The sequence below is a fragment of the Leuciscus leuciscus genome (assembly GCF_965113295.1).
Source record: "Leuciscus leuciscus genome assembly, chromosome: 5".
NCBI lineage: Eukaryota > Metazoa > Chordata > Actinopteri > Cypriniformes > Leuciscidae > Leuciscus > Leuciscus leuciscus.
Genome location: NC_138729.1, coordinates 25866512 through 26137335, shown reverse-complemented (window position 1 = coordinate 26137335; position 270824 = coordinate 25866512). Strand labels below are relative to the sequence as shown.

General features: G+C 37.3%; 8 protein-coding genes across 13 annotated transcripts; 2 read left to right on the top strand and 6 right to left on the bottom strand.

The window, feature by feature from the left end:
• Positions 1–36957: 36957 nt before the first annotated feature.
• LOC309498210 (E3 ubiquitin-protein ligase DTX3L) lies at positions 36958–44804 on the top strand. Its single transcript, XM_082168774.1, has 4 exons — positions 36958–37258; positions 37548–38567; positions 38674–38891; positions 39024–44804. Exons 1-4 carry the CDS (start codon positions 37241–37243, stop codon positions 39091–39093), a joined length of 1326 nt encoding a protein of 441 aa, XP_082024900.1. The 5' UTR covers positions 36958–37240; the 3' UTR covers positions 39094–44804.
• Positions 42631–80821, bottom strand: parp8 (poly (ADP-ribose) polymerase family, member 8). Of its 2 annotated transcripts, none has more exons than XM_082168747.1 (26): positions 79878–80821; positions 79291–79345; positions 72231–72268; positions 67051–67140; positions 65331–65401; positions 65152–65220; positions 61528–61622; positions 59478–59538; positions 59275–59365; positions 55586–55652; positions 55373–55501; positions 53602–54190; positions 53155–53208; positions 52705–52800; positions 51992–52084; positions 51779–51904; positions 51565–51672; positions 50876–50943; positions 50565–50613; positions 50127–50239; positions 48578–48650; positions 45647–45716; positions 45416–45489; positions 45210–45279; positions 45030–45114; positions 42631–44804 (listed from the first exon to the last, which is right to left on the bottom strand). In XM_082168747.1, the coding sequence occupies exons 1-26, from the start codon at positions 79966–79968 to the stop codon at positions 44702–44704; spliced, it is 2628 nt and encodes an 875-aa protein (XP_082024873.1). In that variant the 5' UTR covers positions 79969–80821; the 3' UTR covers positions 42631–44701. The 2 variants fall into 2 exon arrangements, with proteins under 2 accessions (XP_082024873.1, XP_082024874.1); XM_082168748.1 differs by having other exon boundaries at positions 51607–51672.
• On the bottom strand, positions 45723–70625 carry LOC309500127 (uncharacterized protein; the record flags this gene model as incomplete). The annotated part of the gene is made up of 4 exons (XM_082171692.1): positions 45723–47783; positions 68597–69615; positions 69814–70042; positions 70614–70625. The coding sequence occupies 3 exons, from the start codon at positions 70623–70625 to the stop codon at positions 68816–68818; spliced, it is 1041 nt and encodes a 346-aa protein (XP_082027818.1). The 3' UTR covers positions 45723–47783; positions 68597–68815.
• Positions 80822–92531: 11710 nt separating the features above from the next.
• pdzd2 (PDZ domain containing 2) lies at positions 92532–173846 on the bottom strand. 2 transcript variants are annotated; one of them, XM_082168742.1, is made up of 25 exons: positions 173633–173846; positions 153901–154798; positions 129391–129883; positions 124545–124690; positions 118504–118636; positions 118039–118209; positions 112853–112949; positions 111320–111468; positions 110359–110478; positions 109979–110093; positions 109759–109832; positions 109374–109590; positions 108224–108341; positions 106543–106675; positions 104878–104950; positions 104204–104307; positions 103570–103744; positions 102612–103474; positions 100719–100863; positions 95913–98655; positions 95445–95562; positions 95025–95126; positions 94544–94817; positions 94257–94391; positions 92532–94129 (listed from the first exon to the last, which is right to left on the bottom strand). In XM_082168742.1, exons 2-25 carry the CDS (start codon positions 154404–154406, stop codon positions 93963–93965), a joined length of 7371 nt encoding a protein of 2456 aa, XP_082024868.1. In that variant the 5' UTR covers positions 154407–154798; positions 173633–173846; the 3' UTR covers positions 92532–93962. The 2 variants fall into 2 exon arrangements, with proteins under 2 accessions (XP_082024868.1, XP_082024869.1); XM_082168743.1 differs by lacking the exons at positions 153901–154798; positions 173633–173846 and adding an exon at positions 142505–143175.
• Positions 173847–178450: 4604 nt separating this feature from the next.
• Positions 178451–194020, bottom strand: golph3a (golgi phosphoprotein 3a). The gene is made up of 5 exons (XM_082168794.1): positions 193607–194020; positions 184880–185011; positions 184034–184148; positions 179756–180775; positions 178451–179720 (listed from the first exon to the last, which is right to left on the bottom strand). Exons 1-4 carry the CDS (start codon positions 193820–193822, stop codon positions 180351–180353), a joined length of 888 nt encoding a protein of 295 aa, XP_082024920.1. The 5' UTR covers positions 193823–194020; the 3' UTR covers positions 178451–179720; positions 179756–180350.
• Positions 194021–195479: 1459 nt separating this feature from the next.
• Positions 195480–213322, bottom strand: mtmr12 (myotubularin related protein 12). Of its 2 annotated transcripts, XM_082168750.1 has the most exons (17): positions 213058–213322; positions 210058–210115; positions 208427–208566; positions 206828–206900; positions 206583–206719; positions 206382–206469; positions 204678–204801; positions 204091–204160; positions 203851–203948; positions 203381–203505; positions 203172–203250; positions 203018–203088; positions 202600–202769; positions 199943–200119; positions 199524–199682; positions 199234–199284; positions 195480–197800 (listed from the first exon to the last, which is right to left on the bottom strand). In XM_082168750.1, exons 1-17 carry the CDS (start codon positions 213280–213282, stop codon positions 197228–197230), a joined length of 2418 nt encoding a protein of 805 aa, XP_082024876.1. In that variant the 5' UTR covers positions 213283–213322; the 3' UTR covers positions 195480–197227. The 2 variants fall into 2 exon arrangements, with proteins under 2 accessions (XP_082024876.1, XP_082024877.1); XM_082168751.1 differs by lacking the exon at positions 199234–199284 and having other exon boundaries at positions 213058–213306.
• Positions 213323–213764: 442 nt separating this feature from the next.
• Positions 213765–231851, bottom strand: zfr (zinc finger RNA binding protein). 2 transcript variants are annotated; one of them, XM_082168746.1, is made up of 20 exons: positions 231722–231851; positions 231422–231503; positions 229077–229359; positions 228476–228620; positions 227993–228208; positions 224694–224932; positions 223878–224078; positions 223273–223573; positions 222966–223156; positions 222746–222865; positions 222485–222630; positions 222242–222404; positions 221211–221422; positions 220977–221127; positions 220541–220682; positions 217821–217918; positions 216862–216957; positions 215811–215922; positions 215497–215594; positions 213765–215316 (listed from the first exon to the last, which is right to left on the bottom strand). In XM_082168746.1, the coding sequence occupies exons 1-20, from the start codon at positions 231756–231758 to the stop codon at positions 215134–215136; spliced, it is 3216 nt and encodes a 1071-aa protein (XP_082024872.1). In that variant the 5' UTR covers positions 231759–231851; the 3' UTR covers positions 213765–215133. The 2 variants fall into 2 exon arrangements, 1 of the variants encoding a protein (XP_082024872.1); XR_014205876.1 differs by lacking the exons at positions 213765–215316; positions 215497–215594; positions 217821–217918 and having other exon boundaries at positions 215904–215922.
• A 4556-nt stretch (positions 231852–236407) lies between these two features.
• Positions 236408–241785, top strand: sub1b (SUB1 regulator of transcription b). Of its 2 annotated transcripts, none has more exons than XM_082168805.1 (5): positions 236408–236514; positions 237900–237972; positions 239085–239204; positions 239836–239944; positions 241427–241785. In XM_082168805.1, exons 2-5 carry the CDS (start codon positions 237904–237906, stop codon positions 241504–241506), a joined length of 378 nt encoding a protein of 125 aa, XP_082024931.1. In that variant the 5' UTR covers positions 236408–236514; positions 237900–237903; the 3' UTR covers positions 241507–241785. The 2 variants fall into 2 exon arrangements, with proteins under 2 accessions (XP_082024931.1, XP_082024930.1); XM_082168804.1 differs by having other exon boundaries at positions 236416–236514; positions 237903–237972.
• Positions 241786–270824: the final 29039 nt, after the last annotated feature.

Sequence of the window (270824 nt, the reverse complement as noted above, 5' to 3'; positions counted from 1 at the left end):
AGGCTCTGGTAATTTACTTCATTCTATGAAATATGCCAATTAGACATTTTAATTACAGTTTTCACTGTATCACTTCTCCCTGTCTCTGAAAGGATGTAATACTGCTATTAGCTAGACACGGAGGAAAAAATTACTCGCATTTCTCAAGCAGATTCAAATTGGAGAGATTGGCTTTTTGTAGAGGGTTTTTTTTTTTGCCCTCATCATCCCAGCTCAGACAGACAACAGAATTCTAGACAAAAGAATTTTAATTTACCTTTATTTTTATTAGATTGAAAGACCCGGCAGTATTAATGGTTTAGCGCAGAACTGCAGACAATAATGATAACAAGCGAAAGACAGGTTTGTGTTAAACGTATGTGCATTTTATCTATGTATTTTATAAAACACTGAAGCATTTGTGTTTAAGAGTTTTACATACAGTTGATCTGCATATGCATTTGTATTTATTGCATATAATATTATATTTTTGTGTACACAGAATATTTAGTAAACATATTCCTTTATTTTGCCTGACTTACTCGAAATGAGAAAAGGTCATAAGGTGTGTCCGTAAACCCTGTTCCATTGAGTACATGAAATCTCCCACTCATTACTGTGTATTCATTTGTCCTTGACTTAATTTCTAAGATAAGTCCACAATTCTGTTCCCCCTCCCACTTGCTCTCCCACCAGTTGGATTGTGTGTGTGTGTGTGTGTGTGTGTGTGTGTGTGTGTGTGTGTGTGTGTGTGTGTGTGTGTGTGTGTGTGTGTGTGTGTGTGTGTGTGTGTGTGTGTGTGTGTGTGTGTGTGTGTGTGTGTGTGTGTGTGTGTGTGTGTGTGTGTGTGTGTGTGTGTGTGTGTGTGTGTGTGTTGTCCTTATAGGAGCACTTAGGCGTCTAAGAAACAGGCATCTGTCTTGAATATGGCCATCTCTGCCAACCCGCAAGGGCAGTGGAGAGCATCATATGTCTTGAGGAAGATCTACAGAACTCTTTGTCTATTCCTTTGGTAACACGGACTGATGAATGATTCTGATCGCTGGCTCTGAGTAATATATAAAGTCATCCTACAATGTACCTTTGCACTAAATTACGCTCACACAATAAGGTTTGACAGGTGCGGGTACTTCACTAGGCTCTTTTTATATCTCTCAAGCATCAGATGGCCTCCATTTATCAGTAGCCAACCAGCCAGAGATTTCTTTCTCTCTTTTTTCCTCCTTTTGTATTTCCTCCATCTACACAAAATGCTGGTGTCACGGAATTGTGAGGCGTAGATGTCTTTGCCAATGTAAATAAAAAGACTGTTCCAGCCATGTAGTAATAAAGGAAAAGAATATTTGAATGAACACTGATTTTCTGTTAGCATTGCACGCTAACAGGGAAGTAATTGTGTGTCTATTTGTAGCTGTTTGGCACTAAGCTAAAGGGCCTTGCTAGTGGGGGTGTTATGTTATTGTCAGTGATCCATTAGCGGAAATTCAGGATTAATGAACATGTAAATATTTTGGTAATCTTTGGACTGAGGTGATGGGCTGAATAAATGTAGACCTTTTAGAGCCCCACTCTCTGATAACATCTCCGACTGGAGTACGAAAACCAGTTCAGTTTTGACAATTGAACATAAGTTTTACAGTATGGAAACACTTCTAAGCATGCTATGTATTTTCTTTTGTTTGATAGCTAATCTTCTAAAGAGACATTTTGGGACAAGTAAATATAAATTGTCTTCCAGACACATTTTTTTCTTCCAGACAAATTCCAAACTTTTTGCTTGTTAAACTGAGGATGCACGACATAAACAATATGTTCCATTCCAATTAGTCAATCAAGTAACATTTCTTATTTCTTAAATTTATAAATCTTATTTTTAAATTCTTAATTTTATAAATTTTCTTTCCTTATATTTATCAATTCCAGAATAAAAAAATAAAATAAAAAGCTACATGAATAGCAGTGCCTCTAAGAACAAAAATGACAGTTGGATGACTTCTGGTTGTGTGACGGGTGAGAATCTGCAGGTTACACTCAATGGCCCCTTCTTGAAAAAACTGTCCTTAGGGCTTCAATTAATCATCATAGTCATTAGACTTGCCTGTCAAGCTGTGAGGCCCTGTGTGCTCAGTCAAAGGGATTTGCTTTTAAGCTAAACAAATGTTAGCATTATGTATGTTGAGCTAACAACCTGTCTAAGAAAATAAATGTAGCTTTAGCTTTTAAATTTTAGTGCAGATATCACGCTTACTTAAGGCGAGCGGACAGATTGTGTAAGATATCTGTCAGTGCAGCTGTGAACAAAGCGAAGTAGAGTTGCTGCTTTTCATTCTCTTCATATTACTTCATATTACTAGTGCTAAAGCTACACAGCCAATACTATGATGTCATCTAAAAAAGACAATATAATTACTTTTGTTGTTTAAATTTGAATAATGATTTGAGAATACATTACCACTTATATTCATTCATTCATTCATTCATTCATTCATTCATTCATTCATTCATTCATTCATTCATTCATTCATTCATTCAGTCATTCAGTCATTCAGTCATTCATTCATTCATTCATTCAGTCAGTCAGTCATTCAGTCAGTCAGTCAGTCAGTCTATCTGAGACAAACATCATATGTATCCTGAGACAATGTTTATGCACTAGGTGAAGGTCCAGTAGTTGTTGTGTAAGAGCCACTCACGGCCCTTCAGGGAGATTCACTACAGGAGGTTGTAGAAGGTCTTAACACACATTCTGCCCTTTACTTTTCCCTTGGCCCTGCTCTAATGTCTTGTTTTAACCAGGCCTAATGGCCAAGAAAGTTTTTTTTTTTTTTTTTTTTTTTTTTTTTTTTGGTATCATAGAGCTTGTCTTAAAAGCATGTATTATTATTCCTATTTTATTTCCTATATCATTTATATTCCTTGTTGTTATTATTCATATATATATATATTTCCTAACCTATCACATTATCTCTTTCTCATGGATGTTGTTGAATTTTAAACTCAACCCATTACAGAAGGGAAAAAAAACACGTTTTGCATGATTTTGCCATTTTTAGTATTCATTTGCATTTTATGATTGCACAAATTCCCAGGATATGTCTATGAATATGAATATAAATGAATGTGGATGGGGGTAAATGGTTTAGCCTGGAATTCACTTTTCAGGTGGGTTTTGATCTCAATTCTTGAATATGGGTCAGCATATGTTAATCAGCTTACATCACTTGGTATTAAAAATAATAATGAAAAAAAACCATAACGTATATCAAACTTCCACATTGTCTGGCCACCTCATATGGAATAGATACAACACAAACCTGCTGTATTATTGCATTCTTTCATTCTTTCTCTTATTGTATCTTTTTCTCATTTCCCCTCACTGCTGCTGTCTGTATATGTTCATTTGTCAAATCAGATACAGCAGGCAAAAGTCTGCTTGGTTGTTGGTTCTTACCCTTCCACATCTGTCTTTGTGGAGCAATATGTTCATATACATACATATTACACTACCGTTAAAGTGTTTGGGGTCAGTGAGATAAAATAAAAATGTATTTGATCAAAATAGAGTAATTTAATTTGTAATTTACATTTTTAAAATAAATTTTTTCAATGTGAATAGATTTTAAAATGTAATGTATTCTTGTGATGGCAAAGCTGAATTTTCAGCATCATTACTCCAGTCTTCAGTGTCACATGATCCTTCAGAAATAATATTAATACGATGATTTGGTACTTGAGAAACATTGAAAACAGTTGTGCTGCTTAACATTCTTGTGGAAACCATGATACATTTTTATGATTATTTGATGAATAAAAAGTTCAAAAGAACAGCATTAGTTTGAAACAGAAATAACATTATACATGTCTTTACTGTCACATTTGATTAATTAAATGCGACCTTGCTGAAAAAAGTATAAATTATTTTTTATTTCCCCCTTAAGTAACTTTAACATTTGTACATATACTTGGAAATTGTACAAGTTTTGTTAGCAACTTGTATTGTAGTTTATAACAGTTGCTTTAACTGTAGCTCAACTGTTTCAATTTACAATTAGCATGGCAAGCTTAAAGTAGCCACAACACTGGCCACATATTTTAATGCAAATTCTTGTCAGTGTAAATTATGCCATTAAACACCGCATCCATTCCATTATGTGTACAGAGACAGAATGTATGAGGATAAAGCAATATCAGTACCTTAAATTAAGTCAGGGGTTATACCCCATATCTAATTGAGCGTTGTAAAACAAAGTCCAGGCTGGCAGAGTGGTAGAGTGCTGTAGGCCGCAGGCGGACATTTGCAGCAGTGTATGTAGCCGAGGTGCAGCCCTATAACTTACTGACTAGGAGGTACTTACTATATAATGCAATATTCCTGCACTGCAGCGTGCCATTTGTCATTTGAAGCGGGACACAGATTATGGCTTAGGGCAGTGCATCTGTCCTGCAAGTAGCTAAAAGCCTCCCCAGCTGAGCCTGCTGATTTAGCCGCTGGAGCAGAGGTCAACGCCCCCCCATTACTCCTCTCCACCTACTCTCTCTCTCTCTCTCTCTCTCTCTCTCTCTCTCTCTCTCTTTATCTCCCACCCACTTCTACACCCTAACCCACTGCTAGTCTGTATCTACATTCAAAGTGCTGCTCTGTTTGTTAATGTACACCCCCTAGCTTAGCACCCACTTAGCAACGTCCCCTGATTTCCTGTGACAGTCCCTGCTAGCTAAGCCCTGTGTCTTAGCGGGTGACTAAATGAAACATATTGACGTCCCACTGGGCTCAGCCCTTGTTGTTTTGACAAATCCTCCTTTGGTGTTGATCAATCAGGGCTTCTCAATGGGGAGTGGAGCGCTCCCAATATTTCATTCCCTAGCGTGCTCGCACACGGGGCTGCAGGGTGAGCGGGCGTATTCAATTTGGGCTCGTAAGAGCTGCCCGTTCAGTCTGTCCCAGTAATGCACACATGTCTCGGGATGAAAAGGAAAGGAAAGGAAAGATCATCAGCCCCCCTCCCACAATGCTGACATAAGTTACAAGCGAAAATTTTAATTAGTGGGGCGGCGCACTGTGATAATTCACTGGCTCTTCTGTCTGTTTGCTTGTTTGTCAATGTGAACTTCTATTCATTGCATCTGGCATCTGCATGCCCTGCGAGGAGAGAGAGGTGGCAACACAACCAGCATTTAAACTCTAGGGAAAAGAGGAATTTATCTCGACATTGTTCAGTGATTCAGGATTACAGACCAGGACCAATAAACAGTAGACTAATAATACAGACACTTTCTTTCGTAGTTATTGGTTTTATAGTGCTTTATTTTGTTTCTGTTTTTACGTTTCAGATTGTTTCTTCTGTGTGTGTGTGTGTGTGTGTGTGTGGTCCGGTATACCTGGCTACGTAATGAGGACAAAATGCCTACACAAAGATGGCAATATCCAAAATCCTTGTCCGTGTGTGGAAATGTTTTGGTCCCCATGAGGAAAGCTGCTTAAAAATCTGGCTAAATTATGTTTTTTGAAAATGTGAAAATGCAGAAAGTTTTGTGTGATTGGTAGGTTTAGGGTTAGGGTTAGTGTAAGGGGAGAGAATATACAGTTTGTACAGTATTAAAATCATGATATCTATGTAAAGTGCCCAATCTCCCCATAAAACGTGTGTGTGTGTGTGTTTTGTCATTAAACCTATTTTCACATGTTAAGAGGGTGTAACTGTAGTTGTGCGGTCAAAAAATAAATATTTAAGGTCAGTTTAAAAAAACATTTTTTGTTTGGTGTTTCATTAAAGACATACTCCACCCAAAAATGAAAATTTGTTTACTCACCCTCATGCTTTCCCAGATGCATTTGACTTGCTTTCTTTAGATGAACACAAACACATTTCTTAGTCCATATAATGCGATTATAACAGACTTCCAGTTTTGCCAATTCAAAAACCACCCAAAACGAACACAACGGGAATCCATACAATTTCAGTTGATGAATAACTCTCTTTTAAAGTAAAAAGATGCGTGTGTGTAAGAAAAGAAAAAAAAAAGAAAAAAAAAAATATATATTTTTTTGACTATAAACCGTTGCTTTAAGCGTGAACTCGTTAACCAACATATGACCGTTAATCAGAAGTGATGGTTTATAGTTAAAAAAGTTTAAAATATTAGTATGTTCATCATCTGGGGTTGTATGGATTACAGTTGTGTTCGCTTTGTGTGTTTTTTTCAAGTGTCAGCTTTGGAGATCAATTGATTATTTTTAGAGATGGATTGCTTTAAAAAAAATCTTTTTTTATATTCATCTGCGGTAAGTAAATGATGAGAGAAATCAAGTGTAGCATCAATTCTGGCAGGTCATGTTAGTCAAGCTAAACTCAGCTGACTCTCAGCTGATCCACGTCTACCTATAGGAATACAACGCCTATCACTGTATACATATAAGCTCCTTCAGTATTATCAGCAGCTATTGCGTTTCTCAGGAGCTAATTACCCTCCTCCATCCCCAGCTCCTCCTCTCCAGTCCAGTCAGGATTTGGTATTCTGATTCCCCTTGAATCAGACTAAATTCTCGAATTATGTTGTACATTAAAATATTGATTTAATGATATCTGCAATACATTCATGTTGGTTCTGTTCTGTTTACCCTAAGGGGGGTATTGCTGCTCTTATCCACGCTAGGCTGCATGGATACGCAAGGAGTTCTTGCCCAGAACAGAACCATACTGCCAATCCAAACTGTATGCTAACTGTCGATCGTATTTGTCGATAGTGGTCCAGACAGAACTTAAATTTTGGGGTGTATTATCCCTTTAAGCCTTTAAGGTGCTTGCTTTCTATCCTAGCTAACATGAACATGACTGAAAATATTGCAAATTCATAGAACTGAATTAAGTATCATCAGACAGACATACATCTGTGGGCAAGCAGCAGCAAACCCACTTCAGCATATAAAAAGACCGATCACAGTAAGTCTCGAGTCAAACCTTTAATGTTATGAAAGAGAGCGCTATTTCCAGATCTCACTGTTCAGCAAAATTTTGTGTTATATATATCTTATTACCAAGTTGTCTCAGAGCCGATTATGAAAAATTTGCAGGAGCTGGTGTCACGTCGACAGGAAGTAATCAGGACTATAAATATTTCACTTGGAAGAGTGTGTTATCCCAGTATTGCCCGAACTAGAGTACTGTTCTTTGTATCCCCTGCTACTCTTCATTATTTATTTACCTACAGTCTGTTTGCAAGAGCCCCATATTTCTGCAGCACTTGAAAGGATGGGACTAAGGAGCCGTAGCACAGGGGAACAGTTGTAGGGGGCTGTAATCAAAGACGTACATCCCCCCCCCCGTCACGACCACCCCTATCGTTCCTTCCCAGAATGTTAATAATGTCAATCTCCACCTCCCAATCTGGTCTATATACCTCCAGAGTCTGAGCGATGACTTGTGCCTTGTCCCAGACCACCTCAGGCCCCTTTCTGGCCTTTGCTCTCTCTCATTGTCCTCCTACATGTCAGGCGGGTATGCAGTGACATGCCATCTAGCTTGTTAGCGACCCATGAGTTCAAACTGTTGCCATCTGGCAGTCTCTGCTGGATGTGAAGATTTTTTTGTTGTTGTTTTTTTCAAAAAGACTGAGCGTGGAGCTCACACAGAGATATGCTTGAAAGGGATTTGGTTTGGAGTAAACTTTTTGTTACTTTTGTTATTTCCATAAAACCTTTTTACACAGTATACTGAATAATCAGTGAATGACAAGATTGTGTTTTTGCTGTTTTTAAATATGCATTAAGCATTAGGGAAACAATTTTACCTGTTACTGTTGCTTCACTAAACTGTTTTCTGTGCTGTTTAGCATGTTCTCTGACACATTGATGTCACATGGGCATCCTTGTATGGTCGTAATTTTGCGGCTAATATTTGCAGCATATGCAAGTTCAGTCCAGACCGTTGCATCGACAGTATTTCCATAAATTTGCGTAATGCAACAATTTTACGTTAACAAAAGATAATTTAGAAGTCATATTGTTGTGTTTTTACCTTTCATCATGCTGTGCTGATTTTCATATAAATGTATTTTCTAAGGCACTCAGGTTTGTGCCGAGCATTATGTTAGCACAGAGAGAGAGAGGGAAGGGCTTTAGTGGATATTCATTTATGGCCTGCATTTTAGGGGGGGGAGCTTGGAAAACAATGAAATATTTATCATGGAAAGATGAATGGCACAGACAGGGAGAGGGCACTAAATTATAAAGGAAAGGTTAGGATCTAATTGAATTAGGATGTGTGGAGAGCACGAGCTAGCTAACTGCAGGGGTTCACAGTGGCTGCCACAAGTCTCCCCATCACTCGTCTGCCTCACTGACTCTCCTCTCTAATAAGAGTTAATGCATAGTAATAAATCACATTACAAATTATTAAACATTTATTTGTTACAAATGGAAAGATTTTAGCAGGGAGCATTTGTACAATGTACATTAATTTAAAAGATGCTGCAATAAAAAATGACTGATTTTGAGCTGAGATTATGGATACAGAGAGACAGGATTAACCATTTTAGCAGTTATAATATCATTAAAAATATATTTTTTTTTTCTTACCAAACCAGAAATGCGTTCCGTAGAAATGCGTTCCACAACTCACAAATCAAAACTGTTTCATTGAGTTTTTGTCTAGTGAATTATTTTAATTTTATTTTTTTAAAGATGTTTTAGCACACTCTACTACTATTCATCACAGCCTTGTTTTAGATATGTGTCAAAAATGAAATATGTCTGCCCTGACTAATGTCTATTGGCAATGATTTTTGGCCAATAACTGATAGTTCCAAAAAGCAACTCTCTGTGCAGATTAATCAGTCAATTTCTCATAGTAACTAGTGTGAAATTTATTTAGCAATTCTATTTAATGAGAAAATCACCAGAGGATAGTCTTTTTGTACAAACTGCATGCATTATTTTGTTTTCATTCATTAAAAAGGATTATAGAATTAAAAAATGTATAATTAGCTATTTTAATATATAAACTAATTGTCATTTGTATATTAAGGATTTAGCCAAACAAAATACCCACAGAACCTGCTTAGGTGCCCCTGGGATCCATGTTCCCCTGGTTGGGAATCCATGATTTAGAATATTACATTTTCCAATAGAATTTTCAGGCTCAGTAAACAGAGGCAGACAAAACAAGATGGCACCACTTTGTACTTTTTAGAAGAACATATTTTCAATTCTGTCCATCCCTCCCTCCCTTCCTCAGGAATAACCTCATTAGAATTGAGGGAATCTGATTGTGTATTCCCGTGAGATTAACATTTTACTGGTTAATTTAATTTGAGGGGCTGGCAGAGCAGAGTTGCGTTCAGAGGGGAAGAAAGAAAGAGAAGAGTGCATCTATCTAACAGGTGGCTGAATCGACCTCAGCTGGTGCCACCTCGGCCTCTGACACTGACCTTGCTCAGAACAAGCTTAGCTTATTCTCTCTCTCTTCTCCTCCTCCTCCTCCTCTTTTTCCCTGTCTTTCTCTCACTCCACTCGTCTCTCTCTCTAAACAAATAACACTTCTGCTTTCAAGGGGGAGAAGATAGAAAGACACTAAAAGGGAAATATGTTACAGTACTTGCGGTGGCGGAAAGCATTTGAGGATGAATAATTTCTCCCTGTCTCTGGAGAGATGTCGTTGTATTTCTTTCTCTTTTTTTTCTTTTAAGGAGAGGGCGGATTTACATAAAAGGAGCAGCGACCACAGCGGTCTGAAAGAGCCTCTAACTGGTGGGAGGATTAAGTGTATCACTGAATGGAATTATGTTGTAAATGACAGGGAGGGGTAAGGACCCCCTGGGCCTCCTCTCTCCCCTCCTCGGTGTCGTGGTCCCATCTGGTCCTTTAAAGAATACCTAGCGGTAATTACCCCCAGATGGCTTAGGGGCTTTGCACAGGCCGCCCGACCAGGTGCCAGCAAGTCCTGCTGGGTCGCCGTATTCACTGCCAATCCCAAGCAGCACCGCAAAGTGGACCAGGGCTCACTGAGGCTGGTTTTTTTTTTTTTTTTTTTTTTTTTTTTTGCAAATAGAAGCCAAAAACTACGGGATAGGACAGGACATCAGAGAGAGAGGGGAAAGGTGATGGATTGGACAATATGATGTTATTTTGTATGTTTCTTTTTGGACAATGGGTTGGACAATATGATGTTCTTTTTCCTTTGAACTGTTTTTTTTAGAAGGCCAAAGGCTACACAGCAGGTTTATTTTGAGCAGAGGAGATGTATGAATTTCATCAGTTCTCATGCATGTATTGCCACTGCAGACAGACTCATTTGTAAAGCAAAGTGTGTCTAAATACTGAAAAGCAGCCATATTGCATTGATCTGTTTTGACTGACCAAAAACTAAGATAAAGAGAGGCAAGCAAACTGAAACCTATATTGATCACTCCGCTATTTTCTGTCAGGCTCTAATACTGTACCTGAAGGCATCTGTGTTTGCCAACAAGTCTGTATGAATGGTCTCAAGTCACTGTAACACAATTCCATGAACAAGTACAACGCATGAGGCATTTATGCCTTCAGTATGCTGAAACAGGATTTTCAGTTATTTTATTAAAGCAATAAGTCACAAGAAGGCTTGCAATATAGCTATTTTATCACGGATAAGGGGTGCTATTAGGCTCAGATTTGCATTAAACCCTTATAATCACTGTAAAACGTGGACTTGAGATGGAGTATTGCATTTACGAAATTATAAAAGTCAAGCATTTGAATAAAACTTAAAACTTTATAAAAATACATAAAATAAATTATAATAATATATACAATACAATATATATTATATAAATCTATTATAAACTATAAATTGGGGATGCACCGAAATGAACATGGCCTATACCATAACCGATTATTCTTTATTATTTGAAAGCTGATAACCAATGTATTGGCTGACAAATCTTTTTTTTTTTTTTTTACTTTTTATATAATTTTTTGAGAGCCTGATTACAAAAACAAAAGTCTCATCATTAAAATGTCCCAAGCATAGAATTATAATGTTCTCATTATAATTTTATGTAGCCTAAATGACAGACTGCACATGTTGTAGACTACTTAACTGTATTTTCCTTTCAATCATTCAATCATTTCATAGAATTCAAAATTATAATGGCGAACAGTGTCTCAACTGAAGGAAATAATCCATTATTTATTGGCTTTAATATATCGGCCCAATTTTCTTATTAGGCCGATAACGATAACATTGAACAAAATTAACATATATCAGCCAATACCGATATGGTGGCCAATATAGTGCATCCCTACTATAAATAAATATTAAATGTATTTAGACAATTTATTATTGATAATTATCAGAATATAGTTAATTATAACGCAGGACTTTTTTCAGTTAACTAGCAACAAAGTAACTTAGTATAGAATGTCCCATCACAGGTGTGTGTTTATAATCATTTTACAAATTATTTTAATGCGGCTCATCCAGTCGATTTAGAGTCAGAATAATGTGATATCTACAATAGCTGATCTGCCACTCACTCATATTCAGAAGAGAGTAATAGTGACACTGAGTAGAATTGATTAAGTCTCTTTTGCCATCACTTTGACTCTGACCTTTGGGCCAATTTAGTCCTCTATCACAAAATGAGTTTCCTCCTTTCTAGTAAAAATTCAAAGTCCTTAAAGGGGTTGATCACCCAAAACTGAAAAGTCTGTCATTAATTACTCTCATGTCGTTCCAAACCCATAAGACCTTCGTTCATCTTCGAAATCTGAGAGCTTTCTGACCCCCTATAGTCTGCAACATTATTACCTCTTGCAAGGCCCAGAAAGGTTGTAAAGACAATGTTAAAATAGTCCATGTGACTACAGTGGTTCAACCTCAATGTTATGAAGAGACGAAAATACTTTTTGTGTGCAAAAAACAAACAAAAAAACGACTTTATTCAACAATTTCTTCTCTTTTGTGTCAGTCTCTGATTCTATTCGCTTAGTAAACACAGTACAGCACTTCCGGATTCTACACCAGATCGCGACTCCGTATTGACACCACAGGCATGTGTCATGGTGCTCACACGAACAGCGTCAGAGACTCATATAAAGTCGTTATATTTGTTTTTGTTTTTTTGCTCACAAAAAGTATTCTTGTCGCTTCATAACATTAAGGTCGAACCACTGTATTCACATGGACTATTTTAACGATGTCTTTACTACCTTTCTGGTGCTTGAAAGTGGAAATAACGTTGCTGTATGTGGAGGTACAGAAATCTCTCAGATTTCATCAAAAATATCTTAATTTGTGTTCTGAAGATGAATGAAGGTCTTACGGGTTTGGAATGACATTAGGTTTTTTCCTTTAATTGCAGTCTCACAGTAAACACTCTACAAATGGCAACTTTGTTGTTGGTTAAAGACCCACATATAGTGAGTGTTTCATCAATGCAAATTGTAGGCAAAGCTGGTAAGATAAACCATATTAACAAATAAAAGTGTGATATTGGTGAATTGTTCATCATTTAGCTTGAGATGCATTTTTCATTATCAACAAGATTTTTAATAGAATACGGTAACTGCACACTGAAATGTTCCTCCATAATTAATTTAACAGTGTGACTATTTGACGTATTTAACATTAACTATTTAAGTTCTCACTTATTGTATTTAACATCACAATCACTCAGTAGACATAACGAGCCTGTAACATCATTATGATTCTTCATATAAAAATGCACACATACAGACTTTATTAATATAATCTGACCTGCTTTATTATCGGATCTTTCAATGACTCTCTAAATTGGCTGCTCTGCTTTTGTCTACAGCCGTGTGTGCTGGAGTATATTTTATGCAGGGTCCCTCCTCTAACAGCAAATGCTATTCAGCCTGCTGGTCGCAAGTGAATGCTGCTCCTCTTTCTGTAAACAATAGACGCTTGACCCCTGCCACAGGCTCACATAAAACTCCAGTGCCTCTCTTCAACAGTCTGCTGCTTTTAACGTTATTCATAGAGAGAGAGGGTCGTAACAAAGGTATGATTTAGATGCCTTGTTATGAGATTCACTCGTGTAGGACAGTCATGTTGCTGACGGATACAGTTTAATGTCTGTTTCCGTTTCATTTTGTTTGCAGAAGCATGTGATTTAATTGAGCAAATATAGCAAATACAGATTAGTGTGGTAACCCTGATTGAGTTTATTTATTTACACAACAAAATTAGTACCATTGCCAGTCTATGACTTTTTTTGACACTTTTATGTCCATGGGGGTGGTTATTATTATTATTATTATTATCAAAGGTGCCATATCACGGTATTTACAACAACAACAACAACAACAAAATCAACATGACATCATGACTTTGCGTAAACATACACGCCACTTTCAAGTCAAGTGGCGTGTTATCTATACGCATTTTGAGCTATCCGCGTGTATGTCCACGCCGTCATCTTCCGCGTGTATGTCTACGCCATTAAATGTCCGAGTGATTCCGCGTGTATTTCTACGCCGTTAAATCTCCGAGCGAAACGAAGCAAAATGTATATCTACATCTGGGGAGCGATATTTTTTTACTAGGATGGTAGGGGAAGACTCATAAATGGTATTAACCCCAGTGACGGGTAGGTTTAGGGACGGGGTTGGGGTAAGTCATATATATTTATATAGAGAGTAATGTAACGCTAAGTCAACGGCGTTGATAAACACGCTGAAAAGCGATTATGCGTGTTGATAGCACGCCAAAAATGGAAATACGAATTGGCGTGTCATACATACGCCATTTCATGAGATCAGTCTGACAAAATATATATTTTATTTTTATTATAATTATTTTTTAATTTTCTATTTATTTAAATATTTATAAATTTGTAGATTTATATAAATATCTTTTTTTTTATGGGGACTTATATGTCCCTGTTGTTTATTATTATTATTATTATTATTAATAATAATCAAACGTGCCATAGTATTTACAATTATTATTATAATTATTATTATTTTATTATTATTATTTTATTGTTTTTATGGGAACTTGTATATCCCTGTGGGTTTACTTACGATTTCTTCATTATTTGTTTTTCCTACTTTTGTTAAAACCCCTTATATACATTTTGTTGTTGTCCCGGTTCAGACTTTCAATGCTAAACTATGAACTTATTTTATAAACACATTTGTATATATTGGACATTTTAAATTAGACTAATTAAATAAACTGGTGAGACTGTGAAAGTGTGTTTTAAGAGAGTCCACAGGGCCAAACGTGCCCGTAGTTTGCATTTCTCTAAGATGGAAACAGCCATTCAAACCAGTCTTGACAATAAACCAACTGCTGTGTTTTAATTCTGCTCTTTACAAATATTTCTCAAAAGTCATTTTCTCACTGTACCTTACGTGGACCAGCAACCATGTGGACAAGACGTTCAGTCATTAAGCCATTTGCTCAAGATGCATGCAACACTTTGCTATTGCAGGTCAACAGAAATGATACCAAGGCACCTTTTATGCTAGCACTCTCCTGTACGGCTGCAGCAAGGCCGGAGGGGGATTTGAAGGAGGCAGACTCCATCATTGCTCTAGAGTGCTATTGATTCTTTATTAAGCCAGTGAGCAGTTCATAGGGGGATCTTTGGGTCCCCTTCACGCAGTCATCCTTGAGAGGAGAGTGCCGTTTATCTGTTTTGACAAAGTGCTGGCTGGACTGGAAAGATTTTTGTTCAGTGGTGCCCCTTAGAAAACCTCAAGCACCATTGTAATTGCAGGGTGTTGCAAAAATTATTATCATCTCTATATTTTTACATTTATAATTGGAAACATCTTACGTTAAGGTGTAATATTATTTTAAGTAAGTAGGCATTTTATTTGAATATTAATGTAAATGTTTGAAACTGAGACATTAATAAAACCGAAAGAAGTCCTGGCCCTTTAAAGGGAAAGAGTGTGTTGTTTTTTCCCCCTCTAATCTATGATGGATGCCCTAATACCATAATACCTTGGCATGCTGTTGTTATTTTTCTAAATATTTTGCAGCACCAGAGGTAGAAGGAGGTAATCTCATGTTGGAAACAAGGGATTGCAGGAATTAAAAGCCAATCATAACAAAAAAATACACATGTATTTTACTATTGCTATCACTCAACGAAATACACACGAAAGTGTAATACTTTTCAAGGATTAACCTTTTCGTATAATACATGAAGGAACTGAGCAGTTCACAGCCTTGCTGCTGTATTTCATGCCTGAGGAAACGTCAAGAGAAAATCCTTTTTGTATTATGCATCACAGCTTCTGGAAGAGAAAGGGTTCTAAGTGTATTCAAGCAGACTGATTAACTTAGATTGCAGAGTGTGGTGTCATCTGGAACAGCGCAGTCAAGACTCGCCCACCCTCAGACTCCATTTAGTGTCAGCAGAGGCTGGTGAACCAGTGACCGGTCCTGTGGTGTCTGACATATGCTAGACCAGACACCAGCAGACATCCCAATGGCCTTGCCCTGATTATTGAATATTGGAAGATTTTTTCCCCCTGCTTTGAAATAGTAGATGACAGAATGGGAGGAGCGACATGTCATAAAACAAGTGTGTCCTCTCTGCATACATGTTATTGTGCTTCTGAAACAAGCTATCAGTGTTCATTTGTTTTTGTTTTCTCTTTTCCATATATATTCTGTCCACACATTTATAGCCATCTATATACAGTATTGTATATGCATTGTGCATTGTCAATGAAATGTGTTTTTAAAAATAAATTATATTCATTTTAAAATTAAAATTAAAATTATCATTCAAATTTTTTTTATCTTATATATATATATATATATATATATATATATATATATATATATATATATATAAGATAAATATATTTTTTGAATGATAATTTTAATTTTAAAATTAATATTTATTTATTATATATAATGTATATGTGTGTGCGTTTGTTAATAAATATTCATTTTAAAATTTAAATTATATAAGATAAATATATTTTTTAAATGATGACTTCAAAAAAATTAAATAAAAAATCCTTAAGATCTGCAGTTGAAACTTTGCTGTTGTTGATGTGAATGGGGGCATTTTGAAAATGTGGGTTAATTAGTCTTGAAACGTTTTCCCTGCTGCAACAGCTGTGGCATAATTGATAGAGTGCTATTTACTTCACAGAGTAAAATTATGCATGCAACACACTTAAAAATATACAATTATAGCTGTGTAGTAATGTTGAAAAGGTTGTGTCAGTTACATTTGCGTGATGTAATTAATGCTACCTAGACTTGGGAGGGGATCAGCTTGGCATGACCATGGCACAATAGATGGGAGTGGAGAAAAGGGGATAAGCACACACACAATTAACGCTGGAAATGGACGGCTATGATTTTGGAGGGTTATTCTGTCCATAAAAAATGTAAATGCATTTGATGTGTGCTTGTTTCTGGTGAACCTGTTCAGCATTTTCACTGAGCTTAGTTTTGGATGTGCCAGTCATACTGGAATGAGTGCCACTGATATCTGGTTTTATGTGGGCTTGTGATCTCACAGTTTTGCTGGTAACGGATTGCATTAGTAGAACTTGGTGTTAAAGGAGTCATGAAAGAGCCATGCTTTCACTTCTGGAGTTTAGCCAAAAATGAAACAAGTTGCCATTCTGCAGTTCTAAAACAAAATCCAAAATATTTTCTGTACATTTGAATGACAGTAAACACACACACACACACACACACACACACGATGTGTAAGAATTTTTTTTCTTTTTTGTTTCAGTCTCACATTGCCTGATCCCTCAGTTGGTTCTACCATGTGTATCCATTAACCAACCTCTCACTCCCTTAACATCTAAGACACAGAAGACCTTTTTTTCTTCTTGTTGCAACTGTTTTTCCCCCACCGTTTCAATTTGAACTTCATGCCAGAGCTTCAGGAAGGTGAAAGCAAGGTGGGAGTCTTACAAACGCAAGGTGCAAGCCAGAAAAAAGAGAAGAAGAAAAAGAAAACCACACACGCCATCCATTGGTCTTTGTATTGATTCACAGGGGTGTTGAAAAGGTCTTTGGTCATGCCCTTACCAAAGCATACTAATTTGCTCGATCAAGTCTGTCAGAATATCGACTGGGAGGAGGTACAGCGCCCGCCATTGTGTTTTCTTCAGCGGGGAGCCGGTCTGTGAAACAGGATTACCAGAGGTCATGCAGGCAGTGAAAGGATGTCCATCACTTTCTGTCTGCTAATACAAAGGGGCGGGAACTGGGACGTGATTGAGATGTTGAAGACAAGAGGAATGGCAGTTTCAAAAAAGAAAAAAAGAGAAAAACATCTCTTGCATGCAAATGTCTCACTGTTAATGTATTCATAGCCATCTCACGGAGTTTTAATCACAGGAGATGGCTGGCTTACCGTTTCCTGTTGTATTTCAGGCTCAGAAACAGAAGGTTGAAATTGAACACTGCTGCCGTGTTTGCTGTAGCAAAAAAAAAAAAAAAACTTTATTTCAGCTTTATTGTAACATTTCATAAATTTGACCTTGACAGTGACAATGAGTCAGTTTTACATAATTAATTCCTTAAAATCATCAGCTGAAAAATGCAATTTATACAGTCTAAATGTTTTAAATTACAGGAAAACAGAATGACCTCACTTTAACATTGCTGAGTGCTACAGCATTTGTCTGTTATGATGAGCAAGATGAAAAATCTCTAATTATAAATGAGAGTAATGATTCTGACGTGAAACATATTTGATGTAAAAGTTGCATGAAAGGTCTAAATTTCAACAACAAAATGTTTTAATTTATTTTCATTTAATTAATTACATTTATTTTCGCCACTTTCATGAGTTACTAAATTTATTGTATTCATTTTGAATTGGCTTGTACATTTGAGGCTTAGGAAAAACTCGTCAGAACTGTGAAGAGAGCTTTTAGGTTGTGAGGGTTATTTGCAATTGAATTTTGATCAATTTAAATGTTCATCATACTGCAAAAATCTTCTGCATTATTGACATTTGAGATGACAAAAAAAAAAAAAAGATTAATAATTATTTCTCTAAGACAAACATCCAAATTTCAACATGATGTATACTATATATAAATGTTTCACAGTCACTTTGCCTAACTATATGTTCCCCATGAACGTCAGGCTCTATAAATAACCCATTGTGTCTGGACTCCTAATGTTTCCTAATCTCTGCACTCTGCTGAAATTCTACGCCACATCATCCAACAAGCCTCTTTGCTCAACAGTGGTTTTTATTATACCCATTATTATAACAAATATCCAATTATCTATTATCTTGTAGATCTGATTGTATACCTCTTTGTGGCGGTAAGGTCAAATACTCGTACCTCTATACGTGGAACATCTGCCTGTGCTTCCTGTCTCATCTGCAGCCCTCGTGGCCGGCAGCCCTTTTAACCTGATCACATAGGTATTTTGCTTTCATTCCCCCCCTGCGTTTTGTTTGTTTGATTGGCTGAGCAGGTGTTTTATAACCATTAGAGACTTCATTGCGACCCTGTCTCTGAGTAGTAAGCAAATAGAACAAGCAGACAACCAAGTCATGCAAGTGATTTCTTTCCCTCAATGGAACCATCTGGTGACTGAGCAAAAGAAAAAAAAGGAAGCATAGGTCCTCAGTGTGGTTGTTTACCTTTGGCTACATAATTGTGTTTCGAGGAAAGCGTGATGTCATGGGGGAGGCTGACAGTCGGTTCGGCAGGTTTCAAGGGCTTCATCTGTGTCCTTGTTTGCAGAGATTTCTTATGTAGGATTTAATTATTGATAATGTTATCATACTGAATGTTGTAGTCTAAAAAGTGCACTTAATGTTTTAATCATTTATTTTTAAATTGAAATAAATATATTTTTATTTTTATGCCATTTCTATCCGAAGACACGTTTGTTTATTTATTTATGTGCTCTCTCTTTCCTTTGTTAGACGAGTGTCCATCAGTCAATTAATGTTTTCCCCCAAGAGTCATCACAGCTATTGTTGTAACTAAAGCAAGTGTGACTCCAGCACGTCTCCTGCTCTGAGTGTTGACAGTGGAAAGATTGAAATGTTTGCTTTGAGTTTTTTCAGTGGTGTCAATAAACATGCACATTCATCCCTCCTCGTACTGGGCAGACCATTACGCCACACTACTACATGTAATTATGAAATTGATGATAATTACTGAGTGACTCGTTAATCTCTCATTAGGCCATTGTGTGTAAACTCAATGACATGCAAATCAGTTTAACGAGAACAGAAGAAGGGGATAAATACTTGAATACTTGTGAAGATATACAATATTAGCACGAGTAAGACACATTTGAGCAAGAGAAAAGCATTTACATGTGCTGAAGTCAAATGAATTTTTTAAGAAAAACTGTTATTAGTTTAGCGTTGAATGTTAATTTAAAATGGATTGGAATGTTCATTTTAAAATGCGGATTTCAATTTTTTTTTCTATATACAGTGACCTGCAAGTATTTGGACACTTAATTATTTACAAAATTTAAATTAAAAATAAGATGCCAAAGCAAATGGCATCTGCAAATAGATGAGGCTAGAGCTTTTCTCAAAACTAACTTCACTTTTCCTTTATTTTTGATTTTTTGGGGATATAATATAAAACCAGATCCCCTCAAGCGTAATGTTGTTCATCACATTAGCTATAGACAAGACCAACGTTTGAAAACCACAAACTGCTTAAATACTTAATTTGGAAAAGTATGTAATGTTTTATAAATGAAAAAAAAAAATCGAACATACTTGCTACTATACAGTACTAATACACATTAACTTGTAAACTCTGTATATTGTAGAATATTATATAAAGATCTTAATTGGCGAGTGTATACAAAGCACATTTTCTTCATGCATGTTGGAGGTGTCGTTTTATGGTTGAAATATTGAGCAATGAACCCAGCATTATGCTTTTACAGATGTATTATATGTGTTGAGTTGCATCTGAACAGGAATGTTTACCTGAACACTGCTTGCCTGAATCTGTAAGCCCTCAGATGTGTGTGCGACAACAATTCTGATAAAAGCTTGACTCTCATGGCCTAATTGATTTATTTACAGTGATCCGGTCTTAGTGGGAAGCCCCTTTCATGTTGATTGATCACCGCAACATGCAGCAGATTTAACAGCACAACAAACCTTTTTGTACTAATGACCCAGGAGCATTAAAGCTCTGGGGCAATGTCTCCATTCACGCAAAAGTGTGGATTTGCAGCTCAAGTGAGAGAGGGGACTTGGTTTATGTGTTCTTAAGAAGCTGCCCATAATGAACAATTTCTCCTAATGGCAAATTATCCCTGTTTCTCTTTCCTGAAGCAGAGGCCCCTCTAAATTGATGTATCTGTCCTCTGAGGGTTTCACCGTCACATTACGGCATTTTAAAATATTAATATGAGAGTGCATTTAGCCAGGAGTAGCGAGGCACAGCTACACTCCCTTTGCTTTCATTTAGGTCACAAGAGACTGACTCCCTCTCTCTCTGTCTGTTTTTGTCTGTCTGTTTCATTTTGTCTCTTTCTCCATTCCTCTCTCTCTCTCTCTCTCTCTCTCTCTCTCTCTCTCTCTCTCTCTCTCTCTCTCTCTCTCTCTCTCTCTCTCTCTCTCTCTCTCTCTCTTTATCCAGCTAATTCAGATGTTCCCCCCATTTACAATAGTGCGAGTGTGTATGTGTGTGTGTGTGTGTTTTGTTTGTTTGTTTTGCATTACTATTTTGATTTCCTTCCATTACAGTCATTCTTCCATTGGCATTCAGTAAGCGATGGTGGCGGTGCCCTCTTCCCAGCCGTGGCCATCTTGCCAGTTCAAACGCTGATTAAAGCAGACTACGTGTCACATCCTGTTACAATATGAGCCAGAATGTGGAATCCTGGGAGATTTGAATAAAGAATACGGTCAGATTTTCTCTCCACTAGAGTCTGAGTGGATAAATGTTTTACATGCCAGTGTTGACCGTTGCCATTGTAATGAGAACTGTGAAGGACACACAGGGATTCACATATAATGTTACAATTAATGATGATATGCTTCAGAAGTGTTGTCATTTTAATTGTTATTTAATGTTCTATTAGGCAGTTTTTAATTTTTTTATGAAATGGGGTTTTCAATGTAAACGGCAACAGACACTGTAAAAAATTTAAATCTGAATAGCTATTACTTGAACAAACCCATAAAAACTTTTGTTTGCAGCCTAATTTAAACATATTTTTTACTTGAATAAACCCAGTTATTTTAGAGTGTTATTTCACCATATTTTTTCTCATGCAGCATTTATTTAGTCTATATTGTATATGTTAAGATCTTGGATTGATATATGTTTTTAAAAAGACAATAAATTAAACAAATGTATTAATTTAAGCCTTTGTCTTTGCATAGACTGACATGTTCAATATTTACTTCAAGGTCAAAGATTCTCCATATGGCTAAGGATCAGAGATGTCATAAAGAGGGAATATGTCAGGGGTTGTAGTTTATTGTGAATCACTGTTGACAGAATTGCTGGGGCAGCATGATTAAAAATTGATAAGGAAACATTCATGCGTTGTGATCTTCCCTCACCATTTTAGGGAGATAGAAATACAGCACATATGGTGCTTTGTCTCTGGATGGAGGTTTTTAAAAAGTAAGAGTGGTAATATCTCAATGTGTGTTTTGATAAACACATGTAACATTTGTGAGCTTTGAAAGCAACTCAAACTTGCTAGAAGCTCAGCAGAAGAGGATTTTCTCCCCCATGAGCTCAAACGGGGCTGATTCAAATCTCGCACAAAGACTCATAAGTCTCATAATCATGAGTACAAAAAAGCCGTTCAAAATCTGAAAGAAAAGGCCTGTACACACTAAAAACAATATATGGTAAATATAAAAATAACTATAACGATAAATATATAGTGTCCACTATGCGCGCGTCTGCCGCTTTAAATGCTCAAGATCATTAAAGGGTTAGTTCACCCAAAAATGAAAATTCTGTCAATAATTACTCACCCTCATGTTGTTCCAACCCCGTAAGAATTTCGTTCATCTTCGGAACACAAATTAAGATATTTTTGATGAAATCTGAGAGCTGGATCATAGGCTTCTAAGGGATCGAAACTTGCCGGCCCAGAAAAGTTAGTAAATACATTGTTAAAATAGTCCAAGTGACTACAGTGGCTCAACCATAAGTTTATCAAGCGATGAGAATACTTTTTGTGCGCAAAAAAACTACTTTTCTTGAACTTTTATTCAACTATTCATTTTCGTCTGTGAGGGCCTGAATGAATTCACGTAGTGTAACAGCGCAGCGCTTCTGTGTTGTACGTAACACGCATCACACACATGACCAGCGTCGGCCAATAGTAAGCCTACTTGGTGACGTACAACCCAGAAGCGCTGCGCTGTTACACTACGTCAATTCATTCAGGCCCACACAGACGAAAATTAATAGTTAAATAAAGTCGTTACTTTTGTTGTTTTTTGCGCACAAAAAGTATTCTCGTCGCTTGATAAACTTGTGGTTGAGCCACTGTAGTCACTTGGACTATTTTAACAATGTCTTTAATAACTTTTCTGGGCCGGCAAGTTTCAGTCCCATAGAAGCCTATGAAGGAGTGCGACAGCTCTCAGAATTCATCAAAAATATCTTAATTTGTGTTTCGAAGATGAACAAAAGTCTTACGGGGTTGGAACAACATGAGGGTGAGTAATTACTGACAGAATTTTTTTTTTTTGGGTGAACTATACCTTTAAGGCCCCTGCGTTCACAACAAGGACAACTATAACAATAACGGCACAGATAAACAATATTTTTGGAATCAGAACGATTTTGTTCCAGCTGATGAACGATAAAAATAATGACAGTAGAACGTTATCTTTGGCTGGTCTGGATGCTAATATAGATGTTATAGATTCTGATGGATTCTGATTGGGTGTCATTGTTTTTATCGTTCATCAGCTGGAAAAAAAATATTCTTAATGTGATTGCAACATAATAATTTCTCTGTGCCATTATCATTATAGTTGTTGTGTGTGGCCTCTGCTATACTTTTATATTTTAGAACCATTTTTAAAACTATATCTCTACTGTTATCGTTATAGTTATCATCCTTGCTGTAAACAGGCCAGAAGAACTGCAAATTACTACAAACTATTTGTTTACTTTTAAAATGTAATGCTTGAATCTTGACATTTACTCAGTGGTTTCGATGTAATTAGAAAAAACACGAGAAGTGTAGGGTAAAGTTTAAAAATGGTCATATTGGAAAATATGAGTCCACACCACAACTATAACAATATTATTATATTATTTGCATTACTTTCTCTCGTCTCATATACAGACTGGTTAACCCTACATCTACAACACTGTAAAAAAAAATATAAAAAAAACTTAAAATCCAACATTGTTTCAACTTTAAAAAGTATGTGTTCATGCTTGACTTAAAATATTAAGTTTAGTTAACTTTAGTTAAGTTGGATATTTAAGTTATCTCAACAAATTTTAAGTTGTTATAACTAAATCGCTGCCACATTTTTTACAATGAAACACGGTTGTTGGGTTTTGTTGGATCAGTGTGTTATTAGCATTTCGTGTTGGCTGTTGGATTTCAAATGTTGGGAAACATATAGTAACTGTCATTTTCACGCTGCCTCAATAAACACCAACAAGGGTAACACAGCGATTCAACACAACCTAACAATTGGTATGAGTTTGTGTTTGTTGGGGCAGTTGAACTAGCCTTGAAACATACAACACATGTATAAACAACACAAATAAATCATTCTCATCATCCATTGTATTCCTTTTGCGTTCCATTCTCATTCAATACTAGTAGTCCTTTGTGTACAATGCTGTGTTGTTTCTCTGTCATGTAAAGGCAGTTTAGTGTTTGCTTTTATGAGGTACACGTGGCAAAGTGCATGCAAACAGAAGAGTGTAATATGGTAATCAAATTAGCACAACACATCAAAGGTCCTGGCTTTTTACAGCGCCATTTTCAGATCACAATTCACAACGGCAAGAGCCAATACAATAAAGGGCTTGGCAGCGTAAGCGATGATCCTGGCAGAGGACTTTAGAGTGGAGCAGTGTTCAGTGAAAAACATCATATCACTCTAAATCCACTTTCACGTTAAGAACATCTTCTATGAATATTTATTTGGGAATACTGATGAGATGTCAAAAGCAACCATAACACCTTTGGTGATGATGTGGATTTTATATTAAGATGCAATTCCCTTTGCAAATTAAACTTGATCATAACCATAAAGGTTCAAAGGTTTAGGAAAGAAATTTGAGTGAATCATTTAAAATTGGCTGCAGTTGTCCGTAACACTATCAATACCTTTTAATAATGATCTTTACAAAAATTATACATTAAAAAAAGATTGGTTGCTAATAGACATTCAAATAGTTTGATAGTGTTGACATAAACTGAGCGTAAAGATCATTGTAAAATTATTTCTAACTTTATATTTATAACAATAGTTGTTAGAATATTTTTAATAGTGTTTAACAGCACAGTCAAATGGTTTGATATGAAATATATATACATGCATTTAATTGATCAAAAGTGACAGTAAAGGCATTTCTATTTCAAATAGATGGTGTTCTTTTGAACTTTATATTCAAAGAATCCTGAAGAAAAATCACGATTTCCACAAGAATATTAAGCAGCGCAACTGTTTTCAACAAAATAATAAGACATTTTTCTTGAGCAGCAAATCAGCATATTAGACTGATTTCTGAAGGATCATGTGACACTGAAGACTGATAATGATAATGAAAATTCAGCTTTAACGTCAAAGGAATAACATCAATGGTCACTCAAAGTATTACGAGAGATTATGAGATCAAAGAGAGATATGTTTTATTTTTGTTGTTAAATGTATATTTGAACTAAATTACTACACAATACATTAATGTGTTCATTTCCTCAGAATTTACATACATTTCATAAATCACAATGAAAAGGATTACCAGCACAGTTTGTAATTTGTAAACAGTTTGGTTGGTGAAGTCCAGTATGTTCATTATTGTGCTTGTGTTTTGACATCATATCTTTCAGCCACTAGAATCTAACAGTGTGATAAACATCCTTGGCTGTATCTCGGTGAGATGGACATGGAAGCATGGATGTGAATCTGACAGCGGCCCCGCCGTACTAAATAATTGAGTGGGCACTCAGCTGGCTGGGAAAACTTATTAACAGGGGAAAGGAAGCAGATGGTATGAAACTTGTCATTTGGCAAAACAGTACAGAAAAAGTAAGAGAAATTAACTCAAGCAGTCATCACTCCCTATGTCTTGAGTGTTTCGTACAACACTCACAGGAGGTGGGATTACTGTCCGTATCACGGAGGTATTCCCTGTTCACATCTGGACAACTCGTTCCTCGTGTCACCATTAAAGTTTCAGGCGGCGCGTGGCTGAAGAATCCGAGGCGGTTGTTCTACATGCTGGGATCCCTGAAGAAGCACTGCTGGAAGGCAGCCATGGGCAACAGCGTGTCACAAACGGAGTCTCCAGGTGCTGCCCTGGAAAAGACTCGTGTTCAGTTAGCACCTTGAGGGACTCGGAGCGTGTTCACTTTCCTCCTGCATGAAACAAATTGATCGTGTTACAAGAAGATTTGTGTTTCTGTAAAGCACTTCTAATAGTCGAGGCACCTGCATAATGATATTATAATACATTTTACGCATAATAGAACAACAGTTGCATGGCTATTGTGCCAGCGGAAGAACTCCAACACTGATTTAAGGCCTTCCTTTTAAATGCAGTTCAGATCATGGCAACAGTTCATCTAAAGTGCTGATCTGAAAAGAAAGCCAGCCATGATGCTGACCCCACTGTGCTACACCTAACCTTTACAGTAATTGCACCGCACTCACTCAAGCACAGTTTGGTTTACACCCATCCACAATGGTGCTTATGGAAATATCTCAATGTGTGGCACACATAATATCTCTTAATTAAAGAATAATTTAAAATGTCCACAACACTGCTTTTCATGCAGACATGAAATGGCTCTTCTTGTCCCGAGAGACTTGAAGTGGTGTTTTTATCTGACTCTGGCAAAAGTGAGCGCGTGCTTTCATTATGTAGTGGGCCACAAGGTTGCTAATGGATTTAGAATTTTTGATTGGCATGACTGTTTGCTGCATCTATACAGTTTTAGTTCGAGTTGCTTTGAAAGCATGTCATTCGCCTACTTTGCTGTTAATTATGAATTCAAAAATCATAAATTAAAAAACATGATCTTTTATGAGGTCATTCTGTTATATGCTCTGTTAAGTTTATTTAATCTCTACATAAAATATAACCTAAAAAGGTACAGTTTGTCACTATGCAGTTTTTCTAAAAACAGTAACTGTTATAGAGATTTTATAAGATTTATTTACAATCGACTTCATCAGTTCATGTGTACATCCTCCTGGAAATAACAGAGACGCTGTAACATTGTAGCTGTATGAATGATCAGAGTCTGAGTCTCTGAGTTTGTGCTGATGAGACCTGACAAACAAATGTCTCTGCATGGCAGGAAGCCACTTATGAAAAAAACAACAGCATCAGCTGCAGTAACTCTTCGACTGCAACTCTTAAAGCATATCCCTTTTGGCAGGACTAAGGGTTTTTGGTTTTTTTGTCAAGGTCATGCATGCATTTGTCCAGTATTGTGTTTTTTTAATACCAGCCATTGTTAGAAAGTATTTCATTTTTACATACATACAGTCTCCCTGATGTATAATGTCTCTTGCATCCCAAGCAGAAGACATTCTTCTTACAGTATATAAGCTACCCGTGAAAAGAATTATACATATAACTGTTTGTTGGGAAAAAGCCTGTTTTCTTTCTGCAATATACTAACACTTTGTAATTTCTAATAATTCAGTAGCAGAAAGGACATATTAAGAACAAGAATATTATGGTAGAGAAGCAAAGATGTGCAGTTTCTTGTAGAAAATGCTTTAAAATTCTCATCTTCGTCAATTGAAAATGTGAGCAGCAAACATTCAAGAATTACTTTCAAGAATTACTTTCATGAATTTTTAAATCTGCAAAAAAAAAAAAAAAGGTTTAGGTTAAGGTTACCCCCCCAAAAAAAAAGAAAACTTGAAAAGCTTTTTTATGTCTCTATCCACAGTTCCGTATTATCCATATTGTTGTCAATGTCAGAGACTTAAACACACTGGCATCCTACATGTTCTCATAAGCCATTTTATAAACCACTGCAGAGAGAATGTCAAAAGTTTCCCTAGACAAGACTTCCTGTGCTGGTTGTCATGTATTTTGTCCACTTTAAAAGCAGAAAGAGAGGAAGAGGCCCCAGTAATCTTTCATTCTTTTCAGGTGTTTAATTCGTGGAAGTTACTATAGAGACTATCTGCAGTCTTACTGATCTAGCCTTTACTTAAAAGCTGTCATCAGGGGAAAGTCCATTTGTAAACGTGTCTCCAGCATACTCAGAGGGACATGTACAGCTCCCCTCACAGACTGTCTTAACTATTAGTCTAAACATAACATTTGTCAGCATGTCATTTCAGCACCTTAAAGCAATTGCTTTAAGTTTTTCTAACATGGCATTAGAAGCCAAGGGTGAGGATCAAGTCCTTTTTTCCCAACAGGAGGATGTCTGTTCTTTATCAGGCTGTGCTCATATATAACTTTGACTAATCTCTCAGGATTTGATTGTCTTTTAAAGGATATAGTTCACCCAATATCCTGGTCGTTTTTAAGCTATAACTATGTCTGGAAAACTGTGTGTGTGTGTGTGTGTGTGTGTGTGTGTGTGTGTGTGTGTGTGTGTGTGTGTGTGTGTGTGTGTGTGTGTGTGTGTGTGTGTGTGTGTGTGTGTGTGTGTGTGTGTGTGTGTGTGTGTGTGTGTGTGTGTGTGTGTGTGTGTGTGTGTGTGTGTGTGTGTGTGTGTGTGTGTTTGATGTATTAAAAACAAGAAAATATTTTAGAAAAAAGAAGGATGTCCAGTTGTAGACCACCTCTAAACCCTCACAAGCCATAAGAGAGGATCAAGACAGTGTTCATTCCCACCGCTCCTCTGATAGCCAGTTGTTATGTCTCACATCCAGCTGTTGCCTTCATCTGTTCGTTGACATGGCTTTGAGACTAGACAGCAACATACACGAATGACTTAATGTATTGCCATCCATTAATCTAATATAACCTTAATACTGTTGTTTGTTATAGATATATAAGACATATAAAGCATACATATGTTATTTAGTAAACAAATGACCTTTGCCGCAGGGTGGCATTTCTGTAATGCAGTCCGCTCAAACAAACATTTGTCTTTATTTTTAAAAGAGCAATGCAAAATGTTAAAGCATTTCATTTAATTATAAGTACACTGTTTAAAGTGAATATAATATAATATAATATATGATATAATATAATATAATAATAGTTTGTAAATATGTACATTATAATAAAATGTATGTAAAATATTCTATATCAATTGTAAATTATCTTGATAAACAGCGATTTCATTCATATGGTCTTTTATTGATGTGATGATATAGATATAAAAGACAGTTGAGAGTAGAAGTGTAAGATATTAAGAACATATCAGTAAAAGCCCTGCACTATCATCCAGTTTTCCATTTGACATTTGAGATTCAACAGTTCTGTGCACACATCCATAATTAGTCCAGCAGTAATAGTTGTTCTGCATGAACCAGACACCATTTCCAGCGGCATCAGCCATTTTCACTTTAAATGTTCTACTTGGTCTGATGGGCTGATTTTGAATCAGATGAGAGAAACACTCTCGACAAATGCAAATGCATATAAGATTAAAGCTCACCGGACACCCGAGGACTATAACCTTTTAGTGTTATAAAAGTTAGTGACATATTTTGAGTTTTGAATGAGCTCATTTGAGCAAAATGTAAAAGAAAATGCACAAGTTTGCTGAACTTGATGTTCACATGAGTTCATTTCGATTTAATGCAAATTTTTGAAAGTGTAGATTTATTTGTGTTAATATATACTGTTAATATATGGTTAATTGTTTAAAAAAATGAAACTGTGTCTGTTGCATAATCTGAGCCATAATGATTTGTCTAATTATATTGGAACTAACACAGAGCTTTCATAATGAATAATAATTAAGTCAACTAATTACCCAGAGAAGAAGGATTAGCCTTTCTCTGACACTTAGAGGAGTCATGTCCACTCAAGTCTGCTTAATCAATATCCCAAACTTCCTTAGATGAAATGGCTATGGTCACTACTGCTCATTAAGTAATATTGATCTTTTGTTTCTCATTTAGCAGATCTTTTTTATTTATAAAAAAAAAAAAAAGGTTTTTAAAATCTCTAAATTTGTGCATAAATCCTCTTATTACAATATACATCACTGTGCTGTGTCTCTTTCCATTTCCTTTTACTTATTGAAAGGAGTTTATTTCGGGTAATATGTGGCATCATTCAGTGTTGACCTCCCTGGCATTCATATTTTGTTAAGGCCCATTGTGTGAGATGTTTTGATGCGCTGTAGGTGGAAGCTAGAAATAGCATGTGGTTCCTCTGAAGACCCAGCATTCTGAGAGGTGACATCATGCAAAACAAACCTCACGGGTCATTCTCAGGTGATTCACAATCCAAACCACTGCCATCTTTCTCTCTCTTTTCCAAGCACATGCATCTTCTATCATATCCGCTTTAAGGAACTGTCACTATTGGCTTTGTAATTTGACACATAAAGGAGGAGGTTGAAAATGTACGATTCTTACACAAGGTGTTTCAAATATGGAAATCATGGGAATCTTCCATATTTCATCGTTGGGGATCAAATTATATAAGATAGAGAGATAGCAACGCTAACCCTGACAGTCACATTACAGGTTGACAGTGAAAACTGTTCCTTCGTGGTATGTCTCCTGTCACATAACAATGTTTCAAGCCATTCCCAAGGTAACAATCATAAAGATGGATTTGCCTAAACTCAAGGCTACTTCTCTTAGATTTAATAGGCTTTGGATCTCTTCCTTAGTTTACTAAAGTATCCAGCTCAGTTTAATATATGGGATTCAGATGATCCTTAGATGTTTGCCTCATTTGTGTTTACATTAAGCAGCTCTTAAAAAGAGCACACAACATTTTGAGTTAAAATCCTCTTCGGCTTAAAAATGTACGGCATAATCTATACACTCCTCACAGCTTTGATCTGAATCTAAACGTGAAACATTTGGACAAATGGCATGTTATTCAGTAATGCAAATTAGTGTGTGTTTTTAATACAAATATATGTAGAGTCTATTATTGTCTCTTAAGAAAAAAAGGAAAACCAAAAGCAAGCATGTTTTTTTCATACATTTTAATCATCACAAAACAGGAATCTGTTGTGCTTCAAAAACAGTTCTCTTTAAGTAACTGAATTATTAAGTGTTTATGATAATTAATAAAATGTTCAAAAGATGCACAATAATAAGCCAGTCATGCTAAACAAGTCCTAGCTAATAGCATTGTCTCCAAAACATGACAATTAATGCATTTTTTTGATCAGCGTAGGAGTAACAATAGCTTCTTTAATAACAGAGCATGTTTATGGGGCGTATTTGGCTGACTTCAGAAAGAAAACCAAAAACACATAAATATGTATACTTATCTCAAGGGGGGAGGAGGGGAGCAAGGCAAAACAACAACATAATTAAGCCCCCCCCCCACCCCACAGCACTGCCCCTGTCATATTTAGATCAGATTAGCTGTCCCTCTTTGCTGTCTGTTGTCTATCCTGCTTATAGTGTCCATTGTCTGACACCAATATTTATTCTGGTGTGAGGTCTATGACATCAGGAGGTCATCATGGACTTTGTGTAGAAAAATATTGTTATGCATTATGTGCACAAATAAAAACTTATTTCTGACAGCAAATTTAGTTTCTGCGTCTTTTTCATATTATAGTGCAATAAATAAATCAAATAAATACAGTAAGACAAATAGATCAAATCATATCCCATCAAACCTAGTTTTCATTTTTAATATTTGACTATGCATGCATGGAAAGTAACTTTATTTGTATGTAATTTATGTACAGAAAATGCTTTAGAGGTAGGCTATAGACGACGGACTCCCAGTCCGTGATAACATTTAGGCTGGGTTGTGAATATCACACAGAAGGGCATCTTGATCTGTGCCCCTTTTGTCATATGCATTGTGGCGGCCTGGATGCTTTCAAGCAACTGAGTTTTCGTGATCAGATTATGAATTGTACTTAATCCTCCCCGATCTGCCGACGTCTTTCTTGGTTCAATATTACTAATGTACATTCTATTGGCTGCTTTTGACAGATGTCTAGATCTCCCTCAATCCGATTCCACATAATACTTTCACTGCCATTAAATCCACACGGGTGGCCTCTTTGGGATCCGTGCTATCTGAGGACTTGTTCTGTCGGGCTGGATGTGCTTGGACTGGGGCAATGCTTGATCTTTTCCGCAGTGATGCATGCGTTTGCAGACACAGTGTCTTGCTTTTAGCAACGCTTTGATTTCCAGCATTTTGCGCAAATCGATATGAGGGAGACATAAATCTGCCAGCGTGTCAAGACGAATGTAAATAATGGTTCAAATAGAACAGAACATGTTCCTTTTCTCATGCGGATATTTCGTATATTCTACCGTAGGCTATAGCTTAGAACCTGCTAGAGACATAGGCTAATAATTGTTAATAAATAACATAGGCTACCATTAGCATATTATTATTATTGTTAATCAAGTTTATTATTTAATATAATTTAAATAAAAAAATTGTAGCTAGTAATCAAGATTAAAACTCTAATTATTTTTTATATATAAAGATTAATGATGAACAATAATAACAAAAAAACTCAAAATACAATAAATGGCTATTCACATTTTATTTGATAATAAAATTTTTTTTTAGCTATTAATTCTAATAATATGAGCCTAATTATTTAACTCTTAACGTATAAAATATATTATTATTTAACATATTCCACAAACATATTATGCGCGCTCAATAACGCCGTGCTATTTTACCGTATTTTATTTTTATATGTTCAAAGGGAATACAAACGAAATAATTTCTGGATATTTTCTGGAACTCCTATTATTAAATAGCCTACTGATATATGTTTAAATAATGAGAAACGTGCCTTGTCAAAATATAGCTAGGCTATATCACTGTTAGAGTGCGAGGGAAATAAACAACATTATATAATTTTTTTCACAGCATAGTCAAACTTTTTTTTTTTTTATCTAAACAAATTAAGTCGCAAAATTAGGTCGAATTAAGTACAAAATATTAAGTCGCTTTAATTCAAACAGTTTCGTGCCTATTGTGAAATTAACTGGGGTTAAAAACAGCCTAACTAAAAGCGCTTCCTAACTAAAACTTAGAAACATTATAAGCGAGCAAAATCTCGAAGATGAATGCAAGATGAAGAGATGAAGCTATCCCAGACTCAGAAGCAAAATCTCTACTTTCTCTAGAGGCAGGCATACATACTGTGATGAACGGGAGCCCCGTTTGGCTGCTGTCCTCCTGTTTTCACAAATGTCCCAAACAGTCGTTGACAAGTCGTCTTGTACGGACACATAATTTGTGTCATGTGCAGGTGGCCGATTGTGTGATATCCGACAGGAGAATTTCAATGGTGAAGCCTCACTCCAATTAGGGTCCCCTTTAAGAAATTCATGTTAGCCAGAGTAAAAAAAAAAAAAAAAAAAAAAACATTTAAAAAAAATTAAACGCATAGAAATAAATATTTTCCCGCCCATTTACAGCCTTAAGTTTAATGCAAATGAACCCAAAGAGCAGATGACAGTGCAGAAGAAATGTGGGTTTGGGGTGACAGTTGTCTCTGCGTGTGAGGAGCCTGTGTCATGTAGTAGCCTACCTAAGAGCTACATTTCCCCCTGGTTAGAAAAGCAAAACATTAAAAGAAGGTGTTGTAACAATCGATTTGGGAATGAATTTGCTTGATGCGTGTTGTCGAAATGAAAGTCTACCTGCAACCTTTTTTTACTAAAAAGCAGATCGGGTGTTATTGGTTTGTCACAAGCGCGAACTCTTCTGCCATCTAGCGATCAAGCACAAAGAGGATGCTTTGTTCGTTAAGTTATTTTAAATTACTCTACTGCCATCTAGTGTAATTATGTAGAACATCGTCTGGTTTACGTCTGAAAGAGTGTATCTCTAGCCTGCTAATGTGAACTTCTCAAGTCTATTGTCTGGAATTTTTTAACAATCAGTTTAATTCTGAATTTTAGTCTTTATATCCATTTAAAAGGACTGATTATTTAGTTACAGCAGTGTTTGGTGTTGTTTAGGGGTAGGCACTGGGCAGAGGTTCTGGTGGTGTTCTTGTACATGCAGGTGGACTCCAGTGATGCTGGTGGGCCTCTCTGATGATGTTTCACTGGAAACGGGGGTCCCTAATGATATCTTGGAGGGGGAAGGGTTTCCGGCAAAAATGGCTTCTGCTGAATGTGTGGTGGTAGTAGTGCGGTTAAAGGGTTTAGCTGCTGTCCTGTTTTCAATATTATGTATCGGCATCATGCGTACATCTTTCAGTGTTTTTCAGTGTACAATAGCACTGACTAAGTATTTTTTTGTGGATAGAGAGTGAAGTTCACCTTTAACTGATTTGCTCAACCTGAAGGAACACATTTTTACATCTTTTTAATGGAGCAGAACTGGAGTAGTAGAATTTAACTAAAAAAAAAAAGAGAGGAAATATCATGACTGAAAAGATGGTCAGTGCAGCCACTGTTTTGCATCAAAGTGGCCTAATGCAAGGAAACTGCTGCAAAGAATATAGCACCTGAAAGAACCATTTACCAGATCATCAAGAACTTCAAGGAGAGACTTCAGGACGTCCCAGAGTGTCCAGCAAGTATCAGAACAGTGTCTTCCAGCTACTGAATCGTGTCACCACCAGAGCAGAGCTGCTCAATACTGGCAGCAGGTGGTGTGAGTTTATCTGCACGCACAGTGAGGCAAAGACTTTTGGACCACAGCCTGGTGTCAAGAAGCCACTTTTCTCCTAGAAAAACATCAAGGACAGACTGAAATTCAGCAGGAAATAGAAGTATTAGACAGCAGAAGACTGGTGCAGGCCTGTCCTGCCTGCATACATTTACATACAGCCAATTGACTCTTGTCGCCAGGATGTATCTCCTCCAAAGAATGGTATCAAAACATCCTGCAAGAGTAACTTCTCCCAACGATTCAGGAGCAATTTGGTGATGATCTGTGTATTTTCCAGCGTAATGGAGCACCATGTCACAAGGCAAGATTGATAATGAAGTGGCTTGGAGATCATTACATTGAAATTTTGGATCCGTGGCCAGGATCTTAATCCCATTGAGAACCTGTGATCAATCCTCAAAAGGCCAGTGGACAAGCATAAATCCACAAATTGTCAGTCAGGATTTGGCCCAGAAGCTGATATCCAACATGCCAGAGTGAATTGGAGAGGTTATGAAGAAGGAGGGTCAATACTGAAAGACTCTTTGCATGAATTCTTTTTGTTCTTCTGCCAATAAAAGCCTTTAAAACTTATGAAATGCTTACTGTTATTTTCCAGTATACCATAAAACATGTGAAAAATAACCTACAAATACTGAAGCAGCAACTATGCGAAAGAAAATATATCAGTGCCAATACGGCTACGGCTGTACATTTCATACATTTGTAAGAGATCCATAACATACACTCTCTTGTCTGTCTTAGTTTTTGTTGTTAGCCTATGTTTTTGAGTAATTTTAAAATAAAGCTAATTAAAATTGAGCTAAATTTCCATCCATCCTCCAAACCCCTTGTCCTCTGTAGGGTCGCAGAGAGCCTATCCCAGCATCTCGGGTCACGGATGTTGGACACCCTGGACAGATGGCCAGTCCATCACAGGTGAGATAAATTTGTCAGGGAAAATTATTCTCAGGTGAGCATATGGTAATCTCGCTTGTCAGATGATGACATAAATTTACTTGGACAAAACAGAGTCTAGGGAAAGATCACTGGGAAGGAGAGTAAAATCATATTGAGTTGTCGGCGTTCATAACTAAATGAGCCTCTAACTCCCTCTTGTGGTGTGTAGAACATGGTACTCTGTAAATGTTTTTCTAATTAGTATATACTGGATGAGGAATGCATTTTCACTGTAACTGGTTGCAGCTTACTTTTGGTACTGTTACAATCAGGATGGATTTAGGCTTTATGATTTATAAATGACTCTCATTTGCAGCATTTTGTTTAACATCTTCCTCAGTAGCCTGTGCATTACAGCGTAATCAAAGAAAAATCTGTCATTTTCATAAATGCATTTCATGCCCTGATATATAGAATATGTTTTTTTTAATTTGTTACAAAATACTTCCATTGCATAATCCCTTTCAAGGGACATTCAATATGCACTGCAAGAACACTGACTTCTGAATAAAAAACCTATTGTGTGATTTTGATTCTAAACATCTGGCAACATGTGTAGTTAATTTGTAATTTACTCCCACTTTATGCACACAGCATTGACGCCAAGAGCAGCTCGTAGGAATGGGTGATACTACTTATTTTTTCTATTACAAGACCGATACTTTCAAGGCCAGTATCGCCGATAACAATACCAATACCTAACTGATCTTTTAAATTATTTGTACGAATAAAATAGGTAATTCTAGCCACTTAACATTATAGATTTGAAAGCCATGTTTTTAAAAAAAAAACATTAAATAGGTCTAACTGCGAATTATTAGATTGTTTTTGTTTACACTCAGAAGAATTGTGGTAAAATTGTACCCTTGCTTCTCACTGGGGCAGTAACCTCAAAGGAAGGAACCATGTTTTCCTGCACACTTGGGCTATTTTGAAAATGGTTGCAGATTTTGGGTACTTTTTTAATGTACTGTGGTCACCGAAAAGCTTATTTTTAGACAAATAAAAATGAAAGTAGATCCTTTTACTTTCATTTTTGCATCGATTAGTGCATCGATCCTTGGAATGAACTCTGGCAACCTGGAAAACATTGAAACAGTGAAACACTGAAACATCGGGAATTTTAAGCGAGGTTAATTGAGTTTGGCATTGTAGAGTTATTGCACATTGAATCTTGTTTAGACAAAATACGATTTAATGTGGAGAGAAGGAAAGTGAATGAAGAGAAAAGTGTGTGTAGCCTATTAATAATGGTCTTGCAAATTTGGGGTGGGGAAGTGAAAGGACAATACGTGTTTTAAGGCAAAATACTATAGCCTACAGATATAGCATTCTATGGATAGCTATATGTCAGCTATTTCACTGACAATGTTATTCATGTTTAGGCCAACAGACCTTCGTCAATAGCACCATTCATTTCTGACATGAAAATGAGGCTGTGGGGGATATAATTACAGTCTGTTCAATGGATTGTGTTGTTTAACTGACAAAGTTCACAAAGTTCAGCTGACAAAATTACAGAAAAAACTCACAGTTGACAAAAACTCCATAAAACAAGTTATGAGTTGTGAAAATGACATGATGTAGGACCTTTATACAGTGCGTGCCAATCAGACTAAGTCTATCCCCCAAAACCTTGTTTTCATACACATAAAAATTCTATATGGCGTCAGTCTAACCTGACTAAGGTCTATAGCTCACATTTTAAACTGAAAATTTTAATCAAAGACAGAGTAAACGAAATAAAAGTAGGCTACCAAATAAAAAATAAAAATTAAGTAAATGATTAGAATGAAATGGTAGGCTACAGATTAACTAATTAAAAATGCACATACATATAACCAAATCTAGCTATAGTCATACAAATATTTTGAAACAGAACAAACAAAATCCAAACTTTATTTTATGGTCCTTTCATTTATAATAGGGAGGCAATATCGGGTACGGAGGAGATCCTGTCAATTCATGGCTGTATGTAAATGTATCCAGGCAGGACAGGCCTGCTTCAATTTATTGACTCGAGTCGTTAGGTATCATGTACTGTAGCTTTGAGTTGGCCCACTGTCTTTGACTTTGAAAACCCTAAATAGTTTTGAGTTGGCATTATGCTGGATATTTTTCTGGGATCTGGCAACCCTGAACATACCCTGAGCCTATTACTGCGCATGAGTTCCTGCTTCAAAACTGAAACTAAAGCGCAGTGTTTACGTTCAAAAAGTGATAACATTGTTCTGAGTGACACTGTGATATTGGACCAAAAGAAACACTCTTTATATTGTGCTTCTCTTTTGAAAAGAAGGTATACTTTTTTCTTGAAACACGTTTCTTGACGGTTACGATATCGAGGCTCGCTTTTTGCATACTGGATACGGTTGATTTCCCTGACAACTGAAAGACGCCATCGGCAGATAAAAAGAGATGGCGAGCCCGCTAAAGGTACGTTTGTTAACAGTCATGCAAAAACCAATTTAACTGTATTTTTCTGTATTATTTATGGACAATGTCAGGGCAGTAAGTTTCAGATAAAAACAAAACAAAAAACTTTCATACTTTGACTATTCTGCGCATATAGGCTAGGTGTAGGCTGTTATGAGGTTCTTAAAGCCTGTTCAGTATAGTCTTTTGACCCAGTTTGATAAATTTAAGGTGTTAAAAAATCTTACATTTGATAATCTGCACCCTGTTAATAAGTCAACTATGATTATTACTTTCAAATTCATTGCAGATATTTACTGAAGTGAGACTTAAGATTGATCCAGCCATCATTCCGCCAAATTCAGTTTCAGACTTTCTTCATGGCAAGACAGTGACACTTAGACGTGATGGTGCATATACAGTTGCCATCGGGTCATTCCAAGATATTGAAGATATTCATAGAAAATGTATAACTACACGACCAACATATGATGGAAGTAGTAATCTAAGACAAGAGGAGATGCGTCTGAGGGACCACACTGCAGCAGGTCTGGGACAAGCTCAAAGTTACTCTTTAGTAGTTCAACCAGTTCAGGTTGATGAAGTTGTAATGCATTACATACAAGAAAAGAAATCTAAGGAACTTCACATAATAGAAAATAGGAATGCAGTTTCCATAAATCAGTACAAAAGTCATGTGACTTTTACGTCCAAGACTGGTGAGAACATACAAGCTCAATTTGCACGAGAACAGTTTATAACATTATATCAAAAGACTGCAACAGGGCTGCAAACTAGGACATACGTTTACAGTCCAAATATTATTGCACTTTGCCGTGCAGAGTTTCCAGAACTCTTAATCAATACAGATAAAAAGGATCTGGAACTGACCGGCAGCTTCATTATCCTTGAAAGATTAGACACATTTTTGAATGGGAGTGCACAGCACAGAATGGGAAGAATGTATCCACAGCACCAAACCCCAAGAAAAACAAAAGACGATGACATACCTTACAAGCAACCTGTGAAACAAGAGAAATCAACAGACCCAGCCAAAGATGAGACTTGTCCAATTTGTTTGGATTCAATCAAGACAACTGATTGCACAGTTTTAAGTAAATGCAAGCACAAATTTTGTAAAGACTGCTTGGCTAGGGCTTTCCAGTTGAAACCAGCCTGTCCGATATGTGGAGAGATATACGGCGATCTTACAGGGACGCAACCAAATGGAGGAACCATGACTGTCTCAAGGGACAGCTCTTCTTTACCTGGATACAGAAAATATGGAACGATCGTAATTACCTACAATATACCGAATGGACGCCAGGGGGTGAGTATGAATGCAATGAAGTGTAAGACATTTTCTGCTTTGAGCTGTTCAATATGACAACAGTCAGTTACACCTCAGAGTCTTTTGATTACCCCATACTCTGCAGAATGAACACCCAAACCCAGGCATGGCGTACCTGGGTGCGTCCCGCACAGCTTACCTCCCTGACTCAACAGAGGGGAACCACGTACTGAAGCTTCTGCAGAGGGCGTTTGACCAGCGACTCACTTTCACCATTGGATGTTCATCTACCACTGGAAAGAACAATGTGGTGACCTGGAATGACATTCACCATAAGACGTCTCGTGATGGAGGGCCAACGCAGTAAGTAAACCGTTTGGGTGTTGACAACATTTTCTGGTGGTTACCTCATCTCAGACAAGCCCTTTTATTATCAGCATTGTTTAATCTTAAATCATAGCCATAAGTGTTGTAACTATGCTTTTGTCTTTGTAGTTATGGTTACCCAGATCCAGACTACCTGAAACGAGTACAAGATGAACTGAAAGCAAAAGGAATTTACTGATTTTATGATCTTAACTTTGTAATCAATACAAACACTATATGATTATAACCAGAAGTCATAATTAAAAAGTAAGGTTATATTGCAGATGACCAGCCTGTTTTTTACAGCCACTTTATATGTTTAACACAGTTTAGGATGTACTGTATAAATTGCCATGTTTTAGTTTGTAATATTATTTCTCTCATGCTGCTTTATGGGATTAAAGAGTAGGAGAAGCAGTCACATTCTGCTTTAACTCTAAACCTTATAGTTTCATGTCAATACAATAAAGGATCACATCTACAGAAATAGTTTAATGTCAATACAATAAAGGATCACATCTACAGAAATTAGATTTTTACCCTAAAACTGGCAATGTGATCTGGGTGTAACGTAGTTTTTGTCATCTTTTTTGGGGCGTAAGAATGATTTTTTCATCAAATCCTTTTATCATTTATCACAGCCTGGTCTGTCTTGAGTATGCTGGTCACATGATTTGTTTAAATTTTTTTGTGATTAATTAGTCAGCCTGACCTAAATCCAACATGGCTGCCATGGGTGCAGGACATTCAGATTTTGAGATAAGTAAATATATATTAAATAATACTAACACTGCTAACATTAATTATGAACATTGTCTTAAGGTGCTGAAAAAGAAAATTTATAAAAATGTTGTTATTTAGCACGTTTTGAAATATATTTTACACCTGAGTCACATTGCCACTTTTGGGTATAAAAAAGGGATTAACCCTACTTTTGACTATCTTTGTATTGTGTTTTTTTTTTTTTTTTTACAAATTATAAAATGTACAGGTTAAACTGATACAGCCTGTCTGTCTTGAGTATGCTGGTCACATTTCTAATTTAATTTAATTTAATCAAAATGAATTTTGTTTACAAAATTAAATAAACCATGTTTATTTGTTTTTATTTCTGAGAATCTCTTGTTTATTTGTACCCTTGGAAAATGTTAGTGACAATGATTGACTAAGAACTGCTCATGCATAGTTAAAAATGCAAGAAAAATGGACCAATGAACAATTTTTTGCTGCAAATAAAAAACAACAACAATATTACAAACCTGTCATCCCCCTTTTTGAGAATATATGTATTGCACTATCCATATTTAAATGGTTGTAATTCAAGAATGCTTTAGGAGCTGTACCAAAAATAGCAACTGGGTGTTTTTTGTAACAAATTAATTTATCTTTAGTCTCAATACAGTCTCAGACCTTTCCGACGATATGTGTTTTGTCAAGATTAGAAACGTTTTTTTTATTATAAAGTAGTTAAAATAAATGTTGTAATAAGAAACCTGACACCACCCACTAGGTAAGGAACTCGCTAAAATAATTTTTATGGTAAAGCAAGGTCCGATTTCAAACCGGTTTTCACAGGCTGAATCTTGAGCTTTCCAATGATATATAATATGTCAACATTATATGAGTTGAAGTATAGGATATAATTGTTTTAAACATGCAATGGAAGTTACAGTTATAGATTTGGTCCTTTTTTTATACCCTAAACAGGCCATGTGATCTGGGAGTCACAACTCATAAAATCCAAAATACATAACATTTTTCAAAAATTCTTTTGGATATGATTTACTTAAGTCCAGATGATATAAAAAAAAATGACATGAAATAATTTGTTGCTTATCATTTTCTACTCTTGCCTGTTTAAGGGTTAAAGGCACAGTATGTAAGTTTTGCTGCTAGAGGTCACTTAATCAAAACAATAACAAAGGTGTACTTTGATGATGCAGTGAAAGAGTGTGGAATCATGGGAGTTGTCACCTTCACCTCCACAGCAGATGGAAAGCAATCAGCTGATGAAGCGAATGCTAATGAGAGACACATGCGTGTCACGTCTCCAGTGCCATGGAGAGTTCCTCCATTCCTCCGGAGCTTTTATTAACCTTATAAGCGGCAGTCTGACGCTCCTTTCATTTAGTTGTTTATTGTTAATTTACGATTAAAGTTACGTTTAACATTTGCCCGTTCCCTTTTTTCCTCCCTGATATTGAACTTTGTTACAGTTACGCTTGATCACTTAAAATCACATTATTTTATTTCATTCTAATGAAATAGCCGCAAGTGCTGAATTACTCTTGGTCACTTTATTGTATATACATACAGGTGACAAATTAAAACTGTGGGGTAAGGCAGCACTGTTTTACTTGGTCAAAACAATCATACGAAAATACATTTGAGTAAGTTATGTTATTACTCTACTACATTGCAGTCAGCTAGCTAGATCGATATTAGAATATCATAGATGAAAACTGGATGATTTGTGTTGCTAAAAGGAATGCAATTAATAAAAAAAAAATATTGTATGATAGAGAAAATGCTGCATTACAAATAAAGCTCTTATTTTGCTGTTAGCCACTTGACAGGATAGCATTGTCTCTGAGGCCCCGTTTACACGAAGGGAAGACGCAGATATTTCCCTGCGGTTTGGCATCTCATTTACACGAAAACCCCGTTTTTTTATTTCTAAAAACTCCGGCCAAAATGGAGATTTCTGATAACATCGGTTATGTGTTGCTGTGTCAACTGGGAGAAACAGGGTTTTAGGTTCAAAAACATGAACACTGACGTGACACTTACCAACTGTGGTTACAGTGAAACAAAACTTGCCAAAGACACATGGCAAACATGCCATGCCTTTGTTTTATGTTTGATCTTGTTATGTTGGTAAATGCACTTGGGCTCTCTCTACCACTTGCCTTCAGTGGAATACTTTACACTTTACACTGAGGCACATACATCAAGAAAATGAGATTCAAACAATTAAGACGAACTGTTTTGAACTATATAACAAATAATTCGTTTTCTGTTGATAAAGGCATCCAAGCAGTTGCTCGCCTGTCTAATAAAACATATTAGAGCGTCTTTGGTGTTTCCAGTAAAATCAGAAAATCGAGGGTAACGCTGATGTGGCGTCATTGACAGGCAATGCAATGGGCCGTTGCACTGGTTAAAATTGCAGATTTGACTTTGCAAGTGCATGTCAACTTATTCTACCAACCCTAACCCCTTATTCTACTACCCCTAACAGTCTACTAATACTTTGAGAATTAGTTGAATGTAGGTGCAATGTTACTTAATCAACAGAATGTTTAAAGGTGAACATCAAAATAAAGTCTAACTGACTTTCCTGTGCCAAATGTCCTGGCTTTCATCCAGTTCAAGTCAATGATTGACCTTTCCTAACACTGATTTGCAGAGATATGGCTTAATTACTAACATATACGATTTTGTGAGAGAAACAACCATAGGAACACTTGGAATAATTTGTATTTGTGCTTCAGAGGACAGACACTTGAAATAAAATTCCTCTCTGTTCCACAACTTTATGCTAAATTATTGTCATGCACCGGTTCTTTCAGGCACTTTATGGTAGTTAAAAATGAACATTTGCATTGCGCTTGGAAACTGATCAAAGGTAAGTGGGGCTAGGCGGCACACTTCTGTGTATGAACTGCAAGTCTGCAGTATTTAGGGGTTCACATCTGATTTCAGTTATAAGGAAAAAAAGACAAAAATGTGTAAATTATAGGCAAATTTGAATTTAATGAACATAAACAGATACATAAGCTACTATTTCCATAACTTGTAAAAAGCCAAAAAGCTCGATCTGTTCGCAAAATAAGGAAAAAGTAAAAACGTACTACAGAAAATATTTGGCCTCCTGTGTTGCTGTGGCATTATTTACAATATATACAGTATTTTCACATATGACAGTATTGTCAATTTTGCCTTTAAATCCTTATCTATCTATAAGGCACCAAATGCTAATAGCATGATCTCTCTTTTTTACCAATTTGTGCAGAAAATGTACAAAACTATACAAACAGAACTATAACGAACAGTCCATAACAATGAAGGTAAAGTAACAAAAAAAGTTGAAACAATTATGATATAGTTATGTGTACATGCATGTAAGAACTAACCCCTATTTTAATCCTTTAAAGAGATTTTTTTTTAATAACTGATCAGATTGTGGATTTGATGGAATACTCATTGTAATAAATCTGATTTACATCCCTTTTTTAGTTATGACAAACTTGACAATTCGTAATGATTATGTAAACTTTCACTTTAGATTAAATGTAATATTGAGCTGTTGCCATTCAATCAATTGAATCTACAATGGAATAAAATGGAATATATTGCAAGTGAATATCATGTGGATTTACCAGTATTTCAGAGTCCCATGGAAAAATACAAAATACTTTTCTGCACACAAAATGATCAATACTACATATTTGACGTGCCCATTTTTTAATAAAACCCATAATTCTGCCCATAAGTGAGAAAAGTGTTGTGGTGCTACATCTTGACTATGTAAAAGTTGCATTTCCTCAAATAATATTTTTAGAACAATTTAATGAATTTTAATCAAATGTGTTACCTTTATGCACAGGTTCTAATTTCTATGTTGGGTGATCGTTCTCAAAAATGATTTAAACGACTGAAAGTAAAGTTAACAACCACACAGGTGTCTAAACATCACTATAAATAATTGCAAAACTTGAACAGAACACTCACACATTTGAACCTTCTGTTAATACATTACAATGTAAAAACAACAAGCAGCAAACACGTATTCTGCCTTAAAATCACCTTACAAAAAAGATTTATATTGAAAAGACAATTTACAATTGGGTGCCGATTTTGTCCATTATCAAAAAAGTCTGTAACCATACCAAGGAAAACCAGTTATTTGAAAATGTCAGGAAAGCAGCATGCATTTTATGTTTAGTAGTTGCTGCCGAATATATAAAGTGTTTAATTTTTTTTTACGTTTTAATCTTTTTTATATAGTTGGTATAGTCACTCACCAAATGTTACAGCAATACTGTATATTTAAAATGATCAAGTTAATGAAGTGGCAGGTTCGGTAAATCTGGGCAAATTCTAAACTGAGGGCTTTAGAAATTGTAAACTGACAGCTACTTTTAAGTAGCATGACATATAAGCTGTAGCACAGGGATTTTGTTTTACACTACATTTGTCAAAGCTCTCCGTCAGCTGTAAATGCAGTCAAAATCAGGAGTTGCTCGCTCGTGTTCAGCACTGTCAAACAATAAATACATCTGTCTTTGAAAGGCATTTAAGATTATATGGAAGTTTGAAACTATCATACATTAAGAAAAATAAAGTGCATATACAGTAGACACCTTTTGTATACACAAATTAATGTACTTTAACAAGTACAACTCTTAGTAAACAAGGTCAGATGGTGCATATCCACACAGGAATATTGTATTTTCTCCAAGAAAGTCTCAAAATACTGTACTTCTTCAAAGTGCTTTCATTTTTTGTATCTTTACAAAAAATAAGTAGTCCATCAGTTGAACTGAGAGACATACCATGCTCTTTCAAAATGTACCTTGTATTTATAAACTTAGCAAAATGGTAATAGTTTGAATAGCCAGTGTAAATATGCATGTATCCCAGGGGAACAGTATAAATAGTGTATTTTGAAGATTGTGAATATCCTTTTTGTTGTATGTCTGTGTGTTCTGTGGTTACCAAAAAATACATGGTATTGGCCTCCTACGCTCAAATGTCCAGCTTTGGGAAAGAGGTCAAGGCAGCGGTATTGTGTTCAAAATCTTTCATCCAGTAGCCGTTTGATTGCCGATGACTCGCAGGATCTCCCTATGAATACCAGGGTCCTGTGTGTTTATACTTGTGTCACCTACCTGTCCGTCCTCATAACTAGTTGACAAGTGGTAAAAAAATTAAATAAAAATAAATAAAAAACAGAGAAAAAGGAGAGTTTCGGTTCAATTTCAGTTCAGTTCTTCTGCTAATAACAAACTCATCAGATGTGCTGCTTTCTATGTTCTGATTGTCAGTTTGGGAGATAAAGACTCAACGTTTTTACAGATACACATTTAGCAACACAGATATATATGCTGAGATATATTTAAATGTACTTACACAAAGAAAAAACGTGTGCAGACATGATCTGTATTTGGAACTACCCAGATGTCACCATGCTTGTGCAGGTCAGGAGATGTAATAGCTGTTATATAAAAGAGAGAATATTACCTTTTTTTTAAAAAAAGATTACAGATGAAGATGTAAATCTGTGTAAAGGCAGTAAGGTCAAACATGAACCTTCACATAAGGCTATGCATTTCAGGTTGCGGCTCTGCAGAAACTGGGGGTTCTGGCCTTTCTTCTGTGACTGAAAGCAAAAGAAATTGTGTGGACCAACAGGTTTCAGATACCAAGTATGTTTGATAAAGGCCTTGAAGAAGAAAGTCATTCAACTTATGATTTTGTGTCAGGTGCTTAAAAAAAAAACGAAATACATTCAATACCTGCAAATTAATATTGGTCTTGTTGGCAGCAGTTTCATCTTTTGAAGCAACTTTCTGCTGTTTTTTATTCATCCCTATGTGGAAAAAGCCACAGTATGAATAAAAACAGAATATTCACATGTAACAAGTTTTTAAAAATGTATGTATAATACTTTTTGTTTTGTTTTATTGTGCATATAGTCAAGTACAGGACACATCAGTATCAAACATCTTGGAAGAAGATTTTAAGACCTGAGTAGCCAAAGGATATGCTTGATAATGGACTGAGATAGATTCCACTCCCATAGATAGCGCCATGGAGCTGCAAATAAAGCAATGATTTAGTATGCAAACCATGTTTTACTTTTCTCAAAAGGTGAAGTATGTCTGCTTAATTAACCAGAAACTTCATACGGTTTCCATACACCACACCACACACCGCTCTGCACATTTTGTATGTCTTTCTTTTCTGTCTCAATCAGCTCCCTAAATTCAAAGGTCGTGAACAAGTATATCATGTACATGAATTCGGGCACTGATAAGGACAGTAAAGGACGCTGGCTCACAACACATTGGGACACCGATGACTCTATTTCCAGCGACATGACAATGTTTTCATTGTACAACATCACAACTGGTATTTTTGAACAACAGCAGAACTTTTTAATGTTATTTAAAGCTTGTTACATACTGTATATGTGAAACAAATAAATAAATGATAAATGTTAGCAAGATTATGTTCTTTACCTGTCTAACGATGCATGTTTATTACACTTTAAGGGCCCTATTTTAACAATCTAAACGCATGGTCTAAAGCGCACAACGCAAAAACACTTAGGGCATGTCCGAATCCACTTTTGCTATGGTTTAAATGGTTGTGAACCCGCCTATAGGCGCATATTGTGAAAATGATAACTGCGTCAGGCTGAAACTAGCAAAAAAAACACTTGCGTCGCGGCTGGCGCCGCATTGTGCCGAGTGTATGACAAGGCCCTAAATATCTTACATTTAAAGACGGAAATTATACAGAGTTCATACTATCCTTACTAATAGTGATATTAAACACCTTTTAGACTTGGTATTAAGAAATGTGCATTGTGCAATAAAGAAGAACTCCAAATAAAGTTTAATCATAATATTTATATCAGTAAGTCTAAAATGATATGTCAATAAATATGTTAATGGATTTGTAGTATACTTCGTATGAAATAAATGTATTTTTAAATACATTTTGGTATAGGTTTTTTTCACTAGGGTTGGCTTGTGATTTATGTTCTGTGCTTTAGAACTTCTGTTAAGGGAGCATAGTGAGCATCAATGCTCGCTAGATTTTACAGTGCCTTGTGAGACTTTTTAGGGAGCAGCGTTTCAGTGCACTGGAAGGATTTTGCGATAGAGAAATCTCTTAAAATGTCTGACACCCTGATCAGTACCCTGATTACTGAACTAGGGAGCTGATTGAGACATACCCTTGGTTCAGTTCATGGAACCCGCACCTAGTGAGCTGATGATCTAAACCAGGTCTTTAATAAGGAAATGAAAAATGAAATATTAGAAAATACATTTTCATACAAAATGTGCAGAGCAGTGGCTCCCCAGAACCAGTATTGAAAAACATTGTCGTACACAACTGACATTGCAGATAATAAATAATAAATAAATAATAAATCATTTCTAATAAATAAACCTCTTACAGAGTGTTCAGAAAATTCACTATTAAATTATTAAACTACAAAAAATTCAACTATTAAAGGGATAGTTTTGTCAATTTACTCAACCTCAAGTTGTTCCAAACCTGTATGGGTTTCTTTCTTCTGTTGAACACAAAAAGAGATATTTTAAGGTAACCAGACAGTTGACGGTAGCCATGGAAATCCATAGTAGGAAAAAAATACTATGGAAGTCAATGGCTACCATCAACTGTATGGTTACCTTAAAGGAACTGTATGTAAGATTGTGGCCAAAACTTGTACTGCAATCACTTTCAAATTACTGTAGAGCAGTGTATCCCCTCTCCCTCCCCCCTGACTCGAGGTTGCCAGTTAGGCTGCAGGATCCAGCAGGAACGTAGGCTGCTACAAGGAGCTTACAATGGCAAGTGACGAGTCCTACACAATACGTTTTTTTTCGGACTTTGTCACGACGTACTTCGGATTCATAACGAGGTCTTTTAGGTTTCGTAACGTTAGACATTTTTTATCCGACACGTTTGTAGCTGCAGCTGTGGTAACTAGAGCAGAGCTGGCAACCCGGATGCCGAAACACTACTGACTTCGTGACTAGTAGATAGGTGGAGTGTGGAGTATCAGGCCAAAACACAACATGACAACATCAACATCAGTTGAGGGCTGCAAATTCACTTTTAAATGACAATATCCTGGCCGGACTACTGTTGTCAGTGATATAAGTATTTGAAATGAACATGATTTCTAAATGTCTAGTGACATATCAGGGCCATTTTATGATTAATTGAAATACATTTCTTACATACAGTTCCTTTAAAATATCTCTTTTTGTGTTCAACAGAAGAAAGAAACCTGTACAGGTTTGGAACAATTTGAGGGAAAGTGAGGGTTTAATTTTGGGGTGAACTATCCCTTTAAGTTCTTCCTTGCATATATTAAGAGATGTGGTGTAAAAAAAAAAGTCAGTGCACATCGGTCTGCTCAGATGTTTAAAGATGTTTACACCCAAAAATGAAAATTCTGTCATAATTTACTTTGTGTCGTTCCAAACCCGTAAGACTTTTTCATCTTCGGAACACAAATGAAAATATTTTTTTAAATCTGAGCCAGTTCTGTACTCTCCATTGACAGCTACACAACTACCACTTTGACTCAATTCATATGGATTATTTGATCTCTTTATGAACGTTTTGAAGCGTCAAAGTGGTAGTTGCGCAGCTGTAAGAGGAGGGACAGAAAGCTCACAGATTTCATTAAAAAGATCATTATTTGTGTTCCGAAGATGAACGAAAGTCCTTAGAACGACATGAAGGTGAGTAATTAATGACAGAATTTACATTTTTGGGTGAACTATCCCTTTAAGATGTTTACATAATGCATTATGCATAAATATACTATCACATCATATTTCCACAATAAAACTACTGGCTTCATCCAAACTTCATCCAAGTTTTATTACATTAAAAACTGTATCTGTATCACAATTAGAAATGAGTACCTGAAGCCTTGTGTTTGATGCCACAACCAAACCATTCCTCAAAATGGAGTGCCAGTTTTCTATGTGTGATCCACTGAAAGTGATAGAAAGAGAGAGAGAGAGCCAGTCAGTTTGTCTTTTTTTAAACTGAAAAATTAACAACTACTGTTCTCAAGTCAGCAAGAAACTTCACACCTGTACAGTTGTGGTTTTACTTAAATTTGTGCAAAAGACAGATTTGAAACCTATTCTATGACACAAAAAATCTATGGGGCTGTTATATGCTTGAATCTTATTGGTTGACGAACGTTCTAAGCCAGGTGTGCGATCATTTTCAGGGAAATGCACGGCTGATGTATTTACATGTCCATATCACTTCGCCAAATAATTTCAGTTATTTCAAAGGTCCTTACAGCCTACAACAGCAAAAGAACCAAAACCCACTATGACCCTGACCAAGCAAATAAATATAGTAAAAAATTGTATACAAATGACAAATTATTTCCATGTTTTTTGTCACAAAATTACGCTTTATTAAATACGAAAAGCACATACTCTTTCACATATCTCTCTCCCATTCAAACTCACACACACAGTAAGTACGGACACACACTCGCACAGAAACGTGTTGTCAGCGCTGCTCTGACGATTTTATCAGTAAAATAGTTTAGCAACTTAAAAGCTACATGACATTTCTCACTAGCGAGGTAATAACGGCGCTGTTCTTGAAGCAGATAAACTTACAGTTTCGCTATTAGTAGAGACGCTGGTGCCGAACACTGTTGAGAGACGTACAGACTCAGGTAATTCACACACGCTTAATTCTCTCTCTGCTATCAATGGCTCAAGCCTCTATTACTAGCTCTAAAATTACGTTTTGGAATTAGCAACGGAGGCGTGGGATGAGAGGAGTAAGAAATTAGTCCTACAAACAAGAGCGTTTTAAGGATGAAAACCTGACAAATGTCTTGAAATACAACATCTGAACAATGTCTTGAGGTGTGGTAACCCCGAATAATTGACTCAATGAGGTTCATTGAATTATTCGAAAATAAATAACGCATAACTCGTTTCTCGCCGTGGCCGCATTACCACCTTGGGTGTGCATTATTTTAGAATAATTCAATGTCCCGTCGTCAATTATTCCTTACATATAGTTTGCTGCACAGCTGAATCGCAACTGAACTAGTTACGACAGCTGGAACCGACTTCCTCTTATTGCGATTTAGTATATTTAATATTAGAGGACAATCACAAAGCCATGAAAAATATAAAGTGAGAAATTGTCTTTTCTGATACAGTAGGTTACAGTGCAAACCTGGCTTGTGGCTACAACATTTGTTCAGCACACCCACAGACCATTCAGACTGCCTGATTCACATTGCAAACAAAACTGCCAAGAGCTCCAGCAAGACAGATGTTATAATATACTTTGGGAACAGCTAAAACACATTTTACTTATGCCCTGTTGTACCCTAATCTTGAATTTATGAATTTGTAATGCTGTGGGTCAAATTTGATTTAAGGATAAAAATGGCTCAGTTTCTTAGGTGTTTAAAATGGAACTTACTGAAAAGCAAAGGTACTCCCAAAGAGGCCTTTGGCAGTTCTAAAGTTGGATTCTTTGGCTGGCGGACTGCTGAGCAGGAGGAACTGATGGGGTGTGTGCATGAACTTCAGTTGCTGTTGTGATAGAAACAAGATATAAGAACATATACTTGAGACGCTAAGCCTAAATCATTTTCTCTGCTTAAAACTTTGAAAAGTTTCACAGTGACTGTGAATTTAAAACTCTCTTCAAAAATACAGAAGAACTGAAAGATGGCTTCTAAAAGAGTCATGGTTCTCTCTTAGGGAGGTAATGCCAGCAATTCAATGAAAGATTAATCATTATGCGTCTAACCCAGATGATCTTAACCTAGATCAGAGACATTTTCACATTCTTGTGGCATTTGCAGAAACATTTATGGAAATCATAACAAATGCTCAAGATAGATACAAGACTTACTCTAGTAACAGGAAGCTTCACTATGTGTGATCTGTTACTGGATATCACCCTGTAAAAAAATAGATTTATCAACCAGATACTCCATTAGGTTTGAAACCCTCCGCTGCAGGACTGTAGATGCATTTAAATACTGTATATGCGTGATTATATGTCACATGATCATACTGACTGTCCAAGGTGCAACAAAGATGGATGCACACATTATCCATGACTATGTAATTAGAGCTGTTATGAGAGCTGACTGTCACATTTACACATCATTAAAATGCAGGAGCGGAGTAGATAATGATTGAAGTGTCATTCAGTCATACCACTGCAGTAGTGGGTGAGCCAAAGGATCGTGCTTGTCCATTTGTCTCTTTATCTCCAGATATGGAGCCTGTGCAGAAGAAACAGCAACAATTAAAATGTCAAAATGCTCCTCCATTAGGAATCAAAGCACCAGCTGATTTCTCTGAAGACTTATGCTATAAAAGATACAGTGATTTAAACATCTAGGGCTGTAAATTCAATCTGTTAAATATAATATTTTGCAGAACATTTGTTTTTACTATTGCCGTAAAAAGTATATAAATACTTTTATATACAGTATACATTTATAAAATGTTATAGTATATTAAATTGTAAAAAAAAAAAAAAAAAATAAAAAAAAAAAAAAAAAAGATTGGCTACACTTTATTTTAAGGTTTTGTAATTATACATTTAAGTACTAAGTAATATTAATTAACTACATGTACAGTAATTACTTTAGGGTTTGGTTTAGGGTTAGTTGCATGTAATAATCATGCATAATTTATAGTTATTGCTATAGCAACTACATGTAATGTGAAACAAGGACACTGTAAAATAAAGTGGTAACAAATGAGTATATTAAATTATTATAAAAATACATTCATTATTTATAACATAGCATACATAACATTCTATATATTATATATTTTAATGTCATTAAAATAGTTAGATTTTAATTGATTGACAGACTTAAAAACAATGTAACAACCTTAGAACAAACATTCTCCTGTCGTAAATGTCTGGTCGATACCTGGGTCATTTCTCTGATAGAGGTGATACTGTCAAGTGCTCTCATCACTCGGTCATAGTCCTTTTTCTGAAGAAGAACCCAGACACTCAATGTAATATTCCTTCATGAGTAGCAAAATTACACAAAAAAGACGGGGTAAGGTAAAGCTAAACGCTCTAAGTGTTTTAAGTACCCTGGGGTTGAAGGCAAGTGCTTGTGAGTCATTGGGATCCACCACAGAGGGATATGGCTCAAAAATGACAACTTTTCTCGGAGACTCCAGTGCAGATCGGCACATGGAGACCAGTAGGTCTACAACCTGTTGTCACAAACAGAGATTGTTAAGCCATTTGGTTAGAAGGTTCTGTACAGAATGACTGTATGAATTTTGTGTTTGATTGTTTACCTGAGCACCAGTGGCAATCTCATCAGCAGCCTCATTCATGACCCCTAGAGTTTGGAAGGCGAATACACACAACTCTCTCTCACACACTGTGGGCTGCAGGACACATATAAACAAGCTCATTAGAACAGTAAATTATAGTATTAATCCTGGATTAATATAATCACATGTAACATAAATTGGCTCACTTTTAGTTTGACAACTATCCGCAAAATAATATGGCACAAAAATATGAAAAAAGAAAGAAAAGAAAAACATCTTTGATTGTGACATGAAGGCATAATATGGTATGAGGATCATTTCTAAATCTTTTCAAGTTAAAATAATCTCTTTCTATTTTAAACATAAACAGAGGCTGTCTAATATGAAATATAGAAAATAACACAGGCTGTGTTCAAGTTCAAGTTTGCTTTTTTTGAAAGAATTAAGACTTTAACTCTGCAAGGATGCATTAAATTGATCAAAAGTGACAGCGAAGACATTTATGATGTTACAAAAGATTTCCATTTCAAATAAAATATTATAATAAAACTGTTTTTAGCCTGTCTTGGAAAACTTTAGAAAACATTGGAAAATCTTACAAACCCCACATTTCTGAAAGGAAGTATATACTTTTAAATACTCAGGAGTAAATATAAGAGAAATCGCAGGTGCCTTAAATGATTCATTCACACCATTAACCAATCCAAGATTACTTGTAGAGCAAACAGACTTACTCTGAGCATTGGTCCATTTTGGAACACATGAGGTTCATCGCAGACCACACAGAACTCATTCAGTACAGGGATACGCTGTTCTGCATACTCCATAGTCTGCAATTATAAGTCAAGTAAACACATGTAGCAACCATTCAGTAACATTTGCCTCCTCTATTAACAGTATGACAGCATTAGTGGCTACCACAAGAGCTCTACCCGAACAAGCAGGACAGTTCATCCAAAATTTTTATATTTTCATCATGTTTGGAACATTTGATTCAGTCTTGTTTACAAGAATACTAATGACTAAAAAATGTCAACTACCTCAACCAACCACATGCCCTCAAGCACAGGTTGCTTCAGAAAGAGGATGTTGCATATATTTGCAAGTAAAAGACTATTAGACTGTAAAATACTGTTTGATTAATGAAATAAGGCAATGGGGGAAGTGAAGATATTTATTTTTACCTGAACAAGGAAGCCTCTGTCTCTGACTGGAATGGATTTGGCTCCGTTGTTTGGCTACTCAAGACACAGAAAAATAGTTTTAAGTCTCTCTAAATTTTGTTAGCTAAACACACAAAGTTGTTTTCAATGTCTCAAGTCAAACATTCCATTGTGGGACAAAATGTCTCAAATATTAAATTTATCTCTCTGCAAGATTTTTTTTTATAGATCTCTCTCTCCTTGGCCTGTTCAATTCACTCATCTCTGCCTGGTCGGAGCAATTCACAGTGAATTTGTGTTCACTCTTATTTTTGCTGTATAGATATTCTGTTAAATAATTCTTTCATATCCAAAACACTCTCGTATCTCTGACCAAAGCCGAACCGAACAGGCAATCAAATTAGGCAAATCCTAAATATGTAACCTCAAGGAAGTATGTTCATAAGATGCAATCCCAAGCATCATTACCTGAGGTGTGGAAGATAGTGATGGGGCCAGGATGCCGATTAGCCCTGAGGTAAGGGAGAGGCGTCTGCTCTCGGTGACAGGCTCTTTAAAGATGTCGCTTTTCTTGTCGCCCATCTTGGTGCTGCTGGAGTAGGACCTGCTGAGCAGACGGTGGTGGTGCTTCAGGCCGTCCAGCTCTTCAGTCCGCACACTGCCCGAGCAGGAGCGGCCCAGGAGCCGGTGAGGCTTTAAAGCACCGCCATCGCTACTGCCAGCAGCATGTTCGCAGCGAGGCTCGGCCACGCTCGACCGCGGCGACAGTTTATGAGGCCGCAGTGGCGGGCAGTCCTCTGGTTTCACAGCGGTCGAGCAGGGCCTTGGCAGCAGCCGGTGGGGCTGCTTGAGGGGCTGATGTTGCTCCATCCGCGGGTCACTGGAAAGGGAGTGACCCAAAAGCTTGTGCGACTTGCCGACACAGCCGTCCAGTTCTGGCTTCACTGTGCTGGAGCATGTTCGCCGTAACAGACGGTGGGATTTTGACACGCCATCCTGCTCGGGTTTGAGCTTCTTTTTGCTCTTCACACAGCCAGGAGGAGGGTAGCTGGGGGATCTGAGTTTGCACAAGCACAGCACATTAATCACACTACAGGAATTATGGAACAAAAAAGATGTTGTGCAATTATGCTTGTGCAAATCCTGCACATTTCAGAATGCTTTATTGGCTGATTCACACCAATTTTATTTTTCATGTTGAGGTCTGCATAGTTCGCAAAGGGAATGCGCATTTCTTCCGCTGATGAACTATAGTAGGTCATGCCTCAGTTAATGAGATACAAAGAATTAGCCAATGCTGACAAATTGCTGTTCAGTTTTCTGCATCATCTTGATTTTCATTTCTGTTTCATTTTATTATTCATAAAAAATCCACATGTAGTAACGCATTCAGGTAAGATATCCTCTTTATGACAAGCAAAAATTGTGAATCCACTGCCACATTCTCAAAATCTATTTGATTTTGTTCAAAACTGCTTGCCACCTTGGAGTCTTTCCAGTTCAATGAAACATTTGTGTGAATTGTTCCTACAGTCTGATAACCATTCATTGACCATTATGTCTCAGACTCAAGCTGGTCTGATGAACTCAAAGACCATGAAGCTAACACACTTGCTGGCAAAAAAGTAAATGCTGGTCCTGAATACATAAATGCAGCCTAAATATATGGATAAATGTTTACCAAATTCACAATAGTGAATTGCTGATTGGCAAATACATTTTCTCCAGTACAACAGAGGGCAAAAACATATTTCTCCATTGAGGCTTATTCAAAAAGAAGCCTTATACAATCACTTTTTGCAAGGCACATATTTTTCTAATATTTCATTACAGTAGAAGTATGGTCAAACAGAACAGTACACAAATACGTTTATGAGTAAGGTTAAAGCTGTCTAATGTAAATAAAAACAATTCTAATTTGATTTTTGATTCGTATTGATGTTATTGCTTTGTACATGCCATTACTTTGCCATCGCAGAAAAAATTTTCTGCGATGGCAAAGTAATGGCATGTACAAAGCAACAACATCAATACGTAAGAACAGAAAAGTTCTAGAGAGAGTTTTTGAGCTGTAAACATGTGCGCTTTACTGTGTGAGGTTAATTCAATATTGTTCACCAGAACCAACCAATTTTCTTGGTGAACAGGCCTTTAGTCCTGGGTTTAAAAGCGCTTCAAAGAGGGATAATAAACTCAGGATTGTCCAGTATCGGTGTAGCTGACTGACTTTTTTTCTTACCTGCGTAGCGTTGAAAAAATGTGCAGGGGAGACTTCACCTTCTTCTCTGTTTGCTTTTTGCCGTGTGGGTTGATGAGTTTATCTTTGCTCTGACACTTCCACTGCTGTGTGACAAAGGTTTGCATTATTCTGCCAAGAGAAAGCACACTCAAGTTAAACGGACCTAGAAAACCCGATATAACACAAAAAAAAAAAAATCTAGGATTTTCTTACTTTTTCAACTGATGTCCAAGTCCAAATCTGTCTTTTGAAGAAACTTGAAACACATCAACAGTGGGAACTGGAAAAGGGACATGAAATTAGTTTTGCAAAACAAAGTACCACATAATGTAACCGTTTGCTACAGACGTTTGATTTAGCCATCAAAGCATTTGAGAGGTTTTTAAAAACACTGGAACAGAAGGTCACTCTGAAATGAGCCACTTATGATGAGTAATATCTTGGCAGGAGAACAAGAGCAGGCATTACAGCCATGTCCAAGTAACTTTTCTCTCTTTCTCTTGCAATCTGAACTGAAGTAGCCATGTTCTTGAGTCAAGCAATTTTAAACAACTCTACAATCAACAGAGACGTAAGGGCACACACTCTCACCAACAAGAACAATTCATAGTATTTATTCAAAAGAAACAACAAAAACCCAATCTAACAAGGTAAGTGTGCCAAACAAGTCTGTGTTAAAGGGATACTTTACCGTTTTTTCATATTAAACTATGTTATTCCCTTAACTAAGACGAGTTGATACATACCTCTATCGTCTCAGTGCGTGCACTAAATCCCTCTGTCTTGCGGCGAAACTTTGTTAGCCCAGTTCATTTAATATGGGCCAAGCAGAGAAGCTACCAAACACCTCCACGTTTTCCCTATTTAAATACAGTTACTCGCGAAGTGTAGTATATCTTCACTAGAGGGAGCGGGGGCCGGTGAGAGGATTTTTCCACGAGTGAAGATATTACTGCGCCAAGTCGAAGTGCTTACAAGCACTTGCTATGGTATTCCGCCATACAAAATAGTTATCCATTTTACACGCTTAGAAAAGCGCAACGTTTTGTTTTGTGTCACCGTCCTAGGTCGAGTTACACTTCGCGAGTAACTGTATTTAAATAGGGAAAACGTGGAGGTGTTTGGTATCTTCTCTGCTTGGCCCATATTAAATGAACTGGGCTAACAAAGTTTCGCCGCAAGACAGAGGGATTTAGTGCACGCACTGAGACGATAGAGGTATGTATCAACTCGTCTTAGTTAAGGGAATAACATAGTTTAATATGAAAAAACGGTAAAGTATCCCTTTAACAGAATCTCATCTGATTGTATAGTCTTAAATTCAGGCTTACCACAGGGATGTGTATTATCACCTCTGCTTTTCTTTGTTTATATAAATGAACTTCAATGTAACAAGGATGATTTCACTTCAATCAAATAAGCTGATGACTTGGTTTTAATTTCTTGCCAAACGGACACGAATTCAACACGTGTTTAACTAATTTTGAGTATATTAAAAGTCTTTTACAATGGTTTGATCACAGTCATCTACAATTGAACATTGAGAAGACAAAGGAATTATGCTGTGGGAATCAAAATAGGACAGGTACGGCTAGCATTTTATATACACAAGTTATTATAAAAGATGTAAAGGTAGAGCAAGTTTCAAATTCTCATTCCAGGAAAATGTGGACCATATACATAAGAAAACAAGACAGCGTTTTAAGTTTACTCAGAAATTGAAGACATTTTAGTAACGATAGGAGGGTCCTAACCATTGTTTGGTTCGATGATCTAAAGTATTTTAACATTTGGGGCCCTATCTTGCACCCAGTGCAACTGACTTTGTACAGCGACGCATGTATCATTCCTATTTTGCACCCGCGCAAAGCAGACTTTTCCCTCCTCAGACGCACGTCGGTAAGTTAGGAAATACACTTGCGCTCTCGGGGGCGGTTCAGCGCAAAGAGGAGGCGTGTTCCGGCGCAAACGTTCCTTCATGCTATTTTGCAGGTTTAGAAAACAATTGCGCCACTAACCAGGAAAAAATTGTTTAAAGTCAGTGGCGCGTTGCGCATGTTATTCATATGCTATTTTAAGGGCGCATGCTTGGCCATAATCAATGTAGCGTGTGCACAACGCGCACTTTGATTCTCTCATCTACACAGAAGCAGCAGTTTTCATTTTTGCAAATCATACATTATTACGATAGATAGATAGATAGATAGATAGATAGATAGATAGATAGATAGATAGATAGACAGATAGACAGATAGACAGATAGACAGACAGACAATTTATTATAAAAGCATATATCTAGCTTACACATTTACCCAAATTATCATATGCCTGTTTAACCGAAGTTCATTTGGGTGGGTTTCTCCATCCCCAATGTCCCTGACGAGAACGTCGGTCTCCTCGGCTGTGAACCGCTCATGGCAAATCCGCCGTTATAATAGGAATCCGCTTTAGAACAAGCGCGCCTGCTCTTAAAGGGAATGTGAGATGTCGCTCTGACTGGTTTATTTCACGTTACGCCCAAACCACACCTATGAATAATGAAGCTACTTCAGACCAACCCATTTTAGATTTGCGCCAGGCGCAAGAGTCATTTATCCCGCCGGGAAAATAGAAACAGCGCCCGAGACCCGCCCACAAAGTTACTTGCGCTTTGCGCTTGACACTTGCGTTTCAGATCGTTAAAATAGGGCCCATAACATTGTTTCGTGATATGGCAATTTAGTAATGAGACAGAAAAATAAAGTAATACAAGTAATTTACAAAGCAAATAAGATCACCGGCCAGAAACAAAGTACATTGCAAGAGCTGTTTTCACACTTTATGGAAAAAAAAGGCAATTCAAACCAAACCCATCCCCTCCACTCCTGTTTTGAGGCCCTCCCTTCGGGGTGCAGGCTGCGTATACCACTGGCTAAAAAGAACATATATAAAAGATAATTTGTTCCATTGGCGGTGACGGTTTTAAACCAAATTCTTAATTGAGGTACTATTTACTTTTATATATTTATATACTCATTTTATGCACGTTTTTAATAGGGACAAATGTGTGTTCCATGAGCTTTGTTATGTGGTATTTAAGTGGATGTACAGTATTGTCTGATAAGATGTATTTTTTTTATGCAAGTGTCAAAGATTAATTTCTGTCCAGGAAATCTGAACAGACAATAAAGTCAAACAAACAAACTTGTCTAATGTTGTTAACAGCACAATGATTTGCATGATCTTCTTAAAGAGTTGTTAACTGCATTTATGGTTAGGGTAAATTCAATTAAGTGTTTCTCAACATTTCTTTACCCTCCCAGCCCCATCTGTAAGGCTCAAGTACCCCTTTATTTTCTTTATAGAATAAGGAATATCCGAATGGAAAAAAGTTTTGAAATGTCAAAGTTTAATCACTGTTGCTAAAAATCTACCTCTATTTGGTGTCTTTCTATATGTGCAAATATAATGTAATTCACACAAATTGAAAAAAGTACAAACATTTTCTTCTTTACTAAGTACAGTAACTGAATGTGAGAATGTATGTTAACCTCAAGATGAATTATTTTAACTCATTCTAATTTTTAACAGCATTTTTTTATTTAATAAATCATGACTTCTGTTTCATAAGTTTAACTATGTTAAATCTAAATTTAAGTACCCCTGGTTGGGAATCAAAGCAGTAGATGTTTATAAGATAACTTTATAACAAAGTTTGGTTGCTATTTTGTGTATATGTGTGTGTGTGTTCCAGTATTTCCATACATTATCAAACTAAATTATGTTTTTGTTTTGTTTTTGGTAAGGGTTAGGTTTAGGGGTAGGGTTAGGATCTGGGAATAGAATGTGAAGTTTGCACAGTATAAAAAGCATTGAAGCGTCCAACGCTGCCCAACTCGGTGTGTGTGTGTGTGTGTTCTAACCTGGTCCATTCAGATATTGTGTGAGGGAGCAGTGAAGCCGCACAATAACAGGTTCACTCCGGATCACATCCCAGGCAAGTGCAATCTCCTCCTATGAACAAATGCTGCATTTCAGTTTCACATAGTATAACAGACACACACAAAAATAAATATATAAATAAAAACTATATGGTCATCGTCAGACACTGAACAATAACACTTACATCGAGGAAAGTGACATCAATGTGTAGGTCGATGTCCACATCATCAATTGCACCATATTCCCTATATTTTGAATGGAAAAAATATATAATTCCTAATTTCATCTTGGACAAAATAATTTCTGATAGTGAGATTATAATCTTTGTTTACCGCAGCTTTTATAGTACATACTCATTAAGACTAGAAAATTACAAGAATATATCACTCAGCCAAATATGTTGTTGACAAAGCTTTTAGGGATTTGAAGGGAATTCACAACAAATTTAGACATGATGAAGCAGTTCTCTTTGTTTATACAGACGGCTTACAAAACATTTTACTGGAAAAATTTACACAAACTGTCATTTGCACACTATTTTAAATAGGTTGGGATAAAGAAAGACATGACTGTTTTTTTATCAAGGAGGTTGAATGCAAATTTTCTAACACAATTTCTAAGCAATTTGGCTACTGGTCATCATCCAATACCCTGTGACAAAGTGGAAAAAGGAAAGTCATCTCAGATGAAGAGCAAGTAATTACATTTTATTCAAAATAACTTTGTTTTCTTGGGAATAAAGCATGTTGTTATCGTTCATAAAATTTTTATTTAATATTAGAAAAAGATTTATTAAGAAAGATCGCAGAATAAAATATAAAACCAGATGAAATTATTTCTTAAATGAGTACGCAGGTACACTTGATGTTGAAGGGATGCAGCTTGATGCTCCAGCTCTGCTGCTCCACTTCTCTCAAAGCATTTATTTCTCATAAAAGCATTGTGATGAGTTTGTAGCGTTGCTCTGGGCTAACTGTTACCATGGTTACACCTCACTCCCAAATGCAGCCGCTGTGCCTCAAAAGCAAGAGGTTTGAGAAAAGAATAATCCTCTTTGATCTGTCTATGCAACAGCTTGCATACAGCATATAAACACACACTCATGTTCCGACACATGTAAACACACAAAATTACACATTTACTAAGGTAAAAGAAATTCAGAGGAAGATTAAGGAATCATTTAAGAAGTGTTTTACCAAACACGTTATACGATGACCATTAAAGCAGGTTTGCATTTTCAATTAATTCTACTTCAACGAATAGGCAAAAGCATTTAGTGGGATGTGCCCTGGAATTATTAAAAGGGGCCTCTCTGAACCCACTCATAGAGACTGCGGCAAAAACGGCCCAGGTCATTTTTCAAGCAGAACATTGAATAAATACTCAAAATGGTTTTCTGTCCATGACTCAGGGCAAATGCATCCCAAGGATCACACACTAGACAGGATATAAAACGCGCACTTCTGCTGCTATGAATAGAGTCTTTTATGCTGTTCTTTCATTTGACGGTCTGCTGTTATCAAAAGCAGCTTGACAAGATAAACTTTCAAGGACGAAGCTTTTAATAGCTGTCGCCGCATGAAACACCATTCAGATTGGCAGATTTTGCGGGGTGAATCACGTTCGTGTTGACAATCTGTCATGAGTTCTTTTTTCATCCGAGTTATTAAGCACAAACACGAGCATGTACATGTTTTGCTGTTGTCCACAGCATTCTTAACAGCACCAGTTTCAAATGTGTTACATCTTGCTATAAATTTGCTGATTGCAGAGCAGATTAGGTAAAAGCAAGCCTCTACGTCAGGATAAACACCACAGCAATAATTACATCATTACAGCCCTGTAATCAAACAGAATCCACTCAGACTCTCACAGACCGTCCTTCAGTTTATCACAGAGCATTTCCCCAAATGACAGATTGGAGAAATGGCCACCTGAGGGTTATGGGACCTGGCTCAGGCAGAGGACGTCCTTGAGTGGGTTAACTGTGCCAGAAAACTAAAGAACGATTGCTCAAGGTGTTGTTTCCCATAAAACACTTCACTGGTGGTGGAGGAGAGTTCAGGAAGGAAGTCACAATTCCAAAACTTTTTTTCTGAGCTGATGACATGTTTGCACATTTACTGACATAATGCTACTTCACATTGATTGATTTTTTTACCCCCAAGTTTCTATTTTGCTAAAGTTTTAAGTTCTCACATCAACATCAAGAAAAAAAATGAATGGCCAGTTACCTGAGAGATACTGCATGATGGCCATATAAGTCCCTCACGGCTGCCAAATCAGCCTCCAGCTGGGGGTGTTTGTGAAGCTCTCCATCATAATTTACCTGCCCACATAAACACACAGGTCAAAGGATGATACACAGAGCCCAGGGTTACAGACAGCAGCACCTGAGTATTTATTCAAAAATGTATAAACAGTCAGTGAGTTTTTAATCAGCATAAGATCCAGAACACTTCAAACAAGCTTCTAGACATCAATCACTGTTGATGACTGTGGCTCTGCACTCTCTTAACAATCAATACACATCATACACTTAGTTTACTCTATTATAAGATCAGTCTCTTTAGACTGTGTCCTAAATAAACTGTCTGGATTTCTTGTGAAAGAAAATGACTTTAGACTATTTGATTTTTAGCTCTGATTAGTTTTATTTTCCATCATCCTTTTTCTAATGCATCACTGAACTGATTAAAAGACCCTATTTCTCAAGAGATCCAAGGGTAATCATAATATTTATTCAAACCTAGTTGGTGGATATGCTGCACAAAGTTAACAGGATTAACAGGAATGTGATTCTGAACAGGCAATATATGAATGACAGGTTTAGAATAGCTGCCCTTAACTACTAAGTATCTTAAAAGTGGAATATTTTTTGTTTTCTTTGAATATCTAAAAAGTATTTATCTGCTTGTTTGAGCATCGACTTGCCCATCACAGTCACACCAACTCAACCAATGGTGTGAGATTGGGGGCGGGAAGACCAATGGAAGACAAATGTAAATTCTGTAGGGAAACTTGCCATTATTAAGCCTGAAACATCTTTAAGCCTGGAAAGTCTTTACATAAAAATGAAAGAAATATGGCCAATATTATGTACATTGATCATGCTTTAGTTTGGTGGATATAAATGATTAATGACATTTAGGGCCCTATTTTAACCATCTGAAACGCAAGTAACTTTGTGGGCGGGTCTTGGGCGCTGTTGCTATTATACCGGCGGGATAAATGACTCTTGCGCCCGACGTAAATCTAAAATGGGTTGGTCTGAAGTAGCTTCATTATTAATAGGTGTGGTTTGGGCGTAACGTGAAATAAACCAACCAGAGCGACATCTCACATTCCCTTTAAGAGCAGGCGCGCTTGTTCCATGACGGACTGCTATTATAACGGCGGATTTGCCAGGCGCACGCCAGGAGCGGTTCACAGCCGAGGAGACCGATGTTCTCGTCAGGGCCGTAAAACACAGAGAAGTGACATTGGGGATGGAGAAACACACCCAAATTAACTTCGGTTAAACAGGCGTATAATAATTTGGGTAAATGTGTAAGCTAGATTTATGCCTATTTTACACATCTTCATGGACACAACAAGATGTTCCCTCGTGTGTTAATATTTTTCCTTGTAATAATGTATGATTTGCAAAAATGAAAACTGCTGCTTCTGAGTAGATGAGAGAATCAAAGTGCAGCACACGCTACATTGATTATGGCCAAGCATGCGCCCTTAAAACAGCATATGAATAACATGCGCAACGCGCCACTGACTTTAGACTAGGTTTTTCCTGGTCAGTGGCGGAATTGTTTTCTAAACCTGCAAAATAGCATCAGGGAACGTTTGCGCCGAAACACGCCTCATCTTTTCGCTGCACCGCCCCCGGGAGCGCAAGTTCATTCCCAAGTTTACCGGCGTGCGTCTGTGGAGGGAAAAGTCCGCTGTGCGTGGGTGCAAAATAGGAATGATACATGCGTCGGTGTACAAAGTCAATTGCGCTGGGTGCAAGATAGGGCCCTTAGTCTTTTTAGATATTCTGCACAACAGAGATCAAGTAAATTCACCAGCTGTTCTGAAGTTCAGAGAGAATATGCCAGCATGTGGCATGGAAGAGTCTCCCGAAGGCTTTGAGATCATCAGAACAGCAAAGGATTGCAAAATTGCCACATTACAGTGAGCAAGAGCCAGCGAGCATTCACTGCCCGACACAGGCATTAGTGCATGAATCTTCATCACCTCCGGACTGGTCCTCACAGGGCACAAAGCTCACTCACTCACTGACTCCAGCTTTATGGATTTGCTCCAGTGGATGGTCATCGGTCACATGATTAATTTAAGCACAAGCTGTGTGTGCAAAGTAACATTCATTCTCATGATGGAAACATTCTCAGAAGAGTGAGGGACTAATCATTAACAGTTAAAGAGAGTCAAAAAGTGTTTTATATGAGCTGCAAACTACTTTAAGTAAATTTACCATGAAATGAAAAGTCTTAAGCCCCAGGTGCTGCAGGTTTGAAGCTCGTTTTAAAGCTGTAAGACCTTAGGAAGTTTAGTTGCAGTGACCATGTGAAGTTGAGGTCCACATGGGAAACAGGACCTTGTTTATCTGAAACTTAAAAACTTACTCTGAAATTTTGCCTTTTGATGGCAATAAAAATTGTGAAATATTATTACAATTTAAAATAACTTTTCTATTTTAATATTTTATAAACATGTAACTGACTCAGTTCCTCTATCTCAAGCAAGAGCAAACCAAGGCTGAAATTCTCTGCACTACAACTACCAGGGTCGATGGGAGGACTGGATTTGCCTAATATTAAGCTATACCAATGGTCTGCACATCTAAGATATGTTTGTGAATGGGTTGCTCTTGATAACTCTTCTACGTGGTCAGATCTTGAACAATCATTTTCAGATATTTGGAAATATGCTAAATCTATTTCGGTATGTAATCGTGCCAAGGCTATACAGTTCAAAACTGTCCATAGGATGCATATTTGACCAAACCGTAGACATGCATTTAACAATACCCTTTCACTGCTATGCCTTAAGTGCAAAACACAAATTGGTACTCTCTCTCGCTGTCTTTGGTCATGCAGTCAGTTACAAATATATTGGGCCAAGACAGTTTCTGAAATGAAACTGAAACTTAATTCAATATAATTAATAATTATACTGAATAATTCAATATCTTTGATAAGGAGTTGGTAATGGATCCTTTATTTTTAATCCTTGGTGAGTCTAATACAGCTTTGATTTTATCAAAAGAAAAAAACATTGTATAATCTTCTTACTTTTGCAGCTAGGAAAACCATATTACTGAGGTGGATAAGTGACAAGACTCCGACTATATCGGGTTGGCACAAGATTTTGATGAAACTAATTCTGCTGGAATATTTAACTTATTTAGTTAATGGTCAGCCAAACCAGTTTTATAGTGTGTGGAAGCCCTATATCAATAAACCAGAATTGTCAACTATTCTGTGGAAGGGATTTTCCATTCATGTGCCTTAAGTGAGTACATAATGGTTTTGGAATTGTAAAGTACTGCAGTTATAGATATCACGTTTTTATATCATTTTTACTTGATTACCTTATATTGACATTTATTTATTTACCTTGATTACCTTTTTTATACCCTTTAAGTGGCCTAGGATAAATGGCCCCATTTTTGTTGTGCATTCAGCTAAAGTTGGAAAATGTTCAATAAATAAAAAAATTAAAATAAAAAAAGTAATTTATTCTTTAAAGTAATTCTGAGATGGCAAAGCTGAATTGTGGGTGGTTAGTGGATAAGACCACTCATAATACACAGATAGAAATGTTATGTACATCAAATGTATTGACTCAGCTGAACTTACCTGTCCAACATAGTAGAACTCCTCAGAATCATTGTCACCCTCTGAATCCTCCTCTATAGCATAATGGCACTGGAGAGATTTCAAAAGCATAAGTCACAATACAAGCGATTCATTGTTGTTCCTGACATTTGAAATTAAAACATATTTTATAATAAAGGTAAAAAAAAATACAGTCTTACCGAGTTTTTTTCAGTTTGAAGTTTTGATTTAATAGACAGACAGCTGGTGCCATCATTATTTATGCGTATTTCTAAAGTAAATGCACAGATGTGTGAGTATGACATGATATTGTGAACTAAGAATGTCAGATGGAACAATAAACAATCTTCAGTTTTTATGAAAAAGACCATTATGGCATAATTTCTGTGACAGGCCTGATCATGTCCAGAATATCCAACCAGCACACTCATCTAACTTCCTAACCTGTTTTGTGCAGATCATATGATGTGCATGGTGATAGCAAAACAATTGTTTCAACTAAATTACTGTAGATCTTACTACAAGGCTAGTTGTTTTTGTTAATTCCACTACAGTTCCAAACCACAAAAACCTACGATTTTAGAAGTATCACTGCTCACAATCACAAATCTGCAAAAGCTGGGATAACATACTGCCTAAAATACTGTTAAGACAACCGTGAGGTCTTGACCACTGTAGTGGTACTTGAATTTCTTTATGACTGCATTGTTTATGCAGTGGTCTAAGTCAGAAAACATTTTAAAACTGACAAAGTGTGCAGAGATCAGCAGAATGTACAGGCTCATTAGTTGTAATGTACTGTGTCAGAAGATGTCAAGACTTAAAGTTTTGGACTGGAAAAATATTAGGTGTGCAGGATAAGCTTCTATTAAGCATCTAACTAACTGCTGGAGGAAATCAGCGAAGATTGCTGCTGTTTTGCCACTTTGTTTTGGCACGTCTTGGTCGGTCCTAAAAATAGGAGCAGAAGACATGCAGTACAACTCCAGGATAATTTATTTCCAGGATTACTGCCAGTGTAATCAAAGAGCTCTAAAAACAGAGAGGGACTGGCTAACACTATGTGAATACTGTAATAATAGGATGATTATCCTTAAAAAAAATTAATAATAATTCCACTGCATTACAAAGTTTTTTTTTTTTTTTTTTTGGACATACAGTTCAACAGTTTAGAGTTAATATATATTTTTTATATACATACTGTCAATAATTTATTCAGCAAGGAAGCATTAAATTATTAAAAATAAATATATATTTTTAAAAATGGAGATTAAAACTGTTAAAAACAGTACTATTTTGAAATATATTACATATTTAAAATAGCTGTTTTTAACAGTTTTTTAACAGAAACACAACTCTATTTCTTATCAAAATCAAATACATGCAGCATGAGCATCAGAAACTTCTTTCAAAAACATAAAATTATACAGACCCCACACTTTTGAACGGTAGTGTTAGTGTATACCATGGCTATTATCTGAGGTGGCTTTGAGTCCAATGTAAATGCCATATGGTGATCATTCAGTACCATATTATCAAAGTATCATGGTGCTACCATCTGACACCATCACTGTATATGCTACTGCCACAGTATTTTTTCTGTAATGATCGGTCTACTGACCCTCATTATTGGCAGACATAAAGGATCAAACTCTTAGCTAACTCCAAAAAATCTGATCACGTAGTAGGTGGTGGAATCATGGCATGGGCGCTAGTTCAGGGTTGGAGTAAAAATATTCAGCCAAAACGGCCTTGACCAAAGTTGAAAACCACTGAAATATTTCTGTGAAGTACACTCTGAATCTAGAAGGCTGCTGGTTTCCTTTGGACTTTAAAATGTCTGTTCGTTCAACTTTTTCATTGGTTTTCAGTAGCTGCAGCTGTTTTATGATTCACTATCCAGATGATAAGATATCTTACCTGTTGCAATTCTATTGAAAATTACTGGTATTGGATCCCTGGTGACTAACACTTCATCATCGTTTTCAGAGTTAGACACATATGTGTTATCTGTAATGACAAAAACAAACAGGTGGGTAAAACTTTACAATAAGGTTTCATTTGTTAACATTAGTTAATGTAATAACTAACATGAACTAACAATGAGCAATACATTTGTTACTGTATTTATTCATCTTTGTTAATGTTAGTTAATAAAAATCCAGCTATTCATTGTTTGTTCATGATAATTCACAATGTTTCAACTAATGTTAACAAATACAACATTTGATTTCCATAATATATTAGTAAATGTTTTAACATGTATTAACATTAACTAATATTAATAAATGCTGTAGAAGTACTGTTCATTTTTAGTTCATGTTAACTAAAGTAGTTAGTTAATTAATGTTAACTAATGAAACCTTACTGTAAAGTGTTACCAGCAGGTGCTATTGAAACACCAATAATACTGAAGACCTGAAGAAGAACTAACAATGTAATCAACCTACCAATGAGTGAAAAAAAAAAAAAAAAAAAAAAAAAAAAACTGCAGCTTATACATAATTAATAGAAAAGCTCCAAATGTGAGTGAATTGAGCTATGTGCTTATTCTACAGTTTCTGGACAATCCACTATTTTCAGGTTAACACTTCCCATGGCATTTTTTTGGCAATGTTGCCTAAAATTGTGCCAAGCAAATTCCTCATTCTTATGCAAAGCTGACTCTCTGCCACTATGCTGTGAATCAGGCTAGACTAAGTCCTTCAAAAAGGGAGGTCTGCATCTTTTAGATTTTAGATTTTGGGGACAACTCTTGTGTGTTGTATCAAAACATCAAATGTCGATCTTAGACTTAGAGCAATGCCACAGCTTCACAACAAAATGAAATTAGTAGGCTAAGTCAAACTGAATATAGATTGCACAAGGCAACTGCTCAAAACCAGCTACCTAAAAGTAAAAATTCATTGTAATCACTATACCCATTTAACCCACTGTACTTTAACATTGTGTTGTGTTATTACGGCTGATAAGACAATGAAAAAAAACAGTTGCTCACTTGAATGTACTGTGCCATTATAATTATGTGATGGAAAAGAGACAATGGGAAAAGTCTTAGGAGTATAAAGCAGCTGCGGTAGAGCACTTCATCACACTGAAGCTGAGAATGATGCAGTTCAGCTGGTTTATTTTTATCAGTGGTATCAGTTCCCAGTACAGAGTAGATTCAGTGTCATCTTTCCTATCAGACCAGTTATATACGGAGTATATGAAATTTGAACAATTTTTTTAATATTTTAACAGAAAAGTGGACTGCCACAGTGTTGTGGGTGCTTGGCAGGGTGTTGTTATAATGTTCTATGAGGGTCTCCTGAATGGTTCCAGACTGGTCCAAATAGAGTCCACCCACAAGTCTCTATTGTCCAGTTTACACATGGTATTAGATGCATTTTGGTTGATCGGATCACAAGTGGACGAAGCTAAATACATGTGTAAACGGGGTCTAAAACGTTTTGGGCTTGTCCACATTTACATTTTACATTTACATTTAGTCATTTAGCAGACGCCCTTATCCAAAGCGACTTACAAATTAGGACTAAGTTCAGCGAGTCATCATAAAGAGGCAAAAGCAACAACAACGCAGGAAGTGCTCAAAATACGAAGTTCTGGTATTATTCAGAGTAGCATAAGCCTGATAAGTGATGTTTCAAAGGGAAAGGATTTTTTTTTTTTTTTTTTTTTTTTTTTATAAGGTTAAGTGCTCACGGAAGAGATTGGTTTTCAGCTGTTTTTTGAATGTTGTCAGGGATTCTGCATTCCGGATGAGGGTGGGGAGAGCGTTCCACCAGCATGGAACTGTAAATGAGAATGTTCTGGAAAGTGATTTTGTGGCTTTCTGTGATGGAACCACGAGACGTCGCTCGTTGACCGATCGTAGGTGTCTGGTAGGGATGTAGACTCGTAGGAGTGAGTGAAAGTAGGAGGGAGCTGAGCCTGTGATAGTTCTGTAAGCAAGCGTCAGTGCCTTGAACTTGATGCGAGCAGCTAGAGGTAGCCAGTGCAGAGAGATGAACAGAGGAGTGACGTGGGCCCTCTTGGGCTCGTTGAAGACAAGACGAGCTGCAGCATTCTGGATCATCTGTAGGGGTTTGGTCGCACATGCTGGGAGTCCAGCCAGAAGGGCATTGCAGTAGTCAAGCCTAGAGATGACCAGGGCCTGGACGATAAGTTGTGTTGCATGCTCAGTTAGGAAAGGCCTGATCTTCCTGATGTTGTGCAGTGCAAACCTGCATGATCGAGCTGTCTTTGAAATGTGATCTGTGAAGGTCAGCTGGTCATCAAACGTTACTCCAAGATTTCTGACCGATCTTGATGGGGTGATTAATGATGACTCTAGCTGGATGGTGAAGTCGTGCTGTAGAGACGGATTGGCAGGGAGGACGAGAAGCTCAGTCTTTGCCAGGTTGAGCTGCAGGTGGTGTTCCTTCATCCATGTGGAGATGTCCGCCAGACAGCTTGAGACCCGTGCAGCTACTGTGGGATCATCTGGTTGAAAGGAGAGGAAGAGCTGTGTGTCATCAGCATAGCAGTGGTAGGAAAAACCGTGTGCCTGTATGATGTGTCCCAGTGATGTGGTGTAGATGGAGAAGAGGAGGGGACCAAGAACTGAACCCTGGGGAACCCCTGTGGTCAGCTGATGTGCTCTGGATACCTCGCCTCTCCATGCGACCTTGAAGGACCTACCTGTGAGATAGGACTCAAACCAGTGGAGTGAAGTTCCTGTGATGCCCAGTGATGAGAGGGTGGACAGAAGGATCTGATGATTCACCGTGTCGAAGGCAGCAGACAGATCCAGGAGAATGAGGACTGAAGATTTGGAAGCAGCTTTTGCGATCCGTAGGGCTTCTGTGACTGACAGTAATGCAGTCTCAGTTGAATGTCCTTTCTTGAAGCCAGATTGGTTGACATCCAGCTGGTTGTTTAGAGACAAGGAGGATGTTAGTTGGTTGAAGACAGCTCTTTCAAGTGTCTTCGCAATGAATGGTAGGAGAGAGATAGGTCTGTAATTCTCTACCAATGATGTGTTTAGCGTTGGTTTTTTGAGCAGTGGAGTAACCCGAGCCTGCTTGAATGCTGTAGGGAAGGTGCCAGTGTGGAGGGATGAGTTGATGATGTGTGTGAGTGATGGTAGAAGTGTGGGAGAGATGGCTTGTAGAAGGTGTGAGGGGATGGGGTCAAGCGTGCAGGTGGTAGGGTGACTGGAGAGGAGAAGTGTAGATACTTCTTCCTCGGTTAGCGAAGAAAAGGAGGACAGAGGGGTCCACTTTCGACCATTTCTAGAGGTAGTCGAAAACGAATTCGACAGGATTGCTTACGTAGTGTAGACGCTCAGACCGCCTGCTCTACGCCTACTGACCTAATGCATAAACATTATGTGAAACATGCAAGTCAGATGGGATTTAAACTTTGTCAAGTTTGGTTTGAAGATGAAAAATATACCTAGCACAATATTCTCGCACCATTCCTGATTCTAACGCACTCACCGCATTCGTCATGATCTTTTGCGGAAATTATAGCAGAAACGAAAGCTACTCTCTGCTCTCTGTATGTTTTTCCGTCGTCTCCAGTCGATAGGGGTGGGAATCTCTAGGTACCTCACGATTTGATTCGATTACGATTCAGAGGGCTGCGATGCGATGATAAAGCGGATGCATCTTTTTTTTCTATACAGATTTTCTTTTTTCTCACTGTGTACTTGGTACTTTTAAAAGAAAGTATTTGTAATGATCCATAATGAATTTACTTCCAATATATTTTATTAATTAAACAAATGGAAGTGATTTGGCAATAAATGTTGCGATAGAGTTTGTAATTCACTTTGCCTTTTCCGAGTTGGGTGAAAGCTTTTAAGGTTGTCCTGGTTGATCTGACGTGTGGTTTATAACAGAATTCTGCGCTGAATTTGAATGCTTCCAATTAGATCTCGCTGCGATATTATTAATTCTGCGTTGAATTCAAACACTTTCTCACTAGATCTCCCAGCGCTGTGTAATAACAGTGTCGCGTGATTGAGATCGGCCCACAAGTAAACCTGTTCTGAGCTCGCGTTGCGCTAAACGGTATGCGCAGCGCAGCTCAAACGAATAGCGCAGTTTCGTTTCACTTTTGTTTAGTTTGCCATTTGATGTTTCTCGTCTGTAACAGAAGTTGCAGCTCTTATCAATTGGACAGCGTGGTGGTCACACCAGTGCAACCTCTTGTCGCCCATTTGGTCGCAGTCTGGAGCCCTACTTGCATAAAGTGCGGCTCTTATCCAGGTCCTTTTTCCCTTCAACTTCATAAAGCCAAAGTTACGCAAAATTTTTAATGCAGAGGGTTCCGGTCAGATTTCTCGCTCAACCATCATGCATCTCTGTTATGCGCACAGCTGCACGCCACAGAATGTCCAGGAGCCTTTTGCTTTCTGCCAACATTACATTATCAATTAACATTTAGAAAATTGATTTTTGACATTTGTGATTTGATTCAGAATCATCCACGTCTGCATCACGGTGCATCTAAGAATCAATTTTTTCACCCACCCCTACCAGTCGCGTTCATATGTAAACTGCACAAGCTTATTTTGTCCATTAGGTTGAAAGATCTGAAAAAGCCCATACATTTACCCGCCCATAGAACCTTTCCTCGAGGAAATCAGGACAGGAGTGGTCGAAAGTGGACAAAAGAGACTGATGTGTAAACGCATATGTGTCTGCCTCATCTACTTTTGATACGATCTAACAAAACGCATCTTAATACCAGGTGTAAACAGGGCCTATGATATTCTGGTCCCTAGATATGGCCTATGTCCATCCTTCATTAAAAGTCTATGGCATTTCTTGGAACAATCTGTCCAATTTGAAGAATCATTTGTCTAAAGCACTGATGTTCCAGCGTGAGTTACAAGGCAAATTTGAATATCCCTAGGGTTAGGAATTTTTCAAAATCCCAATCAAGCAGTAGTAATAGTGTTTATTATTGTGTTACGATGTTAGTGTTTGTAATAGGTCCTTATTGTAACAGATATAAAATCACTCTCAATGGTATGGGATGACTGGTGAGAGTTTGGGGGTATCATTTATCCATTCATCAAATAATCCATTACTTTGTTTGTGCAATACCTGGATAATCATCAGAGACATGAACGGAGTAGGACACCCTGTAAAAAAAACAAAAACACAAATATTAACATTAGACAGGATATGTAATTATACTGGTTCTCAGACACATTCCTGCACATACCGTATGGTAGCTGACACATCACACTGAATCAACATGCAGAAACTGTTTGAATTAAGTTCACACATATTGTGAAAGACACCTACTGGAGCTACACTAGTACTCTTAAGTACACCGTTTCGATCTCAGAGTAATAAAGTCATCATTTCATTTATTTTACCTGACTCAGCAATACCACAGACTCTGTAAATAACTGAAAAGTACAAAAAGTCAAAAATGTATTGGAGACCACCAGCGAAAATGCTAAGTTTGGGCACTTTCTATTTAGAAATGTATTTAATAAATTGTTTTGTTACAAATTATATTATTAGCATGTAAAATTAATATACATTTACCACACAATTTTAACAGGCGAAATCTACACGAACGGGAATTTCACGCGAGGATGAAAAATATCCCCACACAGGTTTTGCAATGGGTCTAAGTTTGTCATGAGGATTTGAGTGTTCTCCAATAGAATGCTGCTTGGTATGAAAGTGACTTCTGTATTGAGCAGTGTTTTATACGTAAATGACTACACTGTTGACAAATAGACAATAGACTGTAATTTCATCCCTCTTTTGCTTTAAAGGGTTAGTTCACCCAAAAATTTGAATTCTGTCAGTAATTACTCACCCTCATGTTGTTCCAACCCCGTAAGACTTTCGTTCATCTTCAGAACACAAATTAAGATATTTTTGATGAAATCTGAGAGCTGGTTCACTCCTTCATAGGCTGCTAGGTAATTGATATCTGCCATCCCAGAAAAGTTAGTAAAGACATTGTTAAAATAGTCAAAGTGACTACAGTGGCTCAACCTTAAGTTTATCAAGCGACGAGAATACTTTTTGTGCGCAAAAACAAAACAAAAATAACAACTTTATTCAACTATTCATTTTCTTCTGTGTGGGCCTCTGAGTGAGTTCACGTAGTGTAACAGCGCAGCGCTTCTGGGTTGTACATCAGAACGTAGGCTCACTATTGGCCAGCATCACACACATCACAAGCATCACAAGCATCACACACATGACCAGCGTCGGCCAATAGTGAGCCTACGTTTTGATGTACAACCCAGAAGCGATGCGCTGTTACACGTTTTTTATTTTTTATTGTCTATGAAGGAGTGAGACAGCTCTCAGATTTCATCAGAAATATCTTAAATTGTGTTCCGAAGATGATGAAAGTCTTACAAGGTTGGAACAACATGAGGGTGAGTAATTACTGACAAACCCTTTAAATGACAGCAGCACTCAACCTGAATGAACTCCACAAGCTTTAAAATTTTACGAAATGTTGGGATCCAACTGTACCTGTCCATCGCTCACAGAAACCCAAATCTAATACCCCCCGTCTACATAAAGGCTTATGAAAATATTTCAATAAATGGTCAGCTACAAAAATATATATATATATTTTATGTTTTGGTGCAGTGCAGAAATGTAATGCTGTGAAGACAGAAAACCCATCTAGTGTTGACACCGGGAACTTTAAATAGAAGCAAAACTGCAATTTAAAAAAAAGGCTAAAAAAATCCTCTCACAGTTACACAAAGGTGCCTGACAGAAATGAGCAGACGGAATATATAAATTCCAAGTGACAAAAGAGATTTTGCAAATGAAGAGACTATCACTTCCCAGAAGGGTGCTGCCCACGTGTCTTGAATACAGCTAATCTGAACACTTAAGTAAGAGGTAATTAAGGATAGTGTAGTCTCCATTTCATGCAATCAAGAAAATAAGGTTGCAAAGAACAGTGTTGACAACAGGACACTCTCTCCAGTGAAGTACCTTGAATTAATGTGAAGATAAAGTGGCTTGCCAAAAAGCCTTATAGTGATCAGCCTGAAACTACCAAAATCATATAAATAACTTAGATATAGGCTGATCTGGCAACTGTGAAAATATAATATGCAGGTGACCTTTATGTGCTTATGTTTTTTCGCTCCATTGCACAATGTGAGAAAATATATTACGGAATGAATTGAGTCAATGACCTTATACCATTAAAAATCATGGTAAATAACTTAATAAATAAAAACACACATAACCATACTGTATGTAGATTCTGACTACTACTGGCACAGAAAGCGGTACTAGCCCATAAGGAATTATGTGACGTCAACACAGAGAAGAGAAATTGATTCAGAGGAAGTGAAACCCCTCCTGAGGTCTCACACAGGTGCCACTCACAGAAAGCATTATTCACAATGACACCTGGTATTGTTTAAAAATGACTTGGATTGTGTTATGCATGATGCATTTATTTTCTTTGGTCACATGAACATATTTTTCTCAAGCAGAAACCAACCATCTGCAAAATGCCAATGACTATGCAAAAGAAAATGCATTAGTTCAATTTGGGTGTATGAGGTTTATGCTTATGCTCCAGCACACAAAGCCTTCTTAATATTCACAGGCCTATTACACAGGATATTACATTTACGTAAAAGAATATTACATTTATTATTGCATGTTTCACAGTCATACAGTATGTCCAGTGAATTGCACTAAAGGAGTGTTCAGTTTTATCCGAAACAGATGAACATGAATCTGGCAAAGTCTTAAGTTCATTGTTGTATGCATCGCGGCAGTTTGGAAATTAATTGTTTTCCATACATATGGAGCAAACATCTTTTTTTTTTTGCACTATGGTAAAAGTGTTTCGAGGTCATAGCATAGTATTGTGCAAGTAACCGTGCAAAAATAAGTCTTTATGAATCGATAATTTGCACCGGTTATCATAATTTTTTTTAAAGTGACAAAAGTTGTTGGTGTTTTATTTGCCACTGGTGTTTATTTCAGCTAGAAACTGCAGTGAATTGTTTGTAATAGGTATGTTTTTGGAGTTCTGCAAACTCTACTGTAGTCAGAGGCACGTTTTTTCCAATGAGCCTAGGTAGGAAACAACCTAAGTACTTTGGGTTACACCAATGAAAGTAATTTTTAAGGGTCCAAATAGTGCTTTAAGGTAGTAAGTGTCCATTTCTAATGTCAAATGTACAGATTTTCAGGGAACAGACCACCAATTATCTAAATCCAAAATGACAAGGTAATTAGGCTACATCTGGTATCTCCTGTCCTGTTTGGCATGATTATGGGGTAAAGAAAGATGAAAGAACAGCGTTATAAATCGCTGACAAATGGGGTCACATGCCAAGACAGAAGCTTCTACACCTGAAACTTGTTCTCCAAGAGAGAAACAAAGCATTACTGTGTATATGAATTGCATTGAGTTCAGTGAAAGCAAACAACCTTTACATGTGGATGGCCCAACATAGGAGAGCAAAACCCATTGGGCAGGTCTCAGCAGTGCATTTATAATAATTTTTCAACTGCCTGTCACACTGAGAGAATCTTTCCCTTGTGGTTTGCATAGAGCTCATATGCAAGTAGTACTGCCACAAGATAATAACTGCAATAGACATATGTGTAATGATATCAGGGTTCATGATGCTATGATTGTCCTGTTTACATACTGTATAGTTCAAAGGTGTCACCAGTAGCCTAACAGCACACACCTACAGAAAAGAGAGCCAAAAGTTTGGCAGCTAATGGTAGAGAGCAACATGTAAGCATCAGTTACATACAATTTAATGGAACTATTTATTTAGCACTACTATACCCACATTAGCACCTACCAATTATGCATTATATATGGTTGATCTAATATACATAAACACCACCCACAAATATTAACGTATCTGGCTTAGTTTGTAACTGTGAAGTGAAGTCTGCACTTAGACAGATATGTTGTGGTTTATATAATCTTAAACCGACATAAAAACCGTTACAAAAACCCAACGTAGTGTGAGCATGGCAAACTTGTTCTGCTTTTGATGCTTTCACTTTCAGCAATACAGAACACCATGCTAGTCAGATTAATGAACTTCCTTATCTATTCCCTGAATTAATGGTTTACATCTTTTTGATGTAGTATGCCAAATCACTCAAAGTTTATTTCCAGTGGTCAGCCAGTATCCGCATCTAATGCAACAACATTTGTTTGAATTACAGCTTGTCACAATTTAGCCCTCATGGTAATTATGCAAATTCAGTTATACCAAGATGATGAAATTCAAACATAATTTGTGTTGATCTCGGCTATGATGGATTATTCATGAGAAACTACTGCATCTCTGGGATTATGGGCTTGTCTGTTCTTTTCACTGTGTGAAATATCTTATACCTATTAAGTAGTTTGGTAACATCAAACAAAAGTGATCGGCGTGCAAATATCCATCTTTGAATAGTTTGTTGTATCACATATCGGGGTTATCTGGCATTACAGATATTAGAGCTATCTTGTTTTCTGTGAAGAAAATACAAAAAAGGTGCAAAATATGAGGCAATATGAGGTCTACATTACAAAGAAACGTGGATCCATCAGTGAAAGATGTTGAGCGCAGGTTGCAGCTCTACAAACAGGAAATGTGCTACTTCCTCTATAAGGCAATGTGCAATTCTTTTTCATAGAGAGCCTGATAGCTCATTTCCTGCTTGTAATACAAGGCACCTCCTCTAAGAACAAGAGTGACATTTGCAAACAAGTTCAAACATAAAAATGACAAGGAACTCCCTGTTTTAAGTTCAGGACACCTAAATGGATTACAGTGAGCAGTGTTACAAATTTACTGCATGTGCGCAAATAAATAAATATAGGTGAACGTATGTGATAAAAGCAGTAAAAATAAATAATTTTAAATTGACAAATACATGTACATTAATGGTTTGCATTTGGTGTTGTAAAACACATAAAAAAAAAAAACAAATCAGTAATAACTATAATACAGCCAACCACTTTCAACCAACAGTTATTGAAACTTGAAGACTTTATTTAAAGGCAACTATTGAGAAGACGAGATCCATTCGGCTTTCATAAATCTTTCGAGGACCTTCTTATTGGTACTGGTTATGCTTCAGTGAGCCAAAAGTGCTTTCCTGGACAACTCATTTTTTAATTAGCATATTTATCATAACAGTTGCATGACTATAGGGAGGGAAGCACTATACCAGTGCTCGTTTCTACCAAGGTCTGGTAGCTTTGGAGATATTGCTCATCAAATGGCCTCAAGCTAAAATTTCAGTCTGGTATCTCATCTGACTTCATTGTTAAATGAGGTTGCAACTCAAGCCTCATTTTGCCAAAGAAAAACTGCTGTCCATCTCTCATTTCAATCTGGTGGAAAAGTCTAAATAATATGTTGGTATAGTTGAGGGTTTGCAGTAAACAGGTCAATAGTTTGGAAAGACTGCCCTTTCAAGAACTAGAACAATGGTGTTCTTCTCATGTTTGTGCATTGTGCATTAGACACTAGAAAGGGTAAGACGAAACGTCCCCACTTGACGTCAAACTTTCACAGACATACCCAAAACCACCCCTAACTGAAAGTATCATGAACTTCCGCAAACTGATTCTTAACTACAAGAAAGTAAAAGAGATCAACTTTTGCTCATAAAAACAAACATTTTCAAAACCAAACAAAGAAATCACTTCTTGTAGTGTCTTACGTCAATACCAGTTAAGATCATTAAGATCATGACATTCTACAACACATAATCAGTTCTATATAGTTGTCCAAACAAGACAGCAAGCAACATATCAAATATCTCCATATTTAAACTTGACATCAAAGACTATCTACCAAATCTTCACAGCGTTCAGCTAAATCATTACACACAAAAAGTGTGAGCCCTGGAGAGTGACATGTAAATATAAACCAACCACACTTGAACACACTGGCATTTGTGATCATTGGAGCGATGAGAAAATGGTATATTCAGATTCTTAGTGTTTTCCTTTTAAAGGGCATTGTGAACAAAAAAATTACGTTTCTTTGTGCTCCAGGTTGATTTCTAGCAAAAAATAGTGAGTTTATTATTTTTATATGAGGAATAGCAGCTAAAAATAGCTGCCTATTCATCACTGTAAAAGTGATTCGTCAATGTCTAATATGTCAATGACAGAGAACAGGGTAATTAATTATATGTAAATACAATCTATTGTTAATCACAGCGCAGCTAAGAGACTGCATGCTCCTAAAGGTGGTACATTTATCAATGCACAGGATTTCACAAGCACTGCTGACCACTATAAAAGTGAGCAGAGACCATGGAAATTAGGTTTTTGTCCTTACTGACAGGGTATAAGGTGAAAAGAGAACATATATCGTATACATGAACCTCAACTGAACTGACTACAACATGCTCAGTCCAATTTAGACCTTGCTCATCACGACCGAGACACCTATTAAAGGGATAGTTCACCCAAAAATGAAAATTCTGTCATCATTTACTAACCCTCAAGTTGTTCCAAACCTGTATGAGTTTCTTTCTTCTGTTGAACACAAAGGAAGATATTTTGAAGAATGTTGGTTCAACCAGACAGTTGTCGGTAGCCATTGACTGAAAAAATACTATGGAAGTCAATGGTTACCGTCAACTGTCTGGTTGAACCAACATTCTTCAAAATATCCTTTTTTGTGTTCAACAGAAGAAAGAAACTCATACAGGTTTGGAACAACTTGAGTAAATTATGACAGAATTTTCATTTTTGGGTGAACTATCCCTTTAAAGGCTTATTTCAATCGTTTTCTCACCCTCATGTTGTTCTAAACCTGTATAACTTTCTTCAGTATAGCACAAATGAGATGTTAGGCAGGATGACAGCTTCACTCTCCTTTCACTTTCATAGCATTTTTTTATTTAAAAAAAAAAAGAAAGTGAAAGGATATTGAGTTATTTCGCCTAACAGCTTCTTTTGTTTTCCACAGAAACGACAAAGTCAGGATCAGGACAACACAAGGGTGATAAAATGATGACGGGATGTATTTTTGTAAACAGAGTACTGACAAAAAAAAATATAACGTTACTCATAATAAACAAACAACTAAAAACATAAACCCAGTAGGCGTGTGAGTGTACAGCAGTTGTTTACATTGATAGTAGCTGCCTGTGTTATATTTACCTTTTATGTCCTTTTATGTAGGTGAACGTGAAGGTGGAGTCGGAGAATCTAAAGTCTGAAACAAAGAGACAATTAAGATGACACAAACTTGGGGTGTGTGTGAATAAAACATACTGGACCACAAAAAAAGTCCCTTTCAACAAGTGTAACGTTAGTCTCCATAGCAACATCGACGGGGAATGTCCACTGACAATGAATATACCAGAATTGAATTGATACCTAATAAATTTGTGATGGTCTACAATATTAACGCGTGGGCTAATTGAAAAATCATTCACATCACAAAGCAACACCTGACAGGCATGTTAATGCTTTTATTATGATGATGATAAAAGCAGAATAGCTCACGTTTTTGCTAGGCCCTCGGGTTGCAGTTGATTATTGCATAATTTATAATGTCCAGGAAAGATTAAATTGCGGACGCTGGAGCACATTAGCCACATACGTGTTTTTGAACATATCGGGCTTTTGTGTGAAGGAGGATATAAAGCCATCAGCGGTGAGGCTGACAGTCTGTCAATTGTGTAGAGCAAATCTATAGCAATTGTTTAAGACGGCACTCTTAATAAGAGACAATGGAAACTCACCAGAAAACAGGCAGTCTTTCTCTGCCTTACACCTTTGAATTACGATGTCGACGTCTTTTTGAATCCTCTCTTGCCTTGAACACATCCCCATGAAATAACATACACTAGAATGGCTTCTCTAACTAATGTTCGGCGAAACAAACGAATCCTTTCCGCTTGCAGACACGATGGATGTGGGGTAGAAATACGTGCTTGGAGGTCTGCTGTAACAATCCCAGGTGTGTCACGCCAACCGACACCGTTTCATCTCGTCTAACAATAGCCTCGATCGCATGAGCACAGCGGACAGCCCTTCCTCGCGACAGCTTTCATAAAGATATCACTTTTACACCGGAAGCATCTCTCAGCCGTCCTTCTCATAACTCTGCTGAACCCAACAATGGCGATGTCGAAAGCCGAGGAGCGCAAAAAGATATCGCAAGTCTTAAAGTAAAACCAACGCGGGCGTGAAACCGTTACCGAAGAGCTGAAGTTGCACACGGGGGAAATCAGTGTGGGAATCCTGTGACTGCATCCACGAGATGAACCCGGTGGGATATTGGGAATCACAACAAGGCGGATGATGTCATGGACGTGTTTTTCTCCCCACGCGCCCACTCTGCTAGCCTAACTGTCCTGCACTCTGGATCTGCTCAGCATTACAGGCTTCAGATTGAGAAGAAACGCGGTATTTAGCCGTGGAATAAAAAGCCGTTATTTAAGAATAAGCAATTAATAAGAATAGGCTACTGATTTCTGAGCAATATCACACGAGCAACACTGTTAAAGCAACACCGTTCTGATTCAAAATATGGTAACAGGACAATAAACATTACTAAAAATCAAGTAGGCTAACTTATGCATCAGACTTTGTATGTCACCACAAATATAGTGTTGCACACAATCTGATAGGTAGCCCATTATTTGGCAGAACATCAGACTTGAAAATTCTGAGAACCAGAAAAAACGTTTTGTAAATTTAGTTTTTTTTTATTATTATGCTCTGTAGTGGACACCAGTGGCTATTAATCAGTTGTTTAAAATAAATGAAAAAAAAAGACATGAAATTACATGTATAGGCAAAACCAATGGGATTTTTTTCTTTTTACTCACTAATAAAAAAAAATAGGTTTCAGGATTTTTTTAACCAAACTTTGTATAAAGAGGATTCTCAACTGTTATGAAAGATATAACGGAATTAATTGATTTACCATTTTACTTTATTCAATATGTAATTGTGTTTTTACAGTATGCCGAAAGCTACAAGAGTTGGAACTAAGCTGGACTCCAGGCAGCGAAAGATGGATTTGCAGTTATCATTTTGTGTCTATGTGCTGAATTTAGGGTTTAAATCATACCCTATATTGCTATATAGGCTATTGTATTGACAACTCATCAATTAAATATTTACCATCGTAATTTTGCATAAGTGGATGTTTTTAAATAAACACTGACAAAAAACAAGTTTTAGGGCTGGACAATATGATGATATATATAACATTGACATAAGTGATATCGGATTTATACCCACCTATATTGTATTTATATAAAGCGAAAAGAGAAGAAAATAGCAGTTAAGATTTTTAACCTATGTCTAAAGTTTCATCTGATGATAGTTTTCGTGTGAGGTGTAGGATACTGTCCTCAGTTGGGAGTTGGGAGTTGGGAGTTGGGGGGGGGTCACACTATAGTTTAGAGTCCAATACTCATTATTATTATTAATTAACTACTCCTAGCAAAGGTAGTTGTTGGTATTGGTAGGATTAAGGGAGAATATGGTCATGCAGAATAAGGCATTAATATGTGCTTTATAAGTAATAAACAGCCAATAAGCAACTAGTTAATTGTGAGAATTGGAGAATTGAACTAAAGTGGTGATTGGCTGCCGTGGCTGGAGAGTACACTTTTTGTTATTGCTTTTTGAAGCAGGAGTGATTCCCAAAGCGGCAAATATTCTGCTGAATGATGAAGTCCTGAAGACAAACTTGAGTTTCGACATACATATCCATCCATCCCAAAACCTTTGATTACATCCAGCTTCTTAAACACACTATATCTATAGCATGCAGACCTCCTAATAAAGAGCATCAGAGTGCATACCGTATGTACTCTCACAGTTATCAACTGTTTGACTCACTGTGAAATTAGGATTAATGAACTGATCATGAGTTCAGCAAGGAGTCAACTCAAATGATGTGGGTCTCCCCACTAAAACAGGAAATACTGCTCTCGTTTTTCAAATTCTCCCCTTATCTTCAGTCAGCTGGCAGTAAACACACATACACTTATCTCATATATACAGTATGTTTATTTTAACACAGTGCTTCCTGAGCCTCGATTCCCCTCCAAAATATGTTGCATTGAAATTCACCAGGGCTCTTTTAGCACCCACATAATGGTGAAATCATCTAGGAGCACTGAATGATGTGTTGATGACGGTGCAGAGAGAATCATTTGAAGAGAGAAACATCAGCAGCGCTGATTCCATCAACACTGCATTGAGATGAGGTGCCATTTAGGTGAAAGAGAAAATGATGAGTGTGTTTGTGTTTGTATTCATCAGATCCTCAATCACTAAATCCTCAATCACACAGTGTATGTGGAAGGGGGAAATACATTTGAGGCTCAATGCAGGAAGATGTATTTTCCTGCCACTGCAGTCATCAGGCGAGGCCTTGCCTGCTTCAGCACAGCTGGGCTGGTGGGGTCTCCTTGGAGCAGCTCCAGACTGGTGAGCCACCAGCCAAAGTCCGGATGGAGCTGTTAATCAAAGTGCCGCTAACACAGCCATCCATCTTCTGGCTGGACGGGAAACTGTGGCCTAAACAGTGCCCCTCAGCTTTTCCTCTCTGGTGTGAACAGAATCTCAGTTTCACAAATGCATATGCTTGATGCTAATAGAAAAATAAAAAAACATTTAAAAAAAACAATTTATTATTGTTCATAATTGAAGATGGATGTTTGTTACAATTTCAATCAGCTGTGATCAATGATCAATAAAAACAATAGTATTGCTGTAAATCAATGTAAATCTGCAGTTTCCCTTACAAAAAAAGGGTAACTTTATTTTAATGGTCCCTTTTTGAACATTCTGTTGACTATAAGTAACTTTGCAACTACATGTCATCTAACTCTCATTAGAGTATTAGTAGACTGTCTGCTTAATATCTGCTAACTCTTTATTGCGATGCTCCTCCAACAGACATCCTACTGACTGTGACTTTGCAACTACATGTCAACTTTTTCAAACCCTACCAGTCTACTAATACTCTAATAACACTCGAATGAGCGTTAGTAGACATGTAGGTGCAACGTTATTTATAGTCAACAGAATGTGTTAAAGGGACCATCAAAATAAAGTGAAACGCAAAAAAGTACTGTGGCACTACCATGGTACAGTAATGGCATCAGACTATTATACTGTCATATTCACGTAACATGTTATTTTTACTTCAGTATACATGTACTTAAGTAACATGCTATTACCGCAACATCATGTTCACAACACCATGTTTTTCTGCATGAGAGAAAGAAACGTATATGCAGTCTGGAATGAAACTGTTCAGCGTTCATAATGTCAAGTGAGAAGAATGATTGGAGTAAGCACAGCGAGAGAAGGGTGATGAAGTGTGTTGTGATCTGTTCATATTGATTGCATGACCCATTCCACATAGTGTGTAAGAGCTTTGTTGTTCTATAGAAAAAATGCAATGTTTAAACAATGTGTTTGAGGTGATAGTGTATGTCAGACTGATTGTGGACAATGTGGAAACAGCTTGTCACATAATAAACTGAGGGCTTGTTTGCTAATATTCAAAATGACTTTTATTTTTATTTTAGTTATCTGCTAAATAAAGATGTTCAGTTGATGTTCAGAAGTATGTGGGTCTCCCCCCCCAAAATATGATCCGCTATCAAATAAAGCTGTTTAATACATCATGCTGTAGAATCACAGGAGAACTATTACAATCAATAAGGTGAAATCTATAACAACCTCACCTTCGTATCAGAGGATCAGGCCACTAGATGTTGATAAGGCCAACATCAATACACAACTATCAACACCTAATCATATTTTCCTTGGCTTTTATTGCCATAATAAATTTGTCTTAGTAAGACATGGTTATAGCAGGCAGCTAGAGAAAAACTAATGTTAAAAAAATTAAGAGTCAGGAGCCCACCTAAAGTACACACTGATCACGATCATGGTAACTTCAAATGAAATATTTGTAATAAATCATCAACATCTAAACCTCTGTTACTTCTCAATAAGTCTGATTATGCCAGAAAAGTTGTAGTAAAGCTGATGCTGTTTGTGGATTGTTTAATCCTCTGCTGACTGTTTACAGTAAGACCTCGCAGTCAAATTTACTACACAAAACAAGTAAAATTCTGTGAATTACTTTATGTGAATTTGCACATAATGATATAGTGGAGATCTGTTGTGTTTAATGTTCTGTTGGGATTTAAAGCGTTTTCCTGTTGAGTTTTGTGGGTCACCATTGTGCTGAAGAGTAGAGCCTGTGCTTCAGTCCAGGATGAGCAAAGAAACACTGATGTTATGATGCATGTTGCTTTATTTAAAGGCAGTGACTGTGTAGTTGCTGATGCATTGATGATCTTTTTATTCAGTTCTTCGTCTCATGCATGTGTGCTGTTGTTAACTAGTAGGATTTAGTTAAATTTATGTTTCTAGTTAACTCATTTAAGTCTTTTTCTTAGTGGACTCAAATGAAATAAGCTCACAGTATAAGTATTTAATGACAATTGACAAATCAATTTCCTCAAATGAAATGAGTTATCTCAGGCTTTAATTCAGTGCATTATTAATAACAGTGACATACTGTAAAGATTACGTTAAAGAACTGTAATATCACAGCTGCTCTTGTTTTGCTGCTTTTACATGTGTGCTGTATAATTTTAATTGTAGTTTATGATTTACAGTACTCTTGTAAATTTACAGGCTTACTGGCAACCAAAATTGGCAGTTAGTTGCTGTAAATTTTACAGTAGGATAGGATTTTACAATTTGTTACAGTAGGATTCACTTAAGAAACAGTGCATTCAATTCTATAGAACCTGCAAATGAGACTGTTAAAAGCCTTGAAAGCATTTGGTATGATCAAAGCCATTATATGATTGTTTTAAGAAGTGTATGTGATTTAAGTTGACAAGTTGGCTTTCTCCAATGATACAAATATGCTAAGGTTGCCATTACCCAAGTTTGTCTTCAAGACTTAATCATTCAGCAGACTTTGGGAGTCACTCCTGCTTAAAAAAAAAAAACTGCTTGCCTAATAAATTTATATTTGACACATATTTAATGTATTTGCCCTTATCAACAGCACCCAGGAAATTGGCTTTTTGAAATACTGTCATCTTTTCCTTTAATAACCATTTTGTTTTGTGTGTGTCTGTGTGTGTGTGTGTGCTTGCATATATGGTTTATGAGGACACAAAATCTGTATAATGACATGGGTAACGTATATGGTTTACAAATAATGTTTTATTAACAATGGTCGGGAGGAGTACATTTAGAAAACTAACCTAAATAAAACGGGAGAACATTCAGTTAATCAACTCAGTTAGCTATATAAGAGGTATGTATACAGCAGACTTGCCTCTGTTCCATGACAGTTTTCCAGCATCCCTTCACCACCCCATCTCTTAACTTCTAACTACTCCTATCCCAACCTGGGTTGGTTGGGGTTGGTTGGGTTGGTTGGGGGTACTCTGGGTTCAGGCGAAATTCCGAACTCGGAGCCCTCCTCTCAGCACGCCAAATATGCATAACCTTTACTCTATCTAATTATAGGTCCGTGTGAATTGGCTTAAAAACATACTAAACCGTTTTTTTTTTTTTTTAAAGCACATTAGCAATTTGGGATTTGATGTCTCACATAATTAAGAGTCTAAGGGTGAGGAGATCGGTGCAAAATTGCCACCCTTTATCCAAAACCAATAATGTTGAAAGAGTGTTTGGATCCCCAGATGTGCAATGATGTCACAGTTAGGTGGGCAAAGAGCCACTCCTTACCCAGTGGGTATGTATGTGTATAATGCGAAAGAGATTCATTTATTTGCTCGAGATGGTCTCATTTCCCTTCCCTCCCTCCCTGCAGAGTAACTCTGGAATGAGACCAGCATTCCAAATATCCATGACTGCAAGTGACATAATCCATTAGCTTAGCTTGCAGGAACCACCAATCTGTGACACACAGTGAGGAGACAGAGACATTGATCATCTGGACGATTCCTGATGGAGCTTTTGATACAATGTAAGCTGTAAATGACTCCTAAATGACTCATCTCATTATTTTGACTTTCCTGCTATACTTTCCCTACATGTCAACCTCAAGAAATCTTGATTCACATTTAAAGTTCATGATCATCTATAAATCAGCTTGACCTTTTTGAAGGAGTCTTCATTGTTTTGTTTTAGCGAGAGGTATATTGATATTTCTGTTCATTTCCAAGTTCAAATAACAACAATCAGACAGCTTTGGACAGTCCATGCCATTTTGTACAAATGCATCTGTCTCTTGGCAATATGGCAAATACTAATAGTGTGTGGTCAATTGGCTGTTTTAGGCAAGTAAATCATCCTTTATACTTTTACAAAATTGTCCATTTTCCTATTTAACCTATGACGTTAATAATTTTGCACATTGTTGGGCCTATGCATTTCAAGGTAATAGTTCAATTCCAGTGTTTGCTTTTTTGTTCATATTTTGTATGCCAAACAATTTTACTATTACTATTTTGGGTCACCACTGTCAATTGGCCATGGAAACCAGTTGAAAACCACTGACCTAGAAACCTTCTTTTATAGTGTTACTGATATAACAATCAAAACGTTCACACAACGTATTTGAGTGACATGGCCTACATATCAAAACACCTTAAAAGTCCACAATTCAATTTTGCTACACTAAAGTTAAAGCGAATGAATTACAGAAATGTAAAAAAAAAATTTTTTTTAATTGATGTTAGCATAGCATTGTATTTTGACTAAAAAACCTTCCTTCACTTGCACCTTGTAACTAGGTTAAAATCTGAATATAAAAACTGGCTCCATTTGAGGTTCTGAGGACCAAAGGGGGCACACATCAAGGAAGAGCAAGAGATTTTAGGGAAAGTTAATTTGCTGAATGACAGAAAAGTCTTTCTTTGAAAAAGGAACAAAGGAGATTGTGTAGGGGCGCAGGACTCCCAAGGGGGAGGCATGAAGTCAACTTCACATGCTAGATTACTTAAAAGCGTGAGACAGCAAAATGAAAAATTTCAAGGGCTGTTTCCCTCTGGACTATTTCGTGCTTAGCAGAGAAACATGTTGGTAATACAGGTAATACTGTGCATAAGCAATACTTCTTTCATTTGTTTCTGCTTCTTCTTCGCCTGTTTAAAAAAAACGAGATTCTGTTCTCTTTCAGGAGATGTGTCATAGCCATAACCCTACTGTATAACAGTCAAAACATGGATTGCCAGAAATTTCATGAATAGAGTGGTGCAGGTATGACATCACTTTGAAGGCCAAAAGGCGGAAGCGAGTTTTTTGCACTTCCAGTTCCATCATCCCGAAGTCAATGGGTTTTTTGAATTAGGTTTTGGTTAAATGGCTGAACACAAGCTCAAGACACTTTCAAGTTTTATTCTACGACATAAAATAGATCAGTATTACCCCACTCGTGATTTTTTGAAGCAGTTACGTGTCTTGAAAAAGGTGGTAGCTAACAAGTGGCTAAATGGGCACAACAGAGGCTGTCGAGGAGATTAAACGCCATCAGGCCGAACAGATAAGCTCAGTCCGCTTTTACAGCCTCATTATGCTTATAAATGTGCTCTTATAAACTATTCTAACATTCTGGGAAAATGTTTTTAGATAAAAACTGAAAGAGTTGTCGGAATCTTAGTGGTAGCGACATTGAATTTGTGGGGCCGTGGTGTAGTCCGTATTATAGTCTATCTTTAGCTTTTTACTTCTGGCGACTGCATAGGCTTCAAAATTCCTAAAAGTTGTGTTCTAGTACGATGCATCGTTGAAGAAATCAACTAGCTAGTCACGACTGTTTCCCGAAACTGTATTGTCGCAAACTGGTCGTTCAACCACGTTGGTTTATGACTCTTTTAATTAATCTGTTTAACGCTAGATGTTTTGCTATAAATTACAGACATGACATATGAGTACTACTATTTATCATTTTTCTCAGTTATTTTGCTTTATTTCCAGATTCAATCATAGGCTCGTTCTTACATAGTAGAGCACGTTCGCACATGCGCACTCTTCAAAAACGGTGCTTTAAATCTCTTGACAAACTAAAAGACGTAAATTACCTTTGTATGTATTCTAAATAAAAGACACAGGTTGAACTGAATGTCAGCTTGCTTATTTTGCTCAAGATAAGAATTGATTAATTCCACATGTCATGCAAACTAGAAACTATGCTTCTAACCACAGGTCGAAAGCTGTCGTTCCAACCACACAACTTTGCAATGATGTTTGGGAATGTTCGTTAGAACGATGGTTTCGGGAAACACTGACTCGTTGAACTATGCTGATAACGACGGAACTTGCGAACATAGTTGGCTACGATGCTTTTGGGAAACGCACCCCTGGCTGAGTCCTCCGGCTGCTCTCGAATCGCTCTCGCGGTACTTTTTCATGGCATATGATACAGTCACGTGGCGTCGGCGAGGTCTCATGTCGGACAAATTTCTAACCTGCATTATAGCAAAATTTTATAAGCGGCCTTATAGATTGTTTGCAGTCATGTGATTCTGATGACGCATGGAATTCAGACGGAGGACAGAGAGTGAAAATCAGAATGAGATCATGGAGGAAATACTGTGCTGGATTAGAAAGGTATTAACAGAAAATCAAAACATTTGTTGCACGTGATCCTTATGTTATGAAGAGGAGCGATTTTTCTACTGAATACGATATTCAGTAAAGCTTTCGTTATTCTGAAATCGAAAGCGAGGCTCCGGTGGGAAGAAAACCGGAAGTGTCGCCTTTAATCACAGGAGAGTCGTGTATGCGATGGCGTATTGTTGTGTTTAATGATGGTGTGTCAATTCTAAAAATGTACATACATTTCTTTCATACTTTAGACTATATACAGTGAAATTTATTTATAAATAAAATAATTTTTTTATATATAATTCAGAATGTAAAAAAAGAAGCAGGAATGAACTATACATATCCTATATTGAATAGTAACATCCAATAGTATAAATCGCGGCAGCAGCTTTAGGTTGGTAATCCAAGGCATTGTTGTTTATCTTTACTTCCGGGGTTCTTCCCACCGGAGCCTCACTTTCGATTTCAAAATGGCGGCTGCGTGAAATATTGAAATAGTACTTGCCTGCCATCGAGGCGGTAGATATAGAGAATGTGAAGCTACCGTCACGCTTTGTTGAGTTCTGGTCTGGTTTGTTTATATCGCGCTGCCTTTCTGCTAGTAAGTGAGTTTAGGATTTGGATTTTCTTTCATGATTGTGAAAAATTTGCACATTATTCATGCTGCTTTGAGAATTGCCATAGAAACTCACATCATCGTTCAGGGAGAAAACCTTTTTCGCCTTTTCTACGTGTAAAAACACTAAGGGAAGCAGGTTGAGGGGGTGACGGGAAGGTAAACAAGCTATGGCGCATGGCGGGGAAGCATTGCGCCATAAAAGATGGAAAATTCTGTCAATGGCGGGGAAAAAGTTAAGTAGATTCTAAATTTTATAAGAAAAAGAAAATTAAAGTAAATTCCTATGTACACTACCAGTGGATAGCCTACACAAAAATTAATTATGTTTTCTTTAGAAGTCAATATTTTCAAACAATGTAGGCTATAAGACATAAATTATTTTATAAATATAAAAGTATTTTAGTTTTATATATTTTATGTGAGAAAAGTATTTAATTGCACTCAATCAAAAGAGTAAACACACCTACAAGCCAAGCATACTTAGAATACTTTAAGTATATCTGTATCAAAAGATTGAGAACATGTAGGCTTATGGTATTTAAGTCAAGTATACTTTAGTGTAATTTTAAGTACATAGGCTACAAAGTAGACTGAAAGTATACTTTCGTATTTTCTAGTTTTAAAGAAGTATACTAATAGCACACTTGAATAGATGTTGTTTTTTTTTTTTAAGTGTTGGAGTGCCAAAAAAAAGTCAACCACAAAAAAGAAAAAAAAGAAAAGAAAAAAACATACAAGCAACACGCTTCTTTCTTTCTTTCTTTCTTTCTTTCTTTCTTTCTTTCTTTCTTTCTTTCTTTCTTATTTGTGTCACATTGATAACATTCATTGTTCAAACACTGTGATTATGTGGAAAAATGTTTTTACATTAGGAGGACAGTTTTTAGAAACCAATATATAAACAATTCAATATCTAAATCTACTTTGGTGTCAAAAAGTCTAAGATTGCATTGAAAATCTGGGATTGAAAATCTAAGTCAGACTTAGAAATAAACAGAAAGCTTTAGGATTAAAGATTTAAAGATTACTATCCTTATAAACACCAATACAATAAAATATTGTATTAAAAATAGCATTTTGTCTGGTGGTCTTTTGGACCCCAATCAACGTTTATAAGCCTACTCACTTTTTCCATTCTATGGGTCCTGTCAAAGAGTTTGTACCCACCCACACAGCTGCCATTACTTTTTTTTTTTTTTTTTGTCTGATGCGTGTAAACCTCACATCCAAAAGTTATTTATCTGAGGTTTCACCGCAGTCTTGTCAAAAATGCAAACATTTTAAGTTGTGCACAAACAAAATATTGTATATATTTTTATTGGATTTTGTTGCCTAGGCATGATGCGTCACACTTTCTTCTGCTGACTGGTATTTCACACTGGGTTTGTGGCTTTTGATCACATGATTGTTAAATGGAGAACAGGAAATGGGTGAGAACTGAAACTTGTGACATTTCAACAAGTGTCAGCTCATTTGTAATTGTAGTTGAACCCATGTAGCCTTAGCCTATGCAAATCATCCAATGGTTTTTCCACCTTACACTCTTAAATGTTACCATTGTCCCAAATAAAAAAAAAGAACATATTGGCTATAACTTCTTTTTCTCTCAGAGGACTGTAGTGTCTTTGACAAAGTTTGAAGAAAATGTGTAGCCACTATAGGCTAGGTAACTAGCTATTGTTGCTATAAATGTAAACCTCTCCTATCAGACTGCTGACACCTGGCAGGATGGATACATATTTGCAATATTCATGTGTTTTGTGTTTACAAACCATTTTTTCAATAGTTACATCAGCCTATGTATTGTGATAGCCAGCACATTCTGTCTGCTGGCAAACAGGCTACAACTCAAGATGGTCACACCAGCTACAGTTTCTTGTTCAGATCATTTTGCAATAGCTGAATCATAGAAAGACACTTACAGAACAGAGGTGTTTTGTGAGGAGATTGATGCCTGCCAGCGATTACTGAACTCTTGGCAGGTAGACTGAGGTGGCAACAGTTCCCAGGAGACTGTGACCACCATCTGGACTGGAAAGAGATGCAAACAATCCCCCCTTCACAGAGTCCCTGTGCGCTGCTGTGCTGGTCTTGCATTAAGAAGTAGAAGTTAAGTGGAACTGAAAAATGATAATGTGGCAAACGTTCCAATTAGGCTTTCTCCGGCTGATGAAAATAATGTTGAGTACTATCCTCCACCAAAATGACATCTCGTCATTACATTCTCTTTTTTTCTCAAAATCAAAAACATCTTAACAGCCCCCAAACTTTTAAACCGTAATGTAAATTGTATCATTGTGTAATGGTGAAATATCTGTGGAAATATTGTATGGAATCTATGGTTCAAATGCCATGATCAACAAACAATAACAACACAGTTACCAAATTATCTGCATAGAACAAATAGAAACAAAGATGAAAAAACTGCTAGTTCACCCCAAATAGCTTGATTAACCCTTTCATGCAAGAATTATCAGTCAGGATTTTTTTCCTATGATGTTTTATTGCTCTAAGGGCATGAAAAACTAGATTTGAAATGTTATTGTTTTGTTGTTTTTTAACACATTTTTCACATGTCCACTTGAGTGGATAGCATGTATTTATGGTTTAAACTGAAGAGATACTGTATTAAACATAATACAGTAATAACACAGCAATATTGTGTGCATTTAACAGACCAATCAATAAAATTATATAAAATCATGTGAAAACTAAAATATATAGAAAACATAGAAATGCAAAATATCGCAAAGGTAATTGAACTCCATATCCAATCTAAAATCAATATTTGGAAAATGTAACTGTTATAAGACTCATTAGATATTGGTTGATGCTACAAAATTATTATTATTATATATTTTTTTTTAACCAGCAAGAGTCTCCTAGGATAGAAGGAATGGGTGGATATTTCGGAGCAACTTGGCATTTCTGACTGGCCATTGGCCATCTTCGTTTGGAGGGGGAAAAAATCGACACACAACGGCTTGCCATTTGGTGGCTATGAATAGGATGATGCACCAGGGTTCAATGTAGAGGTTGATGTGCAACTATGCCATCAAAACTCATGCAAATGCAAGAAAATGCTTTTTTAATAGCTGTCCACTGTAGTGACCACCATGCATGAAAGGGATCATATAAAATAAGATCAGTAGCCCTGACAGGCAATTTATGGTGCATGAGTAAAATGAATATCATATTTACAAAATATCTGATGTCTTTATTCACAAGGGCAGAAAGTCTGACAACAGAAAAATTCATGATTGCTTTTTTCATACACACTTTAGTTAATACACTTGTGCTTAATTCTCAGTGAAATTAAATTACAATAATATCAGTGGGAACCTCAATATTTACACAGACAATTCAAGCAGTAGCACCTCAATGCAGTACACGAGATCCGGGGGGCGGAGTTGGATCCAGACATAAGGGGTGGAGATTGGTAGGTTTAGGGATTAAGGGGTGGAGATGGGTAGGTTTAGGGGTGGGTTTACGGATTAAGGGGTGGAGATGGGTAGGTTTAGGTATATGTAAGGTGGGAGGAGTTGGATCTAGATCCGACTCCTCCCCGTGGATTTCATGTTCTGCAGTGAGGACCATCTCAATTCAAGTAAAATATAATAACAGCACTAATACATGTTATCAAAGAGGCAACTTTTTTTTTTAATTCTCAGATGTGAGTTAACATGAAAATATTCACAGCTAAAAGAATATGATTAAACATAACCAAAAGACCTGAAATGTCATGATGCTAACAATCTGTATTTCAGTCAAATAATTGTACTTATGTACTAATGTTTTTTTGTTTTTTTCATTGTATGATTGTATTTTGAATTAACAGATTTGTGAATTAGTAATTCAAGTATTTATTGTGAAGTCTCTGTCAAAACAGCTGTTTCTGAAACGTCAACTTGTGCTTTAACCAATGGCGTTTTGGGAGGTGGGACTTCCTGTATTTCTGTACAATGGCCTGGCAGATGGGGGAGAGTTTTTGTGAAACCTGTTTGGAATTTTTGCAAATCTATTTCCTAGTGGCAATGAAATTACATCCTTTACATTCACCAAGATAAATTAATAAATCAATAATTGATTTAGAGAAACAAAAGGGAAAAAAACTAAATTCCACAAATACCTTTTAAGTCACAAACCAATTCAAACAAAAGCTCACCTTTATGATTCACACAGAGTGTGATATACATGTAGACTTATTCCATCAGATTAGGCAGAGTGAACAAACTCTTTAGTGGTTTGCATTATCACCATATAATCATAGCTGTAAGTATAAAACTATTTTCGCAATATTGGAATCAAAATATATTATATAAGGGATGCAGTTATTAACATAATCCATAATTCTTACAATTAGGCTTTAAATGTCTTTAAAAAGTCATAAGCACAAAGTTTGTGAGATAAAAAGTTCAAAGACATACTAAAAATACCTTAAGCCCGCACAAGTCCACCGCAAATCTGCAGAAGCCTTGGTTTGTATAAAAATCAATGTGCAACAAATTCTTCATCATAGAGATCCTGTATCAAACACATATAAAAGCTATGCAAAGTCTATGTACAATTAGAGTCCGCCACAGTTTGGCATCTCACAAACGTGCAACACGTGCAGACAGATCAAACGTCATACTGAAGTCCGCGGTTTTCTGATGACTAACTGAACAGGACCCTCAGAGACCGTTTTAATGATGTTCCAGGCATCATAGTGCATAAGGCCTTGCAAAGACCTGCCGTTGATGGCTAAAAGTTCATCTCCGACATCAATGACCCGGGACTGCTCAGCAGCTCCTCCTGTGTGGTGACAGAGAACACACAATCTGAACTTTCCACTTTTCATTTATTGTGCTCGGTGATGGGCTAAGTGATGCAGGGGTCTCCCCCTGGTGGACATCTTTAAATGTTTGAGTAGAGCACTCACCACAAAAAATGCGTTTTATGTAGAGAGGTCGATCTCCATGGGCAGATGCTTTGCCTCCATCTAGACTGAACCCTAGACCAGCTGTGGTCTTCTGTAACTCCACACTCAAAGCCCCGTCTGGCCCCACTTCCACACCTACAACACACCAAGCAGCCAATTAGGAACAGAAAAGGTTATTTTTCTGGAGGTTGTTGAATTATAAAATTCACAAAACCATAGCCAACAAGTTAGTGATTGACAACGAGTTCATCTTTGCCATGAGAGTGATAATGACTCCAGACACTCACTTGTTTTATGTTCCCTGATGCTGACTCTGTGGCCAGGAGGAGGACAGACGACAGTCTGAAGAGGAAGTTCTTGTCTAGTTGATGTTGGCTCAGTGTTCTTGTCTTTCTGGATGATCACTAATGCTTGTCTCGGCACTCTGGTCTGATGAAGGCAGGACAGCGCCTCTCCGTGTGTGATCCCGCTCAAGCTGGTCCCGTTTATTGACAAAACCCTATCTCCTCTGTGAATGGTACCTTCCACACCTGCCACCCCTCGAGTGAACACCCGATGGACCTGTGAAAAAAAAAAATATATATATTTTAGTCTAACTTAGTTTAGACAGTGAATTAGTTGAATAATCTTAGTTGATTCTATACAATACTACTGGTTCATTTAAATACCACAAGGGGGTGACAATGTTTAATTAAAAATGCTACTGAAAATGGCTACTGAATTTTCCATTTATTTATTATTTTTAAACAAATAAAAGGTTTTGCTTACAGTAATAGATTTCTGCTCGAGATCTACTCCTCCAGCGATGCTGAAACCCAGTCCAGATCCCTGCTCTTTGGTTAAGATCACAAAGTAAATGTCATCTTTAACCTAGATAAAAAGATCAATGAAAGACTGGTTAACCTTTTTGAAATTAAAAGAAATATATGAAGCTATGATTAGGGCCCATAAAAATAATGACTAAAAATACACTGACAAAATAAAGTAAAATAAGAGAAAAAAAGTGACAGTTAAGTAACAATTGTGAGCTTTATAAATATGAATATGCCAAAACAAAAGCACTTCTGTAATTGCTTGAGCTACACCTTAAGGCAAAATCTTCCTCATCCCTTAAAAATAAACTTTTAAAGAAACCTTAAAATATTATCTTTTTAAACTGAAATGAAGCCTAAAAACCTGATAAATTACCTCTGAAAGAGTTTTTGTTTCCTGTATGAGACTGGTCACATTCACTTTGGTTGTGAGGGAACACAGAAGATCTTGCACTTTATTTTGGTCCAAAAGAGAAGATTCAAGGTCTTTCAAACTGTCACAGGAGACAAACCGATATCAGCTGTAAATGTTTGTCCAAGCCAGGAATGTATCTAAACGTTATCAACTAATGGTTGTTAAAAATATTGATTGTGGTTTTTATGAGGAACATTTATGCAGAAATCAATGACGGTGTCATACAACACAAAACTGAAATAATTACTATGATATGTGCTGAAATGCATAACCACGACACTAAAAATATAAAAACAAAATAAGAAAAATAAATACAAAACTAGATAACATCTATTTGTTTGTTGAGGACATGTAAAACATTGTAATCCATCTACTATCAACTTTACACATATTCTTTTCATTGCACATTATAACCAGGTCTTTACTCACCTTATAGACCAACATGATAACCCTGTGACCTGGCCTTCATGTTGCTCTCCATTACTGGTTGAACCAAGAGCCCCAGTGTCAACACTGCTCACCCTGGTCATCACTGAGCACTGCAGGCTGTGTGGTGCTGTGTCTATGGATCTGCAAGGCTGGATTTCCAGCTCCGTCTTAAAGATCACATTTCCAGGGTCACTGGTCAAATCCTCAGAACACAACTTGTCCAGTTCAGGCATGCTCAGTGCCCTTATCTCTCTCAATTTGGAGCGTGACAGGCCTCCATGGGCACGGGCATTGCGGGAGCGCAGTACTGGTGGCGTGTTTACAGTGGCCTGGTTCTGAGAGGACTTATTTCTTACCTTCTCTTTTATAACAGCTTCTGTGGTTTGGTTCAAAGGAGTGGATTCAGAGTTGGTGGAACTAGAAGACAAATTCTGTGGATATGATAGAGATGGAGTTGAGCTCAAACTGTCTACACATGAGCTAAAACTCCTCCTCAAAGAATGACTGTCACTGGATTGACTGCTAACAGATCCAGCATACCCAGAATACCTCCGGTTTAGAGGTGACTTGGAATTAATAGCATAAAACGGAATGTCTATACACCTTACGACAGATCGATCAAAGCTGGCCAGATTCTCAAAGGACTGGATTCTTTGACGAACTGAGAAGGGGTTTGGGTCAAGAGACCCACTGGTGTCTGTAGAGCAGCTCCTGCGTTCTAGTCCCCTTAGGTACAGTTTGGATTTGTTTGACTTGAGACTAGAAGCAGCATCTTTATTATTTGAGTTCCTAAAGAGAATTTCTTCCTGGCCATTGCAATGCATTTTCTCAGCAGTTTCATTTGCCTTATTAGCACCACTATGCTGTGGACAACTAGATGAAGTATTGGTTGATTCTAATGGGATTGTGTGACTTCCAAGAGAGGGGTCAGACTTTGATGCCTCCCAGTCGACTTGATCAACTGGTACTGAAGCCAAGCTTAAATGACTTGCATTCACGACTTCCTTGCGCATGAGCACAGGTGTAGACGATGAAGAGGATGAAAGTCGTACCTCAATGAACGTTCTTTGAGTGCTGACAACAGTGACCTCCGATTTCAAGACTTGCTCCTTTAGATCCAAGACTTGTTCCTTCTTGGAAGGTTTGAGTTCTTCTTTGGTTGTGTTGATGGGATTTGCCTTCAAGATACTGGACACAGTTGGCTGACCTTTGTCAGTTTTACAAGAAGAAACCCTGATCTTCTCAGAAGGTCTTGTTAATTTAGGGCTACCAGTTGGTGTGGTTCTTTTGGAGTGGAGTTTAGGAGACTGACTTGGGGAGCTGAGAGCTTTTTTCTGTACTGGACTTTCGGCCCTGGGCGATCTAGTGACAGCCTGTTCTTGGTCTTTGGATTTACTTTTAATACTTAGACCCTTGAGTTTAGAAGAGGTGTTTGACTTTTTATCATCAACTTTGAGTCTACTTCTCAGCAGGGGCGAGACAGGAGTGTCATTTTGGGTTTTTGTTCCTAAAGATCTGACACAACACGTGGTGGATTTACTCTGGTTCTGGGAGAGGGATGATGATGATTTCAAGTCAAGTATGGGAGGAACTGTCTCTCTCTCCTTGTCTTTTGGAGTAAGCGTAGAGGAGACCTGCTCACTAGTTTTACCACTGGTATAATTTGATGCCTTGGGCTCTGACACAGTCGACCTCAGTGGCACTTGTTCAGTGTTAAGTTTCTCTGAGAATTGGGATGCATCTGAGAGCAACTTAGCAGTCCTCTCTTGACTTTTCGGGGTGACGTGGCAGTTGCGTTGAGTAACAGGGGAACAAGTGACACCTGGTGTCTGGCAGATTTGAACATGCTTTAAAATAGTTTCACATTTTTCATCAGTGTTGCAGGCGTGTCCACTATCCCCATTTAAAAGAACATCATCTAAAACTTGAGGGCAAAGCGTGTCAGGTAACTTAAGGAGTGAAATATTGTTCTCTTGTGAATCCTTGTCTTGCACTGAGGGTGATGGAGAATTGTGGCGATCCATACTAGCAAATGTCTTGTCAACAGTATGGCTACTGTCAATGCTATTTCTTTCTTGCAGAGTACTGCCCTCTGATTGGCTGAATGCGGGCTGACTGACAGTGCTGATACAGAGCTCAACCTCCTCTTCATCCGAGTCAGTGTCCTGAGGGCCCTCACAGTGACCCTGAGACATCTCTATTTTGACAGCACTGCCTGCAGAGTCGCTCTCAGAGTCACTATCCTCCACCAGACTGTACATACTTGGTTTCTCTCCATGGTCTTTCTCTAGAGGGACAACATCCTCTCCCAAATTACTAAAGTTTCTTGAGTAACTATTTAAAAATGTCTTTCCTACAGGAAAATGGCAAGCGTTGTTCCCCACATCTAGTGCAGAGAAATCCAGAAGGTTTGGTTGTGATGACGCTGCAGTCTCTCTGTCATCTACTTTACTGCACTCTTCTGTTGCAATTGTGTCTGTATAACCCAATACATTTTGGTCTTTTTCTTGGCTTTCTGATGAGTTCAGTTCAGCTATTACATCATCAATATTAGTGACAGGCATGCTGTTGTTGTGGATTGCTAATGCCGGTTTTGCATTTGTTTCTGATGTTGGACTTTCTTGAGCCACAACTGAAGTTTTGTCCATATGATTCCTTTCCTCTGGAGGAGGTCTAGGTGCCTCCAATTTTGATGAGCCCTCGCAGCCAGAGGACATAATCAAGCTAGAAAGTCGATCTACAGCTGCAAATGTGGACAAAAATACAACATGGTTAGACATTACAATCAATAATACGCGGTTAAAAACCTTGGCATAACAGTAAAAGAGAATCACTGGATAGGACTCTACATCAAGATAAGTCCTACCATATAAGTGCACCACAGAGGTCTGAAAGACAAGCTACAAATTGCCTGTTTTATAGATCAACATTCCACTGGAAAATATTCATACTAACCCTTTTCCAGTCTCCTTAAAATATGCGTACATAATTACATTAAAAGAAAAGCATAGCAATTTCCTTGCAATTCATTCCATAGTCTGATATTTCACAGATTCAAAACTTGTTCTGATTCTGTTGTTCATTAGTGCTGTTCAGCAAAGCAGAACAAAACCCTGTGGAAAACTTTGGACTACTATGAAACAATTTTTCTGAGAAAAAAGGTGAGTCTCACTCTGAACATACCCAGGGATTGATGGGATACAAAGACAATCTGCAGATAATTTTTTTAATTGTTTCCAATGATGTAACACTGGCATCCTGGAGGCACATTTCCTAAGGCTTTATTAAGTTTTACCTGAAGCAGACACATCTGAATATTCCATTCACAATTTCCTGAAATATTCCATGCATTCAAAAGGTATTTCACTGGACATAACTGAAAAACATAGACCTTATAGTGCACTCAACATGTGTATGTTATTCTAAATATTACACACACAACTGATAAATGCTCATGCTTACATAAATGTATATGAGCATATGGTGTATATGATGAACATGATCAATCATATATAAACATGAGATGACGGCAGGTTTAGACAGACAATGACAGACGCATGACATTAATTCACTATATTTCACTTGTTCCTTGAGGCTATTGCTCTGCATAATGAGATTCAAAAGTAGTAAGAGTAGGAAATATTTTGACCAGAATTAAATTTGAATAAATTTCAATGTGTCAGTCAGAGCAATAACACCAAATCTAGATACTAATTGACTAACAGCCTCTAGAAAGCATTAGCGCTGTTACTCTACACATCTACAGTGGCTACGGTAGTAAAGTAATCAATAGTCACCATTGACAAATAGCCAGCAGCCTGCAGTTCCCTTTGAGCTGGAGAAGGGTACTGCCAGAAAGGGGAGGCCTGTAGCACTCCTATCTCTTTAAAGCAGCATGGGAAAAGACAGACTGATCTCTTTATTGCAGAGGCAAATCTACCTGTCCTAATGGTCTTTTGTGAAGGATATACAAGACCTGTTTATCCAGCTAAATTGAGATATATTGTTTAGGAATCAGCTTTGATTCTGCTATAGCACCATAGTCTGCAGCAAGGGAGGAGGGGATATGGACAATATTTGAACAAGCCATCTAGAGCTTTATGACACTATATATAACACAGAACTGACTACTATTCTTGATGATAGCAAAATCATATGTTGATTTTTAGATTGGTTATGTAAATTGGGACCTGTGTGAGTTTATTTTGCCAATGTAGTGTACAGAAGATGTTTGATCAGATTAGGGAAAATAGCTTGTGAGTATATAAAAGTTATGTTTTAAGGAGCTGTTTATTAAAAAATGAAATCCCTCATGCTGATTCAAACCCCATTATGACTTTCTTTTTTTTCCACAGAAAAAAAAAAGAATTTTTTAGAATGACTAATTTGTATTCAATTACAAAGAACAGAGTCAACAAGGATGCAAAAGCACCATAAAAGCAGTCCATACAACCTGTGCACTATTATTTGTGAGAGTAATCATATTGGACCAGTTTTATGGTGCTGTTATGGTTAATTTGTGTTCTTTTTAAGATTTAAACGTCAGTCGCCATTCATTGTAACTGCATGGAAAAATTTATCCTTGTGTGTTCCACTAAAAAAAGAAAATCATGTGCGTTTGGGACAACATAAGGACGAGTGAATGATGAGGGTTTTCATTTTGGGGGTAAACTATCCATTTGAAGGGATCACCCTTCTTTTGGAAAATTTAAATGAGCAGACATACATTGGAAAAAAAATCACCAAAGCTATAATCGACTTATCATCAGTTGACTTCAAGAAGCAATAGATACGCTGGCAACTCACCTGAGACTGGCTTCTTAATCTCTAAGTTCAGTGTGATTGGCAGGTTGTGCATGAGGTCACAGATCTCCTGATAGGTGGATGTACACACAGGGGTGTCACCAATTGTTACAATCTCATCACCAACACTCATCTTCCCTGAGGCTTCCTGAAGGAATAGATAGGAAAGAAATGGGTGAAATACATTCATCAGATTTAAGCTTCAAGCACAGATTCAAGCACAAACAGCTGTGTGCATTTGGACACCTTGGCACCAAGTATCATGTAAACAGTAGGTATGGGAATTGTAAAGCATTTAAAGGGCCCCTATTATGCTATTTTAAAGTTTCCCAATGTTGTTGTGGAGTCTCCTACAACATGTTTACATGCATCAAAGGTAAAAAAAAAAAAAGTGTTTAATTTCCTCATAATATACATTTGCACATCATCACATTTTCAATGATTCTCAAACGACCTGTGAGATGAATCAATCTCTCTAAATCCCTCCTTTCCGTGAGCTACTCTGCTCTGATTGGCCAGACAGCTAAGTCTGTTGTGATTGGCCTACCGTGTACAGCACGTCAGAGCTGTCCTGAGGCTTCCTACACTGTAAACTAAACAGTAACGAACAATGACATCTATTTGACCATATCAATGCGAGCGCGAGTCCGATGATGAAACATTGGAAGAACTAGTTATTCAACCCTAACCTCCATCACAAGGACGACTCGAGCAGGACTCAGTGTTTCTCAGTGATACACTACTCAGTTTGAGGTACATTGTATGAGATGTTGCAACTGTAATTCCTCACCATCAGCATTAACAAGTACATGTCCATCAACAAACCTATTATTTTACTTGTACTAATTTATTTACAGAGTATTTTTCTAATATATTGCGGTGAACACGTGGAAACTGTATCAATAATAGTGCATGTATGCAATGTATACATTAGCCGAGCTCTAGAGTGAATGATCTGATGTAACATAAACGTTGGTAAAACAAATATTTCCTCAAAGTAGTGAGAATGACAGACAATCTGCATTAATAGACACAGTTATAGGTAATAGTGGCCTACAACTGATCAGCAGAAGTATTTCAGTAAGACAGTGATAACGTGAGTTAGCCAGTTAGCAGGAGACCTACACAATCTAAAACTCAAAACTAAGTATTTTGAACACCATCTTTCAAGAGTAAGCGGTTTGTGAATCCTGCATTGAACTCCGAGATTTGAGAAGCAGTCGTCAGTAAAATAAAGGGAACACAGCAAAAGTTTAGGATTATACTGCTGTGATATCGTGGTAAAGATGAATTTTTGGTAAAGATGGGTGGCACTGATTCTTCACATGCTCGTCCTTGGGCAGTGAAAAAAAAAAAAAACTGGCTTAACCATTACATTATAGAGCACAGCGCCATCTTCTCGACGTGATGCTATTCAGTATCCACAGGAATCAGCTGCTGGTTTGAGGTTCAAGTTTTCCCTGGTGTCTGCATGCAATAAGTGGGCGGGCAATATACTAATGTTTCGTCTTGACGTCACAACGAAACGGCTTATGACTCGTTTGAAAAACGATTCATTTAATTGACTAAGAGTCGACTCTTACTTTTGAAAGACAATAACTTTATATACGGTGCACTTTCAGATTTGAAACTTTGCAGGATGTTTTCATTCACTTAGAGCAATGTTACACACTACATGAAAGGTCATTTTCAAAAATCCATAATAGGGGCCCTTTACTGGTTATATTGAATAACAAACTAATAAAAACAAATTAATGCTATTTACTTTCCAAAATTATGTGATAATTTCAATGGTAAATTGGCATTTTTCTTTTAAAAGTGTCTTTCTTGGATGCAGCATCTGTTGAATGTTAAAAAGCATCACAATCAATCAAAACATCACAATTTCCAACCTACCCTTTCCGCAACACCTCCCGGTCTCAGCCCTGTGATCAGCACCTTGAGTGGAGAGGACTTAATCTCCAGATCCAGACCAAAAGACTCGGTCTCACCACGCTGGAGCACTATTGTCTCAATGGTGCAGACCCCTGCTAGCTCGCTGGATTCACCCTTCTTGCAGTGCAGCATCCTGCATGGCGGCCGTGTGCTATTCTGTGTAACCTGGACAGGGGTTGCTGGGAGTAAAGGTGGTTCTTCACCCTTGGCCTTTTGTGGAGGGCTGGGGCACTCAATGCTCATCATGCTCTTGACACGAGTCACGGCTTTGTGCTCCAGCTTGGGTGAGCGTTTAACCTCCAGCCCTTCTCGATGGGGCTCTTTCTTGATGCCCAGGTTTGTTCCTCCGGCTGCCTCCACACAGCGAATGGGCATGAAGGGAGATTCGGCACCAGGAGGGCCGCTAGGTCCTTCTTCAGATTCAAGCGAGCTGCCGTAGATCGGAGTGGCTGGCTCGCTGCCGATCTGTCTGTGGCTCTCGCTGCTATCCTGGCTTTCATCATCGACTTCAAGAGATGATGTGGCTATGACAATACCAGAGTCGTCCTCCTGGTGGTGATGGTGGCCGGCCTCTGAGACCCCACGGAGACGGCGACGGAAGGGGCCACTGTCTTCTTCAAGACCGGTCTCGTCGTCACTGGGCTCATCCTCATAGCAGATGACCCGGCGCTGACGGAGAAGTGGGCTACGTACAGAACTCGGGCTGCTTCCCACACTGGCCTGTTGGGCCGTGTCTACGGTGCGACCAGCCCTGCCAGAAGCTTTACAACATTCTGGGGTAGTGGGACTACTATCTGAACCTCTAGTGGAACCATCCCGAAAGACTGTTATGATAAGAGGACAGAAAAACACACTGTTTTAGTGACAAACTGTGACTGATCTTTTTATCAGCATGACGCTTCAGATTCAGTGGCATTACCATGCGACTGAGGTGCTGCTGATTCCTCCATGGACGTAATACAGCTCCTGCTGCAGTGCAGCATGTCGTCATCACTGGATCCCATCGCCATGGTCTCAGAAGGGGAAGATTGGCTGGGTACATCGTGAACTGAGAAATACTGAGAGAGCTCTGCCTCTGAACTCAATGAGCCTTGCTGTCAGGGTCAGATGAAGTCATAAAATCAAATCTTTCTGAAGATCAACAACATTTAGAAGTGTGCAATCAATGGCCCCAAAAAAGTATTCGGACACTTTAATCAAACTTAAAAATGTCTGACTGCCACTGCATTAGATATAAAATGCTTTTCTCAGAAGTAACTTCTGAGCCATTTTTAATTATCAACACAAGGTGATTTTTAGGTGGATGTAAAAAGTCAGTGGTCTTAATTTTGAACGCATCTTGCTTTGTCATTTGAAATCTAGCAATAAATGTGTTTTTGTGGAATGTTTTACTTGAAAAGCGTTTTTGCCATATTTCTTTAAAATAAATGCTATGTGGTTTGGTATTTTGTTACATAACACAAACACATTTTCATCAAATTTCAAGTAAATAAAGAAAAGTTTTATTATCTCTGACATGTTGAGTCCTCTGTAGACTAAAGCTTCTAGTTTACCCTGCTGGCTGGCTCTAGGAATCTCTTCATGGTCCAGCTGAGAGCAGGATTACCCTCACCCTGCTTGACTTTAACCGTGGGAGATGGACTCTTGGACGGCAGACCTGCAAAAGAGAGCACAAAGAAAAATGTATTGTACTTCTTCAACTTGGAAACTTGCTGTGGTACAAATCACTGTTTTCCAGTTACTAATCAGAGACTACAACTGAATCAGAATTTCAAAACAAATATTTGGAAACTTAATATGAAGTACAAAATTTCATAAATCAAAGCCAAAACCGAGCTTTTCAGAATTTGACTAGTTTTTTTTAAACTAAAAATCAAGTCAAGTCACCTTAATATAGCGTTATTTACAATACAGATTGTTTCAAAGCAGCTTAACAGTTATAATAGAAAATTAATGCAACAAAGATTGTTTTGGCTGTACAGCAGCTCTAGAAGAAAGTCAATGTTTAGCTAAAAATCATTAGTTATTAACTTAGGGGCCATTTACACGACACCGTTTTCAACTGAAAACAAAAGAGTTTTAATGCGTTCTGGACGTTAATTTACATGACAGTGGCGTTTGGTTTCAAAGTGCAAGTTTAAGCTATAAACTAAAGCATGTGGCTTTTAAAGCCCTGAGAAGCACAATCAAAAGTGGCTGCAGTCAGACAAGGACAAAGGCACTTTACCAAGTGTGTGGGAAGAATGACTATCTCTGTGCGTGGAGCGAGTGATCACTTCATCCATCTCCTGTTCAGACACCTGAGGGTGAGAGATGAGAGCCATTGAATCTCATGGACCATGCAAAAACATTGCTATATCCTGATCTTAAGTCTTGATTAAATATAAAATATAATGTCTTGATCTGATAGTTACCTTAAAATGAGGCAAATGACAAAATAACATTTCTGACCACCAGGCGGCACTGTGATTTAAGCAATACAAACTGCTTCATAATTCTCCATTATTAAACTAAATGTATTAACTGTAACCATACTTTGTAAGGTAATGGTAGCATGGACATGACTATCAATGTAGACTCTTAAAAAATTATAGAAAAACTAATTATTATAAATTCAGACATAAAAAAAAACATATTTATAAATTTATGATACCGTTTCTGGCATTTCACATTAAAGAATATGGATTACAGTTAAATAATGTAAACCATTTAGCCTAGATGTTTTGATACTACACTTTTAAGCACTCTGCTTAAAGAAGATCCCTATTTGCCTTTATACAACTCTGCTAGAAAAGGCCTAACTGACTCGAGATGAGATCAGGTTTTGCCAGATCTATTTCAGTTGACTTTTATTGTTGACTTCAATACAAGTCTTTCTCAATTCAACAAAACCGATTAAATGTAACATAATAAAAAGAAACGCATCACATCTTGAGTGCAAAAAACAGACACTTCACGCCACTGTATTGCAAAAACAGGCTTAAAAACCTGGTTGTCTTTAACAACAAATCCACCCAAGGAGCACTTTTACAGCTCATCTGGATCAGTCATGAGCCTCTACATTCTACAGGAAGATATATATATATATATATATATATATATATATATATATATATATATATATATATATATATATATAAAACTGCAATCATAAAACCCATCTGTACATACAGACTACATGCAGACAGATACTTAAAACATGTATAAAACATGTCAGAGTTAAGTAATTAATGACCTTTGTGAGAAAGGCTTCTGACCTCGTGTCACACACAATATGTGTTAAGCTAGTCCTAACACTGCTCCACTCACGCTGACTCTCATTTATCAGGTCGAGTGAACAGTCAGCATATTCTAACCACCAAAATCTCCCGCTGTACTCCACCCCCGTGCACTTTTCTCAACATCTTGATTCATTAGGTGGATGAAAACCAAGTCGCACTAGCAGAAGGGGGAGAGGAATGTTGTTTACTTTTTGTCGAGCTTCAATGATTCATACTAGGAGCATTTTACAGCTTAACAGGTGTATGGTGCTTTTGATTTCCACTTGCAGCAGTCTGGCAGAGGAAGAGGCCCTTGTGACTGAAGGTATGTGACCACATCGCCAAACTGATGTTTGAGGTGTATTTATTCATAAATTAAACCAGGTTCTGAAAACCTAGTTTTTTTCTTTATTAATATTTCTATGGATATAAGATATTTATTTAAATTTTGTTTTTCATAGAGCATTGATCCTAATGAAGTTGCACCCTCTGAACTAAAGTATTAACTACAGTGGTTTTGCAATCTCAGTTGTTAATGAGATGATGGTTTATAAATACAGCAATTTCTATAATGATGCTTAATAAGATACAATTGGTGGGGCTCCACATATGCGTCTGTGTTTGACTCTTACTTTGGGGTTTGGATGTCGGCTGATGATGAGGCTGACTGGGCCGGGTCCACATTCACTCAGGATAGCGTAGGCTTCACTCAACGCAGCGTGTCTCAGGCTCACAGAATCCACCTCCAGAAGCTGGTCTCCTCGACTGATACACAAATACACAAATTAGCCATTATAATCAAGGATTGGATAAAAAAAAAAAAGTAATATTTCCCCAAAACAGTATTTTCCATAGGGAAAAGGATTTCCACCAAAATATTAAGCAGCACAACTGTTTTCAACATTGATAATAATAAGAAATGTTTCTTAAGCACCAAATCATCAAATTAGAATGATTTCTGAAGGATCCTATGACACTGAAGACTGGAATAATGATGCTTAAAACTCAGGAATAAATTATATTTTTTAAATATATTAAAATAGAAAGCGGTTGTTTTAAATTGTAATAATATTTCACAATATTACTGTTTTTACTGTATTTTTGATCAAATAAATGCAGCCTTGGTGAGCATAAAATACTTCTTTTAAAACCTTAATGAAATCTTACCAACCTAAACTGGCTAATTTAACATCAGTCTGGATTGAAAATACCGCAGGGGAACATCTGATATTTTCTGAAAGCTGATTCCAGCTGTGGGTGGCATAATAACTTAACGCTGTCTCACCATGTTTGGAGTGAACCCAAGGTATTTTTAGCCGACTCAATCGATATGATTTAAGAGATTTATTAGGTTAATATTCAATAATCACATCCAAAACATATTTAGTTCCTAGATCATTGAGCGAGAGAGTATAATATACACCATATGATAACGGAGATTACGGTTGATGTATGCGGTCAAAAGGTATTTTAAGTGTCAACCCAACTGCATTTGTTGTAAAAATAGACATGTCTGAAAGTGTATTACAGCCTTATCTTCCCCTTCAGACAGCTGCAACCACTTTCACAACTAGATCCAACATTCAAGACCACAATCTCTTGCCATAAAGACCCCCATTCATGGGTTTCTGGCTCTCATTGCACATTCTTTTTCAGTCTGTGAGGTGTTTCATCTAAACAGGAGTGAGCGCGCACACACACACACACACACACACACACACACACACACACACACACACACACACACACACACACAAACTCTAGCGAATCACAAACAAACATGCAGACAACAAAAGCCCAAATGAGGATTATTGGATGTTTTACACATTAGAAAAAAAGAATCTGCTGCAAACACGTGTACAGACACATCGTGGGCTCTGTAGGGAAAATGAAGATCTATGCGATTGTTTTCCCTAGTGGGGTCTCATTCCTGCCGCTCCCTTCCTTAATTAACTGTAAGTTAAGAATTTAAGATGATTGCTCAAAGGGGTCCAGTGTCTGCTAACTCAGACAAACCAGCACCAATCCCTCTTTTAACTACATGGAAAGTTTAGGACATTTCACTGCATTAGCCATGGAGGAGTCTTTTTATAATTTTTTCTTAGAAATGTATTCTTTTTTTCTTAGAAAAGTACCTGAACTAAAAAGGCACATTTTCTTTCCGAGCCAATTTTTTCCACTGATTAACCACAGTTAAACATTGACAAACTGAGACTTGAATGAGAAATGATGTATTTTAATTTGACCATTGAGCACATGTACATGAGACTTGGATTTGGGTGGGAACTGAACGATATATAACCAAAAGACTACCTGAGTCTGCCATCCATTTTGGCAACAGAACCTGGCGCCAAGCTGTGGATGTAGATCCCAGGAGCACTGTTTTCCAGTGTTAGACAGCAGGCACCGATACCCAGCCCCACACCTGGCTCTAAAACACACAAAACAACATGGCTAAATTCTTTAGATCACTTCATGCAGGATTTCTGAGTCTTATTTCTATCGTTTATCCTAGTTAAAAATTATTATAGACATTTTGACATAACAGGTGGGAAAGTGTTAATGGTTTCTAAGATAGATCCAAAAACTGCTGAGGTAAAATTACCCACTGAACCTGAAGGAAATCAAGCCCAGTGTCTTTAATTTAAAAGACTTATATTTGCCTACAAACTGCAATAATATAATTCATGTCAGAGAAATATGTGGTGTCCCTGAACTGAATAAGTTAACAGAACTCAAATAATGAGAAAGACGCTTGGAGGGTCTATTTATTAGCATGATGATCCAAGAATAAGAGTTTTTTGGCAGGACGGTTTATTTGGACACATTATGAGCCCTTGACTTATACACACATTCATACTGATGCACAGGTGCGTGTCTATTTGAATAAAAATAATGTTAAAATAATTCCATTTTCTTGGAATAAAAAAATATTATGTGTTAATTTCAAAAGGCAAGGAGTGTTGCAAGAACTTTTTCCTATCAGTTTTCTTTTCAAGATAAATAAAATGTAAAAATACAAAATTTACAAAAATGTTATGTACACTACCAGTCTAGAGTCTGGGGTCAGTAAGATTTTTTTATGTTTTTGAAAAGGAGGCTGCATTTAAGCAAATTTCTGAGAAAATGTTAAATATTTTGAAATAGTATAGCAATAACTGTTTTCTATTTTCTATATTTAAAAATTAATTTAATAAAATTTCATTTAATGTCATTTAATTTCATACATGTTTTAATTCAAATCTGAATTTTCAGCATCATTACTTCAGTCTTCAGTGTCACATGATCCTTCAGAAATAATTGTAATATGATAATTTGGTGCTCAAGAAACTTTTATCATCAGTGTTGAAAATAGTTTGTTGAAAAAAAGTATCCTATTCTTTCCAGAAAAAAAATCTTTGACCCAAAACTTTTGAAACTGCTACTCACTGCATTTGTTTTTATCAAAAAGACATGATTGTACCTTTGTTTAATGTAACCTCCATGATAATGCGATCCTTGGGACCAGGACCCCTACGAGAGTCCCCCTCTTCAAAGCTAGTAGGGACAGGAGTCCCACCACTGGCATTTGAGTTTGGAGAGCTGGATCTGCTGAGCAGGGTTGGCGTGGGACAGGGTGTAAGACTGGGGCTTCTCAGACGGGTCCTCACCGTCAGGGTAACTACCCCCTTCTTCAGTTGCTGAAAAGGAGGAAAAAGCCATCCATTAATGCTGGATGGGAAATCCTTTTCCAATGACGGTAAAAATGATTCAAAGAAATGGGCCTGAGATTAACAGTCTGGAGATAATTCTTCTCTGAGGATTCATGCACTGCTACAGGTGTTTCTGAGGATGACTGAGCAGTTTACCTTGAAGGTCTGAATGGCCTGCTGGTGCGTGAGGCCTTGGAGAGACTCTCCATTGACCTCCAATATCTCATCACCTGAAAAGTGGAGAAAGAAATGTCACCAGCAAAAAAAATTGAATCCTCATGCCATAACCACATGGCACCTGAGTTCCACCTGCTTTGATGACATTTGTTCCAAGTGCATTAGAGCTACTGTTTCATGATCAGGAGTGTCCGTCTACCTTCTTTCAGCCTCCCGTCTGCTGCAGCTGCTCCACTGGGGAAAATGGTCTTGACGAATATACCCATCCTCCCCCGGGCTGAATCCTGCCCACCGACAATACTGAAGCCGAGACCCTAGACACATTCAAAGACACATCTCGATGAGCCTGGATTTACAATAGTACAGGTGGTGACGTATCTGGTAAATGAAATGGTCCTTGCAGCACAGAGGTTTCATTGTCCACCACAATATCCCGTTCATTACAATTCAAACCACAGAGTGAATCACCCCTAAATAAATAAAGACCAACAGGATCAAAGCAGTTTATATGTAAAATGCTACATATGTGAACCCTCATGGTGACTGCATGTGTTGTCCTGGGTGCAGGGCCTCCCTCACCTTGCCCTGTCCTTTCATCAGGACAATGTTGGAGATTATGGATGGCTGTGCCAGTCGCCATGGAGACTCCACTTGAACAGTGCTCAGGGAACGGGCCGATTTCTTCACGATTTGATATTCCTGAAGAGGATGATAAAAGAGGTTATGAATAAACAATGAGATGATAAAATAAGTGTTTAACTGTGAGAAAATAAGCAGCTACCGCCAGTAATCCGTACCTATGAAATGCTTTGTTAAGGTTTTTCCTAATTTGTAAGTCACTTTGGATAAAAGCAACAGCTAAGAGAATGTAAATGTAAATGCTATTGTGCTAATGTTATTGTAAAGAAAAACAAACAAACTGAGACTATTATATTAGATAAACTATACTATATTTAGGTTTTTTATAGGGCTCTCTGGAATACTTTATTCTGATTGGTCAAGAGAGGCATTCTGTGAATTATTATATATACACACACACACACACTTTTCAATAATAACGCTAAATTGTATATTTGACTGTTGTCCCTTGGTTCCCCCCTCCCCACCCACCTTATTTATGATATATATTTAATTATATTTTACACAATATCTGATCATCCTATTAGGGTTTATTTAGCAAAAATTTAATGAAAATGAAAATGTACATTGTCCCTTTACTTGTGTAAAGGACGAGACTACATAGTACCAATATAACAAAACATTAAGCTCTGATGTAAGGTTTAAACTATTCACACATCTTTCAATTTACTTTTGACAAGCATTGTAATTAGCACAGCTAAGGGAAACCTTCCACCCACATGTAAAGACTGGATGAGCTGTATTTGAAGTGGCCATGCAACATCATCATTTTAGTTTTGGGGCATCACAGAACATGGAACTGGAACCATGTACCGTAGACTGTGAGGCATTCCAATATTCCAAGAATAACGGTTTGAATAAGGCAATAAATCAAAACGAACGAGCTGAATGCTTCAGCTACCTGTCGGATTCCAACTGTATCCAGCTGCTGTGGGAGGGAATGTTTGCGTCCTCCTCGCGCTGGCTTTTCTGCCACGTCACTTCCTGTATCACCATTTTCCACGATAAGCTCATCATCTTCGCCAACAGACTCCAGGCGGCTCCCTCCACCTAAACATAATGACATCAAGACATTAACTTGAAATGTAAACACACTTAATTCAGTCATTTATATTCACAGTGGGAGAAACTGATCTCCATGTCTGAATGTCTCTGCTGATTAACGAGCATAATTAAAAAAAAATCTATGTGAACAATTTCAGTACACTCTGATCTGGTACCAGAATCTATCTATCATAGTGGTGGGCGATTTGACGATTTTATATCGTGATCGATTTTGAAGATGTCCACAAACTGCTTTTCAAGCGAATCACAGAGATTGTGACCTTTTATGTCCTCGTAATAATGTTAAACTGCAGTTATGATCTGCGTACTAGATGTCTGTGCTGACTAGCCAAATTATATCATATGTCTCTATCATGGGTCTGTGAGGACATAGTAGTAATAAATGTATGAAAATATGACTTGAGAGTGCGGTTTTTCATCTTTATTTTTGATAAACGTCTTTATTACTCGCACCCATATATTATTTTGGGAGTTGAGCGCGCCTGCTCTTAATACTCTTTCAACATTTCAACAGCTGTAGGTCTGTGCCATGAATTTTGGCTTCCAACGATTATTAAAGCTTGATAATTAAGATAAAATGATCATTGTGGCACATGCTTTTCCTTTCCTTTAAAATGGTATGCTTTCGCCCCGCCTTAAACTTAACTTACAAGCCAGTCAAATTATGTAACGGGACTGTCGTAAGATGCAGTCTACTGCGGGACATGCTTTATTTTAAAAAAGAGCTATTAAAAGCGCATTAAACTGCGATTTCTGTTTGACGGAGCGGAACGCCGATGAGTATAAAGTATATAAAGTATACCTGGGGTTTTAGACGCGCACCTAAACTGTCAAATAAAAACAAAAATGTGCCAAAATGTCTGTCTTGGTGAGTATTTACATAAAGACAGTCAGTTGTGTCTTAAGTGAATAAACAGCTGGGAAAGAAATCAGATGGGTGTCATTACATTAGATCCATGCATTCGGTCTTAAAGCCTAATGCAAATACCTGCTGCTGTGTCATTAATGTTATAACTGACTGAATAACTTTAGCAGTTTTAATAAGAATCAATGTATATTTAATTCATAGGGTGAAGACTATGCAGTGTTTTAAGGGGAAGTGTTTAATGACTATTTTGACAACTGACTGTTTAATGCAATACTGTGTTTTAAATTGTGCAAATAGATAAATCCATAGGCTTATTCCAGTCTGGATATTCTCGATAGTACATCTCAAAATTGGGAAGATCGCCCACCCCTAATCTATCATAAAGAAATTAGAATTGGTGGATCCACCCTTGGCCATAATCCAATACAGTTTAATCTCATTACAAAGTTTTCATGCTCAGCACAGCAGTGTTGAGACTTGATTCAACTGGACATGTTCGACCTTGGGATCTGCTACGGAACTTCATCGGTGTGGGGCTTCGGCATCCTTTGGTACCCTCAATCCTGCCATGTTCCTCCAGTCTGTCAAGATCTGTAAACTTAAAGACAGGAGGCAGAGGGAATTAGGGAACATGCCTTGAACAGAGAGAGAGACAGAAGATATTAGACTGCCTCTAAATGAGAAACAGTGGAGAAAGCAAATGGAGTAAAAATTCCTGTTTCATGTGACATTTCCTCTTTATATGGTAAGCCATAAACTTTTGATTGTCCTTCACTGTGCAGGACTGTAGGGAATGTTGCACACTCAAGCTGGTGAACAGCTTATTTTCACAAAGGGAGATCAAATCTCATGTGTACATGAAAGCCAATGTATTCATGGAGACTTCTTGGAGGTGTGGAATGGAAATGTGCCTTTGCTCAAGTGATCCACTATGAACCAAGTAATGCGTTTACTCTAAACAGCACAGATTTGCAAAACTAATTTCAATACATATTAAATTATATTAATTGACCATCTATTGCTTTTGATTTCTGCTTGTAGTTTCTGCAAAGTTTAATAATAATAAAAAAGTTTCCCTACACTCCCATTCAAAAGTTTGGGGTCATTAAAGCTACGTCTACATTAATCCGGATAGATTTGAAAACGGAGATTTCGTTTCAAAACGCTCTCCGTCCACACTAGTTTTTTCAAAGCGTTTTCCAAAAGTTTCTCATCCACACTTGAACGTCGAAAAAAACTCAACTCACTATTCATTCATTGTGCATGTGTAAACCCTCATAGAAGCTCATAAATGCTGTCATCTTTGAAGGATTGTGATATGAAGAGTGTGCAAAGTGACATATTTTAGCAACAATGTGAAAGTGAACAGCACAAAACAGGCACAATACCGGTATAAACATGAATATCTATGGGTTCAATATGCATCATATGACTAAACTTACATCATCATTTTTAAATACCTCCGTTTGCACAGTCCACTACAACGTGAAAACGGCATTTTCAAATGTATCCACTTTGGAGAGTGTTTTCAAAAAGCTTCGTTTTCATTGCTAACACAGTCTCAGTGTGGACAGAAGGCCAAAACAGAGAGAAAAAGATGCATTTTCAAGCGAAAATGTATTAGTGTGGACAAGGCCTAAGACTTTTACTAAACATATTAATTTATCACATAAAAACACTTATAATATTACAAACGATTCCCATTTCATCGAAATGCCGTTTAGATTAAACTTTGTATTCAAAGAATCCTGATGATAAATGTATAATACATCCTCATAATATCCTGATGATAATAATAAATGTTTCTTGATCAGCAAATCATCATATTAAATTGAAGACTAGAGTAAAAATACTGAAAATTCAGCTTTGCCATCACACCAAGAAATGACATTTTTAAATATATGAAAATAGAAAACAGTTATTTAAAATTATAATAATATTTCACAATATTACTGTTTTCACAGTACAGCCTTAATGAATAAAATATTTTTATTTGACCAACCCCAAACTTTTGAACGGCAGTGCACATTGATGTTTTTGGCTGCCCAACATGTGCACATTTAATAATAATTGATGCTATTTTATTTAATTAGCATGGGACTACTGTGTCTATCTCTGGTTTTATACTGTAACCACTAAATAGGCAAAGCACTTTGCAGTAGAAAATTCTGGGTCAAATTCAAAAGGTTCTGCATGCTTAAATGATCACTAATAACTATAAACATAAAATGCAATTAAGTCATTGTGTTAATTAACAGCAATTATATAGTTAACGTTACATGTTCAGAAGTCTTTGTTAGCTACGACTGCAGATATTTAGCCCAGGAAAAATTCTGCATAATATAAGGTTGATTATATTGATTATGGCTGTTGTGAAAAACTAAACTAAAGTGTTTTCCAACCCTTCCAAACATCTTAGCTTGAAGAATGAGTTTCGGTTTATCACACAGCTCCTGTGTCCTGAAACAAGTTTGAACAGCAACATATAGGGGGAAGATTCACAGCTCTCTTTTCAGGCATACAGACAGGAAGCCCTTCCCTCCGTTGTCAGAAATGAGATCTGTCTCCTGCATGAAAAAGCTAGACTGCGCTGTTGCAGGTGAGCCTGTGGGCTTCCTCAAACCCCACACCTCCGTGCCTCACAGGACTCAACGTGACAGTCACAGCTGCGTTCTTCTTCCAGATCCTTCCCTTTCCTATTTTGATGAAAATGTTTTTTCCCTCCCTCCCTTTGTCTCATCAAAACCACAGAGCCTGACACTTCAGAACAGATCTGGAGACACACCTAATACTGTCAGCACAGGACGCCCACATAATAGCAACCGCTCATCGCCCTCTTCTGCTATGGCAGCTTGCTGGAAGGGAGTGTGAGAACAGTTTGGACAGGTGTTTGGATTCGGAATGGAAAACTGAAAGTGGAAAGCAAACATATGGCAAACTGAAAAATTGATTGGCCTAATTACACTCCCCGTTTTATTTTCTGCCTTATAACTTAATGATAGGGCTCTCACACTTTAAGACCAAAGAATTTCCATTGCTTTGCCTTTTCCAGGCATACATTATTATTGAATAAGGACTTTTAAAACCCATTTATCAAGATCACACTCACAAAAAAGCCATTTCTGGATGGGGAATTATTTGAAAGCAGGCCATACTGAGGGGGAAATCATTTGCTGATCACTGATGCATAGTTGTTCTTGCATAATGCAACCAACAGCTATGAGTGAAAGCCATTCACGTGTGAATGCTGCTGAGCTCTAGCACAATCCTGCAAAAGATGAGCAGTGTTTTCAATTTATGGATATTCTATTCGATCTGTCAGCTTGTTACTGAATGCAAAAGATGCACTTTGTTAATAAAACAAGAATTTTTTTTTTATTTTTTATTTACTTCCCAAAAAAGCAACATGCAGTCACTACAATAACAAAAACAACAAAAGTTTGTTCAGAATATCTCATGACTTTTCCAGGTCTGGAAATGATAATCACAATTTTTCTTCTACGTTTTTCAATGTGATAACTAAATAGAAAGCAACAATGTAGCACTTCAAAATCATAGGACCTATGAAAAACAACATCTGCAAAAATAGAATAAAAACAAACATAGCACATGACAGGAAGTCCTTCTGACAAGTACCAGGTCAATAAATCATGGGAAACTATACTGTTTATTCCTCCTTCAGTCCCAATCACTCTTTAAGAGCTCCCACTCGGTCATTCATTAGAGACTAAAGCCTTGAGGGAGAGAACAGCTCACTGGAGACTAGAGAACACAGGATGAGAGGAAACTACAGGCTCCTTAAACCTCATCATCATGTCCCATAAGCCTTTATTTACAAGTATTCATCTTTTCAGCGGCGAAGGGAATCCTATTGATGTTTAACTAGGCTAAGATGGTCTTTGTCTAGCGACACAAAGATTCTGAGTAGGGCTGGGCGATGTGGACAAAAATAAAATAAAAATCTCTGTATTTTCTGGATTCCAATTTTTTTTATTTGGATAAAAATATTTCATATCCTGCAAAATGTTGTCCAGTAGAAGTTAAATTCACAAAACTGAAGATGAAATTAAAAAAGAGGAACACACATTCCCTCATCTGAGCTTATTAATTATACTAGCCTACATTTGATTACCCCATTACAATGGTTGCTTTACAGTTACTGCTATGCTATCATAAAAATACACTTTGTAGGTTTAAAATTCAACTTACGGCACATTTAATGTCCAACAACAAATATTTTAGCGAAATGTATATTTTAGTCAGAATTATTCCAATCCGTCTGTTTGGCGTGTATATGCGCCCAGAGGCGCTCGTTGACTAAAGTCTGTGAAGTTTTGCGTAGACTCGCTTGCATAAGGATCATCCACTCCTGACAACAAAATGGAAATATTTGCATGACTTTCTAACATTTACAAATGGAGATTATACCTGTGAAATGTAAGTTATGCACTAAGGAAAGCACTACCTCTCAAACGCATTAAACAGTACAAGTATCTGTCAGAGGATCTGACAGATCAAGCCGCTTTAATCTATACGCATTAACTATATCTATATACCTGCCCATCTACAAATCCATCCATCCATCCATCCATCCATCCATCCATCCATCGTCATGTACATTTAGTGCTATAAATGGAACTACATACAGTATCTGTTACTGTGTTGTTTGCTATTTTTAAGCTTAAAAATTGTCACTATAAGTAAATTACTAATAGGCACTAGAACATCATAAAATCAAATTGGTCAAAAGTTTTTTGTTCTACAGTAAAACAAATCCAAGCTTTAATGCCCCAGATTCACGGCTATGTTCAGCAGGAGCCGTGGAATGCTAATGCAATTAGACAGCAGGCGGGACGGTTGCTCTTTTTCATTTTTTGATTCCGAAAGCAAGATATGCAGTATAGACGCAGTGGGGGGGCGGCGGTGAATGACCCACTTTACTCTGCACCGCAAAACATCTCAACCAGAGCACCATGGGCGCTGCTCTACAAAACAGCCGCTCAAGAGTTTAACCCTAATACGTTGAGTTGTGTGGTCCTGTCAGTGTGCCACTGAAACGCCTAATGGCCGGCATTAGCCTTGTTGTCATCACTGATCACCAAACCAGCGAAACATCTCATTTTGTATTGATTAAACATTAACGCTGTGTGGCATTAGTGATTTGATGCACGCCTGCTTGCGCAGAACAAATGAATAATTTGTTATCTGTGACGAAACAAACAAATGCTGATCCAATGGCTGCTTGGGTCTAATATTTTTCTGGCAAAACAACCGATAGAACCTCAAGAACATAAAATGGGGCCCTGGCACACAGATCAAAAGAAGCAAACAGATAAAGCAACTGTGCTATCTTTAAAGCTGTATTTTAAAATCACAACGTGCTGCGGGTATTTCGATTTTCCTAAAAAATATATGGAAAAGCTTGTTCTTCTCAGACAAAACATGGAAGTGCATTCGCTTTTTATCAAACACCTCAACAAGGCAGCAGTGAAAGTTTAAGGGAGAACGACTACACATACACTAACAACAGATTATTATAAAGCACTGAACATTTATCCACAAAGCATACTTTTAATCATAAATACTCTTCTACCAAAAACAGAAAACAGTCTGTTCTAGCTTGTTCTGAGGGCAGCACCAGATGGAAGTGGCAGATAATCAGGCTGATAGGCGGCAAGCATACGTACCAAGTCCTGGGTGGGCAATGAAAGACTGCTGGCCCTCACGTCCTCCACGTCCGGCTCCATATTCTCCTTCTCCTCCCCAGGGGAGGGAGAGGCGTCCGGACCAGAGCACGTGCTCACTAGGTCGGGCAAGCTGGTGGAAGGATACTTGTGGAAGTCCACTTCGGATTCATCCTGGGAAAGGAAGGAAGAGCAGCTGAAGAGAAGAGAGATGTTGTGTGCCGTTGAGCAGCCTGTGAGTATTTTTAACTTTATCTCAGAAAGCCGAGCGGCAAGCCCATCAGCGCTTCACTCTTCAATTTTTTAGCTGCTACAAGCATCTGCCTGTGACATCTTTATGTGCTTGAACGGCTGACACACTTTATACGAAGAACACATCAAGAACAGCTCATGATTTGTGTGTGAAGACACTTCCCCCGTGCAGTGACACACACTTATTGATATACTGTAGTATAAGGCCAAACTCACCCTGCTGGCCACCACCAGCTGCACGAGTCCAGCAGTGGAGCGCAGGATGGCTACAGCCTCCTGGTGTGAGAGTCCAACAAGGGAGTGACCATTTATCATAAGTAACTCATCGCCTGCCTTCAGACGGCCATCTCTGAAATCAAAAAAGATGCAGAAGCAGAGAAACATGACCAGGACATTCCCTTATATAAAAAAAGAACAAGCAGCATACACTCCTCATGTCACGTCAGCTATTTAAGTGAAATGTTAATTGGATGTTAATCAGGAATTGATTGGATCACTATAAGCGGTTACTATATGACAGGTAGCTTGATGACAACCAGAGAAAAAGACAACCTGTGATTATTCCTGATGAAAGGCAGGGGTTTTCAAACTGGAGTCTGTTGTTATTGTTGACTAAAACAATTTTTTTTTTTTTATACTGAAATAAAGCTGAAAAAAATATATAAATATTAAATGAAAAGCAAGCAAAAAATAACTGAAAGTTTAAGCACTAAAATGACTAAAACTGAAGTGAAAATAAATTAGATCTAAATATAATATAAGAAAAAAAAGACAAAAAATTAACTAAATATTAAAACCAGATATAAGTAGTTGTTTGAAATGTTTGGGGAAAAAAACACTTTTCTAATGAATCAATCACAAGTCCAGGAATGTGTATTAAGAAAGTAAATACCTAAATGTATTTGAACCAAGAGAATACAGAACATAATTCAAACTAATTTTATACTTAACATCCTTGAAGCCCATTTGTCATGGGAAGAGAGCAGGAATTATCTACTCTTGGAGCTTCAGAACTTTCTAAAATAATTTCTGGATCATCCACATGCAATTTAACTATTTATTTGTCTACACGGTGCAAATATCTAAATGCTGCAATAGCTATTGTGTTCAGGGTGAAATGAAACCAGTTTCATCATGCTTTATCAAGAAAAAGCACAAAGTATTCATTTCGTTGATGAATAATTCGTTTTTGTCAACAACATTTTGAAAATGATATGATAACTAATAAAAAATGGTTTATAGTTTTTGATGACAAAAACTATAATGGCAATCTATTGACCTTCTCAACAAATAAGAACAAGATGAAAATGTTAGGGAGGGACAATTTGCGAAGAGACTCTTTGCGTGGTAGGAAGGTTAGATGCGCACATGCGGTGGGTTAATAGGATACAATTGCTGCATGACTTATAAAATGTTTAAAAATGTCAAGTTCAACATCTGTGAGAAAGAGAAAAACAGACATGCGGATAAATTTCCCATTTGATGTCAGGAAAACAAGACCATTTGTAAACCATATGGAGTAACATAACAATCTCTGGGAAAACACAAAGAAATTTACAATACAATACAGGGCTTGACAATAAGGACTGAACGATGGCCCGGGACAATTTAAGGAATCATTTGACAAAACTTTTATCATGCATTTGCATGGGATTTGCCAATTTAAATATTAAAGCAATTTTAAACTATTCAAGTGAAAGAAGATGCGAAAGTGAACTCAATTAGAAATGGTGCCTCTCTGACAGCATAAAAGTGCTGAATTGAGTTTCCTTTCGCTTCTTATTGCGCTTACAAGGACATATTAACATAAAACAACAATTTCTAACTGCCTGTTTTGGTGAATATTCATTTAAACAGAGTTGGTTATATCTTAAGTGAAAGTAAACAGTTGGGAGAAAATCGGATGTGTATCAGTGGAGCTGTGCATTAGTTCTTAAAGTGACAGTACAGTTTCCATAAACCTGCTGCCGTCCCTAATGTTAATTCAAACGACAAAACACAAAGAGAAAATCACTCACTGCTCTTGACTGAGTAACTTTAGTAGCTTTAAAGGAACACTCCACCGTTTTTTGAAATAGGGCTTATTCACCTTCTTTCCTACATTTAGATAGGTGGGCAAATGCATTTTTGTCTCAGTGCATGCATTGTTTTAGTTTGACAGGGTTGGCGCTAGCTTAGCTTAGCATAATGAATGGAATCCTTTGTTGCCAGCTAGCATGTCCTGAGTAAAAGTGATATAAAAAAAAAAAAAACCCACCTAATTACTTCTTGTGGCCTGCGTATTCACAACGAGTACAAATAGCGATGCAGATTAACACTAGGCGATTTCCTATGCAGATTTTGACTTGGGACTATATTAGGGAGATATCACGCCCAAGTAGCAGTGCTTCGCCTGTGCTTCCCCCTAATATAGTCCTTAATATATAAGTCAATATCTGCCTAGGAAATCACCTAGTGTTAATCTGCATCGCTATTTGTACTTGTTGTGAATACGCAGGCCACAAGAAGTAATTAGGTAGGGTTTTTTTTTTTTTTTTATATCACTTTTATTCAGGACATGCTAGCTGGCAACAAAGGATTCCATTCATTATGCTAAGCTAAGCTCACGCCGACCCAGTCAAACTAAAACAATGCATGCACTGAGACAAAAATGCATTTGCCCACCTATCTAAATGTGGGAAAGAAGGTGAATAAGCCCTTTTTCAAAAAACGGTGGAGTGTTCCTTTAATAAGGATGTTACTGTAAATTCTGTTCACAGTAATAGTTATCTGTATATTATATTCATAGGACAAATCTATCTGTAAATTTTTGTTTATAATAGTATTCAACTCTATATTTATTCAGTACATATCCATGTTCTGCACTTATGGAACCACTGTATATCCTGCACTTGCTGCTATTGCACTTCTGGTTAGACCTAAACTGCATTTCGTTGCCTTGTACCTGTACTTGTGTAATGACAATAAAGTTGAATCTAATCTAATCTAATCTATACAAGGAAGAATATGCACTATTTTACATTTGATTACTTTATTCAATTTCTGTTATATTTCTTACCTGAATACTACTGTTAGACCTACTTGACAAACTTAAAGCACAATTTATTTATTTTATATCTTCGTTCAAATGTATTTATTTGTCTCTTATTTGTTTCTTATCTAATGTAGATATGATATCTTATGATATTTAGTCGACTAAAACGAACTAACTGTATTTTTCTATGTACATTTCTGAAATGCACTTTCTGTAAAGCTGCTTTGAAACATTATGTATTGTGAAAAGCGCTATACAAATAAATTTGAACTGAATTGAATTAAAACTAGACTAACAATTCAGATTACTAAAATATGACAAAATCTAAATGGCATTTTAGTCAAAAGACTATGGCTAAAACTAAATCAAAATTATCTGTCAAAATTAACAGTGCCATAAAGACAGCTCTGTCTCTGCTACATTCTTCCATTTCCAAATGTCTTCAGACAGTTTCGATTCTTCCAGCCTGACCACTCAACTGAGGCTTATTACGATGAACAGTGTGCAGTGAAGAGAGAAAGATTCAAAATCTGAAAGCCTCTCACTGGTCAAAATCCTCAGGGCTTCAGTCACAGATGAAGGAATCTGAGGTTATCTCAGAGTTAGTTGTTATATAAGAGCAGGAAACTTCATAACAACCCATATCATGCTGCACTGATGGCCCTGAATCTGACCACCTCTTGTGCCACACTAAAAAGAAAGATTTGGAAAGCAGCCAGTTTGACCAATATGCATGATTCATGTCTATAGGTTTCTCAGAAATGGCCCCCATTAAAACTATGTGGGTGGAAATGTAGAACTGTTAAATTATAACAATAAACCCTAGTGCTGGTCATACCAAAAATAGCCTTCTCTGACTGTCGGCACTGTGGGGGAGCTGCGTATGTATTTTCCAACAGATCTGCAACAACTCATGAATTTGTATATCCTGTAATCAATAAAAAATTTTCGGGTCCCAAGGCAAAGCCACAGGGGCTCATTTTCCCTAAACACATTTATTTAATTTAGCACATCATCTAGGGGGAGTAATTCAATTATTTTTTTTAGACAGCAAGGGTTTATTTTAGCTTTTGGCTCATTACCATCAGGTTGTTGTGTTTCCCTTTAAACTTCGCCAAAGTGTGCATTAATGAATCACAAAGGGAAGCAAGTCAGCAAATTCTCCAACATGTTACAGCTTAAAACACAGTTTAAGGGCCAATTCACATGTAGACGGAGATGGAAATATTTCTGCAGTATTAAAAAAGACCTCACAATTGTTATTGTGTGTTTGTAAAATTTAAGGGATATACAGTATCATGTTAGAATCCTATGCTGGCTCTGTCTAACTTTGCTAAATGACAGCTATTTGCTTACATACCCTGGTACTGCAAAGCACTAGAGGTGGAAATCGCTAGGGAGTCAGCGATATTTCACAGATAACCTGGGTCATGATATGATCTCCTAAATTTAGTTTAGTGTAGATTTATTCAAAATTCAAAATTTCCCTCTCAAAATATAATAAAATAAAAATCTAAACCACAGATTTGCCAATATTGTTAAAATATCATTATTACTGATGTGATACCAATATTTATTTTTAGTTGAACAGTGTCTGTAAATATTGAATATTTTATTGTGCATGCTCATTTCACTTGCTTTTAGACTACCTATGTCATCATCTAACCCTTATAACATTAATCATTAAAACACCAATAATTTAATAACACTGTTAAAAATTGATATCAGCAAATGATCCATTATCGGCCATAACATGAAAATAATTATCAGCTTATTGTATTGGCCAGAATTTTAATATTGCCACATCCCTAATTATATAACATTATATTTTAATTTATTCTGTATTTTGGATTAGGGTAGGTTGGGACTTTGCTTGAGTAAAACAATCAAGTGTACATTGACTTAATACATTGTAAATGTACTTACAGTAGCTATGTTTCCATCCAAAGTTGATCTTATGTGCAAAACTGGAATATCGCATAAAACATTTGCGAATAAAGCAAATGTTTCCATCGAGTGAGCTGAAGAGCTGAAGAGCTGAATTCGTCACTTCCTAATAAACTGGCACTTAATATCACTTAGTAGAAGAAACCAATGTATATAATAATTTTGTATAATAAATTGATAAAACTTGCGTCTCAGAGCGTGCAGACAAACGCAATAAAGTTATCTTGCTTTCGGAGGCAGACGCTGCTGTTTGGGAATGCAGTCATGTAAGACAGTTCTGTCAGGTAATTATACCAAACCACTTTGACAACAGTCTTTTGCTCAGGCGTTTCAGAACAACCAAAACAGGGGCCGGTTGCATAAAAATAGCCCTGTGTCTTAAGTACTAGTATGACCACCTAGCGTTGAGTCAATGGACAATCAGTATTACTTTCTAGTATCAAATTAGACCAATCTACGTTTTTATATAACTCACTTAAAACAGTTATGAACAGTCATAAAGAAAAAAATTTGATGACTAAGTTGTAAGACTAGTCTTAACCGTTTATGCAACCGGCCCCAGCATTTCAGATGCTGTGCAACGAGATCGGTTGCACCAGTTAACTGCTGGTTAGTCCAGTTATGCCGTTCCATCGCAAAGTCACAAGGCTTTTTTTTTATGAGCATTGAGGAATTTATTTGATAAATGTGTTTTCATCACAGTTTATGTCTGTTTTCTTATCGTATAAAAAGTTTTTTTAGAATTTAGGCACATTTTATCGTTTCCATCCAGAGTTTTTTTAATGAAAAATCCAAAAATGTACATAAAAATAGGTGGGTGTAAACAGAGCTATTGACTCATTATTTCCAAAAACATTCATGTAAATAATATTACTAAAAGTGATGATTCTTTGGCATGTGAATATCACAGTATCGTGATGTAAAATGCTCTGAAATAATATTTTTCACTATCTCTACACATTGTTAAATTAGACAGTAGACATAATGTCAACAGGACAGCAAACGCTAGCAGTACAGAGCATTATGACTACAACTACTGAAGCTTCTGATACCTTGTGAACTGGTCATTATCCTACATATGGCAGCGTGACTGGATATTTTGTGTGCATCCATATAAGGGTGTCACAATGCCTTTGAAGATGAATGAATATCGCAGAGGGCACTCAAGACTTTCTGACGCTTGCATATGTATGAGATGTTGATTGAGAAGTATCACCACGGCACCTACTGTTGCCAAGGCAGCAGCTGCAAACCTTTGCTAATGAAAGCCGTTTACCTCTGTGCAGCTCCTCCCTCCTCCACGTGGGCCACGATGATCCCGTGAGGAGAGCGTTTGGACCCTCGCCCGCCCGTGATCTGGATTCCCAGTCCGTCTTGACCCTTCACCATGTGCATCTTCCAGATCTGGCTGCCCTCACAGGGCTGTAGATGAGAAGAGGGGAACAATCGGGAGTGTGCTTTTTTAAATAACACTAGATATACCAAACCTCCTGTAGCAGCTGTTTTGTGGCTTTAACTTCGATTACAGTTCTCAATTTTATACTGCATTTCATGCCAAACAAACAACAACAACTAATAATCTTTGAACAGATCATTCAGCAAATTAAGACACATTATTGTTTATATAATTCCAGTAAATGTACAGCCTATTTCCCTAAGATAAGAAAAAAAGGCTCTGTAAAGTTAAGCGTAAGAATTTAAGCATTTTCCATGCTTTACTTTTTCTTTTTTAATCCAGGCTTACTTCTTTCTTTGGAAAGGCCATTTATCAGAAGAAGGGAAACTTGAAGGGCACGTTTCTGACAGTTTCAAGAGCCATTTCTCTCACTGTCTGAGCTGCACTTCATCACTCACTATTACTGTTCATTAATGATGAATTCAAAAATGAATTCAGGTTCATTAAATAACAGAACCGAATTTTAAGTGACAATGTTTTGGATTAGGTGGGTTAAAGCTAACATATATTTATAATATATTATGCACTTTGTTCTCATATCCTGTCTCTTCTTGCATTCATTTTTTGTGATTTTTGCCTATTATGATGGCTAAACAACTAAAAAAACAGGTTATTATTCTCTGCTTTTGAATGAAAATCAAAATAAGTGACAGTTTTATTATGAGGTTAAAGGGACCTGATCCTGTTTCTCAACTCCAGTTGTAGAAAAAACAGACTTCTTCCTAACTGTACTTCATATGTACAATATGGTTTAAAAGTCCATTACATACAATAATGTCATGACATTCATAGTGTTTTTTCCCCAGTCAGGCTTCAAATGCATGAATTAATTTCAGCCACTAAGCCATTTATATCTATTGTGCCTGACATCAAAGCTTTTCTAACAGTAACACTAAGACAAAAGCCCATAAATGTTCAAACACCATTTTAAAGACGGGCCATGAAATCAGCCTAAATTATTATTATAATTTTTTTAATATTCAGAAATAAAGTATTACCTTTAGCATACTAATTAGCATACTAATTTGATCTTACATAACCTTTCATATTGTTAATTCTCAGTCAAAAAAGATGGAGTGTGTAGCTTTTCATTTCTTAAACAACCATGTTGGAACTTGGAAGACACATCATGGCCATATTCCAGATGACAACGACAAGATTCATCAGGCTCAAATTGTGAAAGAATGGTTGGGAGGGAGCATGGTAATCATTTTCACACATGAATTAGCACCTTTGAGTTCAGACCTTAAATTCAAGTCTTTGGGATGTGCTGGAGTTGACTTTATAGAAGACTTGACTATTGCATTGTCAATACGAGATCTTGACCAAAAATGTATGCACCTCTTGATGGAAATAACGTCAAAACATTTATTCCATAAATTTTTGGTCAATATCTAGTATCCTACATGTTTTTTTAAAAAGAAATTAAAAGCTACACACTCCATCAATTTGTATTACATACTAGAAACATAACAATTCCAGCAATAATTATCCAATCATAGACATATGCATTTGCATATGCACATTTACATTTTTTTTTTTTTGTGAAAATGTTTTAGTTGTGTTAAATAATATTTCACAATATTACTGTTTTACTGCATTTTTTATCAAATAAATGCAGCCTTGCTGAGCATAAGAGACTTCTTTTAAGAACATAAAAAGTACTGACCCAAAACTTTTGAACAGTAGTGTATGTCTGATTATATAGCCTAGATGGAGGGTGCTGGAGGTTGAGTAACCTGCTTGGAAAAACTCATTATTTTTGCAATTCCGCTTGGTGCCTCTTGTGGCGCAGATGCACACTTCACCTTTAACACTTCTTCCCAAGATGACAGTTGGGTTAGCACACACCTCTGGACTACAAACATGCTGCATCTTGTTCACATTTCCTTTGAAATCTGTCTAGGAGAGGGGCATGTTCTCAAGGAAAGCCTGTCGGCGGGGTGAATCACCGACACGGGATATCTCACGGAGATGGTCTGCTGCCTCTCTTCTCACGTTCTCACGCTTTTCCTGTTCACTGTCAAAATAAGCTTACACATCCTCCCTCTGACATGTTCACAACACGCTTGCACAGACACATTAATGCTACTAATTACTCGCATGGCAATCTCACTGTATGTCTAGGAAACGTATTTTATCACAATTTGGAAAAGTGTATTTGAGAGGGAACATGCCTACAAACTGTAATTAATGTTACACGTAGATTATGTTTCCTGTCAACTGGGCTGTGAAGTCAGTCATAACCGATTAGTCATCAGTGTGTACACATCTACAAAGATTCTTCAGATAAAAACACTATGACTTGTTCTTTGATGTTGTGGTTGGTGAGCTGCAACACAACGGTGACATACACATTCTGGATGAGATATTGCATTGCTCCAAGATAATGTGACTAATTTCAGTGGCTCGAGGAGTTAGTCGTCAACTTTAAAATTATTTTTGATTTGCTTGTAAAACTGCCATTATGTAACATGATTTTAGCTATTTAGATAATCCATTGAAAATGGTAAAAATGAGCAGATTTTCTCTTAAAAAGCTATTTACCTAAATGAACCTTGAAAAGTAACTTTCGTTTATGTAACCTAATGAAGTCTGGTTGATTTAGTCATATTAAATTAAATGTTTTATTTTGATAGTAAGGATAGTAAATGGCCACTAATAACGTTCTTGTACCATTTTGTCAAAAAAAAAAAAAACACTAAGATCTAAAATTTGCCATACATTTAGTCCTTATAACATAATAAAGTATGTAAAAAAAAAAAAAAAAAAAAGTTAAGTAAAAAAACAGATATTCATTTTGAGATTACATTGTTATTATTTTTAAAAAAAACTTTTTTTAGAAAGGTACAGGCTAAACATAAAAAATTGCAGAAGTTAGTATGCACAAATATCCAATAACAACCAATACCAATAAATAAATAAAAACTTAAAAACACTATAATATTCTGCCAAAACCATTATGGAACCAATATATTTAATACAACCCTATTAAAAATATAAACCGCCTCACAGGTTACATTATACGAAAGCTAAACTTGACCCTTCAGTTTCCACATTATGCGATAGATGCAAGAGCTCAGATGGGACGCATGCTCATACTTTTTGGTTTTGCCCTCAGATTTCTGAGTTTTGGAAGAACTTATCTAGGTGGTACTCGAACGTTTTTGGAGAAGATATCAGTCCAGATGCTGAATTAGCTCTGTTTGGATGTTCTGCATCCAAATTAGCGAGAATTAGTAGAGAATTAGCGTTGACGCATTCTCAACAATTGTCTCTTATGTTCAGTATGGGGGATTTCTAAAAGAGTGATCTTGACGTATTTGAAGTTCACTTCACCACCCAGTTTTCGTAAATGGCTGGCTGAAATAGTTGCTTCCCTGAAGCTTGAAAGGATTAGTTTTTCCAAGATTGATGCTTCTGTAAGCTCGCACTCGATCGGCCCAAAGCCGGCATCCGACCAGCGCGGAAGGTCTCCACGTGTTACTGTCTTTTCTCAAGGCAAAGTTGAATTCTTTATTGTATATGGCTTTGTTTAACGTGAATATATATATTTTATTTTATCTGGTGCGTGTTTGGGGAGGTGGGGGGTGTTTGAGGTGTTCTTTTTGTGTATGTTTATGTATACTATACTTTTTGTATATATATTATATGATACATTAATTTGATCTGTTTTGTGTATGTATAAAAAAAACTGTTATAAATTGTATATATATATATATATATATATATATATATATAAACCCACCTCTAGCCCTTCAAAGAGCGTGTATTTGGTAAATCTCAATGGGAAAACTTTTTTTTAAATATCATTTTAAATGGAAGTTAAGGACACAGTTATACAATTAAGCATATTGATTCAGTTTGTTGTCCTTTCATGTGGCTTTCCAAAAATGGCTTGTTACAGAATCCCATGGAAACCGCACCTTGTCGGTCTTTGAAATCCTGTGAGATTGTTCAAAATCAGACGCATCCAGCTTTTTTGGGATGATCCCTCCAAGCAGTTCTTCCAACCACTGGCACATGGATACATCTAGAAGAACCCTTATGGTTATTTTGAGTGAGCCACTCAGTTTAAGGTCACAAGACTTACTTGCTCCAAGTAACACTAGCGGTCCCAATGGAGAATGAAATCTGAAACATATGCAGTTAGCCGCACTGTGGGGTCCAAACTTCTAATTACATGATGAGCATCAACAAACCACTCTTTCATCCTCAGAGCAAAGTCAATGGCAAATGTTTGAATCTGTGGACTTAAAGGGTGCTTCCAAAGATTTTAAAGTGTCCTCTTTTCTGTTTGTTTGCTTGTTTATTTAGCATATTTTTTTGCACCATATTCTGTGTAACTTTCCTTCAGACACAACAGACTTCAGACAGCTTGACTTTATAATATAGAACGTATTATAATACGTACCATTTTATAACAGAGACAATTTTGTGATATATAATATGGCTTTATAATATCAAATATATATTTATGTATTTTAATCTAATATTTTATAAACATTTATAAATTGTAATATTTTTCATATTTCATAATATATCTTTTTTTTTAAAGCCTTAATGGATTCATGCATTCATTCAATTCAGGACTTAATGTTATTTGAATATCCAATTCTAACAACTTCTATTAAAACAACAGTTTTCTTGCGGTTATATTTCTTACCTGACTGGAAGGTTCACTGCTTATTGACTCAGTTTTGTATCTTTCAGACAGGCGTGAGTGGGATCGGCTGGGTAGGGTGGCCGTGCTCCCCACCTTCAAGCGATTGGAAAACACCTCTGAGGAGCCAATGGCCGGACAGTCATCGGTCGGTGTGTCCTGAGGGGTGCTGCTCTCTGGGGATGTGACCTCTGCCTCCATGGAGCTGTAGCCATTCTCATGCTCAAAGTCCCGGCTATCTTTACTGTCTTTGCTGTCGCGAGTGAACGAGGAGCGGGAAATAACGCCAAATTTGCGGGTTCGTTTTCCGTTTTGCCCATTCTGTGTGGGGCTGCCAACAGGCTCGTCGGAGACATTGCGCCGGTGCTCTTTAGAGACGTCCACGCAGTTTCCCCCATTGTTGCCATTGCATGGAGGGAGAGGAGCTTTGCGTTTGATTCTTCGCAACATGATCAGGTAGATGCTGCCTCCATTCCAGCACTGGTCCGCTAAGTAACTGTGGGAAAAAAAAGAAAACAGACTGCTAAAACACATGATCACAATGTAAATCAACCCGTTTGGTAACAAAATAAACACATTTTCTCACATTATTAGGGATTACTGAGCTGTCCATCAAATCAAGCATTTACGCATTAAATACACAAGTCAAATACGTGTATGAGTTTACAGATCACACCCAAATGACCCATTTTCTTTTGTGGAACACCAAAGGGGAATTTGTTTTTTATATTTGTCCACTCTTTTACATGTAATGAAAGCAAATGAAGCTTGCTTTAAGCTTCATTTCTGCATGAAGCAAATGAAACCTGACTGCAAAGCCAAAATAATAATAATAATAATTAAAAAGTTGTCAAAAAAACTTTGCACTTAATTCCAAATCTTCAGAAGCCTTTATTTAGAAATGTTGACATTCACTGTAGCTCTTCTTGGTGCACTGCCTGGTGCAAGACAATAGTAATGGCTGCTGAACATTCAGCTTTTTTCCAGCACGGGAATTCATTACATTTTCAAATATATTCAGATAGAAAACGGTTCTTTAAAATTTTTGTTAAAATTCTTTCAAAAACAAAAACATAAAAATCTTACCAACCCGAACATTTTGAACAATAGGGTATTTCACCTTTTGTGTTTTATAAAAGGTCATATAACAAAATCATGTGAGTTTAGAACAACATGATGGAGAGTAAATGAATGTTATTTTTGTGTGTGTGTGTGTGTGTGTGTGTGTGTGAACTATGCCTTTAAACTGCATAATTCAGAGAGCAAACAAAGGAGCTTCTAAATGTCATCATTAGTGGTTATGGATTATCTGGGAATTTTTTTAAATAAGGAAGGGCACTGATACAAAAAATAAATGCAGAGCATGTTTTACACCATGTCTAGACAAGTCCAAAGACAGATATATGACAGAAGAAACTGATATTTGGCTCCTCGGGGACATAAGATCACTCCACATTAGCTGATGCAAATTAGAAATTTAACTGCTAGCTGCAGAAAACACTTTCACAGGTTTATCATATATGACCTACATTTTAGCTCTTCTCTCACATGATTCTCATAAAGAGTGCTTGGATTGACATATTTAGCTGTATACTGAACATTATTGACAATCTCAGCTGGTTGTGACCTGAAATGTCATTATTCATTAACAAGTTGAAATGATCATAGTTAATCATTTCTGCTTCTTGTTTTGCAAAGTTTGGACAAAATTATGTCATATAAAAGGTGACCTCAAAGCACAAAGCATGAAGGATCTTGATTTTGGCTTTTTTTAATCGATTGATCTTATCCTGATATCCTTAAAGGGAAAATTCTCGCAAAAAATTTGATTCTGACATCATTTACTCACCCTCATGTTGTTCCAAACCTGTGTGACTTTCAATCTTCTGTGAAGAACAAAAGAAGACATTTTAAGAAATGTCCATAAAATGGAAATCTTCTTTTGTGTTCCACAGAAGAAAGTGATACAGATTTGGAATGACATGGTGGTGAATAAATGACAGAATTAAATTTTTGGGTGAACTATCCCGTTAATGCATTAAAACAGGCCAAATAAAGATGTAGACAAACTTCAGAACAACCATCTACTCATAATAAGAAATGTAATATTAGGTCAAAAGAGCACACGCACCTTGAGTGTAACTGACTTCAGGGTCCCAGGGTCAAATAAATGAACAATGTCCTTTAATATTAGGGAAACACTACATCCAGTGGCGCTCACAGGTCTAATTAACTGTGGCTGAGTGATATGTTTCCCCAGTTTTCCTTGCTTCCAGCTGTACAAAGGCACGGGGGAGTGGACTTTCTATGACAATGTGCCTCTGACTAGCCATACTGACAGTGCTGATGTAACACTCCAACAAAGCATTTGCTTACATCCCTAAACAGCAAGCCAGACAATGGAGGATATACTAATGAAAGAAACGAAAGAGAGAGGTGTTTTAGAGAGAAAGAGAGTGATTAAATGTGTCATGAATGGAATATCATAAATATATGCTAGTTTTTTTTTTTTTTTACCAACTGTCATCAACAGCAGTAGGCCTATATTCAGTCTCAACACCCTTACAAGTTATAGAGAATATCACAAAAATTAGTCTAATGACAGTCTTTATTCACGTGTGGTTGTTTGATGGTTGGCATCTTTATCCAGTGCCATGCCATCAGTAAAATCATGCCATCATGCCATCTGCCATCAGTTGCCACTGTTGCCTTTGGCTTGCTCAGTTGGGGATATTTTGGGGATATTTAATTTAATTTTATCAATCAATAAATTCCTCTTGAAACAAACTTTGTTGTATTATTTTAATTTAATACTGTGAAGCTGCTTTGATACAATCTGTATTGTGAAAAGCGCTATACAAATAAACTTGACTTGACTTGACTTAAAATACCATGCTACAGTATATTCTACAGTTAATCACCCCGTTAAAGAATGCATGTTTCATGACATACCTCACTTAAAGTGGTAGTCATGTATATGACAACCTCTGAGTTTCAGTTCAAATCATCTGTCAAAATAATGCATTCTGCACTCTGGCCAGCTGCTAATGACAGAGCGAGGTCAACAGAGTCTGTTGTTTAGATGATTACAGAGCCTGCATGTGCAGGCATACCATATATATTCACCATCAAGATTAGCAAGAGCTGTTTTCAAATAAACAAAATGCATGAAAGCTTTAGCTCTGATCCTCTCTGGAGATCAGGATCAATGAGGTATGCAAATTCACTCACGTTAGATCTCCTGGAACTAAAACATGCTGAAAGTACAGAAAGGACTGAAAACTGGCAAGTTAAAAATACAACAAAGTGAGGAATGTTCAGGAAATGGCAAGTCGATGAAGATAAATTCCCCAAAGAAGATCGAGGCAGAGTATTTATGCAGTATCTGACAGCGTGCTTGCTTGTAAGATTCAGACGTATTTAGGTAAGAAAGCATATCTGTGGAATTTGTTGGTTTGACAGCAGCTGTGGTCTCGTTTTTGATCAATGGGAGAGAATGGACTTTCGGCCTCTAGTGTTCCTTTTTTGTGGCGTTTCTTTCCCTCAGTCATCTAGCTGATAATGAAAAGTGTCTGACCTATTTCTGTCATGATCCGCTTTCCTTGAGCTTTCCTTTTCGATAAGAACAAAGTTTGCAATGGTGTGGAACTCGAGACAAAAATCGTCCCACATGAAAATCAACGGAAAAAAGGAGAAAATATTTCAACATTACTCAACTGAATCTATCTTGGCACAAATCTGCCACATGTAAAATCCAAATCTGCTTTCCTAGATTCTGGTGATAGTCCCAATCTCAATGGCAGACTGGAAAAGTTACACTGCATTCCAAATGATGCAGACAGATGACACTTCGTCTGGCTCGGCTGCGTAAGAAACCTATTGTGTGCTGCAACGCCATTATCTTAGCCCATAAAACCTTTAAAATACTTCTGATGATTTCTTTCCAGATAACATTTGGACAACTGCCGTGCATGTCCCAACAATTACATTTTGCAGAGGGGAAAAAGATGAAAATATTTGAGGATATTTTGTTTGTCTTTAGAATATTTAAAGTCATGATAAAAATGGGAGTAGTGACACTAACATTAACAAAAGTTAACAATGAGATCAATAACATGCATTTAGAAAATAGAAAGGGTGAATTTTCATTTAATGCAGACTTACAATTCACCTAAAAATTTAAATCCCATCATCATTTAGTCACCCTCACGTCATTCGAAAGGACCAGACTGAAAAATAGGTGTGAAGAAAATAAACCTGATATGTCATATTTGATATGCGAGCTACAGCTGAGACATTTTCAGTAAATAAGAGGGGTGTAACAATATATCGTGTCACAATATATCGCAATACAAAAATGCAACAATATGTATCGTGGATAGTGACAATCTGTATTGTGTATAATTCACCGAAAATGAAAACTACTGTGTGAGAAAAAAATTCACGTTTTCAGAGTTTTAGTGTCAGTACTACATTAAACTACTACATATAATGTTGAATATAATGTATAATAATGCAATGGGGGAATATTTGTGGGTCCTGATAATGCCAAATGTCTGATGTTACCAGTAAAAGTGGCCAACATTATTTTAAATATATCTAGTCAGTGACAGAGTGCACGCATATTCGTCTAAAATAATTCTGTATTTTCAGCTTCAGAATCATGAATATTTTTACTCTGGTGACTCTATTGTCCTGTGCATTGGGTTTCCAGCACCAAGTCCAAGATCATTTACCATATGTCTTGGAGTATCGCAATAATATCGTATCGTGAGTTCAGTATCGTGATATGTATCGAATCGGGACATGAGGGTATCGTTACACCCCTAGTAAATAACAACCTAAATTTAGTCTTTATTGTATGGCTTCAGAAGACATACAGACCATGTTTATAAATCTCTAATGGTACTTTTTTCACAATTTCTGAACTTGACTTTCATTAGATAGAAAAACAACCAAGATATTATTCAAAATGTCACACATAGTGTTTCATGGAAGAATGTGAAAGGGGTTTGGAGCAACATGAGGGTAAATGATGACACAATTTTCATTTTTGGGTGAACTTCCCCTATAATGAAAGGGAAAATGAGTGTCTTAAGTCTGCAGTGAGTGAGTCTGAACCTACATCATGACATCACATACATAAATCACGTTTTAGAACCACAGTCGATGTCATTACTTAATCTTGCTAGACTGTTCAACTCATGCTTTGCCAACCCACACATGCGGGATCATGAGCAGAGGGCAACATAAACATTACATTACCACACAATAAAGTGATATAACAAGACACTGTAATGACGCTCATCAACCTCATATCAATCAAAAGCCATAAACTCCTTTCATTCAGGCCACTGATCAAACATTTAGCCAACTACCATCTGCATCTCTGAGCCAGAGTGATGGATGTAAACCACAGAGCAAACTGCAGGGAACGAAAAAGTTATCAGTGGAGGTAACGAAGGATAGAAGGAACATGGAGATGCAGATGAATGGTTGAAAAAAACTTGTTCAGCTCTGTAGCCGTGGTTTGCTATCTCAGCAGGTGTGTGCCATGCACTAATGAAACGCTGTCAGATGATCGCCCACATCAGTGTCCCACCGACGCAGACACGTTCATCATTACACCCGAGAGAAACAACTTAAGTGATAAATGAGATAAAAAAACCTGCCATTCTAATGACCTGTCATGCTAATTATGACCTTTTTGATCAAATCAGCATTTGATAAAAGACCAAATAAGAAGGGAAAAAAAGCCATGATCTCAGCTCTGGCACAACAACACGGAATTTAAGCTGCTGTAAAAGCTAATGGGTCTCAGAGAAACCCAGCAACAGGCCTCCATTGCCTCTTTCAGACTAAACCACAGCTGCAGTAGGGAAATCCATCTATTCCAGCCAAACACAATTTAAGCAGAATGGTGACCAACACGGATTGGCTGAAACGGTCTCGAAACGGTGTTCTCTAAACAATGTGGAGTGATTTGTTGTCGTGGAGTGGAGGACGCCCAAGACCTTTCCCATACAGTGCTGGCTAAATAATTCAGAACAATGTCTCCCTCCAAAGCACTACATTTGCTTTTCTGCAATCTTGGATTTAGCAGACTCCTCAAAGTGGTGCGTATGCGCAGACGTCAGGTTTGGTAGATGCTCATTTATATACACTGCTGAAACCTCCAGAAAAGTCTTTTCCCATGGCTGTGAGCCAAGGGACTACAGATGTGAATAAAAGTTTGCACCTGGATAGCATATGTTGCAACGGATCCTTCATACTCACAAGAATAAACTGATACTGTGACAGGCCAAGTAAGGAAATCCCATTTCTTGGGTTGGATTTAGATACTTTTCCACCTTATTTGCCATAACCATAATGACAGAAATACCATTGAGAGTTTGACTAGACTTAGGATAGTTTGTCAAATTACGCCATTGGATTACAGGGGGACAAGAGGAATGCAAAGAACCCTAATCAGATTCAGAAGCACAAAGAGCTGTATTGCCAGGTGTGCTTGCACAAAGGAACTTTTTTTGGTAATGAAGCTTTCAGTGCACACATATTAACAAATAAATAACAACAACAAGACACAGGATAATAACATTTAGAATAAATTATAGCTGCAAGCAGCGATGACAGGACCAAGCCCTGGCACCACCGCCACCCCGGTGGCTTTATGGCAACTGTGCTTGGTGGGCAATATGCATTAAAAGCTTTTAAATGTAAAAGGACTATGTCAAAGTTGTTTGAATACGCCACATTTACTGCAGACACAGTAAATTGATAAGGATAAAGATAAGACCTAAGAGCTTTCTTATCCTGTAATGCAGACAAAAGCACAGAGCAATGAATGAGTTAAACCACAAACCATCAAGTCTGTTAAATAGACTCACTCACACACACAACCACACACACACACAACCACACACACACACACACACACACACACACACACACACACACACACACACACAACCACACACACAGTGCGAGTAACCCTGTCCAACAGCGACACACAGGTATTGGTTTAAACAGGTAAGGTTACATAGGGAGTCTGTGCACTGTCTCTCTTGCTTCCCCTGAGCCCAATGAGTTTTAACAGACCCCCTAAAGCATGCAGTGGGTTTGGTGGTGGTGGTGGTGGGGGGGGGGGGGGGGGGGGTGGGGGGTAATTGAGAATGAATGGGGAATGATGAGAATGAATTGCGCTATATGATAGGATGTGATTGGTTATGATCGGATATGATTGTTTTTTGCGATAAATCCTGCCTCTTCATGCACATTAGTGAGTCAGTCTGTAAATTATGGCAATAATGGGAAGTCACATTAGAAAGTAAGTAAACAACTCACCCACTTATCACTGCTTTATGTCACATCCAAATCAAACTTGTAATGGCCTCAAAAAAGAAGATGACTGTGAGGGGTTTTTAATGAGCAATTAGCTTTGTGAGATTTAAAGGTACATCGATCGTATCTGTGGCGCATTTACAGAGCTTGATGACTGATGATCCAAAAATAAGTTGACTTAAAAAGAACAGCTGAACATCAGTTCACAGTAAAATATATTGTTTAAATTGTTACTGCCTTTAGTTATTATTATTATTTATTATGTAAAACTGCTTTAAAACACTAAACTCATTTATATTATTATTATATTAATATAGATTATATTATTTATACTTGGTTTTAATAAATAGAACATTAATTCCATTGTTCATGTAAAAACACAAAATTGAATTGTATTTGCTTTCTTATGTAATGTAATGTTTAACCAGGAAAATGTGACAACCTTAAGTGTAACAGGGACATGAATTTACCATACACGCACACATACACACAAAAATAAGAGATCACATATGGCAATACAAACATTTTTTATATTAGGTGGCCTCATAAAAAGTGAAGAATAATGTAGGAATAAATGTATATGAACTGATTTCTGGTTTATTGACTTTTCATATCAATGATTATTATCCAATGTATTATTATTATATAAGCGCTTCTATCCAGATGATGAAATAAGGTTCAACACTCTGTTTCAGATTATTTTTATGTATTTGTAGGGTCTGATAATGGTCAGGGTCCAGAAAAAGAAACTTTGATTTATGTATCTGAAATCTATATTTAATCCTTAAAACTTTTCAAGCAGGCCTAAACACATTGGAAACAATCTAAGATCAGAAAGGTCGGATTCAGCACATACTCAAGAACAAAACACTGACATTTTTCCAAATACTATTTAAAAAATATCTGGCCAACCGCATCAGTGGCTCTTCACAGGTTTTGCTTCAGGACCCAGATTTTACACTGGAGTCTGGATGTAAAAAAACAAACTGTCAGAGCATCACATGATTAACTTGAAGAGAACAACATGTGAATGAACAGTCACATTAATAACAAGCACTAGAAAAATAGGATTAAGATTAGGCCCATGCCCTGCATTTGCTGCAAGAAAAAAAACAGACGCCACAAAAAGTAATATAAAAAATATTAGATTAGCAAACAACAAATCTTATTCTACAAGCGTAGATGTGTGTGAAGACTCAAGGAAGACGTTCATGCAGTATCACTCGATTCATGCAATCACATTAGGTCATTTAGGGGCCATAAAATTATTTGGACACTCAAATCACTCTTAAAATTTGTCTGAATGCATTCATTTATTTAACAAAAACTCAAACCTTAAAGATTTATGCTAGCGAACTAACTTTTATGAGACTGGTCTAATGGAGATTTTTTTGTGGATCTATAAACTTCTCAAGTTCACACACGACACACAGGTGTCCTAGCAGACGTATTGTTTTAAAAAGAAAACCTGCACAGACATTTAAGTGGTTTAAGAGTCCAAATACTTACTGGTTATTGTATAAAAGTTAAAGCCTTAATGCAACTTCAAATTGTTTATTTGAAGAGCATGACCCCAAAGTTTGATGCATCCACAATAATCTTTTAAATACTGTGTGAAATTTCTTGCCTCATCCGGGTTACTGAAAAAAAAGGTCTTTACTAAGAATCCAAAAGCCAATGCTGGCCAGGAAATTAGGAAAATCTCTCACTAGGCTGATTAACTAATGATTTGGAAGAATCAAAAAGAGCTCAAAATGAGACCAACTTGTGAGGAAAGACCAAGGGAATAGAAATATTTGTGAGTCTAAACGGACTGAAGGGTTAAGACACACAAATGTTATCAAATTCTATAAAAAATTCACTATACACTCTGTTAATAAGCCAAAGAGCTACTGAGATGACCTAAGCAAGGGTGAGGATATGCCTCTAGCTTTTAACAAGAGCATCAAATGGGAGTCAAATCATGGACACTTACACTTCCATTTCCTAATGCATTTGAAACAGTTATGCGTTCTGTAATATGAAGAAGAGAGGCTACTGAGCATACACTCACCTAAAGGATTATTAGGAACACCATACTAATACTGTGTTTGACCCCCTTTCGCCTTCAGAACTGCCTTAATTCTACGTGGCATTGATTCAACAAGGTGCTGAAAGCATTCTTTAGAAATGTTGGCCCATATTGATAGGATAGCATCTTGCAGTTGATGGAGATTTGTGGGATGCACATCCAGGGCACGAAGCTCCCGTTCCACCACATCCCAAAGATGCTCTATTGGGTTGAGATCTGGTGACTGTGGGGGCCATTTTAGTACAGTGAACTCATTGTCATGTTCAAGAAACCAATTTGAAATGATTCGAGCTTTGTGACATGGTGCATTATCCTGCTGGAAGTAGCCATCAGAGGATGGGTACATGGTGGTCATAAAGGGATGGACATGGTCAGAAACAATGCTCAGGTAGGCCGTGGCATTTAAACGATGCCCAATTGGCACTAAGGGGCCTAAAGTGTGCCAAGAAAACATCCCCCACACCATTACACCACCACCACCAGCCTGCACAGTGGTAACAAGACATGATGGATCCATGTTCTCATTCTGTTTACGCCAAATTCTGACCCATCTGAATGTCTCAACAGAAATCGAGACTCATCAGACCAGGCAAAATTTTTCCAGTCTTCAACTGTCCAATTTTGGTGAGCTTGTGCAAATTGTAGCCTCTTTTTCCTATTTGTAGTGGAGATGAGTGGTACCCGGTGGGGTCTTCTGCTGTTGTAGCCCATCCACCTCAGGGTTGTGTGTGTTGTGGCTTCACAAATGCTTTGCTGCATACCTCGGTTGTAACGAGTGGTTATTTCAGTCAAAGTTGCTCTTCTATCAGCTTGAATCAGTCGGCCCATTCTCCTCTGACCTCTAGCATCAACAAGGCATTTTCGCCCACAGGACTGCCGCATACTGGATGTTTTTCCCTTTTCACACCATTCTTTGTAAACCCTAGAAATGGTTGTGCGTGAAAATCCCAGTAACTGAGCAGATTGTGAAATACTCAGACCGCCCCGTCTGGCACCAACAACCATGCCACGCTCAAAATTGCTTAAATCACCTTTCTTTCCCATTCTGACATTCAGTTTGGAGTTCAGGAGATTGTCTTGACCAGGACCACACACCTAAATGCATTGAAGCAACTGCCATGTGATTGGTTGATTAGATAATTGCATTAATGAGAAATTTAACAGGTGTTCCTAATAATCCTTTAGGTGAGTGTATATTCACAAACTCAAAACTTATACTCAAGTATAAGTATATTCCCAAGGAATCCTGATTTGAGCATGCACCTGTTGATGTCATATTTTATGTTTCCACATTAAAAGTAATACAATTCGTGATTCAATTTAAAACTAGGGCTAACTCATTTCCCAGGTTATAACTGGAGGCAATTCGTCAGAATTTCGCAGATACTGTAAAGACATTCCACAATGCGGTGGAGAGCTAAAGTTATAACCTCAGTCAGCAATCTCCCCATGAACAAGCCTCCAGAGGGGAAACAGAGCCCACCACAAGCGGCTCTGCATTTGAACACTCTCAGATGGAGAGACAGATGTCAGGACAACACAGAGCTTCTCATTTCTCCTGTGTGCACTGTGCAGTGTTGCATTTTTGTGAGTGTGTGTGTTTTAGTTTGTGGGTAGACCGGTTTACAAAATAGTTTACTACTGGTAGCTTTACGGTTTCTGTTCAATGACTGAAACAGACGTTTAAGTAGCGTTTCTCAGATGGCACCTTTTGACTGTGTTCAGCGTCTATTTCATGCACACAACGTGGATAAGCTTCAACGGTTAAACATGTCAGCTGTGTGGACATTTAACGTTAACGTCACTTAGCGTTACATTTACCTCAAGAAAGCTATTCAATGGCCATAATCTCATTAGTTAGCTAGAAGGAAAAAAAAAATCTAGAGAAGAGCATTTTGCTAAATATATGCACTGTATTACATATTCACTATATTTTTTACTTAATCAGTTAGTGACGTCTCCATTATTTATGTATAAATAAATCTGTCATGAAAACAAGTCATTAAAGTTAATTGTCGTTTAAATGTTTATTTCACCAACAAACTGGAGTAGTAAGAATAATATTAAAAAGTTGATATAAAAACTACTTTATGTGGAATTTAAATGTACAACTTGAGTGTTGATTATTAAATAAGTTTGAAAAATTTATTGATTATTTATTTATAATTTATTTTTGATTTCGGATTTCAGCCAAGTGTATCCTGAATTTTTGGTTTCAGGCCAGAATTTTCATTTTGGTGCATCCCTATTTTTTTCTCAGTAATCCTTAATGAACAGAAAACTGAATTTTTTTAATATAAATATTTTACATCTTAAATATATTTAATGTCACTTTTGGTCAATTGAATGTATCGATGGTGAATAAAATAATATTAATTTCTTTAAAAAAGAATTGTACTGAGTGACCCCAAACCTTTAAACGGTAGTTACCAGACGCTGAAACAGGGAACCGTATCCCCTCACTAAGATTAGAGAGAAAGATGGCCATCAACCTCTAAACCAGTTAGCATTGTGTAAGCCACAACAAAATTGTTTGTTTGGGACAGAGACAGCAGTCAAACAACCCAAACATGACCCGTTGCTTTAAATAGAGCTTAGTTACCAAAAAACCTGTTCAGATTGGCCGCTCAAATATATTACTCCCTTTGGGGGCTCAAAAGAATTTGGGAATACACTCATCTCCAAATCCTGACAATGCTCTCTGAAAGCACTGGGATTCCGCTTTTCAATGCAGTGCGAAAATAACTCATAAAGAATGTCAAACGAGAATAAAAGCATTATTATTCCACAGAATATGGCATGTACAACCCCATTCCATTCTGTAAATATTACTGAAGTCTCAGGATGCAGAATTGCAGTAATACATTTTATGGAGGGAATATTCAGTGCAAAAAAGTTGACCAAAGCACTTTTTGTTCATTCATAAATTCGAGTCTGTGTCAAGCCAGTTTCAGATAGCAATTTAAGCCATGTGAGGACATAGAGTATGCCTCTTTATGCAGTGCTGGAGGGGAGCTTATGTGACTCAGAGATAAGTAGATTTATAGTCCCTATTTACCCAGCGCTTCCTCAGAAATAGAACACTTCCATTCACAGAGCAGCACTTGCAATAACTGAAGCTCTCCCTTTGGTTTCATCTACTATGAGTTCAGACAAGACCAACAGGCTACATGAAGACAATCACAGTGAAACAAATATAACGGTGAACAAATAACAACTGGGATTAGGAAACATATTAACACACAGCTTTAACGGTGTCATTAAGTGCCATTTAAACCAAAGTCAAATCTTATTCATTATTAAGAAATATGTATTGTTACTTTTTGCCAGTAATGAGATGTATAGGATCTGGGTAATGAATGAATGCTATTGGCATGTTTAACCTGCATGTCCATTTCTGCAACAAACATGGGAGGACATGGTGTCATACCAGGGAATCCCAGATAGGCTATTTGTCAAAACAAGTAGCATGAAAAGCTGTCAAATGTTGTTGAGAACTGATATTCACCCATTAAATATCATTACAGTAGCAATAATTATGATACCTGTCAGCCTATGCAACAAAAAGTGAACTAATATGACAAGATCATCTGTAAGATTTAATATATTATGCTACTTATTCCTCCAAGAAGCTGTAAAGATCATGTCTCACGTTACTAACAGCAAGCACAATACAGTCATGCCTATGAAAATGCATAACGTTACCTGAAACGTTCACTTCCACCCCTTCATCATCATTGTTTTTGCGGTGAGGTCAGTTCCTGACAGCTGGCACGCGCTGTTCGGGCTCCTGTGAGTTCAATAATCATAGCAATCATCCGTATAAAGTCCCTGAGCGACTTCGCTGTATGTTCATGGAAATGTTTCTAACAGCTCGAGCGACTCGCCCCTTTCATGTGATCTACTCAGAGCTTGATTAAAGTCCATGGCTGCTTTTTTCCCCACAGGACAGCCTGTCGATACGGACAGTATCCGTGCCTCTGAGATTGTCAAATGAAAATACAGCTCGGTTCGGCGCTCGCAAACTTTGCACGAGCGTCAGCAGGGATCCATTATCCAGCGCGTTGCATCTCAGCGGGTGTGAGATTGCTTGGATCGTCCCGCCCCTTCTTCAAACTCCCAACAGAAGACGCTCACGGTGAATATCAGATACTGACACCAGAAGGAATAGCCTTCTACAGTGGCGGTGTAAATCCTAGTGAACTGCCTTCTTCCTAACTGTACTTCTTCTCATTGGGATATGATTACGGTTCCGATTCCATTAACACTATTTTATTAGAACATTAATAGGCCGATTCATTCATTCATTTTTATAAATGATCACTGACTACAACAAAACTCATTAACATCCTCGTGTCAGAGACGGTTCCTAACCGCTTCGAATGATTCAGAAGTGTTTGTCATTCACTAAAAAGAACCGGTTTAATAAGCAGGCTCGGCTCCAGCTTTGAGATGCAAGGTGGGCCAAATTATATTCCCGGTGTTCCTTTACTTAGATGCATTTTTCAACATGAATATCAATATATATATATATATATATTATTTATTTTTTCTCTCTGATAACAAATCTTGTATAAATTTGGTAATTTCAGATTTTATATGAAAAGGGGCAGGTTTTGAAAGTGACTATTAGTAACACTGATCCTGTTTTTAGAAGCATAAATAACGTTTATGCCTCTATTTAGCTAGTTTAATTTTAGCTAATTTTCCTGCTCATTTTATAAAATTCTGTCACAATGATGCATTTTCCTTTAACGCCTCAAAATGAATATCACATGTCTATTATTAACACTTAATGAATAAATATATGCTTTTATAGGCTCTCTGTTGGGGGCAGAGATTCAAATGATTTAAAGAACAAAAAACCCTCTTTTTTTGCAGAATGTAATAAAAAAAAGTTTTATGTCTTACTAGTAAGTGTAAAACGTATTTATTTTTGTATCTGTAAAATGTTCCGTTATTACTGGTTTCTGATAACAAGTGACTGAAAAGCATAATGTTCCTCAAAATCTGGAGCCGAATTGAACATCGCACCAATTTTGTGATTGGTTGTTATTTGATGTGGCGCACCCTGATGAGCCGGGAGGGGCCGGTGAGGGGCCAGGGTAGGCCAAGCTCCTGATTAGGTGGAGCCAGCCAGGCCTGTTATAACAGTCTTTCATTATGAAATCGGAGTGGTCCCACTGTAGATTCAGTAACAGTGATTACAGCAGTAGTTTAGTACAACAGTATGGTGATGCATTACTAGATGCGAGAACCAAGTCACCGTAAAAACAAAACTGACCATTCGTTTTGTGAAATCCATTTTGTGGAATTTTTGATCATAAATGATTTATCCATGCACATCATGTTTTTGAAAATGAATATGCCCTCATAATCTTTAATCAAAATAACGCCCCCTTGCCTCTTGCAACAGCATCTCTTCTCTTCAGATGACATTTTTTCTTGTTCGAGAAGCTGATTCACTCAGACATACATCACAATCGGGAAGAAAAACGAAACTTCCTCTTCATGCTGACCTTAAAGGAACCTAATGTAATAAAAATCATTCAGTTCTGAATGAGAACCTCTTCATGGTTCTGAAACAAATAAATGTTGCACGCGATTATGACGACCATATTCAGTCAAATTGGGACATAGCATGCGGCCGAGAGAGCTCAACGCACTGCAACTGAAGAAAACACATTCAAATTGAAAAAACACCAACAAATTAAAAAAACATATTCATCAGTTTGACAACACGTGTGCTGCAAATACTTACAACGCAACCAAATACAGAAATGCTCTGCAAATAGCACAGACCGCAAAGGAAATGTTTCAAGGGGACGCCAACAAGTGATGAACCTGGCTGGGACATGCTTATTGTTCAATGTCTACTCGTCAGTGGTGTTGTCGATGACCTGAAAGGTGAGTTTTTTGTTTATTTTAACATCCTGATCATATGAGTTGTGAGCATTTACAGCACGTTTATGTATTTGGTTGCGTTATGAGTATTTGCAGCACATGTGTTGTCAAACTGATTAAGATATTTTCTTAATTTGCTGGTGTTGTTTTCTATTTGCATGTATTTCCTTCAGTTGCAGCGCGTTGAGCTTTCCGTACCTATCTATAGCCTATCTGTCGTACCTATGAAGATAGGTCAGCTAGGCCCTGACATACAACGCCCTTTGGGTTGCTGGTCACTTAAAACATGATTGCAAAGTCGAGATTCTCTGATCATGTTAAAAAGAATAAATGAATGAGATTACAGTTGCATTTTACTTTTATTTTGGAGTGTCATTTGGAAATAACACGTAGTGCAGTAGACAGTTCCTTTCACTTGGCCTGTGCAATGTTATGTGCAAATATTTAACAAAGGATTTGGGTTTTGTGTAGTTGTAATATGCTCATAAGGGAAAAACTTTTTCTGGTTTGTTTGACTGATGTGACCTTGCGCAGTGTCAGTCATGCTGGAAGTGAGCATTTATCTTGAAGCTACTTCATGATTAAGTCACTACTTTTATGTTTTAATCATCCATTCAGACAGATTTCAGACAGAAAAGCACACAGCCTCACTGTGCTGTCCGCCCTCCTGCAGGATTATAATATTCCAACGAAACAGAAAATACGCTTGGTCACTGCATCATCTACTGCTGAAGGGAAAGGGTGTCTCCACTAGGTTATGAATAAATAAAACAAACAAATAAATACCATTAATCGTAACAGACTGCACCTGAGTCTGCACTGCCTGTGCGTCTCCTTCTAAAGCCTGTTTTCGAAAGACATCCGGCGGCAGGCAGCAGTCTGGCACACATTCTTTACATAACTCTGAGGGGTTTGTGGGGAACTGTCCCAAAGACAGAAGCATCATTCACTGCACCCTAGCCTTCCACAATATTCACAGACTTGAAATGGACACTGTATCTTCTGCTGTTGCTGTTCTGACCCTAGTAAATTAGGTATATGATACACAAAAAGTAAAATTAAGAAAAATGTGACCTTTTTTTTTAATCTCTCACAATCATATTCATACAAATGTCAAATATCTGGATGCTGCCTAGTGCTCAATTTTACCTAAAATAGTTCAATTCAATTTTGTTCATCACATTTCGTGGTGTTTATTTCAATAGTGCAAGTAAAAGGATTTTTGTATGGAATAACTAGAAAGTTGTTTACTACTGCCCTCTAGTGGACAAAGCCACAACTGTACAGTCCTAACTGTACAGCCTTTTTTTGTCACCACAAATAAATGTCTCACAGATATCACTGCATGTGTCCTGAGAAATCATACCTTGACTCAGTAAACAGCAATAAAAGAAGTCTACCCTAATAAGCCAATCTGAAAACTAACCAATCAGAAACGCTCCAGAAATCAGTGCTAAAATTTAAATTGAAAAAGGGTTTCATATAAAATTAAAACATGAAAGAGTTTGAAGAACAGAAACCCTGTGTTTTACCTTAAAATGGACATGTGTGACTTTTCTAATATATTCACTTACTTACAATTCAATTTTGTAATTCCACAGACAGAGCTAGGATCTTAAAATTGTAAAGAGGCACTGTCATGCGCGAGCACATGGCCTAGATCAACCTTGCTCAATAAACCACCACTTTCCACAAAACAACCACAATGGGCATGGTTGAAAATCACAGAGCCAGACATGGTGGAATGTAATTTGTGGGGCTTTAAAATGGTTGGTTCCACAAACCAGACAGTATTACCTGAATATCCGGATTGAACAGAGCTAATCCTCCACCCCATCTGTGACCAGAGAAATGGGGGTTCCATGAGACTTCGTCTTATTCTCATGGCACAGGTTTTATGCACAGTATGAATGATTTGATTTTGAACCCATGTCATAAAAGCATTTTTCCAATGAAGCAAGTGCAATTGGGAATTTGAGACTGATAAAATTCTTAATTACATGTGCTGAAGTTATAACTATATTCTGTCCATAACATAGGCTGACTTACTGAAAAATTATGATTTCTGAGCAGTATTATCTTTCATCTCAAGATTGAACAATTTTACACTGTAAAAATGTTGGTAATGTTAACAGAAAAAAAAAAGTAATAAACTATAAAAATGCAACAGTTAAAACCTGATAATTGGTTAACTGTATTTTACTTTACATTATGGAAATCATAAAAGGTTTAACATCACATTATTTATGGGGGTTTTATGGTTATAGTTAGGGTTTTATGGTTATAGTTATATATTTATGGTTTCTGAAAGCAAAACTATGAATTACCATGTCAATTAAAGGGGAAAGGACATTTCCAGAAACTTCTACATCTAATAAGATCATATTTTATTTAAACAGAGTTGATTCTTCTTATTTTTGTTATCGGTAATGTTTTTTGTATTATAATTTATGATATTTAGTTCATGTTTACTGCATTATTTTAGTGTTGCATGTTACTCTGATGGTGTTTTGTCTTTGTTTGACCCTGTGCACGTCAATATACAACTACTGGTCATGTTTTTTGATTCATCATGTGGCTTTCTATTGTGACACACAGTATTACTAGGTCACTATTAAGACCTAGTCTGGCCAACCAGCATTTTGTCAAGGGGTTATCAGTCTTACTTTTCATATTCAAATTAGACCAATCTACTTTTTTTTATGTAACTGACATTAAAAAAAAAAGAGTTATGACCAGTGTTAAAGCAAATAAAATGACATGACTGACTAGTCCAAACAGTTTATGCAGCCACAGTATTAATATGGTGGTTATTAGCACATTTTAAGGTAAGAAGCAGGTCTTGGTAATTCAAGTAGATTGGTATATTTACTTTATGTAACTTAATGAAATATACTGTTGAGGCCTTCCGTAATAACGCAAACATTGTAATTTTTTTTGTTCGGCAACCACAGATATTAATCTAAAATATTAATATATTTAATATTTTACATTTTAACATAATGAATGGCCATTTGATTCATCCAAACGTCTGACTAAATCCCTGTCCTTGGCATTTTAAACCATACCAATGCATATTTTATTTACACCCTCACAATCTTGGAAGTCCTACGGTTATAATTAAGAAAATGAATTAAAACAAATCATTTAATCTGATTATTACAAGCTATTTTCAATCAAGGAATATTCTTGTACTGTTTTAACTAGACCACAGTGCCTGATTTGAGGTTCTCATATCCATTTCTGTGGGAAAATGGCACCAATCTCTTCACTAAAGACGAAAGAGTCATGGCTTTCTTTTGCTTAAGAGAAAAGTGCAAACTCAGACATAGTTAATGCCAGGGAAAAGATGGCAGACTTTCTCTCATTCATCCGAGCGGCAAGTTAACAACCACAAAGAGCTGGCGTGCCAATTCAGGACTCTGAGAATCAATTTAAAGCAAACAGACTAAAAGGCTTTGATCTTTACACTGACAGGAACTAGGCAGACTTACAAGCTGAAATGTGTAATGTTTCATCGTGGTTTTGATAGGACATATGGAGATTCTAATACAGTTAATCACTTTGACACAGTATATGTCTGTAAAAACAGTTGTGCAGGGAAAATGTACGGTTCATAATTCACTCTGTGCGGTCCTTTATTTCTTCACACCTCTGTTTTAGACTCCTAAATACTTGTGGCTTCTGGATCCCAAAATCTTTGGAAAAATCCTTTAAATTAATTTTAGATTAAAATGGAAGTGCCAATCAGCTGATTCTAGCTTTCTATGCAAACAGGTATTTATTTTCTTTGTTGCAGTAAATCTAAGTAAAGTGTATCGTTCTTAACCTTGTTTTCTCCAATACTCTCTCATTGAGCACGCGGAGAACACTTTGCATGGGCCGGTTGGAGCAGTGCCACTGATCTATTTTCCAAGCTCCCCACAGACAGATGCTGGTCCAGGCTGTTAAAGGAGGGGGAAGGAAAAGAGCGGGACCAAAATTACAAGAAGACACATTAAACCAACAAGGCTTTTTGTGGTGAGCTGCATTCAGGCCCAGAAATTTTGCATTGAAATCATTAACATGAAAAGCACTTGATGAAAAATAAAGTTTCCATCTTGTGTCTCTTTTTTTGTGTGTGTGTTTGAAGGCTTTGGTCCATTGCTTTTTGAACCGTGTCCAACCCTCATCTCTCCACTCACACCAGACCTTCTACTCCAACAGTTCTCAGTGTTTGCATCCTTACAGATTCAGGCCTTACCTGAGAGAGGAAATAAGGGTAATGCAGTAATGAGCGAACATAACCCTGAGGCAGACTCATAAAACTCACTTGAACTGAAATGTAATCAAAGGTTTGTGTGAGTAAAGGAAGGAAACAGCTAATGGATGGCTTGACCTCTAAAAAAATTGTCTGCGGTGTCTTCAGTAAAGATTGGATAGCAGACTTGACTAGCATGAATTTTCAAGAAAATGCATGATTGTGCTGGTCAAGTTAGTTTAGAAGCCTAGTGGGAACACAAGCAAAGTAATCAACATGCACCGCCATTCAAAAGTTTGTGGTCAGCACTTTCTTTTGATTAAAGAAATTAATACTTTTATTTAGCAAGGATGGAATAAATTGATTAAAAGAGACAAATACCTGTATAATGTGACAAAAGATTTCTATTTCAAATAAATGCTGTTCTTACTATTTTTGTTACTTACTATCATCAAAGAATCCTAAAAAATTTTTATCATGGTGTGGCAAGCAGGACGGGGCCGAGAGCTGTGGGAACGGAGCGAGCCACCAGTCTCGAGTCCCACGGAGAAGCCCCGGAAGGATAAAAGTAGGACTCACGACAGTGATGGATGAGAGAGAACCAGGCCTGGACTATTTTGTAGTTTATTTATTTTTTTATACATTTTTATGTTGAATGTTCACCGGTGTCCGCCGCCTTCTTCCCTGAACTTTGAACATTGCCACTCATGGTTTTCACAAAAATATTCAGCAGCATAACTGTTTTCAACACTAACATTAATAATAATGAATGTTTCTTGAGCATCAAATCAGATCATATTATAATGATTTCTAAAGGATCATGTGAAGGACACTGAAGACTGGAGTAATGGATAGTGAAAATTCAGCTTTGCCATCACAGGGATAAATTACATTTTCAAAATATATTAAAATAGAAATCAGATATTTTAAATTGTAATAATATTTCACAATATTATTGTTTTTACTTTATTTTTGATCAAATAAATGCAGCCTTGGCATAAGAGACAAGAAATCGTAAAAAAAAACAAAAAAACGAAGAAAATACAATTGTACCGACCCCCAACTTTTGAACAGAATATGTATGTTGATTACTAGCTATGCTAATTTCCCATATTAGATATACAGTAGTCAACATTTGAAGTGGATCAAAACCTTTCATCAAAGTTATACATGAATTTTGAACAATGCCCGATCTCGTCTTAGGACAACTTTGAATAACTTTTTTGATCCACTTTAAATGTTGACTACTGTATTATAAAATAACTGCTTCCGCTCTTGTAGAGGTGCAAATTAGAATTTAGACATCTCTATTGCCATCTAGTTGAAACATACGATTTTAATTTCTTCGTTTTTAACTCAGTTGTGCTTGCTATAAAGCATATACATTTGAAAAATGTCATCCCAACTATCACCATACATGACATAAGCATGCAAGCACAAGTGACGTAAATCAAAAATGTCCTGCTAAATCCACATATTTCTTGGTATAAGAAGCTTATACCAACAGGAAGCTTATACCAACAGGAAACAGACTGTATCAGAATAACAAGAAGAAATACAGCCGTTGTTTGAGACGTCTTGACATGAACAGCTTTTCTTTAGCTTGAGAAAATAATACGTCTGTTCTTGGTCAAAACCACGTGCCACTCCCAGGAACCTCCTCCCTTTCTGTATCCTGCTGTCCATCCGTACAGGAATCAGTTATCCCAAACCAGATTCTGTGTGAACACTGCAAAACTTCCTATCATTTATCAGTCACACAATACAACCCCTAATTATAGAGCTTAAGTTACAGGGATTGAGTCAACCCTGACAGACCACAACATTCACATGACATTCAAAGGAAGTAGTCTTCAGCTTGGGTATATATAGGACTGTATAGGATATGAGACAGTGATATAAACACTCTAGAAAATAAGAAGACTATGCTAATGCATTTTTTTTAATTTTTTGGACGTAGCCAATTGGGCAAAATTATGCATGCACTATTTTAGTTTACAGTTAAACCAGTTAAAATCTTTATGCCAGTTCTTTTGGTCAAATTTTTTCCCCAAATCCCTAAGATGTAGTTACAGAGCCTTAAAGGGATAGTTCACCCAAAAATGAAAATGACCCCATGATTTACTCACCCTGAAGCCATCCTAGGTGCATATGACATTCTTCTTTCAAACGAATACAATCAGAGTTATATTAAAAAATGTCCTGGCTCTTACAAGCTTTATAATGGGAGTCAATGGGTATATTTTTTTGGTTCATCAAGTCCATCAAAGCGCATCCATCCATGATAAAAGTGCTCCACACGGCTCTGGCAGGGTAATAAAGGTCTTCTGAAGTGAAGCGATGCGTTCGTGTAAGAAAAATAGTATGTCATACATCGTCAAGTGTTACTCTTTTGGCGTCGACTTGCGCAGGGCCATCTGCCGGAAGCTCGTTTTTCGATAAAGTTTTAAATATGGATATTTTTCTCATACGAAAGCATCGCTTCACTTCAGAAGTCCTTTATTAACCCCCCAGAGCGGTTTCGAGCACTTTTATCATGGATGGATGTGCTTGACGGACTTGATGAACCAAAAAAATATACCCATTGACTCCCATTACAAAGCTTGGAAGAGTCAGGACATTTTTTTATATAACTCTAATTGTATTCGTCTGAAAGAAGAATGTCATATACACATACGATGGCTTCAGGGTGAGTAAATCATGGGCTAATTTTCATTTTTGGGTGAACTATCCCTTTAAGCTTTAAAGAGATAGTTCAAGCAAAAATGAAAATTCTGTCATGTTCACTCACCCATAGCTCCAAACCTGTATGACTGTCTTTATCCTCTGCAGAACACACACACAAAAAATATCTTTTTATAAACTATCTTAGTTTTATTTGTCCATACAATGGAAATCAGTGGTCACCAAACATAGTAGCCAACATTTTAATTTCTAAACATCTTCTTTTATGTTCCACAGAAGAAAGTCATACAGGTTTGGAGCGACATGAGGGTGAGTAAATGATAGCAGAGTATTCATTTTTGGGTGAATGAACACAATTTACTATTATGAACTCAAATAAAATTGCACTGTATGGTCATTTAGAAGTCTTTTGCATGTACATTTACTTCTGTCTGATCAAAATCAAAAAGATTTTATCAGGGATGGACAGAAAAAATTATTTAGCTGCAATGTTACTATTGTAATGGGTGGCTGTATGTATAAATCACAACGATGGAGATTACCAAAGAAAAAGCTTTAATTTCAATTAAACTAGGAAAACACTGGAGATCACAAAGAAACAAAACAAAAAATCTAATTGTGACAATTATATTCTCATTCTGAACAAAAAGGTTTGCAAACTGATTTACAAATCTGGAAATAACAACTTTAGCAGCTAAAATAGCTCTTCTTAGAAAATCATAGTGCTTTTGAAAATGAAGAAAAATGGTGCAAAACATTCCAACATGATTTTTTAAAGTCATTGGCGACCTGGGGCACACAAGTACTGGTAATGTGACACATTTTCCAAGGTTCTGTTTGCCAAGAAAGGAAAAGGCAAAAAAAAGAAAAAGCATGGGACTGTAACATGGTTAACTTCACAGTGCAGGTCCATCCTTTGTTTTAGTTAGACAGACATTTGGCGGTCTAAGTGAAAGCTGAGCGTGTCAGCCGGTCCAGATGGAGGCCAAACAAGGACAGACACGAGACTGTCCACACCACTGACACATGCAGCCGTCTGTCAGAGCTGTCAACATGAGGAAACAAATAAGGAAAAGACCCACTGGCCCTGATCCAAGTACCATGCTCTGGGGCAAAACTAGTCAACCCCGGGACATGCTGACACGATGTATATAGACACATGAACACTAACAGGAGGCCCTGTTCTCTCTGACCAGCTGTGAATCACCCTGATTCCTAAATAAGAAGCTGCCACCCAGTCAGATGAGTAAAAATGGTGTGATATACTATACTATCACTAATGTGAAATCCCACTCACTGAACTTGTAGAATGTAGATATATTTTCAAAAATTTCTACCCATTTTAACTCCCTGTGACCTTTCTTGGCTGTTTGTACTTTATTCTTGAATAAATGGACGGCGGCCTTTTCTTTCTCTATTTGCAGACCAGTGACATCAGTGCCAAATGGGATTCCCAAACTTTTTTGTCAGCTTTATGTCTCCCTTGACCTAAAATATTTTATTATTATAAAAAAAATTAAAAAAAATTCTCAAAAAATAAAATTAAATGTTTTTAACAGTTCTCTGATGTTGGTTAATATTCACATGACATGCAGTTTTATTTTAATTTTTTTAATTTTTAATTTTAATTGTACATGATCCCTGCATTTAAATCACGAACTGTAGTATGGGAAACCTTGATTTAAACTGAGATTTTTTAGTTTTTTTTGTTTGCTAAGCCCTATTCAGATGGTATTAGTTTAACATGGAGAGGTGGGTAATGTAATTATTACCAGAGCTTCTCAGTGATTTAGTCCATCTTAGACATTAACAACTTCATGACATTCCCCACAGCTATCACTGTCACCAAGTCTTTCACACAAGTTCAGTACCAAACAGGCAATGTTATCTGTGGTTCGTTTTAGTTCAATACTTTTGACTTTTTAGCACGATTACAATGGAATTATAGCAGGCCCATTTCCCATTGGCTTTTAAAGATTGAGGGGAAATCTTAAATAATGAGGGTACTCCAGATACTGTCAATGGATTCCAGCACACCCAAATTACTTTACATGATGACAAGACGAAAGAGGAATGCTTTCAGTGCACACCTTTTCTCAATTAATGAAATACAGAGAGATTCAAAGCTAAGACAAACTCATTAAGTCAACAGCATGGGCTTGAATATCTGAGAAATTCAGCTCTATGCTTACTTATTTTGTTAACCAAACTAACTAACGAAATAAAGCATAACATATTATATGCTGATTGTAAACAAATTCAGACGTCTTACCTGGCTCCAGTGACGTCGACCCCAACCATCAGCTGTCCATTTAGTGACAGCAGCTCATCTCGCAGCTTAATATCTCCACAGTGGGCTGCTGGACTGTTCTTTTTCACTTCAGTCACCCAAATACACCCGACATCCAACACAGGGCCTTTATCGCCCTTCCTGCGCCTCCTCCTGACCCCTTTCTTCTTCCCCTCGGGGTCTCCAAAAATGGGAATATTTCCAAAGCTGAGCCCGAACTCCGGTCCATCTTCCTCAGACTTGTTCAGGTAGACCGCCTTCACTTCAGCATCAGTTTCCTCTCTAAATGGGCTACTACTGTACAAAGGACTCTCAACTTCAGCAAAGTTTAGCTGGATGTATTCCACAAGCTTGCAGATGGCAGCCTGGCAAACACCACCTGCGCTCATCCGAGACTCATCGCCCTCGTCTCGGTCCTTTTCTCGAGCCCTGAGCCAGTTCTCCAGGAGGGGGAGATGGTTCAGGGCATTTTCTTGGGTGATAGGCATCCTAGCTGCTGCTGCTGGGCCTGCCTGGGCCGCCCCTGCATGTTGAGTCAAGGCTCTTCAGTGGTGGCTGTAACCAGACGCATTAAAATGGCTTCACATTCCTCTCAAAATGACACACTGACCTCACAGACTTCAGATCCAGAACGCTGGCGTCCACTTGTGATACTCTTAGACCACAGAGGTCCATGATGTCATCCGCAGAAACAAAAGGAAAGCACGGAGACTGAGGAAGAAGGGCACGTTTATTCTTCGAGGGGTAACAAGAGAACGTGTGCCATTAGCTGGTCGTCTTGGTGCGTGCCAAATCTGATTTCCAATACCATTAAAGTGGAAAATAGCAGATCGTTGGGAGTCGAGATCTATCCTGACTCACAGGCGCCACAGACGTCCACCTAATCAGAAAGAAAATAAATAGAATTGCCATTACAAAGAAAGTCAGCAGGCATGAACTCATGTTAAAGCGCTGCAGTCATGGCTCATTTGCTGCTCAACCTCAGTACGCACAAGAACAGAAATTGGCGTAAGTATGACAACAAAGAAAGCTTCCTATATACCAGCCGTTTCATTTGACTGACAGAATTCATGAACTGGAAAAGGTTCCAATAATAGTCTTATGGGCTTTTTTACAGATGTGTCATTTGGCTGTTTATACAGACATTCAGTAGGGGGAGAATCAATGTGGTTGACATTATTCAATGCACAGTGAGCAGACAGAAAGGAAAAGCAAACTTCCTTTCAGTTCTTATTCACCTTAACCTCGTGGAATGTAACCTGACAATAAATGTTGAAACTGCCAGCCAGATGTTGTGATCATGTAGCTCGAACTCTTGGACTGGTAGACCACATTTCTGGCATTTTTAAGTATATGCTGTAGACAAAGACCACAATCAAATTGCTACTATGGGGTTTTGCTCAAAATAACACGGCTTTGGCCTCTGTGAGCATCACACAAACTACTAGAGCTCTCTTATGAGAGCAAAATCCTTCTGTGATAAAAGATAATGGAGCATTTATGTGGAACAACATATCAACTTTGCATTAATGTCCATTATTAGGGGGAAAAAAACACAGATTAAACTGTGAGAAGATTACTTAGCACAGCTATATACACAAGAGGGGGATGTATATCCAACTGTCAACTGAAGTCTTATAGAGCAGACCAGAAAAGTAAAGTGACAGCTAATACCAGAGGACAAAACCCCTTTCAAGAGTTTAACCTCAATAAGTCATGCAGTTTATAAATGGCAATTCTAAAACATTTCTATCAACAACTAGGCATGCAATATGCAATCATGTCATTGATAATATGAGAAATGAAAGAAACTGTATTGCATATGAAAACCTGCTTACAGTGAAGCTTTGTCTTTCCACAGGATGTGACATACTTGTCTGTTAAGAGATTATTATACACACAACAGTTCCCCACAATTTACATTACATTACATTAAAAAGAAACCCAAAAAGTTATAGCCCCTTAAAACACATTTATCACCATCTTCCTCCTACCTTTTAAAATGTTTGAGATTTTGTTCCTTACTCCATTCAAGCACATATATAGGCACTAGACCTCTCACCGCATAGCGCTGTCACAGGGACACAGAAGGTCTGCAGACCCCAGACTCACCCTCCGAAAAGACCCACATGCAATAGGATTAGTCTCACCCCTCCCCTGTGCCACTTACACACACAATGACCTCCCATTTTCTCTTTGGTTGAGTTGCTGAATGGCCAGTTCAAGTGTTTATATTTCTGTCATCATGTCATTCATGATTATTGATGTTTTAGTTCCTCAAATAATAGCGACTCATTTAACAAAGCAAATGCAGATTAGGAGAAAAAACACTGGCACACATTAAATGAGATTTTAGCAGGGAAAAGCTTTAAGGATTAGTTTACCAAACATGAAAATGCTATCATTATATTCTGTAAAAACTATTTAAAATAACTATTTTCTATTTTAATATAGGCTACTTTAAAATATAATTTATTCCAGTGATGGTATAAGCTGAATTGTCATTAGTTTGGTGCTCAAGAAACATTTCTTATTATTATCAATGTGCTGCTAAATATATTTTTGTGGAATACTTTTTTCAGGATTCTTTGATTCAACATTTATTTGAAATATATTAAGTATAAATGTTTTTACTGCCACTTTTAATAAAGTTTTCTGTGATGGGTAGATTTAGGGCTAAGGTTAGGGTATATAATATACAGTTTGTACAGTATAAAAATGATTTAAGTATAAAAAAAACTGTTCCTTTGAAATGAATGGTAATCATCAGGAGCTACTTCCTCTGGTCCAGCGACATAAAGTGTCTGTAAACGTTCTTAAGCCAGTGACACTGAGAAGAGCTTCTGCCAACGACAACATCCCCATGTTTCCCATTGAATTGACCCATATTGAAAGCCCAAGAAAGGGGATTAAAGCTAAAGAGGACACTTTTTTGATATTCATTACATGGACATTATGCACTCTGCTTTATCCACTGCAGAAACACAATAGTAAATGCACTGCAAAACAAGACGCGATCAATGCTGGCTGTAAAACCATGAACTCCACATGGTTGGAATAAATAAGCCTTTCATACTAAAACAAACAAGACTTAGTATTATGAAAATCTGTCAAGCATTGCTTTTGAAAAGAACAATGAAAAAATGATTAATGGTCATTATTAGCCATATAGGACATATTTAATGTCTGTGCTTTGGTCTTTCAGATTAATTAAAAAGTTACGTTTTTTGTTTCGATTATACTAGAACAATACACTTCTCCAGCTTAGCCAAACAATGACATAATGGAAGCTGAACCGCCTGAGCTCAGAGCTCTGTAAATACATTTAAAAGAAAAAGAAAAAAATGTGAGAATATTTCAAAGAGAAATACCAATCCAGCACTGAACTCTAGAGTCCAACAGCATTTGTCACTCTGTTAGGGTGGTCTTTCAACTCCTCTTTGTTTTATTCATTAGGATCACATTACAGAGCTCTCTCGTCATTTAATAGAACCGTTTATCATGGACGTGGATGTTTTCATCCTTCACTTCGCATACACACATTTGACATACAAATCAAGCAAGCTCACGCTGTGAAGTGATTCCTGAAAAAAGAGGAATATTTTGAAAAATGAACGCTGTGGTCGGAGAACACTGACTGACAAATAATAAAGTTGGATGCCAACTGTGGAAACATGAATTAAGTTGAGTTTTCCAAAGAAGGGCCGTACTGCCACTAATCACAGAGGTCTTGCTGAGAGCAACCGTAAACGGGTTCTGCCCTCAGGCCCACGTCAGTGCTTTATGATCTATAGCCATCGATTATGGGGTGGACTTCATCTCTTCTTTGATCTGACAAATGTGATTCTTTACGACTTAAGTGATGGGTTTCATTATTGACCAAAACATTTTTTTTAGTTGCCAAAATAAATAGATTTTGCTCAACAACATGAATCTATTCATGGGATTGAGCTATTTGTAATGTTAAATAGTATTTTTATTTAGTTAATGAGGCACTAGAAGTACAGGATACAGTGTAGTTGTGTGATTGTACGTAGTTCACACACGCCACTGTCAGATTGCCAACAAAGACTGGTTAATAGAGCAACAAATCGCAGCTTCAAAGTGGCTACAAGAAACTGGGTCAGCAACCAGCGGCATTAGACCACATTTAAACCACTCATATTAATAGTCCTTATTTGAGAAGACGTTCACTGACTGAGAACCAGTCCAGAGGAACACTTTTCTAATCAGTTATGTACATTAGGATTTTATGTTACATTTAATGTTGTTAATGTTTATTGCATTTTTTAAATTTCATGTGTGTTACCATGATGGTGTTTAGAGTTTTTCGAATGACACTGTGCAGCTTCTATATACTAATATTAGCTTTCTCAGCATGTGGGAACGCTGCTTGTGATGAGCTTTGATTCATCATGTGATTCTTATCACCACTGTGATTGGTTGTCAGTGTATTACAATGGTATAAAACAGATATTAGTATTTCAATAACTCAGTAAATTAACAATATATCAGTTAATGAAATACTGTTTTATACTGTAAATTTCTGGCAACCACAGTTGCCAGTTTTTTACCATAATTTTGTACTTTTTTTTGTGTGTATACAGACAGTATATATGAGATTTAAAAAGGCATAGTTGATTCTTGATCCTGATCAAGGTTTGTTGACTACATTAGAGTTGCAGATCACTTTCCATTGTTCTTATAGACAGTTTTGACTATGAAGATTATAGAATAGCTGAATGCAGCTTTAATGGTTTCATGCAACTCAATCACAATGTCACACACACAGAAGAGAACAGACAGATGGTAAGGTGAAATGTTTTATTCAAGTAAAAGCAGAGTGATGGGACAGCAGCGGGAACCAGACGATGGTGACTTGATAGGTGAAGAAGACTGAAGTGGAAACTCTGTGCAGGTGAAGGATGAACATGATGACTGGAGATCGGGATGACAGACAGGAGACAGGGGACTTGACAGGACGATCTCAGGTGAGTGTTCAGGTAAGGAGTCTGACCGTTTACATAGCAGTAACGTTGACGAGACCAGACACTGATTTGAGGGTGATGCAGGTTGATAATAGGCTTGTTTGAGATGCGCCTTGCCTCGCCTGAAATGTATGCGAGAGTAGGCGGCTGCAGTGAGGGGAGGAGTGAAAAAAGCGCAGGCAAGCCGGACAGATCTCTCTTCTCGTAGTGGATCTGACCATTGCGAGATCAAAGATGGATATCGCGGGATTCACGCTCGTGCAGTGTTGCTAATAAACTGGATGTAATTCAAGTTCTGTTGCTTTTATATGAAAATAAATAAAATGAACAAGACACCCAAAGTACTTGTTATTTAATTCCATTCCAAATACATGTTTATCAATATTTTTTTTTCTTTAATACAGACATATGTGTTTTTATTTATTTTCTTTTTTTATAAAAAATAAATTGCATAACCCAAAGAGATCGCACTGTCAGATAGTTTGGGAATATTCACACATAACAAATACACATAAAACCTGATATTAGAGTTTTAAAATCATACATTTTAAAAGAGAACAATACATCACAGTTGTTTAAACCAATGAGCATTAAGCTGTGTCGTCAGCAAGTCGTTTCCCATCGTGCTTTTGATCAGCGCAGTCGGTGGAGAGCAACTGCGCTCGACTGCAAAATCCGACACGTGCGCCTTGCGCTCGCGAGAGATTTTTGACATACGTCAGCATGACATCAGAGCCAGGCGGTCCGCACTCGGACACATTTCTAACCGGCATGCATCTCGCGCTGATCACCGGTGATCGGTTCTGCGCAGATTTTGCTCATCTCAAACAAGCCTATTCATGGGTTTCATCAGGTCCCTTTCCACAGGTGTATTAATCAAGCACAATGCAGTCTGCATTCATAATCTAGGTGCTTGATTTTATACACCTGTGGAAAGGGACCTGATGAAACCCATGAATAGGCTGTGTTGATGAGGGAGTGCAGGTGCAGGGAATCAGTATCTGGTGATGATCAGCAGCAGGTGTGGTGATGGCTAACTGAGTGCAGGTGGGGACCAGAAGGGATGCTGGGAAGTGTAGTGCAGACAGGTTACAGAGTTGGTGACTGAGCTGGTGACTGTGACACACAACTAGTAAACATTTAATTATTTGTTTTCTTCAGCAGCCAACTGCATCCCAACAGCTTGGTTGCCTCGATGTCATGGTGAAAAGGACCCTAGGTTGATTTTACTCCGAACCATCCCTTTTAGGACAAGCGGCAGCATGTTTTCTATTGGGCTACTGTCACTTTAAGACCGGCACATCTAATGGACATGCATATGACACTTTCCATTTTCTCAAAGTGTGCTTTTACTTTAGACATAACCAACTGTGTTTATGTTAACCTTGTGTGTATTTGACAGTATTAGCGCAATAAGACTTGAAAGATTACTAAGTCCAGTAATTAGCCGCTGCTTGACGTTTTAGTGTGTGTGCTTCGCGATCAGAAAAGCGTATGTTAGTTAGAACCGCGCAACACCACGCGAATGAAATGTTTAATCGGCAAAGCTTTAATGCACAGGCAAATAATGAACTTTTATGTGATGTGTGAATGTACGTCGCGTTGAGTACGTTGAGATGGAGGCGCCAGAACTGATCTGATAGAATCAGAGCAGATCGTGGAGGCATTTTAATCGTCCACGATCAAAAACCGTGATATCGCACACCCCTACTCCATACAGATTATTGCCTACATTTTGACCAGAAAATAAAACACAACTGTATTATGATTATAGACCATTTAATGAACACCATCTAACAAAATAGCAAGAATGGAGCCCTGGAATTGTAAAAATGGACACAAAACACGCATGAGTTATTCAGATGAGGATGATTTAACCAAGCTGACAACAGTATGACACTCCATAGCAACAACAGATGAAAGGAGATTAAAGTCCGTCTGTTTGCGGAAACAAAATGTGTTTTATTTGTCTTTTTAAATTAGTTACAGTAGCTCATTAAAATACTGCACTTGTGTTCAGCTGCATACGTCGTCACACTGCAAACTCTTATCAGTAAACAAGCCACACTTCTGTGACCTCCCTCTAAGCTCTTTAAAGTCAGCCTTGTCTTCTGTAGTGCATTTTATTAGTATTTAGCAAAAACAAAAAATCCAAAACAATGACTTAATACAGCGACAACCTTATTTATTTGAATACCCTGTATTTGGACCTAGGACCTATAGATCACAAGGTCAATTTTTTAACTGCTACACTTTCACCATCCCAACTGATGTTATTTAAATGACAACAGGGCAAACATAATATATGAACAGGACGAATATCATTGTCTTATGAGTGTTGGTGTATGCGTATCAACCTTTGTTTCCCTTTCCCTACTAGTCAACACATCCCTCCTTCCTTCTGGAGGCCATATGGCTACAGATTATTGAACTAACTCATCCTATACGCCTCATGGCTACAATAACATGCATGTTATTCTTAATTTCACATACAGTTCTACTGTTTAAAGGTTTGGGGTCAATAACATTCATTGAAAGAAATGAATACATTTATTCAGCAAGGATTCATGAAATTGATGATAAGTTATAGTAAAAACATTTATAATCTTATGAAAGATCTCTATTTCACATAAATGCTGTTCTTTTGAACTTTCTATTCATCAAAGAATCCTGAAAAAAAACATCACGGTTTCCCAAAAAATATTAAGTAGCACAACTGTTTTAACATTGATAATAAGAAGTGTTTCTTGAGCACCAAATCAGCATATTAGAATGATTTCTGAAGGATCATATTATTACAGAAATTAATTACATTTAAAAATTTATTTAAATAGAAAACAGTTATTTTAATGTAACAGTTTATTGAAAACATGAACAGATACAAAATAAACAAAAGACTTGACAAAGCGTGACTTGGCTTGACTTGAAATAACATGAACTAAACTTGAAACACAAAACATAACACTCACCAACAAAGGTTACAGGGACAATACTAGACATGGCAAACATGAGGGCTAAAAACACATGGGCTGAATCAGAAAGCGCCCCCTAAACCCTCATTAACTATTCCCTACATTAGTCCACTAGTACTGTTCACTTGAAGGAGTGAATGAAAACGACAGACAATTCGGACAGCCATTGAGCGTACAGCAATTGTACACTCGTTATTGCAGTGCAATGTGGGATTGAATAAGTGCACTCAATAATGTCAGACACTTTCTGCTTCCCGTAGTGACCACTCACGTGGTGTTTGCATAGTTTACCACAGCTGAAGTGAAATAAATTATAAGTTTCCATTTAATACTTTATGTACAGCTTATGTCGTCATCAGAGCTCGTGCAGCCACTCTGGAGAAGCTGCGCATAATGAATCAGCCGGCTGCTCTCGAATCGCTCTTGCGGTACTTATATTAAAGGTGAACTAAGTAACTTTTTTTACCTTAACTGAACAGCTTCGGAGTCATTGGAATGGTTATATTACTTATTTCGGGTTGAATGGTGGTCGTTTCGCACCCCCCTGGTGCCCGTGAGCGGAAAATACGCACTTGCAACTTTGAGCCGGCGGGCCGCCGGCCGCTGCGTCAGGAAGTCTCGCGTGATATCAGGTCTCGCGATGTAAACAATTGCTTTACGGCCAAAAGAAATCTGCTAAAATGCTGTCATTATTGTGCTCCCTCACGCTGTCCGAACCCGAATGAAGAAGACGTTTTAAAGAACGTCCCATCTGCTTTGATGTCGTTGATCTATAGCCTCTGGTGTCTGAGAATCACCAACGAGTTTTTACAACAGTGTTGTCAAATATCTATTCCGAAGCTGTGGGGGGAGCTCTAAAGACAGACCTGCGAGCAAAAAGCGAGAATACAGCGGAGAAATCCCGAAGCTACTGAGTGCTGCTTTAAGACATTTCCCAGAAAAAAAGTTAGTGATAGGTCTATTCATTCTCTGTTAAGCAGAATGTAATGTTTTTAATATCAAGAATACCTTTCCTTAATGAAACTAAATGAATTTCCCTTTTGTTTTCCTGAGAAGAAAGTCATACAGGTTTTTAGGGCTGCACGATTAATCACAATAAAACCGCACGCGATTTGGCAAAGACCGCAATTATTTTATGCGCAGCTTGTCAGTGCAGCACGGCTGATCAGTAGTAAATGCTGCTCCATCTGAACTCCAGAGGGCGCTCTCACGCAGACACACCAAATAAGCCCCGCTCCATCAATTAAAACAATATGGAGTTCTAAGTACTAACTGTTGTTATTTGCCACTTCAATGACCACTGTAAAAAAACAAATGCTGTTGCACCTGAATAAAGTTATGCATGAGGAATGTCAGAGATAATGCTGTTCATTGGTTATACTTATTGGTTTAACATGAGGCAGCAGCCTCTGCAGCCGTGCAGTCTGGAAACTTCCACACACCTGCCAGCTTATTCAGTCCTGTCAGCGGACACATGGAGAAAGCCTGCTACAAAATAAGGCATGTTCTTCACATCTCACCAGTCAACAAGCACTTTGTGGTTTATATCCCAAAATAGCCCTTCAACCTCACTAACACAAACATCTTTGGATTTTTCCAGAAAGACTATTACAGGTGTTTTCAAAACGAGTCTTTGCCAGTCATTTAGAAGGGTACGATTACAGTAACTTACAGAAAATCTGAGCTGTTCAAGGAAAGAGTTTGACCTTGAGAAGTTCGTAATATTCTATTGCAATGCTTCAGTAACTGGAATGTTTTATCTGCTTGCCAAAATAAATTTTTTAGTTGCTACAAAAAAAGTAAAAACTGTATAGCAACCGAACAGTTCAATATTATATTGAAAATTGTGGCATCCCTAGTTCCCACGGCTCTCGGCCCCGCCCTAATTGCCCCAACAACCATATGGTCAGATAGACTACAAATATGCCTCTATGGTTTATATGTGGTTATAAATTGAATTTTTTTCTTCTTTCCGTTTTTTTGCAATGTTTTACACGTGTCGCCTACTCAACTTAAAACACTTCCAACATGACTGCACATTTGCGGCGCCATCACCAAGCAATATCACTGTCTGAAAGCTGGATAGCTGAGCAGGTAATACAGTCACATCCAAAAAGCAACAGTCCCTGGCTGATTCCTTCCAGCACCAGAATACTCAACTGGTTCTGAGAGACACACAAATAACAAAGGCAGTGGGGGATGTTCATTGCCAAAGATTTGAAGCTGTTTTCTGTGATTGGAGGTGAATGAAAGCGATAAACCGAAAGAGCTTGATCCGCATTACAGACTGCCGTCTAGCACTTTTTTTAGGTAATTCCCGACCTCTATGACAAGACACGCAACAGTGTTGTAATTTTTATATATATTTATTTAATATTATACAATACACTATGTGTACAAGTGGATATTTTTTTTTGCTTTTAAGTAAAATAAAGAAAGAGTATTGCAATAAAAATTTTACTTTTTCTTATTGTTCCTGTCGCCTAAGCATATATGATAACAAAAAAAACTGATGTGCCAAGCCATCAGAACCGAACCGAAAACTGTGGTTAAAAAACAGAGGCATTTATTACACCGTGGGCTAACTGTATTGTTGTATCCCTAATTGGAACGTAGCGAGGCAGGTGGCGTGAGTGCTAATAAATTATGACGTCACCTGCATGCCACACCAGTTTCGAGTCCCACAGAGGAGCTCCGGAAGGATAAAAGGAGGAGTGAGTGACAACAGTGCAAGATGAGAGAAGACCAGGCCTAGGACATTTATGTTGTGTTTTATGTTTATGCAGCAGTTATCCGTTAGGGGCTGCGAACCTTAAGGCCAATTTATACTTCTGCGTCGGGTGCGCGTAGAAGGTACGGCGTAGCATACGCATTGACGTGTACCATACGTCGTACCCTTCGCCGTACCCTGACGCGCACCTCCTCAAAAATTTAACTACGCGTCGCGGCGACGCAGACCGCAAGATCTGTGATTGGTCGGCTGGATAGCATCGCGTTTCCTCCTACGCATTTCCGGAATGATCTTCTGCACTCTGCACCGCCCGCCCGCCATTTTCAAATTCCGAAGATCAGTGAAGAGCCATGGAAATAGACCAAGCAGGGACGTGCACAGACATTTTGAGGGGCAGGGGCTCAAGTGAAATAAAGGGCACTTCTCAAAATTAGTTTTTTTTTTTTTTTTTTTTTTTTTTTACAAAAAAGTATATATATTAATGCAACTCTGACTTCCTTTAAAAAAAAATTATTAAAAAAGTTAATTAATTTTATCTTCCTCAAACTCACGCAATTGTTTAATTTTCAAAAGATGTCTACAAAATAATCAGTTCAAACCATGGTCTCCTTCGTATTCACTAGGTTTATAGAGCAGGAAAGGAAACCATTCCACAATGTGCATGTTTTGAAAACATTTTCTATGCTACTAGTTTCAAGTATATATTTAGAATAACCTAAATAACTGCATCAAGCAGAGGGGTGTGTTTTACTAATAATTTGTTTATTTTTGCACAAGGCACTAAATCATTTAAATTATGTTGGTGTTATCAGAATACATAACACTTTAAAATCAACACAAATATTCACTCTAAACTGAAGAGGGCTGTTGCTGCTATTTTGTTACAGATAGCAAAATCTGCAAATTTATTAATTACTCATAAATAAAAAGTTAATTTATAAATATTGTTATTTTTAATATTTAATGTTAACTTATTTCTACTCAGTTTTATTTATTAATGTACCAGATGCAGTTACTCAGATTTACTACATTTTTTAGAGTGTATCCTCCATCTGTTTGCATCTGTAGATTTCTTCTAAATTCACCAATTTAGATTTCTAAATTTCAGGGGGAAAGACTCTTGATGTAAGTCATTACTGGGGACGTTCAGTAACGTTCAGTATGCAAATTAGGCGTCAACTAGTTAAAATGCGCACATTTGCATCTAATTGACAGGGCAATGCAGGTAAATAGGATAAACAAAATAACTAAAGCATATCACCTGGTGGTGATATATGCTTATTTTATTACTAACTTATTTTATTACATGGCTTGGTTGAATTCCAATGTAGAATGCGGTGTGTTATTTCTTGATAACAGATCGCTGTGCGGAGTATAACAGACCGTTGCCATGAAAAACAGAGCGTTGCTATGGACTCACAGGATTCTAACAGTAGAGACGGAGCGTACTATTTTCTTTAGCGGAAGCAATACAATCGGCTTCAGAACAAGCGCTTCAGAACTCCTGACCTGATATTTAGATATACTATTCTTCAATAAATATATTTGTTTGATAGGGAAGCTGTGCGCAAACAGGAATATATATTATTTTCAAAAATAAAAAAAAAGCACCCCAGAAAAAAGGGCACTTTCTCTCCAGGAATAAAAAGGGCAGGTGCTCAAGCCCCCTTTGATGTCTATGTGTGCACGTGCCTGAGACCAAGTGACCGAGAGATTGCTTGAAGAAGTGCGGAAATACAGCCATCTGTATGACTCCTTCAGTCGCCATTGCTCGTAGAAACCTAAACTCAAAACAGCCGCGAGGAATGTAAACACAGTGGAACATTAAAACCCACCCGTGCCAACTAGCGTTTCGGCGGTGTAACTGCAGAGCAACACAGACATTCGCAGAAGTATAAATGCTCACGACGGCGTCGCCTACGTGCGTAGCCTACGACGTACACTACGGCGTACACTCGACGCAGAAGTATAAATTGGCCTTTACTCTTGTTTTGTTGTTTGTTTCACCTCCTTCTTCCCTTATCAACAAACCTTTGTTACAGTGGTGCCAAAACAAGGGAGGAAGGAGGATCGCGATGTCAAAGAGCACTCGTCACTGTGGGAAATCCAAGGTGCCATTGAGCATCCATGGTGGCAGACTCTGCTCACCACTGCCCTGCTTGCCACAGTTGTCAAGGTTTAGTGTCACCTCTGGGGAATGATTCTCTAAGCGAAATTCAAACAAAGTTAAACAGTTTTTTAGCATTCAAAGACTTAAAGCAATAGCACAATCAAACCTGCCAATTCAAATGTTGGGAAACACTTACAGTGCAAAAGAAGTGAAAGAACTGAAACCCGACGGGGACATTTTCCAGCTGAATGTGTGAGAAGGCCGTGGGGGCTGGGAAGAGTGTCAGTGTAATATACGCAGATGTCAGAGGTGACACACTGTAGGAGTGAGACCCCCTCATTCAGATTCATTCATGCACTCTCCGTTCTCATTGAGGACAATGAATTGCACTTACAGGGGGCTCTCATATGTAAATGAAACCCTACACAGGGTACAATTCTTCAAGTACCCATACTTGCCATAAAGACCAATATAGTGATGGCCATCCACAAATGAATGGTTGTTTTCAACATGATTTATAATGATGCCAATATGGACTGAAATAGGGCAGTAATGAATGGAAGGATTTTCAATGGAAGCTTTAAATCGGATTATTTTTGGGCCGTTCATTGGTAATACATCTGGTTTTACGGTTTTTTTTCTTCTTCTTTTTCAGTGAGTTAGTTTAATATTGTTTCTTAGGCTTCCATCAGTTTTTATTTTCAAATACTTATATATAATCGACTCATGTATAATGAGTTAAACACAACATACACAGCATTTGAAAGCTATACATGTATTTATACTATAAGCTGTGTTTCTCCCAAGTGAGCTCTGTTGTAAATGTCTTTTCACAAGTCAAGGGCTGAATGAAGTCTAGACAAGACAAAGTAAGGGTCATCACCATGCTTTCCAGAGAGGTTAGGGAAGCCACTTGGAAAAGTATTAGTGGGTGCACTTAATAATGATGCAAAACCCTTCCGATGTCAGCAGAAGTCAACAGGATAAACCCTTTAGATTTGAGTACACAAACATGAACATATGTAGTATGCTATATTATTAAATCAAAAATGTGTTTTGCCATTTTTTATGGTTATTAAAATGTTAATCCTGATATTACATTTTGAACAATGGTCCGTGAACTAAAACAAAAGGGACTACTTTTTTTCTCGGAATTGTGTGATATAGTGGCAATTGCGTGTTATAAAGTCAGAATTGTCAGTTATAAAGTCAGAATTGAGAGATATAAACTCGCAGTTCAGAATTTTTTCAGATATGCGTCATATAGTCGCAATTGCGAGTTATAAAGTCAGAATTGCGAGATGTTAACTCACAAGTGTGAGAAAAAAAAAGTCTGAATTGTTTGAACTCTTGCTTCATTTAGTATACGTGGAACCATGAATATGCAAATTATTCCCCACCACCACTCAATCACACCAGCTCAGAATACCCGATCCACTCATTCAAATGTATTAAACACTGCACAATGGCAAGTGTAAATATTGATTTCATTCAGCCATATATGTTTAAACCAGAAGAAGAAGAAGAGGAAGAGCGAATTATATAGGGTCGTCTACAAATTGATGTATCAAAATGGTAATGCATTTTATGTATCGCTATCTAAAATATCAGACACATAACGGTAATTATTTGATTAGCCTTTGGCTTGACTATGTTATCAGCTAATGTTACCTAATGTAACCATGTTCCCGTTCGCCATCTCAGAGTCAGACTTCGGCATCCAGCATCCTTAGAAACGCTTTGAACAGGGATTGGTTACATGTTTGTGACAGTAGAAAACGAGCGGTTTCAAACCGCATTTACGAGACTGTTAGTTGCACTGCATTTTTAAGAAGAAAATACTCAGCATCAGCAATGGTGTTGACTAATGAATTTGCACTTGGTCTTAAAGCATATTAAAACACCTCAAATAGACAAATAAACAACATTAAAAATTTGATTTTCACAACAGGGGGTCTTTAAAATATATTCTGATTACCGTAATACATGCACAAGTTAGGTGTTTTATTAGATTCTTGAAACCAAATTTTGATTTAATCTGGATATGGTAATCAGATTAATGCGTTTGCATGATTAACATAATTGGGAAATACCCAATAATAACAGAATGTTACTGTACTTGTAAACACAGTCAATTATCTCAAATGGTGAATAGGCTACTTCTGTTTACCAAATGCAAGGAAAACCTTTTAAGGGTGAAAGTTTAGTAGATGTTCAGACTAGAAATTCTAGTTAGAAATAACTAGAAATTCACAAACATGCTGAAAGAAAAAAGATGTTAGCAATGCCAGTACTGCTGTAATTGTTCAACTTTGTGCAAAACACATCCCTGGAAACGTTAATGGTCCACTGTATTTTCATATACACATCTGACATTTTTTTGTCAGTTTATTGCACCCAATCACCCAGACCCATGCACCACAAGAGAGAGATAAATATTTAAATTTCAAACCAGCAAGGATCCATTCAAATGTGACTCCCTTTATCTCTGAACTTTGACCATCCTTAACAACTCGTTAGCTTTATTAAACAGATAACCACTCTAGCAAAATATATGTAAAGCACCTAATATCAACCATACAAAACCCAATTTTTTTCTATGAAACTGGCCATCCTTCCTTACTCTTTGCCTAACGGTGCAGCATGAGATGTAGAGATGTAATCCCCCAGATGAGAATTTGATCTAGAGGGGGTGGGTTGGTTCAGTCCTGTGGTCTCCCCTCTGGATGAGCCATGCATTGCTGACGGGCGGGGTGCCAGATACTGTCCAGCTTAACCCAAAAACAACAACTGTACCACAACCCACTGACACTCCCCTGCTCTAAGTCTCACCATTCTCTCTAGACGCACCATTACGGTCTCTTATTTTAGACTACACACTGCTGTTCATTTTTTCCAGGACACACTCTCCCCTTCAGTGCTGTAACACTAAAGGTTGTTGCTGGTGGGTTCATGCAAAAGAAGCATTAAGACCTGATATTTTTATGATCTGTATAGCTATCATGAAGCGATCAAATGGAGAAACCAAGCAGGAGTGCGTTTCACAAAAGCATGATGGAACTTGCGACCATAGTTGGCTTCGGGAAACGAAACCCAGGTCAACAGAATTCTGATACAGTGTGAAATATATATAGTGTATTTAATGTATATACACAACTATATTTAGTTTGTACACAGTGCACAAAATAATTACTGTCATATGAATTTAAAACTATACAAATAAAAAAGGATCACATGTCAGTGAAATATGATCGATAACCTTTAAGATGGATGATGAATAAATGGCTTCAAATGTCATATTGCAGATTGGTAATGATAGTTGAGACTTTTGGCTTGGAATTTTATCGCTTTCCATATGACTCGTACAATGGATCAGAACATGACTGGGAATTTGGGAATATGACATGAAAATATGAACATGTGTTGACAATCAGCTAACAAGTTACAGCAAAGTAATCAATCTGGCCAATGAGTGCAATGGTTCAATCTGGTTCAGAAGATTAGTCATCATAATCAGCTTACTTCTTGTTTCTTACCTTATATGGTACTTCTGAAAGTGCATATTGCATCTAATATATACACAATGAGAGACCGGTCATTGTGTACATTAGATCATTGGATATTTACTCTTTTCGGGATAGGAACAACGGTGCAATGGTAATGGGAGGTCTAAATGCTGACTGCCATAACTGAAAACAGTGTGTAATTCTCCCACCAAAGCAGAAACAGACACAAAGAAAAGGAGGAGACTAAAGGCCCATTCACACCAAGAACGATAACTATAATGATAAATATATTAGAGTCCACTCCACACCAATACACATTATTGTTCTGTATTGTAAGCACATGCTGTAGTTTAACTAAGCTTAAGAAGTTAAAGGGTTAGTTCACCCAAAAATGAAAAATTAATTCCTCACCCTCATGTTGTTCCAAAGCTGTAAGGCTTTGTTCATCTTCAGAAAACAAATTAAGATAATTTTGATGAAATCTGAGAGCTTTCTGGCCCTCCATTGACAGCTATGTAACTCCCATTTTGATGCTTCAAAAAGTTCATAAAGAGATCTAAAATTAGTAAAACTAATCCATATTAATTGAGTGGTTTAGTCCAAATTTTCTGAAGAGACTCGATCGTTTTATATGAACCGATTTACTTTAGTTTTTTATTCAACATTGATCAGCGTACATACAGAAGCTCAACCGAACCTGCTTGACGCTCAAGAACAAACCTCTTGAAAAGCTGTGTAACACAAGAATGAACCTCATTGGTTCTTGCACATCGAGCGAATATGCTTGAGCTTCCGTTTACCACAACTGATGTGTGAGTTGATGAATGTTTATATGTGAATAAAAGCCTAAATTCAATCTGTTCATCAGCGATCATGTCTCTTCAGAACATTTGGACTAAACCAGTCAATTCATATGGATTAGTTTTACGATCTCTTTATGAACTTTTTGAAGAGTCAAAGTGGTAGTTGCATTGGACAGTGACAGTTCATGGGTTTTAAAATGGAGGCACACTAAAGTGTAATGTCTGGGGATTCCCCTGCCGAGGATGATGATGATGACGATGATGATTATTATTATTATTTGCCTGACTGTTTTAAATGGCTTTTTGATCACTTTTAGACAGAAAATTAGACTTATACAGCAATATATAATACAAATATAATTTCACTCACCTAGCCTATTGAAGCAAACATCCATCCCTTCTTAAATGGGCCGTTTAGTGAAGCTGACTACTGTAGCCTATATATCCAACTTAGGCATGGAGTCTTCCTTCGTTTTTAATACTGTTAATTTAAAATTTGTTGGCAATCAAATATTCAATATCGCTACTCTCCATAATAAATGTACTTGGTGGTATATTATTTATCAGCGCAACAGTTCAAACTAATATCAAGTAATTTCTCGTCTCTTCGATGATTAGTTGAAATACTAAGGGAGGATAGCCTCCCCTGCTTTGTAATTTTCCTCAACACTCCTAAGCGCTGAAAGTGAAACAATTGATGGTGATTGGCTATTTTTTTTCACCAACTGAGGCCCAAGAGTCTGGCTATGGATTTGCCTCCCCCTCCCCTTCTCTATCCCTTAGCATTTGTAATTACATCGGCAGATTTGACACGTACGTCGTGAAAGAAAAGCGGTGCTTTCGATTTCATTCGATTGGTGTTACAGCGGGGAAATTACAAAGAAACTTCTCCCATTTTCACCTCAAAATCTTGGGTAGGCTGTGCCGCCCTTGCCTCCCCTGATGAGCCGCCACTGGCGTTGGAGTCTATGTGGGGTCAGAAAGCTCTCAGATTTAATCAAAAAGATCTTCATTTGTGTTCCAAAGATGAGTGCAAGTCATGAGGGTAAGTAGGCCTAATTAATGACAGAACTTTCATTTTTGGGTGAACTAGGCCTATGCATTTAACACCAGCGGGTGGAATTTAGCAGTTGCATGTATCACAGTTATTCCGACTAGCTACTTTTGGCGGGTTGAATTTTATATTCACTTAAATAAATATATGCACAGCAGGTTTCAGAGTGAAGCACGACACTTTAATAATTTACATGCGCGCAGGTTACGCGTCACTTCCAGCGGCTCAGAGCGGCTCTGTTCACAGTAAATGCTGCTCAACATGAACTCAGTCTCTGCATGTACTGTTTGTTTGGGTTTCAAATAATGTGCATTTGGAAATGCATATAAAGTAAGACATGCTTTGTGTTTCAAGTGTTGTGCTGTTATCATTTAAATGCGTGGAGTACGTCTCCAGTTAACAAACTCCATCTCTGCATGTGCTGAGTTTGGGTTGCACATAATGTTAGCCTGGGAATGCAACGTGCGGCATTTCACCAGATTTGTATCGTAAATCATTTATAAGCTAACACCAACACAGGAGAATACATCAATGTTTCTAAATTATGTGAATTGTTGTTCATCACGATTTCAAAATAAAAGTTGAAACCCTCGCTCTGAGATTGCATGTTTTGAATGTCCACATATTCTTGTTAAAGAAATTACAGTGGCTGTGGCATTTCTATTGTAAAAAAGTGGCCAAGCATTAAAGATTAAGTTAACATCTGAATTAAATGTTGTTTGCCCAATATTAAACAAGGATTTGGTCATGCTGCAACAACAACAGGTCGTTGGCACCCTCTGCAGGCAACTGTTATAATACGTAATGTACGTAATGAAGTTGATTATGTTTATATTATGTATTGCATTATTTATTTTAACAGTGTTGTTCAAAGCCAAATGATTACTTGCTGTACTTTCAAAGTGATTCCAACAATATTGTTTCTCTGTGCTATTATCATTATAGTTGTGGTGTGGACTCTGCAATGTTTTTTTGTTTATTCACAGAATTATTAAACAATTCGTATTACTAAGTTCAACTGCATGATGAAAATGACTGGTCATGTGATGTCAACATGGTGCACACATGGGGGCGACCCACGCAGAATAAAACCTTTTTTTCCAAGAAGACAGACTGATATGCCATTTCATGTAATTATACATAATTTTAACTATTTATCAAGCGCAAAACTTTTTATTTAGCTAAAATAAATAAATAAATAAAAATACAGAGTGCACTAATTAGCTAAGTGCTCAGACTAACTATTCCAGTGCTGAAAACTGACTGTTAAATGACTATTTTTTAAAAGTTGGCATATTCACAAATGTAAATTACTTGGTTGAGGCTAAAAAAAGTGATTCTTTCATCATAATAATAGATACAGTAACTTGCTCTTATTTGGTAGTAATATCCCAGTGTGAATAAATCAGAATGGATAACCGTTAGTCAACATTTTTTCTCCATTGATGTCTTAGCACAACCAGCCACAAGACAAAAATTCGACAGAAGTTCAGTGAAGGGAGACTCGGGGAGTTCAGAGAAGCTTATAAACTATATAAAATAAAACTTACCATCCGTGAAACTGCATTAAAAAGTGTTAGCAGACTGTATTTCCGTGACCAGAGGGAATGTTAATCCAAATCAATGAAATTAGCTGCATTCACAAGTCGAGTCCTCATGAAACGCCTATAGTGATCTGTGATAAGTACCGCATGTACATTTAACTGTTTTCGTCTGTGTGTTATTGTAAAAAAAATAAAAATAATAATCGCCTCCCTTTTGGTCAACTTTGACAACTCTTTCACAAAGGATACAGCAGCAACAGTAAAGGCTCAGTTTTAACACATGCACGCGATTCGCCGTGAGGAGTGACGCAGGGAGGGAGTGGGCGGAGCGACATCGCTGCTGCTGCTGCTGGATCTGTCTGTAAACACAGAGCAGTTGTAAAAATGCCTTGTGGTAGATTTATCTTTTTATAGCAGTTTTAAGCTTTAAAAGATTTCAAGTGGAATCGAAACTGTCAAACTGAGAGCCCATACAGTGCCTCTTTTTTACATTAACCCCCGAATAAAATGCATGTTTGAGCTGTTTAACTGAAAGCAACTTTCACTGACATAGGCTATCTTAAAATATGTTAGTGCCAATGTTTTGTCTCAAGATGCACACCAGTGATGCTTTTTTCTAAGAAAAATGTAAAAAACCTACTTAAATGTCCTAATTGAGCTAAGGCTTAATCCTGGCTTAATCTAAGCCCTGTCTGTGCAGGCCTAAATGTCAGAATTGTGTGCTGTGAAAGGGTAAAGACTATAATGTAAATCTGTTTTATTCTGTTTTATCATTAACTGCAACAATTGGAATCAGATTAGTTTTTTTCTAACTGATTCTGTTCAAGTAAAAACTTATTTATAAGTAAGTGCATTTTTGGCGCTATAGTTAAAGAACCATATAACCTCTGGGAATCCCCAGCTGAGTTTTGTCTGGGCATGGCAAATCAGATCATACAAGTCTTTATTGAAAGGCTTAGGACTCTTAACTCCTTTTCAGATCAGACTTGCCCTGCTCATTCAGTATCACATGCCTATAAACTTAAATACACAAAATACCTTTTTAAAAGCGGAACTTTTGTGAGGAACTGTTAAATGTATGAAGTGATTTCTTAGGCTTAAAGGAATTTCACTGTTTGTTTCAAACAGGAACGCGAACAAAATGTCTCAGGACAAAAACTTGCCAATATTTTCGTTTGCTTTCAAACACAATTGCATGTGAACATTTTTGTTTATGATTCAAATGGTGATTAGAAATATTATGACTAACAGGGCTGTTGATTTGTTAGCTTTAATTCTGCTTGACTACAATTGTTTCATATCACCCCAAAATGAACACTTGCCTATCTATTCACCTGCATTTTTATTTATTTATTTTGCTCCTGCAAGAAAGTTGGTAAGTCATACATTTGTGATTTTGAGTCCCCAATATGGCACTTAATACAACTGATGGAGATGGAGCTAAAAAAATGTGCTCAAACCTTGGCTTCTATTTTAGTTCTTTTTTTTTTTTTTTACTATTAATATTTCACTATTTCACTACTATTCAAAAGGCTGTTCGGCAGATGAAGTATTGCACTCTTCAACTGCAGGAGTCTATAGAAACAATGGACTCACAGGCATTCTTGGGCCCAGGTGGTTTTGATTTGGGAGGCGCTTATGTGCCTTTAGGTCATTTATTATTTCAAGGGAAGTGAAATTAACCATGAAGACAATGTTGCACTTTCAGATTGCTGGACACCCACAGATTGACCACTGGTCCTGCCAAGTTAAGGACAGACGTTTCAGCACGTGAGGAATAAATTTCATCATAAAGGAAAATTATTGAAATGGAATAGACATTAATTGAAAACTGAACAGGCAATGCATTTACAGAGTACTCACCCCTTGATTTTATTTCTGCATTTTGTTATACTTCCAAATTTTAGCATGTTGAATAAACAATAAATTCAACACAAAGCAATCACCCCCTATAAATTCATGCTGTGCACATATTCCTCTAGTAGCAACTACATGAGTCGTCTTAGTTATGTCTGCATGAGCTTTCCACATCTCAATTCTTCAACACAAATTCACTCCGTCTCTGCCAAATTAGAAAGTGTTGGCTTGCAGCAATGTTCAAGTCATACCTAAAAATATTCAATTGGATTAATGTCTCAGCTCAGTCGGAACCATTCCAGAATTATAAGTGTATTTAAACCATTCAATCATACTTTTTTTCTGAGTGCTTTATCGTCCTGCTGGAACATGAATTTTTAATCAAATCCAGAATATGTTGCTGCCACCATCAAGTCTGATAGAGATGTATGGTTGGGGTGTTTGTGGTAAACATGTGCTTTGCTTAGACTCCTCTTTAATCTATTGATCAGACCACAGTTTTCTTCCCAAACTTTTTTCCCTTCGGGATTTTGTTGCATGCTTTCTAGTAACTTCTACACATGATTAAAGGTTTGCTGTTCTACACACACTTTAACAAAGATGCCCAAACTTTGAAGTGCTAAAAAGACAAATGGACATCTTTGCCCATTCAGTCCCTTGATATTTTTTAACTAAGAAACTTTTATACAAAACCATCATCACCAAGTTTTTTTGTTTGTTTATTTATTGCATTAATTATTGCAAATAATGTTCAGTGTCTTTGTAACAACATGCCGTGTTAAAGTGCCCCATTATGGATTTTTGAAAATGACCGGCTTTCATGTAGTGTGTATCATTGCTCTAAGCGAATAAAAACATCCTGCAAAGTTTTAAATCTGAAAGTGCACCGTATATAAAGTTATTGTCTTTCAAAAGTAAGAATTGACTCTGAGTCAATGAAATGAATCGTTTTTCATTTCACACACACAGACACCAGGAAAAACTTGAACCTCAAACACTGCAGCTGATTCCTGTGGATACTGGAGAGTATCATGTCGAGAAGACACTGTGCTCTACAATGTGAAGGTAAAGCCAGGATTCACAAACCGCTTACTCTTGAAAGATGGTGTTCAAAATACTTGGTTTTGAGTTTTATATTTTGTAGGTCTCCTGCTAACTGGCTAACTCACGTTATCACTGTCTTACTGAAATACTTCTGCTGATCAGTTGTGGACCACTACCTAAAACCTTGCCTATTAATGCAGATTGTCTGTTGTTCTCACTACTTTGAGTAAAGTTTAAGCATGGAGCAAGATTTGTTTTTACCAATGTTTGTTACATCAGTCATTCACGCTAGAGCTCGGCTAATGTATGCACTGTTATTGATACAGTTTCCACGTGTTCACCGCAATAAATTAGAAAAATACTCGGTAAATAAATAAGTACAAGTAAAATAATCGGTTTGTTGATGGATATGCACTTGTTAATGCTGATGGTGAGGAATTACAGTTGCAACATCTCATAATGTAACGTTACCTCAAACTGAGTAGTGTATCACTGAGAAACGTCCTGCTCGAGTCGTCCTTAAGATGGAGGTTCGTGTTGAATAACTAGTTCTTCCAGTGTTTCATCATCGAACTCGAGCTCGGATTGATATGGTAAAATCGACGTCATTGTTCGTTACTGTGTTTAGTTTACAGTGTAGGAAGCCTCAGGACAAGCAGAGCTGACTTTGTTTTGGTTATGGACGTTTTTGTTTTCAACGCACGCGCTGTACGCGGTAAACCAATCACAACAGACTGAGCTGTCTGGCCAATCAGTAGCGAAAAGGAGGGATTTAGCTGACGAGTCGTTTGAGAATCATTGAAAATGTGGTATATGTATATATATAGCAGAGACTGGTTTTTAATCACTGGATAAGTCAACATAATCACACACTTCCAAGTCTCAACATTTCCAAGTGAGTTTATGCATGTCAAGCGCTTTCCCTTTAAGGAAAAGACAGAATTTTACATAACTATGAGTCATCATTGACGATGCCAGAGAAACATGTTTCAACCATATTGAAGGATGAAGGTGTTATGCTCGCTTCTGACCCTTTGGCTGAGCATTTTCTCTCAGCGTTAAGAGATGAGCTCAGCTGAGATGTTAATGCAGTGAGGCTATTGCGTAGGCAGACACGGCACAACCTTCCACCACAGCTGGCCAAACGTCTGCAGAAACCAGACATCACACCAGGCCAGGCACAAGAATAGACCAGACTCAACAACACTATATATTGTTTGTAAACAAACATCCACTGCTATGGGAAAAATACCACTCACAGACTAATTGAAAAATGACCAAATGAGAAGTGTGTGTACAAGAACCCTGACGTAAGAGAAACCCTACTCACAAAATACAGTGGAATAAATCTGTTTACTCTCAACAGGGTAAACACAAACTCACTCTCAATAAGCTTTTCAGCTTTGGGCTCTAGTATCATAGCAATGATTTTTTTCATGCTATGGAATGAAATGAAATTAAACTGTCAGCAAGCCAACATACCTCAACTTAAATAGCTGAAATGCTCATTAGTGGTTGTATAAAGTAGTTATATAAAGAGTGTTACTCAACGGTATAACTAACAAGTTTCAAATGCTTAACTTTAAGAGTAAATGCATCTGTCCTTCAGAGAATATGCACATTGCAGAGGCCAACTGTAGTCTGACATGGATGAAGGTGATCTGCAATCATGTCCCCACTACCGTTCAAAAGTTTGGGGTCAGATTTTAAAGAAATTTATATTTTTATTCAGTGAGGGTGCAATAACTTTCCATTCATCAGTGAATCCTGAATTTAAAAAAAAATAATTATCATGGTATAATCATGGCTTTTTGTTTTCCTATATGTGAGAAATAAAACAAAAACGCCATGGCATGTAACTAATCTGATGCATCAAAAGCAGCACTTACTTTTTCACAAAATAAATAACAGATGATGTTTGAGGCACTTTCAAGACCATAGTTTATTTCATTGTAATAAGAAAGTATATACATTGGGGTCCCTTTATATTGAGTCCTAAAGCTACACATGATCTTAATTGTCGTTTACTCCGAGACACTTTTCAGACAGGTGAAGATCCCATAGGTCGACTCTTCCAAACAATTGGTGGATTTCCCAGACCATCGCTACATACAATTAACTATTGTGAAGCAAGCATTTAACATCATTGTGAAGAAAACAAAGAACAAAACAAAAGCATGTTGATTTAAATTATTGCTATAAAACTGAATAAAAATCAGCATAATGACAAAAAAACAACAACATTAGAATATGGTGATTGAATGAAGGCTTTCTCAAAAGATTTTCATAGCGTAAAAACAAAATTAAGACATGCTTGTGTAAGCTTTTACATACCAGGCAAAATTAACAGGTTTGATGCAGCATGATTACATAAGAAACTATGTACAGATTTAACTAGATTGTGACAGAATGCAATGTCAATCAGCAAATGATAATAAAATACTATCAAAAATATACTGACTCGAGAAAATGGTGGAATCTGCTCTTACATATAAAAGTCACATTATAAAGTCTATATATATATATATATTTTTTTTTAATCCTATGTTTGTTTAGAAGTGTGAGTACATGAATTAAATCTTTTGACATTCAAAACCATTTCCATAAAACATCTCTTAAAACCTTGAGGACTTGCCCTTACATAAATCAATAGAAAAATATTAAAAGAAAATTAAGCTGTATGCCACACAGATGTTTTTTATTTGCAGGGAGGACACAGATTCCTTTATTAAACTCTTGGTCCTCAAATTAGTTTCTGGTAGGCATATACAAAAGGTATGAAGACTACTGAGCAACCGAGTAACAAACGCTTTCTGAATCTAGCTCCATTAATGCCACGTCACAAAGAGCTACAGTACATCCTGCACCTTGAGAGCTATGCATCCTATAACCAATCTCAGGCACATAAAAGTATTATAAGTAACACAAAAGAAAGCTAATGAGGAGTCACAACAATAAATGTGTGAAGAGGTAGAGTTTGAAGCATTCGTGGGGTGTTTATGGACCAAACGGAAGGAATCGCAATGGTAGAGCTCATAAAAGATTGCTGATAATCCACCCAGTAAATACTTGACAGGTCCTCTAACAGCCTGAACTTCATCACTCCTCTCTAAAAACACTGTTTTTTTTGTTTTGTTTTTGTTTCAGTAGTGTGTTTTGTTTGTTTCAGTAGTGTGAATGTGAAGCTTACACACTACTGAACACACACTTACACACTACTGCTTACACTCTAGCACACTTGCCACAAACCACTAAAATGTTATCACATCAGGATTTAGTCCTTGATTACCTTTTTGGTTTCTTTTCAGGCCCCATTATTAGTATGAAAACAAATTTTGACAACAAATTGAAATTAAAATTATGATACACGGTAGTGTACTTTATTTTCTTAAGTATCTGTTGTGTCTTACCATACGCAGATACTGCTTTGGCGTACACAGCTTGAGTCACAATGAATCAATACCAATTAAATGTATGAAACTGATGACAAAACATTGTAAGATCTGTTAGGTACCCATCACGGATGTCCAGGCAAGGAAACGATGAAAAACAGGCCGTTTTGTGCAGCAATGCAAAATGTAAATGTTCCAACAGTCTATGGTGAGAAAGTACCCAATTGCATTCAAATGAACAAACGATTAAAGGAGGACAAAATACACCGGTCAAACAAAAGAGAGAAACCCAATGACAGATCTTGCAGAGAGAGTAGGGAGGAAGGGAGATATCTACAAGGAAAGAAAACCAAGACTCCCATTTTGATGCACCAGGTCATCCACTTCTCAAACCTGATTTAACCAGTCCAACCGTTTTATTTTCCATTGCTTCATTTGGTGAAGGCGGCCACCACAGCCCACAGCAGCTCATTGGTGTTGTTCTTCATGCTCTCGCCCTCAGGCTCCAGGTCCAGCAGCTGCCGTACTCTCTTCATGGCCAGATCGTACTGGTCATCCAGAAGCGGGGCAAACGCGTTCTCTAGTACATCAGAGGAATGGGCTAGGAATATAAGGGCCAGAATGCGTTTGTCCATTCGATGAGGGTCGTTCACCCACTTGTCCAGCACGGCCTCCTGCACCTTCTTAATAAGGCGCTGCTTAATATTATTATTGGTAAGGGGGTGTGTAGTCATGTCGAACAAAAGGAAGTTTTGTTTCTCTGTTGTCAGGACGCCCTTCTCTACGAGATTCTTGGCCAGGCGCTCTCGGACGTTACGCAGCTGATAGTGAAGCTTCAGCGGGTTCCATGTCTCGCCTGCAAAAGACAAGCACTTTCAGCACCAGACATCAACTAACATTCACTTTATTTGACAAGGACAGAGATCCTTTTTTTATTGCTATAGCTACAACTTACAATACCAAAAAGTATCACGAAAATAATAAAAACTGACAGAAAAGGCACTGTGGCAGCCTTTAAAGGGATACTTCACCGTTTTTTCATATTAAACTATGTTATTCCCTTAACTAAGACGAGTTGATACATACCTCTCTCGTCTCAGTGCGTGCACTAAATCCCTCTGTCTTGCGGCGAAACTTTGTTAGCCCAGTTCATTTAATATGGGCCAAGCAGAGAAGATACCAAACACCTCCACGTTTTCCCTATTTAAATACAGTTACTCGCGAAGTGTAACTCGACCTAGGACGGTGACACAAAACAAAACGTTGCGCTTTTCTAAGCGTGTAAAATGGATAACTATTTTGTATGGCGGAATACCATAGCAAGTGCTTGTAAGCACTTCGACTTGGCGCAGTAATATCTTCACTCGTGAAAAATCCTCTCACCGGCCCCCGCTCCCTCTAGTGAAAATATTACTGCGCCAAGTCGAAGTGCTTACAAGCACTTGCTATGGTATTCCGCCATACAAAATAGTTATCCATTTTACACGCTTAGAAAAGCGCAACGTTTTGTTTTGTGTCACCGTCCTAGGTCGAGTTACACTTCGCGAGTAACTGTATTTAAATACAGGCCTGTTTGCACCTTGTGCAGTTGCTGCCAAAATTTATTACATTTATTTTAGGAATTAGGAGTTTTTAGGAATGTATTAAAACAGAAATGTAAATAAAGATGATTTCATCACTCCTTTGACAACAGAAGCACAAGGTGAGTTCAGAAGAAAGATATGAGTGCGTTACTTGAATGGACTTCACTGTTCTTAAAGGTCCCATTGCACTGATTATTTTATTATTTTAGAATGTTTCCTGGGGTGCCCTTATACTGTTAGTATGTTTTTTAGATCAAAAGTTGTTATAATTTAGAAATAAAAGGCATATTTCCTAGCCTTATTTTAGCCTCTGATTTGAACGCTCTGTTTGAAGGGGCGTGTCTGCTGTGAGACTTCAGTGTAAACGCCCACTGCTGTGATTGGCTGACATGCTTGCATATGAAATATCTAGCATTACATGTGGAACTCTCTCGAAAACTTTTACAGCTATTATACATTTTACTATTTCAGCTATCGGGATTAACGAATCGTGAGAAGTTTTTTTTATAAGTATGAGGAAAAAATGCTATTTTCTATTCCGTTTATTGGCACAGCTGTTAGACATAAGTCTATCATTTACTTATAATTATTATTATAAATGAAGGGTTGCACCATAATTCTAATTGTAGTCAATATCAGTAAGCTGTTATTTATTTTATTAGGGCCAATAACCAATAAACGGTTAATATAATAATTCTACATTATGCCTAATTAAATTAAATAAACACTAAGAAAAAAAAGGTATTTAAACGCAAGTGTATTTAGGCATAGCAATATTAAATGTACTGTATGAAAAAGGATATTCATTTTGTCATTAAATTTATTAGTGCTTTTATTGACTAACTTAACTTTAATTGAGCATGCACAATTAAAGGGACACAAAAGAAGATATTTTGAAGAATGTCGGTAACCAGACAGTTGATGGTATAGTCATAGAAGTCAATGGCTACCGTTGACTGTCTGGTTACCTAAAAATATCTTCTTTTGTGTTCAACAGAGGAAAGAAACTCTAACAGGTTTGGAACAACTTGAGGGTTAGTAAATGATGACAGAATTTTACGTTTTTGGGTGAACTATCCCTTTAAATATCTAATATCGACCAATACCTATATAAAAAACTACTACCACAAAAAAAAAAAAATCACTGCTATATTGTGCATCCCTATTCTAGTTTTCGGGTAAACACTTTTTTTCAAGAGTATAATCCCATTTATTGACAGCTGCTCCTACAGGCTCATTACATTATTAATAGTTTTAATATGTTTTTGTCTAGATTCCCGCCGTTTTGAGTCTTTCACAAGTTTCAGACAGGAACTTTGAATGCAGAAGTCATGCTAGAGTCCCTTGAGCGAGTACCACCAGCTCAGTTGGTCAGCTCCTGTGCTGAAGCAGAGAAGCACAGACAGCACAGGATCAAAGCAGGCTGTGCTCAAGCATTTGCTAGTCATCAGCCTGCAGTAATTTATGGCTCTGATCTAATTCTGAGCACATTTTTATACACTATCTAAACGAGGATGGCAGCTCCTTCTCTCAGGCGCTTTGATCTCACCCTTTGACCCTTCGGCTCTCCATACTGAGACATTTCCAACTGAGCTCATAGCCACAGTAGGTCCCAGAAATCTCTCTCAATCATTGGACCAAAGTGAGTCTGGATCCAGATGTTTTATGCGCACCAGGCAAAGTATATTTAGCAGGTAGCAATGGTTAAAATTGTTCAATTTAATAAAATTTGGTTACACTTTATTTTAAAGTGTCATTGTTACAGTGTAATTATATATTTAAGTACTGAGTAATATTTAGCAACTACATGTACTTACTATAGGGTTAGGGTAGGATTAGGATTTATTATTACTATTGTAAGTACATGTAACCTATGTCACAAGGACACTGTAAAATAAAGTGTTACCCAATTTCATGTAATGTAATTACACTATTGGTCAAAAGATTTGTAATACTTTTATTCAGAAAGCATGCATTAAATTAATCCAAGGTGACAGTAAAGACTTTTATAATGTTACAAAAGGTTTCTATTTTAAATAAATGCTTTTCTTTTGAACTTTCTATTCATCAACATTGATAGTAATAAGAAATGTTTCTCGAGCACCAGATCAGTATATTAGAATGATTTCTGAAGGATCATGTGACATTGATAACTCTAATAATGGTTGCTGAAAATTCAGCTTTGCCATCACAGGAATAAATTGCATTTTTAAAATATATTTAAATAGCAAATAGTTATTTTAAATTGTAATGGTAGTTCACAATATTACAGTTTTTACTGTATTTTTGATCAAACAAATGTAGCCATAGTGAGCTTTAGAGACTTCTTTCAAAAACATTAAAAAACATTACGACCCCGAACTTTTGGACAGCAGTATAATATAATCAAAAAATAACCATTAAATAATAATTAAATAAGAGTTTAAGTTTTTAGAGTTTACATAGTAATATTTATGCTGTTCTCTAAAGCCAAGGTATGGTATTGATGAAGTAATTAGGGGAAAAAAATTCAGATCTCAAATGATACTCACCACTGAGCAACTCTATCCAGCTCTGCACGGTTTCGGGCGGTTGAGTGTCTTTTATGTGTTTTAGAGCCTCGTCCAACAGCACGTCCCCAGTTGGAGCATCAGACTTACATATAATCTAAGAAAAAGGAGAAGAGAAACGTCACTGAACACATTAAAACATTATACTGCACAAAAGCACCACTGACATCAAGGCAGAGAAATCATGAGGGTAAAATCATGTGAAGGAGATGAACTACTTCAACTGAAGACCAAAGAGTTTTAATTCATGTATTAAATCTAATGCATTTTCCAGGGATACATCTGAGCCCAGTTTAATAATAAAAGTTCTCACTTCCAACAGCCAACACCAACCGCAAAAAAGTGACCTCCTGACACACAATTAACATCAAAGTGCCCCCTCTTGTGGTAGAAAGTGTCCAACACAACTGTAAATGTAATGACACCAGAGTGCTGAATTCTACAAGCACATAAAGAATATATCATCTGAATTTGTTCAGTCCAGCTGTGTTTGTAGAAACCTGTGCAACTGAACCTGTACCATCAGTATAGCCTAATACATCTGAAATGTTTAAATGACGTTCTGGGAGGATATTTTTAAAAACATGGCTCTGTATTTTCCTTTTAGTCCATACAATGAAAGTCAATGGGATCCCGACATTCTTCAAAATATCTTCTTGTAAAAAGTCACACAAGTTTGGAACAACATGAGAGTGAGTAAAAGATGACAGCGTTTTTGTTTTGGGGTGAACTAACCCTTTAAATGTGTGTAGCAAGTGAACACAGCTGAAGGAAGCATCCAAAACAGGAAGCCTCTCCCTATCGTATGATCATTTCCAGCGTGCTTACCTTCCGGGTGAGCAGGCTTTTCCTCCTCATGCCACAGGCCTCCAGCTGCAGTCTCCCTCGTAAGGCCAGCTCAATGAGCATGCAGCCCCGCAGGCCTGATGAAATGCAGTCATTCCAGAAGGAGGTGTAGCCCTTGCACATAAACAAAACCAAGAAAGTCAGTACAAATGCCCCATCAAGGTTCAGAGCTTCAGTGCAGCTATACAACTTCCATCCAAATGGTTTGTGAACAGAGAAAACTTTTCTAAACAGTTTACAGATGACTCTAAATAATAAACACTGCTAATATGGACACCAGTTGTTTTGTGTGAAGACCCATCATCACACAAGGATCTAATTTATGCCTAAAAAATCCTAACACAAATCCTAAAAATAGCTTTATTGTAATTTGTGAAAAAAGAACTGCAATTCAAATATGATATATTATTCAAATATTAATTCAATATAATTCAAATATTCCCATAAACATGTTATCAGACAAAGTATGGGGAAGATTGATAAAGTTGTATATTAATAATCAAAGTTTGAAAAGTCACCTACAGAAATTTGTATGTAATTATACTTAAAAATTAAAATGTCATTTTCAAATCTTCCAAAATACTCGAATTTATCCCCAATTTTTGTCACCCTTTATTTTTAGGGTGACAACGTTGTCAAAACGATCCTTGTTCACACAGATCAGCGAATACGACTAAAAACACTGTGTTATGCTGCCAAGTCCAGTAGTTGGCGATGTTACTTTGTAAAGAAAACCTACATGCCCATAGCCTGAACACGTAATACGCATATGCATGATGTCACCGTTTTCATAAATTCACGTTTTTGTAGTTTACACTGAGAAAGTTACGGTATCATTTTCAAAAACTTGCACTTTGAATCCCGTTTTCAAAAGTTTGCATTTCAGGCTCCCAAAACGTCGTTGACGTGTAAATGAATGGCCAAAACGCATAAACAACAGTTTAATTTTTTTAGTTAAAAATGGTGTTGTGTAAACAGCTCCTTAGAGTTATCTGAAAACATAGTGAACATTTTGTGGTGCTGTGTGGTAAAACAGAAGAGGTAAAAACAAAAAAAAATTATTTAACTTTGTCTAATCAGCTGAAATGAAAATGTATACTACATACCAGAAAAAAAAAAAAGTCAAAATAGTAATGATCACACAACTTGTTGGAGTAATACATTTGTGTAACTATTGCATTTCTTTGAATTGCAATTCAGTAAATTTCTCCTGTTGTCATGCCAGTTCAAAACCTGTGGGGTGTGGACAATGAAATTCAAATGTCAATACTTGAACTAAATTTATAAAATAAAATGGGGAATTTTCCCCAACACTGAGGGATAGTTATGCTGTTAGTTTTCATTTTTGCAGCTCCATCTGCTGCAGTGTCATGTTCAGCAGTGGATGAAGTGAGCGATGGATCCTTCCAGTACTAACAAGGCCTGCTTTGTGAAGGTCCAGCCTCCCTATCCCAGAGGCCACAACCGGGAAACAACAGGCCTCTTTTAAGGCACTGGCAACACAGGCAAGTTTGCTCAGCACATGCAAAACCCCAGAGTGATGCACAATGAGTAAATAAGCAAAATAACGTAATAAATCATTATATGTTGTAAGTTTGAAAAGTTCTAAAAACAGAAATCACATCTAACTTTTGTTGAAATGTCAGTTTACACAGATAATTTGCTTTAAACTGAAAATTAGGGATGCACCGAAATTTCTGCTGCCAAAAATGATCAGTCAAAAATGTCATTTTCGTTTTTTGGCCGAAAGATATAAAAAAGGCAGAAAATATAAGCCAAAAATATGGCGCTCAGCCCCTCCTCTCCGTGTTCAGCGATCAGGTTGCACTCTCGTGCAGCATGTTTTGTAACTTTGCAAGTGGTGCGCTTCCAAAGATGCACAGCTTCGAAGCAAATGCTCAATGTTGCGCTCAGTGTGCACGCTCTTAAAGGCCCCCTGAAATCAAAATTTAAGTTTGTTTGCTTTTAGTATGAATATGTTAGCCTTGAGGTTATGAATAAGCTGGTGTTCCAAAACAATGACAAAATTTGCATTTACGGATTCGCTTCCATGATACTGTCAAGTACGACTTGCAGTCTGTGAGGTAAACTAAATGGTATTGGCTATTTGAAAAGGGGGAGGAGCCATTCAATATGTCCCGCCTTAGCTTCCTGTTTCAGTGGAAATGACGTCAACTCCTCATAAAAAGCTACAAGTTCCACGGCACATCAATGGGCCTTTAAGCCAGTGTTATACTTTCTGCGTGCGGAAGGATCCGCAAGGGTCCCGTGACGTAAAAAAGCAAAGTCCGCTCAAATAACGTGCCAACATGAAATTTATCTGGATTTGTTTCTGTTTGCAATAGCCCTCCTGTGGTGTAACATGGTTCACTGATCCACTCCCTGCTCTGCTCAAATGCTCTGATAATAATCTTTCTAAGACTATACTTTATTTTGATAATTCGTGAGCTTAGAATTATAAGGTTCTATCTCCGTTTAGGGTAGTTCTGAGATATTGAGCATCAAAGTTTTTACATCCCAGCTGGCAAAACGGTTATGTAGTATAATCTACTATTATAGCTCAACAAGACCATCACCCTACAGGTACTTTGAGGATAGAATATCAAAATCCTGGCACATTTGGAAATGGGATTTTTTAAGATGGCCCAAATGGAGATAGAACCTTATAATTCTGAGAGCTCTGATTCTGTTTGGAATTATAAGGTTCTATCTCCACTTTTACAAATAAAACCCCACATTTCAAAGAATAAATGTATATAACCATTGATTTTAATCAATTTATATATTTATAATACAAGCACACAGCTTGATTGGATTTTTGATTTTGATTGGATATTGAATCTACTGGAGATAGAACCTTATAATCCCAACTCGGTTTATGTTTTTGTGAGATGGAACCTTTTTATTTGATTAATTATTAATAACTTTAATTTAATTTTTTTTACAAAAATAACACCACACAGGCATTAATAAACACCTAATTGATCAGATTATGTCAAAAACTCAATTTCGACCAAAAGTGGAGATATAACCTTATAATTCTAAGCTCACGAATTGTCAAAAAATAAATCTGTTAAATCTGATTCTGTTGCATAGAACTGAATAAAGAATAATACAGTAGTCAACATTTGAAGTGGATCAAAAGTTCAACAAAGTTGTCCTGAGACAAGAACAGGTATTGTTCAAAGTTCATGCATAACTTTGATGAAAGGTTTTGATCCACTTCAAATGACTACTGTATATTGATTTTAATATATTGATATTTAATATTATTTTAATATGGGCCTATTTTGTGTCCATTTTTTTGTGTTACTTTAAATAAGTGTAAAGACATTTTTTTTATTTTTTTTTATTCAGATTCAGTAACATTATTGATTATTTAATTTAAAGGGGACATATCATGCTAAATGCACTTTTTTAGCCCTTAAATGCATTATGTTGTATATTTGGAGTGTTTAGAAGTACAGAAAAGATGAAATTATTCTCTTCAGGTGCTTCGTTGATATCTTTATATTCTGTTTTGGTCATATTTTTCAACCGGTTCAGATTTTTCTGTTATCTATGACGTTTTTTGAACTATCACGTCACAGTATTTGCAGCGGAACTGCCAAATAAGGACATTGACTTCCGGCCCAACACTTCGAGCAATCCGCCATTATTATTTCTCGCTGCAATTTTGTAGTCCAAGCTAAAGGATGCAGAAGTTACGAGAGGGTAAGTTAAAATGTTCGGTTGTTGGATGTAGTAACCCACACGCTTCATTACACCGTCTAATGTAGGTGAACTGCCGCGCTTGTGACAGGAGCATGTTTAACTGAAAGAACGAGCAGAGAGAGAGACCCGGTCGCGCGCGCGCTCACTCTCTCTCTTCAGAGCCAGGCGAAAGTGTAAACAAGACATCACCGTCTCCAAACTAGACGCTGTCTTGCTCTCTCTCCCTCGGACATATTAATCAAAATAAATCGACACGGTGGTAAAAGGTCGGAAGACCAAAGTTTCATGTGTAAATACAGTACACACCATTGCGATACATCCATATGAAGACGTTGTTCTGCAGGTTCGTCGTCTTCATTTTCATTTCGCTCCGGCTCTGGCTCGAACATGTAAGGCTGGCTGGACATTTTGTTAATAACGTGTGTATAAAAGTTTCTGTGCGCTAGATAATCCTATCTCTGCTACCAGACTACAAAAATGGCCGAACGGGGTGGAGTTGAACCGAGTGTCACCGCTACAACCTGGAGAGGGGGCGGGGTATGAAGTGTCTCAATTTTATTTAAAGAGACCGCACCAAAACGAGTTGCTTTCAGAAGCACATTAGAAAAGGGGTAGAAAAGGGGCCTGTGGAGCTATAATAATGAGGTATTCAGACCCAAGCATTGCAGTTCCGCTTTATATAGACTACAAATGTATGATTTATATGTAAAAAGGAACAATTTAAAAGCATGATATGTCTCCTTTAAAAGTCTAATAAAAAAAAAAAAGAATTTAAAATGAGACATTAATAATTATTTTAAAAGTTTCGGTTTCGGCCCAGAATGTTCATTTCAGTGCATCCCTACTGAAATTGTTCAGAAAAAAAAACAAAACATAAGATTCAAGCCATGTGGGTGTGTAGTGATGACATACATCACGTTTTTTTATTTCTAGTGGAACTTTAAAAGAATCATTAAATGTCAAAGCTGCTTCTTCATACAACAAAAACGCATGAGGAACAAGTTCAGCAGAGTGCTTGGTTTATTAAAAAATAGCTCATATTAAGAACTACTTTATACTTTATAGACCTACTCTACTGTTCAAAAGTTTTTTTATCTGAAAGAAATTAAGTCTGCATTAAATAAATGAAGTGACAGTAAAGAATTGCACATACACTGTCTTTTCTTCCCAACTGTGATGTATATCCGAGGAGTGAAACTAGAACTAGCAAAAAAATATATAGGACAGGATTTTGTCCATTGGGAATTGATAGGATCATTGTGGTTTGCTTTTGCTGTGGCAGGTTAGACAACATTGCTTCTTTAAACAACACAGCACTCAAACTCAGGAAAGGTTGGTCATGGTTTTCTTGTTGACACTGTGTGCAAGTCCTCTGTCCTGTGAGTACACTAGATGTACTTTGTGCTCTGACAACAACATAAAGCCAGAGTAAGAGCTGAGCTGAGACACAAGCAGACAGTCATGATAAAGGCTCAGTAGGCAAAGGCAGCTGTATTTAAACATGGCACAGTCACAACTGTTGGAGGAGATTAACCACATGCAAAATAGCCCCTTCATATACTTAAAACTTAATTTTAATGTGTCTTTTACACAAATAGATATACTTAGTAAAATAAACAATATGGACATACTACAGGTTTAAGGTTTGGTTTAGTTTTAGTTAATTGTTACTGTAGTAAATACAAGTAATGAGTAACAAAGAGACATAAAAAAAAAAAACCGGAAATAAAATTAAAACCATTAAAGGTGCAAGCTAGATTTAAGAGTATCCCACCCTCCCTTCAGAGAGCTCTCTCCAAAGCCACGCCTCTTTTAAAACGCATGAAAGCGCAAAGCCAGAGCAGAGTCTGCAAAGCGTCACAAGAGACAGCGTTAAATTACCTCATGTGTCAAAGAACATAACATTACAATAATGAACGTAAACAACTTGTACCACCCGACTGCTGCAGATTCATTTCGTCAATGATAGTGTTGGCCTAGAAACACACAATTCCGAGGACGTAAACAGCTCTGAGTAGAAGGTCATGGGTTGCCATCTCTTAATTAGTGATACACCGATCATGATTTACTGGTTGATAAAGCAGCAAATTAATTTGTTGTTTATTTGCTTTATAACAGGCAAACTGGCCTTAAATATCAGTAGGCATTTGAAATTAGAGGCAACCACTGCATTTTAATCACGATCGAAAAACAAAGATGCAACAGACGTGGCATTAGTAGTTGTTTTTGATTTGAATTAGATTGCATAATTTCAAGCAAAAACAGAATGGTCTGACTTTAGATTTGTGAAATAATGTTACATTACACACAAACAGCATACGGACTGAATGAAAATGTAAATTCACTCTCTGACAGTAGGTGGTGCTTATGGAACATCAGTGGTTTCTTTGGTAACAAAATGTTTATGAAAAACATTGGCTACCTTTAAGGTTTTCTTTTTCATGTCAAACACATTTCTCCTCCAAATTCACATTACTAAAATGCATTAGTGTAATATAATAATAGTAATGTGCATGATACTAAAAAATCTCAAAGGTTCAAATTTAATTTAATTTATTTTCTTTCTTTTGACTTTGGGATGAAATATGACCCAGACATGTTTCAGACAAGTTCTGTGAGATTCTCCTAGAATCAAGCAACATAACCAATAGCCAGAATATATTAACATTTTTCAGAATATTTTTTTGACAATGTTTCAACTTCTACATTTGTTGCCAACTGCCAACCATAAGCATGAGCAAACTGTAGACCTGGAAGTTGGAACATGCTATGTTAATCCATTTATCCTTTCTGCAACTTTCCATACAGATAAGCAAATCTTAGTGAGGCCTCGACATGATATTCAATGTCTGAAAACGGCAGTAATCTAAAACCCAAAGGAAAGCTTTGTGAACAAGCGACGGGAATGCTCCCTCCGGATTAAAAAACCTTCTGTGTTGTTCTTGGGCAAAACAGTGTACTGTTGTTAAAAACACAAGGAAGACTTCTGCAAAACTAATATACTGAACAAAATGTACACTAGCATGACACTTCCAGGATCAATGTAAGATGTTGAACTGATCATAAACATCTTAACATGACAACAGGGAAAGACACTATATCCATCTAAAAGTCAATTCGTTAGAAATCTCTGTTGTGGAAAAATGACACAGTGATTCCAGGTTTGAGAGGCCAAGATCATTTTGTGTTCTACAAATGTATTGACAGTGTCTCGAGTAACCATTGATCAATCAAACCATTAAACTCCAAAACCTTATTTTTGACATGTAAAACAACCAGAAACCTGTTGTGTGAGGTTTGTGGACAAAGCAGGATCCAAGACATATTGCCTGAGTAAAACACTGGCCATTTTTCTATAGGCTACAATTAATTTTGAATAGTACCCAAAAGCCATTGCTGTTGAGAGCATAAATTAAAGTAGGCAGTAATTCGATATGAATGAGCTGTAAAGAGAGGTGTCTTCAGTAACACTGCCCTGTCAAATGCTTGACCAAAAAACCAAAACCTAACTACAAAGGCCAGACAATGAGCTAGGTACAATTCACTACCTACTATAGTATAAACCTTAATTAAGGGTCGGTCAATACACCAAACTGGCTAATTTTAGGTGCTTTCCCTTTATTAAGAACAGTCATATTTGTTAATCCCCAAAATCAAAATACTCATGACCTTCCCTCTTAAAATGAAGCATTCTACTTTTGTGGCATCTATGAGTGTAACAACCAATAAAACCCACATTTAGAAAGTTCTACATTTGTTTGTTTGTTTGTTTATAGTTTAACGCCATGATGCCAGCTACCCCGGCTATATTCATGGCGAGAAAGAGTTTACAAATTCTAAAACTAGATCTGGTCTTTCTTCACTTAAAAAATAAAATAAAAATCATAAGAGTAAACTGAAAATAAAGAATTCTTACAGAGTTGTGTGATAATGGATTAGAAAGTTCTACATAATTTTATGGAGTATGTCCTTCGCTTTTCAAACAGATCCTCCATGTTGGTGGCCTCCCTCCCAATGAATGGTTATGATCAGAAGTTGTACTAGCTTACAACTTACTAAATACTAAACAGAACAGACTGTTTACTTGCTAATAGCAAGTAAAACAAAAGGAATTGGATGTTTAACTCCACGAGAGATGTTAAGTTATTGCTTTAAAAACAACTTTTTATCCATAACTACATTATCTAATTTAGAGCAAAAATGTCTTGACATTTGGCAGTCCAAACAAATGATTTGATGGATGGTTATCAACGGTTTCACTTTGGATGTTTTCATTATTTGATTCATGTCAACTCAGTAGTAGATGTTTCAAGTTTCAGATCTGCATCAAAAGGCAAACTATATAAATACAAAAGTAAAATAAAACATGGATTTGTCCAAAACACTTCTTGTTGTGACTGTGAGTTTGGATTTACATGCTTTGTTAGAATATGTAGGCTAGAACATGTGGGTGACTAGTGTGACACTAATCTCAGTGGGCAATGAAGGCATTTCTGCAATTATAAATCTTAATAATAAACAATTGCTTCACATTTTAGTTTCTTAAAGCAACACTGTATCTGAAGCCATCATACTGAGGATATGACAAGATAATGTCATAGCATCTTAATGTCACAATGGTTATCATTTACTATAGGTAACGGAGTATAATTTAAGTATTAGACAGTTAAAAGGCATAACTCTGTGTTTTAAACTATGTTCTTTACGCAATGTCGATTTGTTTCGACAGTCTGATGGGTCACAGAGAGAACTTGTAACTGCAGTGCAAGGCAAGCTAAAAGCTACATTGCATCACAGAAATATTGTTGTTTGCTTTTAACTCAAAACGTCATCAATTTAGAAAAGAAAAGGAGTTTTAAAAAACCCAGATTGTTTCCAGCTGCATCTTTCTTTAAAGAGCTCACATATTAACTATGAAGCTCGCGATCGTGGTGAGTGATGATGAGAGATAAGAACAGACAACTACTAAAAAAATAAAGCAAAAACAACAACAACCTCGCGATCTTTCAATCCCAGCAGCAGTACTTCCTCCATCAGGGTCAGTCTGGTTTCCTTGGCATCACCGCTGTCGTCGTCGTCCTGCTCATCTCCTCGGCGGGGCTCGTAGTCCTCGTCGCCGGATCCGCGCTCTCTGTCTGCGGCTGCAGCGCTGCGCGAAGCCTCGGTGCGCCTTTGCACCAGGCCGGAGCTCCGCTGGGTCAAATTACTCATCTCTCAAACACGCTAAAACAAAACCTCCTTCCCAGACTCCTGTCTGAGAACAGACTGGATTATTCAGTCCGATGCATAAATGATTCCTGGGGTGAATAAAGGTGTGTTTAGGGATTTGTTTTGGAGAGGGGCCCCTCGCGATCCCAGCCGCGGACCGTCGCTGATTCCGTCAGGTTTAATATGGCGACCTGACGAGTAGCTACAACAGTAGATGTGGCATCTCAACACTCAGGTTGTATCTGAGGAGGTGCACACTGAGACAGCATTTCCAGAAGGTACTAGCACCACCAGAGTTATTATAGTTAACTAAAGCCATTAAAAAACATTTTCGTTACTTAACCCCGTTTATAAATGACGCGAAGAAAATAGCTTTTTAAAATACAATAATAGTAAATAAAAAAAACATTTTAGTAATATTCTGTATAACATCCTCTTCAGTCAATACAATTAAAATCTAGGTCTATGTGCTTGACTTTTTTTGTTTGTTTTTTTTGGCAAAAAGAAAGTAGAGATATTAGCAAATGTAAGGTCACATGCTGTCAAGGCACCAAAGTGAGTTCATTTTAAAATAGAAAATGCATATAAATTCCATTATCTATCTATCTATCTATCTATCTATCTATCTATCTATCTATCTATCTATCTATCTATCTATCTATCTATCTATCTATCTATCTATATCATTGCAAATCCAAATGTGTTTTCTAAAGCCGTGGAACTCAGGCATTTGGTACATTATCCTATGCCAGTTTGGAAAGTTTCTCCAAAATGAACAGGTCAAAATCGAGTTGTGTGGAAAGTGTGGGCTACACTGAAAAATAAGTCTTGTTGATTTTCACTTGTGTTACAATCATTGATTTGGAATCCCAAGATTTATTTCTTTAAGAATCTTTAATGCTTTTTGAAACACTATAAGACATGGTTTCATACTTTCCAGGTAGTGAAGTTGCATCTGAATTTGAGTCAAGTTTTTGACATTTATACATGCAAGTTTCAAATGAATATTGAAGCACAAGTTGAAATGGAATGTTAATAAAGCTTTTTAATGTTTTTTGAAACACTAAGAACTTTTCACTTCTTTTCAGATAGCAATGATTCATTTGAATGTGTGTGAAGTTTCAGACAATTTGCCAAAAATAATTTACCCATAAATGACGGCACCCTAAAAAAAGGTAAAAGGTCTGATGTAGAAAACTATTTTTGGAAACTGATTTTAGTCTTAAATATATGTGTAAAAAATTTTTTTTTTCAATCATTTATTTTTTCTAGCTGTAATTTTACAATTAGACCCATAGAGGGGGTACAAAAATAAACGTGAAAAAATTCAGCTAGGTGCCAAGGCAACATTTCTCATTTTCATTCATTTTAACTTGTAGTAAAAATAACTAAAATAAAATAAAAGTACCATTAATAATAATTGTAAAATTTTGTATTTAATTATATAAAAACATTTTTAGGTGACTTTCCAAGTTGTAATGTACATTTCTTTCCAGCCTATTTTGTTTTTCTATATTTATAAATGTGCACTTTCAAGAGAATCAAGAGACCACAGAATAACAATCATATAAAATCCCCCCAAAAAAAGAAAGATAAAACGTTTGTCAGAACCATTTGCATTAAAAGTTACTTTTTTACAAGAACTGATCATGATCACAAATCATTGATCTAATCTTTTATTTCAATCATATTCTGTGGACAAAAAGAGCAAGTTACATACTCCCATGTGCATACATAAAAGTATTTAATGCTACTTTTACACGAAAATTATCATTTGAAGTAAATAGTCCAAAATAAGCCAAACTCTGATAATGTGAACTCTAAAGTTGGTTACAGAAAAATACAAAACAATTATACAGTAATACGTTTCTTATCCAGCTTGCATCACTTGTCATACACAAGAGCAGTGCTGAACTGAAGTGAACAGAATCAGATTAACAGCTGACTGACTGTTCAAGTAACAGTGAATTACTGGCAAAGGAGCAGTAGTGCAAAACAAGGGTGAAAGGGTTGTAGGAATCTGCTTTCTCCACACCTTTGCGAACAAATAACAACTCAGTGCAATGCTTACATCAGTTTCATTACATTACAATTATTATGGGGTGGAGGGGAAGGGCAACAGACATCGAACAACACAATTTAGTGCCTGTTGATTTGTGGCAGTAGTTCTGCAGGCACCAGTGAAAAGAAAATAAGAAGAATGTGCACAAATGCAGATACAGTATGAAAATAGCTTATGCCTTAATAGTTATATTTGCAAAGGCTTGCAGTCTACTATGAGGATTTACTCTTAAATTTGTCAGTTGAATCTTGCTGTGTAAGTGCTGATGGAAACTTTTTCACATCCTGTGGTAATGTCTATTTGCATGATGCATTTGTCATCATAAGAAAAAACAGAGTTACAATTTAATTGTGATGATATTAACATTCAGCTTTGTGTCCTTTAAAAATGTCCCATACTACCAATTACAGCATCTAAGGTTCAATAAAATGAGTCAGCCGGTCATCGGACGGATAAGAGTCACACAGTGTACATCATACATTAAAGCACTGAAACTCTGAGACACCTGATCTAATATATTGTTCTCTACTTCCTGTTTTCTTACAAAACAAAAGACATGTACACATTAAACATTTATATACCCCAAAGGTTGACATGGTATCTGAAAAAAAAGAAGAAATCACATTGGTCCATAGTAAGCATAGTCTAATCTTCAATAGATTTTAAAAGCAACAGTAACAATAATATACTTGTAGATGGCTTCACACTATTTTCATTGCCTAACCTTTTTTAGACGCATCTCACTGCCATAGATAGCTGAAAACATGCTAGAGTGAACACTGCCCACTTTTAACCCCTGTTGGCGGCATGTACAGACTGAGCTCTGAGTGCATGGATGTATCAGAAGTTATAATATGTGAGAGGTCAGAGAAGTCAAATGTATTTATAACTCTTATATTTGCTATTATTCATTCATCCATAGATCATTGGAATGGAATACTGTATGTTACTTGGTAAAGATTTTATGTAACACTGTGCACTGGAAAGGCTGGAAGTTCAGGACTATATCCTGTTCCTGTTTTGTGACGAGCAAGAGGAAAATGCTAGGTGTTGTTCCATTAAGAACATCAAAAACAACAACAACAAAAACACTAAAATAAAAGAGCTTAAATCCTGTTTTAAGGATATATAATAGGGCACAATTGGTTTGACAAAAGCCTATTTTCCTTTCCAAAAGGACCCGCTTTAGCGCCAAAGGCACTTTAAGCACCATCATCAGGATTTTAATCTGGATCTGACGAGGCCAATATAATCCTGATTTATATTATAATTATAATTTAATAATATATGGACAAATATTTAACATATGGGTGAAAACAGATTCCCTGTTAAATCAAACTCACAACCTAACTGGCCTCATCCTCCTGACTAGCTAGGTTGTCAGTTACCATAAGGCTTTGCATAAGACCTGTAGGAATGATGGGCTTGAAAGATCGGTTGCGGCTGTAAGCGAAGGGGAACGAAGATGACAATCTTCCTGAGGAGCCGAACGAGAGCAGCCGGTGCTGAAGGTGTGGACGGTGATCAAATTTAGCAGCTTGCGATGCGTCTCTCTGCTCCAGCACACGCTTCAGATCCTGCACCTGACTTAGAAGTTCCATAAACTTGGTCATGACGGCCATGGAGCCTCCGCCCTGGATGTGCACCTCAGGTATCCAGCGCACGTAGCGCTGCATCCAGACGCGGACAGCCGGTCCATCCAGACTGGGGAGCAGGAGGCCGTGATAGTCCAGAGGACGCTGTTGCCAGGACTCGTAGAACTCACGGGTGGCGGCCACGGGGGAGTCAGGAGAGCCCATCCAGCGACTGATACGCTTCACTCGTAGCATCTTTTTAAGGCTGTCGGTCTCGTCCTTAAAGAAACCTTTCTTGGGTGGGGTTTTAAAGGCTGTGCTGGGTAAGGATAACTGTCTTTGGTGCTGTACATTTTAAAATAAAAAACGATTTAAATATTAGTCTGCAAACTATTTATGCACAGAATGAACTCAACTTAGATATTATTCAATATGAAGAGCAAAGTCAGAAAAACAAAATAAGCCAAAGACACAAAATTGGGTAAGATGCCCACCTCACCTTTCATTTTCCTCAATCAGCATTTGTGAGATTTATTCCATCTGATATAGATTTGTATGGTAACAAATAGTTTTTTTTTTTTTTTAAGCAAAAGGTAAAAAAGTGAAAAATTGGGTGTTTTTATTATTTAAAGTAAGTTTTCTTCTGAGTGAAATGGAAATAATAATAAATAAAAACCTAGGGCGAGACTAAATAAAAATCGTTTTATGTGTTCACATGCTTGTTTTTTAAAATTAGTTTTTTATAAAAATATTAATTTCATGGATAAATAATTTATAATAAATACGGCAACAATCCATAAACAATACATTGTCAATTTTGATTTAATGGTGACTAATAATAATTATAATTCATTAATAACTCCATGGCTTATATGTAAATGTATTATTTATCATAAAGTGTAGGCTAACTCCGTGGCATCACTTGATCTAAATTCATAGTTTCTTGCTATTATTATCTATCACTTTTTAAGAATTAAAAAAATATATATTTTTTAATGTTCAGTATTTTAGATTTTGTCTGTACATAATTCAGATTAAACAGTGCAATTCAGATGTCACTAAGTGAGATTCTATTATTTGATTTCTCTATCATTAAGCAATAATTCAAGTAATTCTAAAAATGTATTAACAAATATAGAATATTTAAATATTTAAATTAAAGTAATTTTAAAACATCAATCATTATGTTTTACATGTTATTTTAGTGTTATTAAACCTTAATATTATTAACTGTTATTTATCTTAATAATATATTTGATGAAGCATCATCATCCTGTACATGTTGAACTTATTTCTAAATATTTAGTAGTAAATGAACACTGTTCTTAATTGGGGGCGGGGCATCTTTCCTTACATTATTCAATTATGTAAGGGCATGTTTACACCTGGTCAGATGGCGATCCGATCGTGAAAATACCAGGTGTAAATGTCCTCCGAAACGCTTTCGAGACCGATTTAAATACGATCGCTCAAACCACTTCAGCAGATGATTAGAGATGCATTCCAGATGAAACTGGACAAGTGTAAATGCGTCTGGTTGTTGAAACCACATTTGTAAATTTTACTCCTCTCAAAATGGTAAAAAATAAACGTGTGAGTGCGTGTTATAGGCTATATGACATGTTCTAGCCAGATATGATAGCGCTACTGCAACACGCATCGCTTCACTATCTCTTCAGCAAGCCGACGTGCAAACTGCTGCAAATGAAACTGAAAGCAAGTCGCAGACGTTCAACACACAATCATCTTCATTAAAAGTAGTGACACTAAAATCTTACCAGTCCTGACGGCACTCTCTCTCCTATTGTGGTCTTTGATCTTGAAATTAGCTGATGATAAATAAAATGCAGCTCATATCTGTTACTTTCGTTGACGTGATTTCCGTTAAATTTGCATATAGCCCGGGAATTATAGATCGGATTTATATTGGTTTTGCGGAGACAAATTTATGTGGCTATGTGTAAATGGAACCGTTTTAAAGATTTCATTCAGCAAAAACACAGGAAGTGACCAGGTGTAAACAGGCCCTAAAACAGTTAAGAGATAGTATAGCATTTCATCCTCTCACCTTGGGCTTGTGAGGTTTGCGTACAGTCTTCTCATGTTTCACCTTCTCTGAATACAGTGGGTTAAAGAAGAAATTCTGGGCCTTGCTGTCAAACTGCACAGACCAGTCCCACACTGTAGGGCAGCTCAATGTGCCGCTTTGTGCAAGTGGTGACTCGGCCTGCCAAGACAAATCAAGCACAGGCAGTCAGCAGGAGGCGTGCCGACTGCATCAGGGAGGCAACGGTCAATAACTTAAGTACAAGTAGACTAACGACAGCGTTACAGAGGGCTGACTGTTTTCTTTTGAGCCACTGTACTTCTAAAGAGGCCTCTAATACTGTTCATCAGGCAGAATGGTGAATGCGGTACTCAAAATGCTAAATAGTGTAGCAAACTGACTCTAAGCTGCAATCACAACATAAAATACATAAGTTCTACCTTCATAACACTTTCTCTGTGGTGGGCAGAGTTGAACAGAAAGGTGCCGAAGACTGGCACATGAACACTGTCGGACAGCACAGTCAGGTAAGTCTCTGAGAACTGGAAAGCCGGGCTGTGCTGGTGAACAAGCTGCCACACACACTCCAGGAACAGGAGGAAGACTGGAGAATGACACTGTGCATTGAGAAACAAGAATCGAATTAAAAAGACAACGAGGATGAGAACAGATCATCAATCATTCATCATTAAATGAACGATTGATGATCGCTAAATAAATCCTAGTAGGGAGACCAAGATGGTCTCATTCTGAAGGGATTTATTTTGCAATTCCTATTTTTCATGTTACGGCACATCCTTATCCATCTTATTTTGCAACACGGAAGTGCACAATTTTCTTGAATGTGCGAGACTTCCAATTCATTAGAGACCATAGGCAAATAACTACAAGAATTACAAAGTGCTGTAAACTGTAAAACTATTTGCGCTATAAACTGATGCATTTATGATTATGCTAATACAATTTAAATGATATATAAAAGTGTGCAATATAAAGCAGTATAATGGGCTATTTTTGTCCAGTTTAAATAACTGGAAGCAAATGGCACCAGAAGCCAGATACAATCAACACATGGCTGTGCCCGCTCTTACGTAAAAAAATAAGGTGGATAGGAACACCCATCTGGAGGGCAAAACAGGGCTTTCCTCCATTGCCCACTGGTTATTTTTACCAGGTTTGTAGTAAGTACTAATGTAGTAAGACAGTGATATTATGATGATTATGGCTATGTCAGGCAAGCAGGTCAAACCAAAATATAAACATTATGCACAGTTTTCCCATAGAAAACCTTTATAAAGAAAATGTCTCTGGTTACTATCGTAACCTCGGTTCCCTGAGAGGCGAGAACAAGACATTGCGTAGCTACGCTGTGGGAACTCCTCCCTTCTCAACTTTTGTTGAAATCTTATGGGCTAACGCCAGCTTGGAACAGCTGGCCAATTATCGTGAAGTATGCAAATACTGACAGGCTCGCGGGCAGTATAAAATACATGGGCGCGACAATTAATTTGCGTCAGAGTCATGACTGAAAGCTGCACAGCTGATCGAACAGCTAGGTAACCAGTCGTCAGGTGCAACTTCAACAGCGTGAAGAAAGAGATTCTGACGCAATTGTCGTGCCCATACATTTTATACTGCCCACGCGACAATTGGCCAGCTGTTCCAAGCTGGCGTTAGCCCATAAGATTTATGGAGACAAAAGTGGAGAAGGGAGGAGTTCCAACAGCGTAGCTACGCAATGTAGAGTTACCGCTCTCGAAAGGGAACGCTTAACCATCTTGTTTTGTTTTTTATTTTTTTGAGAGGTGCAGGTGATCTAAATATTCGTGGCTTGAAACAGATGGAAAATTGACAGGCCTTTGCTGCAGTTTATCTGTTTTGCTCTCCAGGTTTCCTCAAAACTGTGAATAGTGACCGGTTGACTGTATATTCTGTATATCACATGGTTACTTAGCAAACAGGTAAATAAAAGGAAACTGTTTTTAGTTTTTTTTTATATGACAAGAAAAAGTCTGCCGGATGGAACAAAAAACATGATAGTAGTGCAGGAGATCGGTTGAACGGGCAAATGTGAAATGCTAATATTTGAGGATTTGTTCAGTAATCTTCATACACGAGTCATTAGACATGACATGATTTTACAACCTCATAAAAGACATGTTTGCAGGAAAAAAATCCTTCATAGGTTAAAGGACAATTCCGGTATTTAACACTTTGAGTCTATTTTGTAGCTTGTTTTGGATGAACAAGAGTGGTGGACAAAGAAATTTTGACAATGGTTCCTGTCTCGACTTTTTTACTATTTTAGATTTGCCCATGACCGCTTTAGAATGGGAGTCTATGGCCATGCACAGACATGTCCTTAAAACAACCCTTAACGTTCGTTTTCAAAACTGTTCAACTCACCGAGTGGTTAGTGGTGTTCGTTGATGATTAAAAACAAATATAGCGGCGCAATGTATGATTCCAATCCGTTTATTTTTCTATAGTGGAACTATTTTTTCAGATACCTCACAACCGCGTATAAACTTCCGCTCTTCGGCAACTTCCATTGCTCTGCTCACGCTAGCCTTCTGAGAGTCAGAGAACCGAGCGAAAAGACCTAAAAGACTACAATCAAATGTAAACAGCCCCCTTTCCGTCTCCGGTAGCGCAGTAATATCAACGAGCAATGAGTCCTCCAACGGAAATCAATGGGATTTTACAAAATGGCAAATAAAACACGACAGAAACTGTATTTCGCTACGCTACTTGTTTTGGAACATCAACGAACACCACTAACCACTCGGTGAGTTGCACAGTTTTGAAAACGAACGTTAAGGGTTGTTTTAAGGACATGTTTGTGCATGGCCATAGACTCCCATTCTAAAGCGGTCATGGGCAATTCTAAAATAGTAAAAAAGTCGAGACAGGAACCATTGTCAAAATTTCTTTGTCCACCACTCTTGTTCATCCAAAACAAACTACAAAATAGACTCAAAGTGTTAAATACCGGAATTGTCCTTTAAGAATAATACAAATAGGAAAATATAGAACAGTAACATTTCCACTAAGCCTCTGAAGAAACAACAGGCAAGAATGAGCATGCAATAATTACCTCCTTGTCTTTCTGATGGAGGTGATTACATCGATCCAGGAAGGCATGGCAACCAGCCACCCACTCCTTCTGCACCAGACTCTGGAAACCCATCAGTGTTCTGTAATAAGGGTCCAGCATTATCTGAGCCAGACTGGAGATCACACAGCACAGATCTGTTCCCTCTTCCTCTGCAATCAATCAATAACAACAAAAAACATCAGGGGATACAATCTCTAAGTCACAAAGATCGATCCATCAAGGTTTAAAAGTACTTTATTTTTATTAGTTCTCTCAGACACTTTAACCACCTCCAAAAAAACAGGTGGTCCAATCCCAAACTCACACTATTGGCCAACATGTCAGATTGTTCAAACAATCAAAACAATGTATTTAAATCACAATACAAGTCAATATAGTTTAAACATGGTTGACTTACCTGTTACAAGGACATTTGTGTTGTCTTTATCAATACATTCCACCACCTCTACTGCTTTGTGGAGACATTGTCTGTTGAGGACATTAAATACAGTTTTTTCATAGACTAATACAAGTAAATCACACAATCTAATATTTTATCAATGTAAGCTGACCTAATAATGTCTAGCCATCCTGAGCTTTCAAGGGAAGAGAACCATTTCACATCTGACAACCAAAATTCGGTTGAATTATCTAAGAGACAAAAAAATAAATTGAGTCATTATAAAGTGACTGCAAACAAAATACCCATCCTTTCATTTAATATTTGTGGATTTGTTCACATTTCCTTATAAAAGAGACTTCAGTGTATTCTGTGACTCACCAATAAGAAAGAATTGTTTGAACTTGTTATATGACTGCTGGATGTCTAGGATCGTAGGAAGCGATTCTGAGAGGTCCTCTGTTTTTACAGAGTAGAGGTAATTATGTGCGACTGCATTTATCATTCTGCAAAAGAAGGGGGAAAAAAAACAGAATTTGTCAATGTGAAGGTACCAGTAACAGTGAAAATAAGACAATACTTTATTTTTTATTTTTTTATTTGCTGTGAACACGTTACATGACAATTTTTTTTGCTGTGGACACCATGTTACATCACCAAAACACAAAAAGGTTATATTGGGTCATGCTGATGGTGTCTAGAGCACTACTAGATAACATGTAGTTGATGTTGTTCTTTGATAAAGAATAGTGCCCTTGAGTGTCAGCACCTAAACACGCACAAATAACCATATCACAGCAGTTTGGTTGATTCCAGAGGATAAATATGAGTTAAAAACTGTAATCCATTACGTGTCCAAGTGCTTTTGGAAATCCACTTCTTCCTGTGTAATAGGTGGGAAAGATGCTTTGAAGAGAGCACAACCGCTGTGATGAGACCAACACCAGATCTAAAGAGGAAAATAACAGGCAACTGACCTCAATTGCATTCAACAATACAAATGACAACTTGTATACAAATGCCAACATTACAATTATAATAACATTCCTAAAATTATTTAAATGTTTATATTCTCTTAAGATAAAACTCACTGGCAATCCCTTCCCTTGATAGCTGAATAAATCCTCTATTGTTGATGGGATGACAAAGTACTTCGGTAACCTAAAGACAATGTCAGAGCAAGTCAAGTCAAGTCAAGTTTATTTGTATAGCGCTTTTCACAATACAGATTGTATCAAAGCAGCTTCACAGTAGAGCAGTGTTTTTGTTAGATACATTTATTTCACTTTAACATTTTCAACGTGTGACATGCTATAGATCACTGAAAACAATTTTGCTACTTCTTTTATAATTAATATAGATGCATGCATTTTATCCTATATTAATTGAGAGAATACATTGGATTTCTTTTGAAAATTCACATTTATTCACTGCAGGACTATTTAACTTCTAAAAACGGACTAAATAAGTTACATCACCTAAAACTATTTACAGTAGTTTTGAACTACCCAAATATAAACAATGTAAGATTGATCAAACAAAAATCTAGGTCAGTAGCACATAAAGACTATGATAGATTAGAGATTAGAGATCTTGTTACAGAAAATGCACCATGTAATAAAAACAGTAGTAAGACTTTATCAGACACGTTATAGCCATCAACAACAACATTACGTACCTTTGAGAGAGCTCAAAGTTCTCATTTTCTGTCACTAATCTGCATTTCGCTTTGGTCCGTTTCATTTCCTGTGTCCAGTCCTCTGGTGACTCAAACATAATTGTCTCCCGTTTCCTTTGCATTTCTGCAAATACAAAAAGCATCTTGTGTTGTTCCAAAGTTGACTAATGAGAGTTAAGCTATTTAAAAACGAAATAAAATGATCCTTCATTCTAAAACTAGTCTGATAGTCTAGGAGGCAAGTGTGAGAGAGTTTCGAATCAGTTGTTGGAACTCTCACTCTCTCTACCGACCAGTGCAGTGTTGTCACCAAATCTTAGAGTTGTTGATCACATACAGGGCTTGACATTAACACCCGTCAACCCGCCAAATGCGGGTGTATTTCAGCAGTGGCGTGTAACACAGTCACTCCTACAAGCCACTTTGGCGGGTTGAATTTCATATATAATACATTTTTAATTGAAGTATTTTAAAAAGCCATCTATGAAATAATAAACTAAGTGCAATGTAGTGTTGTCAAAAATATAAATTTTTCGATAAATAGATACTGAAATATCTGAAACGCATCCAATACTCATTTTCTGCAGAATAGATACACGATACCAGCTGTGCTTTCTAGCTCTCACATCTCTCCGACAGCGAGTTGACACACAAACCCGCCTCCCCTCACTCACTCGTTTCATTTGCTCCAGATGGATATTGTTGGTGTTTCAGGGCTTGAATTTCAGTGTGGGATTGTGCATAATTTTACTTATTCAGGCAGATTTTGTGCTCACACCCAAAGTGTGCACGCATAAAGCTGCCTCTCAGGACTATATGGAGTTATTTTTCACAGCCAACTGCGCTTCAACAGTCAAAATACACACAAAATAATGTCAAAATGCCGCTCTCGGCAAGTATTCACGTAAACGCAGTCAGTTGTTGAGAAAGAAACGTCAGGTCCATGCGTCAGGTCTTAAAGTGACAGCACCCTAATATACATGTTGCCAAATTATGAGATAGCGTTAAAAATATCTATATGCAGTTTTTCCTCATGGTATCGATGTCAAAATGGTGGCCAGTGAAAATGCTGGGTGGCTAGTAACTTTGGAAAAAGGCTGGCGGGCACAAAATTTAATGTCAAGCCCTGATCACATATGTTTTTCAACAAAGTTTGTCATGAACTTTGCTATCTATCTGACAATGAAGACTTGGGATATTTAAAAAAGCATCAGTTACAAATTAATAATGCCTTGTTTTTCTTCTCAAATTACTGCAAATTAAATACCAGGTCATTCTTGTAATTTAATGAAAAATATATATTTTTCCTGATACATATAAATCCTTGTTGAGCCACTCAAATCCAGAAAGATGATCTGGAATATATAATTTCTATAAAGAGAAACTGACTGTTGTTCTTGCAACCATCTGTTGAATTCCAGTTGCATAGACTATGATCAGAATTTAGCAGCTGGTGTTAGAAGTCCAGTGCTGGATGCATGTCTGCATTTCAGATGTGTGCAAAGTTCATGTTCTGCATTAGTGTGACTTCATGAACTTCTCATGGTGATGTTTTCCCTAATGTTGCATTAGTGGTTACATGTGTTTATTGGATTATCAGATAATTGATACACAGACAACAGCTGTATTTAACCACAAAATGAAACTATGGAAAGTAAAAATAGTAACAAAATGAAAGCATCTAATATGAGCTAAAATCTGTACCTGGGCTTGGTGTCCCAGCATAGGAAAAAGCAAAGATGCACTTTAGAGATTTCTCCTCCAAACAATGGTGAGCAATACCCTGAAAGATCTGACCAAAAAAAAAAACAAAAAAAAAAAAAAAATTATAATAATAATAGCACAAGGAAATGTATAACTCTTTAAAGCGTACATACATTTCAGTCCTCATGTTAAACAAATTACCTTTTTGGTATCTTCCTCCTTGGTGTATGTTAGGCAGAACTGAAAGACGCGTAGATCTTTACAGTGAATTATTATTTTGGATGGGTATTTGTTCTTCACAAGGCTTCCTGTTATCAGTTTCCTTTTTTCATCATAAACTTTAAAAGAAATGAAACGTTTTTCAGAACTCAAACATTCAAATAAAAAACTTTCCCTTTTAAAACATTAACAGCTCTATAATCATAAATGATAAAAACGATTATTACCACCATAGATGTGATCCACACACATTAATGGAATGTCATTTTCTCCATAGAGTTTGTTCTTAAAGGTCTTGGACTGGAACAAAGGTGAGTGACACAACAGCCTCTTATTGAACTTTCACAATGCAGACAATACCAAAGTAAATAATGCTTGCGAAAGACAGTGATTAACAAATGCTCAGTCAGCTGTGAAAGGTGCATTTTTATACAGCACACAGTAACTAACAGGAAAGGCAGATGCTGTTGCCTTGTTCAGTGTGCTGCATCAAACTTTCACACAATATTTTATTTTGGAAATCACTTCCTGCTTAGCCACCTCCAAATAAAAATCTGAAAGTAGCCAATGAAACCTCTTGATACCAACCAACACTAACATCTGGCCAATAGTTTTCAGCAGCATTGTTTTGCAGCTTTTTACGATTACTGATTAGATTAGTTACGTCCTCATATACCGATGTTGGTCAAAAAACGAACTGAAAACAAAAATACCTGGCACTACATGAATACCTGACCATTTGAGCCTGCTGTAAGTCACTGGTTTCCCACCAGAATTTCACTGCCAGTGAGTCAGACACTCAAGTTCCTGAAATGGCAGCTAAAGTGAGAGCACTCACAGCACAGTTCCTCATGCAAGGTCACCGAGCATGCTCTTAAGACACCCAGTGTTTCAACAAAGTGTGATTCACACTTTTTCTGTTTACTCGTTTAGCTGCTGCTTTAACCAAACCTGACTTATAAATGGCCTATCATACAGGAGCCAACAATATAAGCCGATCCGCAGTGCTTCATTTATTTTGGCTATAAAGCTTTTGAAGTAACAGAATCTTCCTGTACACGGTCATTTACCCAATCTCTCTATAATCTGCCATTTAGGTCCAATCTTTCGGATGCACGTGAAATTGTTTTGGAATAGTATATAATGGCAGTCAATTTAATTAGTTAATTTAGCACAATTATAAATAAAAACACACTTTTATTAACACATTTAGTCATACCTTCTGACCTGTCTGCTACTCCTCACTTAACCTCATCTGCATAGATTTTTCATAAAAATGTTTAATTGATAAACACCTCTAATAAATAGCATCCTTATCATTAAGATTACCATTATCTAGATCACATGTTATCTTTTCTTCAAACCACACTATGTACTGCAGTCTACATACAGGAAGTACATGATATTTTTTAAGCACTGTGGATCTTTGTTCGGTAAGCCTGAATTAGAAATGACACATTGTTGCTTAGTTGATAGCATTCTGCTATTCACTCAGTAGATGTGAATCAGCATTACATTAGACCTCTTTTTTCTGAATATATTTGTTGATTAAGTTTTTTATACTATGAACAGGAAAACGCTCACGTCAATTTGTAACTAATTTACGTTGTGGTGAATTCACATGTTCTCATTCGTATATTTCCATATGATTTGTTTATCCCCCACTGAGGGTTAGGTTTAGGGGTGGGCCTTCATGCTTTTTTCTAAAAATCATACTTTTTGTTGTTGTACAAATCAAATTTTAAAATGAAATGGCCATTTGTGAAACAGTAAAACTTTCTTGTGAAATCAGGTCTTGTTTTTACAGCCCTGCCACGTGTCCTTACCTTCTCTTCCTGTGTCAGCTCATCACTTAAGAACGTAACACGAAAATTGGTGCAGAACAACGTGCCAAAGACGCCACGCTGGGAGAGGTCATCTTGAGTGTATTTGAGAATGGGGTTGGCGCTACAGAACACCACTTCACCTAAGATGCAACAGATCAGCAAAGTCATGTCACATAAGCCCTGTTCAGACTGTCCGTCCAAATCCAATTGTTATGCATATCCAGTGATGTGTTATCTTAATTTCTTTCACTGTGCGGAAGAAACTGGAAAAAAGAAGCTCATGCTGGCCTCTGTTTCTGTCGCTACTTCATTGGTTAAGTTAAAGAGGTTATTTAAGACTTTATTGTCATTGTACTGCTGTGCAAAACAATGAAATCGTTTTTTGTATCCCACGTTCTCAGACATTTACATAACCAACAACATAAAAAAAGACAACAAAAAGCACAAAAATAAATATAAAAATGTCAATATAGATAAAACGTTTAAAAAAAAGATACATCAGATAAAACAATTAGTACGGTAAAAAACACACCAACAACAACAACAACAGACTGTTTAAAGTGTGTAGTGCAATTACAAATATAATTTATAGATGGAAACCATTTAGGAAGTGTTCAATAGTTGAACGGCTCTAGCAAAAAAGCAAATTTTCAGTCTTGTGGTACGAGAGTAAATTGTCTTGTATCTCCTACCCGGAGGGAGGTAGTGTGCCTATGCAGGGTGAGTGGGATCTCAGAATTTTTTTTTAGTTCTGCTCTGACAACTGGACAAATAAATGTCCTCAACAAATGGTAATATGTGCCGATGATATTTTGTGCCATTTTGGTCAAATCGTTGCACAGTCCTCTCTTGTACAACTACCGTACCAAGATGTGATGCAATATGTTAGTACACTCTCCACTGCACATCGATAAAAGTTCACAAGAAGTTTCTGAGGCAATCTCCTCAGAAAATAAAGACGTTGTTGTGCTTTTCCAATGACAGTGGAGGTGTGTGTAGTCCAAGAAAAATCCTCTGTCATGTTCAGCCCCAAGAATTTAAAACAGGGGACTCTCTCTCCACAGCCACTCCATTTATGAACACAGGACCAGTAGTCCAGCGCTGCTGCTACACATTGTCATATTCTAAAACACAACATTGCAAACCCCTCCATGTTGTTTTTTGGCATAGTCCGTCCAAAGCAACATCACTGTGATGGAAACCAACGCAGATATTCCAGAAAATGAAAGAGAGCCATGGGACACACAAATAAGATCTGAACAGTTGCGATACACAGTGTGGACAGTCAATCATTTAGATTTGATTTTAGTCGTATACACAAATAATCGGATTTGGCCAGACAGTGTGAATGAACAAGGCTTTAAACACAATAACATGTCAGACATAAACACAATGCCAATTACAGTCTTGTTTTGTGGTGTGCAGAGCTTTGAAGAAATGCTGTATCTGCAAAACTTACACTAAATGAGATCTCTGGAAGTTACAGTCTGGATTAAAGAGCAATTATAAATCTGAATTGAAAATTACACCCAGCGTACCACTGACACAAAAATGTATTTTAGATTAACTGAAAATAATACAAAGAAAAACCTGAGATAGCAGAACATTGTGTGAGGGATTTAATGTTTTACCTGGTAGCAAATCAGGATGCTTCTCCTTCTTTGGCAGGTCTTTCTCCAATTTTATTTCCTAGAGAAAACAGGAGCAATACAATTATAATATAACTGTAAACTTGATTGATTATCTAATAAAATATCTTAATAAATGACATTTTCACAGTTACCATATTGCAATATGCCAAACACACCAGGTCACATTTCAAACAGTGCCAGACCTTAAGTAAGTGAATAAACCTACAGGACATCTGCTCTGTAGCAAAAACTAAAACTGCTGCATGCTCAGTACAGTATAAGTATAAGAATGAGAAACCTACACTGTCATACTTTACATTAAAGGGATAGTTTACCAATTTTTTTTTTTTAAATAAATACATTATCTCATCATTTGCATGCCCTCACATTGTTTCAAACCTGTATGGCCTCTTTTATTATATTTAAAACACAAAAGAAGATATTTTGAAGAATGTTGGTAACCAAACAGTTTTGGTGACCACTGACTTCCGCTGCATGGACAAAATAAATAAATAAATAAATAAACACAGTGACATTTCTAAAAAATATATTCTTTTATGTTCCACAGAAGAAAGAAAGCATACAGGTTTGGAATGACATGAGGGAGAGTAAAGTTTACCTTTAACATAATGACTTTAATGTAATACATGAGTAATATAATAATATAATATAATGAGAACTGAGTCAAAATTGAACCGCATCAGCACTGTACAGCAACATCAGTACACTAAGACTGTCAAGCCATAATAATTTTATCTCTGGCACCATGAATTTTAGCAGCAGCCCTGTGATATCCGCAAGGCATGCTTTGCAACTTTAAAATTTAAATGAGGTAAAATCCTTTGTTATTGGTTAGAAGATATAAAAGTGGCTGCAGATAACTGCAAAATCAAAAAACTAATGCCAGTGTGTGAAAAATAAATTGTACAAGTTCAGTCGAAATAAAAAGGATAAATAAAGGAAAGGAAGCCATCAAACATCCTGCTACCACGAAGCCAGCTGAAAACTTCACAAAAACAGTCCCAAGCATCTGGGACACTCCTTTTCCTAATGACTTCCTCAGGGTGAAAATATTCTCCTAAAATTTGCTTTTGAATCCTGAGACGGTAAATGCACATGGTCTTGCCATTTATGCAAATGTTGCACGTCAAAAATGGAATACAGTGGGTCTTCATTAATATCCAGCCAGTATCCAGCCAACAAAACGGGGGAGAACGCTGTGAGATCTGACCATGCCCCAATTTCTGATCTTCAGAAAGAGAATTAGTTGAACTCTTCACACAAGACCAGGGGCCATATATATAAAGCCGCTCAGAGAAAAAATTTAAGCGTATCAAAATTCTAAGAATGGTGAAATTTTTATCTTATTCCTAAACTTAAGAATAAATGTGATTAATAAATGTTCCTGTGTTAAGAGCAGCTCCTAAATTATTTAAGAGTGCTGGAGAGGTATCCTAACCTTTTTAGGAGTAACAAGATGGCAGCAGAGAGGAGACCACACACTTTACGAAAAAGATATAATGTATTGGAGTTATATGAAGACAGGAAGTTGATAAAACGATACAATATTCATTTTGTAACTGACCTAGTAAGAAATTGAATAACTTCTCCCATTATACAATTCAATGCTCTAACTGCAGAAATCAAAGTATTAATGACATTTTTTGGCACTTGGACAAATGCAGCAGTGCACCAGTGATGACTTGGGCTCATCAGTCCACAGTGAGCAGAAAATAGCACCATTGTGGCACTAACCACACCAAACATTAGTGGCCAAAAGTGAAGTCTGGAGGGGATATTTGTTTTTAATGACCCTATAAGTTCGATTAATCAATCAAAATATGAGGAAAATATTTTTTTATGTTTTTAAATATTTTAAATATCAGGGAAGAACAAAACTCTAAACTGGGTCAAGGTATTTATCTGACTAAATTATTTTGATGAAAATTAATGAAATTTAACAGTGTCTGAAACTGTCATTCTGCCTAAAGCCACAACATTTACATATGGCAGATGCTTTTTATCCAAAGTGACTTCCATTGCATTCAAGGTACACAAATCAGTTCAGGTATTCCCTTGGATTTGAACCCATGGCCTTTGGCGTTGCTAGCACCACACTGTACAGTTTGAGCTACACAAAATCTTCTCATGTTTTGCTCCAAAGAACAGAGAGAGTCATACAGGGTCCGAACAACATGAGTAAATAATGACAGTTTTTATTTTTGAGTGAACTATCCTAGTCTACTACACCTTTAATACTGAATTATTTTATAGTATTGTAATGTTTTAATTTACTAATCTCTCTAATAGAATGGATGAAAAAAATTGATAAAATAAGGGGTTTACCTTTCTATTGTTTCAATATGCAGTAAAACAATTCTTACCATCATGCTTTCATTAATGAACAACAAGAACTCTTTTGTCCCTCAAGACACAACCCATGACATCGGTTATAAAAGGACGTCCTGCTCGCTCTCGCTCTCTCTCTCTCTCACACACACACACACACACACACACACACAGCAACTTTATGAAAACATCATCAAGAAAGGACTTCAAACACAATCACATGTCAGAGGCAAGTGAAGACACTCGTGAGTCGTGTCAATAAACATAAAATCGTTCAATAACATCGATAACTATCTCTAGGTAGACTGGATTGTAAAGTTGAGGACTTTTTTTGGTAAACTTTTTTAAAAGTCCATAAACTCAATTTTAGTCGTCAGTGCGAAGGCAGTCAACAGTTACAGAAATGTAACTGAATGAAAATGTGTTGTTCGTTCATGCATTTTCCCATGTGAAACGTTCACAAAAATGAGATTTCCCTATTAGTCTAAACTACTAGAACAAGTCAACATTGTCAACTTCAGCATGGCACACTAACCCCGCCCAGTGCACGACTGTCCGCTTTCAACTCGTTTTAGTCAAAACCAGTGTCTCCGGTTTCTTTTGAAAACAACTAACAGTTAAGTGTATTACTACTTGAAAGCTTTCGCTTACCTCGGGTGTAACATAAGACACAAACGACGGTTTAGAAGACTTCGCTCCTCCGCTCCCCAAACTCAACATTGTGCCACAGTATCCCGCTTCCCGAGCAGTCAGGTGGAAATCCGGGAGAGTGCGAACACAACTTTCCTCCCTCTCTCTTTGCACAAGCAAGCGCGGATTTCCTTTGGTTGGAAAACAAACCTGCTCTGACAGCAAACCGCGCCCATTCGACGGCATTGGCTCTTTATGGACAAATGGTCCATTTTATACTCTGGTCAAGAACAAGCCGCTTTTTGCTCATTGGATGAAGTGGCTGTCAATCTTCTGCGCTTCCTCGTTGCTGACCAAATAAGCAGTCGTATTCAAAATGGCCTACGCCCTGAAGTTAGAGGAGGTTTATGCTTCAACATCTTATGTTTTTTTTTTTGCTTTGTGTTTGCACATCTAGTGTTTATTTCCTCATTTTCACTCAGTTCATCAGTGCACAGACTAAAGTAGTTCCTCATTAGCATAATTAACAGGAAAGATAACCAAGCACCTGTGTCTGTGTGGCAATCTAGAAGTAATACACAAAAATGATCTAGATTTGAATCCTTTAATCTGTGAGTAACATTCTGAAATAAAGCAAACAAAACCAAACCAATAAAGATAAACCAAACTAAAACTTCTGGTTGAATATGACTCTAAATGTATTTTAGTTATATTTCATAGAATGTATAATCATTTCAGAAATGTCTTTATTATAAGCATTGTAGTAGTACCTTGACAGTGAATGACAAGCATCAAAGGTTAAGTCTACATCAATCTGCAGTTACAACACAGATATTTCACTTTTGATCCTCCCGTCAACAAACTCGAACCAGAAATCAAAATGAACAGCAAGCAACTACACATCTATAAACCAGTAAAACAAAATCCATAAAAACAAAACATAAAAACAACATTCCTGTGCTTTAAAACCATACAGGCATTTGTTTTGAAGATCTATTGCAAGATTAGATACAGGCTTTTTAAATGATCATATATTAGAGATCATACAGTTATATGATCACATTTACAGATACATTTAGGGTTTACAATAATATGAACACAAAACACAGGCAGACCTGGGCCAATTACAAGATCGATAGGAAAAACAAAAAAGTCTTCGACCTTAAAACACTCCAAATGATCTCCGTTTGAATACTTCCTTGTGTGAATAACTAATCTGAAATGGGCCTGTAACTCAAGATTCCTTAAATTTTACAATTGGTAGATACTTCTGGTATTTGGCCCAGGTCTGATTTCAACGGTTGGTGTCTTGAGAAATGTGAGAGCTAACTTACAGCCTAACTTTGGGACAAGTGCAGCTTTACATCACTTGCAAGCATATAGAAGGAATGAGGTCCTAGAGAGGTTAAGGACATTAGTTAGCCAATGACAAATTTACAAATGGTTAAAAGCCAACCCAACCTTCAGAATGCACTAGCAATGGAAAATACATGCTTGTATAAATCCACGTCCAGTCAAAGTTTTCACATTCATCACAACAGGACGAACCCGTTGCATAAATCAACCATCTTATCTTTGATCTTGCGTTTTTAAGAGGAATGTCTCTAAACAAAATAAATTACGAAAACACCTAAACAATTTATTGCAATGCCAAGGAAGCCATTGTCAAAGTTATGTTACATGTGTAACTGGAAGGATAAGATGGACTTTAAAGAATCTGTTCCACATGGACATAAGTGCGCAGCTCAAACTTCTAGAAATGCCTAGCCTGAAACTCATAAGAGATCCAAATATGGGGAAAGATCACATCCAATGTGCTAAAAGGAGCATGAACTTAGGCTCAACTTCTCTAGATTGTGCACATCTCCAATCTTTAAACCAAGACACCAGACTAAACAACTGAGATGGGCTAGAGTCTGTGTCAAGGAAATAAAGCCTGGCATTTCCCCAAGTGGCCATAATCGGGTCTTTACTAGTTCTTAAAAATATATAATCGGCATGCACAGAGATCAACAGAAATAGCATTTTGTATACCAGGAATAAACAGAATTTGAAATGGGTGCAGGGTGAACAGGGCTAGTTGTACTGTAGTGCACTTCAGAACCCCTCGTAGTCCTTCTTGTCCTTCTTTCCTTCTGCTTCAAATCCATCAGTGCCATCACTGTTATCGCGACGCCTTTTGCGGTTATTTCGTACGTTGAAGCGCGAGTTCATCTGGGGCAGGGGGTCCATACCCAGAACCTTGTGAATCTGACGGAACGCCAGAAGCCTCAAGGCAAACTGTGGAGAAAGCGGCTGGTCAATACACAAACTGAATTTAATTTTTATGTACCTCTCAATTAATACGAGACCATAACTGCATGCATTATACAATAATTGTGAAAATACATTTAAAAATATTTCTAAATGGAGTCAATGCATGATGAAAATATTCTTCAAAGCAGTTACTGTGTACTCCACCTGAGCGCTTGACGTTATGTCCTCTCTCTGCTGCTCTTCCATGCTAGCCAGTGTATCTGTTGGATTCTTCTCACAGGGGTCTATCAATCCTGGAGCACCTGCATTACAAGGAAAGGCATACAAGCCAGAGAGCATGTTAAATTAAGCACCTAGATTCTCAAGTTGAATTTTCATGCAACAATATGACTAAGCTGTCAGTAAATTAATGCATCCCACATTTTAATTTTATGCAATGAAAAAAAACTGATTACATAAAACAACAAATTCTGACCATCAACATAAAAGCTACAGATATTATCAGAGGGCCCTCTTACCAGACAGCAGAATGCCTGAGGAAATACATTCAAAGACTCGTCGCAGAGCATCTCCAGGGCTCATTGGTCCAGAGGCACTGCTGATGGCCTTCTCCACCAGCAACTCCATAGCCTTGGAAAAGTCAACAGTCACTTAATAGAATCCACAATATCAAACACTTGCTCTTAAAATGGCACATTAAGCAGCAGTTTACTCATAAGAGAAAGACAGAAGAATGATAAAATTAAGTAGGACTGAAAAGCAGCATTGTGCTTTTACACATAGCAGGGGTGGCGAACGTCAGTCCTGGAGAGCCAGTCGCGCAGAGTTTTGCTCCAACCCTGATAAAAGTTCACCTGCCTGTAGTATTCTAGAAACCATTCAGACCTCGATTAGCTTGTTCAGGTGTGTTTGATTAGGGATGAAGCAAAACTCTGCAGTACTGTGGCTCTATAGCAACAGTCTTAGGGATGCTAAATTACAAGTAACAAAGCTACACCAAGGACAGAATAAAGGAGGGAATGAAATTGGGGAGATACAATCCCTTAAAATATTCAGAACTCAACATGGTGGTTGTAGGAAAGGCATCATATTACATGGGATAGCTTTCCAAGCTTGCTTTTCAGTAACGCATGAAATTGTGAGTAATGTAGACAGGAACAGATCTATGCATTGTGTTAATGCCAGCGAAACAGTACTATGCTGTGTCCATCACTGGAAAAACAACACCATTTTAAAAACACTTGCGGTCATGTTAAAGTGTGGTCACATTTGTCATTAAAATTCATAATATGAATCCACACAATCAGGATTTTTTGCATGAGGGTTAAAGATTACCACCTGCAGATTTCGTAACTGGTTCAAGTTTGTCACATGGATTCACAGACCTGTTTGGTTTGAAAGGAACTTGTTTACTACACTATTGACAATAGAAAAAAGGACATTTTACCTGCAAAATTTCACAAATGTGACCACACTTTTAAGCGTCTAATTCCCAACACTGTGTAACTATGTATGAACGGAGAAAAATGTGCAAATGGTCAATGGCCAGGTATTTCTGTCTTTACTCACCCAGCTAGGAAAGGCAGACCAGGTGGGTACTCGCTGACACAGGTCACGCAGTATTCGAATGACAATGACACATGACTGGAGCCCATTAGCCCTAGCCTTCAGTGCAGTGAAGTGAAGTCAAGATTAGTTAAGCACAGGAGTAAAGACATACAACATGGCAGACTTCAGAGAGAGGTGCAACACTACTGTTCACAATGGAAGCTTTTAACTGGTTTAAAAACAGCTGGACCAATTGACTTTTTTTAAGCCGCCATTCCCAGCAGTATTTTACCTCACCATTAGTACGAGAGTTCAAAGTTTGCAAGATTCACTTGGAATGACTCCTTGGTAATCTTGTAAACCTTGACCTCAATTGTCAAATACTTCACAAACATATACTTTCATTTTACAAAAGATCAGTTTGCAAGAGTAGTTGCATAGGAACTGAAGCAGTCAAGGAAATCTGCTTTACTTTGCCTGTGTATTTGCGGAGATGGCAACAACACAGTAAACTAATCAGATATTCCTTTCCTCTCAATCCCTATTCCCAAGAAGAAAAAAAAATCATTAAAAATAAAGAAAAGAAAAAATCAATAAAAATCACAAAAAAACAAAAAACAAAACAAATGCTCAACATGAAAGCTCTTATCGATGACACTTTATGCAAAGGTATTCTGCAGCCTTATGGAATCATTTTACATGCTAAGTACTTAATATAAGACTTATGAATAAATGACATGTATGCAAGGATGCTTAATTTGTTAGGATCAAATCAGCTCATATATACAAAAACAAAAATGGAAAAGATATAGTATCAATCACCAAATTTTATACTGCATCCTTGTATCACTTTTTCCTCCCAAAAAAATCAACTTTGAGGTTTAAAATTTAAAAACAAAAGACTAAACAACTTAAATGAACAAATAAAAAGAAATACATCTCATAAGGCTACAAGAAGAAAGTAAAATGATGTTCCGAACCTGGAACCACTTAGCGTGGCGTAGGGCAGCCAGAGCGTCAAGGCATTTTTGCCTGTCCAAGACGTCCGCTGGGTCTTTCACCATACTCGAGGTTACATCTAAAAATGGATCGAATTGTCAAATGGTGGTGAGGAATGGGTGTTTGACCAGGTCAGAGAGACTGCCAAGAACACATTGCCACACATACCAGTCTGTTCCTGATCATATATCTTTCAAAATGTAAAAACATGTATGTGTATTTCACATTTCACCCCATATGCAGAATCTTTCAGATCTTTAACAACATCATTATGGATCAGCTACACTTGCCATTGGGTGCACCTCTATTTAGTCTGTGATGTGGTGTTGAAAGAAACAGGATAGGGACAGATGAGTCCTGAATTAAAAGGCCTTTTTCAGGGATAGAAGCGGGTGGGAAAACACTAGAGAATGTGGCATTGCGATGTAGGATTTTATAATTAGAATAGGAAATGCACTCATGATTTTTTTTTTTTGGTACTTTGCATATAGTGAGCATGACACCTATAATTACTAGCAATATAAATCTCTTAAAAGATCATATCAGTTATGGCTCGTCAAATCAATGCTCTGCAATCCACCATTTGAAATTGATGGGGATATGACAATTCATGAGTTTCAAATGCTAAAATATAGTGAACTAGCCTAGAAGTCGTCATACTGATACAATCCGTAATTGCCACTAATAGCAGATTCACACATTAAAACATCCATCTTATGTAACTTTACATCATATCACATAGGTTTACAAACATTATTAATTTGGAAAACTCTTCAAATTGTGCCATTTTGCCAACTACGTACCATCCTGTTTATTCCTTATAGTAGAAAAAAAACCTTTAGAATACATTCATTTGTTTTGTTTTTAATGCTAATAAAATCCCAAAATTGGTTGCTCTAGTTTTCTAGTATCAGATGTGTTGCATGTGTGGAATTTTAAACCACAAGTCCAATTTGAATGTATTAGGGGAGTGTACAATTCCCTCATCTCTTGCCATCTTTAACCAGCTGACTTAACAGTTGAGGCTAAAGTTCTTCTCTTTTGCTATGGGCAACAACAAATTGTGGATTCCAATGTCTACATAAGTAAAGTTTGAGGTATAATGTTATGAAAAATACTTTGAGGATTCCATTGAAAAACAAAGTCACTGTACTGATCCAGAAACATTGGAAAGATAATGGGCTACAAATGGTACCCGATGTGTAAATAATGATGTAAAACAGGGGTATCAAGGGAGATGTGTAATGTTAACAGCTGATGAGTATTTGTAGCAACCCACTACAGTAACATGGCAATGGTAGGTGTGGCAAAGTGTTTGAAGGTATTCAGGAGGGGGACCTTGGTCAAAAATCCTTCCGGAGCTGGTAGACGTAGCCTCAGATGGGAGACAATTTGCTGAAAATGCAAGGAGGCTTTGGGCTGGACTTGAAAAGCTTTGTATACATGAAGGCAGCAATGCGTGCTGGCAAGAAAATATGAAGCTCCCAGCAAGAGGATTAGGACATCACTGCATGCATACCTGTCATGATTGGGTTTGGAGAACCCCCATTTCTCAATTTATACCGAAGGCTGTAAAACCCCAGGTCCAACCAAAGATTCCTCTATCAAAGCCTTCTTCCCAAAAGCTGACTGATACTCCCCTAAGGAGCCAAACAGGAATGGTGGCATGGCCACAAAGCCTGCATTTAAGACTTTCAGCGACTTCTTACCAACTAATACTCTTCGTTGTAAGGATATAAAAAGACAAACGGGTTATTGGTGGTTAAATCTACTACTTGGGGAAATGTGGCATTTTGTTTAAATTATACTTTTTTTTCCCATCTAAAGGAGGAATTAAAGTAACACCTGTTTGAAAGCCAAATTTTGCCTTTTATCAAGCTCTATATTTGGATTGCTTCTCTCAGGGGAGCACTTTCATTTTGGAACAGGGGACCTTAGAATGGTGAACATTTTCACCACCAGACGAAAATAAGATTTGTTTCCTGTGGGGACATGGTACACATTCCATTTCTATTCAGGAACTAAATCAGGAATTAAGTTTTGTTCGCACAGAATATTACCCCTGAACAAACTCTATGACCCCCTGAGAAAGAAAATGATTTTGCATAGGACACAATCCCCTTGAACACAGGAAACAAAAATGAATCTTACCCGGGACTAACTAGACTTACACAATGCAAACACTTATCATGCTTGTTTTGGGTAGAGCTTCAAGAGCACTGGAAAAGGTGTTACAAAGAGAGGACCCGGAGCACCACTGCCGGCATCGGAGATGGTTGGGTAAAACCTGGCAGTGTTGAACTCGGCTCTAAAGCAACTTGAAGCCACTTGAACGGGCTTCAATCCTGTTATAGTATGAACATTACAGGCTTCAAATGAAATAAAGTATAAATAAAGAGAAAGAGGCACTTTACCTCAATGGGTTAACTTTTAAAGGAAAACTGTAGGTCACTTATGTACGGCCAAGCTCAAGCACATACCAGGTTTAATATTTACTACTTTCAAACCTATTCTTTTTTTTATATAGGTATTTTTTGTATTAAATGCTCCAAGTCCAAAAGGTGCAAACATATTGTGCCAGTATTAACATCTACTTCCATCTCCACAGTGCCAACAGATGGGCTCTTTAGGTTGTCAAAAATCAGCATAAAAATATTAATCTGATAGGTAGTCGGTTAATGTGAGCAACGTCTTTTCCAACCTCCATCCCGGGGGTTCTCCTCTCGGATGACGGGTGAGGTGAGGGTGATGGTCACTTGCATCTTGGACTCAGTGCAGGAGGTAAGGATAATGGCAGCCTCTTGAACAGAGCCTTTTACCTCATATTTCTCCGGTGTTACGATCTGAGAAACACATGGGTTAGCAGTGTTGAAAAAGTCACAACCATCTATTTAAGATTGGGCAAACCTTGACCCACAGTAACAAGTGGTTACTCTACATCCTTAAGGGTTAGTTAGTTCATAATCTTAATTTGTGTTCCGAAGATGAACAAAGGCCTTACGGGTTTGGAACACCATGAGGATGAGTAATTAATGACACATTTCATTTTTGGGTGAACTAACCTTTTAAAGCATTTGAAATAAATATTGCAGGTAAAAATCTAATATTTTGCGGTTTACATTGCATTGAGCCAGTACCGTGAGCTGTTTAGGGAGATGTTCCACAATGCGTGTGAGCAGATTCTTGGTTGGCTTCTCAGAACAAAGGAGGACCAGGTTGACATGCGTGTCTCCTCGCAGAAGCAGCCCCTTGGCAAGAACACCTACTCGCATCACTCCTTTCAGCACCCTGCAATGCACAAGAGGTCATGTATAGCTTTGGCCTTTTTTTTCCTCTCTGCTTTGAGAAACATTAGAGCACTCTTCTCCCACCTGTCTTTGGGAGGCTCTTTCTTCTCTTTGTCCTCTTCGTTGCCCTTTACAGTTGTATCTTGGTCAGTAATGATGTCAGAGACGAGCTTAAGTGCTCGCTCAGTGATTGATACAATCTTCTGGATGGCCTGGAGCTCATCCTCAGATGGGTAAATAGCTGCATGTTTGGTCATCACATAACGATCATCCGAAGAATCAGGGCGACGTGGAGGCTGCAACAAAAACACGATGTTATAAACCAAATAAGTTTGACATTTCAGTAATAGATATATGTTAACAATATCTGACGATTCTCTTAAAAAAAAAAAATAACTAAATTCACTTCAAAACTGATATACTAGTAAAAAAATAAGCTGTTTAATGCAACTTATTTTAGTCAAGAACTTCCTAATTTTTTATAGGAAAGGGCCATTTGACCATATGGATTGTTTTCAACCAACCATCCGTTTGTGCAACAAAAAAATTCTAATTTATCCGTCCCTTAAAGAAATTTGTGGAGATCTGTGTAGACCTTAATTGCAGCCAACTACACAACTACAGTCACACGATCCTTCAGAAATCAATTCTAAAATGCTGATTTGGTGCTCAAGAAACTACTTATTTTCCACAAATATTGAGCAGCAAAACCATTTATAAAACTGATAAGATTAAGAATACTTTTCTAGAATTCTGAGCAGAAAGTTAAAAATGGTTTAGTATTTCTCTAAAGTAGAACAATGTTAGCAATGTCACATATAATATTCTTTGAAACCATTTTCTGTTGCCACCTCCCTTTCCCCGGTATACCATTAAAATTAAATTAATAAAATAAACGACTAATCAACTATTGGCTTAATTTAAGGACTACTAGTCGGGGGAAGCCCTAAACTTGATAACTTTTCAGCAAGGAGGCATCAAATTTAATTCCTTTAAAAACAAATATAAATATCTTGCACCTTGTAGGTACAATATATCTTGTGTACCTCAAACACAAGCCACATGTTTTGGCAAATCCAGCACATTTTATCTCCATAGCAGTTTTCAGGACTTACCACTGGTCCTTGTGGTTGAGGAATGGGCATCCCAGGCCTCACTCCAAGAAGACCAGGAGGTCCAGGTGGACCCTGTGGATAACCGCCATCAGGCATTCTGCGTCTTTCATCCCAGTGGTGCTCTTCCTCCATACGCCGCCAATACATGTCCTCTTCATAGCGTCTGAGGACAAACACTATATTTAGGACCTCTTAAAATTGTCAAATGTAGATACTGACATAGAGGAAGAAAAAGCGTCACACCTCATCTCCATCCTCCAGCGCTCCTCTTCTTCACGTCTTCTCCAATACTCTTCCTTTTGCATCTGCTTCCTCATCTTTTCCTCTTGGATCTTCCTGGCTCGGATGCTAGGTTTCACTTCCACCTGGAGATCTGGGTTCACCTTTTTCTACAATGGTAAAAAACAAACAAATCAGCTACACTGAAATATCACAACCATTTAGATTTTTCTGCATTAATCAAAAGAATCACTGCAAACTAATCCCACTAAAACACCCACTAACCTTATACTGCAGTCGATGTCTCCTTCCTTTCAAATGCATTTCCTTGGCATTTGGGTCATTAAAACTGCATTCACACAGTTTGCAGTGGAACCGGATAACCTTTCCTTCATCATTCCTTACCTAAAAAACAAAAACACAACCTTTGTTTGCACTTGGCTACATGACTTAATTACTTTCATTTCCACATAGGAACTTTTCCTTAATAATTTCCTTCTGATACCTCCTCTACATAGTCATGTCCGACGGGCTGAACATCACTCTGCAGGGCTGCAAGTGCTGACTGAGGTGATAGAGGGTCAAGCGTTTCATTCTTTCCATCCGGTGGTGCAGACACAGCGGACTGTGCAGTTTTAGCTGCCTCAATCTTGGATTCATCATTTTTAACAGCAGTGGTCTGTAATTTGTTTCCACCTGTTTTGTTCATGCAAAGAAAATAATGTAATTAAATAAATAAAAATTACTAAATAAAAATAAATAAAGTACCATAGGATCAGTCAAAGAACAAGTAACATTTGTTCAAGACATACCAACAAAGTTGATCTTGGGTGTGTTGACCTTCTTGACAGAGGTGCTGTTGACCGAGACACTGTTGGTCACTGGACTCTTGCCCTGTGCAGCTGAAGCCATGTTGTTGACCATGCCGCCAGATTTTAAGTAAGAGGCAGAAACAGAGGAAGCAGAGAGGTTGGATGATGTGCTTGTGGAGCTGTTGATGTTGGAGCTGGTAGTCTTATTGGGAGCTGCGGTACTGGAGGTAGAGGACTGGGAAACAACACTGGGCTCTGTGGATGGTATTGGCTTTCCTAGCTTGGTATGCAATTTCACAACCTATAGAAACAATGCAATTAGATATTAGGTGGATTTAATAAAAATCCCATCCACTTTTTTAAAGAATCCAGTGCTATGAAGATTTTTACTCATTACAACTTGGCATCACATAATCTAGTATGCTTGTACTAACGCATCATTATTCCCCTTCAAAAAACTTTGTGTTGTATATTGTAACTGACAGACTCCCTAAGAGACCCTCTCTACAACGGAGAGCCAGAATTATACACGTTCTAAAACAGAGCTGCCAAAAACAGGCTAAAGCAGATTATTATGTGCTGAAATCAGAAAGTGAGTCATGTACCTTCTGGTGTTTGGCTCCTCTGATGTGTGCGGCGTAGGCATCTGCCCCAGTACAGGACACATCACAGAGCTCACAGCGTAGCTGATTCTGTGTGCCGCGGGCGGAGCTTCCGCCTCCACTGCTGCTACTGCTGCTCTGCGATACTTTCAGTGCGGCTTCTTTCTTTTTGTGCTTCTGACCCTCCAGATGCTCCTTATAGGTCTGAAAAATAGGCGATAAGACATATACAGTAGGTGCCACAATTCATGCAAGTATCTGACCTTTTGTTATGAGTGGTGTGGTTTTCACCTACTACAAACACTATTTATATAGCGCTTTATACAATACAGATTGTTTCAAAGCAGATTTACAAAGGACACTTGACTTAATCACATGAAAGATGCTCATTGTGTTTTCAGTGCACTATATGAGGACATGACCATATGAACTTCACCTCTAGAGCTGTTCACTCCACGAGCATTTCATTTAAAAACTTGAAGAAAGAATTATAAATGAAGCTGTTAAGGAATCACAATTTATCCTTCATGTTTCCTTTTTTAAAGTACACCTCTGCTGTGTAGTTTGACAAAAAAAACAAAAAAACAATTAACTTAGCACACCTGCAAGTACTTATGGTAATTTTCAAACCCCAATGCAATAAACTAGAAAAAGACAGTTTATGCCTTTGATAACTTAAAGAAAATGAATTAAATTAGAAAATGGTTCGATAAATTTATGGAACAACAAAGAATTAAGGAAAAAATTTAAACCAACTTACACATTTTACACATGAAACAAGCTCAAACAGCAATAAATTCATAAATTATAATAAAATACCTGTGGACCAGCACAACTGATCTTGCAGACATCACAGTAGTGTATCTGTGGTGGTTTAGGGGGCTGTTTCGGCTTGAGTGTTTTGTTCTGGAAGGGAGTTTTCTTTGTAAAAGTGCTGCCGGTCCATGCGGCAGTGGCTGCTGCAGCGACGGCCGCCTGTTTCTGCTGCTGCTGCTGCTGTTGATAGTAGGAGGAAGCAGCCGAATACACTGCAGCTTCATAGCCAGAGTATGACGTTCCTGAATATACAAAGAGTAACAATTATTGGCAACAGCACAACTGGAGATTGATAGGATTGCAATGTAATTTTGAAATTTAAATCTATAAACCTAGATACAGTGGCTCAACTGGTAGCGCATGACACTAGCAATACCAAGTTCATGGGTTTATGGTAGATACAGTATTAAAACACACGGACAGGGTGTGGAGAGGGAAGCCTCGTGAATGAACGCTACTCAATTAGGCTGGAATCAAATTTAAGAGTATAACTGGAGAGCAAGATGCATGAAAAATTACTTATGCTTATACTTACACTTTAGAGTGTACTAGAAAGGCATTTTACTTCATTCAGTTGGATTTTAATCAAGCATTTGGCTGAGCCCATCCTTTAAAGGGGTTCTATTATGCCCTTTTACGAAGTCTAGATTTTGTTTTTGGGGTGTACTAGAATGTTTTCATGCTTGATTGTTGAAAAAAATAACATTTTCACATTTTACATATAGCTCCTCTCTATCTCCAGTCTGGATGAACGCATCATTTTCGATGAAGCCGTCGAAAAATGAAATGTGCTGTGATTGGTTAGCTGGCCCAGTGTGTTGTGATTGGCATTGCCTAGCGCGTGTTCGACTGAGCATAAAAAAAAGATCTGCAAGGTTACAAAGCTCAAACAGCAACATTACACACTAACTGAAGTTTAAAAAGTGAAAAAGCATAATAGGACCTCTTTAAATGAGTAGGGCTGTCACGATTCCTCGATTTAATTTGAGTACTCGTTTAAAAATAATCCTCGATTGCAATTTACCTGTGCTGATTATCTGCCAAAATACCAGAAGTGGCGCATTCTATGGACGAGAATCCATGAATCTAATTATTAGACTGTTTTCCAAGGCTGCACGATATATTAAAATAGTGCATAACAGTGATATATTGTGATCTCCTAGGCTGTCGAACCCTCAGTGCATGTTTAAGTGCATACAAAGGCTGTGACTAAATTAAATTACATGCATGCAGGTCACACGAGTCTCAGAGTTCACAGTAAATGCTGCCCCACATAAACTCAGTCTCTATAGTATTGGGTTTGTTTGGTATAACATACATTTGGTACAAAATATAATGTCTGACGAGCTTTGGGTTTTACTGTTGTCATTTACATATGTGGAGATTGTCTCAAACGTCATCTCTGCGTGCTGCGAGTCTGGATTGCATATAAATTCATCTGAGAACAAAACGTGCGGCATCTCATCAGATTTGTAATGCAAATCATTTATAAACCTACGCCAAAACAGGATAATACGTCAATATCCTTAACCGATGTTCTTTATGCATTTTAGCAGTGTTGTTCTATAAAAACATATGTTTACTTGCTTTTGATACTTTATTTGAACCAATTATTATAGTTTTATTGTTATATGCACTTTAAAGGCTATTGTTTACCTTAGGTTAGGGGTGTAATGGTTCACAATTTGGTTCAATACAGCAAAAAGAAAGAAATGTCCTTTATTATAATTTAATATACATACACATTTTTTAAAATTATTATTAATAATTTATTTATTAAAACTAACATCATAAAGTGTGATCTTTTTTTACTTGAACAATGATGGAGCTATACTTGAACATCTTCTGGGGTGTCTTAGCAGCATATAAAACAAACAGCTTTTTTCAGAAAGATGAGAATGTCCACCAAATGCTGCAGGGATTGTTTGTAGTTTGTAGTGTGTGCGCGTTTCTCCTTGTTTTCGTCTAGTTCCACTTATTGACACACTGGGGTGATGTCAGTGTAAATGAGTTGACATGTTTGAAGTATTCCCACTGATGTAGCCTTTTATCAAGTAAAGGACTCCAGACTTTTGAAAATTTAGGCAGACAAGCAGAAAATGTAGGGGCACACCTGAAATCAACCTGCAGCGCAGTTATTCACATTTTCCACCATTTTGACTATTACTGACAAATACCTTGGTAATAAATTGACTTAACTTACAGAAATGACAATGGGCAGTTTTATTTTAAGTTTGCAAGGCTCCATATTATGAATAAAAATGCTGCCCTCAAATGTTAATGTTGAAATAATAATTCAAAAGCATAAAAAAAAAACTTTAATTTATATTTATACATTTCATCCTTCAAAGATTACACCATTTATAAAACTACATTTAAATATAATATTTTAGTTTTGGAGTGATTGAAAAAGAGGTGACGTACTTGAAAGCATTTTACTATTCCTGCCAAACTTCCATGGTTACAGTTAGTGTTACTACATTAAATCCATGGTGAATGCTGCTGATCTGTGGACTTAAAAGCCGACAACTAGTTCATTCATGGCACAATATTTCTCCTGGTTTCCATGCCAGCACTGTTTGATCTAATAGAGATCTACGGTTAATAACGGAGAAAGTTGAATGCTTCTCACTAGATCTCACGGCGAAGTTATTTCTGTGGCGAATTAAAATGCCTTTACTGGATCACTTAGCGCAGTGTAGTAACAGTGTCGCTTGATCAAGATCGGCTTAATTTGCACTAACATTGGTCCAAACTGATAAACGGTCCGTGAAGCACAAATGGTAGCGCAGGTTCATTCTGCTTTCATTATGTTTGCCATTTGATGTTGGGTGGTCACGTCAGCGCGACTGCTAACAAAATACTGGTCCGCACCAGCAGAAAAAAAAAAAAAAAAAAATGGTCCAACGAATCATTCTACTTGTTAATTTGTTTTTAGACTTTTCATTGTGTTTATAATTTGTAGTTTTGTTTTTGGATTTGTTATTGTGTTTTCATTATTGCGATATGTTTTGCACCTCTCTGCCACTGTATCGTTCAGTTTGTGATGCGTACTGAATGGTGCAATATGAATACGTGTATCGTTACACCCCTACCTTATGTCTATTTTTAATTTTAAAAAAATTAAAAAAAACTTTCCAATTACTCGCCAAAATAATCAACCAATTACTCCATTACCAAAATAGTTGTTGGTGACAATCCTAAATGAGAACTTGGGTGTCTCCAGGGCTCAGTGTACATTTCATAATATCAGATCAACAACAACCCACAAATGCCTTTGAATTGAAGCATGATATTCTTACCAGAGTATGTGACCGCATTGGTGCTGTAGGTGGGACTCTGAGAATATGATGGGACTACAGAGGCAGCTGCAGCCGGCTGTACGGCAGAGGACACTGGGTAAATGGAGAAGGTTGAGGTGGCAGGGCTGGGGGTGGCTGGCTTTATAGTTGTAACCTGACGCGTTTGCTGGGTCTGGGTGTAAGGAGTGGCGCCTTGGCTGTATCCAGTTTTAGGTGCTAGAGGGAGGAGTAAAACAAAGTTGTAAAGGATATTTTGCAATACAGATCATTTAAAGGGTGACCTGAAGAAGATTATTGATTTCATTCTGTGCCCTCAGATAGCATTGGAAAAATAATTATAAAATAAATTAAATGTTAAAGCTTTTATGGAACACGAAGGCTTTCACATTTGGAAATCAACTGATAGGAGAGAATTTACAAAGATAAAAACAGAACTATGAAAATATTTCTTTCCATTTAAATGCCAAGATGTGTCCAGCGTACCGGTCTGATAGTAGGATTCGGCCACAGTCTGTTGTGGCTGGGCTGCTGCAGCAGCCACAGCCGGTGTAGCCACAGGTTGCTGGTAGTATTGTTTACTGTCATATGCTACAGCCGGAGCTGTGGAACGCACATATGAATAGGAGTCCTGCAACAGTAAAGGGACATGGACAAGTGTTTTTAAAATGTATGCTCCACAAGGCTACATTTATTTGATCAAATACAGTAAACCCATTTCAATTTTAAATAAACTTTCTATTTTAATTATATTTTAAATTGTATTTATTCCCATTATGACACAGCTGGATTTTCAGCAGTCATAAATCAAGTCTTCAGTGTCAACAGTTGTGCTGCTTATTTTTTTGAAAACAGTGATACTTTCAAGATTCTTTGATGAATAGAATGTTCAAAAGAGCTAATTTTCAAAATGGAAATCTTTTGTAACATTGATCAAAATTGACAGTAAAGACATTTACAATTTAATGCATCCTTTCAGGATAAAACCAATAATAGATTTTATTTTTAATCTTGCTGACAAACTTTTGAACAGTAATGTACTAAAGTAGAACTAAAAGTAAAAAGCAAATTTGCTCCTTTCTTTTACCTGGTAGTTTTGTGAGGTGACCGGAGGTGGCGGTGGGGGTACCTCCTGCTGTCTCTGTGCATACCCGTAATCCGTGGCAGCGTGGGCTGGCTGGTATCCTGCATAAGCAGCAGCAGTAGCCGCAGCTGCTACAGCGACTGGTGCAGGCCTAGCAACAGCAACCGTGGCGGCTGTAGGGGCGTATGCTGCCGCTACAGTGTGCGCCGCCACCGGTGCTTGATGCACAGTATAGCTGGCCACGGTAGTGGGATGGGTGTATGCTACCCCAGCGGCCGGCTGCTGACTGCAGAGGAGAGGACCAGAGTCTTGGATGACAACACTGACAGCTTATAGTCTGCCAACTTACCAATGTCTGTGCTGAACTAAAGCATGTGCAATAATTTCATATAAAATCAACAACTGCAATTAATATCTATAAGACATAACGGTAGCTGACAAAATACATTTGGGAAGTTGACATGAGATCTAAAATGCAAGGATTAATTATACATGCATATGTATAAAATAATAATAATAATAATAAACTATTTAAATGACAAGAAAAGCTTTAGAATTCTGTAGATATGATATTTTGAGATGTTCCCGTTAGCATTCAACTTGCTCCATAACATTTTCCCCCAGTTTCACAGAGAAGGCTTAAGTCTAGTCCTAGAGTAAAAAGCATTATTTGAGCGGTCTTATCGTAAAATATGTCAGTGCCATTGTTTTTCTCAAGATGCACATCAGTAATGTTTTTTTTCTAAGACACGTTTATAAAAGCTACTTAAATGCCCTAATTGAACTAAGGCCTAATACTGACTTGGCCTAAGCCCTGTCTGTGAAACCGGGCCATTCTCTTGGAGATAATTCATAATAGCCTTTTCTGATAGCTGGACTTAATGCACCAAATCCATTGGCTTGACAGAAGATACATGTAGAAGATCAAATCAGTGGATTAAATGATTTAGTGCAGCATTTTCTTGATAAAAAAGGCAGACAAAAATGTAATCCGAATACTAATTCTCTCTTGCTCTAATCGTCAATCGGTCTAAAAGCTGAAAACACACATCTCGAGCTATAACACACCATAGGCATCTAAAATCTAGGCATCTAGAAGAACTAAATTAATCAACTTGTCTACCCACTATCCACCCATGTTTAAACTGCAAATATTTCCAAAATGTCAAGCCATCAAGCTCAATGTAATAGCAAACACTAAGGCCTTGGAAAACTGGTCAGAAATATGATCCAGCTTATGAGAAATAATCAACACATGGAGCAGTGACAAAACACCTAAACAGGAATAGAATAACTAGGCTACTCTTAGAATAATAAAAAACAAGTAACTGAAAAATGAAAAAAAAAAACTCAACCTAGGCCTACTAAACCCTTTAAAAAGTGGATCAGGACAGGAATGACATTCAAAGGGTCCTTGAGGCGCAAGACATCGCCCTTCCAAAGCACACACAACATTTATAATTTATTCGGCTAGATTTTAAATTTTAGTTTAACGACAATAAAGTGTCAAATCAGTTTTTGTAATAGCGTGGCGCGACCACGTAAAATTGCCTTTTGCGCTTCCGTCTTAAACACTTATGTGTAAAGAAAAGCGTTGAGCTGGACGCGCATGCGCAGAGCTGCTCTAGTGCAGAGCTGGAGGAGAGATGACTGACAGCTGCAGTCTACTTCATTTTGGCTGCTCGGACTAAACTCAGAGTATCCAAACAAGTGAATATCAGAATGAGTTCACAACGGTGTTAATATCCAAAAAACGTCGCGTGTTGCAGATAAACTCAGAGATAGGAGTCGTGTCTGTTCATGGGGCAAACCAGTCTGAAGGGATTAACGTAAACAAGTAACGTTATTTACTGAACCTCGGCCAAAAGTTTCAAACCAAAAATTTTACATTTATAACTGAAATGTACAGATATTATAACACCGGTTTATTTTAAACTATGATCACCGGTTTAAATTGTGCACCTGCTGGTCACAACACCTATGTTAATATAAAAAAAATAGCTTTAAATTATATAGCTGCTAGCGGTATTATAACCTCTTATTTGTAGTTTGTCCAGTAATTACATTTTTCCCTATAATGCTCCCCAGAATAAAGTTAAACGCCTCTCCCTATAAAAATAAAAGACAAATATCACACTATATATAAACATGGGTATGTAAAATGCGTGTGAGAATGCATTATTTTCTCTCCAGCCGTTTATCTCGAGGTATAAAGCATAGCTAGTCAATCGCCTCCCTCCCCTACCCCCACCTCCAAATCCAGCAACAAAGGCAGCGGGGACAAATCCCACCATTACTGTACCATCACCACCATCAGCGCAATCCCCATTAAACATCGTGGCCCTTACCTATACTGGGCCGCCGCACCGTGGGTAAATCCAAAGTAGTTGCCGGTGGCCATTTTGGCATCTTCACCAAGCCGGCTGGGCACTGAAAAAGAGACAGATTCATGGAGGATAAGCGACTGTGTGAAATGGCAACCATGATGAAGAGCCGTATCATGCGGAGGAAGAAAACACGCAGGAAACTACGACGACAGAAAGCCGAGGATCTCCGCACAACCGTAACATGATCCCAAACACATCCTCTCCCTTTTTGAAACGCGCACTGATATCTCAATGTGCTTTTAAAAAACCAATTTTACTCACCATAGGTGAAGGAGACTACTGGACATATGGGAATCATTGGTTTCCTATTCTCTAACGAACTCTGACTCGTAACCCTGCCTTTTTATATGAGAAGGTCGTACCAGGATATGGCGCTTACCGCTCATGCGCGTTGGGTCTTGCGATAGATGGGAAGTGTAGTTTTTCTTAAATCCAGTTTCAAGGTCGTTGACTACAATTTGTTATTCTGCCTTCACGTGCAATCGGAAGTTTCCTACTTCCCACTTCTGAAGTCGTGATTACAAATTTTGACTTGAGAGGACGCAAACTAACGTAGTATTTACGATAATTCCGAGCACGTAAATGGCATTAAACAAAACATCTATGATTTTGATTCGAAAGTGATAGGAAGCAAACGAAACGAAAAATGGGCCATTCTACAGAATTGGAGCAAACTGCTGTCCCACAACCAAAAAACACATTTAAAAAGCATTTAAGTATTCAAATTTTAGATGTTTATAAGATCCTTTCATTATCTATTGAATCCCACAATTGATATAAATATAAATTGATATAAATTGGTAGGTGGCTGTCCCGAACCCTAACCCCTAAATTTCAACTTGTGAAAATGATATTGAAATGTTTTTTTTTATTTTTTTTCCATTGTTGTTTTAAAAAATATATTTTTTATTTCTTCTAAAAAGTCAAGTAAAAAAAAAAAAAAAATTTAATTTTTAAATCATGAAAAAAATGTTTCCCGCATGTTAATGTCACCGAAACAGTGTGTGTTTTAGTACATTGACTGAGACTGATTTTAACCACACCCCTACCTTTTTGATCAGGAAATAGTCTCTTATAGCCTCTCTTTCGTTGTAGATAGGTACCATCATTTTGAGGGAAATGTGTTAAAAAGTCAGAAAATCTGTGTGTTACTTTAAGGAACATCACTACCAAACACCTTTTTTTCCCCTTTTTTTTTTTTTTTTTTGCAATTAAGCTAACTTTTTTGGATGTTATTCCATAAAATTTTGTTTTTATGTGTGTACAACGTTCAGAACTGTGCTAGTTAACTGCTTATTAGCATCTTTGAGCTATGCTCAAAAGTATCTAAAATTGTCACTACCGAAACAGTCATGACCGAAACATGTCATCATTGTTTTGGTAGTGACAAAAAGGAACACATAGTCATTTATTTGGCGGAAATAAACAAAATTTTAATACAGTTTAGTACAGTACATTAGTATCTTAGTATGTTTTAGTAGTGTTTTATTATGTGAGTTAAAATTCTGTAATGTGATGTGGTCGCTACCAAAACATTACTGTCACTATACCGAAAATGTGCCATTATGACCGAAACATGGATGTTTTGTCTAAAATAAAGTAGGCCTATATTGAATTATCAACTATATATATATATATATATATATATATATATATATATATGGTTCAATGTATATTCAAACTAATGAATCCTTAACTTTGAAATCAGTATGATTAACTTAATGCCTTTTACAAAGAAAGATTGGATTCAAAATACAACAAATCTTATAAATTACACTTGAAATATTGTTAAAATTGTAATTGTTATTGATTTACCTGTGAAAACTTTTTTTAAAATAGCAAAAAATATATTTACAAGGTAGATGTAAACAAAATATTAATAGGTCAATATAAGCCTTCTTATGAAATTATTTATTATTGTGTTTCGGTAATGACCAATTTGGGGAGAGGACAAATATTCCAAAACTTTCTGAAATTACAATATGATAATTAACTGCACAATTACTAGAAACGTGTACCTTGGATATTATACAATTTGCATACATACAACATTTGTGGAAAAGGACAATCTTTTTGACGTTTCCAACTCTTGACTTTGAACAAATTCTGTAGAATGGCCCATAAAGGCCTACGAAACAAACTTAAATACTAAATATGCTGAGTTTATTCAAGTTAATTTGCCATAATGTATTCATTTTAGATCAATTAAAATTTGAATGTACACCATATTATCACTGTTATTTTGTTGTTTGATTCCTCTTAATGTCTCAGTTCTTTTGAATCTGTTCACTATAAAACATGTTTATTTGGTATTTTGTGTTATTGTTATGAGTGAGTGATTCACTCAACCAATTATTAAAAAAATATACTGAGCTGATAAAATATGTATGAAAATTGAAAATTGCTCCCTCTGTAGACAGAATACGAAGGTAGCCAACAAAAAGGCTTGTTTTGCATGCATGCCTACAAACTCTGGAAAGAGTGTTTAAAGCTAGCATGAAACAGAAGTTGTGATAGTGTTTTCTTTCCTATTGTGATGTATATCCAAGTGAAAAACAAGAAAAAAAAAAATTGGGTGGGACTTGATTTTGTCCATTAGGAATTGATTGGATGGTTGTGGTTTGCTATTTCTGTGATCTCATGTGAGTGACAGGTTGTCCCGCCCTCACGCCAGTGAACACACCATCAGAGAAGAGATACTGCGTTCAGGAAAAGTCCCTTTCATGCAAGCCATTTCACTCTCCGGCCATCTTTGAAATGCCTTTCAGGGAGTTCAGTCATGCAAGTAAAGCGCCTCTTTGAATGGAGAAATATCAAATTCTCCAAAGCTGTTCACCAAGCTTATGATTAAATTTCATGACAACAACAGTATCATAAATCTGATTTCATTCAAATAGCGTTAAAAAGCTTATTTTTAAGGCTGGAGCAGCTAATGCGCATGTTCAGTCCTAAGCGCGCATCTCAGAACACTGACTGTTTTTATAGCATCAGGAACTTCTGACAGCAGCTGCAGTGACACGATGACTTTATCAATCGGCGATTGGCTCTTTTATTTAAAAGGCGCTTTCTCCCACTTTCTCCCATTCGAAGGCTGTGTCCATTTTCGAGACCGCTGGTCCAATGTGGCTACAGTGTAATGTATAAATTCGTTTTTAATTGATAATTAAATTGTTTAATTTAAGTTTGTACTTTCCATGACAGGGTTCAAGATAAATCTTTTCATCTTACTACTGTAGCTGCCATTTTGCTAGGTTTTAAATAATTAAACAGCAAGCACAAACTATGCAAAAGTGGCAGCACTTTCCGGCACACCCAGTGTCCGAATTCGCTCACTTGTTTTCATTCACTCTCTCAAGAGAACTTTATTAGTGGACTAATGTAGGGAATTGTGAATGAGGGTATGTATGGGGGCGATTTCGGACACTCAAACCTTCGAACATTCAAATGGCTCCTCCAAATGCATCCTTCCTTCGTTTCCCATGAAATGAAGGGCATAACAGATGGATCCTTAGCGGCCTTGCCAGAATTCAATGCGCGCTAGTGACGAGAGGATGTTTTGAGAGAAAATGCCGAATTACGCTTTTAAATGTAAGTATTGGGTTTCAACTTACTCAAATACCTAATGATACAAATGTAAATAAAATAAAAATAAAAAACAAGAACAATCCTCTCAAGGCTAGACTGTCCCATTCAACAATGCTCGGTCCGACCTTCGCGGCCTTCGAAAAATGCAGCCTCTGAATTGGGGCACAGCTATAAAGTCTTTAGTTTAGGGCAGGCCATGTCGTAATTGCATTTTTACGAGAAGACAACACGTGACATTCTACTGTTCATGGCCTCAGACTCCTAATTATGCGTTTCTATGGCATTGGCAACACTATCAAAGCCAATATGAATCTGCAGCAGTCAGGAGGTGCAGCAGTCATTCCCAGTTTACAAGACAGTTGTAATTACGAGTTCTACGAGGATGTGAGCGCTTTTTACAATCTCATAATTATGACATGGTGTGAATGCATCTAGATATCATTGCAAGCTGAAGGGGAAGATTACAAGGGCAAGTGATAAAAAAAAAAAATGCACAGACAAATCATTTATAATAAATACTTATATCCATAAAAATAATAATAATAAAAAATGATTTCATGGTGACTTTAAGCATTGAAAGTGTATCCCCACACATAACATAAGAGGTATAAAACCCAGATTTGTTATTTTCCCACCATAATCCAACTTCTGGGTATGACTTTTATAACAGCCGAACAATCATAGCAAAATAAATTATGAGTTTCATCAACAACATTACTTTAAAACTCTCTCGCCTTCTTGTGAGAGACATTGACAAACGTCCAGTGTGGTGAGAAACTTCTTACTGTTCTTACTCGGTCTTACTGTTTTTTAGTTAGCTTATGTAGGCTACTAGTCTATCATAGCATATTCATGGATTTCATCCGGTCCCTTTCCACAGGTGTATTAATCAAGCACAATACAGTCTGCATTCATAATCTAGGTGCTTGATTTTATACACCTGTGGAAAGGGACCGGATGAAACCCATGACATGTTTCAAATTAATGATATTTGTGTGAAAAAGCATTATATTTATAAAAAAAAATGATTATAGGCTAGTATTATTATATACTATACCACATTACAATTGTTGTGTAAAATTAACGTTGCAACAATCCTTATATAAAAAAAAAAAAAATTGTTTGGCATGATTGTTTTCCAGTTTGTTTTATTGTACAATACACAGGCATTCGTTTTATATTTCAAGCACGTTGTTTGTGCATCATACAATAGCTAAATAGGTAATGATTAGTCGAGACACCGTGACAACAACTTTTTTTCAGGCATTACCGCCTGGGTCCTAAAGGAGACCCAATTCTTGGGGCGGGGGGGGACTCGATTTCTCATGACACCGGTCTGAAGGATCAATGAGAACTACAATTCCCACAATGCCCTCTAAGACGTTATTAGCCTTTTGGTTGGTTCTCGATTCCTCGACTTCCCGCCGCTAAGCGTGACTGACTGTTACAACCCACTGCACTACGTAAACGTAAGTCCTATTCAATTAATATAAAAGCGAATAGTAAACCTTCACTTTTAGATATGCACTTGTTAAATGAACGCACAAACATGAACAAATATTTAAAGACCAATCATACAAAAACGGCATGTGTCATTCAGGGCCTATTTTTCCACCTTAGATTTGGGATGCAAGGCCCTTGATCAGCCCCGCTATACTCGCCGGTGTTTGAACTACAGCAGTTTGTCTTGTTTGAACAAACCCAATAAAGCAATTTGATGTCGTCCGTCCCCGTATGTGAAAGCAAATCGCTGAAGCGAAGGCGTTATTGATCGGGGAAGCCTCAACTCTCTCATGCTTCATCTTGGATCACCAATGATGACAATCCTCTCGTAATTACTCTGCGATCGGCGAAACGGAAGGGATGCGCAGCTAACGTTAGTTCTGACAGCTTTTAAAAATCTATGCAAAATTCAAGTAACGTTAGGCTAGATTAAGAAACATTGAAAATCGTGTCTTTATGGCGCATGTTAGAGCTAGGAAATGTGTGTTGCATGTGGTTTTAGAATGTTTACTTTAGTACTTTTTTAAGAACCAATATTGGTCGACTCGTTAAAATAAACCTCATATTCCCATAGTAATAATGCAAACCCCGGGAATATCAGTGAATCTTATAAGTGGATTAGAGGTCAGAGAAGGTCTCGAAATTCAATAAAATCTTTAAAAATCTCATGAAACTTTTTACAGTGCCTGCCCTCAGATTTCACCCAATATGAGTATTAATAGTTAGTAGTTGAACCATTACTATTAATAAGTGAACATTTTAAATAATTTGGTGTCAGATGAATTATTAGTTTGTTCTGAGTAATCACTTGTGATTTGTGATTTTATTTTTTATTTTGCAGAGAAGCAACATTGTGTAACACTTGTGCAGTGATGACAAATTATATAGATACATGGCATTTGTTGTTATTTCATGATTTATGTATTATTATTATTAATGAACCTTTATTCTAGCATTTCTTTACTAAGTAAAATTTTGGTTGGAAGGTAATTAGAAGATAATTCCATTAAGTTCTGTAATGTTAATATAGCAGGTAGTATAAAGCACATGTTTTCACACCACGGGCTCATTTGGTGAATAGAGATTATATTTATTATAAAGCAGGGTTTCTCACACCTTTGACTAATGAATTTACACAGATTCTTTAAATGTTTGTGACTGTTGGATAAGGATATAAAAAATAATTATTTTGTTGAGATTGCTTTTCATTAAAGCTGATTATGCCTTGGAACATGTATATTCACAACAGAAATGTCCATGGTTTTTAAGATTATTGTTAGGTTCTTTAAGTGGCCATATGGGGGCAGTGTTGAATAATGTTTACATAAAATTGATTCTTGTTTGTGTTCAGCAGCATGCCTAAGACTAAAGAAGTGCTGTCTTCCTCTTCTGGCAGTGATTCAGACAGTGATACAGAAACAAAGGTATGCACATGGATTTACACGAATGCATCACAATTAATGTAGCCTTTGCAGTTGGAAACTATATATAGTCATTTTTAGTTCTGATTTAGTTCTTAAAGGGATACTTCAGGATTTAGCATTAAGCTTTGTATTAGTAGAAAACCTGTAGTATTTTCGAATTACCGTGCTTTCCACCCTCATATCCCCCTGAGATGAGAGATTTATGTATTTTTTTGTCTGGAAAAAATCCTCCGATGACGCAAAAATCGTCATTTTGCGTCATCGGAAGATTTTTTGGCCAGAGGCTAAAGACTACAGCCAGTAGTAGGGGCTGTCCCGCATGTTTTCAACCCGCCCATAGAGGGTGGGATCTCACTCACAGAATGTACACATAGTATCAGCCGTCTTTCTTTGGAAGCCAAGCTAACAGACTCTTGTTCTGTGGAGAAAGCTGAGTAGTAGGGGTTACCATCCTCTTTTTCCCGGACATGTCCGGCCGTCGAGATCGTCCAAAATGTCCGGGATTCGGCTTTTGCTTTCTGCAGTCGCCATTCATTGTTTACATGCACACCTTTTGTTTCAATCTAACTGAATTCATTCCGATTGGTGAATCTGAATGTAGTGTTTACATGAACGCTAAACAAGTGATCGGTTGATGTGCGTTTTAACATTGCTAAGAAAATTCCCGCTCCTCCGTGAGAGATACGAGACCAGTGCGTCTCAGTAATCACGCCACCGGCCTTGCGCCGTTCTCCCGTTCTCATAAACATGATGAATGGCGACTGTAGAACGCAAAAGCTGAATCCTGGACATTTTGGGCGATCTCGAAATCCCCGGCAAACTCGTCAAAGTCTCACAAGTAGCCTAGCCTTGTTGTTTTAAACTGCGCTCTCTTACCGGTAGGTGTGGCTTGGGAGTGGCCTCCTAGGGCAGCGAAGCAAGTGCATTCTGGGAGTTGTTGTCTTTCATCCACATAAGCCAAAAATACATTTTCTGGCTTTTCTCAGTCTAGAAAGCTCCACATTCAAAAATAATTTCACATTTCTTCTACATAAATGACCTATTTTAAATACACATGAATCTTTCCAGAGGTGAAGTATCCCTTTAAATGTGTGTCCTTATTTTCACCAAAGGCCAAAAGAAAGAAGGCCAGCGCTCCTGAGAAGCCTGCAAAAAAGCAGAAAAGCGGAGAGACCTCCAAACCGAGCGGCTCTGCTAAGAGTGACAGAAACAGTGACGATAACATGTTCCAGGTTGAGTTTTTTATTATTATTATTTTATTAATATACTTTATCTCACTTATTTCAAACTACTTTGCAAGCATGGGTGTAAATCGTCACTTGGTCTCATGATTGAATTTTATTATAATGATCAAGTCAAAGATTCGAGTCAATATTGGAAGTAAATAAATACATGGGCATGTAATACTGATTTGACATGAATTATCTTACTCCCAGTTAGCAATAGTGTAATACAAAATAGAAATCTGTGCTAGCAAAAATATATATTTTTTTTTACAAACAATTGATGTATTATTGATCTGTAATGCACACTTACTTTTTCTATGGACTAGTCAGCTAACATATTTAACTGTGGCATATCGTCTATTTTTAGTTTCTTTGTGTCTCTTATCAATTCTTTGTTGTCCCGGTTTATTTAAGGGCAAAAACTCCTACAGTATACACATAAAGGTTGAATATAGAGTATGCATAAAGGTTCTGAAGTAATTTTGCATTGGAACCAGCATTTTATACTGTTTTGATGTTCTTCAAATTCTTCAGTGTTTGACTGTAAGCAGTGTTATTGATTAGTGATAAATCTGATATTTACTGTTCTTCAAATTAATTGTCATTTGTGGCTCATTTATGTTCTGATATGTTACAGATTGGGAAGCTGAGATACGTCAGCGTCAGGGATTTCAAAGGCAAAGTTTTGATTGACGTTCGAGAGTACTGGATGGACCAAGCTGGTGAAATGAAGCCTGGTAAAAAAGGTAACTATGCAGGCATTTATTTTTCTTATATAAATATATATATAAATATAAATGTATATATATGTGTATATATATAAATAAATAAATATATTTTATATATATTTATTTTATATTGTATACATATAGTACAGGCCAAAAGTTTGGACACATTACTATTTTTAATGTTTTTGAAAGAAGTTTCTTCTGCTCATCAAGCCTGCATTTATTTGATCAAAAATACAGGGCAAAGTTTTTTTAATATTGTGATATATTATTACAATTTAAAATAATTGGTTTTCAATTTATTATACTTTAAATTATCATTTATTTCTGTGATGCAAAGCTGAATTTTCAGGATCATTACTCCAGTCTTCAGTGTCACATGTGACATTCAGTCTATCACATGATCCTTTAGAAAGCATTCTAATATTCTGATTTATTATGAGTATTGGAAACAGTTCTGCTGCCTAATATATTTGATGAATAAAAAGGTTAAAAAGAACTGCATTTATTCAAAATAAAAAAATATTTTCTAATAATATAAGTCTTCTTTACTATCACTTTTTTATCAATTTAACACATCCTTGCTGAATAAAAGTATTGATTTATTTCCAAATTACTGACCAGTAGTGTATATTGTTGTTACAAAAGATTTCTATTTTTAAAAAATTAATCAAAGTATCCTAAAAAAAGTATCACAGGTTATGAAAAAATATTAAGCAGCAGAACTGTTTCCAACTTTGATAATGAATCATCATATTAGAATGATTTCTAAAGGATCATGTGATAGACTGGAGTAATGATCCTGAAAATTCAGCTTTGCATCACAGAAATAAATGATCATTTAAAGTATAATAAATTGAAAACCAATTATTTTAAATTGTAATAATATATCACAATATTAAATAATTTTCTGTATTTTTTATCAAATAAATGCAGGCTTGATGAGAAGAAGAAACTTCTTTCAAAAACATAAAAAATAGTAATGCGTCCAAACTTTTGGCCTGGACTGTGTGTATATAAGTGCTGTCAAATCGAAATTTGATGTAAACATATGAGAATCAAATATTTCACCAAATCTGCACACTTTTGAACTAAAAGCCCTGAGGGACGTTGTTTTGTCAAGCGCTTTCATGACAGAGTTTTTTTCTGAATTGGAGCGGCTGACGGTCATAATTCATATTAAAGGTATCGACACCTTTTTTAATTTTCATAACTCCTAAAAACAAATTAAGACATAACTGTTACTATAAGTTTCTCAGAATAAAATAGGTCAAAGTCTTAGATATTTTTAATGATGTATATTTTGTCAAGGTAATTACATTAAATCTTATAGTACTTTGAACTAATTTAAACAAAGAACAATTTAGTGTGTCGGCGTCCTCGTGAAGGTTAACAGGTTAAGTGCAGGTAAAACATTTCATTTAAAATATTTCTTTAATTTGATTACTGTCTTATAGCCTAGATGTTTTTGTTCCATCAATTGTCTTGAATCACCCTCAGGCATCTCGTTGAATCCTGAGCAGTGGAATCAGCTGAAGGAACAAATGTCGGACATCGATGATGCAATTAAAAGACTGTAAGACCACTTTGTGCAGTGAATGGTTGACTGGTTCTTTTTAGAGTTCCATACTTTGGTACATGGGGACTTAACAAAATGTTTGCTGTTTCAACTTGTACTATATGTATGCTGTTAAATTTGAAGAGACTTCTTTTGTTATGTTATTGTTAATTTCCAACAGTCTGCTGTTAAATTTTGATGTGTGTGCATAAGTCTTGACTGGGTGATTGTTATTTTAATAGTCTAATAGCTGCATTCTTCTCGTACTCTGCCGACACAATAAAGGCTTTTTTGGTTTGGAGTTTTCAGTGTGTCATTTTGAGTATGACTTAAATACAGTGTGCTTACTAGCTATACAAATTTAACCCATGTTATGATGTTTTGTTCCCTAAACCATGTTAAAATGCAGATTTTTAAACTCTAACTTGTTGTGATCCTGACAATAAACAGAGCAGTAATGGATGACCTAAAATGAAGGCGTTTGGCACTTTATGATACTTGTTGTGTCCAGTCCTGAGTGCTTGTGTGTAATTTGCTCGCCTTCGCGTGGGAGCAGGAATTATAATGGTCCGTACACCCACTCAAATATAGACCAGACTCCAGAATAAAAACAGCCCTTTCACTTGACTGTCCAGAAGAGCCATCTTGCATCAATTGCATTTGCTGTCTAAATTAAATCAATCTTAAATCATGGTAGCCACTGTATTGCCAGCATGTATTTGAGACAATATGGTTTATGGTGTTGCGTGCAAAGGAAGCATTATTCAGACAGTTACTGTAAGGGGAAACCACAGTTTGAGCACAATTTTTTTTCAAGATTCAGAGGTTCAATGTGAATAAACAATTATAAAATTAATTTTAATTGTATATATATATATTTTTCTCTTCAGAACTGGTTGACTGAGCAAAATTCCTATTTCAGACATTTAGTGCAAAATTGGTATCTATCTATATATACACATACATATACATACACACAAATTTATATACAGCACATATATATTTTAGGGGTGTAACAATATATCTTGTCAAAATATATCACAATACAAAACTGCAACAATATGTATCGTGGATAGTGACAATATGTATTGTGTATAAGGGGGGGTCCTGATTGCCAAATGTCTTATGTTACCAGTAAAAAGTGGCCTACATTATTTTAAATATATATAGTCAGTGACAGTTCAAGCCCAATTTGTTTAAAATAATTCTGTATTTTCAGCTTCAGAATCATGAATATTTTTATTCTGGTGTCACCATTGTCCTGTGCTGTGGGTTATCAGCACCAAGTCCAAGCCTTTTCATTTACATCCACAATGTAATATCAAATTTAGCATTTTAATCAACAGTCAATTTTTTGTTAACCGGCTTTTACTTTATGTCTTGGAGTGAGTTCAGTATCTTGATATGTTTCGAATCGTGACATGAGAGTATATATATATATATGTACACACACACACACACACACACACACACACACACACACACACACACACACACACACACACACACACACACACACACACACACACACAGAGACTGCTTCATAAGTATCAAATGCGTCTTAAGGTTTGAACATCAAGCTTTTTCCGTTTCACTGGCTGCACTTCAGGTGGTGGTTACTATGGAGATCTAACCATGGAGGTTGATTTTAGTTCCTGAGAGGTAATTGTTTCATGTTTTGATTAAGATTGAACCTGCATTTCACTCTTTTACCGTTTATTTCTTTGAACAAATGCTGGCACAATGCTAAACTATGAAATATCAAGCTAAAACCATCTTTCGACCTCCTGTGCACAACCAATAATGAGCGTAAAATGTGTGCAAAATTCCCACGATAAAAAGAAATCGAAACATTTTATTGGTGGACATGGACATGGAGTTTGGCATAGTGTCCATGATTTGATAATCCAAACATCAGTTAATTGCCACATTGCTAAAATGTTCTGAGTTTAATACAGTAAAGTGCCTTAGATTAAAATGGACCATGCACATTCATATATGTCAATTTGAAAATGTCTAATGTCATACAAAATAAAAACATCACTAGGTGGCACCAATGCTCTGTTGAAATGAAAAGTTCTCCTGCTAGTTTTTAGACACAATAAAACCATACTCAACCTGTCAACGTTTTGAACAATGAAACAAAGGTTTCTTTAAAATGACTGACTATTGTAGAGTACACATTTCCATTTTATAAATTGAAGGTCTTCAGTTCTACTTCATAACTATCAGTATAACAATTCTAATAACAGTGAGTCAGTGTGTTTGTGACTTGCTGATGCGAATTTCTTTCCATCACATGTTAGTTGTTGATAGGAAAGGAATTTGTTTCACAACTCTTGGCAGTGCATCAAACACTGTTAATGCATGAGAATTTCCTTTTCCATTAGTGTGTGATAGGTATTTCATATGAACACATTAAGCTGAGCAATGTGGATGTCATGAGGAGTCACATTCAGTTGTTCAATTAGAACGTGTTACAAGTTGTGCTTTGGTCTGCAATCATTTTAATGAAAGCACAAACACGGCGCAAGATCTCTACCATCTGTCCACTAAACAGGAATCGGTGGAATGTCCCTGATAGCTGGAAGCGGTTTTAATTGCCCATGCAACCTGAATTTTCTTTGATTTCTTGTACATCAATTTGATGGTTTTATGATGGATGGAGGAATATGAAGAACATCCTGCAAAGAGAAGCCAAACGGGTGTGTTGTACTAGTTTACCAGTGGAGCACTTTAGGTCACTGATGCCTCAAAAGTCCAACATCTGCTTCCATTTGAAGGGTCTGCTATGAGCCTGCCGATTGAACATTGGTGTCTGTGGTTCTTGGACTGGTTCATGTGTCATTGAGTATTGCATCGCATATTTCAGCGCTTGAGTTTCAGGTTATGTTTACATCTGGACATGGGAATATGCTGGGGCGTGTAGCTCATCTTTGGGCTAATATCAAACCGGTGTGGATTTTACAGAAGAGAATAACGCATGAGGAAACCCTTTCAGCCCAGTTTTGATGGATGTCTCAGCCTCTGTTGTTTTACTCCATGGTGGCTAATATAACGGATACTGTTTCATGGAAGGAATTTGTTCTTCCATTGAGATGTGAAATGCATATTGATTACGGGGCGCCTTGAGTTTCCTGTCCGTGACAGGGATGGTATTGGCTGGAACCCGCTTTGGCTGTGAACTACGGTCGGTTATTGCCAATTTGTCTACAGTTGAATTATCTTTACAATGGACAAATTATATTAAGAAGTTTATAGGCCAGAATCCCTCCTCTTGACCCTCTGGCAAGGATAAAATCATTCATCCCGAGCGCGTCAGATGAAAAACAAGTCCACTTAGACTTCACCCTGGCTGAAGTGTTCTTGCTCTCATGCATTTCTGCCAAATGTACTGTCATTCTTTGTATAGCACTAATCATACAATTAAAAATCAGAGAGTGTGTTGGTATTCTGGCTGGATTCATTGAATGTCCAGAGAGTGTCAGTTTAATAATGGCTGCAGTTGTCTTTGGCATGGATACATACTGCTTAGATGTCAGATCAGTTTTGGTGAAGCTGCCACAGAAGTGAAGATAGATCAAAACAGGCCCTTTGTCATGATTAATGAGTATAACCCCAAAGGTGGTCAAGGAATCAACCGAGGATGAGATTAAATACTGCTTTGCTGACTGTAATGATAAAACGGACATCTAGATGTTCCAGCTTGAAGAATCCGTTTGATTGCACTTTCATCTTCAGCTTTATGGATTCAAATCAAAGAAAAATTATTATACACATAGAACTCTACTTGTAAATGCTATCTTAGTTCATTAAATGAATATCTGACTTTTGGGACACCAAATTCATCTCTTAGTAAATATTTTTGTAGATTATTCATCTGAAAATACTTACAGATCTGTTACTACTCAGACTTTTGAATGGCAAATTCCATCAAAGAAATAAAAAACATCTGCAGTTAAAGAAAAATATGCTTTTAGGAGCCTACTGTTAACTGTAAAATTCAAAAACCTGACTCAAGTGTCTTTTATTGTGTCCTGATCAAAGTTCTGTTGGCAGTATTTTGCTCAGGCTCTGACTGGAGTGGAACACATGCTTAAGTGTATTTCATATTTCGTATTGGAAGTTTCATTCTTAGCACAGAGCTTAGATGCAGACATGGCTGGCTGCTAATGTTGGCTGGAGAACAGTGAGGAATGTAGTGGGCTCGTTGATAACTTCTATCCTCTCAGCTGGGGCTTATACAGCCCCTCGCGCTGGCTGCGGGACGCTGAGCAGAACGTCCCTTAGGTAAGCTGGAGGTGCCCTCGACCTGACTGTCCACACCGCCTCGTAAATCTGCCTGTCCTGGACCAACACTTTTTGTTCAGAATAAAGGTTGTTTGCCAGGATTAAGTTTCACCCTCAGACAAGTTGTTTGGGTAGTCAGTAGTGTTTAAATGTGCCTAAGGGTATTGGAATGTGTAAGCCATTATTTCACAGCTCTCTGGAATACTTGATTCTGATTGGTCAATCCATGGCAACAACGCGGTGCATGTCCACAGCAGTGAGAGAACTCCACTTAGCGTCGGTCCAAACACTAGAATGCCTCTGCTTTACAATGTGTCTGTAGCGATTGTGTTTAAACTATGGTCGTTTTCAGTACACAGCCAGCATAATCATCATGTATATAAACAATTAAAGTCGGAATGGTACACACTTTATTTTCAAATGTCTAAAATAAAATTTCGATACACTTTTGTTAACCCAGCCAGTTAATGAAAGCATCCAAATTGCTTTTGAAATCTGAATGCACTAAATTCAGCAGAAACTCCAGCACATTGTGCAGATTTTCAAACGCCAATAATGTCACTGCCTGCATCTCGTAGCGATTGGCTGCCGCCTCGTTTTTTTGGCCTGGTATTTGTATAAAGTCAGCATGGAATCAAAATGGTTAATTCTTTTTTTTGTGTGTGTGTGAATACTGCGGTATTATAAAATATTTATCCGTGCACATCATTATATTTTTGTTTAATTCATGTGCCCTCTTAATCTTTAAAGGTGCAGTAAGCAATTTGTGAAAAACGTTATTGAAAGTGGATTGGACCGAGTACCACCACATACTTAGCTAGTCAGCAGTAGGGGTGTCAACTCCTACTGGGAGAGGAGAGAGAGTGAGCTGAACAAGAGGGAGATTTGAAGAAAGACTTTAGAAAAAGAGATGGCTAAGAGACATTACAAAAGAGAAAAGGTCAGAGGAAAAAATCACTGGAAAAAGGAGGGTTATGATCAGACAAAAGCTTTAGGACCCGCATTAATTTTAGAAAAGCTTTCCAGCGCTGGAGAAACGTAAGCAGGAAGGCGTGAAAAACGGACACCAAGGTTGCATTGTTTCCACTCCATACCCGAGTAATGTTGGTTTTATGTGTGTGCTGCTGGCAACTAACAAGAAACTTTTGCTTGTACAGTATATACTCATTTACTGTATGTTAATTTTTTGGTTCATCATCTTCGCTTTATTTTTGCTTCGCTTTTGTTATGATAAAACAAGAGACATCCACTCTTGCATTACGTTTTCGTGCATTTTTGGGGTGGAGCAATGAAGGGAGGGGTGTGTTTGTTTTCGTTGATTTCAAATATCAACAGTGTTCAACAATGATTCTCAGAAATGTCCTACTGCATCTTTAATCAAAGTAGCTTTCCCTCCCTGTTAAAAAAGAAATGTCTTCTCTTCTCTATGTTCACTGGCGTGAGGGTGGGACAGCCTGACACTCACATGAGATTGCAAACGACAATGATCCAACCATCCAAACAATTCCCCGAAGGACCCACCCTACATTTTTTTACTTGTTCAAGAAGCCGCATATACATCACAAAAGGGAAGAAAAGACTATCGCAACTCAGTTTCATCCAACTTTAACTTTATGGTGCGCTTACACTGAAATGGAGCGAGCGAAACGGAGTGGGCATTTTTAACTCATTCCTGTGAAACATGTTTGTGCAGAAACATGCTAGAAACTCATTCCTGTGAAACATGTTTGTGCAGAAACATGCTAGAAACATGTTTGTGCAGTGGCTTGTGGAAGTGTTGAAAGAATTGAGAGTGCCCGAGTACGTCCAAAAGTTTATGCAAACAAGGAGATATTTGTGGTTGTTACATGCTAAATAATACAGTTTGGACATTGTGAATAGGATTATTGTGAATAGACTAGCTTACAAAAGTTGATTTTCCAACTAGTTGTGTTTATATATGATAATTATAGTGGCCACATGCAAAAAAACACACACAAAAAAAACATACGTTAAACACACTCGCTAGAACAGACCCCAAAGAAAAGGCGTTGTAGCATTTTGAGCGACACTGAGCGGAGCTGTGGCAGTGTATTGTACACGTACTGTCAATCCCACAATACCCCTTTGCTCGTATAAGAATAAATGGAAAACATCCACTCTACTAGGCTCACTCTGTGCCAGTGGACAGACAAAAAAAAAAAAAAAAAACGGCACTACTTTCATGTTGGCTTTATGATTTGTTCATTAGTTCAGTTCTCCTCTGTTCCCTGCCTGTTTGTTGTCAGTTTGTTTGTGGTTACGTTTTCTCTGTGTCATTCTGTTTTTATTATTGGATTAAAATACCTATTTCAGTATCTCATTAGTCCTGCGCTTCATTACAGCCACTGACCGTGTCAGAATGCAAGTCCTGATACAGATGGATTTAGCAGCAGCCTTCATTGATCTTCACCACTGAGGACTTCCTCTCAGGGAATAGTTCCTCAAATTTTGTGAGTCGACTGAATTCTCAAATCTGGAGGATACCAGCCTTAAGACTATATATTGGGTTGATGCACAGGGTGACCAATCATTGGACTTAAAAGAGATGAGAAAGTACTCATGGAGGGAATACGTTCGCCTCTGTATGTGTTCATTCCAAAATCCTCCTCCATTCTCAGAGCCAGCTCCATTCCAAGTTCCTGCTCCAACCCATGAGCCCACTCCAGAGTCCGCTCTTAAGTCTATTCCAGTGTGTGATATCAAAGAGTCCATTCCAGCGAGTGATATCCAGTGGGTCCATTCCTGAAAGTGAAATTCCAGAGTATGTTCCAGTGAGTGAAATTCCAGAGTCTGTTCCAGAGCCTGAAATTCCCGAGTCCGTTCCAGAGTCTGTTCCAGAGTCTGAAACCCCATAGTCCGTTCCAGAGACTGAAATCCCAGAGTCTGTTCCAGAGTCTGAAATTCCAGAGTCCGTTCCTGCTCCCTGGCTCCCAGTGAAGCTGGGCCCTCCCTGGATCCCCGAACTGCAGTGAGTGAAATTCCAGAGTCTGTTCCAGAGACTGAAATTCCCGAGTCCGTTCCAGAGTCTAAAATCCCAGAGTCCGTTCCAAAGTCTGAAAACCCAGAGTCTGAAACCCCAGAGTCCGTTCCAGAGACTGAAATCCCCAAATCTGTTCCAGAGTCTGAAATCCCTGAGTCCGTTCCTGCTCCCTGGCTCCCAGTGAAGCTGGGCCCTCCCAGGATCCCCGAACTGTCGGCACCTCCCTGGTTCCCTGAGTTACCGGCACCTCCCTGGAGGCTTCCTCTACTGCCTAAGCCACCCCTCATCAGCCTCCAGGGCGCCCACCCTCCCACCCCTGTGGACTTATATGGCGCTAGGACGCACCTTCGGGGAGGGGGATGTAATGTCACGTTTTGAGTTTGTTTTTGCTCTGTTTTTCCTGTTCTGTTCATGTCTGTGTTTCTAAGTTAGCTTTCTAGTTTGTTTATTAGTTCAGTTCTCCTCCGTTCCCTGCCTGTTTGATGTCAGGGTGTTCGTGGTTACGTTTCCTCCGTGTTTATTCTCCAGTTTAATGTTTTGATTCTTGGATTAAAAGATTTGAGTATCTCCTTCGTCATGCGCTTCATTACAGGCACTGACCGTGACACGTCTCTCATATCATACCGCAGATTAGCTTCCTCTTATTTCATACAAATACTTTAGATATACAATGATGGTGCACTCATTTTACTATCAATGGGAGTAAGAGCAATACGCAATACGGCCAAAATAAGTCTTGCCTTTTAAATAAAAGAGCCGATTGGCAAAGTTATCATGTCACTGCTGCTGTAGCTCCGGTTGTTATAGAAACAGTCAGTGTTCTGAGACGTGCGCTTAGAGTCCAATTCATACCGACAGATGGCAACAGACACTTTGTAGTGTTTTGTCGGGTCTGTTGGCATCTGTCGGTGCCTGTCGGAGCTTGTTTTTGCTGACTGAATATGCTGAATCGAAATTAGAATGTCTGAGATGTGATGTGCTGTAATCTGGTGACTGTTGGCTTTAGTCTGTCGGTGCAGTGTGAATTAACCTTAGGACTGCACTGTCAGAAATTTTTTTTTTTCATGATTTGAGCTTTTAGAAAGAAAATTTATGAGACAGTTGTTGTTAGATTTCATTGGTGATTTCAAATATGAAATTTAAGCTTTATTAAGCTTTGTGAACAGCTTTGGAGAATTTGATGTTTCCCCATTCAAAAATTAGCTGCCTGAGAGGCGTTTCAAAGATGGCCGAGTGAAATGATTTGCCTTAAAGGGACTTTGTTTCATAAAAGCACAACTGACACCATCTCAGTTAACAATTGTTGTGATAATGACCTTAGAAGACTTTGTCTTGTTACTTGGCCGATTGTTTTACATTACATTGTTATGGGCTATTTTTTTTTTTTTAGATAAAACACAGGTAAAAGTAAAAAGTCATTTCAACTCATTAGGCTGTTTCATGCCCACATATTTATTTATTTGGTAATTGTTTTGTATAATAAACAGTACATTATGCCTTACATAAGCCAGATTTCCCTCACCTGCATGCTACACAGCAGGACAGAATGTTACATCGCGGGGAGGACTGATTCTGCCTGGGCGCCAATATGCTCCCTCGGTGTGCTGCAGCAAATGGCTGTGTGGCGAAGCATTATGCAATGCCATATCTTGAGCCATAGTTTAATTCCTGTGATTCCCCACGGACACAATTAAGATAGTCATGGTTGTAATTTTGACGCAGCGGTCCAAATGTGCTCACAGGCGGAGAAATGTCTTGCCAAAGGGGGGAAATATAAGGAGTCATGTCTCATTTATCTCGTGTACACAACACAGTCTCTGTAGCAAATCATCTTGTTATTTGCCTGGGTGTATCCACAGTGGAATTTCTTATCGAGGATCAATCCAGATTGTGTTATTAATAAACAAACTGTGCAGACTTCAGATAATGAAATCACACATCTCTCACTTAGTTTGGATTAATAGTGGAAAATTCAATCAGCTGAAAGACTCCAGGTAGCACTGAAGAAAAATTCACTGTGATTAATGGGGGAAAAAACTTTTTGGAATAGTGCAGTCATTAAATATTCATGATTGTGCTTCCCGTGTTTGCGCTGGGTTATGTTAAATCACTTCGGGGATGAGGGTTTTCCACTTGACCTGTTCATATCCTGTTTTCCCCCCTTTTTTACAGCATAAAGACTCTAAGGACACTAAAAATTCTTTATTACACTAGGTGCCCCCCAGCTGTATTGTTTCATTACGTAGCAGACTATGTGAATATATATATATATATATATAGGTAAAAAAATATATATCTGTGCCATGCTTAATCTGATTTTCTTTAGCAATATCACACAAACAATCATGCTGTAGTACTGAATCTGTCAGGTAAGGGTGTGATGAAAGTAGCGGGGACTCAGGTGCAGAGTTGATGGGCTTTTAATGATAATAAACTAAACAGACAACAAAAACTACCCCGAGGGTGTTGACTTGACTTGACTTGACTTGACTTGACTTGACTTGACTTGACTTGACTTGACTTGACTTGACTTGACTTGACCTTGACCTTGACTTGACTAGACTAGACTATAGGGATAGGGAGAGCAAACAAAGCAGGTAACGAGGGAGGACAGGTGGGGCAAATGAATCAATAATCAGGTAACAAGATGGCAAGACAAATTGACAGGAGAGCATATGGCACAAGGAAACACATGACAAGCCATGTGCTCACACCAAACGTGACAAAAACACAAGTACATGGCCAGTAAAACAAATCACAAGCCATGAGCTAACACAAAACAAGACATGAAGCGACGTGTTCACACAAAACATGACAACATGAAAGCACACCTAGTGTAAAACACAAGCTGTGTGCTACACAGTACAAGACAAAAAAATGACATGAGGGCACATAAAACAAGGCACACAGGCAAGACAAAACAGGAGTGTCAGGGCTCTGTCACAAAACCAAGAAATAGACAAGACAGAAGTGACAGAACCCTGACAGAATTAGCACGACTGTGATTCCACTAGGCCTGAGGCAGAGACTAGCACTATTGGAAGTGTGATATTGCTTTTATATGCAAGAGGTTATTATTGAGTCACACAAAATTTGACTTATTAGTTTGTGTTTTTCCTAACAGAAATGATTCCTTGGCATTTTCCATAATGTCCAATTCCATGATCATTGATGAGAAACCTGCTTTTGAGGGCAGCTGAATGTGGCCTAAATCTAATTTTCTGCTCAAATCCATTTTTTGTGCAGTGATGGATGTGGTGAGGATGTTCACATGACCTTTTAAATGTGGCCCATATCAGACACTTCTCTGAATAGGTGATGGCAAATGCAGCAGTAAAAAATAAATAAAAAAATAACGCATTTGTGCTATACATACTGAAGTTAGAAAAAAAAAATCAGTTGATCTTATTTATTTCCACATATGAAAGAGCCGAAGGTCAGTTTAAAATTTTTTTTTATTAAATGCGTTTCAGTGGTGTTCATACCGATATCCAATTAACAGATCTGTATCAGATGGGTCTGCAATTCCATTTACAGATATGCAACTTGATTACTTTGGACATGAGATAGTAAATACCACAATTGAGTAAATTACATCAGTTCTTTTTTTTTTTTTTTTGACCTCACAACACTCCGTCTGCCCACTGTCTCTTTTCTAGCATGGACAGAATGTAGACAGGACCAGACAATGGGAAGCAATAATACACCATTCAAATAAACAAAGATTTGCAGAAGAGGCAAAAAAAAAAGAACCAGAGAATCTCTTGACGTAAAAGCATACCGCACACGCAGTGTCAACATAAAGTGTTTCTCTTCGACCGTGGGACATCAGAGCATACCATTTGGAGGATGTTTAAACAGAGATCTGCTCGTCTCTTTACTCTAGCCTATCTGCTGCTCAGACCACAGGAATTCCAGGACAATCCCTGCTTGGACCGGTCTCCTCATTATACTGGGAAACCGTAACTCTGAATCCTTGCTTTTGGATGGGTTTATTCTCTAAAGTATCATTAGAAACATGGAATAAGGCTACATATACGTATTGTTGCATTACTGCTCCAAAATGTAGCTGTACAATGAACTCAATGAAATCAAGCAGCATTTTGCATTGAAGGAGCAAAAACAAGCAAAATAACACCCCAACTAACAATTTTATGTTCAAAGATGGTAACACTTCAGTTTAGCTATTTAGCTAATAGTTCAGTTTAGCTCACTATTAACTATAGTTGCTTATTAGCATGCATATTACTCCAACCCAATTCCTAAACTTAACACTACCTTACTAACTATTGATAAGCATTCATTAGGAGTTTGAGGCAAAAGCCATAGTAGTTAATACTGAGAACTGGACCCTAATCTAAAGTGTGAACATAATCTATCTATATAGAACATAACTTTGAAAGAACATTCTGGGAATGTTCCTTGTTAGCTTGGACCGTCTTCATGTGAGATTGCCTAATCCACTAATACTAATTGCTGACTAATTCAGTTAGCAGTGGGAAGAAATGTAGGCAGTCAGTCACACTCTCATGCAGGGCCATTAAGTCATTCACTGCCCAGAGGCAAGCCTCACTACACTTAATTAAGTCACAAGCCCCATTTATAACATTATTCTACACTTCACATTTCCATCTCTTTTAAAAGCTTTAATAAATGGAATATTTTGGATTTCAACAAACCCCTAACGACTTGGAGGGATTTTTAATGTGTCCTCCTGGGGAAAGGAGGCTGTGTCTGCTCTTCGGAGGTGAAAGGAAGTTTAGTGGAATGTCTGCAGCACAATTTGAAGTAATGGACTTGGGTTGTGTTATTATTTTGTTCCGAAAATCATTACTTTTACGATGTCACATTCTTTATTTTATTTGGACTCAAGTGGACTTATATTTCTCTTTACTCCTGGTTGGGGCCTATTCAGTTACTGATTTGCACATAGTTGACAGATACAAATGCTGAAGGGAAACAATTTTGTTTGCTTTGTATAAAAATCACCATATGTTTTACACGTCTATTATGATTGAATTTTATAGAGTCTCGTTCAGCTGCTTTAAAAACATCTCTTACGCTTACTAGGTGTCTGTATCTTGGGTTTAGTTACTAAAAATCAAATGCCTGCCCGTATGAGCCATAATTGAATGCTGGACTGTGGACTACTTGACTTCCAGACTTGAGGGCACAGTGCCTCTTCTAATCCCTATGAGGACTGTGGGTCATATTAACCTGTCCCTGAGAGTTTGTTTTTACATGCATATGTGTTCACTGCCATGGCCTCTTTTAAAAGGAAACAGGAATTTTGCCAAATGTGTTACCCCATACTGTAGATTGCTCTGAGAGGAAGAGGAACGAAACAACAGGGGGTGTCTGCTCTACAACAAGGCCAAACATCCAGCGCTGTCAGGGGCCGGATTGAAGAATGCACTCTGTATGCATTAAATATTTTCAAAACATGAAACTCAACTCTTTAAAACATTGCTCACGCTGTCTCCCGGGTACCTGTCTTTGAATAGTTGCATTCCAGGCACATCAGGGAATGAGTGTGAAAGTGAAATGTTGCTACGTGTGTTCACATATTTTGATGACACTTGGACCTCTGGTGTGCTGTGCACTAAGTTACATTGCTCATTATTCTCAGGACCTTAATTCAATGTCGCTAATGCTGAAGTAATTTTTGAAAGTTTACAAATAGACAAATCTGCAATATAATTTTTTTTTTTTGACAAAAACAACTCTTAAAGAGTTTTTGTTTAAATTGTACATTTTAATATTGGTGGTGGTTGAGGACGCTAAATAAATGTAACAAATTATTATTATTATTATATTACTCAGATCAAACCCTGTCCCCGTCCATCCATAAAAGGTTTAAAATATAGATTTTATAAAATAGTTTTTTTTAAATCTGCTATAAAAACCACATGATATATCACTAACTAACTGGGTCATTCATTCAGCTTTATCTCTCATGAACATCATAGTATTTTAAGGCTCAGTCATACATAATAAAGTGGACTTTTATACATTTTCTGACAAAATGTCTGAGAATCAGAAAGCCTCACACCAGGAGTCAACATCATGTTTAAAGTGTATATAGTCCATTCAGTTCCTGTTACAGTGGATCTTTAGTTGTGTATGTTACGTGATAAAGGGACGAATTTCCCACTTAATGTGGCATAAGACATTTGGTTGAACTCAGATAGCACAAGCTAAAAACAGCAGCGTATCCAATCAGAACAGGTGCCTCTCCCTCTCTTATCCTGCATGTTATGCTGAGCTAAAACTCCTAAGTGATTCTGTCACATTCATTTTTTCATTCATTCAAGTATTGTTTGCAACTTTAACACAAAGTCAGATGTGTTTGCTGTTGTCTCAAGCAGTCTGAGCATGCACTTTGAATTATTCAAGCTATATGCGTCCATAACATCTGAATTAGTCATGCAGTGAGACTGAAGCAATCTCATTTGTAACTTACAAATTCACAGTTACATAAAGTTTTTCTTAAGTTTTACTAAAGTTTACATTTTGGGACATTTTGTGAAATGCAATAAAATCAAGAATTTGTGATTTGTTAGTTCTGAGAACATCATGGTTGACTTGCATATGTGTAAAAGTACCATTGACGTGGAGCCATATATTGAGACATAGACTGCAATCAAGATGACATCTTTCCTGGGAAGCAATACAATGCCAGGCTTCATTCTGCACGTGCTACTACAGAGGGGTTTCTTAGATACTCTACAGTAGAAAGGATGTGCTTGACTGTCCTGCCAGCAGTTCAGATCTGTCTCTTATTGAAAATGTATGGCCCATCATGAGAATCAGACAACGACGACCATGGACTGTTGAGCAGCTGTCTTGTATCAGACGAGATTGGGCAAAAATTTCACTTGAAAAACTGTATCCTAAAGTATTAAAAAGTGTAATTAAAAGGAAAAATGATGTGACAGTGATAAACATACCTCTGTCCCAACTTGTTTGGAGTGTGTTGGAGCCATCAAAATCAAAATTTTTTTATATTTACAAAATACAATTAAGTTGGTCAGTGAAAACATTGGAAATCTTTTCTTTGTACGTTTGTCAGTTAAATAAAGGTTAAAGATAATTAACATATCACAGATTCTTGATTTGATTGCATTTTACAAAATGTCCCAACTTCTGGAAATTGGGTTGAACATTATATGGAATAAGTATGTGCTACAAGTGAATTTAGACATAAATTAAAAATGTATATTAAAGGGTTAGTTCACCCAAAAAATTTAAATTATTCCATAATTGACTCACTCTCAAGCCATCCTAGGGGTATATGACTTTCTTCAGTCAAACACAATCAGAGTTATATTAAAAGTATCCTGGCTCTAAACAGTTTTATAATGGGAGTGTATAGTTACTGAGATTTCGAAGCCCAAAAAAGCGCATCCATCCATCATAAAAGTAATCCATACGGCTCCAGGGGGTTAATAAAGGTCTTCTGAAGCGAAGGTCAGAGGTCACTCTTCCGCCGGAACTCAACTTCCGTAGGCTCGTTACCGGAAATCAGTGATTATAATTAATAAAGTTATAAATATGAATATTTTTTATTACAAAACCACATCGCTTCACTTCAGAAGGCCCTTATTAACCTCCTGGAGCCAAATGGAATACTTTTATGCTGTATGGATGCGCTTTTTTTGGCTTTAAAATATAATTTACCATTCACTCCCATTATAAAGCTTGGAAGAGCCAGGATATTTTTTGATATAACTCCGATTGTGTTTGTCTCAAAGAAGAAAGTCATACACACCTAGATGGCTTGAGGGTGAGAAACTTATGGGATAATTTTTGGATGAACTAACTTTAATTCAAAGATATGTTGAAGGTTACATTTTCAACAGTTGTATTAAATAATTAGTTATTAAATATTTTAAGTAACTTTGAGAGAGATTTAGATAACCCAGAGGTAATCTAAATGTAAAAACAGAGGAAACTTAAATGAGTGTGTACTTAAGTGTACTTAAATTAGGAAAAATCTAAGATAATGTCAGTAAATTATGGAGTGCCGCAAGGATCTGTGTTAGGCCCTCTGCTATTTTCAATATATATGCTGCCACTTGGTAATATTATAAGAAAACATGGAATTCATTTCCACTGTTATGCCGATGATACTCAGTTATATATTTCATCACGACCAGATGAATTCTATAAATTGTCTAATTTAACAGAATGTGTTAAAGATATAATATAGTGGATGACCTGTAATTTTCTTCTATTAAATTCAGCTAAGACTGAGGTATTACTTATTGGACCAAAAACCTGTACACAGAATCTCTGAGAATACAATTTGCATTTGGAAGGATGTACTGTAACTCCATCCTCTACAGTTAAAGACCTGGGCGTTATATTAGACAGCAACTTATCTTATTTCAAATGTTTCAAAAACGTATCTTAACTTATTTCAAATGTTACAAAAACAGCCTTTTTCCACCTCAGAAACATCGCTAAGCTCTGGAATATGCTATCTGTTTCTGATGCAGAAAAGCTAGTTCATGTTTTCATGACCTCTAGACTAGATTACTGTAATGCATTACTAGCTGGTTGTCCTGCATGCTCAATAAAAAAGCCACAATTAGTCCAAAATGCAGCTGCTAGAGTTCTTACTAGGTCAAGAAAATATTATCATATAACACCAATTTTATTATCTCTACAATGGTTATCTATTAAGTTCTGTATCAATTACAAAGTATTGCTACTGACCTTTAAGGCCCTAAACGGTTTAGCTCCTGTGTATTTACATTTACATTTTTACATTTAGTCATTTAGCAGACGCCCTTATCCAAAGCGACTTACAAATTAGGACTAAGTTCAGCGAGTCATCATAAAGAGGCAAAAGCAACAACAACGCAGGAAGTGCTCAAAATACGAAGTTCTGGTATTATTCAGAGTAGCATAAGCCTGATAAGTGATGTTTCAAAGGGAAAGGATTTTTTTTTTTTTGTTTTTTTTTTTTATAAGGTTAAGTGCTCACGGAAGAGATTGGTTTTCAGCTGTTTTTTGAATGTTGTCAGGGATTCTGCATTCCGGATGAGGGTGGGGAGAGCGTTCCACCAGCATGGAACTGTAAATGAGAATGTTCTGGAAAGTGATTTTGTGGCTTTCTGTGATGGAACCACGAGACGTCGCTCGTTGACCGATCGTAGGTGTCTGGTAGGGATGTAGACTCGTAGGAGTGAGTGAAAGTAGGAGGGAGCTGAGCCTGTGATAGTTCTGTAAGCAAGCGTCAGAGCCTTGAACTTGATGCGAGCAGCTAGAGGTAGCCAGTGCAGAGAGATGAACAGAGGAGTGACGTGGGCCCTCTTGGGCTCGTTGAAGACAAGACGAGCTGCAGCATTCTGGATCATCTGTAGGGGTTTGGTCGCACATGCTGGGAGTCCAGCCAGAAGGGCATTGCAGTAGTCAAGCCTAGAGATGACCAGGGCCTGGACGATAAGTTGTGTTGCATGCTCAGTTAGGAAAGGCCTGATCTTCCTGATGTTGTGCAGTGCAAACCTGCATGATCGAGCTGTCTTTGAAATGTGATCTGTGAAGGTCAGCTGGTCATCAAACGTTACTCCAAGATTTCTGACCGATCTTGATGGGGTGATTAATGATGACTCTAGCTGGATGGTGAAGTCGTGCTGTAGAGACGGATTGGCAGGGAGGACGAGAAGCTCAGTCTTTGCCAGGTTGAGCTGCAGGTGGTGTTCCTTCATCCATGTGGAGATGTCCGCCAGACAGCTTGAGACCCGTGCAGCTACTGTGGGATCATCTGGTTGAAAGGAGAGGAAGAGCTGTGTGTCATCAGCATAGCAGTGGTAGGAAAAACCGTGTGCCTGTATGATGTGTCCCAGTGATGTGGTGTAGATGGAGAAGAGGAGGGGACCAAGAACTGAACCCTGGGGAACCCCTGTGGTCAGCTGATGTGCTCTGGATACCTCGCCTCTCCATGCGACCTTGAAGGACCTACCTGTGAGATAGGACTCAAACCAGTGGAGTGAAGTTCCTGTGATGCCCAGTGATGAGAGGGTGGACAGAAGGATCTGATGATTCACCGTGTCGAAGGCAGCAGACAGATCCAGGAGAATGAGGACTGAAGATTTGGAAGCAGCTTTTGCGATCCGTAGGGCTTCTGTGACTGACAGTAATGCAGTCTCAGTTGAATGTCCTTTCTTGAAGCCAGATTGGTTGACATCCAGCTGGTTGTTTAGAGACAAGAAGGATGTTAGTTGGTTGAAGACAGCTCTTTCAAGTGTCTTCGCAATGAATGGTAGGAGAGAGATAGGTCTGTAATTCTCTACCAATGATGTGTTTAGCGTTGGTTTTTTGAGCAGTGGAGTAACCCGAGCCTGCTTGAATGCTGTAGGGAAGGTGCCAGTGTGGAGGGATGAGTTGATGATGTGTGTGAGTGATGGTAGAAGTGTGGGAGAGATGGCTTGTAGAAGGTGTGAGGGGATGGGGTCAAGCGTGCAGGTGGTAGGGTGACTGGAGAGGAGAAGTGTAGATACTTCTTCCTCGGTTAGCGAAGAAAAGGAGGACAGAGGGGTATTGGCTGTGGAAGGGGTCGGTCTGGGTTCCTGTGTGTGTGGAGCTGAGAACTGACTGCTGATAGCTGTTGTTTTGTTGGTGAAGAAGGTCGCAAAATCGTCAGCAGTTAAGGAGGAGGCGGGAGGTGGTGGAGGTGGACAGAGGAGAGAGTTGAATGTCTTGAAGAGTAATCGTGTGTTGGAGGAGCTGTTGATCTTGTTGTGGAAGTATGAAGATTTTGCAGCATGAACATCAACAGAAAAGGAGGAGAGGAGAGATTGATACATACTCAGGTCAGATGCGTCTTTTGATTTGTGCCATTTCCTCTCCGCTGCCCTGAGTTTGGTCCGGTGTTCCCGAAGAACCTCAGATAACCAGGGGTTAGAGGGAGTAGTGCGTGCTGGCCTGGAGGAGAGAGGGCAGATAATGTCTAGAGAAGAGATTAGAGTGGAGCATAAGGTGTCCGTTGCGGTATTCACATCCAGAGATGAGAATTGTGAGGGTGGGGGAAGAGAGGATGACACGGCAGAGGAGAGATGGGAGGGGGAAAGTGAGCGCAGGTTTCGTCTGAAAGTGACTGGTGGTGGGGGTGGGGGTGCAGGGGTAGAGAGTTGTAGACTGAAAGTAATGAGGAAATGATCTGAAACGTGGAGAGGTGTCACCAGGATGTTTTCTGTGGTGCAGTTGCGTGTGTAAACCAGGTCCAGTTGGTTGCCTGATTTGTGAGTAGCTGTGGTGATGAGTCGTTTGAGATCGAAAGAGGCTAGGAGAGAGGTGAAGTCTGTTGCATGTGGCTTTTCGAGATGAATGTTGAAGTCACCGAAGACTAGAAGTGGGGTGCCGTCCTCAGGGAAAGTGGACAGCAGCACATCCAGCTCATCTACAAAGTTACCCAGCTGACCTGGGGGGCGATAAATGACTACAATATGGATTTTAATGGGGGTTGTAAGTGTAATAGCATGATATTCAAATGAGTTGTTGTTGCATAGAGAAGAGAGCGTGGAGTATTTGCAATTGTTAGAAACGAGAAGCCCTGTACCCCCACCTCTCCCAGACTGGCGAGGGGAGTGGGAGAAGGAGAAATTGCTAGAGAGAGCAGCAGGGGTTGCTGAGTCTTCTGGACGAATCCAGGTCTCAGTCAGCCCCAAGATACTAAGAGTAGAATGAGATGCAAAGGCTGGAATGAAGTCAGCTTTATTGACTGCTGACTGACAATTCCATAGACCCACGGAAAGAGAGAGAGGAGTATGTGAGGATGTGGGGATGGGACGCAGATTGGCAGTATTGCGCTGCCTATTGCGCGTGATGAAAGGACGGTGCCGAGAGATAACAGGAATGTATTGAAAGCACATGTTGATTAAGGTGAACAATAAGGTAAGTAGAGGGAAGAGAAAGGGAAGAGGAGATACGTAAGTGCCTTTCTGGTGTCCTTGCTCGGTGGAGTCGCGCAGGTAGAGTCGCTGGTCTTTTCCCGAGTCGGTCTTCACACGAGGAGCCTGAACACGAGAGCTGAACGCTTCCGCGACAGCGCGCAAATTACACAGATATACGGATAATGCTTTCACCGCTTGAGTGAGTACAGCTGTTTCGGTCGGGCAATTAAGTGTAAATAACGCGAAAATGTGGCAATTCCAACCTGCTAGGAGCAAAGGCTTAAGTGCAAATGTAACAATAATTTTAATTTTCACTCGCGGCTGTTGTTAATTGTGCCAACGCGTCTCTCTAAAATACAGGATTATGTGAAGTTAAAAATACAAAGTAACAATAGAATCGAAGATAGGCTTACCTTGACTAAAAACAACAATGAAATAACAGGGTGAACAGAGTATTCTGGCAAAAACACTTGCGCGTTCTAGCTGTGCCTCTAGTATGCTTGTCGCTGGTCCTGCTGGAATGATCTGAAATGTCTCTATTTAAAGCTATTCTTGCAGATGCTGTTTCGGTCGGTCGGGCAATTAAGTGTAAATAACGCGAAAATGTGGCAATTCCAACCTGCTAGGAGCAAAGGCTTAAGTGCAAATGTAACAATAATTTTAATTTTCACTCGCGGCTGTTGTTAATTGTGCCAACGCGTCTCTCTAAAATACAGGATTATGTGAAGTTAAAAATACAAAGTAACAATAGAATCGAAGATAGGCTTACCTTGACTAAAAACAACAATGAAATAACAGGGTGAACAGAGTATTCTGGCAAAAACACTTGCGCGTTCTAGCTGTGCCTCTAGTATGCTTGTCGCTGGTCCTGCTGGAATGATCTGAAATGTCTCTATTTAAAGCTATTCTTGCAGATGCTGTTTCGGTCGGTCGGGCAATTAAGTGTAAATAACGCGAAAATGTGGCAATTCCAACCTGCTAGGAGCAAAGGCTTAAGTGCAAATGTAACAATAATTTTAATTTTCACTCGCGGCTGTTGTTAATTGTGCCAACGCGTCTCTCTAAAATACAGGATTATGTGAAGTTAAAAATACAAAGTAACAATAGAATCGAAGATAGGCTTACCTTGACTAAAAACAACAATGAAATAACAGGGTGAACAGAGTATTCTGGCAAAAACACTTGCGCGTTCTAGCTGTGCCTCTAGTATGCTTGTCGCTGGTCCTGCTGGAATGATCTGAAATGTCTCTATTTAAAGCTATTCTTGCAGATGCTGTTTCGGTCGGGCAATTAAGTGTAAATAACGCGAAAATGTGGCAATTCCAACCTGCTAGGAGCAAAGGCTTAAGTGCAAATGTAACAATAATTTTAATTTTCACTCGCGGCTGTTGTTAATTGTGCCAACGCGTCTCTCTAAAATACAGGATTATGTGAAGTTAAAAATACAAAGTAACAATAGAATCGAAGATAGGCTTACCTTGACTAAAAACAACAATGAAATAACAGGGTGAACAGAGTATTCTGGCAAAAACACTTGCGCGTTCTAGCTGTGCCTCTAGTATGCTTGTCGCTGGTCCTGCTGGAATGATCTGAAATGTCTCTATTTAAAGCTATTCTTGCAGATGCTGTTTCGGTCGGGCAATTAAGTGTAAATAACGCGAAAATGTGGCAATTCCAACCTGCTAGGAGCAAAGGCTTAAGTGCAAATGTAACAATAATTTTAATTTTCACTCGCGGCTGTTGTTAATTGTGCCAACGCGTCTCTCTAAAATACAGGATTATGTGAAGTTAAAAATACAAAGTAACAATAGAATCGAAGATAGGCTTACCTTGACTAAAAACAACAATGAAATAACAGGGTGAACAGAGTATTCTGGCAAAAACACTTGCGCGTTCTAGCTGTGCCTCTAGTATGCTTGTCGCTGGTCCTGTCGCTGGATTATTTAACTAATCTTCTATCGCCTTACAATCCATCATGCTCTTTAAGTTCACAAAACTCTGGTCTTTTGATAGTACCTAGGATATCTAAATCCACTAAAGGAGGGAGAGTGTTTTCACATTTGGCTCCAAAACTCTGGAATAGTCTTCCTGATAATGTTCGGGGCTCAGACTCAGTCTCCAAGTTTGAATCAAGATTAAAGACGCATCTCTTTAGCCTAGCATTCATATAATGCATCTCCTACCCTTATACTGTTATATCAGATCAAATGCACATGATTATTCTTGCTTGATGTTATGAACAGCAGCTATGCTAATCATTTTCTATTTGCGTCTCTGTTTTATCTTGGGATGCCCATCCTGAGGTAACTAGAGAGTATGTCAGCTCCAGTTTGGATCCAGCCTATTATGAAGACTTCAGATGCCCGACACCTATGAAGAAAGGTGCCAACTCCAGCGAAGATTTCAGATGACGCAAACACTGAATCAACATGCACCAATGCTATATTTTCTAAATGTCATAATCATTTGTTAACAAACAAGTATTCATTACTTCAATGAGCTCATTGTTTCTGCATTAAATTATTACATTGTTTAAATTAATACATTTTTAGCTAACTGTGACTTTGTATATGTACATTTCTGAAATACTTAACTTAGGCAGTTACCTCTGATAACAGAACACTCTAAATTGTAATATGGACACTTTCTGTAAAGCTGCTTTTGAAATGATGTGTATTGTGAAAAGCGCTATTCAAATAAATGTGAATTGAATGTGTCTTCTCTGATTTGTGACGCTTCATGAGGAGTGTAAATGAACCAGAGAAAGCAGCTCCAGTCAACTCAATCCAGCTCAAACAAAGTCTAATGATGAGGGCAGTCTGGCTGTGTGGAGAGGGGCTTGTCCAGACACATAAAACACACTTATTAAGATATTTTACAGGGACACTGACACATATTTTGACCAAGAGAACAATCACTGTTACTTTCTGTCCTGAACACCAGCTATTAAGTAATGTGGTTCAATCCAGTAAAACAGATTACTTTGGTACAAGAAATCACAAGTATCAATTTCCATGGTGTTTTAAAGGTAATTTAAGTTCATTTAGGCCAGTACAGGGAGAAAATGAAACATCTTTAAATTATGTGAAAATGTGGTTAGAAAATAATTGATTTTATATATATTACTGACCTTTTTTGTTTTCCAGTTTCCTCAGCAAATGTTTCATTGTGCTCATTCATGACACAATGACTGGGTGTGAAAATGAATAATGCAGCCAAATGATGTTAAATGTCATCATGAACACTTGGCTTCAAGCAAAGATGTCAAGATATCATGGCAACCCATTGTTTGTTTGACCCATATGTGAAAATGATCCTACCAGCTTTGGCTGAAACATTTTTAAGTTGATCCTTATTGCAGTTAACCAAGCAAACAAATCAAATTCTTGTTTCACATGCAATGTCATTTGATCTTATGTTGCCAGAGTATTCAAGCTATTAAATGTGAGAGAGGGGTGCTGTTTGCTGTCATGACCTCCTGATTTCCCATAATTCTGTTGAAACACACATCTGCACATTATTCTCCATTATTTCATCTCATAACACTCTTCGATATGAATAAAATAAACCGTAAGCTTCAACAAAATCTTAACAAGCATCACAACAGACTTTTGCTAGGTCAGGACTTCAACCAGAACAACTTTTGTAATGGAATTTATGACTTTCAGAAAAGTGGTTGTCTCTTGTTGTGCAAAGGTCCTGCATTTCAAATGAAAGGCATTGAAAGTGTGACACTGACACCTTCAATTAAAATGCTTGGAAACATCACTGTAGTGGTGGCCTTTCCAGTAACTATTGAGAGGTCTAACGTTTGTTGACATTTCCCAGACTTTCGCTTTGTGGTGAATGTCTGTATACAGTATGTGCTCACCAATGTGTGTCCAACAAAGTTCCTGAAAACAAGACAAAACACTTAACCTTCTCTACATCTCATCTTATCACAGGCATACTTGGTTTACTCTTAAATGGCAGAAAAACAAAGGTGTTTTTAATGTGGTAAACTTGAATCTACAAAATACAAAAGGGAAATTTATTGCACAGATCAACACAGCTGAACATCATATTCCCAGAGGTATCATTTGGTTAGTTATCAACATAACTGTGGCTCAAAAATGAACAACAAGGGGCACAAACTGGAAGATGGAATGACACTTTCAGGCAGCCATAATCGTGAACATGTATTTCACTGCTGACAAAATTGGCTTTCAGTAAAACTACCTATACAGTAGAAAGGCAAAAAACAACAACAACAAAAAAAATATATATATTTTTTTTTCTTTTTTTTCCCGGTGCTACAGTACCTGTCCTGGCTATAGAAAACAGAGAAAAAAGGCTATTGTCTTCCGTTTTGACATATAGGAAACCTTCAACACCCATTATGCACTGGGCATGTTGCCTTCCAAGGCCACTCCCACCAGTCTGCTATGGATACGGTTCACAAGAGTCAAATACCGGCTTGCTTTAGTAGGAAAAAATTCGTAGCAAACTTTTATTTGTAATGGTGTCGACTTGTATTGTTCCCAGGTGCAACATTTGAAAGAGTAAACATTTAGCAGGAGTGAGTTATTTTCTTTTTCCAGTGAAGTATCCACCGCATTGTAGGCAGTAGCTAAAGACGGCAAAGAATAGTAAATACGGAGAGAACGTTGTTTGTAGTGAAAATTTTAAACTGGATTACCACAAATACAACCGAAGGGGAAAAACTGAAAGGAACTGCCATTAGGTCAGTTCTGCCCAACCTCCCAAAGAAAAATGCCGTCACATACAGGTAAAAGAAAGCTGTTGCCATAGAGTTCCATTTTTACCATAAAGCTGTTTAAAGAGTAGACAAAGTATGATACATTTTTCAGTGATAAGCCAACCATTACAATAACTGTTCTGCTTCACAAGCTATTGAGATTTCCTACTTCCCACTTCTGAAGTGATTTCGAGCTTGTCACATTTAAGTGCTTTGTTGTCGGAAAGAACAGGTTTATTCTTGCCTATTTGATGGGAAACTCTTATTAAAGCCAAAATGATATTTAGCATCCCACTCATTGACAACCACAAACATCACCAGGCTAGAGTCATCTTGCTGACAATTTTGGAATTTTGGTCAAATACAGGCTGTTTTTGCTGTGTATAAAACATACAATACGCTTCAAAATGATTATTCATATATGTAAAAATGCACCTCTTTAACGACAAGACAAGGCGATGTAGCTGTTGTGAAAAAAACAAAAAAACAAACAAATAAAGAATACCAGTCACAGCAGCAATCTTTATCCCGTCTGCCATCTTTAGAGTTTATGGCATGCCCAACTCAGTAACTTGGGTTTCATAATTATCCCCAAGCTCTCCAGTGGTAAATACGATTTGAGAGGGCATTCATGTTAAATTTTTTATGAGAAAACTCATCGAACTGTCGGGTCGATCGGACTGTCCATGGGTGCGGATACAAAAATGCGTAAGTATGATCTTTAGGGTGATTCTTAAGGCTGCATATCTCGGCTGCCATGCGCCATCTCAATTTGAAGGATCCTTTGGAGGCAGCCTTCGTTTCCCGTCCTTCATTCCAGCCTGTTTTGAAGGAGGCATCAAGTGTACCCTTCGCGTCCTCCAAACACCCAAAATACTTTTCACACATTCTGACTCAAAAAAAAATTATTTGCAGAAAATAAATCTGCACTGAGCTTGTCCAATTTCATTATGTAATGCAAGAAAATATAAAATATTTTAGAGGTAAAAACATTGTTTTCTGTTTTTGTTGTAATGAATCACATAATGCTAAACTGTACACAATGTAAGCCACAGGGAGACCACCAATGCCATTACCTACTACATTAAAAGCAGTTAACAAAGATTTTTAATATAAAGTTGTTGTTTTTTTAATTGTAATTGTAATACTATTTTCACGCCATGACCGCGGGGGCAGTTGATGTGATGTTGATGCATTAGTTATGTTAAGATACTTAAACTGGTTTTTACTTTGAATGCTACCAAATTTGGACTACATGGTGGCGTTCCTGAGTGACTGAATCAATGTTTATAAACAAATCATTTAAAAGAGTAATTCAATGATTTGCTCATTAAAGACAGCATTTGTTCCTGAAAGAAACAGTGGTTTTGAAGAAATCTATTGAATCATTGACTCAATTATAAACAAAGTCATTTGTTGCCCCCTACTGGCATGCCAACGTAACCCGAAGAAAAATCCTAAACACAGTCAAGCAGTGATCCAAATAGTGAAAAGTCCCAGTGCTGTTGAACTGAATATGGACACTGCTGAAACGCTTCTCGACCAAGGACTAATAGTTGTATAATGCACAATTTCTTCTTTACTCACATCAGAAAACACAATATACTGCAGTTATGGTGAGTATTCTTAATCACTATTATTATACAGGCCCTTCTAATGACATTATTGCCAAAGATGACTATCAACCCATCTAGGACAGCTAAACAAATGATGATTCTGTTCTGGAGAGGTCAGATTTCAAACAAATCTGACAAACAAACAGCTATTAAAGGCTTCTGTGATTCACTATATTCCCAAACTTTCTCAAGGAAAACAAACATACTGATACCATTGGACAGTGTCTGCTGCAATGGGAAGCTGGGAATGTGTCTGATAAGCGTTCTCTCTCTGTCTCTCACCGACAAACTCAAGGCCCTCAGCCCCTGTGGAGTACCAGCATCCCCCACACAGAAGAGTCTGAACATGTCGAGTGATTTAAAGCATGTACCTCTATTTAAACAGGCCAGAGAGCAGAGTGGCTTTGGCTTTTAACCCTCAATATCAGCGTGAGTTAGAGACAAATTTGTTTTTCTTTAGCTTTTTTCAAATTCAGATAAATGATATACATGCAACAATAAATCACATGCACATCTGCCTAAATCTATCAAATCAAAAACTTACTTCAAAATAATACACAGCCTGCACATTCATTTCCAGTAGACTGGAAAAATCAAGCCAACCCAAATCAATATTAATGTGCTTTTAGTCCTAGTAGTAGTATTTCAATTTAATAGAGCTCTTTCTGAAAAGGATGTTGCATCTAATAATGCTTCCCTTGAGAATATTTGGTCATAGTAGCTCATGCCAAGACTGGGATACTACAGCTTCATTGCTTGTATTAAATAGTTCCTTTTTAACAAAGCCACAGAACATTGTTGATGTGGACCCTTAACATTTATGTAAAAAAACTAAAACAAAAAACATAACAAACATAATAAAAAAAAACATAAGGCATCATGTTGAGTATTCATTTGATTGCAAAGCAATGCAGCGAATAGCCTCAGTCTCAAGAATTTTGCACAGAGCAGATTGTCTCACTTAGCTTTTAATGTGAGTGACGCAACATAGGGCAGCGAACATCTTGCCCTGATTATGAATATTGTTATTATTTCCTCTCAAAGTGCTTTTAATAAAAGTCAGATGTGCCCCTCAAAACAGGTACTGCCATTATTTAGGCCTTTTCATTGTATTTGCTTTATTTCCCCTGATGATCTCACAAACTGCTGGCACTCAATAGATGCGCTCAGACTGGCCAAACCATTTAGCACCTGTATTGTTACTTGATCTCATTCGAATGTCATTCAGTGCCAAATGATTATGGGGTGTAACTGACTACTCAGCCCTCTACATGTTGTTAAATACATTGAATGCCTTACAGTCATTTTAAGAAAAGACAGTTTGATTATGGTAACTGCTTCTGTATACTTGGGTGATCTCCCTGCTTTGAAATCATTGAATCAGTGTTTAGGTTCAAATGCAACTTAGACATTTCTTTTTATATATAACGAAATTATGAATGTCATTGCATTTAAAGGGTCATGAAACCCGCAACAATTTTTTTTGAGATGTGAACAGATATGTACAGGCTGCACGTCACTGAAAACACTAAAAGCACTAATAAATTGAATCAACAAGTGGAAATTGGTTATTTTTGTGATTTTCGGAGCAATTTTGTTCTTCCGAATTGAAAAGCAAAGTTGAAGCAAAATCACGGAATCTGACATAGAAGTGTGCATCAGGTGTCTGTGATTGGCTGCCGAAGCTGGAGAGCATGATTCTACGTCATCCGGTTCTGAGCGCTTCTCTGCATTTATTCATGAGAATAAATTATTTTAACCCAATCACTGCGCTGTATTATGCATGAGATCGCATTACAGTGGAGAACATATAACAACATGTGATTCAACAGGTGATTCAATGGATGTATGAATTTTGTTCCACTAAGTGTCCTAGTAGAGTAACCACAGGTGAAGGTCATTATGTTAACTAGGAAGATGTTCAACCATGTTTAACAACCAGGACACCAAGTGCCAAAGCTTTTTGAGAAGCCTGTTTGATCTAGGCCTGTATATATACAGACCCTTTCCAAAAAATTTGAATATCATGGAAAAGTTTATTTATTTCCATAATTCCATTCAAAACGTTAAACTTCCATAGATTATAGATTCAGGGCCCACAACTTAAACGATTTCAAGTATTTAGTTGTTTATTTGTACATAATTTGGGCTTCTAGCTCATAAAACGAAAACAGGATTTCAAAATATTAAAATATTACATGAAATCACACAGTAATTACACAGAAATACCATGGTCATTGAACCAGGTTTTGGTTCTTTTGGCAGTGTGGGCAGGTGCAAATCCTGCTGGAAAATGAAGGAAGCATGAAGTGCTCTGAAAATGTCCTGGTAGACGGCTGCGTTGACTCTGGATTTAATAAAGCACAGTGGACCAAAGTCCTCTTTTCTGATGAGAGCAAATTTTGCATGGAGAGGCACACAATCCAAGAATGGAGAGGCACACAATCCAAGATGCTTGAAGTCCAGTGTGAAGTTTCCACAGTCTGTGTTGGTTTGGGGAGCCATGTCATCGGCTGGTGTTGGTCCACTGTGCTGTCCACTCAACGCAGCCATCTACCAGGACATTTTCAGAGCACTTCATGCTTCCTTCAGCAGACAAGCTTTATGGATATGCTGACTTCATTTTCCAGCAGGATTTGCACCTGCCCACACTGCCAAAAGAACCAAAACCTGGTTCAATGACCATGGTATTACTGTGTAATTACTGTGTGATTTCATGTAATATTCAAATTTTTTGAAATCCTGTTTTCGTGGGTTTTATGAGCTGGAAGCCCAAATTATGTACAAATAAACAACTAAATACTTGAAATCGTTTAAGTTGTGGGCCGTGAATCTATAATCTATGGAAGTTTAACGTTTTGAATGGAATTATGGAAATAAATAAACTTTTCCATGATATTCACATTTTTTGGAAAGGGTCTGTATATATATATATATATATATGGGAGAGCGGGGCACAACCTAATGCTTTCTGACTTTCTCAGTTTGTTTTACCCTACTTAGGGTTCAGAGTATTTATTTTTTCCCACATTAATTTCACACGTCTAGTACAATTATGTGGCTTTGTCTCATAAATACAGTGTATAGTTTTTTCTTGATTTACCCTGAAAGAATGGAAGTGAAATGTGAGGGGCACATTGTAACATGACCATATGACAGCTTAAAATGCTATCTGATCTAAAATAAATAAGTATATATATATATATATATATATATATATATATATATATTATAAGACAAACTAAAATATTTTCTCAATAAAATACATTTATTAAGTTTTTCATATAAAATAATGGCATTTAAAAAAAGAAATGAGTTTGACAACAAACACACTGGAAAACACAGCTATACAGCTAGTTCAAAACATAATAATAATGAATAATTTCTGAACATTGACTCTCAGTCTTTATTCACCTTCTTCTCATGGTTTCAAAATAAAATTCATAAAAGTATAGAATAGAATATCATAGTTCTAATAGGGGCACATTGTAACGCAATGTTACACAACATGCCCCATCTGCACAACTGGGATTTAAACCCTGCTAGTGTCTTCTGCTAGTTAGCAAAGCAATAAAGAATTATCTTAACTGTTAAATAACATATTGGAGATTAGAAATAATATCAGATTTGTCTAATAAAAAAACAAAAAACTATTAATTACTAAATAATAAAAAATTTACTTTTGCTATGGTTAATTAAATAGTCAGTGATATCTGATTTGGCGCAATTTTTTTCTCTATATAGTGTTGATATGGCTAGTGACTAGTAAGTACACTAAGTTTCGTCATGCTAGCA

Coding starts and splice junctions, on each gene's coding strand:
- LOC309498210 (XM_082168774.1), top strand. Junction 38,568..38,673: donor TACCGAATGGACGCCAGGGG/GTGAGTATGAAT, acceptor CATACTCTGCAG/AATGAACACCCAAACCCAGG. Junction 38,892..39,023: donor CGTGATGGAGGGCCAACGCA/GTAAGTAAACCG, acceptor TTGTCTTTGTAG/TTATGGTTACCCAGATCCAG.
- parp8 (XM_082168747.1), bottom strand. CDS start 79,968: ATGGGGATGTGTTCAAGGCAAGAGAGGATTCAAAAAGACGTCGACATC. Junction 55,502..55,585: donor CTTGGACATCAGTTGAAAAA/GTAAGAAAATCC, acceptor TTCTCTTGGCAG/AATAATGCAAACCTTTGTCA. Junction 45,717..48,577: donor CATCAAACACAAGGCTTCAG/GTACTCATTTCT, acceptor CTTTATTTGCAG/CTCCATGGCGCTATCTATGG.
- pdzd2 (XM_082168742.1), bottom strand. CDS start 154,406: ATGCCTATCACCCAAGAAAATGCCCTGAACCATCTCCCCCTCCTGGAG. Junction 112,950..118,038: donor CATTGCCCACCCAGGACTTG/GTACGTATGCTT, acceptor CCTGTCTTTAAG/TTTACAGATCTTGACAGACT. Junction 104,951..106,542: donor GCCGACATCCAAACCCCAAA/GTAAGAGTCAAA, acceptor TCTCACCCTCAG/GTGTCTGAACAGGAGATGGA.
- golph3a (XM_082168794.1), bottom strand. CDS start 193,822: ATGAGTAATTTGACCCAGCGGAGCTCCGGCCTGGTGCAAAGGCGCACC. Junction 184,149..184,879: donor AAAGCCTGCTCACCCGGAAG/GTAAGCACGCTG, acceptor CCTTTTTCTTAG/ATTATATGTAAGTCTGATGC. Junction 180,776..184,033: donor CTGGATAGAGTTGCTCAGTG/GTGAGTATCATT, acceptor TGTCTTTTGCAG/GCGAGACATGGAACCCGCTG.
- mtmr12 (XM_082168750.1), bottom strand. CDS start 213,282: ATGCCGTCGAATGGGCGCGGTTTGCTGTCAGAGCAGGTTTGTTTTCCA. Junction 204,161..204,677: donor AACTTTGAGCTCTCTCAAAG/GTACGTAATGTT, acceptor CATTGTCTTTAG/GTTACCGAAGTACTTTGTCA. Junction 203,251..203,380: donor CAAACAATTCTTTCTTATTG/GTGAGTCACAGA, acceptor TTTGTCTCTTAG/ATAATTCAACCGAATTTTGG.
- zfr (XM_082168746.1), bottom strand. CDS start 231,758: ATGATTCCCATATGTCCAGTAGTCTCCTTCACCTATG. Junction 222,631..222,745: donor GACATCGACTGCAGTATAAG/GTTAGTGGGTGT, acceptor TTACCATTGTAG/AAAAAGGTGAACCCAGATCT. Junction 215,595..215,810: donor CTCAGGCATTCTGCTGTCTG/GTAAGAGGGCCC, acceptor CTTGTAATGCAG/GTGCTCCAGGATTGATAGAC.
- sub1b (XM_082168805.1), top strand. CDS start 237,904: ATGCCTAAGACTAAAGAAGTGCTGTCTTCCTCTTCTGGCAGTGATTCA. Junction 239,205..239,835: donor GTGACGATAACATGTTCCAG/GTTGAGTTTTTT, acceptor GATATGTTACAG/ATTGGGAAGCTGAGATACGT. Junction 239,945..241,426: donor AATGAAGCCTGGTAAAAAAG/GTAACTATGCAG, acceptor AATCACCCTCAG/GCATCTCGTTGAATCCTGAG.